The 223,825-nt window shown below is 41.3% G+C and overlaps 2 protein-coding genes across 12 annotated transcripts; one reads left to right on the top strand and one right to left on the bottom strand.

Moving 5' to 3' along the window:
• The first annotated feature begins 38,399 nt into the window (after positions 1-38,399).
• On the top strand, positions 38,400-141,148 carry PLCG2 (phospholipase C gamma 2). 6 transcript variants are annotated; one of them, XM_072117271.1, is made up of 34 exons: positions 38,400-38,653; positions 53,971-54,212; positions 64,650-64,793; positions 65,659-65,752; positions 69,638-69,685; positions 81,477-81,561; positions 81,934-82,017; positions 83,013-83,056; positions 83,451-83,523; positions 87,678-87,779; positions 88,232-88,350; positions 90,686-90,771; positions 91,134-91,254; positions 92,518-92,686; positions 98,013-98,117; positions 100,498-100,587; positions 102,650-102,822; positions 103,051-103,251; positions 103,772-103,891; positions 105,371-105,551; positions 109,740-109,805; positions 112,314-112,423; positions 113,514-113,607; positions 113,810-113,876; positions 114,623-114,780; positions 117,533-117,635; positions 122,339-122,548; positions 123,031-123,170; positions 125,444-125,558; positions 125,763-125,930; positions 126,854-126,942; positions 129,108-129,274; positions 130,484-130,530; positions 136,154-141,148. In XM_072117271.1, exons 2-33 carry the CDS (start codon positions 54,014-54,016, stop codon positions 130,527-130,529), a joined length of 3,771 nt encoding a protein of 1,256 aa, XP_071973372.1. In that variant the 5' UTR covers positions 38,400-38,653; positions 53,971-54,013; the 3' UTR covers position 130,530; positions 136,154-141,148. The 6 variants fall into 6 exon arrangements, with proteins under 6 accessions (XP_071973372.1, XP_071973370.1, XP_071973375.1 ...); XM_072117269.1 differs by having other exon boundaries at positions 53,968-54,212; XM_072117270.1 differs by lacking the exon at positions 38,400-38,653 and adding an exon at positions 50,148-50,284 and having other exon boundaries at positions 53,968-54,212.
• Positions 141,149-147,961: 6,813 nt separating this feature from the next.
• On the bottom strand, positions 147,962-157,081 carry SDR42E1 (short chain dehydrogenase/reductase family 42E, member 1). 6 transcript variants are annotated; one of them, XM_072117278.1, is made up of 4 exons: positions 151,449-151,496; positions 151,177-151,369; positions 150,560-150,655; positions 147,962-149,361 (listed from the first exon to the last, which is right to left on the bottom strand). In XM_072117278.1, the coding sequence occupies exons 3-4, from the start codon at positions 150,625-150,627 to the stop codon at positions 148,254-148,256; spliced, it is 1,176 nt and encodes a 391-aa protein (XP_071973379.1). In that variant the 5' UTR covers positions 150,628-150,655; positions 151,177-151,369; positions 151,449-151,496; the 3' UTR covers positions 147,962-148,253. The 6 variants fall into 6 exon arrangements, with proteins under 6 accessions (XP_071973379.1, XP_071973382.1, XP_071973378.1 ...); XM_072117281.1 differs by lacking the exons at positions 151,177-151,369; positions 151,449-151,496 and adding an exon at positions 156,978-157,081; XM_072117277.1 differs by lacking the exons at positions 151,177-151,369; positions 151,449-151,496 and adding an exon at positions 151,744-152,022.
• Positions 157,082-223,825: the final 66,744 nt, after the last annotated feature.

Genomic DNA, 223,825 nt, shown 5'->3' with positions numbered 1-223,825 from the left:
TTATCATGGTTGGGAACTCTGGCTTCACTAAGTAGTAATCCACAAAATGCAGATCAGCACGCGAGCCCCGGCCGGTGGCTTCGCTGGATCTGACTAACAAGGTACCGGTGACGTCACCCTAGGTACGGTCCGTCTGGAGAGACAAAAGGGTTTTCCACCGACGCGTTGTCGAGAGCTCCGGCTCTCTTCCTCAGGGTAGAGGAAGAGAGCCGGAGCTCTCGACAACGCGTCGGTGGAAAACCCTTTTGTCTCACCAGACGGACCGTACCTAGGGTGACGTCACCGGTACCTTGTTAGTCAGATCCAGCGAAGCCACCGGCCGGGGCTCGCGTGCTGATCTGCATTTTGTGGATTACTACTTGGCTTGGAAACGCTATCCGAAGTGAAATACACCTCACGAAAAGATTATTGCTCTACATGAGATTTACGAGACCTACGGGACAAAACCCTACTAAACGGAAGGAATCCAACTTCCCACACAGGAGGGGTGCCACTTACAGGTTAGTGCATCGTGCACACTGATGTTTAAATCATTGTAGATCCGTTAGTGGTATAGCGTTTATCCGAACCTAATAGTCCTAATTTTATAGCCAGCGCAGGTATCCTTGTTTTTTACTTAAGTAGTGTTTGTAGCAGTGGAGAGGCACACTGTCCTTACCAGCGAAGGTTTTTTCCTTTCTCTCTCTTTTTTTGCTTATTTAAGCACTTTGTCCAACCCATCTACATCTTTGCGCCAGTGTATATCAAAAATACCCAACTCTGGCTTCACTGCCTAACTTATGCCTTCAGTGATGGTGGTAAGATGGCCCCTGCGAGCACCGCACACTCATCAGGTATGTTGCAAAGCCTACAGATGCTGATGCTGGCAGGCAGTGGAACCAGAGCAGTGTAAGCATCCGGAGGTGTGACAACTCTCCTGCTGAGACCGTGGCACAAACAACAACTATTTTACCTCTGTTACTGAATTGCACTGCACATTGTTCTCAGCAGGAGAGTTGTCCCGCTTCCAGATGCTCTCTTTTTGCTGTGTGTCTGCAAAAACATCTCAGTGTGTCATAGGTTAGCCATCACTGATCTATATCTAATATCTATCTATCCTCTAATATCTTTATATCCATCTGAAAACTATTTCATATGAATCTTTTTATATACCTATGAATCTAAAGCAAAAAATAGCCAGCACTCCGCCTTTAAAAAGTGAAAACTAGTAGATTTATTCACCCTTATAACCCTTATTCACCCTTATGTATCTAGTCATTTATTACCTATCTGTATAATATATATTTACAATAGGATCTACCTTTTCCACTGCTATTATCTATATAATAACTAGCTACAGTTTGCAATGATCTATTTACATATCTATGCTATTTATATTTCACCTTAGCTTCCTATGACGTAGATGACATGTGATCTTATGACCTTGTTCTTTACATACTGTCACATACCTTATGGGTGACTCCAAAACAAACAAAACATAGAATTACTCAGTTCACAGCTTTGTTTTTTTATTAAATGCCCTTGCGCACAATGAAGTAGAGGCTCTAGACCAGTGGTGGCGAACCTATGGCACAGGTGCCAAAGGTGGCACTCAGAGTGCTCTCTGTGGGCACTCAAGCTCAGCACAGAGTTCACTAGACAGGACTCAAAGAATCTAACTGCAGTTCCATAAAAGTAAAGATTTACTAATCTCAGTGCTATATTAACCCTTTAATCACCAAGGGAGTAGCTCATATGTCCTAATAGTGTGGCACCTCAGTCTTGGCAGCTTGGAAAACTGGAGGAAAAGGGGAAATAAAAGTGTAGAGAGGACCGGATTATCTTGGAAGGTCCTCCTGCTGTCCCCACGACTCTTCCTGTACAGCGGGACCATGGAGAGAAGCTACAGTGGTAGCCCGGATTTGCCCTCCTGCTTTCAATTGTATTGGTGAGGCAGTTATGATAGAAAGTTGTGGGAGAACAGCTTAACAATTCAATAAATAACTGCTTATATTGGCACTTTGTGATAAATGAGTGGGTTTTGGTTGTAGTCTGGGCACTCGGTCTCTAAAAGGTTCGCCATCACTGCTCTAGACAGACATAAACCATTAAAAGCCCAGCTCTGATCTAATCCAGAAGTTTAACACGCCTTAAAATGGATTGAAGAGCTTGACTTTCTCTGGGTCATCATTGGTGACTCCCAAACAAAACTCTTCTCCCGCGTTTCGAGCGTCAATTGCTCTTATTAATAGCATTTGGTGCTCAAAACACGTCAGCTGGTGCAATTAGTGCGATTATAAAGACCTTTTAACACGTGCAAATAATAACATAATTTTTATCACAGTGCCAGGAGACACTTTTTGCATTTAGAATACAAGCACAGCCGTTTGACAAATACCTACCTGACCTGTTGCACGCCAGGTAATAGTCTGTCCTGTTATTGTCTCTCCAACGTTATTTTTGCCACTTTTTTTTACTTATCTATCACTGATCATGTTATGTCTCTTGTCACGTTGGACGTACATCTGTTGGTAGCTATGGTAGCTATGGTACACTCCTCACCTTTTTGTAAGCATGTATACGTATGCTAGTGTCTATGGTCTATTACAGGTCTATGTGCTTTTGTGACTTTATATTACTTATTATCTGTACTACTCTTTTGATACTTTACTTTATCAGGACCTATTACCGGGCGTGCATAATGTATCCTGTGATGCATTTATCTGTATTTATTTATATATGACATATTGTTTTTGGTTTATGTAATTTAATTGCCCACTGCATAGTGAAGTATATGTGAGCTGTACAGAGCACTACTATTTTTTCATCTCAATAAACTTGAAAGGTTTTGAGATTCCAACTTTTTCTGGAAAGTCTCATAATTCTCTCCTCCTAGACAGTACAGGGTTTGCTGCATTATCAGCTTGTTCCTCTATATCAGTGATGGCGAACCTTTTAAAGACCGAGTGCCCAAACTACAACCACTGCTGATCCCAGTACGCAGTTTGATTAGGGACAAAAAAAAAAGTTTAGTCACAAGAAGGACTTTATAATATAGGCAGTCCCCTGTTTATGTACAAGATAGGGTCCATTGTTTGTTCTTAAGTTGAATTTGTATGTAAGTCAAAACTGTATGTTTTATAATTGTAGCTGTGGACAACATTTTTTTTTTTGCCCCGGTGACAAGTGGATAATCAATAATTAATCATGCATGTGTTCATGTTTGTTCTGGTCCTCCTCCTGGTGCTGAGAGCCGGTGACGTCGCTGGGGTATCGTCACTTTCTGCGCATACGTCGTCACTTAATATTGCACAGCCAAATCTCTGTGTAGAGAAGTGCAGAGAGCCACGCAATGTCACCGGTTGGCACAAGGAGGAGGACCAGAACAAACATGGAAAGTGCATAATTAATTGTTGGAGGTGCGTGGAATCGGCCTGGTGATGTAAGTGGTGCGCCAGAGCTTCAATTGAATATATAATAAAATCCTTTTCGTGACTAAAATATTGTTTTTTGTAGTAGTAGTAGTACAGAGCCTGGAGGGTGGTGTGCTCTGGTAATTTCAGCCTGAGTGAAGTGGTAGATTTCCTTTATACAAATTGCTTAGCTCCAAATTTGCTCCAAACCCCTACACTTTTCACTTATGTATAGAGATATGGTAGACAGATCTGTGAAATTTAGATGGAAATACAATCCAGTGGCACAGGGAAACTTAAGATACATTTGGTACAAAAGGTTACACATTCAGTCCAGATATTTACACCTATTTTAACACATTTATAAAGCTGTCTAACGCCCTGTAATAAATCTACCCTAGAAAATGACCAGAAAGGCTTTGGAGACAATCCAAAAAAACTGGAGTAAGATATTCTGAAGATATTATAGAAACTCTTGAGCATTGTATTGACTATAAACACCACAATGACCTTTCTCTGTATGAACGGGGTCAATTTCAGAACATTCCGTCATAGATTTCTAGGCTGACAAGCTCATCTATCTTTTGTCAACATGTTTGTGTATTAACATGGAAGCAAATAAATCCTAATTATAACCGAGAGGCAAACAATCCAGGAAAGATCTATAAGTGATTTCCTTCCCTGCTGTGTGGAATCAATAGACCCCCTTGAGTGCACAAGGGGTAAATTAGAAATCAATGGTCTGGAGGGTAAATGATGTCTAGAAGGTGTGAAAAGCTCACACTACTAAAAGGAACATTTTACTATTTCTTCTTATATCTCAAAATGTAAAGGAAGACAAGTAACCAAGAAAGTGAACATTTGATAACATACTTGAGCCTTAAAGGGGTTGTTAAGTTTAGGATATACACAAAGCTCTGAGTTAACAGAAGTGAGTCCAATGTTCATGATTCTTATATTATTGGAAGATATTCTAATTGGATTTTCTGCATTACACAGTCCATACATTGATTTTGGTAATTGCTGCAGAGGCACTGAAGGAACATTTAGCCTGTCTTTTAGGTTTCCACACAGGTTACAACTTATTGTGGGATTGAAGTAAGAGGATGCTTTGTGATAAGCTTTAAGGTCCCTTCTACACTCGCGGGTGTCATGCGATGAACTCGTATCACACTCGCAATGCGTGCTGCCCAAACCCTAGAAACCGAAACGATTCGAGCCATGCGATCCGAGCAGCACGGATTGCGAGTGTGATGCGAGTTCATTGCATCACACTCGCAGACGTAGAAGGGGCCTAACACCCAATGTTAAATGAGGAAAATAAATCTATTCAATCTTTTTCTGAAATACAGTATATGTAACACAAAAGACTGTTTTTGTTGTCTATGACTAATTTTACAACCATTGCCAATGGAAAGAAAAACTCGAAGGTCAGGTGACTTTAATATTGTTCATGATTGCAACAGCAACCAAATGCTTTATCTTTACTGAAAACAGATGAGGCAGCAATATGTCCACATTTACAACAAATTCACTGATACATCTTATATAAAAGGAACCCTTTAAATAGTAATTATAAACAACCATCCGTTTTGTGTAAACAGCTCCTATGCAGACCTATGTGCCTCTAGTGTTACAGACTACAAAAATACCCATTTCATGTGTTACTTTCTTTCCATCTATCTTATACATTATAAATGAGAGGGAACCCAGTCAGTGGTATAACACTTGATATCAGACTACACCTGTGTACACCAAATAGTAAAATTCAGTTCTTCACTCAAACTGTGATGCTTGGAGTTACCCATTCAGCTATACCTATAATTACCCAATTAAAATAAGGATTTTTATGGCCATTCACTGTTTGTGTTTTAAACCCTTAAAGAAGCAGTGTTTTTTCGTTCATTTTTCACTCTCCACCTTCAAAAAATCCATAACTTTAAAATTTTTCCGTGAACAGAGCTGTGTGAGGGCTTATTTTCAGTGTAACAAATTTTACTTCTCAGTGACATAATTTATTACTCTATGCCGTGTACTAGGAAGCTGGAAATAAATTCCAAAATTGGTAAAATAAGCAAAAAACACATTTGCGCCACTTTCAAGTGGGATCAGTTTTTTACAACTTTCTCTGTTTTTCTTTCTTGTTCAAAAATTAAGTGAATGTCTACAAAAAAAAATCGCTTTTGATCGCTTTTTATTACATTTTTTATGTAAATGTAGATGTAAAATGGTGTAAAAGGAGCATTTTGAACATTTGGGCGCAGCTTTCCATGTGGTTCACCACTGGTAATAACAGTTTTTATATTTTGATAGATTGGAAATTTTGAGCTTTTTACTGTTTATTATGTTTTATGTCAGTTCTAGGGGTTATTATTTTTTAAACTTTTTTTATTTTACTATTTTTAGACCCTAAAGGGTACTTTAACTGGCTTATTGTAATGAAACTGCAGATGTCATGTAAATTGGGTCTGACAAAGTAGCGGGTTGCGGATATTAGCGGTGGGTGTTTGCCACCTTTGTAGGAAGAGAGATCAGCCAGTAAGCCCTCTTCATACAGCACCCGCATGTACATGTACAACACAGAGCGTGAATGGGTTAAACTGTTTTCTATTTATTACCAAGCAGTTCGAAACTATGACACTGCCATTCAGAACTAAACTGTACATGATGTGTCCCCCTGACGTAACTTTGTTTGGCCCCCAAGAGTGGCAAATTCACCCGTGCCTTTGCCTATGTATTGAATCCATCTCTAGCCTCACCAGAATTATAAAACATTACTACATTGTACTTCTACTCCCGCTGAGTATATTCCATGCACTAAATACGCTGCTAAAACAGTAAAAAAATATAATCCTTTTAATGATTTCTATGTCAGAACAGATTAATAGCAGAAGCTTCTCCTGTTTTCCTTCTATCACGTCATCCATTATCCGCCCAGATTGACTGTCTTGAATTTGCTTCTGCTGTAGCTGCTGGTTATTTTTGTACAGAGACTATAAGCAGTCTGCTAACCTTCACTGCTATTGATTGAGATTTGTCATGATCTACTGTGTATTGGAGATTCACTAAAGGGTGAGGTATGATGGCAGCTTACTCAATCACATTCAGTACAGAGGCAGTAACAGGTTGCAGTCTGGTGACAAGTGACAAAACAGCTGGGAACTCTTGTTCATTTTTATATAGAGGCGTGCAGCAGAGAGCCGCCATGTCTGACAATTTACCCTGCTATTTTCCAGTGTATATATATTTTTAAATATAATCATTTTTAATAATTTTATTTACGAATACAATGATGCAGTAAAAAAAAAGTAAACACAATATACAAAAAGGAAAGTTCTTTTGTTTCATTCTGCCTGTGAAACGTATTATAGTTTTGAAGAAACAGAGATTGCGGGGCACATTTACTTACCAGGTCACGAGAGTTCACTAAAAGTGCATTGTCCGTCTATAATGCTGCGTGCGGCGATTCACTAAGATTGTGCGCCAGAAATCATGAATCTGGCACTTCCCCGCACAGGTCCGACAGAGTTCACCATCTTTCTTGTGGTGCATTCAGAAACAGGCTGCAGCATGCTTTAACCTCTTAAGGACCCAGCAATATATTTCTAATCTGCCAAGTGTCACTATAAGAGATTATAATTTATGTTTGAATACATTTGCAGAGAAAAAAAATTGTTTGTATGGATGAGCAAATATCCCAATTATTCATATTTTTAATTATTTTCCTTATGGTATTCACTGTACAGGTTCAATAATGATTTTATGTTATTGTAAAGGTTGTTACGGATGTGACAATACCATATATGTGTGGATTGTGTGGTTATTTTCACTTTTTATTGTATGTGGCTGTTTTATAATATATGGAGTATTTTAGGGGACTTTGTAACACTTTTTATCACTTTTTTTACATTTTCTTGCTGCCCCATTGTGAGACTTGAACAGGCGATCAGATAATATACTAATACACCGCAATACTGATTTATGGCGTAGTAATGAGTTGTTCACGAACAAGCCAGCTCTTTTGCGTGAACAGCAGGAGCTGGCCCCCATCAGTGAGCCGATGACTCACTTAACCCTGCCCCTTACCTAGCCACCATGCCCCTTTTAACCCGATGTATTAGGCGGAGCCTAATGAACCAGCTCGCTAAGAAGAGCCGTAATTCCCATCACTGTTATGGCGGTGTATTAGCATAGTTTGAAAAATGTTGAAAACAGGATCACTCATTCAGCAGCGGAAGATAGTCTGGGGGTCCTTCATTGGACCCTTGGGCTGCCATGGAGACTATCGGTACACCCGAACCCAGCGCACAGGGGGTGGCAATCAAGGTGGGGGCAGGTGAGGAAGCCTTATAGAGGTCGCAGGGATACTTGACCAATTCATTTGCAGCTGGGATTGCGAATATTGTAATCCCGCAAACTGTTACCATTAATAATTGTCACAGTTACAATTTTGTGCAAGACAAATATGCTTGTCCAGGGGAGGGAACTACCCGCCGACTTAGACGTGTATTTTCATCTATGGCCAACAAGGGGTTAAAGGGAACCTGTCACCAGCCTGTAAAGCCACAAACAAACCTTAAGTGTTGTCCTAGCATGTCCTTATAGTGCTTTAAAGCTGGCTTTATGCTGAAATATAAACTTATATTCAAGGAGAGTGCCAGTCAGTGGGGTGGGGTTTGGCATAATGCGCTTCTTATCTCCCCTCTGGCCCTGTGCGTACCTGGAGGGAGAAACGTGCACTGCGCATGCGCAAGATTTCAAATGATGAATGGGGAGGCGCGGAAGATACAGGAGGCAGGGCAGTTATCAGCTTGACAGAGCGAAGGAGACGGGGTTTTCATGATGCGGCAGGCTGGAGGGTGGGTGAGCACTTGACTCCTTTACCCCGAACTCCACCCCCTGACTGGTACCTGTCAATGAATATAAGTTTATATTTCAGCATAAAGCCAGCTTTTTCTTGGGGCCTAGAGGCAGCCTGTGCCCAGAATACCGTAGTGGCTGGCGCTTGCGGCCTAGGCACGCTTTGGTCACAGTGTTTGGTATGGGGACCAGAGGGCTGTCCTACAGCCTGGCAGGTCTTCAGCAGGTGGTGTGTGCAAGAACATGTAGAGGGAGAGGCTGATGTACTTGAAACTCCCTGGGGCACCCCTTTAATGTCCGTAGTATGAGTCTCTGGGTAATGGATGGGGCGCCCTTGGTGTAACAGCCGTACTTAGGGGACAGACAGAGGCAACATTGTGCAAAAATAACTCACGGTTCTTTATTCGAACAACTGCAGGCAACAAGCAAAACAATCTGGTTACAGATGCTGGATTGTTGGAGAATTCTGGATTACTGGAGTGGTCATGGAGAGTGATCCTCAGGAGTAGATTCACCAGCCTGGTAGTAGGTGCAGGCTGGGAGGTGGCTATGTCCAGGTATGGAAGCTGCAGCTTTGCCCTGGGTGTTCTGTGTGTGGCACTGGAGGTGTGACACACTGGGGCAGATTTATCAAGCAGTCTGAAAGTCGGAATATTTCCAGTTGCCCATGGCAACCAATCACAGCTCAGCTTTCATTTCACCAGTGCTCATGAATATTTTAAAGGGGAGCTGTGATTGGTTGCCATGGGCAATTGGAAATATTCTGACTTTCAGACACTTGATAAATCTGCCCCACTATCTCTCTGGTCACTGACAGTCTGTGCTCTATATTTAGAGCAGAGGCCTAGGAGGCCTGTAGCAAGAGCAAATGCTCTAAGAGTTGTGTGCTCTCTAGGAGAGCTAAGTTCCAAGAGGCCTTGCTCCTTCCTGTCCAGTGGTTTTGTTATTCCCTGGTCAGGTGGTGCTCACTCTCTAATCACACTCCATTAGAGATGAGCGAACATACTCGTTCGAGCATTAGCGTACTCGAAACTGCTCGTTGCTCGGACGAATACTTCGCCCGCTCGAGAAAATGGCAGCTCCCGCCGTTTTGCTTTTTGGCGGCCAGAAACAGAGCCAATCACAAGCCAGGAGACTCTGCACTCCACCCAGCATGACGTGGTACCCTTACACGTCGATAGCAGTGGTTGGCTGGCCAGATCAGGTGACCCTGGGATAGACTAGCCGCTGCCCGCGCTGCTCGGATCATTCTGTGTCTGGATGCCGCTAGGGAGAGAGCTGCTGCTGGTCAGGGAAAGCGTTAGGGTGTTCTATTAGAATAGTGTTAGGCAGGAGTGATTCAACAAGAACCCAACAGCCCTTCTTAGGGCTACAATAACGTTATACTTTTTTTTTTTTTGTTTGCTTGTGGCTGGGCTTGCTGGCACTAGTAGTGCAGCTAGTACCATATTGTGAGGAATTTGCAGGGGGACTTGCTACCGTTGTGTTTAGCTCTTAGTGACACACATATCCAGCGTGCTTTCATACTTGGCTAGAAAATAGCCAAAGGAGAATCCAAACGGCTTACTTACGCCTACAATAGCGTTATATATATTTTATTTCTGGTTGATCTGCTGGTGGCTGTCCTTGCTGCAGTGCATATACTAGCCAATTGTGAGGAATTTGGAGTGAGACTTGCGACCGCTGTGTTTAGCGCTTAGTGACGCACATATCCATCGCAAAGACCGAAGTGGGAAAATTTATTAGGGGTTGGATTTCAATTAGGCACAGTCTGCCATTTCCTTTTTATTTTACGTTTATTTTTTCATAACTCAGCGTCATCTCATCAGTGTGCTTTCATACTTGGCTAGAAAATAGCCAAAGGAGAATCCAAACGGCTTACTTACGCCTACAATAGCGTTATATATATTTTATTTCTGGTTGATCTGCTGGTGGCTATCCTTGCTGCAGTGCATATACTAGCCAATTGTGAGGAATTTGGAGTGAGACTTGCGACCGCTGTGTTTAGCGCTTAGTGACGCACATATCCATCGCAAAGACCGAAGTGGGATAATTTATTAGGGGTTGGATTTCAATTAGGCACAGTCTGGCAGTTTCTTTTTATTTTACATTTATTTTTTCATAACTCAGCGTCATCTCATCAGTGTGCTTTCATACTTGGCTAGAAAATAGCCAAAGGAGAATCCAAACGGCTTACTTACGCCTACAGTAGCGTTATATATATTTTATTTCTGGTTGATCTGCTGGTGGCTGTCCTTGCTGCAGTGCATATACTAGCCAATTGTGAGGAATTTGGAGTGAGACTTGCGACCGATGTGTTTAGCGCTTAGTGACGCACATATCCATCGCAAAGACCGAAGTGGGAAAATTTATTAGGGGTTGGATTTCAATTAGGCACAGTCTGGCAGTTTCTTTTCATTTTACGTTTATTTTTTCATAACTCAGCGTCATCTCATCAGTGTGCTTTCATACTTGGTTAGAAAATAGCCAAAGGAGAATCCAAACGGCTTACTTACGCCTACAATAGCGTTATATATATTTTATTTCTGGTTGATCTGCTGGTGGCTGTCCTTGCTGCAGTGCATATACTAGCCAATTGTGAGGAATTTGGAGTGAGACTTGCGACCGCTGTGTTTAGCGCTTAGTGACGCACATATCCATCGCAAAGACCGAAGTGGGAAAATTTATTAGGGGTTGGATTTCAATTAGGCACAGTCTGGCAGTTTCTTTTTATTTTACGTTTATTTTTTCAGAACTCAGCGTCATCTCATCAGTGTGCTTTCATACTTGGTTAGAAAATAGCCAAAGGAGAATCCAAACGGCTTACTTACGCCTACAATAGCGTTATATATATTTTATTTCTGGTTGATCTGCTGGTGGCTGTCCTTGCTGCAGTGCATATACTAGCCAATTGTGAGGAATTTGGAGTGAGACTTGCGACCGCTGTGTTTAGCGCTTAGTGACGCACATATCCATCGCAAAGACCGAAGTGGGATAATTTATTAGGGGTTGGATTTCAATTAGGCACAGTCTGCCATTTCCTTTTTATTTTACGTTTATTTTTTCATAACTCAGCGTCATCTCATCTGGCATAGCAGTGTGCTTTCATACTTGGCTAGAAAATAGCCATAGCAATAGGATAGCATTGTTTGGTTTTAAAAACTAAAAAACACAAAAAAAAGTTAAAAAAAAAATTAAAGTTATATAACTTTCATTTTCAAAATGTTTAACCCGAGGGCTAGGGGTAGAGGACGAGGACGAGGGCGGGGACGTGGGCGTCCATCTACTGCAGGGGTCAGAGGCCGTGGTCCTGGGTGGGGTGAGACACCACCTGCTGATGAGGGAGCAGGGGAACGCCGCAGAGCTACACTCCCTAGGTTCATCATGTCTCAAGTTACTGGGACTTGTGGTAGAGCACTGTTGAGGCCAGAACAGTGCGAACAGGTGATGTCGTGGATTGCCGACAATGCTTCGAGCAATTTGTCCACCAGTCAGTCTTCCACGCAGTCCACCCATGTCACCGAAATCGGCACTCCTCCAGCTCCTGCACCTCAGCCTCCTCCCCCCCAGTCTGCCCCCTCCCAGGAAAATTTGGCATTTGAACCGGCATACTCTGAGGAACTGTTTTCTGGACCCTTCCCACAGTCACAAACTCAAACTCTGGTTTGAAAACTTTTTTGGACTGCCACATACAGGCACTCAATCTATTTCATTTTTCTGGAGGGCCACCTACCTGCTCCTCTGGTTTGAAAACTTTTTTGGACTGCCACATACAGGCACTCAATCTATTCCATTTTTCTGGAGGGCCACCTACCTGCTCCTCTGGTTTGAAAACTTTTTTGGACTGCCACATACAGGCACTCAATCTATTCCATTTTTCTGGAGGGCCACCTACCTGCTCCTCTGGTTTGAAAACTTTTTTGGACTGCCACATACAGGCACTCAATCTATTTCATTTTTCTGGAGGGCCACCTACCTGCTCCTCTGGTTTGAAAACTTTTTTGGACTGCCACATACAGGCACTCAATCTATTCCATTTTTCTGGAGGGCCACCTACCTGCTCCTCTGGTTTGAAAACTTTTTTGGACTGCCACATACAGGCACTATCCAAATTAAATTGTCTCCATAGCAGCCTCCACACGTTGTCTCCATTGCTACCTCCAAAAGTCGTCCATATAGCTGCCTCCATACATCGTCCCCTTATCAAACGAGGTGTGTCAGGCACAAATTTGGGTTGTTTTCATGGATTCCACATCAAAGTTGTTAACTTTGTCGCCACCCTGCTGTGTTATCCACAAAATATACTGGCAAACTTTTACCATTTAGGGATATTATTTCAGCGCTTCTTGCGCATCTGTTTACATTCCCCTCATCCGCCATATCCCAAACTTATAAGAACGCTACTACACTTAACTTGGTGTAGGCTGGGACCGAGTCTGACCCTGGGGCTGGTCATATACTGCCGACGCCGAGGATTGCGGGGCCTACCTCGGTCCAGGTCTCAAAGGCCTACTATACCTCCTCCTCCTCCCACCCCTCCTCCACCTCCTCCTCCTCCGAATTACCATCCGTGGCCATGGCGCCATCAGTCGGTAGCTCTAGGCACAGCAGCAGTGCCGTCGCTAAGCGACAGCAGGCGGTGCTCAAACTGCTGAGCCTAGGCGATAAAAGGCACACCGCCCAAGAGCTATTACAGGGCATTCCACATCAAACTTGTTAACTTTGTCGCCACCCTGCTGTGTAATCCCCAAAATATACTGGCAAACTTTTATCATTTACCGATATTATTTCAGCGCTTCTTGCGCATCTGTTTACATTCCCCTCACCCGCCATATCCCAAACTTATAAGAACGCTACTACACTTGATCTTATACAAAAGGTTCTTAGAAGTGCTGTTTGGGGAGTAGCCTAGAGACAGGGGCTTGGATTGGCGAAAGCTCGCCTGGCAGCGGAGCGCCAGCTCCATGCCAAGATCCAACTAACATAGTTTTAACTGCAGCACCTTTAATCTACTACTAGTTCACTGCCTCCATACATGGTCCCCTTATCAAACGAGCTGTGTCAGGCAGAATTTTGGGTTGTTTTCATGGCTTCCACATCAAACTTGTTAACTTTGTCGCCACCCTGCTGTGTAATCCCCAAAATATACTTGCAAACTTTTATCATTTACCGATATTATTTCAGCGCTTCTTGCGCATCTGTTTACATTCCCCTCACCCGCCATATCCCAAACTTATAAGAACGCCACTACACTTGATCTTATACAAAAGGTTCTTAGAAGTGCTGTTTGGGGAGTAGCCTAGAGACAGGGGCTTGGATTGGCGAAAGCTCGCCTGGCAGCGGAGCGCCAGCTCCATGCCAAGATCCAACTAACATAGTTTTGACTGCAGCACCTTTAATCTACTACTAGTTCACTGCCTCCATACATGGTCCCCTTATCAAACGAGCTGTGTCAGGCAGAATTTTGGGTTGTTTTCATGGCTTCCACATCAAACTTGTTAACTTTGTCGCCACCCTGCTGTGTAATCCCCAAAATATACTGGCAAACTTGTATCATTTACCGATATTATTTCAGCGCTTCTTGCGCATCTGTTTACATTCCCCTCACCCGCCATATCCCAAACTTATAAGAACGCTACTACACTTGATCTTATACAAAAGGTTCTTAGAAGTGCTGTTTGGGGAGTAGCCTAGAGACAGGGGCTTGGATTGGCGAAAGCTCGCCTGGCAGCGGAGCGCCAGCTCCATGCCAAGATCCAACTAACATAGTTTTAACTGCAGCACCTTTAATCTACTACTAGTTCACTGCCTCCATACATGGTCCCCTTATCAAACGAGCTGTGTCAGGCAGAATTTTGGGTTGTTTTCATGGCTTCCACATCAAACTTGTTAACTTTGTCGCCACCCTGCTGTGTAATCCCCAAAATATACTTGCAAACTTTTATCATTTACCGATATTATTTCAGCGCTTCTTGCGCATCTGTTTACATTCCCCTCACCCGCCATATCCCAAACTTATAAGAACGCTACTACACTTGATCTTATACAAAAGGTTCTTAGAAGTGCTGTTTGGGGAGTAGCCTAGAGACAGGGGCTTGGATTGGCGAAAGCTCGCCTGGCAGCGGAGCGCCAGCTCCATGCCAAGATCCAACTAACATAGTTTTAACTGCAGCACCTTTAATCTACTACTAGTTCACTGCCTCCATACATGGTCCCCTTATCAAACGAGCTGTGTCAGGCAGAATTTTGGGTTGTTTTCATGGCTTCCATGTTTACTTTGTCGCCACCCTGCTGTGTAATCCACAAAATATACTGGCAAACTTTTATCATGTACCGATATTATTTGAGCGCTTCTTGCTCACCTCCTTTGGTTCCTCTCTGCCACCCATTGGTTTGAAGCCTGAGTCCATTTAGGGTATGTCGCCATGACACTCTCTAGCCTGCTGCCGCTGCCTCTGCATGCCGTCCCCTATAGTGTCAGGGTCAATTATTGGATGTTTTAGTTGCTATCTAGCTTCATTCTGTCACTCTGTCATGGCCATGCTGTTGCCCATAATTTTGGCATAATGGTGCGATTAAGCAGCCTCAGAGGCATCCATGCATGCTGCCCCTGCTGTTTCCTGTCCATTTCCGTGGTGTTTCCATCCTTTTCTGAGGTTCCCAGGTGTTTGGCCAAGCTTCCCTGTGCAGAGCCTTGGTCCCCTTGAAAAATGCTCGAGTCTCCCATTGACTTCAATGGGGCTCGTTATTCGAGACGAGCACTCGAGCATCGGGAAAAGTTCGTCTCGAATAACGAGTACCCGAGCATTTTAGTGCTCGCTCATCTCTACACTCCATCTTACAGATTGGAACATCATTAGATAACAATATTAAACAGTTTTAACCCTTGCCTGTCCAGGCAAAGTCTACCACTGCTAATTACCTCTAGATACCTGTATAATCCTTGAAGTGAGTTGTGCAGGCTCACCTACTAGGGAGACACAAGCAAGGGGGCTTATTCACAAACACTCCTCTGCCTGCACATTGGCAGGGGTGTTGCAACCGGTTCCTTTAAACTTTTATTTCTTGTTTTATACACTGTATGGCATATGTTTTTCGTTTGAATAATTTTGCTGAATAAATTCTCATTTGGAAAGAAAAATAACTTATTTTTGCATCTTCTCAGAGGTGTAACATTTAGATTTTTTGGTTGATTGAACTGTATTATAATTTGTGTGGTGAGTTGTACTTTTTATTGGAATTGTGGTGTAAATGTGACTTTTTGATCACTTTGATTGCTTTTTTTGTTTGTTTGGATGTGCAATATTATTCTTTTTTACACTTTTCCCTGTACAGGTTAAGTAGTAATAATATTTTATTGTATGGGTTGTTACAGACGTGACAATATATTATATGTACTGTTCGGTGATTTTCCCTTTTTTATATGTATGTGTTTGATCTCACAATGGCAGTTTATTATGTGTGCAAAAGCTCTGGCTTATTTCTGTAAGATGCAACTTCACACTGCTAACCTGCCTTCTGCTGCTAGGAGCTGACAGGGAAAAGTCTATGACAAGGAGGGGCAGGGAACAGACAGAGGCCCACATTTATTAAAGCCTACATGCCAGTTTTCTGTCTGACTTTGCACGTTCTGCTTGCTCATGCATTTATAAGGTGTCTGCAACACGTGTCACTGCTGCGCTATAGCTGACGTAACACAAAATGCTGCACTAAAAGGGGCGTTTCAGTCCACACATAGAATGTGCACTACATTTATCATGCACTGTCTGACAGAAGTGTGTCACACCCCCTATGTTAAAGGTGCACACAAAAAAAGTTGGTGCACTCTGTCGGAGCAGTGCAGTGCGCCAGATTCATGAAGAACGCGCTCCACAATTCATGAATCAGTTTGCACTGTGGCCCAGAGACATTGCAGTTAGAGATGAGCGAACATACTCGTCCGAGCTTGATGCTCGTTCGAGCATTAGCGTACTCGAAACTGCTCGTTGCTCGGACGAATACTTCGCCCGCTCGAGAAAATGGCATCTCCCGCCGTTTTGCTTTTTGGCGGCCAGAAACAGAGCCAATCACAAGCCAGGAGACTCTGCACTCCACCCAGCATGACGTGGTACCCTTACACGTCGATAGCAGTGGTTGGCTGGCCTGATCAGGTGACCCTGGAATAGACTAGCCCCTGCCCGCGCTGCTCGCGTCATTCTCTGTCTGGATGCCGCTAGGGAGAGAGCTGCTGCTGGTCAGGGAAAGCGTTAGGGTGTTCTATTAGAATAGTGTTAGGCAGGAGTGATTCTACAAGAACCCAACAGCCCTTCTTAGGGCTACAATAACGTTATACATTTTTTTTTTTATTTGCTTGTGGCTGGGCTTGCTGGCACTAGTAGTGCAGCTAGTACCATATTGTGAGGAATTTGCAGGGGGACTTGCTACCGTTGTGTTTAGCTCTTAGTGACACGCATATCCACCTCAAACACCGAAGTGGGACAATTTATTAGGGGTTTGATTAGAATTAGGCAGAGTCTGCTGATTTATTTATTTTTTACCTTTATTTCATTTTATAGCTCAAACTCATCTTGCAAAGCAGTGTGCTCTCATTGTAGGCTACAAAATAGCCATAGGAGAACCCCAACGGCTTACTTAGGCCTACAATAGTGTTATATTTTCCTTTTTTTTGTTTGCTTGTGGCTGGGCTTGCTGGCACTAGTAGTGCAGCTAGTACCATATTGTGAGGAATTTGCTGCGAGACCTGCGACCGTTGTGTTTAGCTCTTAGTGACACACATATCCACCTCAAACACCGAAGTGGGACAATTTATTAGGGGTTTGAGTAGAATTAGGCAGAGTCTGCTGATTTATTTATTTTTTACCTTTATTTCATTTTATAGCTCAAACTCATCTTGCAAAGCAGTGTGCTTTCAGTGTAGGCTACAAAATAGCCATAGGAGAACCCCAACGGCTTACTTAGGCCTACAATAGCGTTATATTTTCCTTTTTTTTGTTTGCTTGTGGCTGGGCTTGCTGGCACTAGTAGTGCAGCTAGTACCATATTGTGAGGAATTTGCAGGGGGACTTGCTACCGTTGTGTTTAGCTCTTAGTGACACGCATATCCACCTCAAACACCAAAGTGGGACAATTTATTAGGGGTTTGATTAGAATTAGGCAGAGTCTGCTGATTTATTTTTTTTTTACCTTTATTTCATTTTATAGCTCAAAGTCATCAGGCACAGCACAAAATCCAGTTGTGTGCTGTCAGTGTAGGTTAGAAACTAGCCATAGCAATAGGATAGCATCGTTTTGTTAAAAAAAAAAAAAGAAAAAAACACACAAAAAAAAAAAATTAAAAGTTTGCACTTTAATTTGGAAAATGTTTAACCCGAGGGCTAGAGGTAGAGGACGAGGGCGTGGACATGGGCGTCCAACTACTGCAGGGGTCAGAGGCCGTGGTCCTGGGCGGGGTGAGACACCACCTGCTGATGAGGGAGCAGGGGAACGCCGCAGAGCTACACTCCCTAGGTTCATCATGTCTCAAGTTACTGGGACTCGTGGTAGAGCACTGTTGAGGCCAGAACAGTGCGAAGAGGTGATGTCGTGGATTGCGGACAATGCTTCTAGCCATTTGTCCACCAGTCAGTCTTCCACGCAGTCCACCCATGTCACCGAAATCAGCACTCCTCCAGCTCCTCCACCTCAGCCTCCTTCCCCCCAGTCTGCCCCCTCCCAACAAAATTTGGCATTTGAACCGGCATACTCTGAGGAACTGTTTTCTGGACCCTTCCCACAGTCACAAACCACTTGTCCGGTTGCTGCTGAGCAATTTTCCGATGCCCAGGTTTTCCACCAGTCGCAGTCTGTGGGTGATGATGACATTATTGACGTAGTGGAAGAAGTGTGTAAAGAGGTGTCGGACGATGAGGAGACACGGTTGTCAGACAGTGGTGAAGTTGTTGTCAGGGCAGGAAGTCCGAGGGGGGAGCAGACTGAGGGATCGGAGGATGATGAGGTGACAGACCCAAGCTGGGTTGATAGGCCGGGTGAACACAGTGCTTCTGAGACGGAGGCGAGTCCTATAGCAGAACAGGTTGGAAGAGGCAGTGGTGGGGCCAGACAGAGAGGCAGGGCCAGAGCTGGTGCATCAGCGCCAAATGTTGCCCATAGTCAAGCTCCCGTGGCGAGGGCTAGATTTTCAGAAGTCTGGAGGTTCTTTAAAGAAACACCGGATGACCGACGGACTGTGGTGTGCAACCTTTGCCAAACCAGGATCAGCAGGGGTTCCACCACTACTAGCTTAACTACCACCAGTATGCGCAGGCATATGAATGCTAAACACCCCACTCAATGGCACCAAGCCCGTTCACCTCCGGCCGGGCACACCACTGCTCCTTCCCGTGTGTCATCTGCTAGTCAGCCCCCTGCCCAGGACCACGGCCCAAACACCTCCTGTGCGAAAACCCCATCTTCGCCTCCACGATCCTCCACAGCATCCACCAGCGTTCAGCTCTCCATACCCCAGACGCTGGAGCGCAAAAGGAAGTATAGCGCAACCCACCCACACGCCCAAGCCCTCAACGTCCACATCTCCAAGTTGCTTAGCCTAGAGATGCTGCCCTATAGGCTGGTAGAGACCGAGGCCTTTCGAAACCTCATGGCGGCGGCCGCCCCTCGGTATTCGGTCCCCAGCCGCCACTACTTTTCCCGATGTGCCGTCCCAGCCCTGCACAAGCACGTGTCGGAGAACATCATCCGTGCCCTGACCAACGCCGTTTCTGACAAGGTCCACCTGACCACGGACACGTGGACGAGTGCTGCCGGGCAGGGCCACTATATGTCGCTGACGGCACATTGGGTTAACTTGGTGGAGGCTGGGACCGAGTCTGACCCTGGGGCTGCTCATATACTGCCGACGCCGAGGATTGCGGGGCCTACCTCGGTGCAGGTCTCAAAGGCCTACTATGCCTCCTCCACCTCCCACCCCTCCTCCTCCTCCGAATTACCATCCGTGGGCATGGCGCCATCAGTCGGTAGCTCTAGGCACAGCAGCAGTGCCATTGCTAAGCGACAGCAGACAGTGCTCAAACTGCTGAGCCTAGGCGATAAAAGGCACTCGCCCAAGAGCTATTACAGGGCATCACGGCACAGACTGATCTGTGGCTGGCACCGCTGAACCTGAAGCCAGGCATGGTTGTGTGTGACAACGGCCGTAACCTGGTGGCGGCTCTGCAACTCGGCAGACTGACACATGTGCCATGCCTGGCCCGTGTGTTAAATCTCATAGTTCAGCATTTCCTCAAGACATACCCCAATCTGTCTGATTTGCTCACGAAGGTGGGCCGCATCTGTGCGCATTTCAGGAAGTCCAGCACAGATGCTGCCACTCTCAGGGCAGTGCAGCGCCGCCTCCAACTGCCCGCTCACCGACTGTTGTGCGACGTGCCCACGAGGTGGAATTCAACATTAACCATGTTATCCAGAGTTTACCAGCAGCGCAGAGCGATTGTAGACTGCCAGATGTCAACTTCCACCAGAACTGGTAGTCAGGTCAGTCAGCTTCCTCAAGTCTACAATGAGGAGTGGACGTGGATGTCTGATATCTGTCAGGTGCTGAGTTCCTTTGAGGAGTCAACATATGGTCAGTGGCGATGCCGCCATCATCAGCCTCACCATCCCGCTGCTTGGCCTGTTGAAAAACTCTCTGGTCAGCATGAAGTCGAAAGCTTTGCGCTCGTTACAAGAGACGGGGGAAGAAGATTCCCTTGTTGATAGCCAAAGCACCCTTAGGTCTGTTTCTCAGCGCATATCGGAGGAGGTGGAGGAGGATGAGGAGGAAGAGGAGGAGAATGTTGGCGAGACAGAAGAGGGGACCATTGTTCAGTCCTTCACTGTTCAGCGTGTATGGGCAGAAGAAGAGGAGTTGGAGGAGGAGGAAATGGGCAGTCAGGCCAGTGAGGGGAGTGAATTCTTGCGCGTTGGGACTCTGGCACATATGGCAGATTTCATGCTAGGCTGCCTATCCCGTGACCCTCGCGTTCAAAGAATTTATTCCAGCACCGATTACTGGGTATTAACTCTCCTGGACCCACGGTACTAGCAAAATCTTTCCACTCTCATCCCTGGAGAGGAAAGGAGTGTGAGAATGCATGAATACCAGCAGGCCCTGGTGCACAAGCTGAAACAGTATTTCCCCTTCTGACAGCGCTAGCGGCAGAGGGCGTACTTCTGCGGGACAAGTAGCGAGGGAGAGTAGGCGAGCAGGCAGCTTTTCCAGCACTGGCAGGGGTACGCTTTACAAGGCCTTTGCCAGTTTTATGTCACCCCAGCAAGACACGGTCACCTGTCCCCAGTCTCGGCAGAGTAGGGCTGATCTTTACAGAAAGACGGTGAGGGAGTACGTAGCTGACCATACCATCGTCCTAAATGATCACACAGCTCCCTACAACTACTGGGTTTCAAAGCTGGACATGTGGCACGAACTGGTGCTGTACGCCTTGGAGATTCTTGCCTGCCCTGCCGCTAGCGTGTTGTCCGAGCGGGTTTTCAGTGCTGCTGGTGGCATCATCACCGATAAGCGTACACGCCTGTCGACTGACAGCGCTGACAGGCTGACGCTTATCAAGATGAATAAAGCCTGGATTTCTCCGGATTTTCATTCTCCACCAGGTGAAAGAAGCTCAACCTAAATAATGTTTGCACTCCTCCTCCTCATTGTCCTCCTTCTCCTACTCTTTGTACACTAAAGCATAGGAAACTGGCTATTTTTTGCCAGGGCCAACTGGCTCTAGCTATAGTACTCTATGTATTTAATTTTTCTGGAGGGCCACCTACCCGGTCCTCTGTTTTAAGCAATTTTTGGGAGTGCCACATACAGGCACTCAATCTATTTAATTTTTCTGGAGGACCACCTACCTGCTCCTCTGGTTTGAAAACTTTTTTGGACTGCCACATACAGGCACTCAATTTATTTAATTTTTCTGGAGGACCACCTACCTGCTCCTCTGGTTTGAAAACTTTTTTGGACTGCCACATACAGGCACTATCCAAATTAAATTGTCTCCAAAGCAGCCTCCACATGTCGTCTTTTTAGCTGGCTCCACGCGTTGTCTCCATTGCTACCTCCACACGTCATCGCCATAGCTGCCTCCAAAAGTCGTCCATATAGCTGCCTCCATACATTGTCTCCTTATCAAACGAACTGTGTCAGGCAGAATTTTGGGTTGTTTTCATGGATTCCACATCAAACTTGTTAACTTTGTCGCCACCCTGCTGTGTAATCCACAAAATATACTGGCAAACTTTTATCATTTACCAATATTATTTCAGCGCTTCTTGCGCATCTGTTTACATTCCCCTCACCCGCCATATCCCAAACTTATAAGAACGCTACTACACTTGATCTTATACAAAAGGTTCTTAGAAGTGCTGTTTGGGGAGTAGCCTAGAGACAGGGGCTTGGATTGGCGAAAGCTCGCCTGGCAGCGGAGCACCAGCTCCATCTCAAGATCCAACTAACATAGTTTTAACTGCAGCACCTTTAATCTACTACTAGTTCACTGCCTCCATACATCGTCCCCTTATCAAACGAGCTGTCTCAGGCAGAATTTTCAGGTGTTTCACCAGATACATAGTGGAACTCGGCCCATCTGTCGCCGCCATGCTGGAGACCTGAAGTTGCAATCATAGCAGCGCAATATGGATGCCCCATACTGTCGCTCTTAATCATGGAACCATTTCCGTAAAAACAATTAAAAATAGAACCACTATGCTATTCCATTATTCCTAGGTGAAATATTCAAACGACCCGGCCTGATTTGAAAATTAAAATTTTTTCAAAGTAAACGCTTCTGGCCCCCAGGCCCATTTTGGGTGGGGAGGAGCCGAGAGACAGGGGCTTGGACAGGCGAAAGCTCGCCTGGCAGTGGACCGTCAGCTCCATCCCAAGATTAGGCAGCCTCAGAGGCATCCATGCATGCTGCCCCTGCTGTTTCCTGTCCATTTTGCCTCCACGATCCTCCACAGCGTCCACCAATGTCTCATTTCAACTCTCTATACCCCAGACGCTGGAGCACGAGAGGATATGCAGCACATCATCCCCTTATCAAACGAGCTGTGTCAGGCAGAATTTTCAGGTGTTTCACCAGATACATAGTGGAACTCGGCCCATCTGTCGCCGCCATGCTAGAGACCTGAAGTTTCAATCATAGCAGCGCAATATGAATGCCCCATACTGTCGCTCTTAATCATGGAAGTCGTCTCCATGGCTGCCTCCACATGTCGTCCCCTTATCAAAAGAGCTGTGTCAGGCTCATTTTTCAGGTGTTTCACCAGATACGTTATGGAACTTGGTCACTATGTCGCCACCATGCTGTGTTATCGACTAAATATACCGTCAACCTTTTGTTCACATAGGAAATAATTTCACCTCCTTTGGTGAAACCTGAGTCCATTTAGGGTATGTCGCCATGAGACTCTCTAGCCTGCCACTGCTGCCGCTGCCTCTGCATGCCATCCCCTATAGTGTCAGGGTCAATTATTGGATGTTTTAGATGCTATCTAGCCTCATTCGGTCACTCTGTCATGGCCATGCTGTTGCCCATAATTTTGGCATAATGGTGCGAATAAGCAGCCTCAGAGGCATCCATGCATGCTGCCCCTGCTGTTTCCTGTCCATTTCCGTGGTGTTTCCATCCTTTTCTGAGGTTCCCAGGTGTTTGGCCAAGCTTCCCTGTGCAGAGCCTTGGTCCCCTTGAAAAATGCTCGAGTCTCCCATTGACTTCAATGGGGCTCGTTATTCGAGACGAGCACTCGAGCATCGGGAAAAGTTCGTCTCGAATAACGAGTACCCGAGCATTTTAGTGCTCACTCATCTCTAATTGCAGTGTCTTTGTGAAGTGTGTTGTGATAAGGTTGTCCCCTTTTTCTCTGTAAGACATCTTTCCATTCATTATGTAAGGCATCTTTCCCTACTGTGCCTATAGGAAAATGTATCCTTAATTGTGAATATGAGTTTTATGTAGGGGTGTGTTAAAGAGTGGAAAGGTTGTGGACGCTCTGCAGATATGCAGAAGATACGCCATCTCCCTAATTTACATACCAGAGGTAATGATTTGATTCTGTTGCGTGCGTTTTTTTTTATCACAAACAGACTTTCCTACAGATACAAGGCTTAGATTAGAAGAGTAAACTACATGAGGAGGTTATGGAGACGCTCTCGTCTTCCCAGTGGCACTGGGTAAGTGATTCAATTATCTTGTCTGTCAGACTCTTATAATATCATTTAATGAAGCTTGGCAGCTTAAATGTTACATGAACTCGGCAAAGCAGCCGCACTTGCTGCTGTTATGTTTTTGTACTCTTTACCAGTGAGAATTGCAAAGTTAAAATCTGTTCTCTATGATTACTGCAAAAGTAAAATTCTCTGTAAAGAATATTGCTCCGAGGGAATGGATGGTCTGTTAAATTAAAACAATGAATATTGCAGAGTTTTCTGCAATTATTCTGCACATACAGGCTATTAGCTGACAGCAGGGACACTTATACAAAGATCTAGCTGCCCATTTTGTGTCCATAGTTGAGTCAGATGTAAACAGAGTATTGTTCTTCTGTGAAAGGGGCAGCCATCAGTCACTGCAATCTCAGAAAGACACTAGTCGCTATTAGGTAGAATCTCTACAGTTTAGGAACCGTTGGACCAAAGGTGAGAAAATGAATGACATGCGATGCTTGAAGTATGGAAACTGCAGCATGCTCTGTTGTAGGAGTCAACCAGCAATACATATGGCTATATGAACTGGCCAATGCACTTCATTAAGATATACGTACAATACAAGAAGTATTTTAGACTGTATATATGTGATTGAGCAGATACTCGGTTGCCAGCAGGCGGCAGTCAGCAAGCAGGCTGCAGGAACCTATATTGTGGTAAAGATGGTGTAGCAGGCCAGAATAACCCTGTCCCACATTATATCCCGGTACAGTTTGGCCTAGGCCAGAGTATACACCCAGGCCAGGACATACCCTTCTAACGTGGAGCCCTGGCATAGCCTGGACAGACCACAGTACACCCTGAGGGGTACACTCTATACCAGGATATATAAAATAAGCTAGGGATTCTATCCATCCAGGCCAGGTCACTGGTTTTCTCAAGTGATTCAAATGTACAAAATTGGCCACACAAACTGCTCACAGCTGCCATTGAGCTGCATTATGCATGGCCACGGTGCGATGAGCACATCATGCTTCTTCACACCATGACCAAGCCATAATGTCCCTTATGAAGGTCAAAGGGGCGCTCACCCCTTTCCATCTCCTGGGGGGACTGTCTGGCTATATATAGGAGGAGCTAGCTGTATCCTGGGGGGCTAGCTGTAAACATAGAGAGCAGTAGTATAGTAGTTATAGTCATGTACATAGAGAGCAGTATTATAGCAGTTTTATTCTTGTACATAGGGGGCAGTATTCTAGTAGTTTTATTCTTGCACATAGGGGGCAGTATTCTAGTAGTTATATAGTCTTGTACATAGGGGCAGTATTATAGTAGTTTTATTCTTGTACATAGGGGGGCAGTATTATAGTAGTTATATTCTTGTACATAGGGGGGTATTATTATAGTAGTTATATTCTTGTACATAGGGAACAGAATTATAGTAGTTATATTCTTGTACATAGGGGGCAGTATTATAGTAGTTATATTCCTGTACAAAGGGGGCAGTATTATAGTAGTTATATTCTTGTACATAGGGGGCAGTATTATAGTAGTTATATTCTTGTACATAGGGGGCAGTATTATAGTAGTTATATTCTTGTACATAGGGGGCAGTATTATAGTAGTTATATTCCTGTACATAGGGGGCAGTATTATAGTAGTTATATTCTTGTACACAAGGGGCAGTATTATAGTAGTCATATTCTTGTACATAGGGGGCAGTATTATAGTAGTTATAGTCTTGTACATAGGGGGCAGTATTACAGTAGTTATATTCTTGTACATAGGGGACAGTATTATAGTAGTTATATTCTTGTACATAGGGGGCAGTATTATAGTAGTTATATTCTTGTACAAAGGGGCAGTATTATAGTAGTTTTATTCTTGTACATAGGGGCAGTATTATAGTAGTTTTATTCTTGTACATATGGGGCAGTATTATAGTAGTTATATTCTTGTACATAGGGGGGTATTATTATAGTAGTTATATTCTTGTACATAGGGAGCAGAATTATAGTAGTTATATTCTTGTACATAGGAGGCAGTATTATAGTAGTTTTATTCTTGTACACAGGGGGCAGTATTATAGTAGTTTTTTCTTGTATATAGGGGCATTATTATAGTAGTTATAGTCTTGTACATAGGGGGCAGTATCCCCTTAACGACCTGGCCCTTTTTAGTTTTTTCACTTACATTTTTCACTCACCACCTTCAAAAATCTATAACTTTTTTTTACTTTTCCACATAAAGAGCTAAGTGATGGCTTATTTACTGCGCAACAAATTGCACTTCATAGTGATGGTATTTAATATTCCATGCCATGTACTGGGAAGCGGGAAAAAAATTCAAATGCAGTGAAAATGTTTAAAAAAACACATTTGCGCCATTTTTTTTGTGGGCTTGGAGTTTGCAGCTTTAACAGTGTGCCCCAAATTACATGTCTACTTTATTCTTTGGGTCAGTAGGATTACTGGGATACCAAATTTGTATAGGTTTTATAATGTTTTCATAGATTTAGAAAAATTAAAACCTCCTGTACATAAATATTTTTTTTTGATCTTGCCATCCTCTGGCGCCAATAACTTTTTCATACTTTGGTGTATGGAACTATGGGTGGTGTAAATTTTTGCGACTTTTGATGGCGTTTTCATTGCTATCATCTTTAGGACTGTGCGACCTTTTGATCACTTAAATTTATATTTTTCAAAATGGCAAAAAAGTGCCATTTTCGACTTTGGGCGCTATTTTCCGTTACGGTGTTAAATGCTGTTAATATATTTTGATAGATCAGGCATTTTCGGATGCGGCAATACCTAATGTGTTTATGATTTTTACTGTTTATTAATATTTATATCAGTTCTAGGGAAAGGGAGGTGATTAAAATTTTTAGTTTTTTTATTATAATTTTCTTTTTTACTTTTTTTTTATTTTTACGTTTACTATTTTTCAGACTACCTAGGGTACTTTAACCCTAGGTTGTCTGATCAATCCTATCATATACTGTCATACTATAGTATGGCAGTATATGGGGATTTTCCTCCTCATTCAGTACAATGTGCTGATAGCACATTGTAATGAATGGGTTAAAACAAGACAGCCTCGGGTCTTCGGCTCGGCCAGCGAGCCCTCTCCATGCACCGGGACCCGGCGCGCGCCATACTAGTATGTTGCGCTTCGAGAAGGGGGTATTATAGTAATTATATTCTTGTACACAGGGGGCAGCATTATAGTGGCAATAGTCTTCTACATAGGGGCAGTATTATAGTAGTTACATTTTTGTTTATCGGAGAAGGTATTGTAGTAGTTTTTTTGTATACATATAAGGCAGTATGTAGTTGTGTTCTTTTAAGAAAGTGTTATTCCTGTATAAGGAAGGCAGTGTGAGTTTCTTTCTCTGTGCTGTACATGATTTAGACCATCTATAAACAGTTTGTGTGGAGTTATGCTCCTGCTTGTGTGTAATCACTTGGCCTATACATGGTAGCAGGAGAGATGATCCAATAGGTAAGCTCACAGCTGAGTTTATTTAAAACATTATACTTGAAACAGATAATGTCACTTTATACTGTACATTTAAGGCCAAGTTCAAAGCTGCCACACACGTGATATATATATATATATATAGAAATACACATAGAGACATGGCCCTGGGTGGTGCAGTGCTCCACTGTGCCTGTGGCAATGTTCTCTCTATCTTCTTTGACCCTTTCCGGTTTCTTTTTCGGACTTCTCTCTATAACCTGCTGACTTGAATATTTGTAGTCCTTCTGGCTTCTCTGAAGTCTCTGTGCTGTTAGTACTTGTTGCCTTTATGCTGGGGCTTTCACTCGACTACACCTGTAGACAGGGTGACTAGGATTTTTCTTTCTCCTTTTCTAGAGCTGGTTCCCACTGTTATGGGGAACCTCAGGTGATGCTCCTGCTGCTGCTGTCTCTGTAACTGAAACTCTGACTAAAAGACCACACTAAACACTCACTATGCCCTTATTCTTCTTTGTTATAAAGTACAAAAGATATGACATTCTTACATTTCACAACCTGTTATAATACAATATTTGAACAGTTGTAGCAGTGCAATTTGTGCAGTTGTATTTCTTAATGAGAGGATATTGTGAGAGTTATAGCTGTAGCATATTGGCCGCAACCTGTTATAATAGAAAGATACCATTTCATCACTAGGTGTCAGCAATGCAATATATTTTAGTGTTTATCTTATCTGGGTAGTCATACTTCTAATAATTGTCGTTGGTTGTCACGGGTGCTCCCGCAAACCATATCTCAGGCACACCCATGCCCCTCTGTTTTTGCAGGCAAGGTGCTCTCGCTGCTTACCTCTCCTCACTGCTGATCTTGGGCCCCAGGCCTCGGGGCGTGCACGCCCACGTATTGTAGGGTGCGCATGCCGGCTTCAGAAAATTTTAAAGGGCCAATACCCGGAATCCTATATAAATTTGCCTCTCCCTGCACACCCTGCCGGATCTTTGTGCCTTGTGCCTTAGAGAAAGCTTTGTCTCTCCTGTGCTGACATTTTGATTTCCCGTTGTGACCCCAGTTCCGTTCCTCACTACGCTCCTCCGCTGCCTGCCTTGACGTATGGTTACGTCCCCGACTCTGATCCCGTGCTCCCTGTCCCTTACTACGACTAACGTCTTTGTACCATCGTCTTGGCTGTCACCGCGGACAAAGTCGCACCTGTGGAACGACCTGGTAGTACCATGGCGCAACAAATCCAACCCGCTTTGCGGACGGTTCTGGTGAAAACTGGGTGCCACTTAGATTCCAGTCCCATGTGTCGGCTGACATCATCCTCCGCGGTGGTCCAGTGGGTCCACTAACCCATAAGCCTGACAGTAAGATCCGGCCATGGATCCCGCCAAAGTTTCGCTACCTGTTCTGGCTGATCTTACCACCGTCGTGGTGTAACAGTCCCGGCAGATTTCCACGCAAGGTGAACAGCTTGGTCATCTAACTGCCATGTTGCAGCAGCTGATGGCAACTCAGCAACAGCGTCAAGATCCTGTGGCTCCTTAGGTTAATCAGGTTAGCCTACCTACCGCTGAACCTAGGGGATGAGACTCTCCATGCCGTCTCAATATAATGGGGACCACCGGTTGTGAAGGGGCTTCATTACCCAGTGCTCCCTGCACATTGAGCTTATACCAGCACAGTTCACCACGGAACGGTCTAAGGTGGCATTCATCATCAGCCTCCTCTCCGGGAAAGCCCGGGCTTGGGCTACTCCCCTCTCGGTTACAGCTGACATCACTGACTTCTTTGTTGAGTTCCGGTCTGTCTTTGAGGAACCTGCGCAAGCATTTTCAGCCGAGACTGCACTGCTGAACCTGCGTCAAGGAGACTCATCTGTTGGTGACTAAGCCTTTCGGTTCCGTACTTTGGCCTCTGAGCTGGCCTGGAATGATGCAGCCCTGACTGCGACCTTTAAAAAGGGACTTCCGGGACAAGTTAAAGATGCGCTGTCTGCACGTGATCTGCCATCTACTCTGAGCGACCTCATATCTCTGGTCACTCGGAGCTACGTCTCGAGCAAGTGCAAGTCCGGGTTTGCCTCATTTGGCCTTCCAAGGACTTCTTCAGCCACCTGCCATGACAGCTGCAGAGGAAACGATGCAGATGGACAGAGCTCAGCTGTCTTCTCAGGAGCGATCCAGGCGACTTCAGGAGAACCTCTGTCTTTATTGTGCCAGCCTGAAACACTTCCTTCAGACCTGTCCACTCCGTCCTCAGCGTCCGGGAAAAGCTTCTCCACGTCTGAAACTTTGGCAGGAAACTTTGTGGATGCTGCCCTTTTCTCTCCGTACCATCTTCCCCTGGTCCGTCTCGAGAAGCCGCTATTCATGTCGTCAGTCAGTGGGCAGATTCTCCAAGACCCGATCCGGTACAGCACAGAACCTCTATGCGTACAAGTGGGGGTCTTTAACAAGGGGAGACTTTCCTTGTCCGTCCTTTTTCTTCTATGTCTTGGTTGCAGCGCCACTCACCGGTGCTCAACTGGCAGACGGGTGAGGTTCTCTGTTGGGGACTGAAATGCCAGTCCTGTCTCCACCATTTCACTTACGAAGCCCTCCGAACCCAGGTCAAACAATGCACAGCGGGTGTTGCGACGGGACGGGTAAGTAAATGTGCCCCATTGAGTCCCATTGGGCCCATGTACGGCAAGTTCTCAGGCGCCTAAGTGCCAATCGCCTATATGCCAAGCTCGAGAAGTGCCAATTTCATCAGAAGAGTCTCCTATTCCTTGGATATATTATCTCAGACAAGGTCCTACAGATGGATAATGCAAAGTTGTCTGCAGTACTTCAGTGGTCGCATCCAGTGGGACTAAGAGCTATCCAGAGATTCCTGGGCTTTGCCAATTACTACCGGCAGTTTATCCCACATTTCTCCTCTCTGGTATCTCCCATTGTGGTGCTGACCAAGAACCAATGCTCTCTCTCGTGCCTCAGATGTTGTTGGGGAAGATCCTGCTTCAAGACATATCGTTCCTCCTGAATGGCTGGTTCTTGCTGCTCCTGCAGCAACTTCCTCCTGGGCCAATACATACATCTGGCCTGCCTTTGGAAAAGGATACTGAGTTGGGGACATTGCTCTTGTGTGGCTGTGCACCCTGGAGTGCAGTGCTCTGTTGCCCTCATTTCCTGATTCTACTGGCCAGATCTTGTCAAGGATGTACAGGAATTTTGGGGCTCCTGCACTTCCTGTGCCCGAAGCCATCTTGTCTTAAATCTGCTGGTCTCCTTCTGTCTTCCTCGGGTAATACCATCATCTGGGTGGTTCTCCAAGATGTCCCCCTTTGTTCCTCTGCCAGGCCTATCATTGGCTCCACGCCTTGCCTGCCTGTTCTTCCTGCACATCTTCGGGCTTCATGGACTTCCCTTGCACATTGTCTCGGACCATGGGGTCCAGTTTGTTTCACGTTTCTGGCGATCCCTGTGCAGTCAACTACATGTGAAGCTGGACTTCTCATCTGCATACCATCCTCAGTCCAATGGACAAGTTGAGAGGGTTAATGAGACCCTAGGCTGCTATCTCCGCCATCTCCACCCAACAGGACAACTGGTCCACCCTGTTACCATGGGTGGAAAATCTCCTACAACTCACTGGACTCTGAACCTGCCGGCTCCACTCTATTTTGTGCATGGACAACATCCTTGTACACCTCTCCCTCTTGCTGAGAACTGGGATGTTCCTGCCATGGACGAATTGGTCCAAGATCTCAGATCCATCTGGGACACAACACATCAGTCTTTACTCTTTAATCCGCCCACACCAAAATCCAGGTGGACAATAAGTGCAGGTCTCCTCCAGTCTTCTCTTCAGGTGATAAAGTATGGCTGTCTTCTAGGTACGTCTGTTTGAAGAGTCCCAGCTTTAAACTTGGTCCTCAATTCCTGGGTCCATTTAAAGTACTGAAGTGCATCAATCCTGTGGCGTATAAACTTTGTTCCTCCCACCATGCGTATACCAAACTCCTTCCATGTCTCCCTCGTGAAGCCAGTCATCTTGAACCGCTTCTCCTGACAAGTACCTCCTCCCGCTCCTGAGGCTGATGCAACTGATGTCTATGAGGTAATGGAGGTCCTAGATATGAAGTTGGTCTGAGGAAAGCAATTCTTTCTCGTTGACTGGAAGGGTTTCAGTCCGAATATCCTGGACCAGGATCTCTTGCAGAGATTTCTCCAGCATAAGAAGAGGGGGAGGCTGAAGGTGGGGGTACTGTCACGGGTGCTCACCTGTGCCCCTCTGTGTTCGCAGGCGCACAGCTCGCACTGCTTACCTCTCCCCGTCCCTGATACAGGCCGTGCGCGCGTGTACCCTTCTCCTAGGGCACATGGGCCGGCTTCAGAAAATGTAAAGGGCCAGCCATTAATTGGCGCTGGCCATTTCCCAAAATCCTATATAAATCTGCATAACAGAGAAAAACAGAAACAAGGGCACAATTAAAACGTCTTCGACCGCAAAACTTTATAAAGAGAATGTAAATGAAGCACGGTTGGTGGAGAGTGTGACCGGTGTCCTAATGATGGTGCTATAACTACAATTAGTCATAGACAGACGTTGTCAATCACAAAAGTAAAAAATAGAAAAAATAGTTGGCATTCACCATTTTTTCTTAAAAATTCTTTCTCCTTTATTTTGCATCTTTAAAAATATTTTTTACACAGGGAGAGGCATGACAACAGGAGTGAGAGTGAGAGGTACGAATAGTTTCGCGCCGTCTTGCGCTTTATCTTGCCTACTTTTGCTCAACGTCTCCACCTGTTTTTAAATGGGGCGCCATGCAAAAACTCAATACCTCATGTGCACACCTACAACCTAAAAGACAGTACTATTGGTTAAAACAACACTGCGGGGTGGAGCCAGACTTGGCATTAAAGCAAGATATGGCGCCGGACTAGAAGGAAAATTGCAATATGACCTTCCTCCAATCAACACACAAGTGGGCAGAGCTACATCGGAATACATCGGACCTTAGTGGAAACTTGTGAATGCGTATTGTAGTCAGGGTAACGCTCCAGCCAATCATAAGTTTTGGGGGCATGGTAAAGGACTAAAACTAAGGCGAGGCTTTAACCAATCATCAATGAAGAAGGCGTGACTAAGAAATGCAACGTTAAACCTATGGAAGGAGGCCGCATCATGGATTCTAGCAGTTATAACCCAGGAATGTAATTTGATTGTAAGTCTTGTTTAATCTTTAGTAAAACACTTAACACATAAATACCATCCAAGTAAGCCCATAAATAACAGAACCTAATACAGGTACAATAAATGGAACTCAATGTCCAAAAGGACGAACTACAACTCTAAAAAGCATCGGCTTTTCCATTGGAGACACAAGATTGATACAGCGATGCACCAGAAGTATATTATGCAAAAAGGCAAACAAATTTTGACCTTGTCGTGAGACTATTAAACATAAAAACACTCCCATATCGTTCTTGTCATTCAGCCCTAAAGCCCCAAGGGCTTCTGTTCCTCATTATCCACCAAAACTCTCTCCTGAGCATTTTTTTCTGTCTGCCCCCCCCCCTTCCATTGGAGGGTATTGGTGTTCCAAGCCTGCAAAAGAAAGTATATCTGGATTATCCTCATGTCCATTTTATGTTCTATAAATCGGGTAAACAGAGTTCTGGGCATAGTGGTATAGTCGGACAGTTTACTCTGCACTAGGAGGTCTTTAATCATTCTACTCCTCCTAAAAGTGACGACTGGGTCCTTCTCTGCTACTGTCCTAAGTTGTGGGTAAGGCTTAATTATGTACCAATTTTTCTTGATTTTTAATCATTTTTAATTTTTGGGGCCATAGCACTGAAATCAAAGGCAAAGTAAAATTTTACTGTGAAATTCTCTTTTTTTGTTTGGCCTAATGGCTGTTTGGGGGACAGCTCTAGGGCTCTGGTTCTCGCTTTTTTAAAAAAAGGTTTTTAATAAGCGACAGGTCAGTTTGTCTGCCTGTTCGTGAAAAAGTGTACTATCGCTATAAAGTCATCGTAATATTTTGATCATAAGGTATTGCTTTCTTGACATGTTGGGGTGGTAACTTGTGTAAAGTAGTTTAGAGTCTGTCTCTGTTGGTTTCCTATACATTGTGGTCACTATTTGGTTATCTTTAATCACTTCCACATCTAGGAATTCTATTCTTTTCTTGCCAAAATGTGTGTGAAGGACATATTCATGGTGTTCTGATTGAGGTAGGAAACAAATTTTAAGAAGTCATCTTGTGTACCTGACCACACGATAAATATATTGTCTACATAACGAAAATAATATTGGATTAGTCTTACTCATTTTCTGTTGTATATACATACTCATATTTATCCTCAAAAAATCTATATAAATCTGCCTCTCCCTGCTAACCCTGCCTGATCTTCATGCCTTGTGCCTTAGAGAAAGCATTGTTCCTATGCCCTGTGCTGATATTGTGATTTCCCTTTGTGACCCCGGTTCCGTTCCTGACTATACTCCTCCGCTGCCTGCCTTGAGCTATTGCTACATCCCCAACTCTGATTCCGTGCTGCCTGTCCTGACCTCCTGCCTGTCCCCGACAATGACTCTGCTTAACGTCTTTGTACCTCACCTTGGCTGCCACCACGACCTGGTGGTACCACGCTGCAGCAAGTCCAACCTGCTTTGTGGCGGGCTCTGGTGAAAACCGGGTGCCACTTAGATTACAGTCCCTGGTGTCAGCTTACGTCATCCTACGCAGTGGTCCAGTGGGTCCACTAACCCAGAAGCCTGACAATGGCGTATGGGAACCCATTGGTAGGTTTTGGTGTTGAAACTCACATTCCTCACATATGAGTGTAGTTTACCTCTCAAACTAAGGTTACCTGCAATATTGGGTTAGAAACAGCGGACCTGTGTGTCTTTGGCATGTGAATTCCACTCTCACAATAACAGTAGCACATACCCCATGGTGTAGCACATACCCCAAAACCTGATGCGTGGGCAGTTGGCTCATACACGGGGATGTGGAAACTTCTCATTTATTTGTAGAAGCCCAAAGAATGCTAGTTTAGTGCCCTGGACTAGAGGAGCATTGAACTTTGGACATTTGTGGAGACTTGAATATTTTCCCTATACAAAGTCAGCACTTCCTATTTTATTTTACATCAAGGGTTAGCTTACATTAGTCTATAGTGTTCTGTTATATGCATTCTGTTTATTAATACTGTATCCGTATAGACGTAGAAAGGGTTAATGAACACTGAGAGAAATTTCTGGCCGGGTATCTAGCCCAGGCCTTTCCTCTGTATTAACCCTTCTTCTGCCAGTGAGCAGATTAGAGAAGGCAGCCCTTTGCTTTGCTTTGCTTGTATTGCTTTGTACCTGAATTTCTTCAGTAAAGAAGGAAACTGTTCACTGTAGACCCGGCTTGACTTATTTTCCATCAGGGTGCACAACGCCTTATCATTCCTTCCAGACAGCAGCAACAGGTGGTGACACCTCGACGGTGTCTGGCAGAACCAGCATAGTGTTGGGGCCACCCCTAACCTGGACACTGCACTAGCTGTTGAAGCACTCTTTATGTGCACAAACCCTCAGAAATTTCAACATTATGAAAGTGGCATTTACCTGCCTCCTTCTAATCACTGCATTCTCAATTACCGTATGTACATCTAGACAATGGCCCACATTTATTAAAGCCCCTGCGCCAGTTTTCTGTCTTACTTTACACATTCTTTTCAGTGCAAACTGCTTACACATGTATTTATATAGTGTCCAGTGTAGACCCGGTCATACACAAATTTCTGCACCAAAATGGGCGTTCCAGTACTCAGTCGGACCGTGCGCCACATTTATCATGCAGTTTCTGACAGTATTGTGTTGCCCGCTCTATGTTAAAGGTGCACCAAAAAAAGTTGGTGCACTCTCATGAAAAACATGCAATACAATTCATGAATCCAGCACACTTAACAGGCAAACTGCACTTAATGCAGACTGCACTGTTTTTGATAAATTTAGGCCAATGTAGGGGCATAACTAGGAAAGACAGGGCCCTATAACAGACTGTGGGGCCCCCTTTCCACTTTAAAATATGTAGATTACACTCACATATACACATGCAAATTTAAATACCTATATACATAAACATACAGTTCTTCACTCAAACAGACTAACTTATACACTGTTACATACATACGCACAACATATATACACATCACAGATACACAAACATATATAGCATATAAACATTACATATATGTTATATACATAATATTCTGTACAATCTGCAGCATAATATATATACAATGGGGCACATTCTCCATTCTTTAGTGTCAGGTTGGATGACGGGGGCCCCCTGACACTGTGAGCCCCATAGCAGCTGCTATGGCTGCTACCACTGTAGTTACACCGATAGGCCACTGTAATTTAAATATTTGTCTGATAATCATGGGGATGGTTTATGTTATTTGGTACTCCCCTCTATAGTATAGTCTCTGTAGAAGGGCACAGATTTGGGAGACAGGATACCCAGAAGGAAAATTACATATAACATATAAAAAATATCATATAATTAACCAACATGGTAAAACCTGGACAGCTACAGGCTTCTACAAAGGATATACATTTTTGGATATTTATAAATAATAATTTTATATTCAAAGAGAACACATTCTATCCTGGCAGAAAACAGGTCAAATAATGAAACCAAAAAACCCAGGTCCTGAAATATTTACAGTGCTGTCTGGGAGTCTACATTTGGCAGCACTTAGTGCCAGAACTAATGTCTCAATATTGCACAGTCTGGCAGCTTGGATGTGTACTTGGAATCAGCTTCTCCGGTTAAGATATGACACATTGGATACAGCAGGCGCACCTGCACCACTTGTCATGATGAAAGGCACAGCACCTCTACACAGTTTTACCATTCCAACGTGTTGCCACAAAGACTGGTTATAATAATTCTTGAAGAACATCCACTGTCTGCAGTTAGTGAGCCCTGAACCAATATTAAGGGAATAATAATAATTCCTTTATTTATATAGCGCTGCACAGAGCTTGCCAAATCAGTGCCTGTCCCCATTGGGGCTCACAATCTAATCAACCTACCAGTAGTTTTTGGAGTGTGGGAGGAAACCGGAGGACCTGGAGGAAACCCACGCAAACACTGAGAGAACATACAAACTCTTTGCAGATGAGCCACCGTGCTGCCCATAATCAAAGGGATATTGTCACTGGTGCTCCTGTGACCCATGTCTCGGGTCGCAAGTACAGCCATGTACCTCCTCGTGCCCCAGCAGCCCGGCTCCAGCAGTGTCTCTTGTGGTCCGGGTGAGCGTGTCTCCGCCTCCTAGTGCTTGCGCGCGGGCTCGGTGAGATATAAAGGGCCAGTGCATCGCTAATTGGTGCTGCTGCCCGCCTGCCCTAATAAATGGGCTGCCCCTTCCTCTGCCCCCTGCCGGATCTTTGTGCCCTGTGCCATGGAGAAAGCTTGCTTTGATATGCCCTGTGCTTGTATAGTAATTTTCCGTTGCGTCCATTTCTGACTACGTTCCTCTGCTGCCTGCCCTGACCGTCTGTTCTGCCATTGACTTCTATCCCATGCTGCCTATCCTGACCTCCTGCCTGTCCTCTACCGCAATTCTTCCTCACGATTCTGTACCTCGTCTTGGCTGCCACTGCGAGCAAAGTCGCGCCTGTGGAGTGTCCTGGTGGTATCCTGCCACAGCAAGTCCAACCCACTTTGCAGCGGGCTCTGGTGAAAACCGAGTACCATTTAGACTCTGCTCCCAGGTGTCGGCTTATGTAATCGCTCGCAGTGGTACAGTGGTCCTCTACCCCTGACAGATATAAATAGAATATAGTACAGAGCTTAAATATTCTTTTACACTTAAGACATTAATGACACACCATTGCCTTGGGGGCCCTAAAATGTTGGTTTTATCTAAATGGGTGACACCGGTAACCTCTCACAACAAAATGGGTTAATCACACATGACAACCACTTTAAAGGCTCATATCAAACTCTACAACCATTTTTTCCATTAAATATATTTGTTATCACTCCTATTGTTCCATATGACTGTTTGTTCTCTGTACAGGCAGTCCCTGGGTTACAGACAAGATAGGGTCTGTAGGTTTGTTCTTTAGTTGAATTTGTATGTAAGTCGGAACTGTATATTTTATAGTTGTAACCCCAGCCAGAATTTATTTGGTCTCTGTGACAATTGGATTTTAAAATGTTGGGCTGTCATAAGAATCAGGATTAACAATAAATCTTCATTGCAGACACCTCTGATAACTGTTATAGCTGTTTATTGTAGCCTAAGGCTAAAGTACAGTAAATAACTAATATCCAGAGGTCCGTTTGTAACTAGGGGTCGTCTGTAATGTAATATTTCTATATGTCCCCTATGATATGTAAAGCGCTGTGGAATTTGATGGCGCTATATAAATAAAGATTATTGTTATTATTAATCAATTGCAAGTAAAACTGTAAAGAAAACACCTTTGCAAATCATTCTGAGCAAAAATGTTCCATTGCTTTATGTTCACAGCAGACCTGTGTGTTCCCACTGCGTCGCCTGATACTGCAGTCATACAGCTTTTACCTGTCTCCTTTTCTTGCTAATCTATGGAATGTATTTGACTGCCATTATAGCCTTTGGTATGATAGAATCAATATGCAGATTTTCTAGATCTGTTCCCCAGATTTCTTGTTAGAATGTACATGGAGGGAATATACCTTTACAATAACGAATATCAAAAAAAATCTGACTGATAATACAACAGATAAAGTAGGACATGTGACTACAAAATCTACTATCACTAAAGCTGGTGTTTATTACCACAAAGTTGGTTGAGATGCAGTTTTACTGCTCCCCTCCCTATTTCACAGAACTAAATATGGTCCACATATATTACAATTTCCCTAGGGCTATTCTTTCACATTTCTCAAGGACCTTTTATATGACTGCCCCCCCTCCAATGCCCCAATTATGTATTGTAATAGATATTATTCTGCCCAGACATCTGTGTCACATGTTCTGCTACAAATATTACTGTGAAATGCAAATACTCATATACAGGTGTCTGAAACCACAAAGATTTTATTTAGAATCTGACTTTCTCAGTAATGTAGGGCTGTCTGTTTTTACGTCCTATGAAAATCCAAACTACCATCTAAAGTATTACATTACAATAGATGATCAGAAATGTCCCTATGATTTGCTTTTCAGTCCCAAATTTGTCCAGAATACATGCGGAATACATGCTTACTAAGCAGTTCATAAAGAAATAGGTGATGAGGTTGACCTGTTCATTTATCTACAGTCACTTTCTATGAAGTTAAGCATTATACTGTATCAATATCTCTCAGAACCCTTCTGTCACTGCACCTTTAAGAGCTCATTACATATTCAGCAGTGACGTCACACTACACATGTGTAAAAAGATTAAAACAGGAAGAACTTTGTTCTGTATAGAGTCAGGCTGGATGACTGCAGCGCTGAAACTTCCTTGTACTGCACATAACTCCTCCATGATCGGTGCACTGCCTCTAGGCAGCTAGAAACTTTTCTATCTCAAACTTTTCTATTGAACTTTTCTGTTGTTTGATCCTTTCTCTACACTGCGAGCAATGTGGAATATGTAAGAGAAATGTAATAGCGGAGGAGGAGTGGATGGATCTTATGGGATAGAGATGACACTTGACAGGAAGGACACCTGCATATAAAGCACTCAGGTAAGTTACCAGTCCAGTCACAAACAAACTGTAGTTGATTGTTAATGGGATACACTGCAAATAGCATTGTCCAGATGTTGTATCAATGTCAATGTCACAATTGATGAGAGCAAATTCTATTTTCAGAATAAAACAACCATTGTTTAACCATATAAGCTGTTGCATACCATGAAGGGCTTTTACATCGTAATTGACTGGATAGGTGAAAAGTTAAAAAGTAGGCAAACTTGCAGTGTCGCCACCAATTCCTTCGAATTCTGGACCTGGCCAGGCTGGAAGCTGTAAGGCACCAGTAACCATTGCAGCCAATCACTTTCTTTAGTGGTCACATGTGCAGAACCAGTGTCATCACTGCTGATACTTACCTCTCTCTGGTGCTCCGCTTCAGTGTGGAACCTCCTGTTTGTATACAGAGGTTCCGTGTTAATGTCACATTGAAAGCCTGTAGCTGCAGCTGTAGTGGGGGGCCTCTTTCAACTCCATGATGGTCAGGTCCCACGCTGAACCAAAGAGAGAGGCGATTATAGCTCATTTTTATACCTGTCCACTTCCCCGGTCCATACAACAAACAAAACCGGATGCTGGACAATCCCTTCAATGAATATTTAGATCAAAATTACTGTAAACGGATGAAAAAATCTGAAGTGAATGATAGTTTTGGTGCAAAACAAAACTGCATCATTAACTATAACAGTACTATATCAGCTCATTTTCCACTCTAAAATGAGTGCATAATAAGTATAGTGTAAGTGGTCACCTCTATGGAAAATGTAACAATAACAGAAAAGGATTTAGGTAGAAGAAAATTTCTGGATGATTTAGGGTATGTTTGTGCATCTAAGGGGGCCTCATTACTATGTGCAAATATCTGAAGGGGCAGAACAAGGATCTTTACATAGATCATATAATACTTAGTCCTGTGGCCAAGAAAAGGGGGCATCCTCTACGCCTAGAGGAGAGGCGATTCTATCATCACCATAGACAGGGATTCTTTACTGTACAAGCAGTGAGACTATGGAACTCTCTGCCGCAGGAGGTTGTTATGGGGGATACCTTGTATATGTTCAAGAGGGGCCTGGTTGACTTTTTAGAAAGCAAAAATATCAGAGGTTAATGGACCAAAAATTGGTTAGCCTAATTGAATAGGGCTGAAGGGCATGCAGACCTGTCACCACAACACAAATATGGATTACATTTTATATTTGTATTAATGCAGTGTAAAGATATCCTTGAATTTACTTGGAAGTTTTATGTAAAGCGTTTACGGTAATAATATTTCCAGACATATCCTGAATTTTTCACTGTGATTTTTCATATTAGTGAAAATTCTGTTTTAGAGACGTGCAAATAAGCTTCTCGCTGCACAGGAGTAGGGTCAAACCTGCTGCTTTATTGATTGTCTCTATATGGTGGATATCAATCATGGTGTAAAGGGCCAATGTTAGGAAGTTGTGTCAAAAGTAGGAAATGGGTGCTATAAGAAACAAGGTAACTTCTGGTGCACTAAAAAACTTATTTATTGATTTGGGAGCTGGTGGACAGACTTTAATGTTAATCTTGTAGTTCACAGAAAGGAGTTATCATGTTTGAGCAAAGGTTAATGGCAGTATCTCATTGTGTCACATCATGAAGAAAAAAACTGGCTTCTAAAAGGTTTTTCTGTTTTTCATTTTGCTAATGTTATTTAAAGTAAAAAATGGGATAAGTTAGTATCCTTTTTTCATTCTATTTTTATTATTATTATTTTTATAATAACCATATTATAACTTCCACTATATTACTAAATAAGGTTTAGTAATACATCTGAGCTGAAGACAACACTGCAGAACAACAGTACAAGTGGCATCTTTCAGGGTATCCTTTTCATTAGTATCCTATTGTATGTGTGATGATCCAGCACTGTGTTGTGGTCTCTGTTTTAACTAGATATGAACAGAGTGAAAAGACCCTTAACATTCTCTACTATGAATGCATAAGATGTAAAGGACATCTACCACCAGATTACTGGTGATAAAGTGTTCTAAATAGGCTGCTCATCATGCCTAGGGAATGGGGGGAGCCGTGTTCTACATGTATTTCGGCTTTTTTATTGCCAAAATAATAACTTTGTAAAAGTGCCAGAGGTGCTTAGGCAGACGGAGCCCATGCGGCTAAAGGGTTCCCTGGACTTTAATTTATACACAACCCCCCTGCCGCTGGCCAGGGACATAGGATCACATTCAGCAATTTTTCACACACCATCTTTTGATTTTTTTTTCATGTTGCTTTAATGGCTGCATAAGGTCTAGTGATGAGCAGACCAATTATAATTCGGGTTTGGCTACGTTAAGCCGAACCTGAATTTTAAAAACCCCCACCAGTAAAACCAGCACAAAGGAGTTTACTGTTTAATTGCCGCTTGCAAGCGGCATTTAATGAGTAAACTCCCCCGATTGTTTCCAGCACTTGAGCCAAAAGTTGAGCCTAACCCATTTGGTAGGGACAAGAACATTGCAGTTCGGGTCCATTCAATACTAGTAAGTAATGCACAAGACTGTGTGTTTTGGACATGAACACTAAAGCTTAGTAACTCACGGCCCCATTGTCTACTATTTGGCACATTCACAGTGTGGTGCATGTACCGTGTGACAACATGCATCACTGCACCGAAAACATGCCAACTGTCTGCACTTCAGTCACTTCCTATGGACATCAAGTCAGATGGCCGCGAGCAATGGCACATAGCCTGTTGCTTGAGGCCCACAAAATGCATATGTTCATGAGGCGGTTCAGCGGTTTGTGAACAACTTTTTATTTGTCCAGTGCAGCATCAACATTTTTTTCTTTAAGTTCTCCAATGTCAAAAAAGGGATCAGAAAGTACATGGGATTGTTTCAGTAAATACTTCAGACTAGGTACCAAGTGATCCAAAGCAGTTCTATTGTGTCACATGTCAAAACTGCTCTGATTGGTCATTCTAGCTGAGGGAAGCAGGAACTTTCTGCAGTGGAAAACCCAATATAACATTCATTGTTTAATAGAAACTGTTCTGGGTATTGAAGTGCTGTCACATTTAAGTGCAACAATGCTGCAAAAATAGCGGTAACTAAGAGTGTGGGGCTTTGAATATTGGTTCTGGACTAATATAAACATTGAAGAGGCGACAGTGCTTGCAACTTCAAAAAAACTACTGACTGTATGTCAGCTTTAATAGATGATGATAAAGACTATATTTTATTTGTGCATCTTGTCTTGTGTCTAATCCTAATGATGCATGTTATATAAGAATCATAAACTGCCCCCCTTTTAATATTTTTGGTCTATAATAAGGGTGCACCATCAATTTTAAAAGACTGGCTAACCACTAAATGATTAATAAACCAAGATTAGAGATGCCCCTACACGGAGAATTGAGGCAATCTGGAATACAGAAAATAAAAGAAAAACAAGGGTAAAATTTCATGAATTGTATTTTATTTTAAAATCCTGTTATGAGCAGAATTCAGCTATACAGGTCTGACAGGTCTGAAGCAAGTCTTTTGGGGATTTTGTCTACCAGTTTCAGTGTCGCACATAACAACAGCAGAGAACAGTAGACAACTTTTGCAGGGAAATCAAGAAAGTAGATGTCAGAAAGAGAAATTATGAGTGAAGAGCGAAAGGAAAAGGGGGTTTTATAAGTAGGGGGTTATAACAAAGGTGGCATTCCTAGGCCTTTTTTACATGAGCGTATGAAAACGGCCATCAATTTATATGGCCATATTGTCCACACTACCGTACCATATCATGAAGGAGATAAAAAATATAGCATGCCTATTTTCTCCAGTATTTCTATTCCGTATGCCCCATAGAAGTCTGTGGGAATGTTTAAAAGAAATCTACCACTTTGAAAATAGCTAGTTAAACCGAGCATACCTCTGTATAGCTGCCTGCATGCTGATGCAGGATCTTATGTTGTTCATCCATAAAACCTGGTGTGGTCTGCATATCACACAGGGTGTTCCGGCTCTATGCCTACTTCTAATTATTCAGGCCAGCTGCATGCTTTGTATTATACCCTCTTATTATACACTCTCTTATTCAGCAGTTCCCGAGGAACTGCAATTATTGCATTTTGCAATTATTTTGCATAATTGAAAAAAGCTATTTTTTTGCAGACCACAAAAGGTTTTATGGAAAATCACCATAAGATCCTGCATCAACATGCAGGCAGCATACAGAGGTATGCTTGGTTTAACTAGCTATTTTCAAAATGGTAGATTTCCTTTAAAACACGCTGCATATGGTTGTGCCCCAGGGAGACCAGAACCAGTGGGAGGTGTGTTCTGTCAGCCAGCCAATAGTCAGCCATCCATCATCTGCCAGCCCACCATGTTTCATATGGATACAGTACAGATACAGTGACACACGTGCACATACAGATAAAAAAATGTCATGTATATACGGATTCATACAGCACACAAATAAAGACTAGAGAAATCACACATTTGTGTGAAAGGAGTCTTGGATGATGGGTCACATTAGAAGGTATTATATATGCCATCCATTGCTGCATTGTACAGTTACGGGGCTGGCTGTAGGATAGGAGGTATTATAGTTAGATATTATACAGTGGGGGCTGTAGGAAAAAGTAATAAAGTGGGCTTGCATTATACAATAAGGGTGGGCCACAGAAATATATACCTAAAGCAAGGTGTAGTCTCACTGGAAAGGGGCATTATATTATGAGGGTGACACTAAGTGGATAAAAGTGTGGCCTTTAAATATGAAAAAATACTTCATAACCCGGAAATTATATCCCTCTAGATATGATAAACCAGTTTAAAAAAGGCGAAGAATAGTAAATTGGTGCTAGAAACCTGAGACATCAGACATGCTCTCCGCTGTGAACACCCAATGTTGTATATCCCATTGTTCTAACCTTTCCAGGTTGTGGTTAGCAATGGCATATGATGTCAAGTAAAAGTCAATGTTTACTATAAGTTTATAAATTCTTAAGAAGTAGCAGGAAAAGGTGAAATTTTACAAAATGTAGCGCTTCTGGGTTATAAACTTTCAAATTGGAGATTGTACAGCCACTTCAGAATGTCTTAGAAGGCACTGTATGAAAGTAAGTGATTCAAGGATGTTTAACATCACCACTTTTATTTGCAAAGGGACACTATAGATAATAATATTCAATTTAAAAGATAAATTGACATCTACTATAAATTGAGAATGAAAGCCCATCAATCGTCACACAAAAATGTATTTACTTATCAGGAAAATGACAAGTTAAGTCACAAAACCACTTGTAAAAATATGTCAGTGAGTCACCATTTCGTGTCAATGCTGGTCCCCCTTTTAGAGAAAACCATTTCTGTGAGTTATTAAGTCTATAACAGTTTTTACATGGTTTAGCACTCAGCTTTTCGTGGGTCCTGGATGGCAAATTTGTCCAGCTTCTGAGCGATACTGGTGGCACCTCACTAGGGATATGTGACTAGACAGATTTAAGAGACCTTATTAACTGTATTAACTTCAACCACTAAAATATTATAAATCTATATTCTATTTATTCTATCATTTTAAAATATTCACCACTGTAAAAGAACTACAACTGGATAGCATAAAATACCACCCTGTAAAAGACAATTAGTTCAGGACCGCACTAAATATAAAACCAAAAGTGCAAACAATTTACAAGTAGGGATAGCACAATTTCTACCCCAAATATGTTAGATATAAATAATACAGAGCTGAGAGCCAATAATGAATAATAACACAGTCCCCAGATCAGACAAATCAGTAAAAATACAAACCCCTAAAGACAACTAATAATATAGACATCAGCAAATGAAAATAAATACAAACCAAATACCATACAATGAATAATACATTTCTAGAACTAAAGTGAAAAATAACACAGACCCCATATCAAATAATAGTTAAAAAGTACAGCCCCAGACACAAGATGATGCATATTAATTATTCACAGTCAAGACTAGAAAATCAATACAGACTTCAGACCAGACAATTAAGAATACAGTCCCCAGACCAGACAATGATTAATAAATAAAGACCCCAGAAAAAGTAATGATTAATAATCACAGACTTCAGATAAGACTATTCAAAATATGGACCTTGACCAGGCAATTATTAATAATACAGACCCCTGTTCAGACAATAATTAGTTCAGATTCAGACAAAACAAGTAAAAACACAGAACCCAGATATTTAATAAAACTGATTTCAGACTAGACCATTATCATTAATCTAAAGCAAACAATAAATTATAATGCAGACCAAAAAATAAAAATACTGTCCCTAGAGTAGACAATAATTAATCATAAAGACATCAGATGAGTAATTAAAAACATAGACCCCTGACTAAACAGACCCCAGACCAGGCAACCTCTCACCTCAAAACCCCACATTAAATCCCTACAGTACCTTGCAGATCAAATCTTGGCATTGTACAGCCCGCAAGCCACATCTAGCTTCTAACAGTCTCTGATCAGCCCGTTCGAGCTACCCTGCCTGAACTCCTGCCCGACCCTTGTAACGCAATGCTGAGGCATCACAAGTATGTGACTGGTCCCGCAAGGAGAGTGGGGCCTATGGCCATCACAGTGGCAGAGTAGGGAGTAATACACACCCTGTTCTGCCACTATGCACAGCACCACAATGCTCCCAGCATTGGCAGTGTGATGGCATCACTGCGTCGCTATGCACCGCACTGTTTTTCTTAAAACCTGCACTGCCACAAAAAGGGGTGGATGGAAACGGAAAAAAAGAGAGGAGAGGGGCATTATTAAAGGGGCATATGGAGGGAGCATTATAATAGATGGTAGAAGGAGAGAAGGCACTATAAACGGGGCATTATGATTCAGGGCATAATGAATGGGGGCATTATGTATTGGGTAGAACTGAGTTAAGTATATTAGTCTGGCTTTCTAAAACCATTCCAATTTCTAATGTGGCCCAATTGGAAATGTAATTGCCCGCCCTTTTTGTAGATGATTTAGTTTGCATGGTTCCAGTGTGGCTTCCCTGCATTTGTTCTTCGGCCCAAGAAGAGTATTATTGTCCTGTTTTTTTTCCTACAACAGTCAAGAAGCAGGGCAGCTCTTCGATTCAGCCCAGGTCCCCTACGCCCTCGTGACCTTCACACGACCCTGAGAACTACCTTCTAGCTGTGCATGGGCCGTGTGCCCGTCATTTCATGCGCAAATACTGTGCATGGTACAATCTAATACTGAGAGCTTTCCAGCTGTGCTCTCACACTAACATCTGACACCACGCATGGTACTTGCGCATGCACAGTTCACCTCTGCAGCTAAGTGGGGAAGAGCCACCTGGTGCACAAATGACAGATGCAGCTAACAGTGACTTGAGTTTGGGGGCAGTTCAGAGAAGCAGAGGGGTAGATTTTAGCAGCTGTAGCAACACAAACGCAGAGAAGCCACACTGAAACTATGTAAACTAAATTACGATCATTGGGGGTTTAGTGTGGGGTTTTCAAGTGACAGGTTCCCTTAAGTAATTATACAGACCCCAGACCAAATACTCTCCTCTGCCCTCCATGCACATAGTTGCTGTACTTAGCTTGTACACCAGTTGTTTGCACCGGCTAACTGCATCCCATGTCAGGAAAGCAGACCCATGTTCATGATTCTTTTTTCATATCAAAAGTATAAAACGGTGACACAGAGCATCTGATGGATCTGTCCTATGTAACACATACAGGTCTGATAACATGCTGACTGGTGGTCTGACTTAAAGATTAGGGAATGCTTTGGCCGAATACAGGATCCTAATACATAGGGATTGTTCAAATTGGAGAACCACTTTAAAGTAAACTGTTATTGCAGATCCACATTTGAAAGGTCAATGGAGTCTCCCTCCATTATGGCTTACACACAGATATGTTACAGACACCATTCAGAGCTGTTCAAACTTAGGCCTCATTCAGACGGCCGTTGTGGGGACGTATATCCAGCCGCTTGACGTCCTCATAGACGCCTACGGAGACCTGGCGGCGGTATGGGGCCACATTCTCTATCTTTCCCCTTCTCTATGGCCATTTTCTATAGCGAGGAGAGGGTGAGCAGCGCTCATTCCTCCTCCTCTCCAGTGTGCCGGCATGTGCTTGGCCGGGCTAAGGCTGGGTAAGCACACGTTCTGCTATATTCGTATGGTGTAGCCTTAGAGCCAGTGTGTATAAGCATTTAGTCTATGGAAATATGGATCACATACACCATTTCCCATATGATATATTTTGATGTAATTTTTGAAGAAGCACAGGTAGACCCCTGAAATAACCACAACACGAGAACAGAGATTTGGAGTCAAGGTATTTATTCACTCTGGATCCCAAATAGCCTAGATTTCCCCCTGAGACTAGCAGCCGACAGTAACAGGCGCCAGTAGCAGCTGCATGGCAATAAGCTTGACAATGTGGCCATTACTCAATTTCCTCCTCTTGTTATATTGTGTTCATACTTTTTTATTATGACATTTAAAGACAAAACCCTGAGGTTTTTGTAGATGCTGCATTATAGATTGTGGTCTTCTAAAGTTATAAGTGGAAAGCCACTGCAAATATATTATTGCCATTGAAAATCGTGTTGCAGTTTAACAAAAAATGAGATCAATGTTGTATACATGAATACGGACACTTTCACCTGCAATATATGGGTTAATCCTAACCCAAACACAAGCCTAGTAAACACTGACAACATCCTAGGGATTCATATGTATTATCTGATATTTGCCCTATTTAGCTTTAGTTATAATCATTTTTATTACAGTTTTGTAATACACACCACACATTGGGCGCGATGGACCAGAAAGCAGGACATATAGTCTTCATCAGTTTTCTGGTGGAGACTATAGCTACAACCAGACTTGGTTTTAAGAGATGCGATTTGGCAGAGAAGGGTTCTAGAGCAGTGATGGCCAACCTATGACAAGCGTGTCAGCACTGACACACGTAGCCATTTTCAGTGACACACGGCTGCTGGACAAAAATTGCTGTAGTGCAGTTGTCTGTTGTCTGGGGCCGGTCGGGCGGTCGGTTGGCGATGTGGTCTGCAGCGAGCGGCTGCATCTCAGAGAGATCGCAGCTGCTGCTCCTGTCCTCCTTTCCTGCTCTGTGGAGGCCGCCCAATGACGCCAGAGTGGAGCGTGGAGACAGAGCAGCCCCAGCTCGCAAAGACGCAACCTATGCTGTGCCTGCGCGGGAACATCTACACAGGAGCTGAAGCGGCCTGAAGAGGAGTAACGGAGGCTCGTGGTGTCGTTGGAGCCTGTGCCAGTTAGGTAAGTTAATTTATTGAGTTGAGCTCTGCCGGGCTGGGCTGTGATGTACACTCTTTGGGGGGCACTTCTCAGGACACAAATGTCCTTAAAACTAGCTGTTGCTGGACTGCCACAGGTTCGCCATCACTGGAAGAATTCCCCCTTCCCCTCACTTACCTTAGTTCATGGCACCCCACACAAGTTAAATAACAGCAAGACCAACAAAAGAAACCAACTGACAGATTAACAAAGAAGTCACTAAGCAGGTAAGTTACATAACTATACGTATTTGTTATTTAAACTCTAAATATCACAAAATTAGGTTTTTTTTTCTCAAGGTGACACACCACCCGAGTTATGCTTGGTTTTTTGACGAATTTTGACACACCAAGCTCAAAAGGTTGCCCATCACTGTTCTAGAGCCTCTAGTGGCGCTTGGGATCGGTGAAGGAGAAACTCTTAATACATTCCCCTCAATGGGGCAGATTATCAAATGGTTTTCAACAGAATACTCTGGTATTTTGCACCAAAATACTCTTTGGAATGTCTTCCGACATATTTATTAAGGGTTTTAGTCTTTTTCATCTACTACAACAAAAGGGATGTGACTTCAACAAGGGGGTGTGGCTGTACAATTATGAAATTATACAATCGCACCAACATTTTGCCTAATCATTCTGAATTAAAGAAGGCCAACTAAACTGTGCAATGTATGTCTAGATTGTCTTAAACTATACCAGATTTATAATTCACCATCAGTCACAGAGATAAATCTGGCACAGCATAATACTGTCTAGTCTAACTCAGCACCGTTTTACTTTGCAACACTTTTGATAATCTCCCCCAATAACTTTTTCCCAAAATAATTATTGCCTGTGTTTTGCTTATGTAAAATAAAGCTGCGTTAGGGGCAGATTTACCAAAAGTGTTGTAAGGTAAGGCAGTGCAGAGTTAGACTAGATAGTCTTTATCAGTGTGTCTGATGCTGAATGATAAAGGTTATTGAGTGTAAGACTGTCTAGTCATACTTAGTTTGCACAAGCTGGGTAATTTTTGAGGCAAGGACTTTCCCCATGAAGTCACGCCCCTTTGTCTTAATTAGTTGTTAAAGTGTCTAAAAATGGTCTTTTATTCTTGATAAATGTGGCATAGACAGTTTTTAAGTGCATATTAAAATAGAAACAAGCATCTGTGGGTGGACTTAGTTTCTATTTGTTTCTTTTTCACAAAGATGTCTATGAAAAAGTAACACAAAACATGACCAAGGCTTTTCTGTCTCTTTAGTCTGAAAAAATCATTGTGTGTTCTTAAAGGGGTTGTCCACTTTCAGGAAATAATTTATATTGTTTGTGTAAGGAAAAAGTTATACAATTTTCCAATATATTTTCTGTATCACCCCCCCCCCCATTTTCTAGATCTCTGCTTGCTTTGCTTCTATAGAAAGCTTTTCTATTTACTTCCGGTGGATAGAATCTGTCCATGGTCATGTGATGGACATGCAGGGGCACGAGCCATTAGTATCACACAACTTTTATTACTCTCAGTGATATTAACGGCTCGTGCACCTGCATGTCCATCACATCACCATGGACAGATTCTATCCACTGGAAGTAAATAGAGAAGTTTCTATAGAAGTACAGCAAGCAAAGATTTAGAAAACCATGAGGAACACAGAAAGTAAATAGAAAAATTGTATAACTTTCCATTACACAAATAATATCAATTATTTACTGTAAGTGGCCAACCCCTTTAAGTACCAAAACTCCCTGCCAGGCTACATGAGAGTGGCCAACGAGCTGGCATGTATTTATCTGGAGAACATTGTGCAATATCTCCAAAAGCTCCTGACACGGCCTGTTACGTTCCCTTATTTGTTCCCTTTTGATTTGTCAGAAGCAGTGTTGTCCTTTTGAGCATACAGCTCATTGCTATATCACCTGGTGCAGGTACAGAGGTAACCTATCATGGATACAACCAGTAGTTTTCCACAGGAGGTTTGCAATCTCATAATGTTTGAACTATCTTTCCCAGGAATGTTTCAATGTAACATTAGTAATTTACAATGTATAAAAGCTACAATAAGCTTACAATTAAATACATTTCTTATTTCAACTTGTGTCATGTAAAGTCCATTTGATCATGGGGAAGGGAGGTTATATGAAGCTTGCAGCACAAGGAAGGAAGTGGATGCAGTAGTGCAGAAAGCCAAAGCCCAGGGTGGGGGATAATGTAAAATCATACAGGCAAAAAGCAGAAGCAACCGAACAACGAGGAAGTAGTTTAGGGCTTTCTCCATCATCATGTTTCGTGTTACATAGCTGTCAGCCATAAGAGCCAGAAGTTATCTGTGAAACATTAGAGTTATGGTGGGTAAGTAAATGCAACAGAGCTATTCAGTTTATTAAACCTTTCCTTATTCTTAGAACTAGAAATTTCAGCATACTGTATGTCCACTGTATTGGTGTCAGTAAACGTGGGTCGTAGGATGCTGTTCACCCAAAAGAATCTAACCTAAGCTTTTAGAATCAGCTTTACAGACTTTATGGAAAAAGTTCTGGACCTTTCTACTAGAGTGTGGTTTTCATCTCTATTTTAAGATCTCTGCTTTTGTCATTGAATACGAAAACATATCCAGAGGCTGAAAATAATAATTACCTTCTAAGGATAAATTACCTTAGATTCTTTACCAGCCTAAAATCCTGCCATTGGATTTCTACCCAGATTAAAACAAGAAACCAACTAAACCATCTCAAGTGTGCAGTCAACTTTAGGCTGCTGCCTCATTATAGATTGTTTCCGATGGGGATGGGGACACTAGACGAACATGGAATCAGAAATGAAAAGTCCAGCTCAGTCTTCTTTCAAGAAGAAGTATTCTTGTAAAATGAAGTCTATATGTAAGTTTAATATACTGTAGTTAGTTAGAGGGCTAAACTTGTATTAATGAATTATTGTATTAATTATATCACATTCTGTTAGTGCCACCAGTTATATGGTGTCCTGTATTGCAGTGTACAACTATACTGCACTTTGGCAATAAACATTGTGCTATTATTAGAGTACCATATCTTAGGTAAATTATATATTTGCTATCATACAGTGGTAAAATAATAATACATATGTACATTGACTGACTAAGAGTTACAACCAGGAAATAAGTGTGCTTTAATGTGTCAAAATAATGATGTTATACAAGTACTATAAATATTCTCCCTAGTTAAACATGACCACCATATTTGATGGGCCATCTGTGGAATCTACTTTAGCTCGGCCAGTCGCACCCCCCTTCTTGCCCCACTGGTGTGAAGGTCATGGATTGGGGTAAATAATCACAAGTAATAGCAATAAGATAGCATTTGCGATTATTACAGATGTGGTGCAGAGGCCCTGATAAATATGCTCCTATATATTTATTTATATCTTCTGTGTGTATGTATGTATGTATGTCCGCTAAAAAGAGGAATCTGAACACATTTACAATTACCAAATTTTGCACAGCCGCTTCCTGTGAGTCAAATAACGTCATAGACTAGGTTTTGAGTCAAAAATTTCCCCCTGCGCTTTTCAAAATACTCAGCTTCTATTTTGCCACGGGTGATTAATAGGAGCTCTGACAGCTTATGTGTAAGGTAATATGGACAGAGATAGAGGGAAACAGACAGAGAAAGACAGACAGACAGAAAGACACAGAAACAGAAACAGAGAAAGAGAGAGACAGAGACAGAGAGGGATACAGACAGAAAGACAGAGAGAAAGACAGAGATATGAACACAAAGAGACAGTGACAGACAGATGGACAGAGAATGACAGATAGACAGAGAGAGACAGAGCAACATACACAGAGAGACAGCAAGACAGAGAGGACAGAGAGAGACACACACAAAGACAGAGGGAAACAGAGAGACTGAGCCATAGAGGTGTTATTTACTATCCTGGGCAACGACACTGGCTACAGTTCGTATATATAATATATATATGTGAATTAAGCTGTTGAGTCACATTAGTATGACCACAACCAGACGCCATGTGAGTCACCTAAGAAGAAGCTGGATTTGCTTTGCAATCTACTCATAAACTAATGTAGTAGTATTACGTGTTGCATTGTCCTTTTGGAAAATCCAATCGCCCCCAGTCAGCATGTATGGGGTTCTTGAGCTATCAAACCTACAAAGAATATTGCCAAAGTCAACAACAGAATTTATTACAAAAATACTTAATTTATAATACGTGCAGTCGCCGGGTTACGTACAGGATAGGTTCTGTAGCTTTGTTCTTAAAATGAATTTGTATGTAAGTCTGAACTGTATACTTTATAATTGTAACCCCGGGCAATATTTTTTTGGTCTCTGTGACAATTGGTTTGTATCACACCTGTGATAACTGTTATAGATGTTTATTGTAGCCCAAGGCTAAAGTACAGTAAATTGCCAATTACCAGATGTCCGTTTGTAACTAGGGGTCGTCTGTAAGTCGGGTGTTCTTAAGTAGGGGACCACCTGTATAAAAACATAGATAAAACCACAACAATAGATACAGGTTAAAACGAGTACAAGATGCTGCAAACACAGCAACATCCCTGTGATGCATTGGTAAAGAGGCAGTAAGATATTAGTAAGGTGGTACTGTGTGGGGGTTGACCATTGATAGATGGAGTTATCATATATGTATAGGAAGTGTATGCTGGGGGCGTCATGGAGTAGTGAATAAGAGCTATTCATTGCTTTTTATACTGCTGGGTATTTGTAGGCTGGGAAAAATGGTATCAATTCACAAAGTATTGTATTGGCACTGTTATGGTCTTATACTACCTACACTGTTTAAAATAATATACGTAAGAATTTTACAGGTAAACATGTGTTTCTGTTAAATCCTTACATATTTTATTTTAGGCTGTTTAGGTAGTATAAAACCACGCCAGTACCAATACAGTACTTCTTGAATCCATACATATTGATGATTATATGTAAAGCCTAGGACAATATTACTTTGTTTAATGAGGTCTATGCCCAAAGTGCCCTATGACTTGTCAAAGACCAAATATAACCAAAGATAACCTACCCATCACAATTCAGCTAGCATCTACCAAAATGACAGACACCCCTTCTTTATCTGCAAGAGAACCTTCAAGTATGTGTATACTAGCACACATGTATACATACAAGATAGGGTCTGTAGGTTTGTTCTTAAGTTGAGTTTGTATGTAACTGTATATTTTATCATTGTAATCCCAGCCAGAACTGTTTTGGTCTCTATGACAATTGCATTTTAAAAATGTTGGGTTGTCATAAGAATCAATATTAACACTAAAGCTTCATTATAGGCACCTTTGATAACTATTACAGCTGATCATTGTAGCCTAGGACTAAAGTGCAATAAATTACCAATATCCAGAGGTCCGTTTGTAACTAGGGGTCGTATGTAAGTCGAGTGTTCTTAAGTAGGGGACCGCCTGTACTATACTGTACCATGTTTGACTCTTAACATTAACCTCCTGGTTGCTGCGAGTGTTCTGGACTGGTAATATAACTATGATTCCACCTGTACATGGACTCTATGCATTCCTCGATATTTGATTTACACTTGTGTGACTACACACGTTGTTTGTGTACTTTGTTACACATTTTTAAGTGTTTTTAATTGTGTGGTCTTTGTCAACAAATTTTTGTATATTTTTGTAACAATAAAGCTTATCTATCTATTGTACCTGCATGGTTGTGATGACATGTCTTTTTGCTTGTAGTTGATAGTTGATATAATACCTTAATGAAGGTTAAATTGTATGTATCTATATAAACATAATGAATTAATATTTGAAAGATATCATATATGATATATTGTATGCTAAACAGGATATGACTTCACTTATGACCTCAATACTTTCTACCGATATACACGAGGCAAAATAAATGCTCTAATTTATCACATTTTGGGAGTTCTGCCTTCTTTCTGGATTTGATATCTTTTTATGTATTTATCTTGCAACACAAATGTCATAGCCATTTAAATGTAGAATATGTCAAATTGTAGAACCTGACATGTCCTTTTTTTTCCAGCAGTACATTTGAGAGGTCAAAGGTGAGCGTGAAGTGTGAGAATAACATGGCGTGGAGGAAAAGCTGTGATTACCGGGCTCTCCCGGAATATGAAAAGAGCCACATGAAAAGGACCCTTGAATTGGGGACTGTAATGACTGTATATAACTACAAGAAGTCTCAGCCTGAGAGGAGGACCGTCCAGGTCATAATGGAAACATTCCAGGTCGCCTGGAGTAAGACTGCTGATAAACTTGAAGGATTTTGTGAGTATAATTAACATTGAATGGAAATTGATAAAATATATCATGTAGGCCCCTTTCACACGAAAATATGCTTGCCCATAGACCATATACAATATCTATAGCAGTATTCGTCAAGGTGTAAAGCTTTGAAGCTACATGGGGTCCTCAGCAGTTGGCTTTTGAAGCCATTTTCTTTGACTGAAGGATCTAAGGAAGTCATATGGTTGCTTGATCTTGAATAGGAGTCAAGTAGTTTATGACCCATAGAAGATTTAGGTAAATTCACCTTTAACTTTTCCTTAACTATTTACTATGGTAGTATTTGGCAAACAGTTAAAGAAAGCATTCATTTTTTTGTCATAGTGGTCTTGTATCTTAAAACTTGTCTCCCCCTCAGATTTATCTTTGGGATTATTTCCCATAGATAAATTATGCCCTGTTTTTTTCTATAATTTTTAAATGAGGTACAGTTTCTGACACCCCCCCCCCCCCCCCCCCCGCCGCCATACTATTGCCTACCCCTGGTAGTAGATACTCCATTAATGCATACACATCTGGAACCAGGCAAACTTTATTGACAAATAAGGCACACACCTAGGTCCCCAGGGTGTGGTGAACTCCACAGTACAAGAAAAATAAAGTAACAAGAAAATGCACAAATCACAATTTACAATCTGTAGAGGAATCTCTTGAAAGGATAGTTGACACCCTACCTGATGATGCTGGTATTTTAGTTTGTAGAAGCTGGGGATTCCCTTTTAAAATGTCCTACAAACCAGACAAGCCATTTGAATGCTACATAGATATAGCCTTGTAATTATGACTATTTTGCAAAAAGATAGGTAGACATATAGTTTGTAAAAACAGCAACTTTTCCATTGCGTCAGCTATGTACTGTCTTGTTGACTTATTTGATTATTTTGTTAATATGTCAGAGTTGTCCATTTGTGCTTCACTTAAAGACTATGACTGACACCTCATTCTTATCTGAGGTCCATCACGCCCTGCTCTTTGCTGGCTGACGATCACTCACGATACACAAGACATTGATAGTTTAACTGCTTTGAGGATTGTATAAGGAAATCCTGATACATAGTATCTTGGAGATAAATATTCTATTTTCCTTCTAACACATAGAAGGTATTCATTCTAATCCGAAAAAAAAAATAAACCTTTTTCAGATACCAACCACAAATCACTTTCACGAGCTGCCACAAGTCTCTTGAATTTGCAGCAAGAATACAATTTCACTGCTGTGCAAGAGGTCAGCGCTTTAAATTGCTTTTCCCTATCTCACATGAAAGAACTAAGCATTTTCATTTATTGACGAGATGATGGTTGAGCTGAGACAAGTTACTTAAATCCAATGACCCCTGACTTGGAGTCCAAAAAGATCTAGTTGTCTGCGTTCAATAAGGACACAGACCCAATTGCTTGTTTTTTCTTAACAATGAATCGTCTCTTAAAGTCACAGCGGTACTTAGCAGCTACAAAAAAAGGTCTCAGTTGATAGCAAGGCAAGCCTGTGCATTTTCTATGCTGTGCTAAAGCGAAGAAGAGTGTAGGTGAGGAAGCCCAAGAAAGCCAACATACTATTCAATATAAGCTAAAGAGCCTATTACACATTGCCGAACAATAAAAACAAATTTTCATCAGCCTTTATAATGTTTCATTGTGTGCTAACAGCTCATCATTGCCCAAATCATCTCTCTATTTGCCAAAGGTAATTCAATGTTGCAATCTATGATTTATTTTTCTGCTGCATAAAAAAATGTGATCACTCCACCAAAAAATTGTTATTACAAAAATATATTCTTCCTTATTGGCCCAATCATCATGTAATAAGGACATACTCCTCTCTGCAATTTCAGAATACGGTAATTAGTTGAAAAGAAGGTAGACATGATGTTGTGGACCCTGACTTGCTTGTGTGCCTTCCTTGTGAAAGTCAGAAATGGGGCAACAAGGTTCCTCAAGTATATTATTATGGCTGTGTCTAAATTGGTGCATTTCCGTAATTGCAGTTGGGATAAATTAACCATGAAGCAAAAAGCACTCAGAAAGTGTTTAGAAATAATGGGGCACATTTACTTAGCTGTCCGACAGAGTTCACTGCATTGTCCGCATTGTTCACTAAGATCGTGCGCCCCCAATATCATGCATGTGTCGCTTCCCCACACAGGTCCGATGAAGTTCACCTTCTTCTTTGTGGTGCAACTAAGTGCTCGGGCTTGCGACACAATTTGAAAGTTAAATCCCGCGCTCAGTCCGAATCTGTTGGATCATCACGCCCCCTAATTTGTGTCTCATAGAAGCCAGCCCAGGTGCGACAAAAAATTATCATGTGCGACACAATCGCAATGCAGATACCTTTTAAATACCTGTCCCCGAAAACGGCAAACAGTTGGGCGAAAGTGCGATCTGTGACCCTTAGTAAATAAGCCCCAATCTATTCAGTGTGAAGTGCAGCATTGTTTTTCCACCACACATAGCATACAGGCCAAAAAGTAAAATCTGGTCTCTTCTAACCCGAGTATCTTTATTCAAAAGCTAGAGGCGTCCTCTACATAATGGGATAAAACCCTGGTTTTCTCGGCTGCTTCCCTAATAGATGTTCCCTTACCTCCCTGCCATGTCTTGGAAGGTGAGCAATTGTGCCTTATCCTTCCATTTATGGAAGATGGATTGAACAATGCTCTACGAGATGTTCAGAGCTTGGTCTACAGCTGCACAGATCAGCTACAGTTATACTGAGGTTACATACACATGGACTATATTAAATTAATCACTTCCAAAGGAAATTGGACGCAGTGGATTTTATTATCAGAGAGCTCAAAACATTCATGTCACATTTTTCAGATTTCAGATTTTTATTTTGCTAATTTTTTCCCAAACTTCACAAAAATTTTTGATGCTGTGTGTTTGCCCATCATGTAAAATATCAATAAAATACATTTGAGTTTGTTGCTGTAATGTTAAAAATTAGGAAAAATAGGGAAATAAGGGGCATGAATACTTTTGTGTAGCTTCTCTTTCTAAATGAGAAATATATAGTAGACATAGCTAAATAATAAAAAAAATTATGGACAGTATAGGACTAGTCATATACACAGGACCACCTGTAATATTAGGGAGGTCATAGATTTGTTCTTGATTTGATCTTACTGCTCTGTAGATAGTGATGTAAATGGAACCATTCCTTGCATATGGGTTGGTTGGATACTCACACTCTATTTGCAGAACAGCTGATTATTTTCTTGGCAGCATCCATTTATATTGAAGAGATTTTACACTTACATCAAGCAAGATTATATAATGTGAGTGCATATATCATACACAAGCAAGCAACTCTACTTAGACCCTGTTGTCTGTGTTCTCCACAATCTACAAAAGGAGACCTGTTTGGGTCACAGGATGATTCAATCTTGAAATAAATGTCCAGCACTGTAGTTAAAAAAATCAAAATACTTCATTCAAAAATATGTTAAAAATACAGAATGGCATGGCGTGTAATTAAAAGTAGAATATAAGAAACAAGATTTTTCTGTACAAAGTCATATTTTAACGTACATATCTTTGTAAGTGGCATACCCCTTTAATTTTTTTTAAAATTAAATTTAAACTTAATTTATAGCATAGTCATATATAACTGATAAATTTAGGGTTTCTTTGCCTTTGTGGGTTTACAAATCGAAAAAAATTAAATTAGAGCTGTTGTTACTTCCTTTTCCTTTACTCCTATTGTAAACTGCTGTTTTGTGTGTTATTTAACAGAGGGGTAAATATAAAATGAAATATATACCTCTATATGATCAGATTAAACATAAGCAGTTGATAAACACCTAGTTTAACTATAACATAAAATATGAACCCATTGCTGCTTAGAATACCAATGTGAATGTAGTTGTCCAGTGTATAATTATAGAAGACATCAATGGTGGTCCTAGGTCCTATAGGCCTGTTGCTGCTTTTACATGTGCAGAAAAAAACAAATCTGAATGAATGCTGGTTGCTAAGCTTTTAGTTAAGAAAAAGCAAGAAAAAAATGTATGGAAAGGCAATTTGGAAGAAATCATGGGCTACACTGAATTGAGGCTTCAGAGTCCTTGCTTGTGTGGAGAGATAACATTGCAGTAGTGTTCAGTTCTGCGGGTTATCATCCCAGTGATACTTTGTGACAAGGAACACAAGGTCTTCATATGCAAATATTCTTCCCAGCATAAACATGACCTCGTTTTGCAGAAAGAACAAAGAGCCTATGAATATATAAAGTTATGGACTGTGTTCTCTATATACAAATTATGACCTGTTATGTTTGTATGCCTCTGACTGGTAGAGACCACATTCTTACAGTCTTCTACTATGAATTGTAAATGCAATTTCCAAAAGCAAAAAAAAACAAACAAACAAGTCAAAAACATCAATTTACTAAACCAATGTATTTCCATACAGTTACCCTCCAAAGTATCTTCACCCCTGAAAAAGTTAAACAAAAAATTAAATAAGAAAATATATAAAAATTTGCCATAGCATTTTTGTAGGTTCATTAGGATTAATAACTTTAGCAGATTGTATTACCTTCACCAAAGAAAGATTCAATTTGCCATTGTCTGCAGTGTATTACCACCATGCCAGAAGATTGTTGGCTCCAGCTTGTACTTCTCTTTGAAAATGGGGCTAATCTGCAATATTGGTTACATTTTCTGGACAGAGGCGGCACTGTTTTTGGGAAAAACCAGGATATTTCTTCTTATCAAGGAATTGTTTTATGTAAAAGCATTCAATGTTAAAATCAATGTCAAAATCTAAGGGCACTAAGGCCATGGCAGCTTCCCTCACTTACCATAATGTTGAGCTATCCTCACAAGCACGTTTACTACCAGTCTAGCCAGTCAAGACACAAAATCCGATGCCTCTATCTTCTGCTGATTGCAGAAGCAGAGCAAAGACACAAATCTAACAGGACCCATCAACCGATCCCTGCATCATGAATGAACATACAGAAATTCACTAAGTAAAGTATGCCAATTGTGTACCCATCTCAGATGTAACCTTAAAAGAAATCTACCATTTAAAAAACCCCAAAAAACCATCTAAGAATACTCTCCCCCGCTCCTCCTCATTCCTATCCCGGCGCTGTCCTCTGCTAAGCTTAACATGCTGGGATAACCTTGAAAAGAAAGTTATAAAAAGCAGCATGGAGCATGGGAACAAGATGTCCGGCTCTCCGGGCTGATAATTATGCACATCGCCCTCTCCCATGCTGGACTGCAAGAGGCGTGAATTCCACTTGACGTCACCTCCCTCTTTCCCTTGCTCCCAAAGTGCATTATTAGCGCTGGACATCTTGCTGTACAGACAATGTTGTAGTTGATAGTCAAAACAGATAGGCAAAGGGTCAAGAAATCAAAAATACAGAATGCAAGATAAATTCCAGCTTGGTCTAAATAAGACTTCTAGCAAGCAGGGAGGAAATAGCAGGCAAGATGTCAGAGTGCTGGTCCAGAAGATAATTGTATTAGTTCTCTTACATGCATACAGGGCAGACCAGCAGGGGAGAAATATGAGTGGAGGAAGATTCTGTCTATCTCAGCCAACTAAAGGAAATTCACCATCAAAATACATCTAGAAAAACCAGGGCACTTACTCATAGATACGGGCACTGTGACTGTAGTAATCTTCTTATGTTTGTTATCCATTGCCTCCATCCTTCTAAAATAAAATTTTTAAGTTATGCTAAAGAGTATGGGGCGCTCTGGTGGGTGTATCCAGAGCCCTTCAGTGCTGCAGATTCACAGGCTGTTATAGTGAGCAGGGCATGTCTCACCCTCCCCTTTCTCTCTCTCTCTGCCTGTGTAATCTAGCAGCAGCAGGAAATGCTGGAGGGAGAGGAGACCTGCTCTGCTAATTGTAACAGACTGTAAAAGGACATCACTGAGGGGCTCTTGAAACACCCCCAGAGCCTCAGGATCATTAGCATAATTATAAAAGTTGATTTTAGAAGGAAGTAGGCCATGAATAACAAATATAGGAAGATAACCACATCCGATGAGTAAGTGGGCCTTGTTTATCATGCTTGATTTTGATGGTAGATTAACTGTTTGCAATCCACAGCGACATCCACTGGACACAGACAGGTATGGTCAAATCAATTAAGAGAGCCAGAAAAGGAGTAAACCAGTGTTCATACTAGGAAGGATAAACACATCCTCAGCCATACTTTGCGGACAGATGATGGTTCTGTATTCCAAATTTTTGTGCTCTAGTCATCTTATTGACATCAAGTCAATAAGACGTGATTGATAGCATTACAATAGAGTAAAACACCACCAATGCCACCAAGAAGAAAATATAAAAATCAAAAAGTGTGAAAACAAATTAAGAAAAAGTGATATATTTTGTCATCTGGCTTTTATGGTAACACATTACTTTGAATATATTCCTCATACACGCCTTTTTATTTGAACTGAAAATTTTTTTCAAGAAACTAGACACCAGCAAAACACTTTTGTCTGCCATTGTCAGAAAATAAGTACAATGTAACCAATAATAGTTATGATGGTTATATTCGGTTTAATGCAATCAGTTTTTTACATAACATTCTGTTATGAAATCTAACAATTTCTCAATTTTTTTACCTCCTTGACACTATGCTCAATGCACCTGTCATTCCTCTATGTTATGAGAACATAAAAGGAAGCTATTTTCCTCAGATTGGTGCATGAAGCATTCATGTGCTTTTGTTTTATTTCCATTCTTCTAGCTGTCATGTTTTATTTCTTCCTGCCTGGTCATACACTTTATTGCATGTTGTCGAAATAAATTATTTGCTCTTTAGTATAAAGAGGGCTGCATTTACAAGGGGCATAAATATCTCTCCTTTGATCAGTAACTTTGAGAGTGAAATATGTAATACCCCAAGTGACTTGACTGTTTTAAACTTGTTGAAAAGTAAGGGTATCAATAACTGTTACTCTTTAAAGAGGTATTCCCACGAAGAAGACAAGTTTCTTATACGTACTCGGGATAACAAAATAACACATTCTCTAATTCACTGTTATTAACAATAATGCAGCATTTCACAGATATAAGTCCAACCTGTCTCTATCAGTCGTGGTGTGCACAATTTCAGTTGCCCCTAGACACAACCCTGTAACTTCTGATTTAGGGTCTGTCTCTCCCTGCTCTGTGCCAGTGGCCCCAACCCCCTGCAGTCTGGAGCTCAGAGACTCTCACTTCCTGCCAGGAGAATGTGAGCAGAGAGAGAGGCTGCAAACTACAAGGAGATAAGTGATCCAGAGGAAGAGTGAGGCAGGCACATATCTGTGAGATGTACTAGTGCTCACAGTGTAACAGTGTAAAAGTCTGTCAGCCTCTGTGTAATAGGCATCATGCATCTCATGCATCTCTGATCTGTCTATGTGTCAGTGTGTTAGTACAATGTCAGAAGTCAGATGAAAGTGTATATACACCTGTACCCTGATAATCTAACCACATTGTCACCCCACAAAACTAGATGGAGGCCCCGCCCACACCCTAGGATTTTGGACTGACCAGCCTAGGGAGTGATAGGAGCTAAAACAGCAATAACACTGAGTAACATTCTAAAATAAGGGGTTAAAAAGATCATTATTGTGTTAACACCACTAGGGGATAGAATGTGAGAATTTCTTTCATGGGAAAACCCCTTTAAAGAGTTTATTGTTCTAGTTTTCTCCAGAGCTCTATTTAGCATTCCATTTTAGTCATGAACAGGAAAGTGAAATTTTATCATTCCTGAATGCTAATTGAATATCTTTAGTTAGAAAATAGGATACTCTGTACAATGGCTGGTTAATGCTTTTGGTTGTGTGACTTTCTCAGACCATTAGTTTATCCTATCATGCCCTGCATGATGCAGACCTAGCTCTTAAGACTTTATTCTATTTGTACTGGGCACCATCACACCCAAACACACACATAACCTGATGATCTGAGGGAGAGCACAAGGCCATAAATGATAACTAATAGATTATACTGTTATTATGTCCAATATATATATACAAGTTCAATTTAATTTAGTTGTTATTGCAGGTTGTTCAGAATGAGTCTTAAAGTTGTCAAAAATATAGGATAAGAACAGATTTACTATTACAATACATTGTAATTATTTTCCCCCTTTACCAAATGGCGTAAAAATGACCATCGGTGGAGTCATCCGGGTGAGGGTGTTCCTGCCCCTGCGCACTCGCTATTCTCTGAACAGTTGCTGGTAATAGCGCAATTTTATGCCAGGTCTGCATAGAATTGTATGCCAGTGCAACTGTCCATCGGATACATCAGGAGACCAGAGGTGGCATATGATAAATGTCCCCCATAGTTCACATCCTGACCCATGTGTCTCCTTGGATACACACTACACACATACCCTGTGTGGATTTGGATAATAATGTATAGCACTCCATGTCTGAAACCTCTTCTACTATCTGTAGTCTACAAATTCCAACAACTCCTACATGACATTCAAAAAGTTCTATGCAACACCATAGCTGACTAAAAATAAGGTAATTTTTAACTCTGTGCTTGTTAGAAAATCATTGCTTGTAGCTGCATTACTGGGGGCCAGGGGTTGGGCTGCCTGTAAAGTATTCATTTTATGTACTTCCTCAAGGCTGGTGGGAGACACCATGTCCTAAAAGAAACAGGAAGAGCTTAGTGCCTGTCCATTATATGTGGTGTAAACCACTTCCTTCACCTTTCTCATAAACGTCTTATCAAGAAGAAACATGCATTGTAAAGTGTAAGGGACAGAGACATTATTACTTATTGTATGTGACAGTATTATTGAGTACAGATGAACCTATTGATCTGTGAGAACCTAGGGACAGCTTTTTGTGATTCCATGATTTCCATTATGTAGTCAGAATATGTGCCCTACCAGGGTGCCACTGATACCACTGACATCATAACATGTACAGTCATACACTGGTGCTTGAGGAAGAACACATTTCACTGACACTTAACATAAAAACAACTGAAGGTCTTTCACACTCAATATCCCAGGAGAATATTATATATAAATATATTGTGATACTTTTGGTCCTACAAGAGAATACAGTTACACTGTTTCACATAAATGCCAGAGTGATATCTAATGTCCCCCAACAGTGACACTTTGAGAAACAATGTCCTACATGGTCAATTAGTATCAATGTTCCTTAGTAAAGCACTCCCAAGGATATCATCATAGACTTTCTGTTAACAAACAGCATGAGAACAGAGTAAGTATAGCTTAGAGACCATGCTTGTAGACCAAGAAGTACCAGTACTATGCTTTGAAAATCAGCAGTTTAGTAAATTATGTGCTTGAGAAATTCTTCCAGAAATGTTACATAGTGAACGATTTGTGCCCCAACAAAAGAAAACTATTATTGGCAATGTGTATGCAATAGGCTATCTGTGTTATTAATACATTTGTATTATGATATATTGTCTCTTATTCATTTGTAATTTGATTTTCATGACCTTTTACATAACTAGATGAGTATACATGTCCCTCAGTTTAGACTTGTCACCATATAGCAACCCTATTCTACCCTTGGGGCTCACCTCAGTGCTAACCTTCTGACTGCTGCAGGCTATACGTGTCACCAAAGCAGTGTGCGATTCCAAACCTAGTGAACATTTCCACGTGAGCTTTCATTCACCAAGGAATACCCCAGAGAATTCATTACATGTGCAGGATTATGATTGCCTTTGTATTGATGAAAAGTTTATTATGTATGAGTTCTATTCTTGCAAATTTCTCCCCTAAGGTTGTTTGAAGTCAATTTGGGCATTTAAAGTGTTGGTAAACACAAGATAAATATACATGTTTCTGTTTTCATTTGATAGAGAGCTCTCATCTGAAACGTGGTATGTAACAGATTTCCATTAATAAACCTCTGTTTGTGACTACTACTGTCACTTACCCTTCTTGGCATCTACACAACAGCTTCTTTTGTACCTTGATTTTCACCTTCTAAACAACATGAGGCACTGCTTTAGGCACCTTTCACACTAGCAAGTGGGAAGCGACAAACTCGTATCACACTCACAATTTGTGCTGGTATGAATGTCTGGACCAAACTCTGACAATCAGAACAGAACTGATATGCTGAGTTCAGCTCCAGTTGCTCAGCATTTGGCCCAGACATTTGAGCCAGCACACACTGGCAAGGGTGATTCGAGGTGGACACTTGTGTGTAAGGAGCCTTATTGCCTAAAGCTATGACACCCTGAACAGTCCTCTACAATAGCATGCAATAGGGATGCAATAGAGAGAATTTATTTTTTAAAGGTTTTCCTTATAATAGTATAGGAATACTTGATGCTATATGATGCTTTGTACATGGAGCTAATAGCACAGGCTTGACTTCTGTAGACTGAAATACAGAAACCCCTAAAAAAATAATTCATTTGAAAAATGTCTTTTTACAGTGGATCTGTCTGAAATTAAAGAAATCCGTCAGGGAAAAAACTGCAGGGACTTTGAGCGTGGGAAAGCTTCACGAATGAAGGAGGATTGCTGCTTCACAATCTTTTATGGGAATCAATTTGTGCTAAACACCTTAAGTCTGGAAGGTAATCTATGATATGAAATGCAAAATGGACCCATAACCCTAATAATAAACCAATTAGGTTTTATTTATGTAGCCCAATAAAAATGCAGGGTAGCAGTGATTAACCAAACATATAACTTGGTAGGGTTGGTGCCAGATCATTTTATGGCAAAATTCATTTTGTAGGCATACAATCTTGACTTTCATAGATTTTTTTTTATTGTGATCTAAGTATAGATGCTGGGGATGTGGGTCCTGTGGCCACATATTACTGCGTGAGTATGTCATAAAATTGTAGGCAATATTCTGCTTTTAAAGCAGCGTACTGAATGGCCCACATTTATCAAAACTAGTGCAGTCTGTACTATTATGCAGAGTATGCAGAGTGTGCCAGATTATTCAAAACTGGTGAATGGTCTTCACAAATCTGGCGCCCCTGCACTGCTCTGGAAGTGTGCACCATTTTTTTATGCTGCAGAATTGTAACACAGACAGAATTGTGCTGCTCGTCAGTAATAAATGAGGAGCAAACTCCGACTAAGCAATAACTCCCCCCGTTAGGTGCACATTTTTTTTGTCTTGTCAGACACAGTGTAGACACTTTATAAATACATGGGCTGCAGTTTGCACATTCTTTTTAGTGCAAAGTCAGACAGAAAACTGGTGCAAACACTTTAATAAATGTGGGCCAGTAAGTTCTTAAACAATCTATGCCAGATAATAGACCAACATGTTTTGATCATAGACTTGCCAAATTCGATTCATTAAAGCTTTGTAAATTTTTTCAAAAGATTTTGTTGTTGGTGATGGAAAATTGGCAGTTTCGTAGCAACTCTATGAACTGATACTGAATACTGTAGATTCGCTCATCTGATTTTATCTTGTAGCTGACTCTCTGGAAGATGCAGAAAGGTGGAGATGTGGCTTGAATATTTTACTTGAAGAAGTGAATTTGGCATCAACACCAACTATTATAGAAAGGTATACAGGAATTCTTAATTTGTTGCTTGGGGTACATTGGTTTAAAATGTTGGTTCAACTTTGACCAGATTACATCTAGATATATATGTAAAGCGATTGCAAATACACCGCTTTCTTTATCGGGACCCAATTTACTGGAACTTTTACAGTTACATGAATTTCAATGTTACAGGATTGATAAGTACATTTAGTAGAAGGCTTCTTACATGATTTAACCCCTTAGCGCTCCGCGCCGTAGCTGTACTGCGCAGCTTCCGACGATTAGCGCTCAGCGCAGTACAGCTACTGCGCGGAGACGATGCCGGTTCAGCGCTGCATAGCAGCCGAACCGGCATCGTTAGCCACGGGATTTCAGCGGTAATCTACCGCTGACATCCCCGGCTAACACCCGCGGTCGGAGTGGGCTCCGATCGCGGGTGTTTAACCCGTTAAATGCCGCGGTCAACGCGACCGCGGCATTTAACATGCCTTCTGGGGGTCTTTACCCCACGATCGCCCCCCCCCCGCACCGTTTTCGGGGGGGGGGAGGGCGATCGCGGTTTTGGCTCCTCTGGGGTCCGATCGGGACCCCAGAGAAGCCTGGAGGGTTTACCTTTAAGATGGCGTCTGTGACGTCATCTTAAAGGCAAAGTTTCAGCCTATGCATCTGCATAGGCTGGCACTAATAATACCCTGCAATACATTAGTATTGCAGAGTATTATCAAGAACAAGCAATCAGATGATTGCTTGTTCATATCCCATGGTGGATCATGTAAAAAATGTACAAAATAATGTTTTTCAATAAAAAATTACTTTATAAATCACTAAAAATGCCCATAAGCCCCAAAACATATAAAGAGACATATAACGCTCAAAAGAGTCTAAATCATAACACAAACCCCACATATATAGTATCACCACGTCCATAACAATCCATAGAATAAAACTAAATAACTATTGAACCCATATGATGAACGCCGTAAAAAAAAAACGTCAAAAACCTGCCAAAAATTATGATTTTTACCTATTATATCCCACTAAAAATGCAATAAAAAGTGATCAACAAAACATATGTACTCCAGAATGATATTGTTGCAAAGAACAACATGTCCCGCAAAAAACAAGCCATCAACCAGCTCTGTAGCCAAAAACGTAACAATGTTATGCCACTTGGAAAACAGCGATGCAAAAATTATAGATTTTTCCCCACATTAGGGTTTTATTTGGCAAATTTAGTAAAACATAAGAAAAAATATTCATGTCTGATATCCCCGTAATCGTATCGACCCATAGAATAAAGATAACAGGATTATTAGGATATACGGTGAACACGAAAAAAAAAAAAGTAAAAAATCCAGTACAGAATTGATGCTTTTCTACTCATGACCTCAAAAAAAGTTCCAAAATTTTCAACAATAGGTGATACCAACCCCAAAATGGTAACACTGGAAAAAGCATCTCGTCCCGCAAAAAAAATGCCGTCACATGGCCCAAATAACGGAAAAGCGAAAATTTTATAGCCTTCAAAAGGGGGCAACCAGAAAACTAAAATCCTGGCAGCTGCAGGGTGCTCCTTCCCTTCTGCGCCTCGCTGTGCCCCCATAACACAAGTAACGGCCACGTGTGGGGGGTCGCTGCACTCAGGAGAAATTGTAGAACAAATTTTATGGTGAGTTTTCTCTTTTTATCTTTTGGAAATGTGTAAATTTTAGGGCTAAATGAACGTATAACCGACAAAATTTGACCATTCTAAATTTCACCGCCATTTTGATTCAATTACTATGAAGGGGTTTACAAAACTTTGTAAATGCTGTTTCTGATAGTTTGTGGGGTGCAGATTTGAAAATGGGTTGGTTATATAGGGGGTTTTGTTGCTAAATATGTAAAATTTGATTTCAAACAGTATTTATCCCCAAAATAGTCAATTCCGAAAGTACGGAAAATCGCTATTCGATTTGTAGGCCACGTGACGGCAAAATAAATTATCCAAACATTTCAAAAATTATGAAAATGTAAAGTAGACAAATGGGAAATGTTATTCTGCAAGTTATTTAGGTGGTAAATCTATCTGCCTGAAAACGCGGGGATTTAGAATTTCGAAAATGGCAAATTTTTCTAAAAATTCATCATTTTTTTCTTTTTTTTGTAAATAAACGCAAAACTTATCAGCCAAAATTTACCACTAAAATGAAGTACAACATGTGGGGAAAAAACAATCTCAGAATCGCTTTGATAAGTAACAGTGTTCAAAAGTTATTACCACAGGAAGAGACACTGGTCAAATTTCAAAAAAAAGTTGCGAGCCTTAACCTGCAAACAGGCTGCGTCCTTAAGGGGTTAAACAGAGCAAGTATGTCAAAATATGCAGGATACATGTATATCCAGCATATTCCTAGACAAATACTTTAATGGCTCTTTAACTATAAATTATAAGCATAAATGGGTATATGAATAATACCAGCTAAGCTGATAAGAAGCAAGGGACACACTGGAAAAGTTCATTGTCTACCACTTGGCAATGTGGTAAATTTATCAAACATTGCATGATATTTATGTATATGTAATAAGTACTATATCCTGTAATTTTCACTCTGGCAACGGCTTGATAATAGGGTTGACACTTGATATTTCTCTAGAAGTTTTCTATACAGCAGTTATCTCATCAGGCAAGACAGACAGGACTACACTACAGGACTACATCTAAAAAATGGAAAAGTCATTTCTAAAAAAAAAAAAAAAAAAAAAAAAAAAAAAAACTAAGTATACTGGTAGGAAGGATTCTGACTATGTCAGCATGGACCGACACCACTGCTGGGGACTGAGCTTTGTGTATAATATTGATATATAATTCACAGTTTTCTTGTTTCCTCGCTATGCAGCAGAGCCTACACTGTACGGATTCGTCATGGACAATGTGAATCCAGCCGTAAAGGGGTTCTCCCACGAACACAAGTTAGGCCAATCCACAGTATAGGGCCTAAATTGTTGATCGGTGGGAGTCCCAGTGATGAGACCCCCGCAGATCAAAAAAACAGGGGGGGGGGGTCCGATGGGGTCCCACGTACCTCCGTCGGACCACTCGTCGCTCCGTCAGAGTAATGGAGCAGACGGCCACGCATGACCGTTCTGCTTCAATAATCTCTATGGTGTTTTGGAGCCACAGGTTATGGGCACCTTGAAGTCATTGTTGGATATTAATCAGGGCTTGTACACTAGTTTTCTGGTGTACCAGCCCTGAAATAATATTTCCTGGCGCTATGCAAGGAATTGTGATTACTTCACCCTAAACTTCACCTCCTCAGCTAATGGGCATGGAGGGGCCAGGACCTAGCACCTGTGCACTAGCCATGTTTTTTTCCTAAAAGTGTAGACTGATTCTATACCAATAGCCTACCAGTGCTATGCATTTTCTACATTTTAAATGGATGTGCCATGGCATCCTTCCCAGAGTATTCAGAATTTAAGTTTCTTCCTGTGCACTAGCTACAGCATGATAAACTATGGACACAGGGTGGGTTCACACATTACAATTAAAATTACACGGTAATCAGTTTTGATGTGGTTTTAGATGCAGTTTCCTATTTTAACAGGTAAATGCTATGAACTGAACAGAAAAATCACATTCAATTAAAGGTTTCCCCTTCAACATCAAATTCACCTGTTCATTCCATATCTTTCACCTGTTAAATTAAGAAAACTGCACCTAAAACCACTGACTTGTAGTAGAGGTAAATTTAGAAAGACAAGGGGGGATTTACCGGCACCAAAACTTCTGGGAAAGACATTACCACTTACTAATGCTGGAATGAGGATATACCTACACATAGCGTCTTTGCTACAATAATGTTAACTAGGTTTTAGATTCCTTAAACTGAGAAAATTAAGACTTTTTATTATTTCTTCAGCTGGCTGAGGAAACAGATCTACTCTGTCGATCAGAGCAGAAGAAACAGGTAAGATGACATTCTTCATAAGTTTCATTTCTGTCAGAGGAAAATATGTGCTACACAATAAAAAAGAATAAAAGAACAAACTATTAGAAACTTATGGCCAGATGATATTTTTACCACATTTTTGCTTTACGACTGCCGTATCAGTTTTTGATAGAGGACACTTCATTTTTATGATGGATCTTCAGAAGAAGATAGCAAGACATCGGGTCCTGCTACAGCCCTTGTTATAATGGGGTCTGATACCAGGATGTTTACCCTTATAGACGCTATGGTCATCTATGGATTGCGATGTATAATGGGCTTTAGAGGGAGGGGGCTTTCTCTTTTACCCCCAGTATCCATCTTTTGAAAAACACCCTACAAATTTGGTATTACTGTATTTGTATTAACCCAGAGAAAAAAGCTTTATGTTATTTATGTTACAAGGTAAATGCAGCTAAGTTTTAAGAGTAAAATTTACCTAAGACCCTTTATCATACATTCTTTTAGTATGGAGGCATGAAATAGTTTGAGCCTCTTACAATATGATGTCACGTCTGCTGAATTGAATTCACTGCCCTCATTCCTATTAACTTAATTCTATGAGTGTAGAAGTCAATTCTTTCTGTAGAATCTCAATAACCTTCTCTTCCTGCAGGTTTCATTCTGGCTGAAAAAACATTGTATACAAGTATTGATTATTATAGCTACCCATGTTATTTAGTATTTTAGTAAAAGCTTAGCACAATGGTCTCTAACCTTTCATATTTTTCTGAGAACACAACTCCCAGCATGTGCTTGCAGCCTGCTTGAGGACCTGCCTCAGCAACTCTCAAAAAGTTTGACAGGATATTAGATGAGATTCTTCGCCCATTCTCATGTGACCCAAACTTTCTTCCATTGTCCTGGGGAACTGTGAACCAGGGAGGCTTATTCAGGAAGTACAGGATGTGCTTTTCTTTCATGTTTGGCCCATGAATGAGCTTAATCAAGTTTCTCAGAGAATTACAATATTTTATTTTTGATATTTTATCAGGAACTACTATTCATACCAGGCTTTTCCACTGTGGGGAATGCAAATGTTTTGTTCCTTGTTGGTGTTCTTTCTTTTGCATTGGGACATTTATCGACCCAGAGATAAATTTGCAAATGACCCAAAGAGATTTGATAAAGACTAATAAAGACAAACATCTTGTAGATGGCATAAACTGTCAGAGCAACAGCTATAGTCTGTTTGTTAGGGTACCCTGCAATCTCATTAGCATAATTTTAGAAGTTGATTTTAAAAGGAAGGAGGCCATGGATAATAGATATTAGAAGATTACCTCTGTCACAGTGCCCGGGTCTATGAGTAAGTGTCCCTGGTTTATCATGCTTCATTTTGATGGCAAATTTCCTTTAAGTAGTGTAGAAAGTGTGAAATCCAAAGTGTCCCAATATACGAAAGTATGTGTATCTAATACTCTGTTTTCAATCAGTTCAGTTCCCCCTCGTTCAAACATTATGTACCAACCCAATACAAAATAAGCTGTAGGGCCCCTGGCAGTATCTACTAAACAGTGGAAGGAACCATAAGCAGAGAGTGTCATCCACTGTGTAGTGGCCATGACGAATTACTGCAGGATCAGTTTCCATTAAAGGAAAACAGTATTCTGTATTAGAAACAGTATTCATTGTTGGTGCATTGTTAGTGACACTATTAGTAATGTCTCACATCTTCAGGGTCATGCTGTGTGGATAATGATAAAGTATTCTACTCTCAGACTGTAAATGTAAATCATTTAACAAAGTTCCTTTTCCCACATTAATGACACTTTTTGCCTGCTCTTGGATACTGCTTTGCATACAGAGCAATAGCAATAGTCTATTTGTCACATGATAAAAATTTACTAAACATAAATAGACTTATAATGCTCCAGACACAATTTGTCTTATCTTTACCTTTCTATGTTCTTTTATATGTAGATTACAAATGCTTTGCAACCATTTTTTATTTTGCACCACTGCATCTAAAGTAATAAATGAAGCATTATCCTAAATTTTTGTATTTACAGTTCCTATGGCCATATGTGCCTGGTCTAGTTTAACTAGTTTAAAGTTTGACCCTTCGGATACCAGTTCCTCCACTGCATCTGTCTTTTTCTAATGTTTGTAGGTTAGTAAAAAGCTGGCATCAGAATACAATAGAAGTGATCAAGGTCAAGGCAGATTGTAGGCAAGATGGCTGACTAATCACATTCTCTAAGGCTATGTTCTTATCTGGTCAGAAGCTCCATTAGGAGACTCAGTTGCAGATTTCATCAAAAATCACTTATCAAAATGTCCTGCATATAGGATTCCAAAGTCTGGAAAAATGATGGTCCCTTGAACAGAAGCTCAGTGGACCATTGGACCACATTATAAACTGGAACATCAGAATATGGGTTCTGTAGGTGTGCATAATTTCCCTCCATTACTTTCAGTGCAGAATGGAATAAAGAAGAACAGACGAGAACCTTGGATTCTATTGGAAAAAGGATGAAGTTTAATAGAGTTAAAGGATATTGCTATTTCAGAAAATAAATTTTATTGTTTGTGTGATGTTCTACAATATTTCAATATACACTCACCAGCGACTTTATTAGGTACACCTGTCCAACTGCTCGTTAACACTTAATTTCTAATCAGCCAATCACATGGCAGCAACTCAGTGCATTTAGGCATGTAGACATGGTCAAGACAATCTCCTGCAGTTCAAACCGAGCATCAGTATGGGGAAGAAAGGTGATTTGAGTGCCTTTGAATGTGGCATGGTTGTTGGTGCCAGAAGGGCTGGTCTGAGTATTTCAGAAACTGCTGATCTACTGGGATTTTCATGCACAACCATCTCTAGGGTTTACAGAGAATGGTCCGAAAAAGAAAAAAACATCCAGTGAGCGGCAGTTCTGTGGGCGGAAATGCCTTGTTGATGCCAGAGGTCCGATGCCTTGTCGAAGCCAAAATGGGCAGACTGGTTCGAGCTGATAGAAAGGCAACAGTGACTCAAATCGCCACCCGTTACAACCAAGGTAGGCAGAAGAGCATCTCTGAACGCACAGTACGTCGAACTTTGAGGCAGATGGGCTACAGCAGCAGAAGACCACACCGGGTTCCACTCCTTTCAGCTAAGAACAGGACACTGAGGCTACAATTTGCACAAGCTCATCGAAATTGGACAGTAGAAGATTGGAAAAACGTTGCCTGGTCTGATGAGTCTCGATTTCTGCTGCGACATTCGGATGGGTAGGGTCAGAATTTGGCGTCAACAACACGAAAGCATGGATCCATCCTGCCTTGTATCAACGGTTCAGGCTGGTGGTGGTGGTGTTATGGTGTGGGGAATATTTTCTTGGCACTCTTTGGGCCCCTTCGTACCAATTGAGCATCGTTGCAACGCCACAGCCTACCTGAGTATTGTTGCTGACCATGTCCATCCCTTTATGACCACAATGTACCCAACATCTGATGGCTACTTTCAGCAGAATAATGCGCCATGTCATAAAGCTGGAATCATCTCAGACTGCTTTCTTGAACATGACAATGAGTTCACTGTACTCAAATGGCCTCCACAGTCACCAGATCTCAATCCAATAGAGCATCTTTGGGATGTGGTGGAACGGGAGATTCGCATCATGGATGTGCAGCCGACAAATCTGCGGCAACTGTGTGATGCCATCATGTCAATATGGACCCAAATCTCTGAGGAATGCTTCCAGCACCTTGTTGAATCTATGCCACAAAGAATTGAGGCAGTTCTGAAGGCAAAAGGGGGTCCAACCCGTTACTAGCATGGTGTACCTAATAAAGTGGCCGGTGAGTGTAGTTTCTGTATCAATTCCGCATTGTTTTCTACATCTCTGCTTGCTGTCCTTCTATAGGAAGACTCTATGTTTATTTCCAGTGGACAGAAATATGACCATAGTCACACCGGTGCACCACTCGTTATATCACACATATCTGATGACTCTCTATGATACTAACGAGCGGTGCACCTGTGTGACCATGGTCAGATTTCTCTCCACTAGAAGGAAACATAGAAGCTTTCTATAGAAGGACAGCAAGTACAGATCTATAAAAATGTGAGAAATTAATAGAGAAAGTATATTGGAACATTGTATAACTTTTCATCATACAAACAATACCATTAATTTGCCGAAACGGTAATACCCTTTTAATGAAAAAACAAACAAACATATTTTGCATAAAAGAAAGAAATTGAATGGAGGTTAACTTTAAGCATATACAAGGATTCCTTCCTGTAAAAACAGTGAGACTATAAAACTATCAGCTACAGATTGTTGTGATGTTCCTGTAAGACATGGTATAAGAAGTCGTTGCTAGCATGTCACTTGGGATGGGTCAATAATCATGTGATTTATTATATTCTATCCGGCATCTTGTAACTTTTCCCTTTCATAGAAGAAGAAAAACTGCCGCATTCCTCAAATGATTGCTATCTTTGTACTGAAACATAGTCCCCGATCAGGAAACATATCTGTTCAACAAGAAGAGGTGAACAAAGGTTAAACAACCAGTGAAACACAAGCTACAAATAAATAGAGTGCAGTGTCTGGAGGCCGGCCTCCGCACTGTAACAGGTTCATTATGTTACACACAAATCAGAGTTTCACCATTTTGCAATAACATGACTTAGAATAATATTCTGTATTAATCATGAATAATATCCCTGCACTGTCCGATAAAGCTCCAGCTCCTACTGGAACTGACAGCAGCGACGGCCACTGATTAGATTGTAAACTCTACTGATGTATACAGCTCTGCAAGTGAATTCTGTTTAGGTTGAATGATTGTTGCCAGCCAAAATAATCATACCACCAGTACGCTCAACCATGACGGCTAGGAAATTGAAAAGCTGCTCTGTGGTTACAGATATACACAAATTGTAATTCAGATGAAATAGTTTGCCAATCTTGACTAAACTTTTTTTTAATATGATTATGCATCACAGTACATTGAGAGTTAGTCAATAACCAGGAATGAATAGATTTCCCTTAAGAGAAAGATATTTAAACTTTTTTTTAAAGAGGTTCTGCACTTAAGTTTTATGGGAACTCACAGTATTAAAAAGTTATGGTGTCTGACACATATGTGGGTTTTATGAAAACTTTGCATAATCCCTGCTAAGGCATATGGGCAACATAGAGGGAGGACCTCGCCCGATACCTTAATACTCAAAGACAAAGTACAGGTAAAGCACAAGGAAAGGTCAAACACATCCCAGGTATACAAATATTACCCCCATACATTGTACACACAGTAATGGCTACTTACGGTTGACATTTCTAACTGTAGGTTTTCATATTTTTGGCCAGTTCTGCTATGACCAGTTTTTCCACTTCTTGGCTCTATACAGATAAAAATGGAAATTAATGCATGATGTGTGTGTATCTCTCAATCTGCCATTTTTAATGTCCATCATGATTTTCTGATAGATACGGACTAGAGATGAGCCAGCACTAAAATGCTCGGGTGCTTGTTATTCGAGACAAACTTTTCCCGATGCTCGAGTGCTCGTCTCGAATAACGAACCCCATTGAAGTCAATGGGAGACTCGAGCATTTTTCAAGGGGACCAAGGGTCTGCACAGGGAAGCTTGGACAAACACCTTGAAACCTCAGAAAATGATGGAAACACCATGGAAATGGACAGGAAACAGCAGGGGCAGCATGCATGGATGCCTCTGAGGCTGCTTAATCGCACCATTATGCCAAAATTATGGGCAACAGCATGGCGATGACAGAGTGACCAAATGAGGCTAGATAGCATCTAAAACATCCAATAATTGACCCCGACACTATAGAAGACGGCATGCAGAGGCAGCGGCGGCAGGCTAGAGAGTGGCATGGCGACATACCCCAAATGGACTCAGGCTTCAAACCAATGGGTGGCAGAGAGGAACCAAAGGAGGTGAGCAAGAAGAGCTGAAATGATTTCCTATGTGAACAAAAGGTTGACGGTATTATTAGTCGATGACACAGCATGGTGGCGACATAGTGGCCAAGTTCCATAACGTATCTGGTGAAACACCCGAAAAATGAGCCTGACACAGCTCTTTTGATAAGGGGACGACATGTGGAGGTAGCCATGGAGACGACTTCCATGATTAAGAGTGACAGTATGGGGCATCCATATTGCGCTGCTATGAATGAAACTTCAGGTCTCCAGCATGGCGGCGACAGATGCGCCGAGTTCCATTATGTATCTGGTGAAACACCTGAAAATTCTGCCTGACACAGCTCGTTTGATAAGGGGATGATGTGCTCCTCTCGCGCTCCAGCGTCTGGGGTATAGACAGTTGAAAGTTGCGCATGGAGACATTGGTGGACGCTGTGGAGGCGAAATGGACAGGAAACAGCAGAGGCAGTATGCATGGATGCCTCTGAGGCTGCCTAATCTTGGGATGGAGCTGGCGGTCCGCTGCCAGGTGAGCTTTCCCCTATCCAAGCCCCTGTCTCTCGGCTCCTCCCCACCCAAAATGGGCCTGGGGGCCAGAAGCGTTTCCTTTGAAAAAAGTATAATTTTCAAAGCAGGCGGGGTCTACAAACTAAGAACCTTTTGGATAAGATCAAGTGTAGTACTGTTCTTATAAGTTTTGGTTATGGCGGGTAAGGGGAATGTAAACAGATGCGCAAGAAGCGCCGAATAATATCGGTAAATGATAAAAGTTTGCCAGCATATTTTGTGGATAACATAGCAGGGTGGCGACAAAGTTAACAAGTTTGATGTGGAAGCCATGAAAACAACCCAAAATTCTGCCTGACACAGCTCGTTTGCTAAGGGGACGATGTATCGAGGTAGCTATATGGACGACTTTGGGAGGCAGCTATGGCGATGATGTGTGGAAGTAGCAATGGAGACAACGTGTGGAGGCAGCTATAAAGACGACGTGTGGAGGCTGCTATGGAGACAATTAAATTTGGATAGTGCCTGTATGTGGCAGTCCAAAAAAGTTTTCAAAACAGAGGACCGGGTGGGTGGCCCTCCAGAAAAATTAAATACATAGAGTACCTGTATGTGGCTCTCCCAAAAATTGTTTAAAACAGAGGACCAGGAAGGTGGGCCTCCAGAAAAATTAAATACATAGAGTACTATACCTAGAGCCAGTTGGCCCTGGCAAAAAATAGCAAGTTTCCTCTGCTTTAGTGTACAAAGAGGAGGAGAAGGAAGAAATTGTGAAGGAGGGGTGCATACATTATTCAGGTTGAGCTTCTTTCACCTGGTGGAGAATGGAAATCCTGAGAAATCCAGGCTTCATTCATCTTGATAAGCGTCAGCCTGTCAGCGTTGTCAGTCGACAGGCGTGTACGCTTATCGGTGATGATGCCACCAGCTGCACTGAAAACCCTCTCAGACAACACGCTAGCGGCAGGGCAGGCAAGAACCTCCAAGGCGTACAGTGCCAGTTCGTGCCACATGTCCAGCTTTGAAACCCAGTAGTTGTAGGGAGGTGTGTGATCATTTAGGACGATGGTATGGTCAGCTACGTACTCCCTCACCATCTTTCTGTAAAGCGTACCCCTGCCAATGTTGGACAAGCTACCTGCTCTCCTACTCTCCCTCGCTACTTGTCCCGCAGAAGTACACCCTCTGCCGCTAGCGCTGTAAGAAGGGAAATAAAGCCGTGACGTCACCAAGCTCTTGGCACCTATCGCCGGCCGGTGACTGACTTTCAGACAGCTTGATAAATCTACCCCTTAGTGTCTGCGCATGCGCGATAGGTGCCGAGAGCTTGGTGACGTCACGGCTCTCGGCACCTGAAGGAGGAATAATTAAACATCGGAAGCCACCGCCAGCCCGAAGATGGCGCAGGGTAGCACCGGAGGGCTAATTTAAATATGTAAGAAAATAGTTTTTTTAGCTAAAGTAAAGTTTGCCGAGCCTAACAAAACTATGTGCCGGCATCAGCATTAAGTAGCCTACCGGGTGGTCTGCTCGCAAGATTTCATCATGCGGGCAGTGGTAGGTTTCCTTTAATGTTGAATTCCACCTCGTGGGCACGTCGCACAAGAGTCGGTGATCGGGCAGTTGGAGGCGGCGTTGCGCTGCCCTGAGAGTGGCAGCATCTGTGCTGGACTTCCTGAAATGTGCACAGATGCGGCGCACCTTTGTGAGCAAATCAGACAGATTGGGGTATGTCTTGAGGAACCGCTGAACTATGAGATTTAACACATGAGCCAGGCAATCACGAGTTGCAGAGCCACCACCAGGTTACGGCCGTTGTCACACACAACCATGCCTGGCTTCAGGTTCAGCGGTGCCAGCCACAGATCAGTCTGCGCCGTGATGCCCTGTAATAGCTCTTGGGCGGTGTGCCTTTTATCGCCTAGGCTCAGCAGTTTGAGCACCGCCTGCTGTCGCTTAGCTACGGCACTGCTGCTGTGCCTAGAGCTACCGACTGATGGCGCAATGCCCACGGATGGTAATTCGGAGGAGGAGGTGGAGGAGGGGTGGGAGGAGGAGGAGGCATAGTAGACCTGGACAGAGGTAGGCCCCGCAATCCTCGGCGTCCGCAGTATATGACCAACCCCAGGGTCAGACTCGGTCCCAGCCTCCACCAATTTAACCCAATGTGCCATCAGCGACATATAGTGGCCCTGCCCGGCAGCACTCGTCCACGTGTCCGTGGTCAGGTGGACCTTGTCAGAAACGGCGTTGGTCAGGGCACGGATGATGTTGTCTGACACGTGCTGGTGCAGGGCTGGGACGGCAAAAGTAGTGGCGGCTGGGGACCGAATACCGAGGGGCGGCCGGCGCCATGAGGCTGTGAAAGGCCTCGGTCTCTACCAGCCTATAGGGCAGCATCTCCAGGCTAAGCAGTTTGGAGATGTGGATGTTGAGGGCCTGGGCGTGTGGGTGGGTTGCACTGTACTTCCTCTTGCGCCCCAGCGTCTGGGGTATGGAGAGCTGAACGCTGCGCATGGAGACATTGGTGGATGCTGTGGAGGATCGTGGAGACGAAGGTGTGGTTTTCGCACAGGAGGTGTTTGGGCCGGGGTCCTGGGCAGGGGGCTGACTAGCAGAGGCAGCAGGTGACACAGGGGAAGGAGCAGTGGTGTGCCCGGCTGGAGGTGAACGGCCTTGGTTCCATTGAGTGGGGTGTTTAGCATTCATATGCCTGCGCATACTGGTGGTGGTTAAGCTGGTAGTGGTGGAACACCTGCTGATCCTGGTGTGGCACAGGTTGCACACCACAGTCCGTTGGTCATCCGGTGTTTCTTTAAAGAGCCTCCAGACTTCCGAAAATCTAGCCCTCGCCACGGGAGCTTCACTACGTGAAACATTTGGCACTGATGCACCAGCTCTGGCCCTGCCTCTCCGTCTGGCCCCACCACTGCCTCTTCCAACCTGTTCTCATCGAGGACTCGCCTCCGTCTCAGAAGCACTGTTTCACCTGGCCTATCAACCCAGTTTGGGTCTGTCACCTCATCATCCTCCGATCCCTCAGTCTGCTCCCCCCTCGGACTTCCTGCCCTGACAACAACTTCACCACTGTCTGACAACCGTGTCTCCTCATCGTCCGACACCTCTTTATACACTTCTTCCACTACGTCAACAATGTCATCATCACCCACAGACTGCGACTGGTGGAAAACCTGGGCATCGGAAAAGAGCTCAGCAGCAACCGGACAAGTGGTTTGTAACTCTGGAAAGGTTCCAGAAAACACTTCCTCAGAGTCTGCCGGTTCAAATGCCAAATTTTCCTGGGAGGGGGCAGACTGGGGGGAAGGAGGTTGAGGTGGAGGAGCGCTGATTTCGGTGACATGGGTGGATTGCGTGGAAGACTGACTGGTGGACAAATGGCTGGAAGCATTGTCCGCAATCCACGACATCACCTGTTCACACTGTTCTGGCCTCAACAGTGCTCTACCTCGAGTCCCAGTAAATTGAGACATGAACCTAGGGAGTGTAGGTCTGCGGCGTCCCCCTGCTCCCTCATCAGCAGGTGGTGTCTCACCCCGCCCAGGACCACGGCCTCTGACTACTGCAGTAGTTGGACGCCCACACCCATGCCCTCGTCCTCTACCCCTAGACCTCGGGTTCAACATTTTCCAAATTAAAGTGTAAACTGTAAAATTTTTTTGTGTTTTTTTGGTGTTTTTTTTGTGTTTTTGTTTTTTTAACAAAACGATGCTATCCTATTGCTATGGCTAGTTTCTAGCCTACACTGACAGCACACAACAGGATTTTGTTCTGTGCCTGATGACTTTAAAGTTTAAAAAACAAAGTAAAAAAAAAAAAAGAAAAAGCAGACTAATTCAATCAAACCCCTAATAAATTGTCCCACTTAGGTGTTTGAGATGGATATGTGTGTCACTAAGAGCTAAACAGAACGTTCGCAAGACTCCCTACAAATTCGTCACAATATGGTACTAGCTGCACTACTAGTGCCAGCAAGGCCAGCCACAAGCAAATCAACCAAAAATAAAATATACAACGCTATTGTAGCCCTAAGAAGGCCTGTTGGGTTCTCGTATAGCTAGATTCTAGCCTACACGGACAGCACACAACTGGATTTTGTGCTGTGCCTGATGACTTTGAGTTATAAAAAAAAAAGAAAAGTAAAAAAAAAAAGAAAAAAGCAGACTGTGCCTAATTCAATCAAACCCCTAATAATTGTCCCACTTAGGTGTTTGAGATGGATGTGTGTCACTTAGAGCTAAATATAACGTTCGCAAGTCTCCCTGCAAATTCATCACAATATGGTACTAGCTGCACTACTAGTGCCAGCAAGGCCAGCCACAAGCAAACAAAAAAAAATAAAATAGAACGCTATTCTAGCCCTAACAAGGGCTGTTGGGTTCTTGTAGACTCACTCCTGCCTAACAGTAAGTTAATATAACAGCCTAACGCTATCCCTGCAGCAGCAGCAGCTCTCTCCCTAACGGTATCCAGACAGAGAATGATGCGAGCAGCGCGGGCAGGGGCTAGTCTATTCCAGGGTCACCACGTCATGCTGGGTGGAGTGCAAAGTCTCCTGGCTTGTGATTGGCTCTGTTTCTGGCTGCCAAAAATCAAAACAGTGGGAGATGCCGTGTGTTCGCTCATCTCTAATAAGGACCTAAGGAAACCACCCTAGGAGAAATATTTCTATGCTACATACAAGATACAATTAGTAGTAATGTGCTGTGCCCATATGTAAAGAATTAAAGTAGTAGAACTGAGCTGTGCTGACATATACAGGATAAAATTAGTAGTAATGTGTTGTGTCCATATATACAGAATAAGAGTAGTAGTAGTACTGTGCCCATATATACAGGATAGGAGATGTAATAATGTGCTGTGTGCATATGTCACTAATAAGAGTAATAGTACTGTGCTGTTCTATGTATAGCATAGCAATAGCAGTACTGTAATTTGTTCATATTGTATATGCAGGATAGGAGTAAAGAAGATACATGATGTGTTCTTGTGGAGGTAGATGCATGTGAATTACCCTTAAAGGCCGGCTGCCCCTGTACTTGCTATTGCACAAATATCAGGCAAATGTTGTCATTAAGCGGTAATTCTTATGTCTTTACCCCTGCTGTGACAGCTATGTATGGACAATGTGCATTTCAGTCTGCGGAAGGCGGAGAGCCACAATTTACTATTAGGTCCAGCCATTCCTAGAGGCTGCTATGTATATAATTATTATAAGTATTATATACCATATACATTATTTTAGCTGTCATTAGTTTTTACACATAATTTGGTTGAATAATATTAATAGATAAGGTTAATCCCGAAGAAGAACTACATTGTGAGAATTAAAGCTTATTTTTCCATTTCCTAGTATTAGCATTCGAGAGCTGAAGACAATACTCCCTCAGATTAACTTCAAAGTCGGAAGTGCAAAATCACTGAAAGACAAACTGGTGGTAAATATTCATTATTGTTGTTCATAGTCTACATAGCTCAATTCCCAGTGAAATATAAAACAATCTATTTATCTTCTATGGTTGGCAAATTGATAAGACATCAATGGAGACACTGAAAAAGCTTCTGCAACAAGGTGCATGGGATTGCTGGGTGGTTGAATGTACTATTTTCTTTCATTCTATTTAATGTACTGGTTGACTAAGCAAGGACTTGGACTTGATACTGTTGCAGACTGGATATGGAAAATCCAATAGTTACTAATACATTGCAATCCAGCCTTCTTTTGTCTTTCTGTTTCTGTTGTTGATGCATCTATTTATCTATCTCGCTCATACTAAAAGTGTTTCAATGATTGTTCTTTCGCTTTGAAGGAAGTTGGAATCCCCAAAGAAGACCTCAGTTTTGAGAATGTACATATGTTCTACAAAAGACTAATGTTTGAACATCAAAAATCTGTAAGTGTATAAGCCCCAAACATTCTACCATATCTTCTTCCTATATATGTACACATAATGGCTTATCCCATCTGATATACTATAAGCGATTTGCCTACTTGTCTAATTGGTAATTGTAAGTAGTGATAAGCAAACCCTGTGAGTTTGGCCGAGTTTGGCTACACCTGAATTTTAGAATCCGTACTCGGGTACAAGTTCAGGTAGCGTACCCAGACCCCAGCCAATAACACCTGCTATCAGTACTGGCACCAATCAAGGGGGTGTTAACTGTTGAAATGCTGCTGGCAAAGTCGCCAGCGATATTTAAGCTACTGCAGACACACACGTATGCACCAGCACTGACCTGCCAGTAACTGTGCCGCAATTTTGGAGAGGGTCGCCACTTCCAATGACATCACCATTTGCGGTTGTTAACCATGAGTGGAAGTTCAGCCGAACCTGCCACTGAACTTCTAATCTAGTTGGGAGACGGGTCGGGGGACCCAAACCTGCAAATTTCGGGTCTGGTCAACACTAGCCTTAAGCCCTTGTATGTAAGTATATTGGGGCACATTTACTTACCAGCCCCTGCACAATTACCAAGGTGCGTTCCCCGACAAGAATGCACAGCTGCTGTGATTCACTACCAGCGTACGCCCGATATCCTGCAACTGTCCCTTCCCCGATTAGGTCTTTCGTAGTTCACCTTCTACTTGCCGGTGAATGCAAGTGCTTGGCTTGCGACACAATTTAAATGTTAAATCCCGCAGTTTGTCCAAATCCGTCAGATCATCCGATGCATCAAAATCTGATCGCGTGCGACACAATACCCGACGCGATCCCCAAAAAGTCGGGAAACCCAACGAAAAGGTCCCTTAGTAAATAAGCCTCATTGTATGAGTGGGTACTCTTTTCATCTCAGTGTACAATTTAACAAGGAGACTTAGACTCTTCAAGAATTAAAGGAAATGTACATTATTTTAGCAGGAAAAACATTAAAGCATTTCTCTTTTTAGATTCTAGATGAATTCAGGAAAGATTCTTCAATATTTATTTTGGGGTAAGAATAATTTTTTAATATGCAATAAATGTGATAAGTTGTCAAAAATCATTACATTGTAACAGCGGTGTCCAATTCACATGCCCATTGTTACTGTTCATGTCCTAGCTTTTGTTGCAATAGCTATCACACATCTCATATATTTCTATGGGCTTATAGACACAGTCATGCTTTCCATGGCTCTGAGTGTAAGTAAGTTAATTGTCTGAGCTGCAAAACTTAGAGCGGGTCCTATTCCTGCCTGTTTTTGTGGCTCGGGCAGTCTATTCTGTCATTAGTGATTTCATCGGACGTCACGTGCCGATGACAAAAGGATTGTAATTAGGTTTTCACTTTAAAGTGATTTCTTCTTCTTGTATTCAGTTGTCTATAACAAGCTTGTTGTATTTTCTAGAAATGTTGATCGACCTGATGCCTCAGCTGTTCATTTGCATGACTTTCAAAGGTTTTTACAGCATGAACAACAGGTGAGTCAGAACAGTGTATTTAGGAAAAATGATACGGAAATTGGACAACAATCTGGTCTAAGGTTTTCATCTGTGTAGGTTCACAGCTTACTACCTGCGCCACAAAACTAAGGGCAGGTCTTATTCTTGCCTGTGTTTGCGTTTCGGCCTTCCTGTAGAAGTCCAGTGAAAAATGTGAATGCTACACCGGTGTCATTCCGGTTTGTTTTGCAAATCAGCAAAAACATGGCATACAGTTGACACACAATGTTTTTACACACATACAGCTCAGAAACTTAAAAATACTTAAGAAACATTGGGGGTATTTATAAACACTGGCACCAATCTTAAAATTCCCTCTGCTGGTGCCTGGCACACCGGATTCAATTAAAGGTTCCTGTTGGCTATGCCAGGTCAAATATGATGTAGAATTCAGCTACAACCTGCGCTAGGTGCAAGCCATACATGACACGATGAATGTGCCCCACTGAACACAAAAATGGATAAGACATCTGTGGTTTGCCGGCAGAGAAGGCAAATGTTCAAGTGCAGGAAGCCCTAGTATACAGTAAATATTATGATTATTATCATTAATAATAATTCCTTTATTTACAAGAGAAGGCATGCTACCTTAGTTACTATGGGATGCTACAAACGAAGAACGCCATTAGAAGTATTATTCTGGTAGGACTAATTTCTGGGTTACAGACCAAACTCACTGTCATCAAAAATGCTAATTTTCAGGGATGTTCCAACAGTTGGTCAGTGAGTTTCCACCCTTATAATAATAATAATAATCTTTATTTATATAGCGCCATCAAATTCCGTAGCGCTTTACAAATCACCTTTCCTCGTAGACAGATTGATAAATATGAGAAAACAGCTAAATATGAGATACATAGACATTAGATGCCTATGTTTCAGAAATATTCAAGATGCCTGGGAATAAACGCACACCCTTTAATTTTAGGATTTCTGAGTAAAACCTCTGCCGGCCCAGCATGGCGCTTATTATATACCCACTTACAATAGAAACTTCTTGATCATTTTATTATTTAAAGCAGCAAAACTAAAAATGAAGAAAAGAGAACATAATGGCAGAACAGAGTGGTCCATTATGTGCATTGTGGTGCGGGCTGATCAAAAGGGGTTTTGAATATTCAGCCTCCGTTCGCGGTACAGCAGGGGTGCGCCATTCAATGTTTGCGGATATTTAACATTTTCTATGCAAATAAAGAAGAAGCTGCTGCTGGGAAAATGATTTGTTCTCTGCACCTACAATGCCACCCAAAGACCATCATTATTATCCAGATGGATTGAGATTAGCTTGTGATGCTGTTTTGCATATGAAAATGGCCTGTCCTCCCAGCAGGATAAGGTGTGGAAGGAGAACAGCGTCTTTCTTTGTCTCTGTATTTGCATGGAGTAATTATATTAAACTTAGGTCTTTGCATTACCTACCATGGTGTGCTGGCTGATGCCATAGATACTGAGTGCCAGGGCTGTTTACGGACGCAGCACGTCATAGAATAAGGTCTCTGGTCTGTAGCTTTTTCTAATAACCTTACTAAACACATCTTTGAATGTAACCCTTATATGGTCACTTTATCAGAATGTAATTCCATTCTTAGTACAGATGCATAATAAAATTGTAGATTATACTAATGATTGAATTCCGAATTTCCTCTTTTCACAATCCAAATTTAATAGAAGGGTTTCCCTAAGCTGTAACAGAAAAAGAGGCTACTCCTCTTGGTGATAGAAAATATAAATGCCCATGAAACAATGAAAAGCTGGGTCCCACAGCAAACCTGCGAAAGGACCTCCTTCCAAAAAACAATGAACGTCACAAATGCTCATCATTGCATGGTAGCATTGCATGGGGGATATTCCTTAGGTTTTCCCTACCAATTTCTGGGAAAGAAGGCACAATAATCTCCCCTTCCTCGCCAATTTTATTTTTTCCCTGACCTGCATGCCACTTTGGACTTTACTACTGGAAAAGCGGTGGAGACTACAGTAAAAAAAAAAACTCTGCCAGTACAGACCTGATCTACAGGTCAAAACTGGCAGAGTTTGTGCCCGTATTTATTAAGAGGCCAAAGCCTCTTAGTGGTTATGGGCACAGGATTTGGCACTCAAATCGCCAGTCTCAATGAATTTTCCTCAGTTTATCGTGTTTGGCAGTGGTAATCACATGGAATTACCACTTATTGCCTGGCATACCTGAAATTAAATCAGCAAGTACAGGTTCAGCCTCCTAATTTATTGGTAATTTTCATGTGTTCAGTATGTATGAGCACCATAATTTGTTAAAGGATACCTACAGGATTCTCTTCTTGACCACCCATAGATATAAAACAAGGAGTGACAGAGGATGCATACCCTTTACTGATTACTAGTCTATGCCGGCCCTTTACACAGTAATGAGTGTGATATGTTCAACTCACAGCATGTGCTGGCTGGAACGTCTGATATGCTGAGTACATTGCTGGTTGCTCACTGTTTGAGTCTGACGTTCCTACCAGAACACACTGCGAGTGTGATACGAGTTGGACGCAACACACTCGCTAGTGTGTAAGGGGCCTTAGTTATGCAGAGACTCCTAAAGCCTCCACCTCCAATAAACATGAATTAAAATAAAGGTAACATATTTGAGTATAATGTTTCTTAGTTTATTCTATGGATAGCTCATCAATATCACTAACCTAGTAACCCCATTTAAGCAGGGCCGGTTTTAGACAAAGTGGAGCCCTGGGTAAAACTTAAAGTGGTCCCCAAAATAAAACTTATAATAATAATATTTTATGAACAGTCACATTCAGTAGGAGGCTCCCTTTAGCCCTGCACAATAATAACACTTTATAGTTTACAAATTGTTGTATGGTAAAGGCAATCTGTAATATGGGACTGTAGGAGAACTTATAGGAAATGAACAGATAATAGGTAGATTCATGATAGAAGATAAATATGAAATATTAAATAGATTTATAGATAGAATAATAAATATAAAGTTGATTATAGATAGATAGATAGATAGATAGATAGATAGATAGATACATAGATAGATACATAGATAGATACATAGATAGATAGATACATAGATAGATAGATATGAGAGAAAAAAAAGGAGGTAGATACAGGGCCGATTGTAGCCTTTTTACTGCGTGAGGCGAAAATTTAAATGCTGCCTCCCCCAACCTACCCCTGATCCACTGCTTTATTCAGGAATTTACAGACAAATTATTAAAAAGCATCTACAACCTGATTAAAAATGCTGAGAACATCCTGCTTCAATAACAAAACCCACTCCTTGGGTCAATATACATAGCTTCCCTATCCCTAGCATATCAGAAGAATGGTCTGAACGCAGAAATTGTGAAGCCGATTCCTTCACATTGCACCTTCTAAACCAGGTTTACAGAAGGCCAAGAGACCCAATTCTGAGAAGGACACTCTTTTTGTCCCTACTAGTAGCCTGGTCTGTAAAGTATAAAGAATCCCTGCCTGGCTCATGCTATAACTCAGGACTAGTTAACGCCAAAGATCTTTTTTTAACTTCGGACAGGAGAAGGTCACATGACCTTCTGCAGCCAGTTCATTGGCTGATAGCTAAAAGGATCCTAAGTAGATAATACATGACCTGTGCAGGGGGAGCAGAGAGCAGCCAGCAGGAACTTCTGCTGGGTGATACAGCAGGTCACGGGCTGCCTCCTAAATCATCCAGACTACCAGTCTGCCACCTAGTATCACCTAGTGATATGAGACTTCTGATATCTGCTGCCTGAAGCAAGGTTTTCATCTTGTCTCATGGGAAATGCGGCCCTGGATAGCTAGAGGATATATAGATAAAAAGATAGACAAAAAGCTAGATAGACAGAAATATAGATAGGAAATAGACAAATTATAGAAGATAGATAACTAGACAGATAGATAATAGATATATAGACAGGAGATAAATGGGCATTCTTCACCTGGGCATTAAACCATGGGGTATTAAAGGAGTTGTTCATTCTCTGCCCACAAAAGTGAACATGCAGGGGGTCCCTTTAGGACAGGCTAGGATATCAATAGTGTAGTCCCAGAGAACCCCTATAATTGAAAGTCCTTTGATAAATTCTTCCTTTTATATACAGAGTTGTTCAATAGTTTATTGTTCTTTATTGTCCCAAAAGGAATCCTGTGCTCAAGATCTGAATAAGGTTCGTGAACGCATGACTAAATTTATTGATGACACTATGAGGGAAACAGCGGAGCCCTTTCTGTTAGTTGAAGAGGTAAGGAAGCTCTGTTTCAAATAGATTCCTCTGTTAATTATTACCTTTCTTGCTGTGCAGTCTATGAGGTGCATAAACACTCTCCGGCACACACATAGTCAGCAAATGGAGTGGCAGGGTGTATTTTCGGTCTGCCACTCCAGCCATTTGTAAGCACTCAATCTCTTTTCTCCTGATTGGTTGGGGTCCCAGCGGTCAGACCCTCACTGATCACCTTGTTATCCCCTATCCTAGAAATTATATATAACTCCAGTAATAATTCTTCAATAAGATGTATCTACCAAGTTTCCCAGGTTCACCAAAACTACTTATAGCCTCACACTAAAGCAGAGGTGAGATACAGTATAAAATTCAGAATAATATTTGCTCTACTCCTTACAGTATTACGGTATTAGCTATGCAATTCCTAACTGCTCTTGTTTAATAACAATTCTTATACATATCTTTTTCAGTTTTTGACCTACTTATTTTCCAAAGAAAACAGTATCTGGGATGAGAAATATGATGAGATTATTGTACAGAACATGAATAATCCACTGTCACATTACTGGATTGCTTCCTCGCACAACACGTGAGTATTGATGAAGGCTAAATCCTCTGCGTGCCATGGATGATCTGAATTCCATTGTCTATAGAGAAATTCTGGCACCTGGAATGGAAAAAGGTTCCCTAAAGTTGGAGTATTAATTATTCTGAAAATGTTATGACTCTGCAAATACATTGGAGCAATGACTAAAAGTTAGAGAAACATATCTTGTTTAATCCCTGGACTGAGTGGTTTTGCTCAAATAAACAATTTTAAAATTCAGGACTTTGTGAAAACTGGGTGCTGCTGGCTGCCATACATAAACACATTATTTTCAGATACACAGGAGCTGCCTGAACTGTCCATACAGGATTAATCAACCCGAGCTAGAGGACTCATACACAGCAGTTGAGGGTTGGAGCAGAGATTGATTACTTCTGCCTGTCAGGGCCAACACAGTGAGGATGTATTCTTGGTTTATGCTGGGTAGGACAAGACTGGAGAAGTGCATAATTAGGGTGAGGAGAGCGCCGGGGCAGCCACAGGTGAGCCTGATTACCATAACTTTATAATCAATTTTTCAGCAAAACCACTCAGTTCAGGAATTAAATGAGATATATTTCTGCATCAGTGTAGCTACAGCATTCTCAAGGTATGTTTGGTTCATAATGCATAAAAGCCAATGGTCGATTACATCAAAATATTGTGACAAACTTTTGATGCATTGGCCCACATTTTGCCAGTGAAACCATTTCTACAAGTACATGTCCATTTGCCGTACAAGTCTCAAGAATGTAAAAAATGCTTGATAAGTGGTGCAAGATAATTTTCTACCTGTATATCAGACCATTTTCATGTACATCATGTAGCTACAATAAAAAAAGAAATTTATTTATAGATGTCAGTTCTGCAATTTTCAAGCCTAATCATCAACATCCAATTTAATGGCTGGAGCTTAAACTTAATATTGAGGTTTTCATAAAAAATGAATAGATGATTTTTCATAGGAATCAGGGGACTAGCTTTCTCTGAAATAAGACCCTTAAAATATAACCTAGTCTACTCCTATGTGCCTTGTATTCGATGTCCAATTCCTTCTGTCTTTTCCAATTTATTTCTCTGAAGCTGTTTAGCAGCCCAAAGGGAGAAGGCTACTGAGCATGATTTCTAGCTGCTCAGTGGAGATGACCTTACTATAAGTCCATAGAGAAGTATCCAGCAATAAAGCAAGCGCTGAAAATGTATAGAATCAAATATAAATGGTAATATAAAAACTGAACAAGGTTTTTTGCACCTGATGACACATGTGTGGACTGCCAGCAATTACATCACATGTCCACAAGTGTCCTATGTGAATAAAAAGGTGGTGCACACGCTTTATTCACTATTGATGGGCTCTCAGACATCCCCTCTCTTTTTAAAATAACAAAACTCTGTCATCAGTTGCCACATCAGCTCAAAGTCTAAAAAATTGGTAATCCATATCCACTTCATCTACTGCTTGGACTACTGCAACATCCTTTTCTGTGATCTCCCTGATAACTCAGTAACATTACTTGAATCCATCCTTAAAGTGGTCGTCCGACTATTAAAACAATTAATCATGTGGGCTGGGGAGGGCTTTTTTAAAAATAAAGCTTTACTCTCCTCATAATCAGAGCACTGCCCCTGTTTGTTTACAAGGGCACAGAAGCTCCGCTCCAACATCTTCCGGGCGCCTGTTACGCCTGCCCATTCCTTGTACCAGCGCTGTATAGGGTGCTGGGCAAGAGAAAGATGGGTGTGCCAGACCGCCCAGAAGTTGTCAGAGCGGAGCTTCTGTGCCCCTGTAAAAAACCAGGGGCATGGCTCTGATGGGTCAGGTGTGGGACACCAGGAGCGCCAGAGGAGTTGAGTAAAGCTTTGTTTTTTTTAAAAAGCCCTCCTGAGCCCACCTTATATAATATTCTAATAGTTGGACACATCCTTTAACTCTGTTTGCCTTTCCTCTCTTCCAGTCTCTCCACTGTTTAACCATTGTACAATGAATTAAGTTGAAAACACTAAACACTGCCCTCACCACTTGTCTCCATTATATTCCTAACACCATCACTTGCATTAAGAATTATTTATTGTATTATTCATTTCAATAATTTCCAGTTGGGTCATATTATCTTACTCTGACCCTATAAAATCTGCAGAATAGATATTTAGATTCCTCAGCTCCCTCTAGTGGTGACGGCAGACAGCTATAAAATTTAGCAGTCTGCATCCATAAAATAGATTGCCAACTGCCATAAAATATAAACTATAAAGATAGAATTATATGCCCCGTCCCCCCTGCAAATTATTTTTTGTGACAACATTATCCGTCACCTTGCTTGCTCTGCTTTCTGTCCAGGTACTTAACAGGCGATCAGCTGCGAAGTGAGTCGTCCACTGAAGCCTATGTGCGGTGTCTGCGGATGGGGTGCCGATGTATTGAGTGTAAGTATATCTTCATTATGAGTTTATACGAGGATGTACTATAAGTACCAATGCTTTCCCATGCACACTGCTGAACCTCATGGGGCCTAAAAACGTCTACAATATATGCAATATTTTTTATTTGTCCACCAAGAAATATGTATAAAATCCATGTAAGTATATTTAAGAAAGCCATACACCTTCGGGGATTGTAGTAAAAGCCTGTTACATTTATAACCACCTTGTATTAAGGTTAGAAGATTGAACTGCTGACTTACCACCTGAAATATCCAGACGAAGGATAGTAATGTTCTCACGTTGTGCTGGGAAGTGTGCTGGGTTTACTGAAGTGTGATTGTTTCCTGTCTCTCACCTCACTCCAGTGGACTGCTGGGATGGCCCTGATGGAAAGCCAATTATTTATCACGGATGGACAAGAACAACGAAAATTAAATTTGACGACGTGGTGCAAGCTATTAAGGACCATGCATTTGTCACCTCTGAGTGAGTCCCTGCTGTAACTCTTTAATAACTGGACATGTCATGTATGATCGCTACCTAGAAAAACAGAGAAGATGGTGCATTTATTTGTGATTTGCTTAGTTTATATCATTTCATCTATCCACCATAAGTACTCAGATTAGATCATCAGCTTTTAAAGAACAATTCTATCTAAAAAAAAATGCACCTTATCTTTTTCTGTAGAAGCTGTGTGATGACTAACATAATAGTGCAAAAATATGTGTTTAAGGGGAATCTGTCATAACAATTTGTCTAACTGAGCAAACTGCTATGTTATGTAGGGCTATGCCAGCACTGCTCCTTCTGTACCCAAACTTTTGAAACATGCAAATTAGGCTGAAGTGCTTTGGCAGAGCCCCTCAAGTCTCCACCTCTGCATATTGCTGGAGCCAGGAGTGCAGTAGCTAAATGGGAAAGATGAGAGAAGATGCTGGGAGGTGGAAGAGTAGCAGGGAGCATTGTTATTGCTGCGGAGCCGGAGCCCTCAGGCACGCTACAAACACATATTTCTATAGTTAACTTATGGCATGGAAGGAGCTGCTGGAATGTAAAAACAAAGGCATCTGTGACATGATTGGTCATAGCCTTACATAACATAGTTTGGTTGTGTAGGTAAATTGCGGTGATGGATTACCTTTACAGTGTGTATGTTCTTTCCATATTAAGTTGTGTACGAGGTGCACAGACTGGTTTATGCTACAGGCAGTTTACCAGCACTCTCCAAATACTTTTTTCAGTGTATTCTGAATTTCATTAACATGTTACATATTAAAAACATCTTGTCAACCTTGAATATTGCATCTGGAATCGATGACTGATACAACACCTGTGATTTTTTTAAACTCTGCAAAGTTATGCTCAATACAATCCCCTATTGCTACATGACTAAAAACCCATAATGTGAAATTACAATTGTTAGGTATCTGTATTACATCAGTAACACTTCTTCTTTATGTTTTGCTGCACTGAACTTGGTGCAGCCATTACATGAGCAACACAACAATACTTTGCAAATAGCTTGCCCTTGCAGGTATTGTTAGGGGAACTCCGATAGAGTAACCCCTTTAATCCCTTTAAAGTGATTTTAAAAAATTTAAAAAAGGGTTGTAAAGTAAATTATATTTCCTCAGTTTCTATCTCCCATTTTTGGGATTTATTGCTAGTTATTATTTGTAATTCCTTCACAAAGAATTTAACTTTCTTTTATAAGTCTGACTGCAGGTAACCTTGTTCTGTCCTCTTTAGATACCCGGTCATACTCTCTATTGAGGAGCATTGTTCGGTGGAGCAACAGAGGTATATGGCCAAGGTGTTTAAAGAAGTATTTGGGGACATGTTATTGACCAAACCCATTGAAGCAAGTGCAGATCAGCTGCCATCGCCCACACAGCTAAAGGAGAAAATAATTATCAAGGTGAATTTTGCTTATTATCTTTTGGTCTGATGCTGCTGCCATGCTAATAGTTGTTCAACTTAATTAACTTATATTACTGGAGCCTGTATCATCTTCTTCAGAGATTCCTGAAAGATTATAATAGGACAAAAACTAAAGAAGTTTCCTTAGGAATGTATACTTGATTGGGTGGGTCTACATAGATAGTCCCCTCCCTCTTTGTTACCAGAACTTAGTAGGGCACACCAAACATAAAAAAAACTTTTCTCTACCTCTCCTTAGATTATATGGTTCTTAGCAAACTATCCATTATACAGAGAACATTCATATGTTTTTTTTTTTACTAGCAGATCTAATGAGAGGCAGGAGGAAAAATTCACACCCATCCATAGAGTATCTTTCAGCTTGCTTACAGGTTCCCTTAACTAAACTGAGTTACTATGGACGTCTACAATCATGATAACATCAACACTACCAATCCATAAAAGAGGATACTGATTTTTATTTTCAGTGAATTCAGCCAAGCTTTTGTCTTTATAAGTCCTTGAGGGAAGAAGCCACATTTCCAGGACCTTGTGGATTCCCTGAACATACGAAAATATCATTTCTTGACTATAAAGTAATTTAAGATATTAATTAACACCTTCACTACCAGTGACCTTAAAGTAGGACAACTTTACCATCTACTTAATCACAAAGAAATAGGAAAAACTAAGAAAAATCTTTAAACTGGCAGGGTTAGATGTGGGTCAGGAAGTAAGAGTTCTCCTTATAGAGAGTTTGCCAAATAAGGCCCCCTTATAGGCGTGTGGAGATTTATAGCCATTGATGTTTCACCGGGGGATTATACAAATACATTTTCCAATGTGGGAAATGGAAAACAATGCCTCCTTTTGCTACCTTGAAAGGTAACCCCCTTAAAGGGAACCTGTTATGAGAAATTGACCTAATAATTGCTGTGAATCAGATTAAGGCCGAATTAACACAAAAGTATGTCAGCCGTACTGTAGCCAAGCAGGCATATGTCCGGTGGGATGGAGAGGAGGAGGGGTGACCCCTCCCCTCTCCATAGAAATGCACAGCGTATGGGCCGTACACACGGGGAAAGATTGGACATCCCCTTTCTTTTTCCCTTGTACGGAGCAGTACGGTGCCAGACGTGTGTGGCACTGTATCGCTCCTATGGCCACTGCCATCTATGGGGGGGGTTTGTACATACATCCCCGTGTGAATGCGGCCTAACACCGTCAAGATGATATTCTTTTCACAGCCAAGTACATCATGCAAAAAAAATTAACTTTGAAGTGAGCAATAAATTGCTTACATATAGTCGGAGAGGCGGAGAGTTCAGCACTGAAGTCAAGCTCAATACTCCATCAACTGTAATTGACATCATGCACCAGACTCTAGGAGAGCCAGTTGAGGATGTCCATGGACACAGGACTGTCAAGTACAGTGAAGTGGGTATTCTTAGGTGAGGAGAACTTGACTTCAGTGTTAAACAACCAATTAACATCTCACTTCAAAGTTGATTTTCTGAATGATATTTAAACAGTAGGGGTCAGGGTATAGTAGGTAAAGAGTGAGTGTAAAAAGTAACTTTTATTAGTCAATATTTAAAATTATTGTTTACCACAATGTATTATGCAATATAAAGAATAAAAACATGTTGTGTCACAGATTGATGGCAAGAATAGTTTCTTATGGAAGGGGGTACAGGAGGATTGTCCCCTAAGACAACAGTAATCGGTCGTCCTGTATCAGAATATAGATAGTCCTATTGTAAATAGGACAATTGTTGAGAGAAAGCGCTCTGACACATTATAGCATATTCTTATTGTGTGTTAATTTATATTATGTCTGTCATATTGCTATATTGTTGTAATAGGTATTGTCGTATGTCAATTGTAGAGCATGCCTGAAATGCAGCTAAAGGGCCGTGCTTGTCACATGTATTTCTATTTCTATTTATAGGTGAGCGGACATATACTGCTATATATAAAAGTGGATATTGCTCAACAGTATGTGGCATGAGATGAAGACTTTATTGTACCGCTTGTAGAAAACCTTCAGTATTGAATATAGTGCCTGTGGGCTGCCTAGTGTGCCAGACGAAGCATGTCGGAATATGAGAACTCCGTCTGCTACACTAAGCTATTGGTCAGCGTGTCCTCCTACAGGTGGTGTACCCCAGTGAGTGGTCACACAATAGACTAACCTTTTTCTAATATTTTCTGGATGATGCCACCACACTGGACCATAAAAGAAACATGATCTGCAAGTTTTTAATCTGCTTCACAATAATCTGGTCGTGGTGTATTAGGTCAATATTTGCTAACAGGTTCCCTTTAACACCAAGCATGGCTTACAAGAAGCCTAGTGTTAGATGTGTAAAGGCCATCTACAGTTGGCACAGGTCTCTTTTAACCACTAGTAACCAACAGTTAAACTTTATAAGAGACAATATGAGGCCTTATAGTATCTTTACATGGCAATTTAGCAAGCATATTATTAAGCATAAAACACTTAGATTCTGCCCTGAAGTACACGTTCAATATACCTGGAAACCAGGACTTTCGAGCCAGTAAGCTCCAGCTCAACCAAAATGGTCACCAACTCCATGACTCCTACTCTACATTCCTGTTTTCCTGGTCATTGTAGCAGTGTTAAGATAAGCGTGGGCATTCCTTCCCAGTGCTCCAGTATTAGTGGTTTTATGCTCTGCTGGGTCACAAGTATTATTATATGCTATAGAGTCTCCAGTATTAGTAGTTTTATGCTCTGGGGGTCACCAGTATTATTATATGCTATGGAGTCTCCAGTATTAGTGGTTTTATGCTCTGCTGGGTCACAAGTATTATTATATGCTATGGAGTCTCCAGTATTAGTAGTTTTATGCTCTGGGGGTCACCAGTATTATTATATGCTATGGAGTCTCCAGTATTAGTGGTTTTATGCTCTGCTGGGTCACAAGTATTATTATATGCTATGGAGTCTCCAGTATTAGTAGTTTTATGCTCTGGGGGTCACAAGTATTATTATATGCTATGGAGTCTCCAGTATTAGTAGTTTTATGCTCTGCTGGGTCACAAGTATTATTATATGCTATGGAGTCTCCATTATTAGTAGTTTTATGCTCTGGGGGTCACCAGTATTATTATATGCTATGGAGTCTCCAGTATTAGTAGTTTTATGTTCTGGGGGTCAGTACTATTATTACCAGTATTATTGTCTGCTATGGGGTCTTCTGTATTTATCTGCTCTGGGGGCTCCAGTATTAGTATTTTTATACTCTAGCGGTCACCATCATTATTATTTGCTATGGGGTATCCAGTATTTGTTTGCTCTGGGTGTCTTCTGTATTAGTAGTTTTATGCTCTGGGGAGCTCCAGTATTGTTAGTCTGCTATGGGGTGGCTTCAATATTATGATTGTCTACTCTGGTGGTCTCTCCATTATTATCCTTGTCTGCTGTGGGGTCTCCAGTATTGTAATTATCTACTCTGAGGTTCTCCACTATTATTGTCTAGTCTGAATGTAGTAGTTGGTTTCTGGGGTGGTATTTATTGCCGTACTGTGGTATGTATAATATCTGTGGTGGCATTTTGTATAAAACAGATATTTACAATACAATACAATACAGCTTTATTGATCTCTGAGGAAATTGCGAATTTAATTAAAGTTTTATACTTTAATTTATTTAATATATTTTTTGGATTGGCTCCATTTTATCATGACTCAGACTCCACAGCCCTGATGGAAACAGATTCCCATTAATTTGGGAAACACACAATGGCAATGATGCACATAACAGTTAATAGTGACTGCAGCTTCTAAGTGGCTGCAGAAAATGGGGGTTCTCTTCTTGACTCTAACTTCCCCTCGGTTAACTCTTTCCTTAAATCATGTTTCCTTTTTTTGCATATATGCTAATTTGTTTTGGAAAGCTCACTGTGATCATATCTTCACAAGCTATTGAAATCCCCCTTGTATTTAGACTCCATCATTAAAGGAAATCTACCATTTGTTTTTATGCATTGTGAACCAAACATACCATGAGAATGCTGTAGCTACACTGATGCAGAAACATATCTTGTTTAATCCCTGAACCGAGTGATTTTTCTGAAAAAATAATTATAAAATTATGATAAGGAGGCTCTTACCCTAATTATGCACTCCTCGAGCTTGCCTAAGGCTGCCTTATACCACCCCTCATTAGCCTTCCCATGAGCATGTGACGTCATCCAGCTTTCCCAGTATCCTGCAGATCATTATGTTGCGATGTCAATCAGGAACTTGGGGAAGCTGGGTGCAGGCTGGCTGCCATACATAAATACTGCACTGTCCAGGAAAGACTAGTCAACCTGAGCTGGATGATTCATACACAGCACCTGGGGCATGGTGCCACAATTGATAACTTTTGTCTGTCAGGAACAACACAGTGATTACAGTGTTCTAGGCTTATGCTGGACAGGACAAAGCTGGAACAGTGCATAAATAGGTTAATAGGAGAGTGCCATAGCCTCATTATCATAATTGTATTAATTATTTTTTATTTCATTATTGTTTTTGAGCAAAACCACTCAGTTCAGGGATTTAACAAGATATGATCCTGCATCAGTGTAGCTACAGCATTTTCAAGGTATGTTTGGTTCACAATGCATAAAAGCAAATGGTAGATCTTCTTTAAGGATTTAACACATTTTGGTTGAATTATACCAGGGGTTCTTGAATTTTTCACTGTTCTACAAGAACTTACAAAAGCATGTATTTTCTTCATCTCTCGGGAAGTTACCCAGCGAAAATATGTTAGCTTTGTCCAATTAGTTATGGACAGAACGGTTACACATAACTGAGTGTATCTAATTTACTAGTCTGTCAATAAAATGAAAAATGTCTTTACATATATGACACTGGTGCCAAACCGTCAACACAGTCCTTGTAGAGTCCATGCAATTTGCATTTTAATGTCAGTTCTGAACAGCCGAAAGGTTGTGCTACACCTTTTCTGTAACTCCCATAGAAGGGAACTGGGATTCACAGAAACAGCATAGTACAGCATCTAAGTTACATAACACCTGCTATTTCCATAGCTCACAATTACAAACTATTAGTTAGGGAATGCAATACAGTTGTATATACGGTAGCTTTGACTGTATAACACAAATATCTTGATAGTTGGGAATGTTGGTCACTTCCTAACCTAGTAGGTCCTATTTTTGTCATATGTTGAGTACATATCTTTTGTGTGAAAACCAAGAATATTTTTGTATGTTTGAAAAATCATTTGGAATGTTGATATTGATATTCAAAAACATCTATTTAGTTTAAGTCTTTTACTTCTTTAGCACAAAAAATTGGGGCCCAAAGGAGATTGTGTCATTAACACCGATGACCATAAGGAGGAAACAAAACTTCAGGGAGAACTGTATATGTGGGATGCAATAGATCAGGTAAGCAGTTAATACTTTCTATATAAACTGTGTTTTACATATTTATTTATTCACCATGTTTCAATCCTTGTTAGGGAATATAATTTTGGTCACAGGGAGGCACTACAGCACCACCTGTAAACAAACAAGCAAAGATATTCATCAGTACTAAAGCCAGAATGTAGAGGTTATTGATGTGATTTAGATTCCAATCACATCTCTCATTCTTTAGTCATATGTTGGGTGGATTCCTTACACTTACAATGCATTATTGCATGATCTCTTTTCTTACATCACTGAGCCACATAAAACTCAGAGCAGGTCCTTTCCTGCCCGTGGTGGCTGAGACCATCCTTATTGCAATAATTAGTGTGATATCGGTTTACACATCAATGACAGATAGGCCACAGGGTTACGGCCTGACTTCTGCATCTGTGTGTATGCTTCTTTACCCAATTGTGATGAATGAGCCATTAGAAGGCAATGGGCTGTCCTTGTGATACATGGATGAATTTAAGTTCTCCATTGTGAAAGCTGAAGTGGACTTAAATAAATAAATATTTATGTATTGGATGTGCCATTGATGTCTGCTGATCTCATTGGGTTTTCATGTTAAATACTACAGATCACTACCTTGTTCAATTTGGATCTGGATGTTTCTCTTTGGTCTATTTAATTAAAATTTTATTTTTCATTAGTTCATTTGAACCGGATGAAAAGCGAAAATTCAAACCTTTAGTCAGTAATAAGTCATTAATAAGGGGAGAGATGGATTGACATTATAGGGGTTGGCCAGGAATACATATTGAGGCTCTATCTAGAGGCATTGACAACCAACCTCAGGACCAATGAGGTGTTCTATAAGAGACAGATCTGGAAGCAGTTGGCTCTATATTGCTAAGTGGCTCGCACTCACTTACAATGGGAGATATGGCTGCAGTTGTGGCTTCTGGTCTCTACAGGACATAGAGCCATCTGCTTTTGGCTCTTGTGTCCCAGTATATAGCCAGCCCCCAGTAGTATACAACCAGCTCCATGCAGTATACAGCCAGCCCCCATGTAGTATAAAGCCAGCCAGCCCCCATGTAGTATACAGCCAGCCAGCCCCCATGTAGTATATATTCAGTCCCCATGTAGTATACAGCCAGCCCGCCTCATGTAGTATACAGCCAGCCAGCCCCCATATAGTATACAGCCAGCCTTACCAATAATAGTAATATGAAGACCTCCGCTATCCAGGCTGCCGTCATCCCAGATAGCGGAGGTCTTCATATTACTATTATTGATAAGGTACTACTATTAATCCATCTGGTGACCACATAGGTCTAGTATAGAGACATCTGTGTGCCTCTCTATACTCCCTGCATAGTATATGCTTACTACTTCTCCCTACCATTTGTGTGTACATATCTTGATTACTTGTAGTTCCTCCAATTCTGTCCGGGGTGACGACTTTATCTCATCTGTGTCACTGTTTTGTACTGCATATTTTCCAAAGCACCTTACTTAGGGTGCCCACAAATGCTTTTATCAATATGTTTTAATTTTTCAATAATAAAGTGTTAGATTTAACTCTATTTGTTTTGTTCCACTTATTTAATAGTGCCTCCATCCCCCTCCCCTTTTTCTTGTGAAAGGGGTACTTTTGGTTCTAGCCAGCCCCATGTAGTATACAGCCTGCCAGCTTGCAGTTTGCTAAGCACATAAAAAACCCCAAAAACTTACATACTCATCCTCCACTCGGTGCGGCTCCTGATCCTCGGTGCAGCTCCTCTTCTTTCAGCGGCGACACTGCCACATCATAGTGTGCGCCGGCCGACAGATCGCATGGACGCATCTCTGCCGGCTTATAGAGCACAGAGAAGACAGAAGAGGAGCCGCCAGGTGCCACACCGAGCATCGGGGCGTCGGAGGGCAAGAATGTAAGATTATTTTTTTATTGACTCGTGTATAAACAAAGGTGAGGTTTTCCAGCACATTTTTTGTGCTGAAAAACTCGGCTTATACATGAGTATATACAATATTACTAAAAGTCAAGTGGAACCTGGCTGTATGTTTTTAGGATAATTTCAGCAATTCACAATTCCCATTATAATGTCAGTGTGAAGTGGGACAGGTCCTCCAAAGCAAGAGACAGAAGTCAAGAGACAAGTATTAGGACAGGAGACCCTTGAATCATAATTCAGTAATAGGATTTATGAGAAACACATAATATCCTCCAATGTCCCGAATTTTTTCCATTGAAGATAGGGCACGTTCCGAAAAAAGTGTGTCACAAAGCGGTGCAAAGCCTTAGTAAATGTGCCTCTGGGTCTTAATTTTTGAAATTAGGCAGAGGTTGGTAGAGGTATCGGTATTTCCAATCTAAATGCAAAAATTACCAGAGTATATTTTTTCTTAGAAATGGTCGGTTCGTTATTGTGCAATCGCTGGTGATAAATTGTCCTATGGGGATGAAATTGAACAGAATACAGAAGATACCACACCTAAGGTAAGTTCGGTCAGGTCATTAAAACACTTGAGCTCCTCATACTAAAGTAAGCAGCTTCCTAGCCTTCCTCCAGTTCTAGCATTGTTAAATCTGAAGCTTTTTCAGAACATACCGATAAGCTAGGAAACAATACACTACGTAGCAGTCCGATCGTCAGACCTAGTTTACAGCGGTCTGGCATATTCATCAGGGGGTGGCTCAAGGTGCTTCCCTCTCTTCAGCTTTTCTCTGGAGGTGCAAATCCCATGCCATATGCCGACTGCCAGGCTCAATGCTGCAGTTACCACCTCAACGGACCGCCCCTACATGTATACGCCGGACCACTGTAAGCTAGGTCTGATGATCGGATTGCTGCGTAGTGGAATATTTCCTAGCTTTTCTAATAAAGCTACATATTTAACATTGTTATATGACATGTCCTCTTTTAAATCTTTCTTAAAACCTTTGTATCATTGAGGATTTTTATTAGATGGATTGTAGCTAGATTCAGATCACTTTGGTGCACTGTTGTACTGCTGTACAGCCCCTACCCCCTGCTATAGTAGGATCGTTAGTTAATAGCGGGACAGCTGTGTTGTGTTCAGTGAAGAGACCAGTTCACCAAAGTGCTCAGAATCCAGAAACACGCCTGGAATATAAAGCAATACAAGCACTGTCTTTATATGATCAAAACACTCACAATGAGTAAGCTCCCTATAGTACTCACAGAGAGGTTGTATCCATACACCAAAAAGGGGTTGTCCAGGAATAAAAAAATATAGCTTGGGGGCTTTAAAAATAACATACCTCTTATACTCATCCCCTCAGGTGCTCCAGTTAAGCTGCTATTTGTTGCTGTCTCGAGCACAGACTCATACAGTACCTGATACAGCTTGAGTTTCAGGTAGTAGAAGGTGCACGGATGTGATCGGGAGAGCACTGCCGGTCTATGTAAACAGAGACTGGCAGTGATGGGTGGTGCCATAGCTGAATAGCATGGATATGAGTGTGAGTATAAGTGGTTCATTATTTGTACAGCCCCCTTAGCTATATAAAAAACATTTTTATTCCTGGTACTTTTAAGGTACTTTTAGGGCGAAAGTGCTCTATAATACAAAAGGGAAGTAAGAGCCTTATAGTATACTAAGATCAGAAGTGCCCTATACCAAACCAAGGTAAGGTAGTGCCTGTAGGAATATAGTGCTTATGGGGCTAAAGTAGACTAATGGTAATGCAAATTAGGAACACAGTTTAATGGCTCTGCATCTGTAGTCATAGCTCTCATCCTCCCATATACAGCAATGTGCGGCTGAGGCTGTATCACTGAATACATCCCAGCCTCGCTCAGTCCCCATGACACTGAATGTTCCTGAAATTAGGTTGGATATTGAAGTTACAATGTACTATGAGCCAAATAAACAACAGTGCTTATAAGATTGCAAAAAGACATATTTATACAGTATCAAACTGTTAGAGCGGAGCAGATAACCTAAGTGTGAAATGTATTTAGTGTCATGCTTCTCTTGTTCCCGTCCAAACCTGTAATTCTCTCTAATCAGTGCTTACTGTCTCCTGCAGTATTTGTGGGCAAGATGCATTATTCTCCAAGTGGCGGTCTGTGAATTGCGCAGGCATTATAAATAAGTCGACATAAGCATTCAGAGGCCGTTTTTGTGAGAAACACCACAAGCGATGTGACAGTCGCGTTTTATACTCATTTTTCTTTACAAAATGTGTACAATATAAAATTGAAAAGAAAACCAGGAGCTGCGGCTAAGGGGAATCTACTCCTTTATTATCACAAAGATTGTGCCAGCCGCTGGATAATGTCCAACCACTGCTCAAGTTCCAGACAGGCCAAACTGTGGTCAGGGTTATTGTGCTTATTTAAGGATTTTCTTTATATTTTGGTGAGAAATAAATGTCTCTCAGATGTATTTCTCATATCTTTCTCTCTTTCTATCTCTCTACAATCTATCTATCTATCTATCTATCTATCTATCTATCTATCTAATGCATGTGTCCTCCATCCAATTGCTGTTTGTCTTAATATTTAAAATAATATATTGCTTTTTTGTACTAGTCCATGAAGGATCAACATTTGCAAGAACCATGGTTTCACGGGCAAATGAAAGAAGGGCGGTACATGGCAGAGCGTCTTTTGCAAGAATACTGTGCTGAGATGGGGGGCAAAGATGGAACATTTTTAGTGAGACAAAGTGAAACTTATCAGGATGGTTACACGTTCTCTTTCTGGTAGGATCAAGATAAATGACATATTATATGAGAAAATCATATAAACAATGTTTTTTTATGATAATCTGTGGTGTAATTAAGGACAGAAGTGGTAACAAGTGGACCTCTACTAGAGGGGTTTCATTTAACTCAAGAGAATTACGCTACACCTAGAATCTAAGTCTATCGATAGTCTTTATAGCCAATATCTCATGATTTGTAAAACATTCTTGTCCTTCATTTTTCTAGGAGATCAGGTAGAGTACAACACTGTCTAATCCGGTCCTGTACAGATGGAGAATATGTCAAGTATTACCTGACTGAAAACCTAACATTTAATAGTATTTATGAACTGATACAACACTACAAAGAGTCGTCGCTGCGCTGTGCAGAATTCGAATTACGATTGACAGATGCTGTACCCAACCCCAATCCACATTTATCAAAAGAGTGAGTAACTTTTACCCTTACAGTATTATATAATAGAGCAATGCTAAACATAACTCCTTCCATTTCTCCTGACACAGGTTCAACATTAATATATAATTATTTTTAAATGGGATCTATCACACTATTCCATTAAATGGGACCAAAAGATAAAAGCTCTTGCTGATGGCTCGTTGAGTGATCAGTTAGACATTGTTATAGCACAAAGAAGGTAGTAGTCTTACAAAATTAGTTATAAGTCTTCTAGCTGTTTAGGCCAATGCTAGCCCTAGCTACTGTGATCTCATTATGCTACAGTAGGGTATGTGGAAAGGGGGTTGTTTCATAGGCAGTTGCTAACTTACAGGAATGATGCTCCATGTATTTAGAGCAATCGTATGATTTCTAAATGGAGCCCAGGAGCTAATATACAAAAAATTTCCCAACTTTGATTCATACCATAAAATGTGATTTTCAGTTTGAGAAAGATAAAATATAATATGTGATGGTGAGTTAATGGCAAGACTATTTTTAATTCTTATAGATGGTACTACGATAACCTTAGTCGAGGTGAAGCAGAGGAAATGCTGATGAGAGTTACTCGGGATGGAGCGTTTCTGATACGGAGGAGAGATGATCCGAACTCTTATGCTATTACCTTTAGGTAAGTGTACTGTAGAAAAGAATATATGGTGGATATGGAAAGTATTCAGACCCCTTTAAATTTTTCACTGTTTTATTGCAGCCAGTTGGTAAGGTCAAAAAAGTTCTTATTTTGCTCATTATTGTACACTCCACCCCATCTTGACAGAGAAAAAACAGGAATGTCAATATTTTTTCTAATTTATTAAACAAGAAAAACTGAAAAAACAAGTTTTTCACACCTGGATTTGGGGATCCTCTGCCATTCTTGCTTGCAGATCCTCCCCAGTTCCCACAGGTTGGATGGTGATAGTTAGTGGAAGCCATTTTCAAGTCTCTCCAGAGATGCTCAATTGGATTTAGGTCCGGGCTCTGGCTGGGCCAGTCAAGAATGGTCCCATAGATGATCTGAAGCCACTGGTGTGTTATTTTAGCTGTGTGCTTATGGACATTGTCTTGTTGGAAGGTGAACCTTTGGCCCAGCCTGAGGTCCAGAGCACCCTGGAAGAGGTTTTCATCCAGAATATGGCTGTACTTGGCTGTACTCATCTTTCCTTCAATTGCAACCATCCTCCTGTCCCTGCAGCTAAAATACAACCCCATCGCATGATACCACCTTGTTTCACTGTTAGGATTGTATTGGGTAGATGATGAGCACTATCTGGTTTTCCACACATACTGCTTAGAATTAACACAAAAAAGTTTAATCTTTGTCTCATCAGATCAGAACATTTATTTCTCATTGTCTGGGAGTCTTTCAAGTGTTTTTTTGCCCAGTGTGCCTTTTACATGTCTTGTACTGAGGTGTGGCTTCTGTCGCCACACTTTGCCATAAAGCCCCTGACTGGTGGAGGCTGCAGTGATAGTTGACTTTGTGGAACTTTCTCCCATCACCCTACTGCTTCTCTGGAGCTCAGTCACAGTGATCTTGAGGTTCTTCTTAACCTCTCCCAACAAGGCACACCTCCCACAATTAGTTTGGCAGGACAGCCAGATTAAAGAAGTGTTGGGGTCGTCTCAAACTTATTCCATTTAAGGATTATAGAGGCCACTGTGCTCTTAGGAACCTTGATTGCTGCAGAAATTCTTTTGTAACCTTGGGCAAGTCTGTGCATTCTCCCAATTCTGTCTTTGAGCTTCTTGGAAAGTTCCATAGACCTCATGATTCTCATGTGCTCTGACATGGATTGTGATCTGTAATAAGAAGGGGATGGACTGCATGTGAGTTAAATATGAGTGCCACAGCAAAGGATCTGAATACTTATGACCATGTGATATTTCAGTTTTTCTTGTTTAATAACATTAATGCACTATAATGAGCAATGAGCTTACCAATTGGCTGCAATGAAACAGAGTGAAACATTTAAAGGTGTCTGAATGCAGAGGCACCAAAAAAAAGGCTTCCTTGAAGGGTCGCTATTCAACCACGAAACCATAAATATTTTATTGATTCTGACTTTATGCACCAAATAAATTAAATATCTGTACTTTGTCTTTTTAGGGCAGAGGGAAAAATTAAGCACTGCAAAATCCAAAAAGATGGACGTCTGTTTGTTCTTGGGACTTCAGCCTATTTTGAGAATTTGGTGGAATTGGTTAATTATTATGAGAAGCACGCACTGTACCGAAAAATGAAGCTACGGTATCCAGTGACCGAAGAGCTACTGAACAGACTGAACGCTGTATGTGTTACCTGTTTATATTGTTTAACACAGTGGTCTACAACCCCCGGGCCAGTGGTTAAAAAAACTCACCTCCAGCGCTTCTCTTCAGCCTCAGCCCCGACTTCATCTCTCCTCAGATTCCCGGCAGTGGAGGCAGAGGCACGTCTATGCTCTCAGACGCACGCACCTGCTATGATGATGTCATCAAGCGGCGACACAGCCATGTCATAGTGGGTGCGTGCGGGCAGAGAGCATAGCCGGGAATCTGAGGAGAGATAAAGTTGTAGCTGCGGGGTAAAGAGGTGCCAGAGGTGAGTGTAATCTTTGTTTTGTTTATGGGGCCATCGCTGTGGACATTTAATTATTGGGGAACACTCCAGGGGACATTTTATGGGTGTGAAAGGTCTGCTGGGGACATTTTATAGGGGGGGCACTGCTGGGGGGCATTTTATAGGGGAGAGGTACTGCTGGGGGACATTTTATGGTGGGGAGCACTTCTGGGGGAATTTTATGAGGGTAGCACTGCATTCGCAGATGGCAGGATTCTTAGGGTCGGTCCGTCATCTTGGATTCCTGTGCGATTCTGTGCTGCTGAGTTTCTGTCTCTCATTGCTCTAAGCCTGTAGCCCCCCTGCAGTGCAGCACGCAGTTCACTGACTCTCACTTTCTGCCAGTAAACACATCATGAGGAGAGAGAAGCTGCAAGCTACAAACTACAATCAGATAAGTGATCTGGGGGAAGGAGTAGGCAGTCACATATCTGTGAGAACATAGATGTCATAGATGTAGTAGAACTCATAGTGTAAAAGTGTGTGAGCCTCTGTCGGTAATGCCTCTGTGTATTAGGCATCTCATCATCTCTGATCTGTCTTATCTCTTTCTATGTGTCAGTGTGTTAGTACAGAAGCCAGATGAAAGTGTATATACACCTTGTACCCTGATAATCTAACCACACGGTCACCTCACAGAACTAGATGGATTATAATTAGAGATGAGCGAGTATACTTGTCCGAGTATACTGCTCGGTCGAGTATTAGCATACTCGGACCGGCTCGTTACTCGGACGAGTATCTCGCCGGCTCGAGATCGAGCAGTAAATTAATAAAATAAATTGAATAAAAGTATTTTTATTGTAAAAAAAAAATATTACACATGTTTGCAGATGTTTTACTTGTAAGAACACATTGAAATAACACTATTCTTCACTTTCCAGGTGTTCGCGCGTGTCTCCCGCTACGTTAGGAGATGTGCACGAACATCTGGAATGTGAAGAATAGTGTTCTTTCAATGTGTTCTGCACTTAAATGCTCCTGTATTCACTGTTTGTAATGTTTTAATTCTATTCTTCACTTTGCAGCTGTGCGCGCGTATCTCCGAACCTATCGGGAGACACGCGCGCACACCTGCAATGTGAAGAATAGAATTAAAACATTAAAAACAGTGAAAACACGAACATTTAAGGGCAGAACACATTTAAATAACACTATTCTTCACTTTGCAGCTGTGCGCGCATATCTCCGAACCTATCGGGAGACACGCGCGCACACCTGCAATGTGAAGAATAGAATTAAAACATTAAAAACAGTGAACACAGGAGCATTTAAGTGCAGAACACATTGAAAGAACAATATTCTTCACATTCCAGATGTTCGTGCACATCTCCTAACTTAGCGGGAGACACGCGCGAACACCTGCAAAGTGAAGAATAGTGTTATTTCAATGTGTTCTTATAATAAATAATAATAATTCTTTATTTATATAGCGCACACAGATTACGCAGCGCTGCACAAGCATATCAAATTGGTCCTTACAAGTAAAACATCTGCAAACATCTGGATTTTTTTTTTTTTTGCACTGTTCTTTTACTGTTCAGTTTTATTAAAAAAATGACTCCCATTGACTTCAATGGGGCTCGTTATTCGAGACGAGCACTCGAGCATCTGGAAAAGTTCGTCTCGAATAACGAGCACCCGAGCATTTTAGTGCTCGCTCATCTCTAATTATAATGTATCTGCTTAAAGAGGCCTCGTCCACACCCTGGGATATTACACTGACCAGCCTATGGAGTGATGGGAGCTAAAATCGCAATAAAACTGAGTAACATTGTAAAGTAAGGGATTAAAATGATCTTTATTGTGTAAACATCACTAAGGGATTGAGATTTGAGAATTTTCTTTCGTGGGAAAACCCCTTCAATGTTATAGAGGGGAATACCCCTCAGAAAAAAGTAAGCAAGGGGTGGGTCTTCAGACCCACATCACAGTGGATAGAAACACAAAATGCACTTGTAAACTATTCAACATTTTACATTAATTCAATTTTGGGAGTGTAAGGCCACAGTTCTATGTAATATGTTACCAGAATCAAAGTAATATATACAGTAAATATAATACATATTGTGGCAGATCACAAGACAGAGCAGAAAAAAACTATTAAGGTGACTTCCCTATTATTAAAAACTGAGATCAAATTGTTCCCATAACAAAAAAATTGCTAATAATACAAAAATTATTTTTTAGGATTTACAGAAAACCCCTTTAAGGCAGGGGTCAGGAACCTTTTTGGCTGAGAGAGCCATAAGCGCCACATATTTTAAAATATAATTCTGCGAGAGCCGTACAATATGTTTAAAGGGCCACTGACATAACAATCGTTCCAGCAGTCATTAGTACAGCAAGGAGTGTTCCTCCCTGCTGTACTACGTCACAACTGGAACGAAACAACGGTAATTCCCTATAAAATAAAAAATAGATAATTTACATTGGAGCTTGCGATGCATGACATCTTGTCCAGCACTCTGGCTTCATTTTTACGTGCATGACTGGAAGCTGGCATTCTTACCACCTGATGATGAGAGATGCCAGCTTTCAGGAATGCGCAGAAGAAAGAAGAAGCCAGAGTGCTGGACGAGATGTCATGCATCGCAAGCTCCAATGTAAATGATCAATTTTGATAATGATAAGCAGGAACAGGAGCTACAGAACCTGCAGAATACATGCGCCAACCGCTGCAGAACCCCCTAATGCACGCGCCATCCTCCACAGAACCTCCCAATACACGCACCAGCCACCGCAGAACCTCCCAATACATGCACCAGCTACTAAAGAACCTCTCAATACATGCGCCAGCTATTACAGAACCTCCCAATACATGTGCCAGTTGCTGCAGAACCTCCTAATATACATGTCAACCATTACAGAACATCCCAATACACACTCCAACCGCTGCAGAACATCCTAATACATGTGCAAGCTGCTGCAGAACCTCCCAATACACGCGGCAGCCGCCACAGAACATCCTGATACACACACCAACCGCTGCAGAACATTATAATACACATTTAAAGTGTCTGCACCAGTTTTCTGCTGACTTTGCACTGGATAGAACATCTTTGGAGCTTGTATATGTATTTATAAAGTGCCTGTGCCAGCTTTGTGTGGCAGCTGCTCTGTGTCACAGCAGACAGAAAGAATCTGCACCTAAAGGGGCTGTTACTGCTTAGTCATACCGTGCGCCACATTTATTACTGATGTGCACCACAATTTTGTCTTGGGTCCTAGCTATTACATATCTCAGCTGCTGCAGAACCTCACATTAATGTAGAAAGGCAGTGGTGGGGGAAGATATGTGGGGATGATGCAGAGAGGGGTCTGTATGTGTTTTAGGGACACTCAGGAGCTTCATAGCTGCTCCTGTACACAGGACACTAAGTGGTTAAGGAGGAGTGTGAGAGGAGACACTGGGGGGTGGGAGAACTTATCTCTGGCTGATTCTCAGTGGGGCTGCTGACTCCTTTTCCTCAAGTGCTGGATGTTCTCGAGTCCCTTCTCCTCTGTATGAGTCTGAGTCTCCCGCGCTGCTGACATCCAGGGCTGGGATTGGCTGCCGGCAGATAGTCTCCTTTCCTCCCTCTCTCACACGGAGGAGGCTGCTGCAAGGAGGGAAAGGGAGGTGCCCGTCCCTGAATTAAGCCTGTGTACCCCTACGCTGCCGATTACATCCAGGGGCATAACTTCAGCCGGGGACACAACAGGGTCCAGGACATACGTCCAAATATGGCCCGTTCTATAGTTACACCCCTGGATAGGAGCCCTAGAGCCACATCTGGCTCGCGAGCTATAGGTTCCCGACCCCTGCTTTAAGGAATGCTTCTATATCTGTTTATCAAATTCTTGTTATGAGTTTTACATTTTTCTATTTTTATAGGAAGTGGATGTGAACTCCATTTATGGATCCCATTATGTGGATCCCAATGAAATCTCACCAGCAATGGTAAGTAATCAGTGATGCTGGTGCAACATCCCTCACTGGGGCCTAGTCTTTTCTTGGGGCCTGGAGACAACCACGGCCCGGAATACCTGAGTAGCTGGCCGTTGCGGCCTAGGCACGCTAGTGTCACGGTGCTTGGTATGGGGACCGGAGGGCTGTCCTACAGCCTGGCAGGTCTCCAGCAGGTGGTGTTGGCAAGAAATGATGAGGGAGAGGCTGCTATAGTAGTTCTCCCTGGGGCAACCCTTTAGGATCTTGAGTATGAGTCCCTGTGTGGTGGATAGGGTGCCCGTGATGGTGACAGCCGTAGTAGCAGGGACTAGACGGATGCAGACGTTGAACAAAAATAACTTACGGTTCTTTATTGGAACCGACAGGAACAGTAGCAACGTGCCTTGACAAATGGTAGAATGCTGGGGCTGCAATTGGAGATGGAACCACAGGAATGGATCTTCAGCCTGGATGCAAGGGCAGGCTGGGAGGTAGCAGTAGGTAGTAGTAGGATGCTTCAGCTTGTTCTGGGTTGCTTCAGATATCACCCTTAAAGGTAGGATGATACCCCTTTCTCTCACTAACTAACTCTGCAGAGCTGCTCAGGCAGTGAGCTGAGCTCTGGCTGCACTGGTCTGTCTCCCTGTCTAACTAGACTGGACTCCCCTCTAGAACTTTCCTGACCAGGGGTTTTATTACTCCCACTGGTCAGGTGGTGGTTCCTCCTCCAATCGCATTCCAGCTTACAGATACATGGTTAGAACACAGGTGATTGGCTAACACATTTTACATCACATTTAACAATTAACTCCTGCCTTACCAGGCAGACTCTACCGCTGCAGTGTTCCCCTGTGTTATGTAGTGACCTACTGTGGGGTTGATCAGACCCTACACTGGCTGCAAGCTACATGGTGGGACGTATTCGCAACAACCCCTCTGCCTTGCATCGGCAGGGGTGTTGCACTGGAATAATTTGAGAAGGTTGTAAATGCATTATATAATTCCTATATGACCGCTAAGTTTGTCTCCTTGTTGAAACCAGTGAAACCTGTGTAAAAATCGCTGTTCATAAAATCAACATTTTCCCATTACTTACTTCCTTTACTTCTTATCTTCCCCATAAATGGTACTGGCATATAAGACCCAGTTACAGGGGAAGTACAGCTTCAAGTACATACTGCAAGGCTGACCTGGATTTGTTATGAACCAGTAGCTGATGCAGTTTACCAGAACCTTGATGGCCATGTGATCACTAAGCTGGGAGAAGAAGTGGCATGACCCATACAGTGATCTCTGTGAGAAGTTTGGCTGATGCTGATATTCAGCCCCCTCCTCTGAAGCTACAAGATCTTGTTGCTTGTTAACCAAGTTGTAAGGTGGTCAGCAAAAGATTTTTGGGCAATGAGGAAAAGCCACTTGTGGCCATGGAAAATCTTAAATACAAAAAGAGATAAAAGTGAAAAGTGATAATAGAGCAGTAGCCAGTACAGCTATAAGCTAGCTCAGACAAAGAAGATACCGCTGAGCCGCCTAGCGAGTAGTGCGAGACCTACTGAGGATATCTAGCCGCCACTTAGACAAATGTGAAAAGAGCTGGAGCACTGATCTGTAGCAGCTAGACAGCCATAGGAACAAATAGCTGTAACAGCTTTAGCTAGCTCAGACAGAAAAGATACTATTCAGCCACCTAGTGAGTAGCGTGTATCAGACTAAAGGTATCAATCAGCCACCTAGATCGAAGTGGGAAATAAGCTGAAGCATTAGTCTGAAGTATATATATGACAGTTTCAACACTGCAGTATGAGACTATAGAAACTGGCAATCATACTGCTTTATCAGCCAGTGGGGTTGTGATCAAACAGAATCGCATTCCCCACATTGAAATTTTATTGCCTAAACTTTGTTTCACTAATAGGTAACAAAGTAATTTAAGAAACTATGGGGGTCATTTATTAAGGGCCTGAATTGCGCTTTTCAGGTTATCCGAAAATTTCCGATTTGACCCGATTTTCCCTGAATTGCCTTGGGATTTTGGCGCACACGATCGGAAACCGGATACGAAAACCCGACGGATTGGGAAAAAACGCCGCATTTAAAAAAAAGTGTCGCTTGACATGCGCTTACCTGAGTCCAGCAGAGGAAGGTGAACTTCAGTGCATTCCGATGAACTTCAGCGCAGCAGCAACACCTGGTGGACGTCGGAGGAACTACCTTAGTGAATCCCGGCAGAACCCGAATCCTCCGCAGAGAATGCGCCGCTGGATCTCGAATGGACCGGGTAAGTAAATCTGCCCCATTGTGTGTCTGCACTCAAAGTTCTGTCTATCATTTTACCTAAGAAAAATAATAGTGACGTTTAAATTTTTTGACAAATACCTCCCCCTACAGTGAATCTATACTGACATACCCCAGCGTTTCCTTCCTGCAGCTCAGCCAATCACTAGCTTCAGTAAAAGTGGTAATATCAATGCTGTCACCGTTCCCTGCCTGCATATTACCATTTATTTTATATCATTTAAGCCTCAAGGAACAGTCAGAGCTTTATACAACTATACGGCTACAAGATCCGATGAGCTGAGCTTCAGAACAGGCGCCTTGATTCATAACGTCCTTAAAGTTTCTGATGGATGGCAAGTATCAGCTATAATTTCATTTCTCACTATGTTTTTTGAATGTGCGATTTAAAGGACATTTGCCATCAGGGTCAGGGATTGTAAACTAAGCACACTGGCATGCTGATGTGTGGCCCCTCTGGTAGGATCTGCTCTTCTTTTAGCTTCTTTTTTCTTCTCAGTTTTTTACTAAAAAAAGTTGCATGAAATTATGCAAATGAGCCGGAGGGGCTCAGGGCTCCGTTAGGTTTTAATGGAGTCTGGAGCCCCTGAGGCTCATTAGCATAATTTTAAATCCCTTTATTCTTAAAAACAAGGACTTAAGAAGCTTAAAGAAGAGCAGATCCTGCCAGGGGAGCGCACAGCAGCATGCCAGTGGGCTTGGTTTCCAATCCTTGTTCCTGGTGGTAGTTGTTCAATAAATCTTAAGCCTTTCCCTGTTCTCACCATGCTGCCCATTGCATATATACACAGCTTCCTCTCTGCCAGCGCTCTATTGGCATCACCCTCTGTGTCTCTCTCTTTACTGTCCGTTTCACTGACACAGACAGGATATGTAATGCTCTCCTGCTGCAGCTCTTCCTATTATTCATCAGAGCTCAGAGATGTAAACAAAGAAGAGCAGAGAGGTCTGCACTCAGTACAAAATTAAGTAGTAGAGCTGCTGAGTCACTTGATGAACATTCAGGGATTAGTCACAAGACAGTAAAGGCACATAGGCAAATTATGTAAAACAGTGGCCAATCCTTATAATAAGATGCGTCTTAATACTAGGATTTGGGCTGGATAGACTGGTAGAGGAGGAGGTAGGATATGGGAGTAGCGGACGGATTACTTTACTGACTACTGGGAGAGATTGAATGGAAGCCTATTTGTTTGTCACATCAGTCCTAAAAAAACAGATACACACTTAGAAACAACTGAGTGGAACTGAAGGATGACATTTCAAAGATTTATTACTGGTTCATATGTATGTTAGTGATGTTTGACAGAATCTGTGTGTGTACATTCAATTAATTATACTTTTTAGTTAGGGTTTTCTTTGATCATATAGAATTTCGGAATCTCATAAACTTCTGAGTGGAAAGATGTAAATCTTTTTTCTTAGGTGGAAAGGAGACTATGGAGATAAGCTGCAACACTATTTCCCATCAAATTATGTAGAGGACATCACAATGAATGATGAAGGATTCACCAATCAGGTAAGAGACGGATTACTTTTGTAGAGCAAAACATTTAATATAGTGAACACTCTCATTATGAATGATTATATTTCTATTCTTGATTATAATAGTTATATTCTTGTAGATAGGAGTGGTATTATAGAAGTTACTGTTTTGTACATAAGAGGCAGAATATAATTAAACGGTGTAAATGATGTATTTTGATAACTTCTTTTTCCAGATAACTGAAGATAGTCCACTGGGGGCTATGTGTAGAGGTATCCTGGATCTCGGGAAATTTGAAATAAGTAAGTACTTACTACTAAATGTGTGAAGAAATCGCAAACACTTTCATGTAGTAATAAGAAAGAAATACACATTAAAAAAATGTATGTCTGGGACACATTTACTAAGAACTATGATTGCCCCGCTTCCGCCTCTTGATGTATCGGGGCAGGCAGCTGAGCATCATTTATTCTACGCTAGGTAGGCTCTGGAGTAGAGAAAATTGCTGCCTGTGACTTTTCACATATGAAAAGTCGCCAGCAGGTGCACTGGGGAGAGTAACGCCCCACGCCGGCCCGCTCCCGGACGGACATGCCCTCCACCTGGCCACGCCCTCCACTTGACTGGATGCACCCACCCCCTCATGCCCCTTCACACCCCACTGGTGTGAAGGTGGTGGAGAAGGCAAAAGGCAAAGTGCTAGTGATAATGGCGCAGAGTCCCTGATAAATATGCCCCTATGTGTAGTTTGCCTGTGTAGCGTGCAGAGGGCGGTAGTTTTGGGCCGTGCATGATAAATACCCATATCACGGAACGCCCATTTCAGTGCATAAATTTGTGTTGTATGAAGAATAGTGTAGCGTGCGCCAAAACTGTGCTGCATGCGCCACAAATGTGTCTCGGACACTTCCTAAATATATGGGCAAGCAGTTTGCAATGAAAAGAAAGTGCAAAGTCTGACAAAAATTAATGACAGACTCACTATGTTAAAATTAATTGGCAATTCATATATTTTTATCATTACTATGAACTTTTGTTTTTTAAACAGAGAAACAGGTGCAAGGTAAACACAACAAACTGTTTGTCTTTACACTGGAACCGAAAGATCAAAAGGATCCCTCAGTAGATTTTGCAGCTGAGAAAGTGGAAGAGCTGTTTGAATGGTACCAAAATATTAATACAATTGTAGACGAAAAAGTAGCAAAGGTAAGTGCGGATGTGTTCTGAAGGCCCTATTCAATCTTGGTGGAAGTGACCTTGATAAAGAAATATAGATATGCGATTGCTTAGGCTGGGTTTCCACACTGCAGTGTTGTCAGAATGCTAAATTCACAGTAAAATTCAGCAGTTTTTACACAATTTTGCTGTGAATAGGATCCCACTGCTTGTTTTCCTTAGGCCACACAGTAATATTTTTTGTCCATGAGCTAGCTGTATCAGCAACTATTTGCCAACAGAGACTTCTAATGTGCATGGTTATGGTGTGATGAGGCACCGTGACCATGCCGAACAGGTGTACATTTCCTATGGACATGTGTAGGGTGAGCGTTGCTGTCAACCTGCATGGGGCTGTACACAAGGATCATTTTCACCTGTTTATGGCCATTTTTGCATACATAGTCGTATGTACGAGTCCTTATACATATAGTTAATGATTAGACCACTTAAAGCCCCTTCCTGTCATCGTATGGACCTTGCTGACCACAATACATTCAGATAGAGCTTTAATGTGATAGTAGAAGCACATTGTGCTCTAGCCAGAGCCATATCAGCATTATGCATATCTGCAGAGGAAATTAGCAGCTCATTTACAGCACAATTCATTGCTGGACCTCTGCGGGTAAAAGGGTTAAGGGCTATGAGATGATGTTTTTTTATTATAATAAGCAAAATTAGGTTTCAATCAGCTCCTAATGCAAACATCTGGAGTTAAGTGACTCTGACATCAGCCACTTGTCCTGATTGCTAGCGACATGAATATGTTTAATCGCAATTGGCATATTATACATTTTAAATTGCTTTTCCCATTGACTTTAACAACCTCCATACATATTTATGTTCCTGACGCTCACTTCTCCATAAAAACCTCTACATCCAAAGTTTTATTTATCAATTTTTTTTCCCAATGTAATTAAGAAAGAATAAAAATGATAAGACAAGCAGGCAGATATCTTTCTATGATACTTACAAAGTGGCCTAGTGGATTTCCTTCTTTAGAAGACATGAAAGGCAATGCTTGTTCTATAATTATTGGAACTTGTAGTTCTACTAATGATGGACTGATAGTCTGCTTTTTAATTATAAATATGCAGTCTTATTTAGACTTAAATGGAATACATCATTTTTGTTATTATAAAAATAACATTTTGTATATTTTAAAATATGAATATTATGGTAATATTTCTAGAAATTAGGTCAATATATGCATAAACTAAAAAACTGCAACCTATATATTGGAGTGTATTCACATCTATTTAATTAAAAAACAAAAATATGTAAAATATATGTTAAACAATAGTGAAAACAAAATAATTATATAATATCTTCACAACTTCACAATATAAGTAAATTTTTTGTTTGTCCCCAAATGCAGGCCAGAAACATTATAAACTCCAAGACCAATGCTATGCCCTTCCTTTTATGCCTTGTAGGGATAAAGCGTATAAGCGACATAAAATAGTGTCCATTGTGGTAGATATTGCTATACAAAAAGGGGGCATTTATCATAATTTGTAAATTAGCTTTCTGGCGTAAAAACCATGAAAAAGTAGCAATTCCTTGCAACCTCTATGCGGGTTACTCATGCCAGTACACAGGTAAATATTTGCCAAAAGGAGACACCCAAGATCCCAGTTGGTACTCAATATTGAAAAAAGGGCATTATGTATACAGAGATGTATGGTAAAAAGGCAGATGAAAGCAGATTATCGGCACAGCGCTATTAGTACATCATCCCACAGTGGATGTGTATAAAATGAAAGCTTTATTACAATAGTATACACGTTTCAGGGAAAACACATGCCCTTCTTCAAGTACAAAATGGTTATAATAAATACATATAGAAGCCAGGAATATATACACACACAAGCAAACAATTAGTGCCATGACATCACACAGACGGAGGGATTATGTAAAATGTCATTTTGTAAAATAATGGAGACCAATAAAGCATGAAAAAGAGTTTGAATGAATGTATAAAATATATAATATAAAATATATTGCTAAGTTTTAGCTGACAATGAGACAATGTCCTATTGTTTGTTTTCCAGTTTTTTCCTTCTATATTAAGTATACAAAAATTCCTATCATCCAAGGATACATGAGATTCACAGTAACACTAAATGCCTCTCAAAGGCTGGGTGGAGAGCACTGCTATCGAAAAGATGCATTCAAAATAGCCGTCACCCAGCTTGCATGATTTCGTTCTTTTAGACCAAAGTCAAGTTGGGCAGAATCAGTTTGGAAGGAATCCTTTTAAATGTTATCAGAACTAAAACTTTGAATGTGATTGAGATGCTGCATCAGAAACATCCACTGTATCTTCGTGAAGAAAGAAGGGATTATTGGACCCTACTTCTGCATTCTGATGATTGATGGAACACCTAGGGGTAGCATGCATAAGGTCCAAACAATCAAGCTCAACCTAAGCCTAATTAACATGTAGATATACATAGCTCTTAAAATTAGTTTGGAATTCACAGGTTTCTGATAATCGTCATGTATTATACCTTATGGACCTAGGGGCATCAGATCTAAATTCCTATATATAAATTCCTTTTTCATAAAAATAGAAAGATAAGCTAGGCATTAATAATAGAGTTTTTATTATCATTATCATAGCTCATTATTTGTCTTCAGGAATATAAATCAAGGAGGTAGTGATACATCTCATGGTGGTGTTGATTTGGCTCCTCATTCTTCAACCTAACCTCATTGTCTCACATTAATATATCTATAGGAATTTTTCATAAAGACCTTTGAGAAGAATCAGGCTATTGCAAGAGAGATGTCTGACTTGGTGATTTACTGCAAGCCAAGGAGTGAGGCCAAGGACAATTTAGGTAATGTTAGAGGTTTCCATGTTGTGAAAATATTCCTCCAGAAGTCTACCTTTTTCAGTTCCTTGATCTTATAAATTGTCATGTTCAATTTTGAAATTACCATAAGTTAAAGAACGGATTGCAGAATAGAATCCTGGGTAATAAAGGTCCCGAGTTCATTAACACCCATCAACGGATCAAAAATTGTATTGGGAAACAATATCATGGATTTTCTTTATCTTTGAAAAAAAAAATGTAATTATTTCATCTATATAACTTTAAAAAATGTCAAGGATAAACCTTCATATTTTTGAATTTACGACAGTGCCTTCTTCTGCTATCCCTTTCTTCTTCATCATTTGTTATTTTCAAGGGATTATACTAGGGGAATAGCAAATGCTTTTCCTCCAGAGCCAATCAATAGTGATCTGAAGATCTCAAAAGGGTTAATAGGATCCCCTTTTCATCTACCCTATCCTATATAGCTTCACTTTCTTCACTGATTGCCACCGGCGGCTTCAAAAAGACGGGGTGCATGGACGCCACCATTTATCTGAGGATCGTCGTTCCCCCTGATGTCATTGGGGAGCAGCGATTCGTCGCCATGGCAGACTCGCGTTAACCTATTCAGCACATTGTAATGAATGGGGAGTAAAATCAACATATACTGCCATACTGTAGTATATGATAGGATCAAACCGACAACCTAGGGTTAAAGTACCCTAGGGAGTCTGAAAAATAGTAAAAATAAAAAAAAAAGTAAAAAAAAATGATAATAAAAAAAACCTAAAAACTCAAATCACCCCCCTTTCCGTAGAACTGATATAAGTATAAATAAACAGTAAAAATCATAAACACATTAGGTATTGCCGCATCTGAAAATGCCCGATCTATCAAAATATAATAATGTTTTTTCACTGCGTTTAACCCCGTAATGGAAAATTGCGCCCAAAGCCGTAAAATGGCAATTTAAAAAAAAATTTTAATTCTATAAAAAGTGATCAAAAGGCTGTACAGTCCTAAAAATGATAATATTGTAAATGTCATCAAAAGCCGCAAAAAATGACAACTCCCAAAGCTCTGTACACCAAAGTATAAAAAAGTTATTAGCGCCAGAAGATGGCAAAATCCCCCCCCAAATTTTTGAACAGGAGGTTTTACTTTTTGTAAATGTATGAAAACATTATAAAACCTATATAAATTTGGTATCCCCGTAATCGTACCCACCCAAAGCATAAAGTAGACATGTCATTTGGGGCGTACAGTGAAATCCAAGCCCATAAGAGTACGGCACAAATGCGTTTTTTTACCAATTTCACTGAATTTGGAATTTTTTTTCCTGCTTCCCAGTACACGGCATGGAATATTAAATATCACCATTTTTAAGTGTAATTTGTTACGCTGCAAATAAGCCATAGCACAGCTCTGTACATGGAAAAATAAAAAAGTTATAGATTTTTGAAGGTGGGGAGTGAAAAATTAAAACGCAAAAACGAAAAATGGCTGCGGCATTAAGAAGTTAAGTATATTAAAACATCCAGTCTAGCTTTGTTTTGTCAAGATATAGTCATGGATTATTCTCATTCTAGTAACCAGTAGAGGTTGTACGCATGCTGCAGTTATATGCCCCAACCTAAGCAAGCGTAACATTGTTATCAAAATACCGTAACAATGCTACAGCCTCCAACATGTTTCACCGTAGATATGCCGACTTCAGTCCGATAAAGTCTAAATTGCATCAACCATTCAGTACTACTAAGCTGGATGTGTTGGTACAGTGCAGGATTTTAGTAGGGAAGACCTAACAAATAAAAAGGTCATTTTTCTTTGATTATGAATTGCACCCAAATGAAAATACTTGGAACGACTGATGATGCCTATTAGCTCCTGATTTGGAGATATCACATTACCAGTAAATCCCTTTGACAAAAACAGCTCAAAATTTACTGGTACTAAGAAATAAAATAAAGGACTTAAAGGTTTCTTAAAGCAGACAAGCTTTTTCAACTTTTATTAAGTCCTAACATTCAAGAATCCAGGGCACAGTATGAAAATAGCAATAACTACATAGCAAATGCTTTCTATTTTCAGACTACATCTTGGTTCTTTCATTTCAGACAAATATTCAGAGGAATTATATATATATATACACACATATGTAAAACGTTAGCCTGGAAAAGTCGGTACTGACCTTTTTTTTGCATTCCAGAGTAGCTCCATTAAAGTGAAAAGAGCTATGCAGCATTAGCAGGATGGACACCATTTTTAGAAAATGAACATATTCATAATGATCTGTTATCCCTTTACAGAGGGGCTTTCATCACTTCTACCAACTCAAAAGTTGTCTCTCTAATGAATCTGGTGCAGAAGTTTCTTAGCCGCAGCCGTCTGCCCAGACTCAGGATCACCCATCTATCAGTAGAGAGCCTTATTAGCATATAAGGTGCTGAAACTAACGGCACTGCTTGCCCTAGAAGCAGAATAGGTGAACCATTAAAAGATGAATGGAACTGTAAGTGGAGGAGATGATAGGTGCTCCTCAAAAGACCTTATGACTTCCACTTTATAGTCCTATTTTGGTTGCTTTTTCTTGTAAACTTTTTTTTTCTTGTAAACTGTGATATTTTGATCATCTGAAGAAAATTATTGTCCAAAAATATATAGAGACTAACTGCACTGAAGATAATTTTGTGTAAAAATCTTAATAGGGAGGGATTTAGAGCTTTCTGCAGCACTCCGCGCTTATTTGATTTATGAGTCCCTGACAGTTTCCCAAGTGTAATAACTTGTTTCTTTCTCGACATAAATATATTCCATTCTCCCGCCTCTAGCAGGTCCAATTAAAATAACTCATTTAATTATGCAATTATTTTAACTGACTGTTAATGAGTAATCTGGGGGATGGCAATTATGAAAGTTAACCTAAGTACTTGTAAAGGTTGCAGATATATACTTTCCAGCAATGACAGCAGTGACATTAGTGTGAGGTGCCCCTCAAACTCTAAGAAATGAATATTCAAGTAACCACATTAGCATAGTGTCCAGGCATCCTTGATATTTTATTGAATGTGAATCGTTATTAGGAGAAGAGATTTTGTAAAAAATTTAGTCTCACTTTTTCCTTCATAGTTCTGCTGCTTTATCATTCATATATAGGACAATCCTCATGACTAAAGGCCTGTTTTTAGGGATAGAAAACAACCAAGATATACGTAATATAATAAATTATAAATAATATTTACCACACAAACTAAATATCATTCTTAGCTCCTTCTGCTCTTTAACACTCACCTGCAGATAGGACATTATATACAATCTGCTCAGCTACTCCTATTCTCTAACATGCTGACTGAAGATAGGACACTATATACAATTGTCGCAGGTGCCCCTGCGACCCATGTCTCGGGTTGCAGGCGCACCCGTGTTCCTGCGTCTGCCCCGCTGGGCCCACTGCCTCACTCACCTTGCCGGGTTCCAGCGGCATATCCCACAGCTTGTCACGCGTGAGTCCCCACCTCCTAGGGCACACGCATACGACAATTGTATATGGTGTCCTATCTGCAGGTGAGTGTTAAAGAGCAGAAGGAGCTGAGAAGAATGACATTTAGTTTGTGTGGTAAATATTATTTATAATTTATTATATTATATCTTAGTTGTTTTCTATCCCTAAAAACAGATCTTTAGTCATGAGGATTGTCCTATATATGAATGATAAAGCAGCAGAACTATGAAGGAATGAGTGAGACTAAATCTTCGTAAAATTTAAAGGGCCAGCGTATCGATAATTGGCACCCATTATTTCCCATTGTGACCTGGATTCCGTTCCTAACTCCGATCCCGTGCTGCCAGTCGTTTCCTACCGCTACGTCCCCAACTCCGATTCTGTGCTGCCTGTCTCAACCTCCTGCCTGTCCCCGACCACGAGCTTGCCTTCTGACTCTGTACGTTGCCCTGGACGCCACTGCAAAGAAAGTCACACCTGTGGAACGACCTAGTGGTACCATGCTGTAGCAAGTCCAACCCGCTTTGCAGCGGCCTCTGGTGAAAAGCGGGTGCCACTCCAGTCCCAAGTGTCAGCTTAGGTCATCATCTGCTGTGTCCACTGATCCTGACAACAATCTGCTCAGCTTTTCCTGCTTCACAACCTGGTGACTGCAATTTGCACGCTATGCACAACCTGTGCAGCTCCTCCTGCTTTATAACATGCTGCCTAAAAATTATACTGTATTCTCATGTTATAGTTTCTCAGGTCTGATTTATTTTTTGATTTTAGAGATAATAAAAAGGTGGCATGTGCCTGCATAGCCTTACAATTATCCTAAATCAACTTAAAGGACATCCACCATCAAGATCAACGATTATGAACCTAGAACAATAACATGCTGGTTTGTGTCCCCTATGGCAGAATCTGCTCTTCTTTATGCTTTTTATGTTCTAGTTCTTTGTTTTTTAAAAAGGGTTTTTAAAATTATGCAAATGAGCCTAAGGAGCTCTGGGCTCCATAGGCTGTAATGGATCCTGATGTGCCTCCGGCTCATTTGCATAATGTTTGAAGCCTTTTATTCTTAAAAACAACTAATGAAACAATTGAAGGCTCCGACAAGAAAAACATTTTATGGCCAAAGAGGTTTAAAACAAGATGGTCATGAAGTCCTCAAGTTAGAAGACAAGCATATAATAAATTTGCTATAGCATTCTAATTTCTTTACATTTTTTATATACAGAGAGACCTGACTTCAGGGAAATACGATCATTTGTGGAGAACAAGGCAGAAAGCATCTCAAGGCAGAAACCCCTTGAGCTGCTAAAATATAACCAGAAAGCTTTAACCCGGGTGTATCCTAAAGGACCAAGAGTAGACTCCTCCAACTATGACCCAGTGCAACTCTGGTTATGTGGAGCACAGATGGTGGCTCTGAACTACCAGACACCAGGTAAAGACTTTGTAAATGTATTAATATGCCAACATCAGCTCTGTGATTACTACAGTTCTAGGAAGGTTGTTTTATACAGAACTAGAAAAGTGGTGGCATACACAGAACTGCGTGGTCTTCATTGCATAGATTGTAATGCCATTCCCCTACATAATGGCTAGGTGTTGTTTCATTGTTTCTTTTATTTGACCCTTTGGTCAATTTCCAAAACTGTATTTTGTTAACAATACACACGTTTTTGTATAATATAACATATAAGTTATTATCTATAGTCATATAGGTCTAACTGAATTTTTAATATTTTGATCCTTCGATAATCATATTACTCAAACATGCCAATTCAGTTGAGTGGAAAGACCCATGTTAATACATACAAACACATACAAACAGACGTGATTGGCCAGTATCTTGTAAATGTCTACCATTACTCCACAGGAATTATAGTTACAAAATATAATTTTCTGCATGTATTTTCTTTTCAGACCGATATATGCAAATCAATAATTCCATGTTCTCCCACAATGGCCGCTGTGGGTACATTTTACAACCAGAGTGTATGAGACAAGATTCCTATGACCCAAGTCTTTCCAAGAGACGGGAGCAATTGGTCTTAACTATAAGGGTAAGACACATTAACCCATTCATACCACACTGTATAAATGAATGGACTAAGGATTTGGTTCCTGTGTCTTAAGCCCATGGTGTGTTTCATGGCGCGGTGCACTACCTCACACACTGACAGCATGATACTGTCCCGTGACAAGGACCGAAATAATCAGTCCACTGTGACAGAAAGGTACACATATACTTGTCTGATGTTGCTATGCATGACAAAATTAGGCAGGGAAAAAACACTGTAAAACAAGGTATAAAAAAGGAAAAATTATATTTTTCTGTTTTTGATTCTATATCCCTGAAAAAGGCAAAATAACAAGTGCTTTATCCTCCACAATGTTAATTAATAACCCTTAGGCCTCATGCCCCCGACTGCATGCATGAGGCACGCTGCTCACCCCGCTGATGACAGAGGTTATACAACAAGGATTCCAGTTACACTATTCATAAATGTTGCAAAGAAGTTTTAACTTGCCACAGCAAATCATATGTGACATTTTGGTCTTAATTGTTGAACCTTTTTAAGAACCAGTTTGCTGTATTGAATCAAAATGTCACTTATGGTTAACTGTGGAAAATAAAATTTCCTTGCAAGATTTTTGAATAGTAGGACTGGAATCCTTGTTGTATATCATAAGAGATAGGGACCCTATCCAGAGCACCTAATGACTTTCAAATGTGCAGCTGAATTCTTCTTTAAAAAAAAAAAAAAAAGTTGACAGCGGCTGGCCCCGCTGGAAATCCACACTGGAACAGGACCTGAATGGGGACCATGAAATAGCCACAGTTTGTGCTCACAGCCTCCAAATACAGTGATATGTTTGATAAATGATGGGTTTACAAATTATAGCCCCGGAGACAGTCTTTGTGATCGCAAACATCTTTGATCACAAAGCTTTGACCCCTCAGATAATCCAGTAATTTTCCAATCAACTGCATTACAGTTTTACCACAGTTTTGGACACATGTGAATTAAAGAGTAACTGTAAAGTTTTTTTCCCCACAAATAGCTCTTGGGATGTAAAACAATGTTGCCTTTTATCTTTGCTACCTATTTGCAGCAGTTTCCTTAATATACCCCTCAGATTATCTCAGTGCTGAAGTAGCTGATTCCTCTGCCTGTGCTGACAAGCCGTGGAGTCCGTATTATAAAAAATCTACAAACTCTAAGGAGTACAGGGAGGGCTGCTGCTCCATGCTCACGGAGGAGGTCATGTGACAGAGCTATCTCTGTGTATGTAGCAGAGCTGGATGTGCCATGCCAGTCCCCATATATATCCTGTATGTGTTACTTGTGGGAAACTAAATGGATTTAATGCTAAATTACTTTGAGAGAGAACACAAGGCATCATGGGATCTGTGGGCAAGCTAGCTGGCCTCAGCCTGAGGGCATAGACTGACAGATATTAGTCTCCGCCCACTTCACCTCTGGTGAGAAAGATCTTTGTCAGACACTATCAGAACAGAAAATACCATAACTTTGGAAAGAAAAGGACAAGCAGCACAAAGTATGTATCACTTGGTAAAATCATTATAACTTTACACTTACACTTTAACAGTTGCATATTAAACAAAAGCTTATCAAACTGTAGGGTATGACATATTCTTTTGAGGCATTCCCTAGGCATTACCTAGAAAAAAAATCACCTACAAAGATATATGCAAATGACCTGAAAAGAGTCCTGGCTGAGAACAGAGAGGCTGGTGTGGAAGGGACACATGATGAGAATTTATTAAGACTAAACGTCTAAAAATACCTCCCGTGGCCCACATCTATTGACATCTATTTCTCTGGTCTTTTAGTAGATCTCCACAATCTCCACCAGGTCAAACCCATATGGACCAGTTCTGATTTGGTGGAGGTTTCAGCCATTGTCTCAGCCGATTTTCTGGCAGAGACTACAGTAAATACCCCACGACCCACTTTGGGCCTGTCACAACAGAAAAGGCTCTCAACTGGTAGGGAGGGTGAGATTTAAATGCCTTCTTTGCCATAATACTGGCATAAAATGCATAGTAAATCTCACCCAACAACTTATTTTTTCCATCTTACCAGTACATTGTAAAACATATTAAATGCTGCCACTCGGAAGTACAATTTGTTCCACAAAAATAAGCTTTTGCAAAAAGCTAAAACTCCACATTCCAAAAGGGCGAGTATTTGTCACAAAGGTCTAAAACTCCCCCTGTCATAAAAACGTTCAATTCACATATAAATTAAAGTTTTTATATCATGTTAAGCTATTGAGATAATAAATCACAACCTGTTTACAATGTTAGGTCATTGGAGCACGTCATCTGCCAAAGCCAGGCCGTGGTATTGCCTGTCCGTTTGTAGAGGTAGAGATATTTGGTGGAGAATATGACAACAACAAGTTCCGAACCAGTGTAGTGAGTGAGTATGAGACACGGTTTACAGAGAGGTTTTTTAATTTATAATTTATGGTTTTGCTAATTTACATTTACAATTTAAAAAAGACCAATGAAAAAAGAGAAAACTGGTCTTTTTTGTTATGAATGCTCTTGGGTATCAAATATAGCTTCAAGCTTTTGCACCAATATAAAATTCTAAAGTTTATTGTTTTTATTTTACATGTAGATGACAATGGTTTAAACCCTGTGTGGACCACCGTTCAGCAACAGGCTTTGTTCGAGATCCATGAACCAGACTTGGCCTTCCTTAGGTTTGTGGTGTATGAAGAAGACATGTTCAGTGACCCCAACTTCTTGGCGCAAAGTACATTTCCTTTAAAGGGGCTGAAAACAGGTACATACAATAAATGATATATAACAGTCAAGTGACTTTAAAGGGAACCTGTCACCAGGGACCTAATTCTCTCTAAAGACAGGCTGCATAAGCCCATTACACCCGCATTGCACATATGCCTTTGTGTCTTTTGTAAGTATTTTCATTACAATAAAATTGTGTGTTATAACTTACCTTGCAACCTGACAGAGTCCTCTGTTAAGTAATCAAAGCCCAACCCCTGTGACTAAGTAGAGGATTCTATCAGGGTGCAAGGTAACTCTTAACACACAATTATATTGTGCAATTATATTGCACATGCTTAGAAAAGGCAGAAAAACATATTTGCAATGCATCTGCAATGGGCTTTTGCAACCTGTTTTTAGGAGTTAAGTCATTAGAAACTTTATAAGTTTCCTTATCTATTACCTCTCATTGTGACAATGGGAGGGAAAGCTGATTTAGACACAGTGCTACAAGCAGGAAGAAAGTGATGAATAAATCAGGACAAAGAAACATTCTTCAATTAAGTATGCACCAAAGTTTACCATTATCATTTACACTATTAATTGATGCAATTTAGCTTAAAGGTTAATTAAGTTATTGACTGATCAGTCATTTCCTGTCTTGTGAAAGGAGGCAGGAAGTAGGGAATTGTGGGGGACATGGGAACATCTTAATGTGTGAAGTGGAATGGTATAAATGATGTAAGTATTGTCTCTCATTTCCTCTTTCACTGCAAAAAAAATACTCCAAACATAGCGCTGTACATGGAAATATTAAAAAAGGTTACAAATTTCAGAATATAGAAACAGAAAAATAAACTGGTTTAAGCTATTCAAATTAAAACATTTTTTGGACTTCCCCTTTTGTGTCGATTTTTTATTAAATTCATCAAAATAAAAAAAAAACCTGACTGACTGTAAAGGTTATGTAATCTTCAGGTTACAGATCGGTGCCCCTGAAAAATGGTTATGGTGAAAATATAGAACTGGCTTCTCTATTGGTCTACTGCCACATAAAAAAATACCAGGTAAGTTGTAAGAGATTTTAGAAGTATAAATTATCTCCTTTTATTTTCTGAAGCAGCACCAACAGGCCACTTTGTTTCCTGTTTTCCTGTAATTTTTCCTGAGATACAAATGAAATTTTTTTATCATCATCTGTATTTTACGTTTGATGTGTTTTACAGTTAAGAAGAACAATACCATTTTAAAGCATTTAGGCATCCCGCATACACACAGAATGTACTGGGGATAATAACCAAGAGAACTTAGGTAGTCAGTGGGGCAAATCTATAATTCTAGGTCTGCTGCCAGAGGGGGCACAAAGTATATACTACCCAATTGATACAGTCTTCTCAATCAGTCTTGCAAACTGAATTAAGCTAATTTAATCTTATGCTGCTAATTGAACTATATAGAATCTTCAAAAACATTTTTTTGTCTTATGGGCAGCCATATATCATTCTCAATGACTTCTTAAGGAAGTTTTATTCGCCAGGAGGCGGGTCTGAAAATATTTAGATGAATCTATGATGAACCATGAATCTTTACGACCATTACAGAGTCAAACACTCTGCCAATGTAATCTGAATGCAAAATTAAAACATGAGCGGCAGCCTGATCCATCTGTTCTGTGACTTGAAAACTCCTCAATAAACTGTTATAATTTAATAGTAGGCCTGCTTTGATAAAAAGCACATCTGCAGACACTTAGACGGGAAATGTGGGCTCATAAAGGCCTACAGATGGCTGAAAAACCAGACATTTCTGGGGCTGATAGCAGAAAGCTGTTGAAGACACTAACAAAGCCTAAATTACACTTCTGATTACGTTGTCAATTTAGGAAAATTGGGTAATTTTTAAAGAATATCTTCTATGGTTTTTTGTATTCTTTTTATGCATTCCGATGCTAATAGGAAGCCTTTCTTTTTACATTTATTTCATTACAGCAACTTAAGAGACATCCACAAGGCAAATCTGTAGAGTTATCCAAACTGCTGAGTAGGCATTTCAAGGGGACAGGAAACTTTTTCTTTTTTCTTACAGTTCTCTAGGTATTGAAAGAGAAATTTTAATTAGATTTATATTATGAAAGGTGACCATTGGTTAACAAAGTGAACTACCCTAGAGAGTGTTCGCAAAAGCACAGACAATGTGTTGTGTGATAGTGATACTTTCTTTCCATGCTTAATTATAATAATAATAATAATAATAATTCCTTTATTTATATAGTGCTCACAGATTGTGCAGCGCTGCACAGAGCTTGCCAAATCAGTACCCATGGGGCTCACAATCTAATCTACCTAATAGTATGTTTTTGGAGTGTGGGAGGAAACCCACGCAAACACAGATAGAACATACAAACTCTGCAGATGTTGACCTGGATGGGACTTGAATCCAGGACCCAACGCTGCAAGGTTGTAGTGCTAACCACTAAGCGACCAGGCTGCCTTTATGGTATGATTTGCACCCTCCATATAAGCTGGAGCACCATGCGTATAAATTTTGAGAAGACTAGGGATTCTGATACCTAAGCTAGCTTCATACATCACATTCAGTCATATACAGAAACTTCTACAGACATGGCTTGCTAAAGATGTGCATAGTTGTGCTGAATGCAATGAAATAGTATTACCTTAAATCTGCAGTGGACATTGCTATTGCTTTTAGTGCCACTATGCACGTCTTTAAAAATGTTTAAAGAAGTACATTTATCGTTACCCTACTTGAGCACCGATCAACTATATAAGGAGTGACATATATGTACCGTTTCTCCTGTCACTTCTGGGCTCAATGGTGATGTCCCAAGGACAGTCAAATATTGATACGTAGAGGAAATGTCTCTGATATAAAGCTGGCAATTGTCACCTGACAGCTTATTATGATCTATGGTTCTAGTCATCAATCTTTCCTTTTATTTGAACACATAAGGAATCTTTTCCAACAAAAGAAGCATTATATTCTAAAGCTTGTCAGCTTTTGTGACTGTCAGACTGAAACTTTAGCTTCATGCCAGGGAATACGACAGACAGGAAGCAAAAGTTGTCCAGGACAGTGACACTAATGACCTATCCAAGAGGCAGGAGAAGCTCGAGGCACTGTTATGTTTTGGTTGGCGATACATCTTATAACGTTGAGGTCTGCTCAGTAACCTTGCTTTCAATAATGTTTAATCTTGTGTTTTATGTTTAAGGGAATGGGCGAAGAACTATATTCATCATCTGGAATGATAGGCCATAATAACGAACTGCCATTATATGACACGCATAAGACCTTTAGAGCGGTGCCTGGCAATGAACCTATGGTAAGACAACATGGGGTAGAGGGCAGAGGAGCTGCAACCCCGGATCCTCATAAGAGGTAAGCACGGAGAGAAGATAGAGGTTTCAATATTATCTCAGTATTCTGGGTCATTATGGACCATAAAGTCAAACAGGTTATGGCTAAACAGCTATATGATAGATGCATGAGGAGACCTGTACTCCAACCCAAGATCACATGTTTTACACTGGTGGTGGCAACTATCCTTTTGCACTTGGTACTCAGAACCATTGCTCTCTGTCCTTAGCTGCTTCACATCATGTGGTTGTCTTCTGAACTGGTTTACAGCTCTAGAAGACAACATTGTACTGGTGTCTGCTCTCTATGGATGGTGACAATTATTTCTTACACTGGTGGTGTTGCTTTTTTGATTGTTTCTTCAATTATCCTAACATTGGGCTTCAGTTTACAAATATTAACCTGGATTTACCTACTAATCTAGTTCAATTTATCACAAACGCATTAGGACAAACCTTTTAACATGCATTTCAATTATAAATTGTCCAACAAAAGGCCATCACAGAGTTCATGTGCCCATTATGCATAAGGGCAGGAACAGGACCTGCTCCAACACTTACTGTTTGGGCAGTCAGCTCATAACTCTCGACTGTGGAAACCACAACATGTGTATGTACATGGGGATGTGTGCTCTACCTATCTACAGAATAAGGGCACCTACACACTATCACTGATCACAGATGGGGCAGAGTCCTATGTCATGTGCTGACCACACTGCAGGGATGGGATTCTTTATGAGGTAAGATGCAAGGACTCCCATCATCATATATTGATTTGATGCAAGGAATCTCATCCCTGGTAGTGTGGCCAGCCCATGACACAGGATTCTGGATGTACTGTGAACAAAGGCTGATCACGGATAGTGTGAAACAGCTTTTAGTGATTACTGCCTTATCTGTGATGGTTCAGGCACCAATAACAAGAACTGTGGTCTCATATGAGCTCCCTAACATACTCATCACTTGGGAATGGAGTTGTTAGTAGTCATACAAGGATGCAGTCACTATATAAGTGCTGGAGATTGCCAAGCACTATGGTTTCTCTTCAGTAGTCCAATAGAGATGATCTTGTGGCAAGGTTCCAATTTAAATATAAGGAAAACCTCTTTGGCTAACAAGAAACCAAGTGGATTCTCATGACTATGTAGCTGGTGGTGGATTGTACAAACGCTAAATATTTGTCATGAGCAGGTAATTATTAGAATTATTCCTTGTCTCTCTCTTATTCCAGAGCAGGAATCGGAAAACTCAGTCCTCAAGTTCATCCTGATTTATAAGGTAAAGGTTTGTTTTACAGGAAAAACTAGGACAGTTTTAACTCTTTATTAAAACCTTATCAGGATGACAAAAAAAACGGCTTCCAGCTGTCCTATGGCCTTTGCAAATGGGGCACATTTACTAAGAATGTGGGAAACTGCACTGAAAGTGCGGTCTCACGTTGCAGTTAAAACTGCATCGCAATTAGTTTTGGGGTGGTTTTAGGTGTTATTACTTATTTTAACAAGTGAAAGACATCAAATCAGCAGGTGAATGAAATTTGTGGAACAGCTTTCTCCTTCAAAACCTAATTCATCCACTCAGTTCATGTCTTTCACCTGTGAAATTGACAAAACTACACCTAAAACTACCTCAAAACTAATTGCGATGCAGTTTTGACCGCACCCTAAAAGTGCTCTGCCGTGTATAATGCTCGGTGCGACAGATTAATTAAGCAAGTGCACCAGGAATCATGAATCTGTCACTTCCCTGCCCTGGCCCGACAGAGTTCAGCAACTTTTTTGTGGTGCACCTTTAACCCATTCCCGACGCGAGCCGTACTAGTACGCGCGCCCGGACCCGATGCATGGGGAGGGCTGGTGGAACGGCAATCCGTTGACATGACAGCTTCGGGTCTCACGAAGGCCCAAGGCTGTTTCGATTTAAACCATTCATTACAATGTGCTAATTGCACATTGTAATGAATGAGGAGGAAAATCCCCATATACTGCCATACTGCAGTAGGGCAGTATATGATAGGATCGATCAGACAACCTAGGGCAGTGGTGGCGAACCTATGGCACGGGTGCCAGAGGCGGCACTCAGTGCCCTTTCTGTGGGCACCTGGCCCATCGCCCCAGCACATCAGACGGGACACAAAGAATCTTTCTGCAGTTCCAAGCAACTTAAAAGATGCGGCTTTCAGTCATATTTTGATACTTACTTCGTTATTAGGGACTGTAGGAAGAGGGAGAATGAGTAGACAGGGACAAATTATCTTTGGAGGACCTCCTGCTGGCCACACAATTTTCTGTGTACAGAGGGAAACTGGAAAGAAGCTAAAATGATGAAAATTTTCATCTTTTTCTACTGTTGCTGTCCTCAGGAGGCCAATATGATTGAAAGTTGTTGAACAGGGAGCAATAAGTTACTGCTTTAATTTTGGTTGGCACCTCGCGATAAATAAGGGGGGTTTTGGGTTGCATTTTGGGCACTCTGCCGCTAAAAGGTTCGCCATCACTGACCTAGAGTTAAAGTACCCCAGGGAGTCTGAAAAATAGTAAAAGTGAAAATAAAAAAAAGTTTTAAAAAAATTATAATAAAAATACCTAAAAATTCAAATCACCCCCCTTTCCCTAGAACTGATATAAATATTAATAAACAGTAAAAATCATAAACACATTAGGTATCGCTGCGTACGAAAATGCCCGATCTATCAAAATATAAAACGTTTTTTCACTGCGTTTAACCCCGTAACAGAAAATAGCGCCCAAAGTCGGAAATGGCACTTTTTTGCCATTTTGAAAAATATAAAAAAATTTATAAAAAGTGATCAAAAGGTCGTACAATCCTAAGAATTATAACAATGAAAATGCCATCTAAAGTCGCAAAAATGATACCACTTACAGCTCCCTACAACGAAGTATGAAAAAGTTATTGGCGCCAGAAGATGACAAAATCCGAAAAAAAAACATTTTGTACAGGAGGTTTTAAATTTTGTAAATGTATGAAAACATTATAAAACCTATACAAATTTGGTAGACATGTCATTTGTGGCACACAGTGAAATCCGTAAAATCCAAGCCCACAAGAAAACTTCGCAAATGTGTTTTTTCACCATTTTCACTGCATTTGGAATTTTTTTTCCCGCTTCCGAGTACACGGCATGGAATATTAAATACCGTCACTATGAAGTGCAATTTGTTACACAGAAAATAAGCCGTCACACAGCTCTATATGTGGAAAAATAAAAAAGTTATAGATTTTTGAAGGTGGTGAGTGAAAAATGGAAGTGAAAAAACTAAAAAGGGCCAGGTCGTTAAGGGGTTAACACAGGGTGTGCGACAGACTTTGCATGTTAAATGAGGAGCACGGTCGGAACTACGCCAACTAATTTGTTTAGCATGTTGCCTAGTGCAGCTACGGCGCAGAACGTTCGGGTGCAACATATTTGTGGTGCAAACACTTCTTAAATAGCTGTGCTAGCAGTTTAAACTCAAAAGAAAGTCAGTCAGAAAACTGCCGCAAAAGCCCTTAGTAAATGTGCCCCTATGAGAGCTGTAAAATCAGCTATATACGACTATTGCATTCCGGGTTTTCACAGAAAAACTTGGGGGGGGGGGGGGGGGGGGATTTATACTGGCATAGAAGCCTTGAAAAAGTCCCAAATCCTAGTGCAATTCATAGTGCTAAGTGGGACAGTAGGCCCGAGGAGTAGGCCGGGTCGTATCGGCATGTTAGCTATAGCCTGTGCCAGTTCCAGTGTAGGGCCTGATGTAGAAGTATCGGTCCACACAGTTGTGGGTTGGATATACTAAGAGCATATGCGGTGCAACATGCATGGCAGGGAGGACCTTAAAGGAAAACCTACCATCAAGCATCTACTGATTAAAGAGGTTATCCAAGAGTTTGAATAAAATAGCGAGGTAGCCGGGGAGGGGGGGCAGTGGCATAAATAAATAACCTCCTTCTTCCGGTGTCGTGTGACGCGGTCCCTCCGTGCCGTGCCCGCTTGTGTTGGTAGTTTAGTGTGGTAAAATCTGATGACATTGCCCTTTTAAAAACCTTATATACTGAAAAATAAGTTAAATCTGTAACATTTCTAGTGTATGGAGCTAGCAGCAATCTGTGTGGTAACACTATCACAAAAACGTTGTGGTTGTTTCATCAGTTGTGAACCATTCATTGGAAGTCTGTCACATTGAGATAGATTTCTGAGGACCAAGTGCAAATACCTGAAAGTCATTAGAGAGCAAGAAGGGAAATATTAAAGATAAAGGAAATCTAGCATTAGGTCTGTGTCTTATTAACCATTAACACTGCTGGTTAGCTCCAGCTACATTTATACAGCCATTTATTTATTAGAAGCGTTACTCCACTATTTTCATTATGAAATTAAGTTTTATCCTTATGTAAAGGAAGCCCAAGTGCTTCAGGGGGCATTACCAAAGCTCCTCTTGTCGAAGCGCCTCCTCCCTCCCACTGTCTGATGGCCGCACACAGATGATACTCACTGCTGTCGTACGAGTTTTTCTGACATCAACAAAGGGGGAGTGCCAAAGCAGCAGGTTCTTTGAGAATGGGGAAGGTGTAAAATAGCCAGATAACTGTGGCTCAGAGGGGCTATAGTAAAGCCTCCGAAGAACCTGTACTTCATTTACAAAAGGATAAAACTTAATTTTATAATGAAAGTAGCCAAGAAACCAGTGGTGTAACAAACTCAGGCTACAGTACAAACTCAGGATCAGCCCCATATGTCTAAAACCCTCGCTCCCCCCCCCCCCCAATACCACACATTGGGGCAGATATAAAGTCTAGTAGGTCCCCTTTATAATATACTGTCCAGCAGCCTCCTATTATTATACAGTCCAGGAGGCCCCCCTAATAATATATTGTCCAGCAGCCTCTCTAATAATATACTGTCCAGGAGGCCCCTCCCCTAATAATATACTGTCCAGGAGGCCCCTCCCCTAATAATATACTGTCCAGTTGCAGCCATTAAACTTATCATTACTTACCTCACTGTCCCAGTGCTCCCCATGACTTCTTTTCCCCAGCCTCCACTGCAGCAGTACAGGCAGAGACATGTCTTTATACTTCGCTTGCGCACAATGTATGACACGGTGTTGGCTTGAAGTTGTCCTCAGGGCACCACTGCAGCATAGAGTGTACACAGGTGGAGCGTAGAGACATTTGTCTGGCTGTGTCGCTCTGGTAAGACACAAATAGAATTTATTATCTGTGCCCCCCTCCGTCCCTGGGCCTTGTCGCAGGGGGATCAATATGGCCCTGGGAGCAACGTTCCTAATAAACATATGGCTGTTATCAGATTACAAGCATTAATGGTAATGAAGCTCGAACCTACCTGCTCTTCACCTAACTTGTTTCTATCTACAAATTCTGAATAAATAGACAAGTGCACAAGTTTGTATACTCCAGCCACATCAATTATCTGTTTGCTAACCCAAGTTTCATAAGGCAACAATGACATGGGTACCAAAATCTTACATTCAACAGCTCCCAAAGCCATTCTGTGAGGGGTTGTATTGTTTACCACTGGAGTTGAGCGGACCTTTAGTCTCGTGTTTGGCGTTTGGGTCCGGCCAAGTAACTCGTCGGTTGTTCACTAACAACAATCAAATGTACTTACATTTTGCCGTATCTGGGCCACATCCCAAACTAAGCTCAAACTTTTGATTATTTTGCACAATGTGTGTATGAGATTGTTGTCAATTCCATACACTGCATTGCTAATGTATTAAACTGCAGATTTGCTGTGCGGCAAATCCACAGGTAATACATAAACTATGCAGTTACCCTAATATATGGATGCATGTCATGACAGCTTCTGCTTCACTTGTAGCTTTCTTTAGTAATAATTTTTATTATTTGAATGTAAACCACTCAGAACTCAACTGTAACGTGAAAAAATGAAAGCTGAGCTCTGATTGGTTGTCTTGGGCAACTAGAACAGTCATGCTTTCAAATACTTATGATGATGATCTCCCCCAATGTTCTTGTTAGTCTTCCATAATGCAGCTTACAGGACATCTACCATCAGGATAACAGATTTTAAAAAAGCATTTATAAAAGGCCAATTAAAGTTATGGAAATGAGACTGAGGGGCTCCGGGCTCCATAGGTGTAAATATTTTAGATTTTAGATACTTTTAAAGCTTTTTTTCTTAAAAACAAGGTCTTAGGAAGTTTAATGAAGAGTGTTTCCTGTCAAAGGGGTACACACCAGTATGTCAGTGTGCTTGGTTTACAATCCTTCATCCTGGTGGTAGATGTTCTTTAACATTTTATCAACATAGCAAGTGGTGCCTCCACACTGGTCCCATGATCTTAATACACCAAATAAATACTGATCCAAATACTGCACCTAGCGTTATTTCCTTCCTCATCTCAGCCGATGCCCTACACTTAACCTCTATACTGTAAGCCTCACACTCTCATGTTCAAGGCTTTTTCCGAGTTGTACTAGCTCTCTGGAATACACTACACCAGTCAGAGTAATACACAACTTTCAGTTTCCCATATTTCTTTAGGCAGACCTTTTACATTCACTAATTTGTCTTAGCCTATGCATGTACATACATGTAGATAGAGGTTGGTGGCTGGCTCATAAAGCATTTTATAATTTTAGGCCCCATTTGGAAGAATGGCTGGTCCATTTTACAAGCACTTTTGTGTTGGAAAATAAATATTATTAATGCTTAATATATTATAATTCAGCTGAATTTTGGGCTTTACTTACTTCGTGACACTGTCATGTATCCGTGGCACCAAATCTCCGTAGTATACCCACTGAGCCCAGTAAGGTGCTCTTGAATTAACATGGCCCCTATCTCTTATTTTTCTGGTCGGGTTGTTTCTTTAGTTATCATTTGAACATTTTAATTTTTCTTTTCACTCTCTTTTAGGTTAGGAGAAAAACGCATCAGTAATAGCAGATTTTATTCTTAATACTTGTCTGCCATAAGTGGTCAAGTTGCATGGATATGGAAGTAAATTAAGAAGAGACTCCTTCACTGCAAAACCTCTTAGTACTGAATTATATTAAAGGACATGGAGCAACCATGTTTATGGTTTACAAAAGATGGTGACCACAATCTTACTATATCACATCCTCAGGAATGCTGTCACATTACTAAGATACTTGGGTCACAACCACAATGTTTCAAAACCTGCTGAACCTGAATGTATGAAAACCAGAGGAAGCCATTCTCTCAAGTTGGATCATCATGTTCTCCTACACACGATGGGTCTAATGCTTTGCTTTGCATGATTGGCTATGCTAGGAAGGTGCTTTCAATATCTCCCATCATGTATAATTCATGTTATCTATGTTATAACTACTGGCATGGAGTGTAAAAAAGCAACCTGGACATATGCTACCAAAAAGACTGGTTGAGACTTCATTGTATATTTTACATATGCAGTTAAAGAAATGTGTCTACATTGTACATATTGATAGAGAAGTAATATCTTCCAGAGTGACGGAAACTTTTATTGGGCATGCTGAGGAGAAGTGATGCAGGGCCCATACTGCCAGTTATATTTTTTCCATAAAGAGGCAGCCAACCAACATCGGAATCAGTCATCAATTTTTGACCATACAATGCTTTCGGCAGTGTAAGCTAGTAGCCATAGAAATCTGCTTCGTATGTGTTCTTAGTAGTGACGGGACTGTGAAAAGTAAAGTTTTAGTCCAGGTCTACAGCTCTTGCAAGGGCTCTGGGCTGGTCCTTCAGAATGAAGAGCTCCACAGCCCCTCCCCTTTGCTACAAATATGAGTTGTACAGCCCAGACCACATGTAGTCCTGCTGCTACATACACAAAGATAAGATTCCACTGCTCTCCAGGGCCTATATCTAGCACTGTCTGCATAGTCAAAACTGATGACTGAATTCATTCTGGCATTCACAGGTATGCTTGGCGTGAACAGCATGAAAGTGTGCGTTGAGTGATTGGCAGTGCCCGATAAATCCAACATGCCTGATCCTTTTGGGTAGAGTCTGGAGGCCATAATTGATAGCTGATAGGTCTCACTGAATATATATATATATATATAATTTGTTAATGCTAATGCAAATGGCTTCCATGACTTCATATTTGTATAAAATAAGCCTAGAAAATGTCTGCCTCTATTAAAAAAATTTTGTTCATATAAAGTTGAGCACAACTACAACATACCAGTTTAAATTCATTATATAGGGTCATCAGTCAGTAGAGGGTATCCCAAAATATGTTTTCGTAAATACTATTAATTTGTCATTGTATATTCCATCACTTATGGAATACCAGGTATCTTAATACAGTGATATTATTTTCTTGACTCATATTTTTTCAGTGAGTTTTATTATCATGTTTCCTTATGTTAATAAATTTGTTGTGTGAGCTTTAACCCCTAGTGTACTGATGTGAACACACAGGGGCATGTTTACTTACCCCATCCCCGGAGTTCACTGAAAGTGCAGTGTCCGACTCCAATGTACTGTGCCACGATTCACCAGGATTGTGTCGCTTCCCCGCTCAGGTCTGACAAAATTCACCATCTTTAAAGTGGTGTATGAAAGTGCTAGGGCTTGTGACACAATTGGAAAAAGAAATACCACGCTCAGTCCGAATCAGTCAGATCGTCCGGCGGCACGCCTCGTTAATTGCGTCGCATGGAAGCGAGCACAGCTGCGCCAAAAAACGATTGTGTGCGCCAAAATCCCAGCACAGACACTTGTTAAATACCTGCGCAAGCCATATAATCCACAAAAACGGCGCACACTCCGACAAAAGTGAGAAGAGCAACCCTTAGTAAATGAGCCCCACAGTGTTTTCAAACTGACTCCCTGCTACTGGCAACAGATATTTCTTTCTTGAGATACTACCACTGATGTCAGACAATAGTGTACTAGAAGGCCACTTGCCCTGGAGCAAATTTGATGCGGTTCCTGAGCTTTCGGCCCATTCTAGCACAATGTGAGTTTGGGTAAGACGCCTAAGTATATGGGAAGGGAGTCATGAACAATACAAAAACTAGTAGAAAAGCAAATATTTAGAGCAATGATTGGTTGTAGTCGGATAAAATCTGCTCTGGAAACTTTTTAACTGCTCTGGAAACTGGAACCTGATCATTTCTACAGTTAATTTATTATGGATTCTGATTGGTGGCTATGGCTCTGTACTTTAATGAATCTGGTTTTCTAGTTTTAATGCATTTCACAATGTGATACTGAGTGAAATAAGTGTGTGGAATGAAAGTATAATTTATTTTGTTGTATGTTACATGTATTCCATTTTAGACCATTCAAAGCTGTAAAACTAACTGTGAAAGTGGAATTTTTGGAAAAAACCCAAATATGTCATGTGATTTTCTCCAGGAAGCTATATAACGTATAGGCATCTTAAGATGCCCACTTCTAACACTTAGACTGCCCAGTGGAAGTCAGTGGTGCCTCCTTTTCCTCCTGTTCATGCAGCTGTACTGCTCCATTTAGTAGCAGTTTGTCTGCACAGTTTCCTCCAGTACACATATGGACTGGGAGATGGTGGTTGGTTATACTGATGTTTTATGGTACCACATGTAGCAATTTCTCAGCATTATTCTCTTGCACTAAGAAATTCTTGTGTTACAACTGCCAATTCTCTCCCTGACTAATAACACCAGGGAAAACTCATTTTGGTGTTGGAACATTTTTTAAGTACAGTAGGGTTGTCAGGGCTCAGGGTCAGTGAACCCCCTGGACCACCACGAACGATGACACAAGCCGACACCTGGGACTGGAATCCAAGTGGCTTCACCAGAGCCCGCCACAAAGCAGGTTGGTCTTGCTGTGGCGTTGCACCACAAGGTCGTTCGACAGCAGCGACTTGTCCATGGTGGCAGCCAAGGTCAAGGTACACAATTGGCAGGCAGTCTCGTAGTCGGGGACAGGCAGTAGGTTGATGCAGGTGGCAGAGGTTCAAGGTCAGAGATGAAGCAAGAGGTCAGAGCTGGCAGCAGAGGAGTGTAGTCAGGAACAGAACCGGGGTCACAATGGGAAATCACAATAACAGCGCTGGGCATCAGACAAAGCTTTCTCTAAGGCACGAAGCGGCAGGGTGTGCAGGGAGAGGCAGGTTTAAATAGATCTCTGGGAAATAGCCAGTGCCAATTAATGGTGCGCTGGCCCTTTAATTTTCCTGAAGCAGGCGCCCTCACGCCCTAGGAGACGGGCACGCACACACACTGACCACAGACGGGAATAAGGAGTGGGGAGAGGAGAGGTGAGCAGCGCAGGCCCCGCACCAGCGATCACGGAGGGGCAGGGGTGAGCCCACCACCCACGATATGGGTCGAAGAAACTACTGTGATCTCCGCGACAAGGGGAAATAAGGTTTTGATCCCAGGTCAATTTTGCAAGTTCTTCCATCTACAAAGAATGGAGAGGTCTGTTACTTTTTCTGTAGGTACACAGAATCTAAAAAAATGGCATGCTTTTAAAAAAATGAATTTGCATTTTTTACATAAATTAAGTATTTGATCCCATAAAACAGAACATAATATTTGGTACAGAAACATATTAGAGAAGTCAGACGTTTTCTGTAATTCTTGACGAAGTTTGCAGACTGCAGAGGGGATTTTGGCTCATTACTTCATATAGATCTTCTCCAGATTTCTGATTGGGTTCAGGTCTGGAGCCTGGCCAGACAACTCCCGTAACTTGAAATGCATCATATGGAGCTTCTCCTTAGTTGCCCTTAGTTGTCATACTGAATTAAATAATAATTATACAGCACCCCTTCATATCACGGTATAGCAATTCGGCACTCAAGTTTGTAATGGTTCAGTAATACAAAGTGGATTGTAGTACACATAAAGTGATGGGGAACTTGAGCATGTAAGCGGGGAGCTTGCATGTGGAGGTGCTCCTACAGAAATATCAGCTTTTCAGTGTAGTGCAGTACAGTTATAGGGTTAGCGACACTGCCACTGCCTCACTTTATGCCTACTACAATCCCTATCTTACAAAGATCTTCTTGTACCAAAACGTCATATTTCTACTCTTTTTGGATTGTTTGGATAAAAATAAAATATCATTACAAACTTGAGTGCAGAATTGCTATACCAAAGACTCATCTTCAATGCTCTTACTGAGAGCAGGTTTTCAGCTAAAATCTTGTGAAACATGTGTCCATTGGCCCTTCAATACATGACCTTCTCCCATTCCTTCACTGGATCATCCGGATTGTCAGTGGGAGACTTCAAAGAGGCCCTGACATGTCCCGGCATGAGCAAGGGGACCGACCTTGCAAGCCCTGCATGATTTAATTCATGATGGTGTAGTGTGTTACTTATGGTTATCTTTGAAACTGTATTTCCAGCTGGCTACAGGTTATTGACCAGGTCCTCCTGTATATCCTCCTGAATCATCCTTACCCCACGAAGTGAGATCTTGCATGGCGCCCGACTGATGAATATTGATGGTCAACTAGTGTTTCTTCCATTTTCTAATAATTGTGCCAACAGTTGTTATCATCTTACCAATCTACTTGCCTGTAGTCCATCCAAGCCTTGCAGGTCTACAATTTTGTCTCTGGTATCCTTGTACAGTATTTTGGTCTTGCCCATGGTGGAGAGGTTGGAGTGTGATTGATTGTGAGTGTGTTTCATACAGGGAACAAGTTCAAACAGGTGCACTTACTATAGGTAAGAAGTGCAGAGTAGGAGGTTCTTAACGAAAAACTAACAGAACTGAGAGAGCGAGAATTCTTGCTCATTGGTATGGGATCAAAAACTTATTTCATGCAATAAAATGCAAATTATAAATCATACAATGTGATTACTTATTATTAGATTATTATGTTTTATTAGATTCTGTCTCTCAAAGTTGAAGTGTAATAACAATAAAAATGACAGACCTCTTCATTCTTTAAAAATACTTATTTCTCCCACTGTATGTTTGTACAGGCAGTCCCCAGGTTACGTACAAGATAGGTTCCTTGGGTTTGTAGTCAAGTTGAATTTGTATGCAAGTTGGAACTGTATATTTTATAATTGTAACTCCAGACAAAATTTATTTTTGTCCCATTGAAAATTGGATTTTTCTTTTTTTTTCTGTAAATGGGACCAGGGATTATCAATCAAGCTTCATTACAGACACTTTACAGATGATCATTGCAGTCTCTGAGTAAAGTAAAGTATTCAGAGAGCTTCACCAGATGTCACAGTGGGCAGAGAGGTCCGTCTGTAATTAGGGGTCGTCTGTAAGTCGGTGTCCTTAAGTAGGGGACCCCCTGTATATTCTGCTCAATTTCCAAGTCACTTTTGAAAATGAATGTCAAATTTTGTGGCTGTAGCCTTGAGATGTTCCAGCAGGTCACTGAAACCTTGTTTCTGTGATTTCCCGTTATGAGGTGTTTTTGGACATTCATGATAGATGCTCCAACAGTAATCAGCCATCATATGTGTATCCCATCATCCACAGTACCGTTCTTCCATTGTTCTTATTTCTTGAGGGAAATGCTCAACATCTCATATACTTGAGATGCATTCCATTTCTCTTTGCCATTTTTGGGCAGCTTAAAAATACCCAGAATCAGATAAAAAACTTCTGGCCCCACAAAAAACTTTATTTGTTCATCAATGTAATACTTTACCACTAGCCACTAGCAGTCACAAGCAAGCACAAGGATAAGATCCCACCCATACAGCTCCTCATATCTTAGCATCCTGGACCACTGCAGTCAGGACAACACAGGAAATCTGTGGGGGGGAAAGACCTGGGCTTTCCAGTTATACATGAAATTGTTAGTTTTTAGATTTCTCTTAGCATTTTACTCATTGACTTTATAAAGCCAAATGTATAAATGTGCACATACAAGACCATGAAAATTAAGGTTTAATTTAACATTGTTGAATATTTTGGGCAACTTTTGTAAAGCAGGAGTCGAGGGACTGGTTCAACATTGTTGCTTTTTAAAAGGGTTTGCAGGGATTATACTAATATATATCACACACAAGTTTGCCTTGTGGTTTGTCAATAAAGCTTTTAAAAGGGAACGTATTGCGTATATGAGATTTTAGTTATTAAAACCAGACCCTGTTAAGTACTCTTTTCTTTCTAATCTTATTTTAGAACATTAGGTTTTTCCTTATATGATTATAATGAAGCCATCTTGCCCATGTTGCACATTGAGAGATACAGCCATGTGGGAAATTGTAGACAAAAGAGGATTATGACTTCTACAGGAGAATGTTGTAGGCATGGTCAGTAACCTGTGCATTGGTAATTGTGCAGAGAGGAAATAAGTTACCATATACACTCACCGGCCACTTTATTAGGTACACCTGTCCAACTGCTCGTTAACACTTAATTTCTAATCAGCCAATCACATGGCGGCAACTCAGTGCATTTAGGCATGTAGACATGGTCAAGACAATCTCCTGCAGTTCAAACCGAGCATCAGTATGGGGAAGAAAGGTGATTTGAGTGCCTTTGAACGTGGCATGGTTGTTGGTGCCAGAAGGGCTGGTCTGAGTATTTCAGAAACTGCTGATCTACTGGGATTTTCACGCACAACCATCTCTAGGGTTTACAGAGAATGGTCCAAAAAAGAAAAAACATCCAGTGAGCGGCAGTTCTGTGGGCAGAAATGCCTTGTTGATGCCAGAGGTCAGAGGAGAATGGGCAGACTGGTTCGAGCTGATAGAAAGGCAACAGTGACTCAAATTGCCACCCGTTACAACCAAGGTAGGCAGAAGAGCATCTCTGAACGCAAACTTTGAGGCAGATGGGCTACAGCAGCAGAAGACCACACCACACCTACAGCAGGTGCCACTCCTTTCAGCTAAGAACAGGAAACTGAGGCTACAATTTGCCCAAGCTCATCGAAATTGGACAGTAGAAGATTGGAAAACGTTGCCTGGTCTGATGAGTCTCGATTTCTGCTGCGACATTCGGATGGTAGGGTCAGAATTTGGTATCAACAACATGAAAGCATGGATCCATCCTGCCTTGTATCAACGGTTCAGGCTGGTGGTGGTGGTGTCATGGTGTGGGGAATATTTTCTTGGCACTCTTTGGGCCCCTTGGTACCAATTGAGCATCGTTGCAACACCATAGCCTACCTATGTTGCTGACCATGTCCATCCCTTTATGACCACAATGTACCCAACATCTGATGGCTACTTTCAGCAGGATAATGCTCCATGTCATAAAGCTGGAATCATCTCAGACTGCTTTCTTGAACATGACAATGAGTTCACTGTACTCAAATGGCCTCCACAGTCACCAGATCTCAATCCAATAGAGCATCTTTGGGATGTGGTGGAACGGGAGATTCGCATCATGGATGTGCAGCCGACAAATCTGCTGCAACTGTGTGATGCCATCATGTCAATATGGACCAAAATCTCTGAGGAATGCTTCCAGCACCTTGTTGAATCTATGCCACGGAGAATTGAGGCAGTTCTGAAGGCAAAAGGGGGTCCAACCCGTGATTAGCATGGTGTACCTAATAAAGTGGCCGGTGAGTCTATACTCAAGTATAAGCCGAGACCCCTAATTTTACCACCAAAAACCTATTGACTCAAGTATAAGCATAGGGTGGGAAATGCATTAGTCACAGATTCCCAGTATATAGCCATCCAGCCCCCTTAAGTAGCCAGCCAGCGGGCAGTTTGCCAAGCACATAAAAAAACCCCCAAACTTACATACTCACCTTCGGGCGGTCCCGATGCTTGATGCGGCTCCCTGATGCTCCAGTCCTCTTCTTTCTTCTCTCTGCTATAACAGCCAACAGAGACACATCCACGCGATCTGCCAGCTGGTGCAAACTATGATGCAGTGGTGTTGCCACTGATGATGTCTTAGTGTGTGCCGGTTGGCAGATCGCAAGGACGCATCTTTGCAGGCTAATACCTCATAGAGAAGACAGAAGGGGAGCCGCTCCAAGCATCGGGGCACCGATGCTAAATATTAGCAGGTGAAACAAGCAGTATAGTGACAAAAATAGACCAAACTGGTTTTCATTAACAATATAACAACTTTATTTTAGGAAGTTTTATGAAAATTGTGCCATGAACCCGAGAGACATTTATAATGCAGAATTATAGGTTACAGTCCATTCAACAGTGAAACCTGTTTAATAGCTTAAAACAAAATGCAGAAAAGAAAGGCAGTTAATTCTGGGACTATGCAAACAGAAACAGATTTACTAAAATGTTCTAAGTGTTTGAGGTAATTTTACATTGTAGAAACTAGTAAGCAGACATGTACAGTAAAGAGCAGGTACATTATACTAACCACAATGCATTTCACAGACCTTTGGCCACCACTAGTTGGCCTAATCCTATGCGTTTATATACAGAGCCTTGCAAAAGTATTCGGCCCCCTTGAACTTTTCTACCTTTTGCCACATTTCAGGCTTCAATCATAAAGAAGAATCAGCAACATGTGGGACACAATTGTGAAGTGGAACAAAATTTATTGGATATTTTAAACTTTTGTAAAAAATAACAAACTGAAAAGTCGGGTGCAATATTATTCAGCCCCTTTACTTTCAGTGCAGCAAACTCACTCCAGAAGTTCATTGACAATCTCTGAATAATCCAACGTTGTCCTAAATGACACTCTAATCGCAGCAAAAGGTGGTGATACAAAATGTTAACTTAAGGGGGCAGAATAATATTGAACGCCCCACTTTTCAGTTTGTTATTTTTTTTTACAAAAGTTTAAAATATCCAATAAATTTCTTTCCACTTCACAATTGTGTCCCACTCATTGTTGATTCTTCACCAAAAATTTTTTTACAGTTTTATATCTTTATGTTTGAAGCCTGAAAAGTGGCAAAAGGTAGAAAAGTCTAAGGGGCCAAATACTATCACAAGGCTCTGTAGCTCCAATTCACCTGAAGTAGAAATGTATAAAGTATATAGAATGTCTAACTAATGTCAAATACTGAAGTAAATTCCAGAGATATACAAGAAAGAAACTAAGGAGTTAATGCTGTGTAGTGTCATCTCATGGTATTAATAAGACTTCAATGTGAAACATAAGGCAATGTAATGGACAGTTATGTTTCTCATTTATAAAATCTATAAGCAACCAGGCAAAGAAAGAAAGAATACATATCTGGACCTGGCATGTGTCCCTTTTTTTAGTGTGCCTGACATTTTCCCTTTATAGGAGAGAATAACCTACAGAAAAGAAAATGGTAACCTTTTTTATTTTACCTAGCTGAATATGTAGCAGCACATGAAACATATTGCAGAGGAGAGACAAAAAGAACCCTAAATAATAATGGATCACTTCATAAACAAGTACTGAATGATTTATGTGAAAGATGAATCCCATGGAGATAAATTGACGATGTGGAACATGAACCAAACCAACCCCTGTTATTGGAATTAAAATTTCTGATCGTCAACTCAAAACCAAGCTTCTGCACTAAAAAGGGAATACACAAGGCACTACTAAAATACACAATTCTCTGGCTGCTCTATTAATCAGATTTTTACTAAAAATGCTGTAGGTGAACTAATCTAAGTGGTTTTCATACTAAGACCGGGTCTAATTTTAATGAACTGTCATATAGAAATAAATAAGACATGCCCATGTAATTATGGTTACTAGAAATAGCACCTTTTACTAATATGTAGTTAATTTGTTGACAACATTTGTCATAGTGCGGTCACACATTGCAGTTAAAACTGCATTGCAATTAGTTTTGGGTTGGTTTTAGGTGGTATTACTTATTTTAACAAGTGAAAGCCATCAAATCAGCAGGTGAATGCAATTTGTGGAACAGCTTTCTCCTTCAGGGTGTGTTCACACGTTGCAGTTGAAACTGCATCGCAATCAGCTTTGAGGTGGTTTTAGGTGCAGTTTTGTCAATTGAACAGGTGAAAGACATGAACTGAATGGGTGAATTTGATTTTGAAGGGGAAACCGACTTCACAAATGTCATTCACCCATTCAGTTCTTGTCTTTCACCTGTTAAATTGACAAAACTGCACCTAAAACCACCTCAAAGCTGATTGCGATGCAGTTTCAACTGCAACGTTTGAACGCACCCTCAAAATCAAATTCACCCATTCAGTTCATGTTTTTCACCTGTGAAATTGACAAAACTGCACCTAAAACCACCTCAAAACTAATTGCGATGCAGTTTTAACTGCAACGTGTGACTGCACCCTCAGCATACTCCAAAAGAAGGTAAGGTAAGTGAACTATGCTATTTGATCCAGCAGAGACACATTTAATGGAGGCTATGATAACCTATGGTTAATGGAGGGACATGGCTGTATATATATGGATCACAGGGGGTCACTGTGGTACAAATCTCAGACTGACATCTCCATGCTTGTAGGGGGGAGTGTTGGGGTAAAGAGCCTTGATGAGAAAAGAGAAACGTTACATGATGAAATTAACTTTTATAAAAATAAACCCTATGCACCAACTAGAGTTCACACCAGGCTTGTTCCAATTACAAGAAGCCACAGGAGAGATTAAAGGCAACCAGTTACACAAAATTTTACAGTTGCTCTTTACATGAGTGCTATTTAGGGCCAAGTGTAAAAAAGAACCACAGGAAACACTGTAACTTGTCACTAGATGTGACTGATGAGCCATCAGACTTCTCTCTGGTGCATGAATAACGATGGAAAAGTACAACTCCGCTTCACTGTGCCCATGAAGAAGAGTCTGTATGCCCATGTTTTAAATGGGGCCCTCGACAGTGCCCATATTGAGCGACTCAGGACATTATCGGTCTATCAGAACATTTGTGTGCTGTAGTGTTTCAAACTACCCTGACAGGTTCTCTTTATAGAGAAAGGGGAGACAGCTGTATGTCAATATATATAAAATCATATTATGCACTCTGGAGGCTTTAATATAGTCCCCGGCTGAAATGATCAGCTCTAAAGTGTCTGTAATGAAGCTTTATTGATAATCCTTAGATCCATTACAGCAAAAAATGTTCTCTGTCTCTATATATTTTAAGGAAAATCTGATTAATAAAGTAGGTGAAGTAGGAGAATGGCATAGTGTGCCCACAACAAAAACCCTATAGAATGCCAAGCTGAAGTTTCAAAAGACAAATATTTAAAGAGGACCTGTCACCCAGAATAAGCCTTCTAGGAGCTGCTTACCCCATGAAACTCCCCTCTCCTCTTCTCTGCTTCTTCCCGGACATCCCCTCCCACACCATAGGTCGGCGGGGACTGCCAGGCTTCAAGCTGCAGTCACCGCCTCCTCGGACCGCCCTCTAATGAATACGTTGGGCTGCTGTAAGCTTGGTCTGGTGATCAGAGGGCTCTGTAGTGCAGTGTTTGCAAGCTTTATTGGTATGTTCCGATAAAACTAAATATATAACACTGCCATTACTGGGGTGGGGTGAGGGAGCTGCTTACTTTACTTTACTTTACTACAGGGATTATTTCAGATGACAGGTCCTCATGACAGGTCTTTTGAAAAGTAGCAAAAGGGTACGCCAGGAATTGGGACATATTCATAATAAATGCCACCCATTGTGTGATTCTATTCCTTTATTATTCCTCCAGTGTCTTAAAATAACCAGTCAGTGGTGACACTAGGAATGTACTATGGCTAGGAAAATGGTTTCTGCGTGTTCATTCATTTCCAGGAGGAGTAAAGTTAATTTTGAGAAAAAGATGCCCCAGAATTGTTGCTTCAAATTTACTAAAACTAAAAACTTACTGCTAGGAGAGATAACACGTTATACTTGCCGTGCACATTCATCATTCCTATTTTTTTTTTTTTTTATATGCTCTTGTTATACCTGAACCATTATACCAAGTTTGGGCTCTAACTACTCACTTATTCCCTGAGAAAAGGTATGGGTTACCCGAGGCACATCAGTCACAGGAGACTATGCAAAGTACCAGACACAGTGCAGGCGTCAGTAGAAAACAGCAGTTCTGGATGTGGCTGTAGTATAACATAACCAGTACACGATAGGTGTTTGAAAGTTATTGGATATCTATGTACATAACAGAATTCTCTAACATTAGTTTGGCATCTATAAGGCTAAACCCACTACTCTAGGAACCCAAGCAAGCACCACCACAACCATCAGGACAAATACCACCACATCCCAAATGATGTTGTAGCTTTTACCCTTTTTGACTTTCTTCCCATAACCCCTTGTTTTGTACCATTCTACAACTTCCTGCATAGTATAGGACTTGGGCTCATATTCTAGCTCTTTTTTGGCTTTGTCAATGCTGAAATAGTGAGTGACCCCTGTTTTGTACACCTCAGCGCGGGTCAATAATGGCTGGAAGTTACAGATGGGTCTGATAAGGAAGTGTAACCATTCAGTGAGGTAGGACATAAAATATATAAAAAAGAGAGGAACCCGAAAAGATGGAAACTTGTATCCAAGGCCTTCAATGAAGGGTCGGAAGAACTGAAAGTTATCGATTGGGTTGGCATCCGCTATGAAGTATGCCTGGCCAGCAGCTATATAGCTCTTCTCCTCTGTAAGTCCTTTGGCAGCTAGAATATGAGCAGAAGCAAGATTATCAACATGAACAAACTGCACCAGATTATTCCGATCCCCATAAGAGAATATAAACAACCCTCGATCAACGTTACTGATGATCCTTGGAAGGTGTCTTTGCTCTCCGGGACCATAGATGCCAGCAGACCTGAGAGCACAGGTCCTTAAATATCCACTTTTATTTGCCAGTGGTTGCCCATTACTTTTCAGCACTCTGTTCTCAGCAATGGCTTTGGTGCGGGAGTAGTTGTCAGCATGGCGATGCAGAGGTAGATATGGTATTGACTCATTGCCATTTTTAATGCACTGCCCACCAAAAACCACATTAAATGTGCTGGTGTAGACTATCCGTGGAATGCTTTTATTTTTGCAGGCCTGGATGACATTCTCTGTGCCCTTGACATTGACTTCTTCTGTGAGCTGAGTCTGAAGTTGTTCTCTTCCAGACATTCCATAAGAAGCTGTATGGATAATGCAGGAAGCACCAGCAAAAGCTTCCTCCACTGCAGGCAGGGAGCGGATATCACCCTGTATGAACTGGATTCCATCAGGAAGACCTTCTGCTGGTTTCCGTATATCAAAAAGAACCACACTGACACCCAGCTGGTGTAGTGTACAGCCTAACCTAGAAACCGGAAACAGGCACCGTGATTTTGTATTCAATTTATTATCTTACACTCTTCCAAACAGTATTTCCACTATAACAATCATAATTCATATGAAAAAAAAAACATTAAAGTCAGCCCCTGAATGTAATAATCCTGAAGGGAATGTGCTAGGGTCATTTGGGACAATAAACCAACTACAGTCCTGTGGTTTAGTGTTCCAGATCAACGCCTCACAGCTCTTAGTCACTGCTATTAAAAAAAAAAAAAAGACCTTCATATTTACCTAGAAATTAATCTAATAAGGGGAATCAGACTCATCTTTGGTGCTCTCCACGTAGTGCATGTGCTATACCTATGGTAGCACTGCATGGGCACCAAAGGCTCCGGACTGAGGCAAGTTTGTATACCTCAGTAGGTTTGTATTTTTTGTTTTGTTACTGACATGGAAGGAAAAGGTACAGGGCACTTTGGGACACCAAATCAGTGATGCATTAAGGTATATCAGTGGATAAAAATACCCTTTTTTGTCAAATGTTACAGCATAGTAGGGCTGATTGGTAGAGGTAAAGCGAACATGACTAAAAAGGACCCCTTGATCAGGTTTGGTACATGCCTGACCTACAGAAAACTACCTGCATATAAGAAGAAATTTTTAATAAACAAAGACAATCCAGATAGGAAGATGGCGAAGAGAAGTACTGTATGAGCTGTTCACAAGTGCAGGCTGCACCTTTAGCGCTCACGTGTTATGGTGAATGTGCTCGGCTTTCACTGTTATATGGAGAGCATAGTTCATGGCGACGATCAATAGATAATACAGATGGCTACAGGTCAGCATATCTGAGACAAACACTCTTATAGCTGTGTGGTCTTGCCCCATTAATCTAACTACCAAGAATAACATATAATATGACACAATTAATAAAAACTACAGTATATAAGACTATATTAGTTTTGAGAGCACTGTCACTTTAAATGAACCTTCAACACAAGCTCATATATTATTAGTGAAAGGGTTTAATGGCAGAATATTTATTAAACCCAGAACGGCAAAACCTATTAACGTAATCTAATTAATAATGGAATTTGGCTTCTCCGGAAGATGCAATTAGTCCTCATTAGTCAAAGTATTCCCATTGGAATTGAATAATTAAATAGATTATTAATAGACTTTCCATAATTATGAAACATTATTAATTATACCGCAGAACCAACCTGTGTCCAAAGTAACCGCCACCTCCAGTGATGACAAACGTTTCCTTCAGAGACGGTGAAACAGCCATCTTTCCGTTTGGCACAAGATCAGGTAATCTATGTAAAGGAGAAAATTAGGATAGAAGAAAAGGGAATTATAAACACCAACGTGATAAGTTTCCTCATACAGGTTCTAATATGATGTGACCCTGGCCTTACAATGAGATGATCAATACTGGATCACAAGATCCATCCTATAGTTCAACAGGATTTGCTTCTTTCATGCATATGGCCATATTTATAATCTGATATTCATATCACTCTATAGACCCATGTTGTAGGATCACAGACATGAATTCTCAATGTGAGATCATGGGTGCGCTCAAAGTGTTATAGGTGATAACTAAATATTGTAACGAAAGTCCAGAGGTCACCAGGTGTGTATTTTCACTCTACAGACAGAATATTGATAAAGTGTAATGTGCATGGGGGGGGGGGGGGTTGTCGGTGAGGGGACAAGGACATCAATGGTGGAGTGTCCAGCCATCATACACTTATTTATAGATTCCCTTTCTGTGTAGCAAACACAAAACACAGACATTTTTCTTGCGCAGTATAAATATTGTTTTACTTATTACCTGTGTCCTTACACCAGCAGCATCAGGCTGTAGTGAATGGGCACTACAACGTGTAGCCTATGCAGGTCTGTGGGTGTTAGACTGGAGGGCGGTGTGAAAGGTGTTATTTTGACACCACCTGGCGCTCATAAATAACATATATAGGTCTTGGACAACCCCTTTAACGCCTGGAGAAATCTTGTCTGGAGTTCTCCTTTACAAAAGACAACAGGGCTCAGTCCCATGACAGAATTAAAGGGAGTGCTCATGACCACACACAAAGGGAAACCTACTATGAATAGGAGCTCCCCAAAAAGTTGATTCTAGATGGTTGTGTCGTGGCGTACTGATGTCACTGTACATCACCGATGCTTCTAACAGGACAAATCCAGCGCAGAAATTGGTAGGTAACAATCACTTAAAAGTCTACAATTTATTGTGACGCTGGATAAAAGTGACCCATATAAAGCGATGTACCGCACCTCTTATAAGTATACACGACTCTATGGACGTGCCCTATCCACATATGACGTCACTCTACTTGTGTGACGTCACGCTGTCCTGTGCGGGGATGAAGACATGTGTTACCTTTCCCCGGCCGCCTTCTCCTCGCTTCTCTCTCTCAGTCACTGCCTTTGACAGTTCCCGGCTGAAGCTTCCCAGCGTTGCCGGGGAATACACGGAAGCCGAGAGGACGTACGTTGTGACGTAAGAACACGTGACCACGACGGGACACTATGGCGGGGAAACTGAAACCTGGGGAGGTGAAGTCCGTGTTGGAGGCGCTGAGCGGCGTCAATACGAGTCTCGGTACTTGTACTATGTATTACACAGTCACAGCGCGGGAGCGGGGCCAGGGATCGTGCATGTAGTGGGCGCTGGCAGATAGCTGAGGTGTTGCTTATAGCAACCAGAGTTGGGGGGCAGCTGCAGCTTGTGTAAGTCTCCTCTCCTCCCCAGATTCTGTCCTGTGCATTAAGCAGGAGAGGAAGAATACATGAGGAGACGCAGGTATACACAGGCTGCAGCTGCCCCTCTCTGGGGGCTCACCACATGCTGCTGACCCAGGAGCCAAGTGATGTAAATTAAACTTGTATAAAGTACTGAAATGATTCAGAATGATGACAAAGGCATTTTTAAAATCAGCATAGCATAGGCCAGTAATGGCGAACCTTTTAGAGACTGAGTGCCCAAACTACAACCAGGACCCACTTATTTATTGCAAAGTGCCAATACAGAAATTTCAGTTGTGATTTATACTCCCTTCTCTGTCACAGCTTTCATTGATACCAGATCCCTCCAGGGTCCCATAAACAGGAAGTATTGTCTGGGGTCGGACCATGAGCTACAATGATAATCCAGATCTGTCCACACCTTCCCACTCCTCCAGTGGTCCCAGGTAGCGCTGTCACTTTAAAATAGATCTGTACACAGCAAGTCCTGGGCTGTCTGGGACTGCAGGAAGATACCTGGTGTCATCTCTGGTGAAGGCCTGGGTGCCCACAGAAAGGGTACTGAGTGCCACCAGTGCCATAGGTTAGCCACCACTGGCGTAGGCTATTGGAACCTGCCGCTAGCTAAAAGTCACATTCCTGGTGACAGGTCTGTCTAAAGCCTGCTATATGGTCTCCAGTACCATTATTGTCTGCTTTGGGGTTTGCACTATTACACTGTGTTCTAAATTATTATCCAAATAATATTTTCTCATATTTTCCTAAATCACCTATATGAATTGCAGTCATTGTAATTTTTCAGTCATCAACTACCGTATTTTTCGGACTATAAGGCGTTCCTTCAATAAATGCCTGCTAAACTATCTAGGTTCATATATAAGGCGCACCTGATTACAAGGAGAATGAACAGCAGGTGGCAGACCTGTGCACAGTTCAAGGCAGCTGTTGTCTGTAAGTACTGTTCATATATAAGGCGCGCCTTTTATTTCTGATAAAATCAAAGTTTTTTTGTGCATATGATAAGTATGTTTAAAACAAAAACACTCAAAATGCATGGTCTAAATTATTATGCACAGCAGAGTTTTCAACCTTTTCATTTTTATTAAGAACAAAAAAAATGGTGATTTGTGACATTGTAAGCATTGGCAAGTTATCACAAACTGAAATCAAACAGTTTTCAAGTAAAAAATGTATTCTACTGTAGGTGATGTAACATTTGCACATAGGACACCTTGTTCAAAAGGAGCTTCTGAACTCTCTCGTCCAACTGTCTGTCAGTTTTTGGATGGTCTCTGCTTCACTTGTTTTGCATGAGGACAGAATATCCTCCCAGAGCTGTTGCTTAGATGTGAACCGCCTCCCGTCATCATAGACACTCCTTTTGATGATGCTCCAGAGGTTCTCAATGCGGTTGAGGTCAGGGAATCATGGGGGCCGCAGCATAAGTTTGTCCCCTTGTATGCCCATAGCAGCCAGAGATGCAGATGTGTTATTTGCAGCATGAGAAGATCTTTCTGCGGAATGCACGGTTCTTCTTCTTGGCAGGAAGTTCTGTTTGAGAAACTCCACATACATTATGAAGGTCATCTTTACCCCTTCAGGGATCCTTAAAGGAAACCTACCACTTTAAAATGACCCTTCTGACCCACAAATACCTTAAGCTAGCTCAGGATGAGCTGATGCCGGACCATATTTTCAATTAAACCAGAAACCGTTGTATTTGTACAAAAATGATTTTCTTCTGGTAGTAAAATCTCCCTTCGGCGCTTCTGTGAGCGTCATACAGCGCGCACCCCGGACCCTGCTCCGCGATCACGCTCTCGTCAGTGCCGCTTCTGTCGCTAATTTTGCTGTGCCCGAGAGCCGAAGACGTCACCGAGCTCTCGGGCACACTAGCGCATGCATGAAGTCCCGAAGCCTCGTAGTATCGCGAGGCTTCGGAGAGAAGACCGTTTTAAGAGAGAAGAATGTTTTAATGTGCCTGTGTACATATATATATATATTTACACAGGCACATTAAAACATTGGTGTCAGGGGGCTTGAAGTGCATTAAAACTTTAATTTTCATTGGTGGCAGTGGAGGGAACCCCCCCTTTCGTTGGTGGGAGCGGCGAGCATAGTTTTTTTAACTATGTTCGTTCACCCCCACGGTCTTCTCTCCGAAGCCTTGCGATACTACGAGGCTTCGGGACTTCGCGCATGCGCAATGGGATCCGGCCGCGACGCGCCGGGAGGAGGTGGTGCACATGTGCTAGTGTGCCCGAGAGCTCGGTGACGTCATCGGCTCTCGGGCACAGCAAAATTAGCGACGGGAGCGGCGCTGACGCGAGCAGGGTCCGGGGTGCGCGCTGTATGACGCTCACAGAAGCGCCGAAGGGAGATTTTGCTACCACAAGAAAATCATTTTTGTACAAATACAGCGGTTTCTGGTTTAATTGAAAATATGGTCCGGCATCAGCTCATCCTGAGCTAGCTTAAGGTATTTGTGGGTCAGAAGGGTCATTTTAAAGTGGTAGGTTTCCTTTAAGGGGCCGACAATCTCACTCCACGTGATTCTAGCCCAAAACATTACTCCTTGTTGGCACCATAGCCGTGTTTGCATGGGGGGTCCACCAACCAGCCATCCTCCACTCCATCCATCTGGACCATCGAGCGTTGCACGGCACTCATCGGTGAACAAGTTATTAAGTCACTCTTCATGTATTGTTTGACCACTGGAGCCGTTCCTGCTTATGTGCAGTGGATAGAGGAGGTGGACAGGATGGCTTACGCACGGCTGCAAACCTCTGAAGGACCCCGCATCTTGTTGACTTCGGGGGACGTTAGAGGCACCAGCAGCTTCAAAAACTTGTCAACAAGGCATTTTTGCAATTGCTCTCCTGACGTAATTGCCTGTTGGAAAGACTCCTCGTTTTCCCTTATCAGCACACACCTGTGTGTTGTGAATCAGCTACATACTTCTTGATTGTGTGATGATCACAATGAAGTGTCTTGTAGTGTAGATTGTAGTCATGCCTTGCCCTAAACACTCCACAATTTGTTGCTTATCAGCACCCAACACATCCTTTTTCTTTCCCATTTTTGCTGAAGATGTAGGCTGCTTAACCCTCTAAGGACCTCTTGTTTTTTTGTTTTTTGTTTTTTTCATTTCTATTTTTCACTCCCCTTAATTAAAAAAAAAAAAAAAATCACGCACAGAACTCTGTGACTGCTTGTTTTCTGCGTAACAAATAGCACTTCATAGTGACGGTATTTCTTCTTCCATGCCGTGAACTGGGAAGCGGGAAAAAAATTCTAAATGCAATGAAATTGGTGAAAAACCGCATTTGTGGCGTTTTCTCGTGTGCTTGGATTTTTTACGGCTTTCACTGTTCGCCCCAAATGATACATCTGATTTATTCTTTGGGTCGGTGTGATAACAAATTTGTATAGATTTTATAATGTTTTCATACATTTACAAAAATTAAAAACCTTTACAAAATTTTTTTTTGATTTTGCCATCTTCTGGCGCTAATAACTTTTTCATACTTTGCTGTACAGAGCTGTGCGTGGTGTCATTTTGTGTGACTTTTGAGCTTTTAGGGCTGCACGACCTTTGGATCACTTTTTATTAAATCTTTTGTATTTTTCAAAATGGCAAAAAAGTGCCATTTTCAAATTTGGGCGCTCTTTCCCGTTACTGGGTTAAACACAGTGAAAAAACGCTATTATTGTTTGGGCATTTTCGGATGTGGCAATATCTAATGTGTTTACGATTTTTACTGTTTATTAATATATATATATCACTAGGGAAAGGGGGTGATTTGAACTTTTAGGTTTTTTTTTTTTTTTATTATTTTTACTAAGTATTTTTCAGACCCCCTAAGGTACTTTACCCTTGGTTGTCTGATTGATCCTACCATATACTGCCATACTACTCTATGGCATCAATGGGGATTTTCATCCTCATACATTTACAATGTGCAGTTAGCACATAGTAATAAATGGGTTAAATCCAGACAGCCTCGGGTCTTTAGAAGACCCGAGGCTGTCATGGCAACTGATCACTGCTCCCTGATAACGTCACGAGGAGCGACAATCTCCAACAAGATGGCGACACCCATGTGCCGCCATCTTTTTGAAGCCGCTGGCAGCTTTCCCGGCGGCGATGTGCAGGTAAACTTACCAGCTATGAGAGGGCTCAGCCCGTGAGCTTTCTCCATGCAGCCGACCCGTGATGTGCTATTATGTGACAGATCGTTAAAGGGTTAATAATGTGGGACAGACTTCTTAAGTAGTTTTGCCTTTAATTGGACATACCTACCAAACTTTATTTGCACAGGTGTCTGCAATTGCTATTCAGTGATGTAAAGAGCCCTGACACACATCACCATCAATGAGTTTAACTGACAAAAAATTGTGACCTTATCACCTCTAAACACTTTTTGCATAATAATTTGGAACACAGTGTATTGTTTGCCCTGAATGCTGTATTTGGCTGCTGGGGTGGTATTTATAAATGTTGTTCACCCCTGCAATGAATCCTTAGATCAGGAATGGAACAGGCATTTAATGGAAATTTTAGCCCTGGTCCTGTGCTCCATTGACTTCTATGGCACTTTTAGATCAGCATACAGGGTGGCTGAAACCTGGAACTCCCATTGCTATTAACCTTATATTGTTGTCATAGTTTATCCTAACTGATGGAGTGTGTGTCCTGTATTGCAGCTTCTTGTTTGGAATCGCTTGGAGAGAGTCAAAAACAGCTTGAAAAATCCCTTAAGTGTCAAGTTTACTTGAACCATGTAAGTCTTTCATCACTGATTGGCTGCTCTAGTATAAATTTGAGTATAGTTTTAGCACACTGGAGAGGGCCAATTCCAACCATACCTGTATCATGTTGCTGGCTTCTTCCTAGCCTGAGATATATCTGGTATATTTAACATTAGATTCAGATTCAGACTTCCAGGTGGTGACATCAGCTTAGGGCAATGAAGCCAGAACAGGACAGTATGTTTGTGATTGGCCAATCTGAAGCATGTGATGAGTCACATGCTTGTGACATCACTGAAGGTCTTTTGCCAGAACACTAAGGACTTTCGAATTATGCAAGACAGCTTCTTTGTAATTTGAATGACCAGAAGCATTTGAGTCACATGCTTGTGATATCACTACAGGTCCTACAGCCCCTCTCAACAAGTCATCTCTAGCCGTACAATACGGTTTCCCATGGCGAATGGAGATAAGCCTGGTGGGCAAGATAAAACACCTCCAGGTAGCTAACAATAGTAAATCTTTTGCTTAGTGCAGAGTTTAGCATACGTTTATACTTTACAGTTTTACTTTAACCCCTTAGTGGCCAAGCTCATTTGTGCTTTGATGACCAAGGCTTATTTTTGAAATCCAGCATGTCACTTTATCTGGTTACAACTTTAGATGGCTTTAACTTTTTAAGTGTTTTTGAGTTCGTTTTTTTGTGACATTTTGCTCGTCAAGTTTTTTGTGAGTTCTGATTTGATTTAACTTGGAACAACTTTCCACCATATTATTTGTATGGACCATTCATATATTTATATAAATAAATTTATAGTTGTTTTTTTTCGATTAAATAAATGTAGTTGTTTTAACCCCTTATCACCGATAAGCTCAATGACCAGACTCGATTTTTCAAATCTGACATGTATCATGATAATTGGTTATAACTTCGGAACACTTTAACATATCGAGGTGATTTTGAGAATGTTTTCTCGTGACACACTGTACTTCATGCTAGTTCTAAATTTAAGTTATAAGTTTTGCGATTCGTTCTGAAAAAAAGTGAAAATTTGGCAAAAGTTTCTAAAAATTCTTCATTTTCCAAGTTTGAACTGTTCTGCTTTCCAGACAGGAAATAAAACTACCCAAAAGCTTGATAATTAACATTTACGGAATGTCTTCTTTATGTTGAGATGATATTTTATGCATCCTGTCATTTTTCTACAAAGTTATGAGGTGCAGAACTTTTGGTGCGATTTTTCTCATTTTCATGAAAATTGCTAAAACTCACATTTTGACGGACAACTCAACTTCCAAGTGACTTTGTAAGGCCTATATGATAATAAAACCCCATAAATGACCCCACTATAGAAACTTCACCCCTCAATGTATGTAAAATAACTTCAATTAAAGTCTATTAACCCTTTAAGTGTTTCACATGGGTTAAAACAATATGGACCTGCGATTTAGAAACTTTTGGATTTTTTGGGAAAATACATTAATTTAGGCCAAAATTGACAGTTTCATAATAAATAAATAAAATGATGAAACGCTCTGCAACGTCTAATGCCCAATTTCTCCCAAGTGTACCGATACCCCATATGTGGTGGTAAACTGCTGTACGGGCGCACGGCCGAGCATATGATTAAAGCAGCGCTATTCACAGCAGATTTGTATTGTCACATTGTACAAGCTATAAATTTTAATTTTTTTTGGTAATGCGAACACATGACGGCTTATTATTTGCGTGGTGAGATACAATGCATAGATAATTCATTTTGGGGGTCTATAGCTTATTCATGAGATTTTATTAACTATTTCAAGGGTGACACAAACAAAATCATCAATTTTTATTTTGGATTTTTTAGCACTTTTTTTCCCCGCTCACTGTAACGTAAAAATAATATTTTATGTTCAGTCTCTGGTTCACTATGATTGCGGTGATACCTCATTTATATAGTTTTTCTCATCTTTGCTCAATTTTACTGAGCAAAACCAATATTGGAGAAAATCGTATTGTTTTTACTATTGACAACTTTTCAGGGCCACAACTTTTGTATTTTTCTGTTGTCAGATCTGGTTGATGGCTTATTTTTTGCGAAAAGAGTTGTTCTATTCAGTCGTATCATATTAGGGAACGTAACTTTTTTTGATCACTTTTTAGAACATTTTTTGTGATGGTGTTTGATGAAAAATTGTATATTACGAAGTTTTTCGTAGTTTTTTATTTCGTCGTTCACTGAGCGGGTTCAATATTGATTTAGATTTATTGTACAGATTAATACGGACGCGGTGATACCAAATATTTTACATTTTTCGTGTGTTTTTGTGTTTTATATACTGTATTTGCATTCTATGTGTAACTGGGGAGATTATGGGACTTTATTTTATTTATTTAATTATTATTATAAAATGATTTACACTTTTTTTTTTTTTTTTTTTAACTTTCATAAATTTTCCACCTTTTGGCTTGCCGCGCATGCTCAGTTACATACAGCCGGGTCCTGCCAGGAAGGCAGAACCCGGCAAGAAGAGGAGCCGGACCCGGGGGCAGCGGTTAATCTTTCCTCATAACAGAGACCCTCCATGACCCTTATCATTGTTGTACTCTCTCCAGCTCCAGGGCATCCTTTTTGGTGCCCAGAACTGGACTGCATATTTTAGGTGAGGCCGAACCAATGCCTTGTACATTGGTAATGTTTTATCCCATACATCTTTTGATGCATTACAAGATCCTGCTGGCTTTAGAGGCAGCTCATTGACATTGCATGCTGTTTGCCCCTTGTAGGAAAGGGAATCCAAATACGGCTGTTTATAAGTCTCTGTGCCTCCTCAAACAAATTTTCTGACAACAGTTTTGTACGTCTTTGTGTGCAGCTGTGTAAGGTGTTATTTTTAAAGGTGGCATAATGTTGAGGGAAGACTTAATTATTATATTTTGATATTCTCTGTAATTTTTTTGGTGCATATGAAAGCTCATTTGCACAAATATTAAAAGATAATTTTATCTAAAATAACCGTATTCTGGGATACATGAAATGTATGCCTGGAAGGTTTAAGTGCCTACACAACGATGGTGTTACTTGTGGGTGAGTTGAGAGCAGGTAGACCTTTAACCCTTTAAGCAGGCAAACACGTTGACTTAGATGCCTCCAGTTCTTGTTACTGTTTTCACCCCCACCTCTGTGAATAGGATTATTTAGTTATGCCACAGATTTCTCTATATAGTGATAGAAAATGTCACTTATAGCATTGAAGAGACAATAATCCATAATGCATTAGATTTTCTCTATTCGGCCCACATCATAATTCCTGCTTTAGTATAACAGCATCTTCTTCCCTCTGAAGATTTCACACTGGAGTGACTTGTGTGTCAATTACTCTGCTAACAGATGCAGATACTCTAGCGCTATCTCCTTGTGACTGCCCCTAAAGCTAAATGAGGTCAGTTTGCGGCACTAGAATCAATAGATATCAGTGGCGGACACCTTGGTATAGTATTTAGCTGGAGGCATAAAACAAATCCCATGCAGCCAGTTAATCTAAGAGGTGGGAATTAGAAGACCGCCAATGCTGCTATCAAGAATTTATTTTCTCTGTGTATGACTAATAAAACAAAGCTCTGGGACACGGTAGAAAATTCTGATTTCAGTGTCTTTCACATCTGTCCTGCATTATTTTACATAAATAATACTGCTATTAGGCTGACAATTTAATCACAGCAGCCAATGCGACAATTTAGAGAACAGGGATTTGTAGCAGATTCATCACTGTTTTCCCTGTTGAATCCAACAGGGAAATCTGCAGTTTTAAAACTGCATAGTTTTCAATATGACAACACGCATTGTAAATGTTCAGCTCACCGCTCCATAATTGGCCCTGTACTCTAGGCATTCACAAAAAGTAGTGTCCTACCTGCTGGAAGATAATGATCAAGGTGCATTAGAAGTAATATATTAAGTTCATTTCATTCCAAGTGAAAAACAAGTTTATGCTTTAGCAATGACATACCATGACATAAAGGTTCTTAGCCAAAGCATAGAGATGCAAATCAAGATAAAAACACAGCTTCTCTCCATTTTAAAGGGAGCCTGTCACCACAGATCTCTGCCATAAACCACAAACAGTACCTATTAGTGTAGTGTAATCCTGTCCCAATGATCCACTTATGTATATTACTGCAGCCACCATTTGTGAAAAATAACTTTAATTATATTGCATTGCTGTCTGAAGATCCTGTCAAGGAGGTGGGGGAGCTGCCTCGTCACCTGTCGGCCACTCAAAATCCTTACCCAGCCTACAACTATCAATGTCGTGATCCTCTTTGGAGTACCCAGGGATGCGAAGGGCGGGCACCACATGTAGCACTTTAGTGGGTGATTGAAACAAGTTTACTCTCTTACTCACTCCGGGCACATTCCCGTTTCGATCTTAAGCTCAGTGCCGACCTTTTTCACAGACGCATCACACATGCCTCAATGCATTGCAGAAGTGAGTAAGTGAGCAGATGCGTTGGGGCAGCTGTGCGTCCCTGAAAACTCCAAAGAGCAGGTGGACATGGTTGGTTGGGGAATGGGTATGGATTGTGAGTGCCCGAGAAGAGACTGGGCAGCTTGACTGTGTGGCGGAGCTCGGTTGACTGGATCTTCAGACAGGAATGCGATGGAATAAAAGTTATTTTTCATGAATTGGGGCTGCAGCAATACACTTAAAGGGATCATTAAAACATGTTTACACTATACTTATAGGTACTGTATATGATGGAGATGTGTGGTGATGGGTTCCCTTTAACAAACATTTTAATGCAGTTTTATTACCTGTTTGCCAACTAGGCAAAGGTGAAATACACACAAACGAGCCTGTGAATCCCAGATTATGTGGTGGCTGAATTTCACAGATAAAACATTGTGCTGGGGATAGGACTGCAAGCATCATAGTAAAATATAAGAGGGAAATTTATCATGACTGGTGGCATCATGTTTATGAGACATCTCTTCGCTTCCCTTATTCCAAGAGGCCGCTGCCTGTCTCCTAAACCAGGCAAACTTGGCATACTCTTATGCCATAGCCTGTATTCAGATGCTGGCGCAAGCACACTTGGCATGAGTGTGGGGCAGGTGTAGCAAAGAGGCCTGCATGATAAGACTTTCCTGTAGAACATCAGTGCTGTAATGTAATTTTGATAAGAGTATGGTGCTGTTGTCCAGAGGCTTAGCGGTGGCTCCTTGCTATGATGCTTGGAGTCCTATCCCTGATGCATTGTCCGTCTGTGACACGTGGTCTGCGATTCACATACTGAGCATGTTTGTGTGTTTTTAGCCTATGAGATATATCTTCCCTACAGCTTCCTCTTGGATGAACTCACAAGTATTTTGTGCCCTTAAATGACTCCATCGATTCACCATTCAATTCACTGATGTGGATTAGGCCTAACTTCTTCTTACATCTGTCCTTGCAGTAGTTAATCTTGCAGTCGTGTTGATGAGACATCCCTGCGCTGCCGTTTTATGGCCATGGTCACATTAATTTGGGCTGTAATAACTGTGACTTAACAAGGGTGTGCAAAGGGAGATCCCTTGAAGGCTGTGCAGCCACTGTAAATCATGCCACCTTCTGTCTGCTATTACAGCCTTCCTGGCTATCCTAAAACGCATCAGCTTGGAAAAAGATTGATGACCTTGGAGAAAGCCTCATGCAGAGATTTATAGCAGATGAAATAAAGGCCGGTGTAAAAAGTACATAAGAGCCTGCGTGAGCAGCCATGTCCAGTAAGATGGTGAAAATCAATCACTTCTCCTGTAATGAAAGCGGGGCACACACATACCGATATATATATCTGGTGCAGCAATATAAACACAGAGTCTGTGATAGCAATGGCAGGCTGGGAAATGGAAATAAATATCCTATGTATCATGTTGTGTGGACAGAGGGAATTTGGACTAAAGAAATTGCAAAACCATGGAACCTTAATAGAATGAAGGCCTTCCGAATAGCATCTCCTTGTTCTTGTTATGATCTATAATTTTGACCATCTTGGAAGTTACATTAGAAACATAACCACTATGGCGCATGTTACAAATCCTTTCCAGACTTCTGAATAATAAACATATTAAACTAGTCTGGAGATTAAAACCCCTTAAAGATGCCGGATTCTTTTGTTCATTTTTCACTCTCCATCTTCAAAAATCCATAACTCTTTTCATTTTTCCACCGACAGAACTGTGCGAGGGCTTTTTTTCTGCGTAACAAATTTTACTTCTCTTTGACATTATTTATCATTCCATGCCATGTACTGGGAAGCTGTAAAAAAATCCAAATGTGGTGAAATTGGCAAAAAAAAAAAAATGCATTTGACGTTTTCATTGCTACCATTTTGAGGACTGTGACATTTAAATCACTTATTACATTTTTTTTCTGCATTATATTTTGATAAATCAAGCATTTTGAGAAGCAACGATACCTACCGTATATACTTGTGTATAAGCCGAGTTTTTCAGCACAAAAATGTGCTGAAAAACGTCCCCTCGGCTTATACACGAGTCAGTCAGTCAGTCAAAATTACTTTTGTCTTCTGCAGGGCGCCGCCATTGTTTTTACCCCGGGCGGCACCTAGCATGACGTCAGCAGCGGCGCATCATACTAGGCGCCGGCCCGGGAGAGAGCAATGGCGGCGCCCCGCAGAAGAAGGAAGACGGGCGCAGAAGCCTGAAGACAAGCGGCGCGGACATCGGGGGAGCAGAGCTGCGCATAAGGGCCACCAGAGGGTGAGTATATAAGTTTTTTTTTTTTTTTTATGCTGGGGTGGTTGTATACTACACGGGGCAGGCTGTATACTACTGGGGGCAGGCTGGGCTGTATACTACACGGGGCAGGCTGTATACTACACGGGGCAGGCTGTATACTACACGGGGCAGGCTGTATACTACACGGGGCAGGCTGTATACTACACGGGCACACGGGGCAGGCTGTATACTACCGGGGGCAGGCTGTATACTACCGGGGGCAGGCTGTATACTACCGGGGGCAGGCTGTATACTACCGGGGGCAGGCTGGGCTGGCTGTATACTACTGGGGGCAGGCTGTATACTATAGGGGGCTGCTTGGCTGTATACTGTGGGGGGGGTCTGTGACCAATGCATTTACCACCCTCGGCTTATACTCGAGTCAATAGGTTTTCCCAGTTTTTGGTGGTAAAATTAGGGGCCTTGGCTTATACTCGGGTCGGCTTATACACAAGTATATACGGTAACATGTTTGCAGTCAGTTCTAGGGAAAGGGGGTTGATTTGAATTTTTTTTTTTAATTATTTTTTAAACAGTTTTTTGTAAACCCACTAGGGTACTTTAACCATTGATGGGATGCAGTATATGGTATTTTTACATAGGATTTATTGCACTGGCTCATTGTAATGAATCCTCAGAAGGCATGGGGACTTGCCGTCATGACAACCGATCGCCGCAGCCCGATGACGTCCCGGGGAGTGACAATTGAAACAAAGATGGCGGCACCCACGCTCTGCTGGGTGCATCGGAAGAGTTAATACCGCAATTGGTGTTAGCATCAATCACAGGTATTAGTGCTGGGTGTTTGCTGCAATATGCATTAAACCCCACCTCTTTATGAAGAGGGCTCAACCCGTGATCCCTCTTGATACAGCACCGAGCGTGAATAGGTTAAAAACATGGCTGCTTTTTTCCAAAAGCAGTTCCTCTCCTGACAATGGGTAGTGTGCAGTATTGCGGCTCTTGATTGAAGGGTGCAAGCATCGTGAGTGTTACCAGTGGGTGTTTGCTGCTATATGCAGCAAATGCTCACCTTGTATGGAGAGAGTTCAGCCCGTGAGTCCTCTCCATACACCCACAGCTAACAAGTAACGTACTAGTAAGTCACACGCGGTACGGGCTGTATGCATTACAGGAGTCTGGAAGATGAATGGTGATCCACATAAGGGCTGTAATATGGACAAAAGGGGAAAGTGAAGGACTTCATTTTTTTTTTTTTTTTTTTTTTTTATAATTCTTGCTAATCTTGGCATTATAGCCATCATGTTTGAATTGCAAAATTCAAAAAGGTCCTGCCTGAATGGAAAGGTTAAAAAGACAAAACAAATTTTATTAGGTATCATTAAAACATATGGGACTAGTCCTATAGAGTGTGTAAATGATTTTACTTTTCAGGCATTGACCGGCATTGTTGGACTAGTACAGTGGTCCTATCTTCAGGACAGCCCTGTTGTGGGAATTGTATTGCACTGTCCCGATTATGCATGTCCATCATGTTTGATAATGGACAGTGACTATGAAGTTATGAGCACCACTAATGGTTACCTATATAGATGCCCATATTTTTTATCCCAATGTCTGATCATATTCCCTGTGCTTCTAGTCTGTTTTCTCTGTTGCACCACATTGTGCTCCGTCACATTAATCATATCTGTGATTGTTCTCTTTCCTGGGCTTAGCTGGCTGCACCCATTACCGCTGTTCATTGAATCAAGGACATATGTTTTATTGAACTGTTACAAAATAATAGTCTTTTATTAATATTTATCCATAGAGAACATCTTGTTGCTCTGTTTTCTGGATGATATAAACGGGGATTTAATTGTGTATCATAGCAGTGGAAACATTTATTTATTGTCAAGGATGTCCAAACACAACCATCTGGCTGCTGATTTGTAAGAGATGCATGTTCTCTACCAATGGTGGATGCACAGTATCCAGGCAATAGCAAGGTTAATGAATAGAGGAGATTGGATGAATTGTAGCATAGCCTGGCTAGGGGCACTGCCTACAGAGGGCGCTGTTGCACTGCACATCTCATGGCTGTGACAGCAGCCTGCTACAGAGCATCCCATAGCGAAGGCATTAGCTGGCGGAGGGGATTGGGGACCTTTGAATCCCACCTGTCAGTTTGGTTCATTTGCAGAACCTCAGAGCCATGTGATAGACTAATTCATGCTGCTAGGAATAACTACATTTTTAGACTGATTGCTTGTTACTCTGGTGAGTTCTCCTGTCTCATTAAAGCAGAGGGAGAAAAATTAATAAATGTGAGACGCCGTCATCTGACATTAAAGCATTCTTTTCATATAGTATACTACTCAAAATATAGACCACGGGGTCAGCACATCGGGGGCATATTACAGAATATTCATGCAGGACATCAGCTGAGACCATTAGCTGTAAGACTTTGTTTAAAGTGCACTTTGTACAGAAAAATTATGTGACACCCAGGAAATCCTGGGTGTCAACTACACAAACAGTAAACCTGATGGGGGGGAGAGGGAAGAAGGGGTTCAGAGTTGTTCACTGAGTCACTTTTGGGTCAATTTTCCAACGACAGTTCACTCCAGTATTTGTGAACCATCGGGGAGTTGGCAGAGTAAACGTTCTTCTAGCAATGTAGAACAATTCTACAAAACTCGTAGAGAGGAGGGGGGGAGGCACATAGTACATTCAATTCAAACAATAACTATAATGATAACCCAACATGACACTTACTCATAATCTCATCCCCGGAATTCAAGCCATCCCATTTCAACCCAGGTATGCTTTAGCAAAGAAACACTTCAACAGTCAAGTGCTCAACAATAACTCGCATCATTCCTGACCGAGCCTTAGCTGAGTTCTATCAGGGGTCTCCTATGAGCTGCCGCTCCCCATACCACACTGTAGCTGCAAAACATTCTCTGATATTGCCTCGTCTCTGGTGACATTAGAGTGATGAAGCTCTCCCAGGTGCTACAGAAAAATTGCACCTTCATTTCCCTAGTTGGGGAGGCTTCTATCCAGTCTAAACGCATCATGAATCTAAGCACATTCTGAAAGAGGGTGCAGTGGGGCTCAGCCAGGTTTGAAGGATGCTTTTGCAATTTGCCACTGCATTCAGTAGTCTCAAACAGCATTTGGGTGCCCACATTGGGTCTCTGGGGACATAATTTTCAAGATGTTTGGTTGTAAAGGCCATAATTGTGTGCTGGAAAGGCTGGATGGTCGACAGGCACACATGCAGTGATAGAGGCCGGCTCCCTCACTGTGATATCGCCAGCAATTGTTTGTATTGTATATACCAATATGAAAACTCTTTACGGGGTTGATATAGGAGCGGTGCAATAGATGAAGGTACATCTCCTGAAAGCATGGCGAAGGCAAAGATCTGTATGTTGCCATGGCCTTCAGGAGGTGTGCCTGGGTGATGGATGAATCATCTAGTTGCTATTTAGCTAAGGAAGCAGGTGAGGTAGCATAATCCAATGGGAGGTGGGGTAGTGTGTAGTTTAGTGAGATCTACAGATTTTTCTGGCACTATATAAATAAAGATTATTATATCTGTTTGTATGTTCTGTTGACCTTGCTAAATCAAGTGTGGCCACTGGTGTTCCAGTCATTATCGCCAAGACCTGCCAGCACTTTCTCAACATAATGAGAGGCTTGCATGTAAGGGAAATAAAAGCAATCTGAAGTTTTTCAGTGTCATGTATTAGATGTGCTATTGTGTGGATTCCTGTTTTCTAACACTTGGACACCCACATCTTGACCTTTACATGCTGAAAGTCGGGATTGCAAATGACTCTTGACCACGTACACCAAGATGATATTAGCAAAGGGTTTGTTATCGCCTGTGCTGTCAGACGATCATATGTAGTATGAAACAGGTCAGTCAGGCCCGTCCCTGCCTCTAAGTGTTGGTCTATGAAAACATCAGTATAGACTGAGGTGCTATGTATCCAATCCCTAGTGATCCTAATGTTTGCTGCCAAATTGTATACCCTGATGTTAGGAAACTTAAGTCCCCCAGTAAGCTTTGGTTGTTGGATAATGTGAAATGGTATTGACATCCCCCACCCAAATAAACTTACAATATAAAAAAAATGTATTCTGTTTATGTCCTTCGAGGGTCTAGCCGGGCCTCGTAATAAAAGCACTTCCATTTTGTCTCGATTTAAAGAATAGTAGCCGATAAGCTCTTACACTACTCTGATTGTTTGATCTAAATCTTATATTGGAGTCTATATATTACCTTGTCCCTTTGCTTTTGACTCATGGAGGGAGATTCATCAGAAGTGTCTGTGAGCAAAACTGTTCTAGTTACACACTGCTTTGGGAAAATGAAAGTTGAACTCTAGTTGTCTTTAACAACTACAACAGCTTTGCACTTGGACACTTCTGATAAATCTCCCCCATGTTCATGGTAGAACTTCATCCAACTCAATATTACAGAATAGGCACTGCTTCTGGGGGAGGGAGGGCGGGGGTGAGGTAAGTATACAGTGGGGGAGGGGGGCAGGGGGAGTATTTGACACACTGTTTATTTTGCAAGTTTTCCCACCTGCAATGATTGAGGAGGTCTGTTTTTAAAAAATGTAAAAAAAAAAAAAAATCTAATTTTATTATTTTATTTTATTTAAATAATTTGGCTTTTATTGCATAAAATAAGTATTTAATACAATAGAAAAACAGAACATAATATTCGGTAAGCCTTTGTTTGCAATTACAGAGGTCTGACGTTTTTTGTAGTTCTTGACCAAGTTTGCACACACAGCAGAAGGAATTTTGTCCATATAGATCTTTTTCAGATCTTTCTGGTTTCGGGGCTGTTGCTGGGAAACATTTGAGTTTCAGCCCGCTCCAAAGATTGATCATTGGGTTCAGGTCTGCTGGAAGACCCAGCCACAACTCATCTTCAGTGCTCTTAGAAGTGTGATGCGCGGAACTAGAATCGCACTCTCAGCGGGTGCTGTCTGGATTGCCCGGCCCAAACGCTGCAAACCGGAACTGAACTCATCATGTCTGTTCAGTTCCGGTTTGCAGCTTTCGGGTCCGGGGATCCAGGCAGCACTCGCTGCGAGTGTGATGCGAGTTCAGCGCATTTTCTTTCTAGGTGATCCTGGCGTGTCAAGACTACCAAAGAACAGGCATGCAGGGGCATTTAAACGGTTAACACACGTGATCAGTGGCGGCACGCAAATAAATTTACTTTCATACAATGTGATATTTTTTTTTTTAATATTCAGTCAACCACAGAGTGTATCTACGCTAAAAATTGCTCTCCGTTTTTTGTAGATGGGAAAACTTGTAAAATTGGCAGTGTAGAATATACTTATTATCCATACTGCATCTATCTAATATAGCATACAATGGATGCCTTGTTATGGTTTTGTACAACGCCTATAGCCCAGATCACACCTGTTTAAAGACATCTGCTCTTATTTTCCATCCGTACAGACAAGTACAAATGCAAAACTACAGTGATTACGAGACAAGTGGAAGGAGGATAATCTCCTTATGTGATGCAACTGATTAAGGACCTTTTTATACAGACCAATAATTGCCTAAACGAACCACAGATTTCATGTAAACATGGCCGCGGTCAACCTGCCAACAAGCAAGCAATGCTCATTTGATAGTTTTGTTTGGGCATAAAATTACCAGAGTAAACAGCGATGCACAGCGAACAACAATGTAAGTGAGGCGCTTGAACAAATAATCTCTCATTGCACACAGAAAGGCAAAGTAAAAATTAGCATGCATCAACGTCATTCATTACAGGTAAAATTCCTTACATAGACGAATGTATTTCACAGCATCAGCCTGTCTTCTTTTTTGTCTCCGTTTTAAACTTTTACAGTAAGTTTGAATTCAGCATTCTAGAGGGGTTAAAGAAGGTGATTTCAATGATGAGAATCGGTGCACTGCAGCTAATGATAAATAGCTAAAAATTCCCTTTGTGGTTTGATGTATATCCTGCTGAACCGAGACATCAAAGAGCTGTCAAAGGAAGCTGCCTGTGTGCTGTTAATTTATAACGACTCAAGAAAGCAATCCATAATCCCCATCACTCCTTCTGCTTTATGATAACCTAAACCTCAACCCCCAGTCCATGCGAATCCATGGAGAGATCCGCATCAAACTGGCCTGTCACGGGAACTGCGCTCCTATCTACTTTGATCACACAGAAAGCGCTATGGCTATATTAAGGGGACATCTCTCCGTACCGTGGGTTAAGTTGTCTTGGTTCAATTGTAAATGAATATAAACGGTAACAAGATTGTAAAGACACTAAAATGTCAAGGGTATGCAAGATGCATAGTGTAAGACGATTATGGAGAGACTTCAGACACAGAAAGTTCTACTCCTTGACCTACCAAACACTAGTACAGGTAAACTATTGAGAATGCTAAATTTACTGGCTATAAGCTGCATTTGTGATGTGGCCAACTAGAAACTGGAATAATATATTGTATTCCACTACTAACACGTAATACGCAAAGATCTCCGATACAGGTGTGATGCACTGAAGAGGCTGCGGACTGCGCCGTGTACAGCAGCATGCATGTCATATGCACATAGCAAGTTCCAGCCCACTGGGGGAAGCAGATATGATTGGTATCAGGGCACGACTAACAGGAGGTGAATGAATCAACAGTATAACGGGCTAGAAAACAACCACACATTCTGCCCAATAGTGCCAACATATTACATGATAACATGCAAAACTGTCTTGTAGTCCCTAATATAAATATTTTTGTTTTGTTTTTTTTTTATTGCATCTTCCAGGTGTTTTAGACTTAAAGGGAGCCTGACACCACATTTGCACATATGCAGCCAGTGACAGGTTCCTATAGAGCCCTAATAACTAATTGACATTCTTATTTTAGCTAAAATACCTTACATCCACATAAATCACCTTTTATCTTATATTATTTGGCATCAAAGAGGGTGTGTCCTGCTCATCTGGCCCCTCCCAGCTAATACCTTACTGGTCACAGTTCATGTCATGTGACCAGAGTGACATCATCTCAGGTCCTTTAGCCTCTTAACAATAGAAAACTGTACACCATGCATGTATCTGACCACATGAAGTTACAGAAGCCTCCAGAAACGTCTACTCCTCTCCATTCTGCTGTCATCTCATGTGATCGTATACATGGGATACAGTTTGCTATTGTTAGAAGACTAAAGGACCATTGATGATGTCACTAGTCACATGTCATGAATGTAACACAAGGCACCTTGTAAAAAGATTGACACAATAAAGCAGATTTATCAAGTGTCTGAAAGGCAGAATATTTCTAGTTGCCACCAATCACAGCTCAGCCTTCATTTTACCAGTGCTCATGAATATTTTAAAGGGGATTGGTTGCCATGGGCAACTAAAAATATTCTGACTTTCAGACACTTGATAAATCTGCCTCAATATTTCCCATCTGTACATAGCGCTTTATATGTCTGTAGTTAAGTATTAGCAGACGGTCCCTATGTACATGTAACCAGAGCAGGGAGAGAGAGAAGAGTCATAGCTACCAGAGATAAGTCAGAAAAGCTAATTTGCAGATCAGAAAAAGTTTGTAATTAAGGTACAGTGCCTCACTGACTGCTAATTTTAGGTGATTTGGGGAGGGCTTTTAACCCTTTATTGGCAGGTATTGCTAGTCAGGGTGGTGACATGTCTTTAAAGGAACAACCTTTTATTTCCTGTTCTACCCATTGAGCAAAGCAGAGAAGGGGATATGTGATTCACATTGTCCTTGTATTAGAGAAGGTGAAGGCTTGAGGAGGGGAGACCCACTTATTGTACAAGTGCTGCATTACAGCACTTTTATCAAATCCGATAAATGTCTCTTAGCTACCGCCGTGTAGTAGGATAGATGAGCGAGTCATTACTAGTGCTAGAGTATAGAACTACTGTCTGCTTTTCTTCAGAATTTTTTTTTTTTCAGAGCTCTCCTCTTACAATGTTCCGTTTATTTTATCACATGGGTTTTGGGATTTGGGAGATGTTCAGTAACACTTGTTTCTTCTCCCTACCACAGAGTTTAAAGCCTGTACAGACTGCATTTGTTCAGCAAGAAAAACTACCTGGCAGTTCAGAGGCAGACGATGGAGTTTAGGAAAAAAGAAGAGAGGAAATCACAATTTACCTATTTGTAGTAATATGTCTTGTAACAAGATGTTCTCACAAGGCAAATAGCTCACTAACAAGTGTGTAATAATATGTAAATATAAATGGCATTTCCTCAATAAAGCGCTGTCTGTATAACTACCCGTATGTATTGCAATGTGTCATTGGATAAAACTCAGCAAAAACAGTGTGCAGAATAGCGCCACATTTGCCCTATGGTGGTGTCTTGTATTGCAGTTTGACTCCTTAACGGTGAGTAGGACGGAGTTCAAATATTAAATGTAGTGCTGTTCTTTTAAGGAAGCATTCATATTATTACTACATGACAATTGGATTGGGAGGTGTTTAACTCTTACCTTTTTTTTTTTTTAATACTCACTTTTAACTGGAGCAGGAGTTAACAGGGAAAACAGTATATACGTGTTCCCTGCTATTTTCATTTGTCAGTGATAGATTGGAAACAGTCCATTAGATCTTTGTTACCAGTCATCTGAACACACAGACATGCTGAGGGGATGCACATGGCTTCTTCCCAGCCTGCCTATTAACTACGTCTGCTTCAGGAATCCTGTTGACATCATTGGATCCCCCAACATTCATCTGCACAGCACTGTTAAGGAATTATTGTATTGGACTGTCAGGTAGTGTTACAGCCCGATCTTGACAATGACACCAGACAGGGCAGTTTCTACGCTATTTGGTTTACATAGAGCTGTGGTGGCAAACCTATCAGCATCTTCTCTGTTGGCCCCCAGGCCATCATGCCAACACAGAGTTTGCCATACAGGACTCATGGCTGCCTCCTGCAGTCTCGGGCAGCCCACGAAGTCCCGTGTTTAGGAGTGAGAATGTGGGGACAAGGCTGAATTATTCCTGTGTGAACAGCCTCAATGGATAACCCTAATTTCTCCTCCTTTCAAGAGTACTGATGTGGTTGAACGTTGTGGCAGAGCAGAGAGCATTAAACTACTGCTTAAAACGCCATGATGGCAAACCTCATCATTGTGCATCACTAGGAATGTGCCGACTACTGAACAGCAAAATACAGGGCATGTCTCATTCCTGCCCATCTTTGCATAATAGGGAGTCACTTCCTATGTACATTTGCGAGGTGAGTGCAACTTACCCTGCCAATGTCGCATGAGACACAAACAACGGCACCAAATGCACATGTGTTTGTGACGTTAGCCCTTACAATATAACAGTGTTTGGCTGCATTCACACGACCGTTGGGGGACGTATAAACGTGCGGCACCTTACCGCTCCGTACACAGGGCCTCGTCTTACGGCACCGTGCGGAGCATATCTCTATGGAGAGGGGAGGCTTCAATAATTAATGAACCCATACGATAAAAAAAAAAAAACTCCAGAATGATACTGGTGCAAAGACCAACATTCCCCACAAAAAAACAAGCCATCAACCAGCTCTGTAGCCAAAAAAGTAAAATATTCAAGGAAAAAAATATTTGCTACTTGAAGTTTATACTTGAAGTTTATAAATTTTCAACAAAGATTTCAGCATGACATATTGCACATATCAGTAATTACAAAAATAATATCAACTGGTTCAAATGAAAAGTTACTTCATTACCAATGTGGCTCACAAGACATCTCATTATGGATAAAACCAGTAAGCTATCTTAAGACAACTCATGAAAGTCCTAGTGATCAGTGTTGGAGTCATAATCTGGAAGTGGAAATTTCAACAAATTTCGTGCCACTTAAATGGCTAGAAGTCTCCACTCGCCTGCAAGGTGGCCTTAAATGGCCTTAATTCGAGCCCTTATTTCCGGACTGCGTTTTGCCACAAACCGTCCACAACAAGGTGCTCCCTGCAAGATTTCAGGGTGACCATTCATTCTTTCATGTATACTTTTTTCCCCACTGTATATACAGCCATCTATAGCTTGGTTTCTTTGCCAGTGTGGATTTGATGTGCTGCTACTGACATCTCATTTCATGTTAATAGAACCTTTAAAATATGATTACTTAGAAAATGAGTGATGTGTTCAATACGTATTTCACCTTCTGGATACTGCATGTGTTTTTACATCACTTCTATGGCCCAGGATCTTTAAGAAAATGAGTATCTTTTCATAACCCCCATCTGCATGCTCTTAATCAATTCAGTAATTTACCTTTTATCCATCATCAGTACATTCTGTTAAAACCACTTAAAAATATGACGGCAATACAACAACATATAGAACCGCAATGTAAAGAACCGTACGTTTCAGCAGATGCCCCAGACAAAAACTTCCAATGAATCTGCATGGAGGAAGCGGTTCTGACTTTAATTATGGAAAATATGCATCTGTGCTGAAAGCTGTTAATATCCGAAGAAAGTAAAACTGTCGTCTAGGTGTAATTAACTACTTCTCCGCACCCCACAGAACCAGATGGCTGCTCGTTACTTTTTAAAAATTATTATTTTGTTTTTATCTTTTTTTGTCTTTATTTGGAATCAGTAGGTATAGAGTTGGTAGAGCAGATTGACGTTTCCAAGTATGAAAAGGAAATTTGATGCTGTAAATTATACCGCTGGCGCAATAAAGAAGAAATTTGGCTATTTATGTTTAACCTCCATATGCACAGCCGCCATCCTTATTGAAACTTGTCAGTGCACAAATATGGAGAATGTGATTGAATGTAGGGATGAAGATATTTTTCACTACAGAACTATTTAAATGTTTCTTCATTGAATTCTTCCCTACCGGCACTGTTGAACTGTTAGCCAGCTGAGAACCACCAGTAGTTGAATGAGACCGTTCCATCTTCTTGTCCCCCGTTTGATGATTATCTCCTTGAGGCTAGGTAATGACTGTTTTAACTACCATTTTCTTCATGTTATGGAGATTTTTTTCAATTATTTTAGCAACCTGGAGTGGTAATCTTAAAATTATTTAAGTCACCAACTTTCGGGCAGGGGAGAAAGGAGTCTGGTAGAAACGCCAAATAGAGACGTGAATATTTATCAGACCACAGAGACAGCAGGGGCTCCAGTGATGTAGACAGGAGTTCCTGAGGCTCATTTGCTTTATTTTAGAAAATGTTTTGTAAAAAAACAAAGCTAGAACAGATCTTGTTTCATGAGGCATATGCCAGCATGTAAGTGTGCTATGTTTAGAAGCACTGCATCTATGTGGTGGTTTTTATTTAACCCCTTAACATCATGGCCCTTATTTGTTGCTGTGTTTCCATTTTACAATCCCCACTGTTAAAAATCGAGACCTTTTGTATTCTTCTGTGTACAGAGCTGTGTAATTACTTGTTTTCTGCATAACAAATTGTACTTCGTAGTGGCAGTATTTATTACTGCAAGCTGTTTACTAGAAACAGGAAAAAAAATTCCAAATTCAGTGAAATTTCTGAAAAAACACAATTTTGCCAATTTTTTTTGTGCTCCAAATGACGGCTCCTTTTATTCTTTTTGTCAGGACGATCAAAGGGGATACCAAATTTATACAGTTTTCATTGTGATTTAATACATTATAAAGAATGAAAACTTTCTGTATAAACAAAAATGTCTTACTTCCACCATCTTCACTAATAACATTTTCAAACTTTGGTGTACAGTGAGGTTTGTGATTTTATTTATTTTTATATCAATTCTAGGGAAACTTGGAGTCTGGTTGCTCCTAGCATATACTACAATATTACTGTGCTACTACCATACTACCTGGATGCTAGCTACTGTTTAGCCCAATATAGGGGCCTCTGAATTGTGGCACCTCCTCTAGCTTTTTCAGGTCATTAATCTCAGAAAAAGTGGCTCTTTTTCAGCTCATTGGCATTCGACTTTAAAAGCTATTTTTATAGGTACATTGATGAGTTTTAACATGAAAGAGGGAACTTTAGAGATGTTATTTTTTACTGTATCTGAGGGGGTGGTAGTTTAGTGCTGTTTAAAGCTGGTGACAGGTATCTGTTAAGAACCCATAAAACAGTCATTTATATTGACCTGTCTAATAAAACAGAGCCCCAGATTCTAATGAACACCCCCTGTTCATCATTGAGCGAGATTTACTTTGTCTTAAAGGGGGCTTTCATTTGATATGTTAATTTCTAATGGGTTTATATAAGCACTTTGAAATGACATATTACATAAATGACCATAGAAGTGATTGTACACCACCGATTGTATGGGAAAACATCCTAAAGCCTCATGCACACAACAATATTTCTGGGCTGTGTGCAAGCTGTAGCACACATTTTTTTTCTGGCTAGCACAAAACACACCATTGACTTAATTGCTAAATATGGTGTCCGTATTTGCCATCACACTGTGAACAAACTGGGTACTCCAAGAAAAGTCTATAGGAATGCCAAAAAAAATGGGCCACGTGGTGAGTTGCCCTAGAGACCAGCACATGTGAGAGAGAATTCCTATAAAATATGGCATCTATAGATACCTTAACCCTACCCTAGGATCAGAGTTAAACCCAACCAAACACTAATAAAGGTTAAGGATTTACCATAACTGTAGGCTTAGGGTTTACTCACCCCACAGCTTAACCTTACTCTAGGGTTAGGAAGCCAATCTTTATTCTTCAAACTTTAACAGTCATCCAATCTTTGGAGAGGTCTTAGTTACCTTTTCTAGATTCTCACAGATAGACAGGACTCCGTAGGTTAGCAGTTCTAAGGGTTTGGTCAATGCCACAATAGTATATCCAACAAAGATCCCAGCACTTGCAGTCTTCATCAGCTCAAGAATATAGAATATCAAATATATACACAACTTACAGCATATTTCCACAGGCACAATAGAACGTGTTTCGGCTCGTATCACAAGCCTTTCTCAACTTCAGTGCACAGCTTCAGGCAAACACAATTAAATACAAAGTCCTGCCCACTAGCGTCACATCCTACCGGAATCCTGCCTCCGTGACGTGACGTAGTGTTCTCAGGTTTTTTCCTCATTATGATTTTGTTTCTGAGGGAAAATATAGTATGAAATTTATCAAAAAATAAAATAAGATAAGAACAATAAAGTGACCATCATAACATGAAGAAGAAAATGATAGGGAATGGATAATAATTGATTATTACACCTAATGGTTGATTTATGTTTATTTATCCGTGCTTTCACAGGTTGTATCGTCTCTCCGATATATAAGTATCCGTACAGACATATAATTGAGTAAATATCCCCGTATTTTAAATGGTTGTCTAGTATGAGGATGGTACAATGTATCTTTTTTAAATTTATTTTGACTCTGACAAAGAGGGATAACTGGATGGACCAATTCCAGATAACCCAAATATAGCTATACATTAATAAAGATCTACCTAATGTACGACTAAGTGATCAACTCAGTTGTAATGTTCAAAATATATGTCCACTGAAACATACCTTTTTTTTCTGGGTTGCTAGAAAGAGTTGTCGTGGAATTTTATTTGAACTCCCAATATCTGCTTTGATCAATTTGTCACGTAGGCTAGGTGCCTAGTTAATTACTTTTTTGACTGATAATGGATGATGTTCCTCCAGGTCACCATCTGAAGCACTGTCACAGATCCAAACCTAGGTTTGCACCACTACCTTCACACTGTTCAGCTCCATCTGAAGTGAGCTGTGGAGAACCTGCCACTTGCCACTAAGAATCCTATAGACACACTCCAAATACCATCAGCTGGTTGTTGAAAATGCGTCTCCAATCATCTAAACTACGCAGAGGGAATGGCAGCAACATATTTTCTGCGACAATAACAAACTAGGCAGACATCTTAGATCTGGAAGTGCATGCTGGTAAGAACGAAGTCAATCACCTTTCTGGAAGAACTGAAGACCGCTGCATCCAAACAGCTCCCATAGGCACTAGTATCCACAATTATAAACTGGAGGTTGCTGTCAGCCAAAGCACAACCAAAAAGTGCTTCTTATAATTAAAGTACTGGGACACTGGGTAATGTATCTCCTTCCATCCAGTGCCCTGATGCAGTTTGGAAACTGCTGAGCCCTGAAATCCCCCAGAATTCTAGATCCAAGCTTCAACAGTTGGCACAGGCATCACCTTAGTCCTCAATCGGTCCCAGATCAATTTGCACAAGCTGGAATTAGGAATGCAGGGATACAAATGAGTTTCTAGGGGTGGGAAACCCCATGGAATGTTAAAGATGTGCATACCCACCTTTTGGTCATGTCTGCCATGAGGGTGTTGCATTAAGTAACCAATTTAAAACGGCCTCAATGGTCATTGATTCATTGTCCATTTGCTTTGGCTCTTTTCATGCTTTCTCTTTTAACCATTTCACGACACAGGTCGGCTGCGGGTGCATGGAGAGGGCTCACGGCCTGAGCTCTCTCCATAGCTGGTAAGTTTTTGCTGCATATCGCAGCAAAGACTTACCAGTAAAACCCGCATGTTAACCCGCACATCACCACCAGCAAAACTGCCCACAGCTTCTAAAAGATGGTGGCGCATGGGCGCCTCCATCTTGTTGGAGATTGTTGCTCCCCTACGCTAAACCATAACTGATTTAGTGAGCCATTCGCAGTTTCATTATAAAGAATAGTCAGTACTTAGACACGCATGGCTTATTCTTTAGAACAAGCATATACTACTGGCTGGATCAACCAGGTAGCCGACTCTAAGGGGTTGCGCTGGCTCCTTGTCAGGCCCAGTGGAGCTGCGCTCCATGCTTCGCTTCTCCACATTACATCACCCCCCTTTCCCTAGAACTGATATAAATAAACAGTAAAAATCACAAACACATTAGGTATTGCTGCATCCGAAAATGCCCCATCTATCAAAATGTAATAACGGTTTTTCACTGCATTTAACCCCGTAATGGAAAATAGCACCTAAAGTCAAAAATGGCAGTATTTTGCCATTTTAATAAATATTTTTAAAAAAGTGATCAAAAGTTCGTACGGTTCTAAAAATGGTAGCATTGAAAACTTCATCAAAAGTTGCAAAAAAAGATTTCACCCACAGCTCTGTACACTGAAGTACACAAGTTTTTAATTTTTGTAAATGTATGAAAACATTATAAAACCTCTACAAATGTGTTGTCCCGTGATCGTACCGACCCAAAGAATAAAGTAGTCATGTCATTTTTGGCGCACATTGAAAGCCGTAAATTCCAAGCCCACAAGAAAACGCTGCAAATGCGATTTTTCACCAATTTCACTGCATTTCAATTTTTTTCCCCGCTTCCCAGTACATGGCATGGAAGAATAAATGCCATCACTATGAAGTGCAGTTTTTTATGCAGAAAACAAGCCGCCACAGAGCTCCTTACGTGTAAAAAAAACCAAAGTTATAGATTTTTGATTGAGGGGAGTGAAAAATAAAAATGAAAAAACAAAAAAAGGGTGAGGTCCTTCCCCCCAGGTATGTACCTTCCCCCAGGTACGCATACTGGACTACTAATTCTTGCAAAGTTTGTTTAAAGGTAAAATACATAATTTATTTGCACTCCACAAGGATGATACTGCAGCAGTTTATAATTGTCTGCAGTACATTTGCAGAACAGTGGACGATGTTTCTTATAGTTCAGTTTAATTTAGTTTGGAAAAAACTTTGGTCATTCAGTTATGTTCCTATATTTAATATTATTTGTAGGACCACGAAAAACAACTAGAGGGAACTTTATTTACAACTAAAGCATTTCAGTCTCGATAAGGGGTGATGAACTTGTGCAGAATGTATTTCTGTTTCCATTACTCCTCTGTTGTGTTTTCCGCAGAATCGCTTTCCATAGCATTGTATGTTTCCAAGCTTGGAATGTGATCTTTACACAGTGGAAATCTCCCACCGTGCTGAACCATGCTATTTTCATGCCAGCCTTCCAGAATTTCATGGTGTATTTACTTTTTTTGTATGTCACTAAAATTAAAGGAAAGCGTCCCACTGAGAAAATGGTTTTGATCACGCCAGAGAGGAAAGTTGCAGGAAAGCACAGTGACTTTCTGACCATGAGCGCAGGATGAAGACAAACAGTTATTGCTTGAAATAGCAGTGTTATGTACCAGGAATGCTGCTTATCTGAGAGCGAAAATGTGTCCTGTTTATCAGCTTCGTTTCTGACGTATCGCACACTGAAAACTTACCAAGCACGCTAGAAGAGACGTTTACTCCTTTACTTTGCACATGCACATTGCCGTCTTTTATATATTTAATCTATTGTTGTAGACACTAATAGTATAAAAATAGATCTAATGAGATGAAAAAAATTACATATACAGGCGGTCCCCTACTTAACACCTGACTTACAGACGACCCCTAGTTACAAACAGACCTCTGAATTTTGGTAATTTGCTGTCCTTTAATCCTAGGCTACCGCTTTAACAGCTATCAATGGTGCCTGTAATTAAGATGTATTGTTCATTCTGGTTCTTATGACCATCCAACATTTTTAAAATCCAATTGTCAAAGAGACCAAAAAAATTTTGACTGGGGTTACAATTATAAAGTATACAGCTACGACTTACATACAAACTCAACTTAAGAACAAACCTACAGAATCTATCTTGTATGTAAACCCGGGACTGCCTGTATATGTTAAAAAGATGCTTTGAAAATTGCTTGAAATTCACAGCATTTTTACAAGCATTTCACAAAAACTAAAAACACACGTTGCATGGAAGGCCTGGGTTACAGTGGGTCTGTTGTAGAATGTCCCCGCAGACCTGGTTGTACAAATTGCAGCTGTAAACATCTGGTCTCCTCTGCGGCTGCCATGGATTTCAATTGAAATCTGCAGCAATAATTAATAATGGTTCAGCTTTAACAACCCTTTATATGCTGAGACTGTATATCAATGCAGGTCATCACCTCTGTGTTCTAACCCAACCCTATGGTGGTCTCCAGTGATACTAGTGATATTTGTAAGGATACTGCTTAGATCTTAGTACTTAAATTAGAGGCTTTCCTATTAGCTTACTTTTTTAATGCTATCCTTTCTAATTTTACACCTGAATTCAGCAGTGTCCACTACATATTCGGTTACTTATGGCGGAATCAGTATGGTAGCAGTCTTTTTCTTGGCTATTAACCCCTTAAAGACTTGGCCTTTTTAATTTTTTTTTACTTCCATTTTTCACTCACCACCTTCAAAAATCTATAACTTTTTTATTTTTCCACATAAAGAGCTGGCTTATTTTCTGCGTAACAAATTGCACTTTATAGTGACGGTATTTAATATTCCATGGCGTGTACTGGGAAGCGGGAAAAAAATTCCAAATACAGTGAAAATGGTGAAAAAACACATTTGCAACGTTTTCTTGTGGGCTTGGATTTTACAGCTTTCATTCTGCGTCCCAAATGACATGTCTACTTTATTCTTTGGGTCGGTACGATCTTGTGGATACCAAATTTGTATAGGTTTTAAAAATTTTTCATACATTTAAAAAAATTAAAACCTCCTGTACAAAAATTTATTCTGGCGCCAATATATGAAAACACCCATCACTTGGCTTAGCGACGCCCCCTGCTCCTCTACAGCCAATCCCGAGTGTTGGGAGTTATTCATATATTTGAAAAGGTCACATGTTTCCCAAGGGTGGGGGGGAACTGCTCTTTTCCAGCCCCTCCCTATTGGCAACTGCCTAGTCACACAGCAGATGTTAATGAAAGGTACAATATAAAATATCTTTTTTTCTGTAAAACCTATTTTTTATACAAAAACACTTTGGCAGTGTGTGTACTATGCTCTGTGGGGACTGGGGGAGTACTAAAAATGGGTCTCCTGGTGACAGGTTCCCTTTAAGATAAGCCTACTCACCTAAAGATGATAGATCATTGGCCAAGATTTATACATTTGGCTGTCCCAGTTTTCTGTCTAAAACTGTATAAAGTGTCTAAGCCATATTTGTGTTGTGGCTGCACTGTGTCCGACAAATAAGAGATGGAAAATTAAAGGACATCTACCACCAGTATGAAGGACTGTATGCAAATGAGCCTGAGGGGCTCCAGGCTCCATCAACACCTATGAAGCATGGAGCCCCTCAAGCTCATTTGCCTACAGTCCTTCATCCTGGTGGAAGATGTCCTTAAAGGCTGTGGTGATGGGTATCAGTGGATATGTGAGGTCTAGAACAGGTTGCAGCCATCAGTGTATGGCTGTCAGTGTAGTATGCAGGTACATAGGGTAGAAAGAAACAGGTTTAACGAGCGTGCTGCTTCTTAGACTAAAGGAAGAGTATGTGTAGTCAGAAAGATCAAAATTTTATTTTTGCAGATAACACGTTACGAGGACGAACCGTCCTCTTCATTAGGTCCAATATAAAATGTACCCTGGGTGAAGATAAGTATGGCGATAGATAAAGTGCAGTTTATTCGGGTTAATAATGCGGGGAATGACGTGTACCGTAGTATAGCCACTTTCTTTCTACCCTATATACCTACTGTGTCTGACAAGACAAAAAAATTGTGCACCTAAAGGGGCGACAGAATTATGTTGCACGCTGTATGTTAAAAGTGTACCAAAAATAAAATGGTGTTCACATCCAGAACAGTACAGGGTGCACCAGATAATTGAAGACCATGCACTAGCATTCAACAGTAAGCTGCACCCCACACATATATGAGGCACTGAGGTTTATTTACTAAGGGTCGCGGATCGCACTTTTGTCGGTTTGTTCACTGTTTTGCGCAGCTTTAACAGGTATTTAACAGGGGTTTGCGCTGGGATTGTGTCACACGTGATCGGATTGTGGCGCAGCTGGGACGGCTTTCATGTGACAGAAATCAGAGGGCGTGCCATCTGACTATCTGACCGATTCGGACCGGGAAGAAGAAGGTGAACTCCGGCAGAACTGAGCGGGAAGCAACACATGCAAGATATCGGGTGCACGATCTTAGTGAATTGCAGCAGAGTGCATGATCGTCGGACAATGCGCTTTCTCTGAACTCCTCAGACCGGGTAAGTAAGTGTGCCCCACTAAGTGCAGCTTGCACTATTTTTGATAAATCTGGGCCATTACATTATGGCCACAGAAAAATTTTTTGCCACTCACAAAGCATTGCTACCATTACTTAAATGGCTGTATTGACAAAGTATGTATGCTTATTCCATGTTCTCACTACATAGACTATATACCAATGAACCTTTTGTATACTTTTCCCTTTTATGATATGTAGTAACTGCACATTCCCTTGATGCTCCAAAGATCCTACCATTTTCCTCTTCTCTGCTTGGCACCTGGTGAATCTACCAGATGACAAGAAAACCTTAGTGAATAAAAGCTGAGCACTGTGCTTGGGAATCACCTCCTGCCCTGGACAATCTGTCATCCATGCTACTGACATTGTTATAGCTGCAATGGATACAGAAGCACATTACTGTCAGTGGAATGGTGTAGGTAGAGTCCACAGCTCAGCCCTTTAATGGCCATAGATGATTTGTATAGGAGGACTGTGAATAGCTCTGTAGGAATCAGTGTACAATGATACATAGCTCTACACAGAGGATACACAGCTAATGCACTAATGTCTAATGACTTGTAGGCATTTCACAGAGATGTTACTGTGGTTTGCTTCTAGCAGGGTCACAGTCACTTAGCAGCTCAGTTCTGTCTATTGACTATATTACTGCATCCATGAGATCTGTTCAGAAAAAAAATGTTACTCTTTGCAGTGCTGAATAAGATATTCTAGGTTAATATAAGATCCCTGATATACTGAAATATAGCATAATGTAACAGAAAGATAATACAATATCAGTATTAAAGTTATTTTTATTGTACATAGAGTCCAGCAGTATAGTAGGTATTTTCATGTACTTAGGGAGCCATATTACAGTTGTGTTTATATAATCGATCAAACGGAGCATTATGATTATAGTTTTCTTGCCTATAGGGGTCAGTATTATAACACATAAAATCAGCTTAAAAAGTCACTAATATTTTTTAAGCTTAACCCACTGTAACTTCCTTTTCACAGTACTAAATGTACAAAAAGTTATTGTGATCACAAAGCCACACATAAATTACTTTTTCATGAATAGATTGAATATTTTGTTAAGCATATTTTCATGTTGGTTCTCTTGTGCTGTTAAAATACTGTGTGAACATGCCCTTAAATGTGTTGTCACCTGACAACATCACAATAAATTGAAGTAAATACTAGATAAACCTAGAAACTAAATCCGCATTCATTTTGGTGGAGAATATATTATGAAGAAGACATTACTATTTGAACACCATTGATTCAGTACCATGGACAGTGTTGGGGATAATAGGACCCATATGCAGCACATAATGTAGACAGAATGAAACTCAGTTTAGCTGATGGTATATGATTATTACTCACCTCCCCGTCCTGCCCCCGCATTATCCATGCTCCATTTCTTATAACTTTGTATGGCCGCATTTTGGAACATGTCAGTAAGTTTGTTTTCTATCTACCTATTGACATGTTCTTGCAACTTCCAACACATACAACTCAGACATGTTTTTTCCCAATTATTCTTCTGCTCTCTTTGTACCTTGTTTATTACCAATGAAGCCCCAGAGACATGGTGGCAGTTCATGGCGCCATCCGAGTCATGCTGGAAAACTCTCCGCTCATCTCCCTTTTTATCATGACTTAGCCACTGCCTGTATATATATAACATTGGTTACCTCCTAACTGTGGACCAGCACACTGAGCTGCAGAGTCTTCAAAGTTTATTTTCTTAGAGCAGAACATTTTTTTTGGATAAGACATGTCTGATTGGTGTGTTTTGTATGCTGTAGGGACCTGTCATTAGGTTGATCAGTCAATACCTGAGGGCAGGTTCCCTTTTAAGCCTAAAAACCTATTCATCTACTCCTGTGTGTTGTTAAAATTTGTTCATTGATGATGATTTTCAGGAAAATGGACAAAAACCTTAGAACCTACAAGGGTTGTCACTTATTTTCCAATAACTTACCAGACAAAGACAAGCGAAGGACCTTTTTTTTACCGCAATGTGTATATGTAATCTTAGGCTCACACGCCTAAATTATCCACTGTAACCTTCTCCTAAATAACTTCACACTCCACCACAGCTCTGCATCTGCCCTCCAGACAATCTTAAGTACTTTCCATCCTCAAACCTTGTTACGTACAGGTTGTTTGCCAATGTCAAATGCTTTATTAACTGAAACAGAAATGCTTACACAACTTCACCCTTAAGTGGTCACACAATGAATGGAACCCTTTTGCCATAGATTGTTTCTAATTCATCAACATTAGTACTGATGTAGCAGAGCTGACAGTTCTTCCTGGGCACTGCTATACTGTAGCTACATAAGTAAGAGAGAGTGAGAGTAAGAGATTTTTTGTTTCACAATCGTACGAAAGATTACTGAGAAAAGGATGACACAATAACCACTTTACAAACTCAGCTCTGCTATCTACCTTTCTATCAATAAAGAATTGTCAGGTTTGATATAATTTTACTCAGCTTTTTCAGCTTTGAGAAGGCAGCACATAACCTCATCTGCTCACATTGAGAATACACCAAAATGCACCAAAACAAGAAGCTCCCTTTATAATTTTCAATGGATCTCTAGGAAGTATACAGTTATGAATCAGCCTGAAGGATTTCTCAAAGGAGGATGACATGACTTTTGGATATAGGATGGACCCTCACTTCGTCATAACAGCTCAAAAGAAAAGGGGGAACATTGTGTCGGGTATAAATAAACACAAAACACTTCATTGTATGGTGTCAAATAGGCCACAGCTTTATTTAAATCACAAGACTAAAATAGTTAAAGAAGGAGTTGGGTGAATTGCTAGGAATGGGATTCATCTATATGTACAGCCCACCGGCCAGGCAGCAATAACGGGGCGGCACGCTCTGGCTTGCCATTGTAGCAGAGCCAGTCCACTTTAAGGGCACCAATGACCCTTGTGAAGATCCTCACTCCTGTGCTTCACCACCGTGCCCGCCCCTGGATGACATTACCATTAAGACATCCTTCAGGCTGGCCACTTCCAAAGCTCAGCCTGTTCACCACCATGAGGTTTAACATCCTCTATTAGTTAAAATTAAAGGGGTATTCTCATCCTGGGTATTCACAATCAGTTTGATAAATCTTCCATATATAAACATTTCTTCCATTAGATGTTATTCAAAAAAATGTTCCTGTGTGAAGATAATTTCTCATAAATATAGTCAGGTTGTCCCTTAGAAACGAGAAAGCTTCCCCGGATACGACCACCTCTGCTGGATGGATTTCACAAATAAACAAAAAGGTTTTGTATATGAAGGGTCCTGGAGTTACTGCATGTCCACCAGCCGTCCTGAATCCAGGAGGTCAGGCAGGGCTCAATAGCGCATGTCTGGCCACCGCTGCCAGAGTGTGACGTGGTCGTAACCGAGGAAGCCATCTCGTTTCTAAGGGACAGAATGACTACATTTATGAGAAATTATCTTCACACAGGAACATTTTTTTTAATAACATCCAATTGAAGAAATGTTTATATATGCAAGATTAGTGAAACTGAATGTGAATGCCGAGACGAGAATACCCCTTTAAGTCCACCTGCAACTTCCACCCAACTCCTCCACCGCCACAGAAGAGGCCGTTTGACACCTCAAATGGACTCGACCCCCACAAAGCCAATAAACTCTAGTTCTCAGCGAGGAAATGTCCAAGTAAAATAGCGTAGCCCAACTCTACAAAATGTAACAGACTATATAGTAATGACTGCAATAATAATCCACTTAAAAACAGTGAAGCAGGGAATCTTAAAAGAGTAACCATGATTCCAATAAACACATGGGGGCTAATTATGATTCATCAACACCAGGATGCTAATAAGTCCAATATATACCATTAATATAGATCATAAGACAAGAAGAAAATAGATGTGTGTGTGTGTGGGGGGGGGGTGCATTTGTGTGTTTTTCGATCTCTCGCTGCAGTTTCTGACCAGACTTCCCTCTTCTAATATATATTGTTGTGGAGACCAACAGTTCAAGTGAAAATTACATTTTGACCAGGACCAGCACCTCCTTGGTGCTGCCCGCTCTTCCTGCTGGCATTATTCATTGTGCCTGCATCAGCTTCCAAGGACACCTGAGAAAGGCACCATTCCTCCGGCCGCAAGTCACCTAGCTCAGAGGACCCAATTTATTCTGCACCGAAACCGAGGGCCATACCCATGATGGCTACCCCTCCACTCCAGGAGGCCATGCCCGTGATGGCTACCCCTCCACTCCAGGGGGCCATACCCGTGATGGCTACCTCTCCTTTCCAGGGGGCCATACCCGTGATGGCTACCCCTACGCTCCAGTGGGCCATACCCGTGATGGCTACCACTCCAGTCCAGGGGGCCATACCTGTGATGGCTACTCCCCCACTCCAGGAGGCCATACCTGTGATGGCTACTCCCCCACTCCAGGAGGCCATACCTGTGATGGCTACTCCTCCACTCCAGGAGGCCATACCCGTGATGGCTACTCCCCCACTCCAGGAGGCCATACCTGTGATGGCTACTCCCCCACTCCAGGAGGCCATACCTGTAATGGCTACTCCTCCACTCCAGGAGGCCATACCCGTGATGGCTACTCCTCCACTCCAGGGGCCATACCCGTGATGGCTACTCCTCCACTCCAGGGGGCCATACCCGTGATGGCTACTCCTCCACTCCAGGGGGCCATACCCGTGATGGCTACTCCTCCACTCCAGGGGGCCATACCCGTGATGGCTACTCCTCCACTCAGATTTGAAAAATCAAGTCTGGTCATTGAGCTGAAAATTGAGCTGTTAAATCATACACCATCAGTTGAGGAGCACAACTTCCACATCATAACAATAAACCAATATTACTCCATGGCGGAAGGCTAAATGATCTGCATCAGTCAGAGACCAACTGAAGGTAAATCCCCTCCCTCCGCCATTTCACAGAAACTCCAAGGACTGAGGTTTTATGTACTCCCTTCAGTCCAGCCCCATACTATATAATAATACGTGCGTACATGTAGTCTTAAACTACAGAGCTTCTCCAGTAATATAGACTGAGGCTGCATGTACTCTCCTCACTACTTTCCCATCCACCTCCTATGTAATATATACATGAGCACATGTAGTCTTATACTACAGTGATTCTACAGTAATATAGACTGAGGGTGAATGTACTCCCTCACTACTATCCCATCCACCTCCTATGTAATATGTATGCAACATCCCCCACCGGGGCCTAGCCTTTTCTCGGGGCCTGGAGTCAGCCAGGGCCCGCAGTACCTGAGTGGCTGGCGATTGCGGCCTAGGCACGCTAGTGTCACGGTGCTTGGTATGGGGAACCAGAGGGCTGTCCTACAGCCTGGCAGGTCTCCAGCAGGGTGGTGTTGGCAAGAAATGATGAGGGAGAGGCTGCTATAGCGGTTCTCCCTGGGGCAACCCTTTGGTGTCTAGAGTATGAGTCTCTGTGTAGTGGACAGGGTGCCTGTGATGATGGCAGCCGTAATAGCAGGGACCAGACGGAGGCAGAGGTTGAAAAAAACAACTTACAGTTCTTTATAGGAACCGCAGCAACGTGCCTTTAACAGAGTAGTGGAGTGCTGAGATGTAGTTGGAGGGAGCCACAGGATGTAGATCGCCAGCCTGGATGGAGAGGGCAGGCTGGGAGGTAGCTGTGTCCTGGAAGGATGCTTCAGCTTTATCCTGGATTGCTTCAGGTATCACCCTTAAAGGTAGGATGATACCCCTTTCCTTACTATACTAGCTATTAGTTCCACTCTTCAGGCAGGGGCTAGGCTCACCTGCTCTTGGTCTGGTGTGCTAGCTGCACTGACTCCTCTGAGTCTCTAATCTGAGAGAGTGAACTCTCTCCTTACTCTGCACTCTCTTCTCAGAGAGAACTTCACTTCTTCTGGAAGTTTCCTGACAGGGTCTTGTTACTCCCCCTGGTCAGGTGGTGGCTACTCCTCCAATTACATCTCAGCTTACATCTCAGCTCACAGAGACAAAGTATAACACCTGTGATTGGCTGACACATATGACATCACATAAAACAATTAACTCCTGCCTTACCAGGCAGGATCTACCACTGCAATGTTCCCCTGTGTCCTATAAGGACTATGTAGTGTGATGTAGTGACATGCTGTGGGGCTGACTAGACCCTACACAGGCTGCAAGCTACATGGTGGGACGTATTCGCAACCACTCCTCCGCCTTGCATCGGCGAGGGTGTTGCATGTACATGGGCGCATGTAGTCTTATACTATAGAGCTTTTTTTTTCTTTTTGATAATATCAAGTAAGGCTGCATGTAATACAGAGCAGCAGTGAGATGGAAGTCATATACATAACAGCAGCCCCAATACACAGGGAGGAGAGGGGCAATAACCTGTATCCCTCATGGTCAGTGACTAAGATGGAGGCCACATACACTGATATACACGGTGATAAGATTATAAGTGGTTGTTAGAGGAAATGTCACCTCCATGTTTCATGTGATCTATGCTCTCTCCTTCCCAACCTGCTCCTCTCTCACCAGTGTGTGATACATGTGACCTCCTCATAGAGAGCACAGAAATGGTGACATCTATCCTCAGCCTTTCTCCTATCACAGAGCTCCAGCTCAACAGGACTCATGATGCAGCAGTAATATCTGATGTATCTGCCATGGCTGCTGCAGAAATCTCCCATGCAATAGAAAAACATCTCTATCAACTCTGTGTGAGGTAATAAACATCCCATAGAAATCCCTGTGTGAAGCAGATACCTGCTCCGCCATGTCTGCACTATGTGAGGTAACTGGGAGCAGGTCTTCCCTGCAGCATGTTCACATAATATTATAAAATATTTCTCCCAAGTAACACTAAGCTGCCATATCCACAGTGTATGAGGTAATAAGCTGATATACAGTCATGTCTGCTATATATAACATAACTGGGCTTATATTCATGAGGAGATTATTACATAAACTTCTGTGTTAATTATGATTTCTCAGGTAAAAAACGTTCTATACCTGATGTAGAAGCTGATTCTACACTAGTACATGATGTGTGAGGTGTATGTGGTCACTACAGTGTGATATAACCTCAGTATTATACTCCCCCAAGCAGCAGACATATTTCTCCACGGTCTTCTGGTGAGAGAAAGAGGAAGACAGACCCAGGACAGGAAGTGATATATACTGCTGGGCCCCACCCCTCTCATAGTACCACCCTACCCTACACTCTGCCCTCTCATAGTACCACCCTACCCTACACTCTGCCCTCTCAAAGCAGAACCCACCTATATTAAATGAATACATCTAAATAAAAACTTCCAGCGTTCTAGGTCCCCCCATGCCAAAGTCATGTCCCCCTTTGCTTATGGCTCCGGGGGTTTCTTTATAACTCAGATGAAGAAGAAAGACACCAATCCCAATATTGGGCGCATACAACTAACAACCCTAGAGCTCACACTCTCACACTGAGGTGTGGTGAAGACAGCTAAACACAACTATTTACACTTTCAATTTGAGACTATTCTACACTTCACTATCCTGCCTCTGCCACTGCTGTATCCTGTGGAGGCTCCTAGGTGTAGGGTGATGATGTCATGGCAGCTCTTGGCTTCTTAGCTGCGCACAGCCATAGCAGAAAGTAAAAGAACAGTTAGATAGTTGTAACAGGAAAATGGGTGTTATATGCATGAGGGATACATAAATGGGAGCATTGGCCTCATAGACTGTAAGCTCTTGCAAGCAGGACCCTCACTCCTATTCTTCCATATGATTGTTTCTACTGTTAAATGTAGTATAATATGATTTGTAAAGTGCTATGGAATTTGATGGCACTATATAAATAAAGATTATTATTATTGGAGGTGCTAGAGGAAAGGCCCATAAATTGGGGGTTACAGTAATAAATGGGAGGACTAGAGAAAAGGAGGCATTGCACAAAGTTGGATGTCACAGGAAGAGGAAAATGTGGGGCCACTAAGGGAGGTATGATATAGTATTATACTTTGTTTTTACATTACAGAATGGGGATAATTATGTTCAGGGCTCTGGAACAGGACATTTTAACCATCCTCTCTCCCACCTTTCCCAATGATCCCTTAATGAAAAAATTCTTGCATGCAGACAATCCCTCTAGTGTACTAAGTTTTTGACTGAGGGAAGATTGATATAAGGATTTTTTTTGAACTAAGGTTTAGATATTGTTAAAGGGAACCTACCACCACGAATCTACCTATAAAAGTAGATCGGGTGGTAGGTGGATCAATAGGACGTGAGGATAGCCCTTTTAAGGGCTAATCCTCATCGTCTCCGCGCTGTTTTGTGAACTTATATTATCGCTTTATGCTAATTTTGTTATGCGGCTACTGGGGCGTGGAGTAGCCGCAGCTGTGGCTACACAGCACGGCTACTCCACGCCCCAGTAGCCACTTTACCCCTCCTACCCACAATCTTTGGCACGCAGCTCCTTGCAGCTGCGCGCCCTCGTCTGACAAACCTGCTGTCTGCGCATGCCCGGGCCTGCTGTTCTGCGCCTGCGCAGGCGGCAGGTTCGTCGGACGAGATTGTGTGCAGGAGGGGTAAAGTGGCTACTGGGGCGTGGAGTAGCCGCGCCGTGTAGCCACAGCTGCGGCTACTCCACGCCCCAGTAGCCGCATAACAAAATTAGCATAAAGTGATAATATAAGTTCACAAAATAGTGCGGGGATGTGAAGATTAGCCCTTAAAAGGGCTATCCTCATGTCCTATTGATCCACCTACCACCCGATCTACCTTTATAGGTAGATTCGTGGTGGTAGGTTCCCTTTAAACTTGGCCTACAAATGCACTAGATTCTTGTCTAGTCTACGTTCACCCATTGGTTGGTTTATTTGTAACACGCTGGCACATTGCAAACAGTGTCTTTTCCAAAAAGCCATCAGCATTTCTTATAACCTTCAGTATAACGTCAGACAAAATTTAATAGGTGTCCATGGAACAAAACAAATATGTTCCACAAAAAAACCCACTAGTTTTTAACAATCTTCTCTCCCCAACGGAGTTAAAGGATTTTGCAAGCTTAACATATAAATAACGGTCAGACCAGGATACTGCAGACTGAATCAGCTATCAGAGATTTGGCTGGGATCTATCCTTCAGTGATTGCAGCTACTACACTAAACACAAAGCAGTCTTCAAACTATCCTATTATAAATAAAGGGGACATTCACGTGTACCACTAGTGCTGCATTTACAAAAGCAACGCTAGCGCAAAGGGGTGGGCCCCAACATGATTGCATATGCATTTGCGGTGAAATGCATGCGATTGGTAACCAATCACTTGCATTTCACTGGAAACATATATATAAATGCGATCAGGCCAAATGCAGCACTAGCGGTACATGTGACTGTGAGGCCACTGTCTGTTGGTTACTACCAATCTTAGAATAGATCGTTTATAGATATTTTTAGAGCTTAAAATAGTTACTGGGTGATCATACGGTGTCATTTTAAAGGGGTCTCCGTAATAAAGATAGTGATGACCTATCCACCGGGCTCTGATGCCGGCATGATAAGAGAGCTGGAAGTCTTCAGATAGTTGCCAGAGCTCGGATTCTCTTCAATAGGAGCAGGTCTACAGCTCCCAGTCAGCTATGCACTTTGCATAAACTTTATCAATGAATTATGTTCAAGAACACAGAATCTTGTAGAACAACAATTTCAAGTATCATGTTGGCAGATTTTTGAGAAGAAAGATAATTTATTCCGAGACAAACACCACAACAAATGATATGCTTATAAATAATAAAACCAGCAAGACTAATCTGCTAGTACATATGAATAAGGATCATGGCATACTCCAGTCATAAACCACACCACTCATTACATATAAGAAATATTCAGTCACTTGCTTTGTTAATGACATAATCTTTGTCATTCTGCCTGGGCTGTGAATACATGAATTATTAAGCACCTTTCTGTCAACACAGGAACTTATTACAAATATTGGTTTATTATACAGTAAGCAGTGCAGAAATCTCCTCAACATGTTTCAGTTACCATGAAATTCTAGACAAATTTTAAAATTCAGGCATGTCCTGACACAATTTCCTTTATTTTAATAGTTTTCCATAATTTGTAGAAGGTAATAGAATGCATGACATTCAAACTTTGCATGAATTTTATTAAAAGGAACAAAACTTTTATACAAAGAAAATGTCTGTTCTTTTTTGGCTTCATTTGAGTATAAATGTCAATAGTACTGCCTGCCATGTCCATAATTGTAATCGCTATAATACTGCTTGGATGCTAGAGTGTTCCCACTAGCATCTAAAACTATCCTAAAATCTACTATACTCTAAAAACTGCTATGATATTGCTTTCTTTGTACAAACTGTAGGAAAACTGACCGTAAGTGCAAAAATATAACTATTATACTTACAATATGTTTATAAATATTACTGTGTGTCCAGTAACAAAATCCATTTGGCTTCTCTTATGTGGAGCAATTTAATTCTTGTCTAGAAAATGTTTAGAAGCACCTTTCAAATTGCGGGTTCTAGATATGGACCTGGAATTAGACTTTGTAATATGTTCGGACACACGACCCTTTAATTTCCTATGGGTGCAGCCCACATATTTGGATGGACACATTGGGGCAGATTTATCAAGTGTCTGAAAGTCACAATATTTCCAGTTGCTTATGGCAACCAATCACAGCTCAGCGTTTATTTTACCAGTGCTCATGAATATTTTAAAGGGGAGCTCTGATTGGTTGCCATGAGCAACTAGAAATATTCTGACTTTCAGACACTTGATAAATCTTGCTCACTGTGCATTCAATTAGGACCACAATGAAAGTGCTTTCACAGTTCACATACCTATTGTCAGGCTCCAGGGGTAATGGATACACGGGACCACTGTGGACAATGACGTAAGCCAACACCAGGGCCCTAAGTAGTACCCGATTTTCACCGGAGCCCACCGCAAAGCAGGTTGGACTTGCTGCAGCGTGGTACCATCAGGTCATTCCACAGGTGCGACATTGTCCGCTGTGGCAGCCAAGGCGAAGTACACAGACGTAAGGCAGGATCATAGTTGGGGACAGGCAGGAGGTCAGGACAGGCAGCACGGAATCAGATTTAGGAATGGAGCAACAGGGCAGGGCAGGTGGAACAGGATCAAAGTCAATTACATAACCGGGATCACAACAGGAAATCACACATGGAATGCAGGGCATCAGGGAACAAGCTTTTTTGACGGCACTAGGCGCGAAGATCAGGTGCACGCGGAACCTGAAGCAGGAGCGGTGAACGGGTGGGTAGATGTTGTGGGGCATGGCCCCTTAGGGCTCAGCGCTGTACTAGTACGGTGCGGGCTCCCGCTATTCGTGGTCAACGCCGTACTAAAACTGTGCTGAGCCGATGCCGGCACTGGGAGTTGCAGGGTGTCAGTGGTAATCTAAATTAAAAAAAAAAAATTTTATTAAACAAAAAATAAATCAATAAAAATTCCCATAAGCCCCAAAACCTATAAAGAGACATATAAATGCACAAAAATGTTTAAATCATAACACAAACCCCACATATATAGTATCATCCCTTCTGTAACAACCCGTAGCGTAAAAAGAAATAATTATTGAACCTGTACGATGAATGCCGTAAAAAAAACTGTTAAAAACCAGCCAAAATTATGATTTTTACCTATTTAATCCCACAAAAAATGCAATAAAAAGTGATCAAAAACATATGTACTCCAGGATGATACTGTTGAAAAGTACAACATGTCCCACAAAAAACAAGCCATCAACCAGCTCTGTAGCCAAAAAAATAAAAATGTTATGCCACTTAGGAGACAGCAATGAACAAATGATAGATTTTTCCCCACATTAGGGTTTTATTTGGCATTTTAGTAAAACATGAGAAAAAGTATTCAAGTATGGTATCCCTGTAATTGTATCATCCCATAGAATAAATGTGAACACTAGAGATGAGCGAACATACTCGTCCGAGCTTGATGCTCGTTCGAGCATTAGCGCACTCGAAACTGCTCGTTGCTCGGACGAATACTTCGCCCGCTCGAGAAAATGGCAGCTCCCGCCGTTTTGCTTTTTGGCGGCCAGAAACAGAGCCAATCACAAGCCAGGAGACTCTGCACTCCACCCAGCATGACGTGGTACCCTTACACGTCGATAGCAGTGGTTGGCTGGCCAGATCAGGTGACCCTGGGATAGACTAGCCGCTGCCCGCGCTGCTCGGATCATTCTGTGTCTGGATGCCGCTAGGGAGAGAGCTGCTGCTGGTCAGGGAAAGCGTTAGGGTGTTCTATTAGAATAGTGTTAGGCAGGAGTGATTCAACAAGAACCCAACAGCCCTTCTTAGGGCTACAATAACGTTATACTTTTTTTTTTTTTGTTTGCTTGTGGCTGGGCTTGCTGGCACTAGTAGTGCAGCTAGTACCATATTGTGAGGAATTTGCAGGGGGACTTGCTACCGTTGTGTTTTTATCTCTTAGTGACACACATATCCACCTCAAACACCAAAGTGGGAAAATTTATTAGGGGTTTGATTTCAATTAGGCACAGTCTGCCATTTCCTTTTTATTTTACGTTTATTTTTTCATAACTCAGCGTCATCTCATCAGTGTGCTTTCATACTTGGCTAGAAAATAGCCAAAGGAGAATCCAAACGGCTTACTTACGCCTACAATAGCGTTATATATATTTTATTTCTGGTTGATCTGCTGGTGGCTGTCCTTGCTGCAGTGCATATACTAGCCAATTGTCAGGAATTTGGAGTGAGACTTGCGACCGCTGTGTTTAGCGCTTAGTGACGCACATATCCATCGCAAAGACCGAAGTGGGAAAATTTATTAGGGGTTGGATTTCAATTAGGCACAGTCTGGCAGTTTCTGTTTATTTTACGTTTATTTTTTCATAACTCAGCGTCATCTCATCAGTGTGCTTTCATACTTGGCTAGAAAATAGCCAAAGGAGAATCCAAACGGCTTACTTACGCCTACAATAGCGTTATATATATTTTATTTCTGGTTGATCTGCTGGTGGCTGTCCTTGCTGCAGTGCATCTACTAGCCAATTGTCAGGAATTTGGAGTGAGACTTGCGACCGCTGTGTTTAGCGCTTAGTGACGCACATATCCATCGCAAAGACCGAAGTGGGAAAATTTATTAGGGGTTGGATTTCAATTAGGCACAGTCTGGCAGTTTCTTTTTATTTTACGTTTATTTTTTCATAAATCAGCGTCATCTCATCAGTGTGCTTTCATACTTGGCTAGAAAATAGCCAAAGGAGAATCCAAACGGCTTACTTACGCCTACAATAGCGTTATATATATATTTTATTTCTGGTTGATCTGCTGGTGGCTGTCCTTGCTGCAGTGCATATACTAGCCAATTGTCAGGAATTTGGAGTGAGACTTGCGACCGCTGTGTTTAGCGCTTAGTGACGCACATATCCATCGCAAAGACCAAAGTGGGAAAATTTATTAGGGGTTGGATTTCAATTAGGCACAGTCTGCCATTTCCTTTTTATTTTACGTTTATTTTTTCATAACTCAGCGTCATCTCATCTGGCATAGCAGTGTGCTTTCATACTTGGCTAGAAAATAGCCATAGCAATAGGATAGCATTGTTTGGTTTTAAAAACTAAAAAACACAAAAAAAACTAAAAAACACAAAAAAACACAAAAAAAGTAAAAAAAAAATTAAAGTTATAACTTTCATTTTCAAAATGTTTAACCCGAGGGCTAGGGGTAGAGGACGAGGGCGGGGACGTGGGCGTCCAACTACTGCAGGGGTCAGAGGCCGTGGTCCTGGGCGGGGTGAGACACCACCTGCTGATGAGGGAGCAGGGGAACGCCGCAGAGCTACACTCCCCAGGTTCATGTCTCAAGTTACTGGGACTCGTGGTAGAGCACTGTTGAGGCCAGAACACTGCGAACAGGTGATGTCGTGGATTGCCGACAATGCTTCGAGCAATTTGTCCACCAGTCAGTCTTCCACGCAGTCCACCCATGTCACCGAAATCGGCACTCCTCCAGCTCCTGCACCTCAGCCTCCTCCCCCCCAGTCTGCCCCCTCCCAGGAAAATTTGGCATTTGAACTGGCATACTCTGAGGAACTGTTTTCTGGACCCTTCCCACAGTCACAAACCACTTGTCCGGTTGCTGCTGAGCAATTTTCCGATGCCCAGGTTTTCCACCAGTCGCAGTCTGTGGGTGATGATGACCTTCTTGACGTAGTGGAAGAAGTGTGTAAAGAGGTGTCCGACGATGAGGAGACACGGTTGTCAGACAGTGGTGAAGTTGTTGTCAGGGCAGGAAGTCCGAGGGGGGAGCAGACTGAGGGATCGGAGGATGATGAGGTGACAGACCCAAGCTGGGTTGAGAGGCCGGGTGAACACAGTGCTTCTGAGACGGAGGAGAGTCCTCGACCAGAACAGGTTGGAAGAGGCAGTGGTGGGGCCAGACGGAGAGGCAGGGCCAGAGCAGGTGCATCAGCGCCAAATGTGTCACGTAGTGAAGCTCCCGTGGCGAGGGCTCCCGCGGCGAGGGCTAGATTTTCAGAAGTCTGGAGGTTCTTTAAGGAAACATCGGATGACCGACGGACTGTGGTGTGCAACCTTTGCCAAACCAGGATCAGCAGGGGTTCCACCACTACTAGCTTAACTACCACCAGTATGCGCAGGCATATGAATGCTAAACACCCCACTCAGTGGCACCAAGCCCGTTCACCTCCGGCCGTGCACACCACTGCTCCTTCCCCTGTGTCAGCTGATAGTCAGCCCCCTGCCAAGGACCCTGGCACAAAAACCCCATCGTCGCCTCCACGATCCTCCACAGCATCCACCAGCGTTCAGCTCTCTATACCCCAGACGCTGGAGCGGAAACGTAAATATAGTGCAACCCACCCGCACGCCCAAGCCCTTAATGTCCACATCTCCAGATTGCTTAGCCTGGAGATGCTGCCCTATAGGCTAGTAGAGACCGAGGCCTTTCGCCTCATGGCGGCGGCCGCCCCTCGGTATTCGGTCCCCAGCCGCCACAACTTTTCCCGATGTGCCGTCCCAGCCCTGCACCAGCACGTGTCAGACAACATCATCCGTGCCCTGACCAACGCCGTTTCTGACAAGGTCCACCTGACCACGGACACGTGGACGAGTGCTGCCGGGCAGGGCCACTATATATCGCTGACGGCACATTGGGTTAACTTGGTGGAGGCTGGGACCGAGTCTGACCCTGCGGCTGGTCATATACTGCCGACGCCGAGGATTGCGGGGCCTACCTCGGTCCAGGTCTCAAAGGCCTACTATGCCTCCTCCTCCTCCCACCCCTCCTCCACCTCCTCCTCCGAACTACCATCCGTGGGCATGCTGCCATCAGTCGGTAGCTCTAGGCACAGCAGCAGTGCCGTCGCTAAGCGACAGCAGGCGGTGCTCAAACTGCTGAGCCTAGGTGATAAAAGGCACACCGCCCAAGAGCTATTACAGGGCATCACGGCGCAGACTGATCTGTGGCTGGCACCGCTGAACCTGAAGCCAGGCATGGTTGTGTGTGACAACGGCCGTAACCTGGTGGCGGCTCTGCAACTCGGCAGACTGACACATGGGCCATGCCTGGCCCATGTGTTAAATCTGATAGTTCAGCGTTTCCTCAAGACATACCCCAATCTGTCAGATTTGCTCACGAAGGTGCGCCGCATCTGTGCGCATTTCAGGAAGTCCAGCACAGATGCTGCCACTCTCAGGGCAGCGCAGCGCCGCCTCCAACTGCCCGCTCACCGACTGTTGTGCGACGTGCCCACGAGGTGGAATTCAACATTAACCATGTTATCCAGAGTTTACCAGCAGCGCAGAGCGATTGTAGACTGCCAGATGTCAACTTCCACCAGAACTGGTAGTCAGGTCAGTCAGCTTCCTCAAGTCTACAATGAGGAGTGGACGTGGATGTCTGATATCTGTCAGGTGCTGAGTAACTTTGAGGAGTCAACACAGATGGTCAGTGGCGATGCCGCCATCATCAGCCTCACCATCCCGCTGCTTGGCCTGTTGAAAAACTCTCTGATCAGCATGAAGTCGGAAGCTTTGCGCTCGTCACAAGAGACGGGGGAAGAAGATTCCCTTGTTGATAGCCAAGGCACCCTTAGGTCTGTTTCTCAGCGCATATCGGAGGAGGTGGAGGTGGAGGAGGATGAGGAGGAAGAGGAGGAGAATGTTGGTGAGACACAAGAGGGGACCATTGTTGAGTCCTTCACTGTTCAGCGTGTATGGGCAGAAGAAGAGGAGTTGGAGGAGTTGGAGGAAGAGGAAATGGACAGTCAGGCCAGTGAGGGGAGTGAATTCTTACGTGTTGGTACTCTGGCGCATATGGCAGATTTCATGCTAGGCTGCCTATCCCGTGACCCTCGCGTTCAAAGAATTTATTCCAGCACCCATTACTGGGTATTCACTCTCCTGGACCCACGGTACAAGCAAAATCTTTCCACTCTCATCCCTGGAGAGGAAAGGAGTGTGAGAATGCATGAATACCAGCAGGCCCTGGTGCACAAGCTGAAACACTATTTCCCTTCTGACAGCGCTAGCGGCAGAGTGCGTAGTTCTGCGGGACAAGTAGCGAGGGAGAGTAGGCGAGTAGGCAGCTTGTCCAGCACTGGCAAGGGTACGCTTTACAAGGCTTTTGCCAGCTTTATGTCACCCCAGCAAGACACTGTCACCTGTCCCCAGTCTCGGCAGAGTAGGGCTGATCTTTACAGAAAGATGGTGAGGGAGTACGTAGCTGACCATACCATCGTCCTAAATGATCACACAGCTCCCTACAACTACTGGGTTTCAAAGCTGGACATGTGGCACGAACTGGCGCTGTACGCCTTGGAGGTTCTTGCCTGCCCTGCCGCTAGCGTGTTGTCCGAGCGGGTTTTCAGTGCAGCTGGTGGCATCATCACCGATAAGCGTACACGCCTGTCGACTGACAGCGCTGACAGGCTGACGCTTATTAAGATGAATAAAGCCTGGATTTCTCATAATTTCCAATCTCCACCAGGTGAAGGAAGCTCAACCTGAATAATTTATGCACTCCTCCTCCTCCTCATTTTCCTCCTTCTCCTCCTCTTTGTACACTAAAGCAGAGGAAACTGGCTATTTTTTGACAGGGCCCACTGGCTCTAGCTATAGTACTTTATGCATTTAATTTTTCTGGAGGGCCACCTACCCGGTCCTCTGTTTTAAACAATTTTTGGGAGTGCCACATACAGGCACTCAATCTATTCCATTTTTCTGGAGGGCCACCTACCTGCTCCTCTGATTTGAAAACTTTTTTGGACTGCCACATACAGGCACTCAATCTATTCCATTTTACTGGAGGGCCACCTACCTGCTCCTCTGGTTTGAAAAGTTTTTTGGACTGCCACATACAGGCACTCAATCTATTCAATTTTTCTGGAGGGCCACCTACCTGCTCCTCTGGTTTGAAAACTTTTTTGGACTGCCACATACAGGCACTCAATCTATTCAATTTTTCTGGAGGGCCACCTACCTGCTCCTCTGGTTTGAAAACTTTTTTGGACTGCCACATACAGGCACTCAATCTATTTCATTTTTCTGGAGGGCCACCTACCTGCTCCTCTGGTTTGAAAACTTTTTTGGACTGTCACATACAGGCACTATCCAAATTAAATTGTCTCCATAGCAGCCTCCACACGTTGTCTCCATTGCTACCTCCAAAAGTCGTCCATATAGCTGCCTTCATACATCGTCCCCTTATCAAACGAGGTGTGTCAGGCAGAAATTTGGGTTGTTTTCATGGATTCCACATCAAAGTTGTTAACTTTGTCGCCACCCTGCTGTGTTATCCACAAAATATACTGGCAAACTTTTATCATTTACCAATATTATTTCAGCGCTTCTTGCGCATCTGTTTACATTCCCCTCACCCGCCATATCCTAAACTTATAAGAACGCTACTACACTTGATCTTATACAAAAGGTTCTTAGAAGTGCTGTTTGGGGAGTAGCCTAGAGACAGGGGCTTGGATTGGCGAAAGCTCGCCTGGCAGCGGAGCGCCAGCTCCATGCGCATCATGCGCTTCTTGCGCATCTGTTTACATTCCCCTCACCCGCCATATCCCAAACTTATAAGAACGCTACTACACTTAACTTGGTGCAGGCTGGGACCGAGTCTGACCCTGGGGCTGGTCATATACTGCCGACGCAGAGAATTGCGGGGCCTACCTCGGTCCAGGTCTCAAAGGCCTAGTATACCTCCTCCTCCTCCCACCCCTCCTCCACCTCCTCCTCCTCCTCCGAATTACCATCCGTGGCCATGGCGCCATCAGTCGGTAGCTCTAGGCACAGCAGCAGTGCCGTCGCTAAGCGACAGCAGGCGGTGCTCAAACTGCTGAGCCTAGGCGATAAAAGGCACACCGCCCAAGAGCTATTACAGGGCATTCCACATCAAACTTGTTAACTTTGTCGCCACCCTGCTGTGTAATCCACAAAATATACTGGCAAACTTTTATCATTTACCGATATTATTTCAGCGCTTCTTGCGCATCTGTTTACATTCCCCTCACCCGCCATATCCCAAACTTATAAGAACGCTACTACACTTGATCTTATACAAAAGGTTCTTAGAAGTGCTGTTTGGGGAGTAGCCTAGAGACAGGGGCTTGGATTGGCGAAAGCTCACCTGGCAGCGGAGCGCCAGCTCCATGCGCATCATGCGCTTCTTGCGCATCTGTTTACATTCCCCTCACCCGCCATATCCCAAACTTATAAGAACGCTACTACACTTGATCTTATACAAAAGGTTCTTAGAAGTGCTGTTTGGGGAGTAGCCTAGAGACAGGGGCTTGGATTGGCGAAAGCTCGCCTGGCAGCGGAGCGCCAGCTCCATGCCAAGATCCAACTAACATAGTTTTAACTGCAGCACCTTTAATCTACTACTAGTTCACTGCCTCCATACATGGTCCCCTTATCAAACGAGCTGTGTCAGGCAGAATTTTGAGTTGTTTTCATGGCTTCCATGTTAACTTTGTCGCCACCCTGCTGTGTAATCCACAAAATATACTGGCAAACTTTTATCATGTACCGATATTATTTGAGCGCTTCTTGCTCACCTCCTTTGGTTCCTCTCTGCCACCCATTGGTTTGAAGCCTGAGTCCATTTAGGGTATGTCGCCATGCCACTCTCTAGCCTGCCGCTGCTGCCGCTGCCTCTGCATGCCGTCCCCTATAGTGTCAGGGTCAATTATTGGATGTTTTACATGCTATCTAGCTTCATTCTGTCACTCTGTCATGGCCATGCTGTTGCCCATAATTTTGGCATAATGGTGCGATTAAGCAGCCTCAGAGGCATCCATGCATGCTGCCCCTGCTGTTTCCTGTCCATTTCCGTGGTGTTTCCATCCTTTTCTGAGGTTCCCAGGTGTTTGGAGCAGAGCCTGTGCAGAGCCTTGGTCCCCTTGAAAAATGCTCGAGTCTCCCATTGACTTCAATGGGGCTCGTTATTCGAGACCAGCACTCGAGCATCGGGAAAAGTTCGTCTCGAATAACGAGTACCCGAGCATTTTAGTGCTCGCTCATCTCTAGTGAACACCAAATAAAAAGTTGTTACAGAATCTGGTACAGAATTGATGCTTTTCTACTCCTGACCTCAAAAAAGTTAATACATTTTTAACAATAGGGAATACCAACCCAAAAATGGTAACACTGGAAACAGCATCTCATACCGCAAAAAAATGCCGTCACATGGCACCAAAAACAAAAAAGCTAAAATTTTATAGCATACAAAAGGGGCCAATGAGGATCCTGGCAGCTAGAGGGCGCTCCTTCACTTCTGTGCCTTGCTATGCGCCCATTAAACAAGTAGACCACATGTGGGGGTCTCTGTACTTGTGAGAAATTGCATAACAAATTGTAAAATAGGATTTCTCTTTTTATCTTTTAGAAATGTGTACATTTTAGGGCTAAACGTATAACCGAAAAAATTTGACCATTCTAAATTTCACCGCCATTTTGATTTAATTACTATGAATAACTCAAGGGGTTAACAATCTTCCTAAAATTGTTTCTGTTAGTTTTAGGGATGCATATTTGAAAATGGGATAATATATAGGGGGGTTTTAAATGTTAAATATTTAAAATTTCATTCTAAACAGTATCCCCAAAATAGTCAATTCTGAAAATACAGAAAACTGATATTCAATTTCAAAGCCGAGTGACATCAAAATAAATTATCCAGACATTTCAAAAATTATGAAAATGTAAAGCAAACCTACGGGAAATGTTATTCATCAACTCATTTAGGTGCTAAATCTATCTGCCTTAAAGCGTGTTGATTTAGAATTTTGAAAAAATTCTCAAAAAATTCATCATTTTTTAAATTTTTTTGTAAATAAACTCAAAACTTATCAGCCAAAATTTAGCACTAAAATGAAAGTACAACATGTGGAGAAAAAACAATCTCATAATCACTTTGATAAGTAACAGTGTTCAAAAGTTATAACCATATAAAGCGTCGCAGATCAGAATACAAAAAAAGGGTCTGAGCCTTAACCCCTTAACGACATGGCTCTTTTTAGTTTTTTCGCTTCCATTTTTCACTCCCCATCTTCAGAAATCTATAGCTTTTTTTATTTTTCTACGTAAAGAGCTCTGTGATGGCTTGTTTTCTGCGTAACAAATTGCACTTCATAGTGTTGGTATTTAATTTTCCATGTCGTGTACTGGGAAGCGGGAAAAAAAATTCTTGTGGGCTTGGATTATACAGCTTTCACTGTGCGTCCAAAATGACATGTCTACTTTATTCTTTGGGTTGATGCGATAACGGGGATACCAAATTTGCATAGGTTTAATAATGTTTTCATACATTTACAAAAATTAAAACCTTCTGTACAAATTTTTTATTTTTTTTTTGCCATGTTCTGGCACTATTAACTTGTTCATACTTTGGTGTATGGAGCTGTTGGTGGTGTCATTTTTTGCGACTTTTGATGATGTTTTTATTGCTATCATTTTTAGGACTGTGCTACCTTTTGATCACTTTTTATTGATTTCTTAATATTTTTTAAAATGGCACAAAGGTGCCATTTTTTACTTTGGGTGCTATTTTCCGTTGCGGGGTTAAACGCAGTGAAAAAACCTTATTATATTTTGATAGACCGGCATTTTCGGATGCGATGATACCTAATGTGTTTATGATTTTTACTGTTTATTAATATTTATATCAGTTCTAGGGAAAGAGGGGTGATTTGAATTTTTAGGTTTTTCTCCCCGGGGCGAGCATCGGTGAGGGGTTAAAGAGAACCAGTTCAGCAAATTAACCCCCTAAACTAAATATATTTTCATAAACTGCCTTTAGAAAGCATTGCCTCTATCCCTTTATTGTCCCTCTACATGCCTGTAAACTTAAGCAATGAGGTCCTAAAGCATCTGTATGCAGATGACCTGTGAAATTTCCAATGAGTCATTATCATATTCAAGCTGTCCGGCTTATTCATGAGTGGGAGGCACAGCCACACCCCCCAGTGCTTGACTGACAGCCTGTATAATGGTGTGAGGTATGATGGTGTAATGGATCCTCCATGTGCTTCCTGGTGCTGGCGCCCCCTGCAGCCTGTGTGTGTATTGGAGATATAACAGCTCCAGGCAGCCATGTTGTAGCAGAACATGTCAGATTCATGTGTAGCTGATGTCTGTGCCTTACACATGTGTATAACAGAACACAGCATGTCAGCAGATAAAGCACAGACACTAGCAATGCTTTACTATACATTACACACAGACATGAGCAGGGGGAAGAGAGGGGAGGGTAATAGGGGTGACATCACTGCCTCTGACCATGTGACCAGCCTAATTTACATAATAAAGAAAAGATTATTTTATAATGATTAATGTAAGAATTGACTAGATAAAGGCTGGGATGGGATCCTTGTGAGCTGCTCCAACAGGTAGAGGTGACAGAAATAGTGGCAGAGACCTGATGACAGGTGTCCTTTAAGCTATAAACTGGCTTCGACCTTAAGGGGTTAAACAAAATCTACCAGTATTGATAAGGCAAAATTTACTGAAAATACTCTTCGGTAGTCTTAACACCCCAGTATCACCTAAAAAAAAAGACTTATAATAAGCAGCCCGGAGCATGGGAAAAGATGTCCCCTGCTCTAGACTGCTAATTATAAGTCTCTTTTTAGGTTATCCCGGCATACCAAAGACCACCACTGGGATCAACATGAATAGGAGAGTAGGTGAGTATTTTTAGTCTGGTAGATATCCTTCAAATAATTTATTGTTAGCAGAGGAAGTAAAAGAAGTAGTTTTATGCATAAACTTGCAGATCTGGTGACACCGCAAGATTAATTTTCCTTATATGCCAACCATATGGGAATGCAACCTATGGCAGAGAACGGGTTGGGAGACAGAGATATGGCCAGTGTGTATGACCAGGTGGAGAGGCAAGCAATCCCCTTAGGCAAAAGTAGTATAGTAGAGTATGGGATCACATTCTAAAATTGGTATTTTTTGATGATACAAGTTACTTGTTGGTACTGGGGACTAAATTGTGTGGTAAATACTGATTTATTAATAGTTTTGTTAGGATTGGTATACATTCAGCTAAGAAATGTGAATGAGTAAAGTGTTTCTACTAGTTAGTTTACAGTAGAGGAAGGTGTGAATTTTGTTTTGTTAACTATCACTATGTCAGATGTATGTCAAGAAATGATATGGAAGTATTAATGCTTTTAATGGTAAAAGTTAAAGAGTAACTGTCCTTTAAAAACACTTTTGATATGTTGTAGGGCAGGTAATTTTAAGCCCTTTTGCAATTGGATTATTTACTCAAATCTTGCTCCTTCCTCTTCTATTCTGCCCCCTGTTATCAGTGAATTCTCAGATGGATGTTGCTAGGCACTCCCTCCCTGCACTCAGCTAATTCTCCTCATCGCTCAGTACTCCAGCACTCATGTGCTGACAGAAGCCCTAATGTAGTAACAATCTCCATGTAAGCTCCGTGTCTCTCCCCAATTAATGTAGTAAATATCTCTCCCCATTTTCACGTCTAAGGATGATGTCACATGTTGTGTTTTGGTTGCGCTTTCATTGTGATTTGAAGCACATTACAACAGCTGTGGAGAGGTGATTTGCCTAATTACATTACTGTAATGTAAATGTGATGTTAACCCTTAGCTACAAGCTCCACACTCACCTGTGTGGGTGTGTCTAAGATGCATGAATTATGGTCTCATTGGTCATCAGCATATGTTTGTGATAATGTCATAGGAGGCAGGTGTAACCCCTTCATCTTGCTGATTGTAGTTCGTTTCAGTGCTGGAAACCATGGTTGTTATGGGCCAAAAAGGTACTTAATGGGGACTGAGAGGCAAAATACTTTGAGGAATGATTCCCAGTGACACCTGTAGCAGAATGATGTTTTTTGTGCTTAGAATGACGGTTACCTATTAAATTCAAATCACTACAGTTTATGTATAAAATGAAATTGATGACTGCCTCCCGGCATCCACACCATACTAGGAGGCAGTCCTCGATGTACCTTCCATACCATTTCATACACTCAAAAAAAAGGAGTATCTGAAAGTACAGAAATTTCTCCTCTCAAAGTGCCATATAGATATTGACCAGGGAAGGAGAAAAAAAAAGAATTAAACATAAAAAAATTGTTCTTTAAAAGAAAATCTAATTTGCAGTATAAAGGCTATATTTTTTTCAAATAATATGCCATGGCCCTACACGCAGCATGATGGAGTATGGACGTGTACAGGATCACAAGATAGCCATGAGTAATATTAAGACCACGTGAGTTGTTCCATCACAGCAAGGGTAGCCTTAATGTCTCTCATGTAACCAGGGAGACGTCTGACTGATGGCTGAAGTAGACCATCAAGCCCAGTGCCATGTCTTTCCATGAGTAAACTGTACTATAGAAATCTTAGGTATTAATAAGGACCCACCTCAAATGGTCCAAAACGTGTTACCTTTATTTCTCTAGTCATCACCTTTTTAATGTTATTTCTAATAAAGCCTTGAAAACATTTTAACAGTTTTGCCTTCTTTTTTATAATAGCTACTATAATACTGTGCTTTATGTTCCATAACATACATCCTTAACTACTAGAAGTAAACTACTGTAATTCTTGGCCACATACTTTACCCCTTAATGATCACCGTATCAGGTTTTCACAGCGGCCATTAAGGGTACTTCTTCTAACGCACCTCCATTTTATCTCGGCAGATCAGCAGAAGATTGCAGAGGAACATTGCAAGTCCCGTTGCTGGGCGGAGACATCACAGCCCAGACATGGCGCTAATACCCGGGATCGGAAAGACTCTTGTCCCATTGTACACACCACAACGTCAGCCACTTGCCGACATCATAGTGTGTGTGCTGGCAGCAAGCGGGGAGCAGGGGACAGAGCCAGAGCATCAAAAGACAGAAGAGGACCTGCGGGGGAGGGGGAGGGTGTAGCAAAGGTGAGGACAGAGTTTTTTTTTAATAGTCTGGGCATAGGGGTCAGGCACTGGCTATATACTAAGGGGTCAGGCACTGGCTATATACTAAGGGGGCAGGCACTGGCTATATACTGAGGCAGCAGGCACTGGCTATATATCTCAGTAAGTCAATAGGTTTTGTATGTGTATAGTGTATAGTATATTTAGGCCTCTCAAATTCACTTGAAAGATGAATTGTCCCTCTAAATGTGAGTTTTGGTGATTTTCATGAAAATGAGAAAAATCGCCCTAAAGTTCTTAGCCTCATAACACCTAGAAAAATGAGAGGACGCATATTAAAAAACCATGTCATCATAAAGCTGACATTCCAGAAATGTTAGTTATCAATTTATTTGGATGGTCTAACTAAATACCTAGAAAGCAGAACATTTAAAACTTTAAAAATTAAGAATTTTTCTAAATTTTTTCTAAATTTTTAAATTTTTTTAGAACGAAACGCAAAACTTATCACTTAAATTGTTAAACTAACATGAAGTACAATGTATATTTGTGCTTCAAAGTGATAACCAATGCAAATAGCAAGGAAGGTGTGGAGTTGACTTCTAAAGACTTCTATAACCAGCAGTGATGGAAAGGTAGGCAGAAACAATATGTGATCTCAAATCCCTGGCCTCAATAGTGATTGGGCGAGAGCTCAGGGAACCATTCAGGGTGAGGCGTGTGAAGCTTGTCAATTACCATGGGCTAGCTACTGCAGAACCAAGCTGCAGGGAAGGAACAGGTGTGTTGTTTATCATGTAAAACAGCAGAGCAAGTAAAGCCTGTGTTCACACTACAGTAGCACAAGAAAGGCTTAGACATAAAATCAGCGCCTTAGTTACACACCACGACTGAGGATGACCTTAACGCAGATGTTAATGATGTTAATTTCCCAATTCTCAAGCACCTCCGGAACTTCACCTTCTTCACTCTCTTTTCTGGATGTCTCTCCTGTTCCTCTTGGGTTACCTCAAGGCTCAGTTTCAGTCCCTCTACTGTTGCAGTTGCAACCACTACCCACCCAGAGAGCATGCATCTCATCAGTTTGCTGGATGACGAACAACATGAGACAGCGAGGAAACAAATGCTGATAAAGTAATATAACAACAGTTACACACGATAAAGAGTTACAATATACTATATCGAATATAACACTGTGGGATAAAAGAGAGATAGGGGCTTATTTAGAAAGGGTCCCGCGGCCACATTTTCGTCTGGTTTTCCGGGTTCTCCCCCCAGAAAGCAGTGGAAACCACTCGATTTTACTTTGAATTTGTGTCGCAAGATCAAGCACTTACATGCATGGGGAAGAAGAAGGTGAACTCCGGCGGACCTGATCAGGGAAGCGACAGATGCAGGATATCGGGCGCACGATCTTAGTGAATCACGGCAGCTGTGCATTGGAGTCAGGGAACGTACCTTGGGGATTGCGCTGGGACAGGTAAGTAAATCTGCCCCATAAAGTCAGGTTTATGAACTACTGATTTGACTCTAAACAAGACTGAATAAGGATACCCCATTTATTATTTTCACTTTTGCAATTGGACTAGTAATAATTATAGTATCTCATGCTTTTGAATCAGTACATGAATTAGTATTTTTTATGAATTACCATTTTTAAGAATTTTTAACAATCTTTATGACCATTATATGAAATTTATAAAGCGTATTCCTTGCTCTGTATATTTTACAATGAGCTATCATATGGGTATTACCGTATGTTTTATGACTTATGTTATTATTTTTTTAAGTTACCATACCAATCCACACTTTCTCTTGATAAATAATTTTTCAGTGGAAAAGTTGTGAGGGTGCTCTATCTGAAGAAATGTATCCTTTTGTGTATGAATTATTGTATTTATTCATTAATTGTTTATCCATCTTTTGTTGATATCACTCTACTAAGAGACATATTACATTACTAAAGTGATAAGACCTCTATAGGATCATTGTTATCCAGTGGCGTAACACGTAGAGGCAGGGGTCCATAACAGACTTCTGAAGGGGACCACCTGCTGGCTTAAAAATATACATATATTACATTCCTATATACATAAACATACAGTTCATCACTCATACATACACATTTATACACTGTTACACATATATAGAGCATATACACCTCACATATACACACCTACAGTGCCATATACAAACATACAGCTTACATACACACATAACGTACTATATTTATATACACCATACACCATATACACATCACAGATATACACACATAAACAATATATATACCAAAATGTGCATTGTAATATCATTCTTTAGTGTCAGGTCAGATGACGGGGCCCCCTGACACTGTGGGCCCCATAGGGGCTGCTATGGCTGCTACCGTTGTAGTTACGCCCCTGTTATCTTTACCTTTAGTTTTGTTCTCACTATTGAAAACCACTGGGGCTTAAAGGACATCTATCACCCTCGTTTGTAAGAAAAAAAGGGTTTAAACATTATGCAAATGAGTCTGAGGGGCTCCAGGCTCCATAGGTTTTAATCAAGCCTGGAGCCCCTCAGGCTAATTTGCATAATTCAAATCCTTTTTTTGTAAAAAAAACAAACAAACAAACAAAAAAAACAGGGAATAACCTGTACCAGTATGTAAGTGTTTTTGGTTTGCAATACTTGATCCCAGTGGTAGGTGTCCTTTAATAACTAATATTCATTGTTCTTAAACAGGTATTCCAATTTAGGCATACACATTTTGTTTAATTAATCTGCTGTATACATACATTTCTTCAATTTCATGTTTTAAAATTAATGTACCTGTGTGAAGATAATTTACCATAAATGTAGCCATATTTTTCCTCAGAAACAACATAGCTGTCCTTGGATACGACCACCTCTGCACCCTAACAGCGGTGGGCACATATGTGCTGAATCCACCTGGATTTAGAATTCATTACCACAGAACGGTTGTGGGACATGCAGTAACTACCGATCATTTCACATGCACAAACAATTTGTTTTCTTACACAATCCAGTAGCGGCGTTCTTATTTAAGGACAACAATCTCATTTCTAAGGTACAACAAGGCTATGTTTACAGGAAATTATCATCATACAGTTACATATTTTTTTAATAATATCCAATTAAAGAAATATATGCATATGGTAGTTGGATTTAATTAAATGTGAATGTCCAATTGGTAATGCCACTTTAATTGATCATATTCCATGTACATATATACACTGCTGATCTTGATGAGCTGGCCATCCATACAAATATACTTCTTGTAAAGATTGACCACTTAGTCAACATACTTTCAGTTGGCAGCAAGTGAGGTTCCAAATAATGGTTACTAAGGCGTTTTGTCTGTTGTACCTCTATCTTTGTTCTCACTTTACCTCTATGTTTGTTCTAGCTATTGAAAACGCACCAAAATATCGGTGGTAGACTGACCTATAATTGATGCTTGTTACCTCTAGGGAAGTGATGGCGATCCTTTTAGAGACTGAGTGCCCAAACTGCTACCAAGACCCACTTATTTATTGTAGTGTCACAGCTTTCATTCATTTCAGCACCCTGAGGACACCAATAACGCAGAAAATTGGAGAAATTGCGAAGATCATTGTAGCTTCCCTCTAGGGTTCCCTAGACAGTAAGAATTGTCAGGGCCGGAGCAGGAGCTACAATGATAATCCAGATATGTCCACACCTTCCCACTCCCCCAGTGGTCCCAGGTAGCGCTGTCACTTTAAAATAAAAAGATACCTCTCTGGTGATGGCCTGGGTGCCACCTATGGCACCCGTGACATAGGTTCGCCACTACTGCTCTAGGCGAAGATGCAAGTGTCTCCAGCTGAATCCAGGGTTCCTCTAGTCCAGAGAAAATAAAGTTTTAAAAATATGTAAATTAGCCTAAGGAGCTTGGGCTCAGATCACCTGAGTGCCTCATGGCTCCATCCGCTCCTTAATTATTCACCCCCTCCATCTGCTCCCTCGAGAAGTTATCCCCTGCACAGCCGCAGTGGTAAGGAAGAAGTTCTTGCGCCCAGCTTTCTGTTCTTGAGCAAGTGGAGGGAGTGAATATTAATGAAATGCACTACAGACACCCTGGATTAAGCTGGAGGCACATTCACATTATAGCTGCAAGGGTACCTTTGGGACACAGCCTTATTTTTCATATCTGCCATTTGTTACTATATGCATTATAACTTTAGAATGCGTTAACTTGGCAAAGTGATTTTCAGAACATTTTTTCATGATATGTTAGATATATGTTTTAGTTGAAATGTTTTGCACTTATTTATAAAAAAAAATGGTAATTTGTTGAAAATATAGAAAAATTACGGATTTCCTAATTTATAAATGTTATACTTGTCAAACAGTTAGTCTAATCATCCAGCATTTATCATATATTTGCTTTAGGTTTATGTAATTTTTTTTTATAGTTTTTCTTATTAGGATGTTAGGAGGCTTACAAATAAACAGCGGTTTATTGGGGTCTTAAACATTCTAGTTATTAGAAACTCCCTGTCCCAAAATCACCACATTTTTTAAACTGCAACCCTCAAACTATTCAAAAATAGCCTTAGGTAACTTTGTTAACCCTTTAAGCATCTACAAGGAGTTTGGGCTGGAAAACTTGAATTTTTTTTTTCCGATGAGTGTGTATATAATTTTGCAACCGTCTTTTTAAAGTAGATCAAATATATCTAAAGTAGGGCAATAGTGAACGAAACCTAGCTTGAGGGATCTACCATCAGATGTAGGTCTTTTTCATGAGAGCCAATCTTTATTTTGCTAATCTAAAAACCCAATTTAACTTTTAAAACTGTTGTAAAAGTAATATGTAAATTACCTCCAGAGGCTACTGGGACGTGGAGTAGCCTCTGCAGGGACACCCACTTGTGCGCTCCTCTTCTTCTTCAGACTTCTGTCCCAAGCTATATTGTTGACATGGGCCTGTGCAAGCCCGGCGCGATCCTCTTCTTTCAAACATCGCTGGCTTCTATGGAGATACTGCGCATGTGGAGTAACTCCAACTCCTGACCCAGAGAAGCCAGCGATGTTGGAAAGAAGAGTAGGAGTGCACCAGGGTCGTGCAGGCACATATCATTAGAACAATAGCTCCACTATCTACTGCATGTGCAGTAGCTCCATAGAAGCCAGTTTCCTTTAAATGGACCAGTTAAGCGTCAGGATGCCTTTATTATGCTTCGGTTTACAGTCCCAAACATACTGTACCTAGCTCGCCTCTGCCAAGAAAGATGCATGAGGTCCATTGATGGGAGTCTGCATGAGTCCCCCTGGATGTGTGCAGTGCACGTAGTCAATTGAAGGTTCTATTTAGACTATATGGGGGAGATTTATCATTAGAAAGGATTTTGAGCAGTTGTCTATGTGTTAGACTGGCAGGTTTCCAGCAGTCTGATTTATAGTCCGGTGTATGTCCAGTGTTAAATGCCTTCTGATGTGTGTGCTCTATGCGAATAGACTGCACCAGTCGCACGTATGTTTAACATCTGCTCAATTTCTGCCTTTTTGCAATGTTTTTGCACAGGAAATTCTCAGATACCTCAAACATAAAATTGAGCAAAAACTTCCCCCTATAGTAGCAATTGACCTGTATATTGATATAATTGTTAGTATATCTAGTGACTTTGTTCCTATACAATTAGGGACTGGTAGCCCTTATTTTGTGATATACATCTACATCTTGTTGTGTCCTGTATGTATTGGATCCTTGAGGTATAACTATGTGAAGGGGAACCCCTGTATGGCAGATGAGTCTTATCATGGCCAGAACCATTTTAATTTCATTTTTGCAATATCAATTTTAATGTGTTTGTTGTGTGATTATGAACTTATAAAAATGATTTATACGTGACTTAATTTTTTTGGGTGTGCAACTATTACTGTACAACCCATGTGGCAGCTTTAAGGGCAGCCATATTGCTTGTTACCTTGCTTTCCTAAAACAGAAATAACTAAGAGCTGAATGGTTTAGTGAGAACTAATATTCTAAACATTGAGCAATGTTCAGAAAACAGGCGGAGGCACGTTATTCCTGTCCCTGAGTCCTAGGCACAGTCTGCTGTTGTTCATTGTGTTTTCATTTGCTGTTCTCAAGCAATGTACATGGAAACTTATCTGAGAAGCGCAGCTCCTGGAGAAATTGTGAAGAAGACAAGTTCTCCTCTGGGCACGCTGCCCTTGTACATAATATTCGTAGAGGCACAGACAGAAGCTTCCTGGCTGTGCAGAGTGCTCCGAGTCTCACACAGCCAATTATAAGGCATATTTGTTGTACAGTGTGTGTGGCTGAGAAGGACAAAAGTAATATTTATTTAATCGAAGACACTTGTATCATACAGAAGAAGATACTTGGAATGAAGCCTGGGTCGGGCATTCCATCGTTACGTCTGTAAAACGTCCAGAGCAAAAGTGCATTATAAATACTCACAAAATCCACTGTCTTAGCTCCCTTTTATTCTCCACAGAAATTCTGCTATTGCATTCTGCATTTGTAAAAATATCTCCTTTTTAGGATTTTTTTTTTTGCGGAAGTTCTTCTGGAAGTTCTGATAATTGGCAACTCGTAGTTATAGTAAAATGTTATAGTAACAGTTCTAATGGTGGTATTGTGACAATTCTAGTTCAGGGACCCAGGCTTTCAGTATTAAAGGACATCTACCACCAGGATGAAAGACTATATGCAAATGAGCCTGAGGGGCTCCAGGCTCCATTAACACCTATTGAGCCTGGAGCCCCTCAAGCTTATTTGCATACAGTCCTTCATCCTGGTGGGAGATGCCTTTAAAACTATCTATCTGCAGGACTGCCATATTATACTTAAAATGTTATTACAGTACGGTACATTGTTTTGTCTGGAGAATATGGTCAACTTCAGGAGAAGGTAGCTGACCATCACCACTGATTTCCCAATAGCACGATACAGAGTGCTAACTGAGTGGCTGAGCATAGAGTGCAGGAAGCACCCATGCCGCTTCTTATTCCTGCCCTGGTTGATGGGTATTGGGTAATAACATGAGTTGCTGGGTTCTAGCAGACCAAGAACAACCCTGCAGTGTGACTTATATTAACAAATATTCAGTAACAAAATAAAGAAAAATGTTGTCTCCTTAAAACTCGACTGTATTGAAATACTTAAAAATATGCTGAATAATCAATCAGTGTAAATGGCCTTGTCCCATTCTAGAAAGGGATTTTCCAGGAATCCTGGGGGCTGGGATAGGAATAAGTCCTCGGGGTTACTTGCAAGATAGTTGAATCTGTATCTATGTCGAAACTGTATATTTTATAATTGTAGCTCCAGACAAATTTTATTTTTTGCTCCAGTGATAAGCTTCATTACAGACACCTTACTGCTGATCATCGAAGCCTAGGACTATAGAGAGCTTCACCAGAGGTAACATTGGGCAAGGAGATACGTCTGTAACTAGGGGTCGTCTGTAAGTTGGGTTTCCTTAAAGTACATCTACCATCAGGATCAAGGATTGTAAACCAAGCACTGATCGTGGGTGTTAACCCCTTAAACGCCCTGGTCATGTTTGAGCTTCTCATGTGGATTGGATCCCCCCCGCTGCATTTACCGGGGGGAGTTTGATCCTCCACTGGGGTCTGCCAGTTCCCTGCCAGTACAAAAACACTAAATCACAATAAAAGCCACATATTTGGTATCCCCGCGTCTGTTACAATTAGTACAATAAATCATAACTGGACCCGCTCAGTGTAAATCTTTAATCAACTTGCTTTACAAAAAGTGATCATAAAAAGTTACAAGTACCAAAATGGTACCATTGAAAAAATCAACTTGTCACACAAAAATAAGCCCACAACCAGTTCCGTCAACCAAAAGATACTAAAGTTATACTGCTGCAAAATGGCAATACTAAAACAAATGCAATTTTTTTCTACGCTGGTTTTTCTTCAGTAAAATTGGTATCACCATAATTATAGTGATCCATAGAATAAAGATAATATATTTTTTTATGTTACAGTGAATGCCCCCCGCCCCAAAAAATGCTAAAATCTGAAACAAGAATTGATGATTTTATTGGCAAAAACAGTTCTTGATCACTGCTATTTGGCTGATCAATGCAGACCAGCCAATAGCAGCAATTTTATTTATGACGTCAGCAATACTGATTACCATTTCTGTAGACACGTTGATCGGGGCAAGATGGCGGCTGTCCCTGAAGTCATCGATTTTGCCTCGCCGTCAAGAGGGGTTTCGCTGCCCTCTCTGTACATGTTTGCGGCTATTGGCTGGTTGATCCAGAACAGCCAATAGCAGCAATATTCGTCACAATGGTGCAACACACGGAGACACTTGTTGCTGTCTAGGACAGCACCAATCATCAGTGGAAGGGGCCATTTCTGGTGGCTTCATGCCATCTCCCAGAGAGCTCTGATTGACTGATCAGTGCACCCAGACTGACCTCCTCCTCTGCTCCTACCTGTGGTTTGTACCTACTACCCTCCCTTGCTTTTCCTGGGCATTGTTTACTTTACCACTACCCAGGCCCTATATACTGTATTGTCTTATGTGGATGTACTGGTATTGATTTAATGTCTGCATGTACATAGGGATTTATCAGCATCTTTGATTAAGGTAGAGAGCTTTTCTTTTGTCTGTTTGTTGTTCCTGTATTGTCTACCACTCGTTCCCATGCATGTCTATAGGGGACATAAGTTTTACATTTTTATATGTGTATAATAAAGGTTATTGCAGTATACTCAGTACATTGTATTCCTTTTTTGGTGCATGCTTTTTGCATGTGGGGGTGAAGTGGGTGTGCCCGATTTTCACTCACCCCTACTGCCTTTTGGTGTAGTCCTACTATATTAGGGGCTCAGGCAATGCGACCTGAAATCTGTTCCAGAAAAATCTGCCAGTAGACGACGCTCCTTCCCTTCCAAGTCGTATTGTGCGTCCATACAGCAGTTTGTGATCACATGTGGGATAGTACTGCATTCAGGAGAAACTGGGTAACAAACTATGCAGAGCAGTTACTTCCTTAAAGGGAACCTACCACCACAAATCTACCTATAAAGGTAGATCGGGTGGTAGGTGGATCAATGGGACGTGAGGATAGCCCTTTTAAGGGCTAATCCTCACGTCCCCGCAATTTTTTGGTAACTTTTATGAAACGTTTATGCTAATTTTATTATGCGGCTACTGGGGCGTGGAGTAGCCGCATCTGAGGTTACAAGAGGCGGCTACTCCACGCCCCGGTAGCCTCTTTTCTCCTCCTACTTACCATCTTCGGCGCGCAGCTGCTCTTAGCTGCGCACCCTCGTCCGACGATCCTGCAGTCTGCGCATGCGCAGAACAGCAGGCCCGTGCCTGTGCAGCCCCAGCTTCGGAGCAGTGACCGTGCAGGCGCGGGCCTGCTGTTCTGCGCATGCGCAGACTGCCGGATCGTTGGACGAGGGCGCGCAGCTACGAGCAGGAGGGGTAAAGTGGCTACCGGGGCGTGGAGTAGCCGCCTCTTGTAACCTCAGAAGTGACTACTCCACGCCCCAGTAGCCGCATAATAAAATTAGCATAAACGTTTCATAAAAGTTACCAAAAAATTGCGGGGACGTGAGGATTAACCACTAAAAGGGCTATCCTCACGTCCCATTTATCCACCTACCACACAATCAACCTTTATAGTTAGATTTATGGTGGTAGGTTCCCTTTAACCTCTTCTAAAGATTAAAATTTAGGGGCCAAAGCAAGGTTTTTTGTAAAAAGATTTTCACTTACACGTGCCAAAGTAAATACTTTTATATAAAATAATTTAACACATAAAAACTTATGTCAGCATAAAGCAGACATATATATATAATGTTAGTTAGCAAACAGTTTGGGTGGTTACGCTAAGTTTATGATAAGTGTAACATTTAAAAATCAGACAAATTTCAAAAAAATGTTATTAATAATTTCCATTTTTATACAAATAAGTGCAATATATTTTAACTAAAATATAGAATTAATGTGAAGTACAACATGTCATGAAAAAAAGCAGTCTGAAAATAAACTCGGTAAGGTAAAGCGTTCCAAAGTTATAACTGCATATTGTGACAGTGGCAGATTGGAAAAATGAAGCTGTGTCCTAAGGGTGAAAATGAGCTTAGTCCTTAAGGGGTTAATCAGATGTTATTTTTGTATGCACATGTAGGTGGAGAAGAGACTATAGCAGTGGTGGCGAACCTATGGCACGGGTGCCAGAGGCGGCACTCAGAGCCCTTTCTGTGGGCACCCGGGCCATCGCCCCAGCACACCAAACAGGACTCAAAGAATCTTCCTGCAGTTCCAAGAAACTTAAAAGATGCTGCTTTCAGTCATATTTTGATACTTCGCTACTTGGGACTGTAGGAAGAGGGAAAATTAGACAGGGTCGAATTATTTTTGGAGGACCTCCTGCTGGCCCCACGATTCTCTGTGTACAGAGGGAAACTGGAAAGAAGCTAAAATGATGAAAATTTTCCATCTTTCTACTGTGTTGCTATCCTCAGGAGGCAAATGTGATTGAAAGTTGTTGAACATGGAGCAATAAGTTACTGCTTTAATTTTAGGTTGGCACCTCGTGATAAATAAGGGGGGGTTTGGGTTGCAGTTTGGGCACTCGGTCGCTTAAAGGTTTACCATCACTGGACTATAGTATTGGTCTTCTCAATGTGTAGTTTGGCTCTGTGTATGTGAAGTTAATAAATTACATACTTTATTCACTTTGTACAGATTTGTGTTGTATCTTATTCCCTTACATCCACATCCAGAGCTGAATTGACAGCTCTATATTATGTAAGCAAACACGGCAATGCCTGCAGCCCTGACACTACACCTCTGAGACTGAACTGGGATATATAACATATTACAAAGTTTTACAATGTCCCACATGCTCCTCAATAAACTTTATTTAGATCATCCAACAGAAGCTGCCATTTTTATTGACAGAATCAGTGTTGTAAAATTGCTAGTGTGTCAGGGGCCGTAAAAAGTTATAAGCATGTACTGTAACGTATAACGCAGACAGATGGTGGTTGTTCTATTAAATGACTGATTGTTAAGATATGAGAGGTTCTACTGTAAAGAATTTCTACATCATACATGTGAGAACCTGTACTAGCTTCTATACAGAATAGACAGCTCCATAGGGGTCAATCCATCAAGGCTCGGCATCCCCAGGTGTTTCAGTAATCTTTCTGTAACCATTGCAGGTATAGTGCTGAAAGCAACACTGAACATTCATGGCATATATTGAGGTTAAAAATATGTAGCATGTAAATTTATATATCACAGCGTATTAACCTCTGGCTAAATTCCATCCTAAAGATTTACATTTAAAAGAGTTTTTCCAGCCATGAGATTAACCCTTGTCTCTACCACAGTGAGATGCTTGGAGTTATGGAAACGCAATAGGACAATGAGCACATCTCCCTCTGCTTCGCTATTTCTGTAACCTCTATGAGAGTTAAAGAACATCTGCCACCAGGAGGAAGGATTGTAAACCAAGCACACTGACATACTTGTGTATGCCCCCTCTGGCAGGATGTGCTCTTCCTTTAGCTTCCTAGGACCTTGTTTTTACAAAAACAAGGTTTTTAAAATCATGCAAATGAGCATGAGAGGCTCCAGGCTCCATAGATGTCAATGGAGCCCCTCGGGCTTATTTGCATAATTTTTTAAACCTTTTTTCTTAAAACAAGTGCATAAGAAGCTACAATGGAAAATGATACTGACAGAGGGGGCACAAATCAGTATGTAAGTGTGCTTGGTTTACAATCCTTCATACTGTAAGTAGATTTCCTTTGAGGATACAGCGTTATACAGTCGTGTTTTTTCTGTAACCCAAACCACCTCAGTGTAGTGGAGACAGGCTATTTTAGGAATACCCATATAAATACATTTTATACATAGGCAGAATTATAGTAACTATATTCTTGTACATACAGTGGTTTGCAAAAGTATTAATTCCGATTTTTCATTTCTCAGTCCTTTTGTTCCATAAAAACATGTTATTGCTCTGTAATTTATTATTTTATTTGCATAAATACTTCCATGATTTGTAAAGCAGGATATAATGGTGCTATATAAATAAAGATTTAGCATTATTGTTCCAATTTTTTTTCTTTACGCTTCACCAATTCTTTTACTTTAAGTCTCTCTATCACATAAGTTATCAATAAAATATCATTGAAAAAAAATGTACGTTTCCAGTTGTAATGATGAAAAATTAGGAATAGTTCAAGGTGTATGAAAACTTTTGCAACCCGTTGTGGGTGCAGTATTATCTTGTACATAGGAGGCCGAAATATAGCAGCAGAAACAAATGTAAAGACTATTGTATGTACATCAATAGCTATACTAGTATAATGACATATAATGACAAAAAAAGATAACACACATATCATACCAACAAGAGAGATAGTATGACTGCTAGATATAAGATGCTACAAAATAATATTAGCAATCATGCAATACCAGTTAAACATGCATGACTTAATGTTTTATATAGTGTACAGCAGTGTCTATAACAATGCAGGAGAGAGAGAGAGAAAGAAAGAGAGACAGACAGACAGACAGAGAGAGACAGACAGACAAAGAAAGAGACAGAGACAGAGAGAGAGAAAGAGAGATAAACCTCACACTGTGTATACAGTGGAAAAAACATCCACCACAAAGATCAAAATATCCTCTTACAAGTTGACATCCTGAAAGAATAGAGAGAGGAACTGGATGAAATACACCTCAATGTACGTTTCACCATTGAATGGCATCGTGAGGAGGTATATTAATTATATCCTTGTACATAAAAGGCAGTTTTATAGTGGTTATATTCTTATACATGAGAGGCAGTATTATAGTAGTTATATTCTTGTACATAGGGGGCAGTATTATAGTAATTGTATATTCTTGTACTTAGGGGCAGTATTATACTAGTTATATTCTTATACATAAGAGGCAGTATTATAGTAATTATATATTCTTGTACTTAGGGGCAGTATTATAGTAGTTATATCCTTGTACATAGGGGCAGTATTATAGTGGTTATATTTTTGTACATAGGGACCAGTATTATAGTAGTTATATTCTTGTACATAGGGGCAGTATTATAGTAGTTATATTCCTGTACGTAGGGGCAGTATTATAGTAATTATATATTCTTGTACTTAGGGGCAGTATTATAGTAGTTATATTCTTGTACATAGGGGGCAGTATTATAGTGGTTATATTCTTGTACATAGGGGGCAGTATTATAGTAATTATATATTCTTGTACTTAGGGGCAGTATTATAGTAGTTATATTCTTGTACATAAGGGGCAGTATTATAGTAGTTATATTATTTGCATAGGGGGCAGTGTTATAGTAATTATAATCTGGTACATGGTGGGCAGTATTATAGTATTTATATTCTTGTACATAGGGGGAAGTAGTATAGTAGTTATATTCTTGTACATCGGAGCAGTATTGTAGTTGTTATATTCTTGTACATAAGAGGCAGTATTATAGTGGTTATATTCTTATACATAGGGGACAGTTATAGTAGTTATATTCTTGTACATAGGGGGCAGTATTATAGTAGTTATATTCTTGTACATAGGGGCATTATTATAGTAGTCATATACTTGTACAAAAGAGGCAGTATTATAGTAGTTATATTCTTGTACATAAGGGGCAGTATTATAGTAGTTATATTCTTGTACATAGGGGGCAGTTTTATAGTAGTTATATTCTTGTACATAGCGGGCAGTATTATAGTGGTTATATTCTTGTACATAGGGAGCAGTATTATAGTTGTTATATTCTTGTACATCGGGGCAGTATTGTAGTTGTTATATTCTTGTACATAGGGTGGTATTATGATAGTAGTTATATTCTTGTACATAGGGAGCAGTATTATAGTTGTTATATTCTTGTATATCAGGGCAGTATTGTAGTTGTTATATTCTGGTACATAGGGGCAGTATTATAGTAGTCATGTACTTGTACAAAAGAGGCAGTATTATAATGGTTATACTCTTGTATATAAGGACAATAGGTTTTACAATAAAACTTTACACACACTTTTCCTCCACTTAATATACATGCAGAGTGGTCAACAACCAGTGGCTGAATGTGAACATGTCACATAGCCTATTTGACTCATAAAGATTGGGAAGGCGGAATATCTCACGAAATACACATTGAATCAAAAAACTAAAAAATGTGTGTCAAATAATCTAGCAACAAAAATCCAATTATACCCTTCTCTGCCCTCTACCCCACCCCCTTGGGTTGGGGCAGGGGGGCAACTTAAAAATCTTAAATGGAACCCTATTTTTTTTTATTTCAGATTCCCCAGGAAAAATGACATGGATTTTTTTCAATTCTTGGCGCTGTAATCGCCAAAAATCGGAATGTGTGCAAAAACATTGAAAGGGAATATTTCGATAAATACACATCAGGTCCAAAATCTGAAAATGACTCCTAACTAGTCTATTGCTATTGGAAAATAACAGCAGAACAGGAGCAGATCACTATGTCCTAGCATGGCTGGCTCATATTAGCATAGCACAAAATATGTCATAAAGTTGCCAAATGGGCTACATAATACCAGTTATGTATTTAATATGTGTGAAAACACTTGCTTTTCATAGCAAAAGCAATGCAGAGGCATCTCCTAATCCATGGTTCCAGCTAACACCAGTACTGGGACTATTCCAAGGTGTAGCAGCCTTGTGATCCTATTGCAGTCAGTCTGTTGATTTAAGAAACATTATGTAACAGTTCATGCCCTATGTTGTGGGACTGCGGGAACTGATTGAATTTATCAGAGATCCACCACTGATGACGTAGCTATAGGGGCTCACATATAAATATATACAGGCGGTCCCCGGCTTACGTACAAGATAGGTTCTGTAGGTTTGTTCTTAAGCTGAACTTGTATGTAAATCAGAACTGTATATTTTATAATTGTAACCCCATCCAAATTTTTTTTTTCTCTCTGCGATAATAGGATTTTAAAATGTTGGATTGTCATAGGAACCAGGATTAACGATAAAGCTTCATTACAGACACCTTTTATAACTGTTACAGCTGATCATTGTAACCTAGGACTAAAGTGAAGTGCAGTAAATTACCAATATCCAGAGGTCTGTTTGTAACTAGGGGCCGCCATTGGGGGGGGGAGGGATTGGGACTCCTGTCACCAGCCCAGCCATAACAGGTGGCATAGGCCCTAATGTCCTATTATTCCCTTCCTCTACCTCCCCAATCAGTTGTACATTGGTGGAATCTGAGCCTGATCCCACATTTTAGTTGAGTCACCAGAGCATAGCAGCTTTTGTTAAAAAAAAAAGCAACATCTGCTGCCTGGCTTTTCCCACCTGTACCTTGCTGAACCCTTGGCCCCCTTTTAGTCTGTAAAATATGTACTGAATGACATCATATAGTGCTACAGGAGTCTGTATTACATAAATGGAGCATGCAATATCACCTCTGCATCCTCTCTGCATAATGGACCGGTGATGAAGTGGGGCATTGCACTGGACTAGAGAAGAGAAAAAAATGCCTTTTGTTGTTTTTATGTAACTTTTACTAATGGGTCTAAATTGCCCTCAAGTAATGGTTCACTGCAAAACCTCCATCACATCCTCCAACAACTTTTTTTAAATTCTATGTAAAACATGGGTAGTAGTGCTCCTCCTTGGTGCTTCTCCCACTTCATTAGAAACTCATTGGGGCACATGTATCATAGTTTGGTCTCTCTGAGGTGCATTTTAGAGACTTTTGGCGGCTAGTTTTTGCACCTTATGTATCCTGGCAGGTGCAAATTTTGGCTTCTTTTTGAGACTTTTTGTTGCAAATGTCTAAAATCCACATGGACATAAGCCACATAAGGGGGGGGGTTATGTGCAGGAGTGGACACAAGCCATGTGAGGGGGTTATATATAGGAGAGGACACAAGCCACGTGAGGGGGTTATATGCAGGAGAGGATGGATACAAGCAGTGGGAGGGGGTTATGTGCAGGAGTGGACACTACTGTTAATTTGGGATTTAACACTTTGTAAATTTAACAACTAATTTAAAACAGCTGAGGAGAGGGGATTTGCCTTATTTCATTAATTTTAACATTTGAATGTACAAAATGCATAGTAAATGCAATGTTAACACAGGCGTCAACGCGGCGTTTATATTGCATTTTGTAAACACAAATGTTAACAGTAATGAAATAAAGCAAATCACCTCTCCTCAGCTGTTATATTTAGTTTCAAAATGCATTAAAAATGCAATTAAACCTCTGCGTGTGACCTCACCCTTAGAAGTAACCAATAAAAGAAAAAGAAATTTAAGAATTTTGACAAAAGAGGTTACTGTGCAAAATGTTAAACAGTTAAAGCATGTGAAATAATTCCAATTTACATGTTAAAATGGGGTCCATGACAAAAAAACTTCCTTTGCACCTGCACTGGACCAGGTGCTGATTTGCACCTAAAAAGTTGCAAAAATAAGCATAAAAAGTGATACATAAGTGAAAAGTCGCACGGAACATCTGGGAAACTAAGATACATAAGACATACTGCACAAGGTGCACATGCAAAACGACAGGTGAAAAGTTGCAAAAAAGTCGCAAATATGACAAAAGTCGCAAAAATGAGACAATTTGACTTGCAGAAATAATGATACATGTCCCCCATTGAGTACAGGCTCTTTCACGCTAGTGAGATTGTTGCATGTCCACAAAACTCTCGTCCATCGGTT

This window comes from Engystomops pustulosus, chromosome 7 (assembly GCF_040894005.1).
Source record: "Engystomops pustulosus chromosome 7, aEngPut4.maternal, whole genome shotgun sequence".
NCBI lineage: Eukaryota > Metazoa > Chordata > Amphibia > Anura > Leptodactylidae > Engystomops > Engystomops pustulosus.
This window is presented reverse-complemented; position numbering and strand designations above follow the sequence as displayed.

Coding starts and splice junctions, on each gene's coding strand:
- PLCG2 (XM_072117271.1), top strand. CDS start 54,014: ATGGCGTGGAGGAAAAGCTGTGATTACCGGGCTCTCCCGGAATATGAA. Junction 103,252..103,771: donor AATCCACATTTATCAAAAGA/GTGAGTAACTTT, acceptor TAATTCTTATAG/ATGGTACTACGATAACCTTA. Junction 123,171..125,443: donor AATTGGTCTTAACTATAAGG/GTAAGACACATT, acceptor TTACAATGTTAG/GTCATTGGAGCACGTCATCT.
- SDR42E1 (XM_072117276.1), bottom strand. CDS start 151,681: ATGTGGATAGGGCACGTCCATAGAGTCGTGTATACTTATAAGAG. Junction 150,656..151,637: donor GTCGTGTATACTTATAAGAG/GTGCGGTACATC, acceptor TCCTTTACATAG/ATTACCTGATCTTGTGCCAA. Junction 149,362..150,559: donor GGCGGTTACTTTGGACACAG/GTTGGTTCTGCG, acceptor TCCGGTTTCTAG/GTTAGGCTGTACACTACACC.